Source organism: Diabrotica virgifera, chromosome 2, assembly GCF_917563875.1.
Source record: "Diabrotica virgifera virgifera chromosome 2, PGI_DIABVI_V3a".
In the NCBI taxonomy this organism is placed as follows: domain Eukaryota; kingdom Metazoa; phylum Arthropoda; class Insecta; order Coleoptera; family Chrysomelidae; genus Diabrotica; species Diabrotica virgifera.
The window spans coordinates 126,205,250-126,493,607 of NC_065444.1; the positions used below are offsets into that span (position 1 = coordinate 126,205,250).

Below are 288,358 nucleotides of genomic sequence, written 5' to 3' on the forward strand. Positions count from 1 at the left end.
TTTCTTGATGTCCTCAGAAACTCATCCAACTTGCCTCCATTGCAATGTTTCCCTGACTGTGAAACACATCCTCACCGAATGTAACTCATTCACCAACCTGTATACATCACTAGATATGAAACTTACTGTTAAAGAAATGCTCAACAACCCTACAGAGATCATGAAAACTATCTCGTTTTTAAAAACCACTCAGCTGTACAAGAGGATTTAATATCATAGACATTAATTAAAGTTATATAATTATTATCTGTTTTCGTTATTTAATTATGTATCTAATGTTAGTGTTCTTGTACCAATGGCCATAGTTGTCGAGGTACTTTATGTAAATAATAAAAAAAATATTTAAACAATGATCCGCTCGTATGAATCATATACTCTCTGAAAAATATCTTTTGTTATCACCTAAACTTTGATATAAAATTTGTTCCAACCTGTACGGAATTACATATTGATTTATATGTAGGTATTGTAATTTTAGTTGATTAAACGCTGAATAACTCTTGTAGAACAGGGCATTAATAACGCAATAAATCGATTTTTAAATACAGCACCTAGAGACTTGCAACTTTTTGCATTGTGTTCACAATGATATCAGGAAAAATGGGTGGAAATACTTAATTGCATTTTAAAGTGCATAAAATGCATGCAAAAGTTCATAAACATGTCAAAATAAGAATATTAAGGGCTAGCTTTTGTTACTCGGGGGGTTTTTGGGGTCACTGAACATGACTACCACGGAGCACCTGGTGCCTAGTGTCATTGCTAAGCCACGTCATCTTCTTGAGTTTCGAGGGTTTCCGGCATTAAATTAATGCAAACAGATTTCCCGGGGGTTTTTTGACGTTTCTGAAAACAAATATGCCATCAGAATGATACCCGGAGCACCTGATGTCTAGAATCACGTCATCTTCGTGAGTTTCGAGAGATTTAGGCACTAAATTGATGCAAACAGATTACAGGGAGATTTTTGGGGTTGCTGAGCACGAATGCTCCTCAGAACTGACTCCGGGAGTACCTAGTGGCCACGATCACTGCTAAGGACGTCGTCTTCTGGAGTTTTCAAGGTTTTCGGCACTGAATGCATGCAATTATATTACTAGACGGTTTTGGGGTCGCTGAATACGAGTACGCCATAAAAACTTACTCCAGGCCAACCTGGTGTCCAAGGTCATTGCTAAGGCATGTTATCTTCTGTAGTTTGGAGGATTTTTGGGCACTTGGGGTCGATTCTGATGGCGTATTCTTGTTCAGCAACCCCAAAAACCCTCGAAACTCTAGATGACGTGCCTTAGCAGTGAACCTGGGCAGCAGGTGCTCCGGTGGTCGGTTTTGATGGCGTATTCGTCTTCAGCGACCCCAAAAACTCCCGAGTAACAAAAGCTGGTCCTTAATACACCTCTTTTGGCATATGTATGCAATTTTGGATGCATTTTATGTACAGTGGAACCTCGATAACTCGGATTAATCGGGACCGCGGCCGATCCGGATTATCAAAAATCCGGGTTAGCCGGAGAATATGGTAAAAATTAATAAAATACGGTATACTTACAGATAAACTCCGTTATAATTGAAATAACATGAAATATATATATGCACAGTACCTACACATCTAAATTATTAAAAACACGCAAACACAAACCTAAGCAAACGGAAGCAAACAATACAAGACTGTACTACACACAATACAGTCACAATCGGAACGATGTTATAAACAGTGAAAACTAAGGGTAAGAACAGAACAAGTGGGTCGAGGTGGAGGTGTAAGTCGCGGTGGATGCTACTAGTTAAGCCGCGGTCGATGTCGACAGCATATAGCAAGGAGGTCACCTGCGCTGTCAGTCGAGCTAGAACCACTATCAAGTGCAGTAGTTTAATTAAATTTGAATGACAGAAAGACTGTGCTTTTGCGATGTTGTGTCAGTCAAGTGATGATAGTGATGAAATGTCAGCTGTAAATAATCAGATCCTCCTTCATATTTCAAAAATTTACTGAATTTAATTCCTTTAGAAATTCAAAAATAAACTGAATACAAAAAAGGGATTATATAAAAAGTATCAACTCAGATAGCTCAGGTAATGACAACTTGGCTTCGAACGGACCAATCACAGGGAAGCATCCTTGTAGGCCGCGCAGTAGACATCCATGTAAAACAAACTCATTTTATTTTCAAAAGCATCGATGTAAACCTCCTGGATGGCATCGCGCTAAACCTCCACCGCGACTTACCTGCTCTGTTCGTTTCCATTCATTACAATGTGTTTGTTTTACATGGATGTCGACATCGACCGCGACCGACACCTCCACCTCCACCGCGACCCACTTGTTCTGTTCTTACCCTTAGACCATTGTTTAAAAAATCATTTTTTAAATAGTATTTTAGTCTTGTTTAAACAATGCTAAGACAGTTTGAAATAAATAAAGGAATAACAGGTGCCTGTTGTTTCCGATAATCCGAGAAAATGAACGTTGTTCTGCCGCCGTGTGCCATGAGTCATTTTTACTATCGTAGGTATAGTTCAAATTACACAAATATACACTATCTCAAATATTATATTACTTACTATCCCTTGCAAGATAATTCGGATGGGATTCCCCAGATTAAGAGACTGGGCCGATATCAAGCACAAAATAATCTGGGGAATTCCATCCGAATTATCTTGCAACGGATAGTACATTTTATTGTTGAAATGTTTGTCTGATGAAAATCGGTCCGAGTTAGCCGGACTTCCGGGTGAATTGGGATACACAGCATCTCAGTAAACATCATATTAAAAATAAACCTTTTAATAATTAAATGCCCGTGGTAATGTTTGTTTTAATAAATACGATTAACCTAGTTTTTGCATCGATGCATGCTAGTATTTGATACAAGGTCGAGTTGCAATAATATTCAGTGGGTGTTTATTAACAGTCAGCACTTTTGAATCACGTTCACCTTGGCTTACCAAAACAGTAAATAAACAATAATCGACTTTAATTATATTTTTACGAGAACAGATAAATCAATTAGCAGTTGAGATTCAAGGGGGTAACATCGATTTCAAGTAAATACTATACCCCCAGTTACTTTCTGTGATATATTTAACGTGTAAATAAATGTATTAACAACGAACGATATTTACTACATCAACCCTCATAGTCGGGGTAACTAAGCTACCCTAACTACCCCTAAGTATCCAGGGTACCCCTAACTAACTACCCCTAAGTATCCAGGGTGGCTCAGAAGACAGGAGCCACCATACGGGTTATCGGGGGCCGACTTATGGGGGTTCCACTGTACTTTAAAATACCACTATGCATTTCCACCCATTTTTCAATAGTAAACTTTTTTCTTGACATCATGCATCCTGAACATAATGCAAAAAGTTGGTAGATTCTAGATGCTGTATTTTAAACTCGATTTATTTTGTGCTAAGTGCCATCGATAAAATCGTCGTTTTCAATGTCCGTTTATAACAAATAGAATTGATTACAATTTATTTATTTTCCTGATCTTTCTTTTCTATATTTTACACTAACAATTATTGCCATGTTAATTCCTGTAAAACATTTTGTAATTACTAACGTCCACCTAAAAAAGTTAATGAGAATTTAATGAAAGTAATGGGGAAACATTTTCGTTTTATGCCAAAAAACGTTAATAAACATTATGGTGTGGTATTCAATATTAAAAAGAGAGTAGGAAACATTATACATACTATTTCTTCTGACTTTCCAATAGGAATACCAATAAATTATCGATACTGTTATATCCGACAATAATGTATATACACAACCAAACTTACATGAAATCACCATGTATTTGAAACCTGAAGCTATGTGTGTAAGTATTTCACTTGAAACGATAAGAAAAAGAGTTCGTGTGCCCAAGGGCTATATAGCAGGAGACAGTTACGGGATATCGAGTTATCCAGGCAGCACAATATTTATCACGTAAATTGGTGTCCACTCCAAAACTGGAACATCGGAAATTGGGAAAGTGTGCTATTTTCAAACGAAAACATCATTTATGTAAAATCAGGTGATCAACGAATTCAGTGCACTTAGAGGGCGAGGAAGACAAGCAAGAACGAAAACTGCCAGATTTGTTTATAAATATAAAAGAGGAAGTGTCATGTTCTGAAAAGACATTATGATGGGTAAAATATCCTTTAATTTTGATCCAATCAACTTTAGCAGCTCGCAGGTATGTTGATTTGGATATATAACCTGTAGTTAGGCTCCGGAGAGGTGCAATGGAAGAAAATTTAATTTAGCTTGTATTCGCTAAAAATAATAAAAAATATCAAATCCTTCCATATAAATTTGGTTGTGTGTATGTAGGTCATAAAAATTGTGAAAATCCTTATTTTCTGTCAGTTAGATTTCTTTAAAGATTCTCAATATAGACTCATATCTGCCGTTTCCAGTAGTTTTTGTGTTGTGGCTGTATTGGGTCTTGTTTCTGATGCATATGCTATTATTGGTCTTACACTGGCTTTATAAATTCTTGACTTCATCTCAGTGTTAATATTAGTGTTGTCCAAATGCAAGACCAAGACGAGACTTAGACAGTCTTGGTCTTGGTCTTGCGCCAGTACACCTGGTCTTGGTCTTGGTCTTGGTATTGCGCTCCCGATCTTGGTCTTGGTCTTGGTCTTTGTCTTGGTCTTGCAGCAAGAGTCTTGCAAGTCTCGCAGTTGCCTATTATCCTATTGCATATCTTTGAACAACGTGACAGAGATGTACATTTTAAGCTAGAATATCATAGCCATAGTAAAGACCAGTCAAATTAATAAATATCTACACCAGCGGTTCTCAATCTGGGGTGCATGTACCACTGGTGGTACATATCATTATTTGCGGTGGTACACAAAACCCAAAAACAGCTAAAATCAGCACCACAATTATTATTTATACTTAATTAGATTATCTAGCTAGATACCTATTTCAGTTAGGTGGTAACAAAAATAATAAAAAGTATTTTGTGGTTCATGACATGACTCAAAAATATTGAGAATTACTGATCTAGACAAATGGTACCGGGTGGAGTTTGAACCCATGATCTAAGTGATCCGTGCCTATGTTCTAACTAACCAAAGTTTATTAGAAACTTATGTATTTTATTATCCAATATAAGCGAATGAATAAAAAAGCATGTTAAGAAAATATGAGGTTTTCGTTGTAATTTCAGTATTAAATGCTAGAATATTCCACAGAGTGATGCTAGCTCTGTGAAAAAACACACTCTTATTGGTACACCCGGTGTACAATGACAATAATTGACCTGTCTAGCAACAATAATATTACAGCGATATGTATAAAAATAAGACAACATATTAAAAAAATCACTTAAATCGGACATCAGGCTTAGGAAATTCAAGACATTAACAATGACCCGTTTTTAAGGTGGTGAGTAAATTTTTTGGATAAGTGTATATCGTTAATTTCGGTATTTTATTAACACTGTTCTTTTGTCTCGTTATCATACTTTTAAATATTAACCGCGCTGTTTCGTGGTAATTAATTTTGTGTATCCCAGTGATCTCATAGCATAGGGCATAACACATTCAGCAAAAACAATACATAATAGTCTTACTATTCTATATACCGATAGGATTAATTTTGTGGTGTTTAAATTCCTAGAAAACTAATAATGAAAAAAATTAATTACTTATTAGTTATATTTTTTATCAGCAAGGTGACATATTTTTAAAAAGTTTGGATACGATATTTGATATTACTATCGGCGTCGCAAAGCAAGAATGTTATGTTATGATTAGAAGGCGACTATTCTCATAACCCGGAAAACTAATTTCAGAGAAGTCGTCTGCTGGGAGGGAATGTACAAAATATTTTATTTTTACATTGTAATAATGACCTGAGTACGTGTCAAATGTGTCAAGTGTTCTTTAAATGGATATTTTGACTCGCTATGTATGTTTATGGTATTATTCGTAGTAAACATAAGTCCAATTTTCAAAATTTTTATTACAAATTTTTTTTGTTTCTCATAAAGTATCTAAGAATATAGCCGAATTAATATACTCCCTAAAACGACCCTCAGTTCTAACTGCAAGACACAAGAGTCTTGCAGGCTGTCTTGTTCTTGCTCAAGTCTTGCACGGTAAGTCTTGGTCTTGGTCTTGGTCTTGCACGGTAAGTCTTGCATACCCCTTTGCTCTGCAGTTGTGTACGGAAAGGTGCTTTGATTGTATAAATTTTAAAATTTTATTTACAAGACCGCCTGCACTTTGGTTCAAAATGCGAAAACATTCCAAAAAACTTTCAACAACTTCTGCTTTGGAAGGTAAATTATTTTCATCGCAAGTTAGTTTTACATAACGGAAAACAAAACTAAGCTGATCGCGTTTAGAAAAATCTTGAGTGGTATCAAGAATTACTGAATAAAATCAACTTTTTTAATTAAATTAATCAATTTGTTTTCAGTTTCTTAAGCAAGCAAATTTATAATTTCGTTTTGTATTTGTGGGCTCAAGTAATTTGTTTTTAAGTTATTTTAAGTTTTTATCGATTAATTTAGCTGAAACAGAATAATATTGAGCTAGTAAAAAAATCACCGACAAAAAATTACCTTTTTAGGATTCACTTTCATCTAAACTACCAACATGTCCACAAAACGCTAAATAGTTCCTTTACCTCCATTCTTTGACCTCTTGTAAAGCCCCATAATATCTTCTTGCAGATCATTACAATCATGTTCCATTTCATTCTAAAAACATTTCCAGTGATATTTTTTTATTATACTTACAACTGCATGTGTTTCATTTCTTATTATCTTCTAATACGATTTTTCGTCTCTAATTGATTTTAAGCCTTATTCCATCTTAATAATCTGATTGTCCAACAGTGTTCAGCTAACCTGTGGCTCAGAATCAATTACTATTTACTTTTTGCTTTCTCAGATATCCTATCTGGTTTATAAAACTGTCGATATAAAGAAACTTTCGCTTCAAGTGACACTCTTTCAGTTTCTCATATTATTTAAACTGACCTAAATGAAGAGTCTCGGTTTTTTATTATTTAAGTGATCCTAATTGTTCACCGTATCGCTTCAGTTCACCAAAATTACTCTGGTTAAGAACAATAGTTAAAATTGCTGGCACTTGGGTGTCAAAAAACTTCTGTATAAAAACTTTCACTAGTAGACAACAAAAGCTTTGTTAATTCAGACACCCAAACACTCTTCTAGAATTGCAGTCTAATCTGTATTGCTACTTTTATGGTGAATGCATTTGACTAGCAGCTTTGTTATTTAAAAATGTAACGAACATGGTACTAAGAAAGGGGTACTTAGACTGTGAAGTTAATTTTAGGAGAGTGATTCATATATTTGTAAATGAGAGGTTAAACGATCAACAGCTGCTCACATTAATTCTTAACAATCAACATTCATCTATGAATACAATGGAACGATTTCATATGACAAGAGAGTATGAAGAAATTATTGTTTGTTTTAACACTTAAATAACATCCATTTCAGTTAAAAGTGGGTAATTGAATATACAGGGTTGGGTATTTCTAGAATTTATAATTATTATTACAAAAAAACTTGATTGTAATCATATGGAAGTATAATAATACCCCAGACTGTGGGTGAAAAAACGTGATATAATTCAGGAATTTTTGAAACCTATCAGGTGTTGTAAAGGACGATGCCAGGAATCCTACTAACATGTAACCAAAAATATTGTGCGCTTTTTTTATTGCGATTTTCGTTTGTTAAATTTGCAATTTTTAAAGATTTTTAATTTTGCAGCTTGGGATATTGATTTTAGAGAAAAACTTTTAAATAGAACGTTGTAGTAAATTTAAAAACCTACAATTTGAGCTGTGGTAAGTTTAATTTCGTTTATTGGTTATTGCAAAACAGCCTGCGAAAAGTCCAAAATGGCCGTTTTTTACAATTGCATTATTTATTTTAAAGCTTTAAAAACAAATATGTTTTTAAAGCTTTAAAATAAAGATCTTTCAATTCCAGATTAAATTCCTTCTAAAGCCAGATTAACGAATTTGTTGCTTAGATATTATAAATTGTTTATCCCAAGAGGTCAAATGTCAAACTTTTTGAAAAAAAAATCGTAGGAGAAACATCCAATCTCCTTCTAAAAAGTTGTATTCTCATATTCTGATGTAAATAAATGCGAAAAACATTTTTTAACCTCTAATCTTTGAGTTTGAAAATAAGGGGGCAAATTTCGTTATAAACATTTAGAGCTGAAGCGGCCCTGTACATCCTACGAGTTTTTAACTTACAGATTATTGTTGCTGAAGACGAAACGAAGATTTATAAAAAAATAAAAAATTTTTACGACCAACTTAAGCCAAGATAATTTTTGGGTTTGAAAATAAGGGGGCAAATTTCGTTATAAACATTTAGAGCTGAAGCGGCCCTGTACATCCTATGAGTTTCTAACTCACAGATTATTGTTGCTGAAGACGAAACGAAGATTTATAAAAAAATAAAAACTTTCTACAACCAACTGAAGCCGAGATATTTGTTTTTTTTTTCTTAAATCGTAGTGCCTTTATTTATAACAATTAAAAAATGATATTACAGTCATTGACTAAAGAAAGACTTATATTATCTTAAAATAAAAATTATTACAAAATATAATTACATTTAATTATTAAAAATTATTTTTAAAATCGGTGCTTTTGCGAGCGGTCGAATTTTGCAAATCGCCCGGCTCGCTTCAAATCCGCGCGCTCGGAAAATTTTTACGTAACTTTTACGTAACTAAATTTTGACAGAAAACAATTTAATAATATTACCATTATAATATACAGTCTATTTACCACTGTATTTGATTTTCTTGATAAACTTTTATATGTGAGATCTCATTTCTGAAGAAATAATATTACAAAAATGATACATAATATATGAAATATATGTACTTACATTACATACAAAATTCAAGACTTTGTATAAAAACGTTCAGTGACATTTATCCCAATTAATGTGACACACAACTTGTTAAAGTGAACAGCACAGTTCAGCAAATATTCAGACGAAGATATCAATAAAACATTAGTTAAAATGATTTATCAATAGTGCGGCCGATATGTGAAACAATTGTGCATTTCATGATATAAGCGTATAATTTGGACTACATAGACTACACATATAAAGGTTCAAATTTAGATATCCGATCTTGCCATCTCAGATTTCATTCAAAATGGCGGCTATACATGTGTATCTAATAGCACAATAACTTTCGAACTAAAAATTCAATTTTAACCAAATTTGGTATACAGGTTCCATTTGCCGGAAAGAACCCGAAGAATCGGTTTAACGGAAGTTGTGTTTTTCCTTGTTTTTTTTTATGTAAAACCATGTTTTCTTTTAATTTTTTTCACCCTGTATATAACATTTTGCCAGACTACCCTGCCATAATCTTAAAGCCGCGTCAGCAGTATAAAACGAGAGACAATTATTATTATACAGGGTGTCCCGAAAAGATTGGTCATAAATTATACCACACATTCTAGGATCAAAAATAGTTCGATTGAACCTAACTTACCTTAGTACAAATCTGGACCTCGTAGGTAAACTACACTATGTCGACATGGTGTTTTTTTGAACAAGTTTTTTTAATCCATTTGTTTTATTAGTTGGATCATAAAAATTGATTATATATTATCATTACAATATAGACGTATTGTCTATCAAACCATTATGGCATATATCAGATTTTATTAGCATTCTTTTTTTTTTTTTTTTTTTGGGAGGTGAGAATCTTCAAAAGACCGTCTGGGAAGGTGTCCCAGGTGTGTCGGATTCGATCCGTCACGCTTCACCGTGCCGAACCGCCTACCGACTAAACTCACCTCCTCTTCCTCCAGCCGACAGGTCTGGAACCGCTCTTGGCGAGCATGTCTGACCCGTCGACCTTACTCATAACTCCCCCCGGGCACCCTCTGCGTGCAATCCGTAGATTAAGCGGCCACCCAGCCGCCCCGTCCCGCACACACCCCGCACAAAGACCGGTCGGTGAAGACGACCGTCCCGTGCAGCCCATGTGTGGGTGGGGCGACCGGGGTGCCCCCAATCAAACATGAACTAGCAAAAGGATACCAGTCGACAGTTACGAGCAACTCCAAACATTCGTGCTTTCATCAATTCGCACTCACACTCATACCCATTCATTCTACAGTTAACAGGAAGCAGTCAGTGAGGTTGGGTGTAAAAATCCTCCCCCACTACCTGATACAAAACAAAAAACAGACTAAAACAAGACAAAACAGAAAGTAAACAAAACAATACAAAGGCGGTCAGCATGGGTTAGATGTAAAAGGTCCTCCCCCTGCTGACTACCGCTTACAACACGCAACACATTTGAGTAATAAAATTGATTTAAAATGATAAATATTGTATAAATAAGATTGAAGAAGTAAATAAGAAGATAAAACAAGATAAAATAAATAAATAAGTAAAACTAGTTAAAATAAGACAGACAGCGCAGGTTGGATGTAAAGGATCCTCCCCCCACTGGCTGCCATCTGCAACACAAAAATAAAAACGTTAAAAAAATAAATAAATAGACGGTCATCCCGCTTGCAGTCGCCTCTCTTTCTCCTCTTTGTGCTTCATTGTCTTCGTGACAAAAGCAATGATCAGGTCGAAGTCTCTCTTGCTATTGATAGCTTTATCAATTAGCTCGTGAGGCTCGCCTAGAGGGGATCCCAGTCCCAGCTGCAGCTCGGTACGTCCCGCCTGGTATGCAGGGCACACGAAGACGACATGCTGCGCGTCATCCACTACTCCACACTCAGGGCATAGATCGTCCATGGTTTTCCCTATACGATGAGTAAACTTCCTGAACGATCCATGTCCCGTCAAAAATTGTGTGAAATAGTAGCCGACGCGCCGATGCCGGCACTCGTACCACCTCACCACATCTGGAATCAGGGATCTCGTCCAGGCCGCCTTCTCGACTTCGGCTGCCCATTCCCTCTGCCACATCTCTAGACTTCTTTTCCTTTCTTGTGGACCTGAACCTATTGCCCCGTTGCCCCTCTGGTACATTCGGACTCTTTCTCTGGCCAGGATGTGCACCGGTACAGACCCAGCCACCACCTGTAAGGCAATGGTTGATACGGTTCTATACGCGCTGCACACCCTGATCAGAGGTTTCCTTTGTGTCCTAAGAAGCACGTCTTTATACTTTTTCATTCGAAGGACCTCGTGCCACACTGGGGCTCCGTATAAAACTATGGATAAGATGGATTGTGCCATCACTATTCTCTTCTGGGATCCAGGACCCCCTATATTTGGCATAAATTTATTTAGTATAGAGGTCCTTCCTTCTGCCTTCCGACATGCTTCTTGTACGTGTTGTCCGAATTTAAGCTTGTCGTCGAAAATAATTCCGAGGTACTTAACCGTCTTTTGGGGTCTTATTACAGAGCCTTTATATCCAAATATTATGTCATCTCTCTTTCTTGGTCCCCTCAAGATAATGGATTCTGTCTTCTCTACTGCTAACTTTAGATCATTTCTCTCTATCCAATCTGCGGTCTTCTGTATTGCTTCGTTTACTTTTTGTATTATTCCCCTATTCATGTCGTCTTCGACCAGTAATGCTAGGTCGTCCGCGTATGCAATCGCTCTCACTCCTCTCTGCCTGTTTACTTCTAGTACCCCGTTGTATAGTATATTCCAAAGTAAGGGTCCCAGGACTGACCCCTGGGGTACACCCGCGGTCATTTCTTTCTTCTTTTTCTTCGATATGCATACGGTTCTTTCAGATAGGTAGTCCTTTATTATGTTGGACACATACTCTGGAGCCCCAAATTCGACTATTCGGTCTACTATGTGACCCCAGTTTGCTAAATTAAAAGCATTTTTTATGTCTAACAGAACAAGGACCACCCATCTTTTTTTACTTGCTTTAGCCGCGTCCCTTATCCAGGTCGCGGCATCGACTGTCGATTTACCTTTTCGAAATCCATATTGTTGATTTGATAGCACTCTTTGATCTTCCAACACGCCCTCCAGCCTCCTCTTGATAAGCCCTTCGTAGAACTTACCAAGGCAGTCCAGAAAGCATTATTAGCATTCTAAGTGCTCTAAAGTTTGTTGCAAACACACACTAAACACAGTTGCTTGAATTGGCATAGTGTAGTTTACCTCCGAGGTCCAGAAATGTGCTGATAAGAAAAGTTACAGCTCTTTGAATATATTTTTCAATATATCGAAAACTATTAGATATTTTTTATTGAAAATGGACATGTATCATTCTTATGACAGGAACATCTTAAAACATAATTATAGTAAAACTTGTCCACCACATAAAGATTTTATGGGGGTTTTGTTCCCTTAAACCCCCCAAACTTTTGTGTACGTTCCAATTAATTCATTATTGTGGTACCATTAGTTAAACACAACGTTTTTAAACCTTTCTTGCCTCTTAGTATTTTTTCGATAAGCAAGTTTTTATCGAGATGCGGCTTCTTTTTTAATATATTTACATAAAAACGTTATGGGGATTTTGTTCCTTTAAACCCCCCAAATGTTTGTGTACGTTCCAATTAAACTATTATTGTGGTACCATTAGTTAAACACAGTGTTTTTAAAACTTTTTTGTCTCTTAGCCCTTTTTTGTTAAGTCACCTTTTATCGAGATGCGGCTTCTTTTTCAAAACAAGTAATTGGACTTCGTAAGTCCTAGGTTTTCACCCAAAGTAATCGAAAGTAGAACTGGAAGACGATATTTGAATTTTACGTGTAACTTTGCGTGGATTGATATACGAATTTACTAATGTTGAGTCATTCTTACTAAACTTTGACATTTGTCACCTCATTTGTGATTCTACCCGGTATAATGGCAGAGGAGTTACATTGGCGGTCCTACGGACCGACGGAAAGATTGCCCAGGTCAAATATCTCACCTTAGTACCATCCTTGGATTATCAGCTTTTATTTGACACCTCATTTGTCATTCTACCTGGTATAATGACGGAGAAGTTATATTCGCGGTCATACGGACCGACGGAAAGACAGCCTAGGTCAAATATCTCACCTTTAGTACCATCCTTGGATTATAAGCTTTCATTTGACACCTCATTTATCATTCAAGCTGGTATAACGATGGAGGAGTTATATTCGCGGTCGTACGGACCGACGCACAGACCGCCTAGGTCAAATATCTCACCTTTAGTACCATCCTTGGATTATAAGCTTTCATTTGACACCTCATTTGTCATTCTACCTGGTATAATGATGGAGGAGTTATATTCGCGGTCGTACAGACCGATGGACAGACCGCCAAGGTCAAATATCTCACCTTTAGTACCATCCTTGGATTATCAGCTTTCATTTGACACCTCACTTGTCATTCTAGCTGCTATATTGCCGGAGGAGTTGTGGTTACGGACAGACGGACAGACGGACGTGGATAATACAAAGATTTCACATTTTTTCAAAATGGGTGAAAATAATATGCCTAAAAATGTAAATTATAAATAAATTTTCAGATTATTAACAGGTCTATAATCGTACTTAACCATATACAAAATGTGTGGTGGATTCGACAAATATTCAAAATATCTCGATAAACACTGGCTTATCGAAAAAGTACTAAGAGACAAAAAAGTTTTAAAAACACTGTGTTTAACTAATGGTGCCACAATAATAATTTAATTGGGACGTACACAGAAGTTTGGGGAGGTCGAAGGGAACAAAACCCCCATAAAATTTTTATGGGGTGCACAAATTTCACTTTAATTTTTTTTAAGATGTTGCTATCATAATAATGCCACATGTCCATTTTCAATAAAAAATCTCTAAGAGTTTTCGATATATGAAAAAAAAAATCGATTTTAATTTTGTAACTTCAAAGGGCTGTAACTTTTTTTGTGTGCACTATTGTATATAGGTACGTGAGGTTCAATCAATCTATTTTTGACCCCAGAATCTGTGGTATAATTTATGACCAATCTTTTCGGGACACCCTGTATAACATTTTTTCAAAAAGGTAATACCGCCATTGAAACGAGCGTAAAAATATTCTTATAGAAATATTTTGAACTTTTTCATTACGTTAATTACCATTTAATAAATCACCACATACGTCAAAATAATTGTCAAAGTTAATTTAAATTTGGAAATCTCTCCGAAAAATATTAATTTTTGGCGGATTATTTGATTTATACCGTTCTAATTTAGTTTGTTTAGTTTTGTTAAACTTTTCCTTATTTAGTTTACATTTTGAAAGTGTTCATAAGTTAAACGTTACTTGAAAACTCCTCTATGGAGTCATCTAGTGGAGGCGAACCGCCTGATATTGAGAATTCGATGGATAGTAGCTGTGATTTACAAGATTTAAATGGATTTCTACCCAACCAGCCTCAAAATAAGATAAGTAGTAGTATTAATCTTAACAATATTAATGAAAAACAAAATACTTTAGTAAACTCAGATCAACCAGAAAAAACCAGGCCTGTTTATTTATACGAAAAAATTGATTTAGGACCTTTTTACATTTTCATTGAAAACTCCAGTTTAAATTTTACAGGAAAATTAAACGCTGTTAAAATAGGCGAGATCCTATTTACGTTACATCCAGAAATTGACAATTATATAAAAAAAATTGACTCAATCGGACGCAACCGAGTTAGGGTCTCATTTAAAAATTATAGTAGCGCAAATGCTTTAGTTACTTCCAAATTCCTTATTCAAAAAAATCTGACCGCATACATTCCAAAATTTCAATTGTTTAAACTAGGTGTAGTAAGGGATATAGATTCAGATATATCGGAAGAATATCTTAAAAATAGAATAAAGGAATTTGATCACCATTGCAAATTCTCGGTTGAGTATGTGAAACGAATAACAAGAAAAATAGTAGCAGATGACAAAGTAATATTTAATCCAACAAAATCAGTTATTGTGTCTTTTAAATGCCAGAATATACCAAAGTATGTAGTAATTAATCATGTCTTACACACTGTTGAAAAATACCAGCAAAAGGTAATTATCTGTTACCACTGCTATAGGTATGGGCACATGAGTAAGCAGTGTAAAAGTAATCCTCGCTGTTTTAAGTGTCATGAATCTCACCTTTCCGATTCTTGTTCTTTATCATCGTTTAACAAAAAATGTCTATCCTGTGAAGGTGAACACTTCACTAATGAATGGGAGATATGCCCAGAATTTGATCGCCAAAAGAAAATAAAACATTATATGTCTGAAAACAGCGTATCTTTTAAGGAAACAATTAAACTCTTTCCTAAGATAACTTATGCATCTATAGCAGCCAATAATTCCTCAATAAATTCTCATCAAACTCCAAATATGAATGCACCATCCTCTTCATATTCCTTTACTCAATTGTCCACGTCTCAAACATCTTCCAATCAGTTCGCTCTACCTTCAGTTTCAAATAGATATACAATAATAAAACCACCAAAATACAAACGACCTATCTCTTCCTCACCAGACCAAGTAACAATGGAACATCAAAAAATAATAAAGTTAAACCCCATGTCCAACAGACCTGGTGGTATTATCACCTCTTCTTCGTATCAATCTACATTTAATCCAGAACAAGGATCTAAAATACATGAACCATCAAAAGAATTAACAGAATTAATATCAAATATAGTTACAAGTATTATCTCTAATATAAATCACAAAACTTTTGAAATTCCAGAAAAATCAGTTCTAGTAAATTCAATTCAATCAGTTTTAAGTTCTCTCTTATATAATAATGAATAGATTGGTAATTTGTCAATGGAATTGTAGATCGGCTAACTCTAATAGAGAAAACCTTATCCACTTATTAGAAGACCAGAAAGTTGATATCGCATTATTATCAGAAACTAGATTTAAACCAGAAAAGTATTATAACTTTCACGGGTACAATATTGTCAGAGACGACCGCTTTTCAGTAACTGTTGGCGGTGGCTCAGCAATTTTAATAAATTCAAACCTATATTACGAGGAAGTCACCATGAAAGTAGATTTAATAAACGTCAATAAAGTAGCAATAAAAATAAAGTTTAAGTCATATACTGTCACATTTATATCTATGTATGTTCCCCCAGGAACCAAGTTATTGTTACAACAATGGAACAATTTCATAACATCTATAGAAAGACCATTTATAATAGGAGGTGACCTTAATGCTCACCACATTGCCTGGGGCCTAGACAACCAAACAGATATGAAAGGTAAAATCTTGATGGACTGTATAGACGATAATAATTTAATATTCAAAAATGATGGCTCTCCTACTTTCTTTAGGAACTTCTCGAAATCGGCAATAGACCTGACCATTTGTACTCCTGACTTAAACCACCTGATCACTTGGAAAACACTTCAAGACCTATTTGGTTCAGACCATACACCTATAAGAGTAGAGTTAGAGGATCAACCAACTCATACATATAATCCATATTCACAAAAGTGGAATTTAAAGAATGTCGACTGGAAATTATATGAACAGTATTCGGAAGATGTATTCTCTCAATTTAAAGATATAAATTCTTATGAACAAATTTTGCACAATATAAATACAACTGCATCCTACTGCATCCCCAAATTTAAAATAAAAAAACCGACTTCCAGAGGAAAATACTGGTGGGATTTAGAATGTGAAGAAGCAGTCAGAAGAAGACAGGAAAGTTTTTGTATATTCAAAGAAAATCCAAACCATGAAAACCTACTTAAGTATAAAAAAGATGATGCACATGTCAAGAAGATCACTAAACAAACTAAAAGAAATAGCTGGAGAGATTATGTCGGATCCCTAAATAGGTCAGTCCCTATTAAAGATGTATGGTCAAAAGTTAACCGAATAAAAAATAGAAAAACAAAGAACAAAGTCCCTGTTATTCTGTCGGAAGCTTCGTGGATAGAAGAGTTCCATCAAAATATCACACCGCCGTCTGCAGAATTAGTAATTCCTGATTTACAACTAAATGCTCTGTACGACTATCCAGAACCAATCCGTTTCCTAGTCAAACCATTTTCTGCCACTGAACTAAACTTTGCGTTGAAGAAAAACTCAAATTCAGCACCAGGTGCCGATAATATCCATTACTCGATGCTATCAAATCTTTCAAGAATTGGTAAGGCTGCACTACTAAATATATATAATGAAATTTGGATGCGCCGCATAAAGATTCCTGACGATTGGCACGTTTACACTATTATCCCGGTTTTAAAACCAGGAAAATCATCAAAGAATTGGGATTCTTACCGTCCAATCGGTCTGGCTTCCTGTATACTAAAAACATATGAGAGACTTATTAAAAACCGTCTGGAATTTTGGCTAGAAAAGAACGACCTATTACCAAGAAGTCAGTTTGGTTTTAGAAAAGGTAAATCCACACAAGATAGCCTCTGCCACTTTTTAATAGACATTTATAGTTCCTTTACTTATAAGAAAGCAGTTAGTGCTTTGTTCTTAGATATAAAAGGGGCTTACGACAACGTTAATCTTCACATACTATACGCGAAAATGCTGGAAATAGGAATACCCGAGATAGTAACATGGAACATCATTAACTTATACATTAATCGAGCAGTTCACGTTAGATTAAATGGAGATCAATCTAACTCCCGATACACATCTTTGGGACTACCTCAGGGTAGCATCCTAAGTCCTATATTATATATACTGTATACTGCTGACTTAGAAACTAAACTTCCTCAACACATAAAAATCCTACAGTACGCTGATGATGTTGCGATATATGCAGAAAATAAGTCAATAGATAGATGTAATAACTACCTTAAATCGACATTGAATATTATAAAAAAATGGGCTACCGATAATAACTTAACAATATCAGAGAGTAAATCAACCATTGTTACCTTCACTAAAAAACGATATGTTCCTCAAAGCCATCTACAATTTGATAATACTAGTATTCCTTATAAAACTTCAATAAAATTTCTTGGCGTATTTTTAGACTCCAAATTAAATTGGAAAGAACACACAAATTACATATTACGAAGAATGGAAAATGCAATGAATATCATGAAGACTGTAAGTGTCAGTAACTGGGGAGCTGATCCAAACATATCAATATTACTATACAGAAATTTGATAAGATCAATCTTAGACTATGGATCTATTTTTTATGGCTCAGCATCAAACTCTGTACTCCAAAAAATCGAGAGGATAAAAAATAAGGCACTTAGGTTATGCACTGGTTATCTTCGTAGCACACCTATATTGGTCATGGAATGTGAGCTTAATGAACCTCCACTTTCATTACGCAGGGAATACCTAAGTGAGAAATTTATAGTTAAAACAGCGGTTAACGATAAACTGCTATTAAATAAAATTGTTCATTTAACCACCTCATACCTAACTCATTATTACTGGGAAAAAAAGAAACTGCTTTTAGTTGTGGAAAGCTTCCTCAACGTTTCTAATTCCATTGGCGACATACACCAAATTGAACAAAGCTCGTCTCGAAAGCTAAATTATGAAGATTATTTATCTCCAGTTAACTGTCATTTAAGTAATATTCGTGCGACAGACTTCCTTACTAAAATAGACCACCTTCAGTGTGTACAAAAAAACTGGGGGAGTTATCAGAAATTATATACGGATGGTTCAAAAATGGAAGGAAAAGTTGGATATGCTATATATTACCCACAAAAAAGTATAAAAATAAACAACAGATTACCTGATAAAATGACAATTTTCACAGCTGAACTCATTGCAATCAAAGAAGCATACAAAATATGTATTAATCAAAAAGAACTCAATTATGTTATATTTACAGACTGCCAAAGCATTGTAAAGACATTGAAATACAATGTACATAATTTTGCAGAAAATTATATCATCAGTGACATCATAGCAATGAACAGTGAAGCTTTGAAATCGGGCAAAAATATAATATTGTGTTGGATAAAAGCACACATTGGTATAAAAAACAACGAAATAGTAGATGATCTGGCTAAAAAAGCAACAACGAAGGAATCCACTCTGCATACTTATCAACTTCCTATGGGAGACATAATTTCTATCATGAGATCTATCAAACGGACGAAATGGCAGGAACAATACAATAATTCAGACAAAGGAAATTATTACAAAAAAATCCAGCCTACACTTCCCATCAAGACATGGTTTAATCAAGTTTCCAACAAAGGCTTTATCAAAACTATTTGTCGAATAAGAAGTAATCACTGTCTGACTCCAGTCTACAAAAGAGAAATAGGACTTGTAGATAATGATGAATGTTTATGTGGAGAGCTAGCTGATCTACAACATATGCTATTAGAATGTCCTTTACATTTTATTGAAATATCAAACTTTTTTGCCAATCTAGTTCAAATTAATGTACAATTTCCTTTTAATCTTATATACCTTTTACAATCAAACAATCTAGATGTTTATAAAATTTTGTACAACCATGTTAATTGTTTAAAATTAAAGCTCTGAGAAAAAAAGAAAAAAAAAAAAAAAAAAAATAATTAAATAAAATAAAAAGTTACTAAGATCTAAACCTCCGCGAGGTTGAATCGGGTTTAGGTCTTAGCGCGATAAAAAAATATACAAAAAAAAAAAAAAAAAAAAAAAAATGTAATAAAAAAAATGTTAAAAAATATAATAAAAAAAATAATAAAAAAAACAGAGTAAAAAAAACAGTAGTACTAATAGTTTTAAATTTAGATACTAAGCATATATTTTGTAAAAGAGAGAATTCAAAACACATTGACTGGCCAGTTGGTTGCTTAAACCAGTGCCAATAAAACATAAACACACACACACACCATTTAATAAATACATAACGTATCTTTACATGTATTTCTTATTACCAAACTTGACATGGCGTCTTATGAGCATATTTTTCTGTAAAACATTTTAAAGCCAGTCTGTTGGGTAAATGTTTCTATTGGAAATTATATTTATTATAAATACATGTACTTATAATACTCTACTTATAACAAAGTGGGCTGAAAGCTATTTTTATTGAAAACAAATATCGTCACAAGCACAAAGTAGTAAGGTACACTGTAAGTGTACCTTAGGCTGTACGGCAACCTTCTTCCACCAACGAAACTGCCGTGTGAAGCCTTTCTTGTAGCCACAGCGAATTAGTTCTCTGCCTACTTGGGAAGCCTCTGGTAATGTTGTCCAACATGTTTCCCATCCACCATCAACTTTTTCTTCCAGCCCAATCCACTGGTGACGAGATCACTGGGCTGCAACTATCATTTGCGCCCAGCAGAAACTAACCTGGTAGATCGCTCTCTTTGTGTGCTGAGTGAGAGCCATGGCCCCCACAAGGGTGGGGCTGGTGCAACTCTGGTCACAGGGCCCGGGCTCCTGGGGGGCCCAGGCCTAGCCCTGTTTTTTTTTAATTGCAGAATATTTACAGGGGATCATAGATTAAAAACTCAAATAGGCCTATATAATTATTACAAAGTCAGAGTGTTGTGAAATAATTATTAATTCTAGGTTATTGGTTATTTACGATATAATTAGGAATTAGGTGCGTACCGTACATGCTAGTTACTGTTGTTTGTATATTAGTGTACAACAGCCTGCTCGGGCCCCACACACTCTCTCTACCTTCCCCTTCCCCCAGGCGCCTAGCTGCCCCGCCCCCACTTCCGCGGCCAGTCCATCTTTGTCTCTCCGCTTTGTTCTAAAAATAAACACTTCTCATCAGTTCGTCAGTTCGTCTGTTGACTCCGTTTGATATGGGCGGAATTGTTTAATTGTTGTGCTCTGCTCTACTATTACTATTGACAGGTAATTATATAGTTGAATGTATCTTTGTTTAAAATGTTCTTAAACAGTAAAATTGTGTTTGTTTACAATTAAAGCCGTCTTGGTTTTTTGTTACGGTATTCAAGAGATTAGTGTTTAGACATACTGTATATGTACTGTAATCTGGCTTTCTTGCCGTCCCGAAACAAAAATAATAATTAATTTTAATACATTTTGAGAAAGCCGATCGTCACAATAGTGTAAAAAAGCAAATTTAAAGGAAAACAATAGTTGTATCTTTTTCAACTTAAACATGTAACCTACTCAATTGTTTTGTTTGTATACAATGGGAAAGCACATAACTTTACTTTAGGTAACGGTAAAAGATCCAAATATTTATATGCTTATGCTTAGGATCGAAAACCATTGATCTTATTATGATTTTATCCGTCGTGTTTTGTTTCAGGTTAAGATGTCAAGCTATAAACATAAGTCTGGAGCTTTGAAAAGAAAGCTCCAGAAAGAAAAATTAGAACAATCTGCTAAAGGTCGCCAGGATATTAAGAAGTTTTTTAAGAGTAATGAAAAAGAAGAGTTGCAAGAATTTCAACCGGATTTCAATCCAGAACCTACATCAGCCTCACAGACCCAACCTTCTTCAGCTTCAATCCAAAATGCTTCTACGTCTACTGTATGTGAGGGAAGTAATGACGAATGTGCTAGTGCTGATCCAAATCTTAGTAAGGATACTGTCGATGACAATAAAACTTTTAATTTTGACGATCCTAATACGTGGCCTGCGGTGATGAGTGATAAAATACGGCAGGAAATAGTATTGTGCTACGGTGGTTTTCAAGCTTTTCAGGCCAGATCAAAATCATTTCCAGCTGACCCCTCAGGAAAACATTTCCATGAAACATTGTTGTACATGAAAACAGACAACAGAACATGTAAAGCAATTCCACGTGAATGGTTAATGTGGAGTGAAACAAAAAACAGCATTCATTGTTTACCCTGTAGCATTTTCCATTCAAACCAAAACAAAAGTAAACTTGCAAAAGAAGGTTTTTTCCCTGAAAAACAACAATACAAACGATTATACAGGTTATTTTCGATGCATGAAAGAAGCTCTGAGCACAGAAAACACTACCTAGAATGGAAAAGTCTTCAGATATCATTGAAAGGACATGGTGTCGACAGCAATCTGCAACAGATTATTAACTGTGAAGCAACAAGATGGAAAGCTATTCTTCAACGAATTTTGGACACAACAATATTCTTGAGTAGTAGAGGTTTAGCTTTCCAAGGGGAAAATACCCAGATCGGTGATGTTCACAATGGAAACTTTTTAGGAGTATTGGAATTAATAGGAAAATATGACGAAGTAACTCGTGAACATTTAGCCAAAGTAAAAGAAAACCAGTTGAATAAAAAAAGTATGATAGGTCAAGCTCACTATCTCTCATGGTACTCGCAGAATGAATTTATTTCTCTCTGTGGTAAAAAACTACTGAATACTATTTTGCACCAACGAGAAGAGTCTGTATTCTATGGGATTATTGCTGATGCCATGATTTCTTGTCAGTGTATTAAACACTTAAAAAACATTTTAATTGTTTAGCTCCTAACTTTCTTATAATCTCATTCTTAGTATTTTGTCAACTTGAATTTTATTCTTGGTCAGTAAGGGAAATCAATCTCAAAATGGAAATGTACTGTACTTTCAGTAAAATATAAATGATTTACTTTATGTTTGCAACAATTTTGTCAATAAAGTTTGGTTTTTAGATTAAAATAATAGCCTTAATTATTCCTTAATATCAATAATCATCAGTTTAAATAAAATTTGTAAACTAAAAAATTACCATGTAAATTGTTGAAACATAGCATAGCACGCGAACATAGGGGGGCCCGAGCCTGATCCTGGTTACAGGGCCCGCAATGGAATGTGGGGGCCATGGTGAGAGCATCTTGTGTCTGAGAAAGATTCTTGATAGCTCCACATTTCTGGCTAAACAGGTGTTTTCGTGTGTCATTAATCGACTCGTGACTGCTAGTACGGTCATAATATAACAATACTACAAACCACTGTCTGGACATGCATTCCAGGTGTCCCATGCAGACTTTTTCCCTCTTCCTCCAAAGAATGATATGGTGTACAAGACCCATTTACAGTGATCACGACCCAAAGATCTTGCTAAGTCATGCGCAGCGAAGATCCGGTAGTTTAGCATATTTCAGCATTAGTATATCCTTGCTGCACACCATCATATAAATGCAATATAGTTCTAGTGTCAGCTTCTTCGTGTGTACAAGAAGCTAGGCTCAAGACATCTTGACGATTTACCGATTTAGAACAATAGTTAGAACGTCATTACCGATTGTAGTATTTAATCTGCTTGTCCGTGGAAATATCTGCTATACCTATATTTAGCTAAAATGGTCAAAAATGCAGTCTCATTGTCGTCAACTCGTGAGAAATTCCTCTCAGTTATTGGGAAGTGGACTTTTAGGTTCAACACGCTTCCGGACACCTTTTTTATCATTTGGTTCGTGTTTCCCTCTTTAGGCATATATACATACCAGACAACATCTATTCTTCTTACATTTTGAAGCAGAGGTTTGATATAAGTTTCGAATACACTATTAGCATAATCCTCAAAGGTTTTGATTAATCCTGGCCGGAGCATGTTGACAATTGCAGCACTGTTAATGATTGTTATTTCAACAGCTGGTTTGCTATTTTTTGTAGGTCAAATTTTTTCAAAACGAATCAACAAGTCAGGTTTTGTTCCAGTTCTTCGATTTCCCAACTTAGAGAGCGCTGGAGGATATGCTTGATTCTCGTGTGTAAATAATTCGTCCTAGTCTCCATTATGTGTTTGTGATGCAATATACAACCTTAAAAACAAAGGGAAGTCATTCTTCATTGATATCAACTGTAACTGCTTATTTGATTTCTCATGAGGTGGCTGACGGCTGAAAAGGTTCAGATTGTTACGTTTTATATGCTCATAAGAAGTCATATTAAATTTCTCCCATAAGGAGTCATGTTATATTGTGTTCTGAAGAAATACATGTAGAGATAGGTTATGCATTTATTAAATGGTAATTAACGTAATTAAAAAGTTCAAAATATTTCTCAAAGAATATTTTTATGTTGTTTTCAATAGCAGTTCTATTACCTTTTTCAAAAAATTAAAAAAACATTTTTACATAAAGAAGCGGGAAAACACAACTTCCGGTAAACTGATTTTTCTGGTTTACGAACACGATCTTACAAAGCACAAAAGGAACCTATATACCAATTTTGGTTGAAATCGGACTTTTCGTTCGAAAGTTATCGTGCTATTAGACACATACGTATAGCAGCCATTTCGAATGCCCACCATTTTTGTAAAAGGAAAAATCTAAGATGGCCTCATATCTAAATTTAAACCTTTATATGTGTAGAATATGTGGTACAAATTATATGCTTCTATCATTAAATGCACAATTCTTATACTATGTGCACGAATCTGCCGCACTAAAATACAGTTTTATTCATGAAATAATTTTGCCGAAGTACACTCGAGCAATTAAAATTGCCGGTTTGTGTTGTTATCGTGACAATTTGACATTAGATGCAGAACTAAAAGTTTATTATGGTTCATTTTCTTAAATGTGACAGTGAACAGAAACAAGCTGCCTATAGTTCGGTAGATCCGTGCAAATATTAATCAGATTAGATGTATCCGAGATGAAAATAATAAAATACTAATTCACGAAAAGGGTGTCAAAAAGAGATGAAGAAAGTATTTTGACAGTTAATTAAATGCAGAATTTGACAGACAGCCTGTCGAGTTAACGGAGACAGTAACAGCAATGGTTACCAGAATAACAAACGAGGAAGTGGCTCAAGCGCTTCAAAAAATAAAGAAAGGAAAAGCAGTAGGACCAGATGATATTCCTGGGGAAGTATGGAGAGCATGGGGAGAGACAGGAATAAGTTGGCTAGCAGGTCTATTTAACAGAATTATGGAAGTTGGACAAATGCCAGACGAATGGAGAAGCAGTATATTAGTACCTGTCTACAAAAACAAGGAAGACATACAACAATGCACAAACTACAGGGCTATAAAACTACTTAGCCACACCATGAAAATATGGGAGAGAGTAATTGATAGACGGATACGTGAAGAAACCGAAATATCCGATAATCAATTTGGCTTTATGCAGGGCAGATCAACAACAGATGCAATTTTCATTGTAAGGTAACTGACGGAAAAATACAGGAATAAAGAGACCAACGCTCATATGGTATTCATTGATCTTGAGAAAGCATATGATAGAGTTCCTCGAGAGATTTTGTGGTGGGCTCTCAATAAGAAAGGAGTCCCTGGCGAATATGTAAAGATTGTGAGAGATATGTATGAGGGAGTAGCGACTAGTGTTAGGACAGGTGTGGGAGAGACTGATAAATTTCAGGTGAAAGTAGGATTGCACCAAGGCTCGGTGCTTAGTCCTTATTTATTCTCATTAGTTTTGGACCAGATAACATCAAAACTACAGGGTAGTATTCCATGGTGCCTAATGTATGCTGATGATGTAGTGTTAATAGGAAATAGTGAAAGAGACTTAGAACAAAAACTGGAACAGTGGAGACAAGCTCTGGAGGAAAAAGGTTTAAAACTTAGTAGGACAAAAACAGAGTATTTGGAATGTTTATTTAAAGATGGAGTTACTACAAATAAAATAGTATCTTTGGATGGTGAAATGATTGTGAAAAGCAATAGTTTTAAGTACCTAGGATCAGTATTACAGAGTAATGGAGAAATAGATGGAGATGCATGCAGTAGAATTAGGGCTGGATGGATGAAGTGGAAAGAAGCGAGTGGTGTGTTGTGTGACAGAAAAATTCCAATGAAGTTGAAGGGAAAATTCTATAAAACAGCCATAAGACCGGCTATGATGCACGGAACTGAATGTTGGGCAGTGAAAAAGAAAGAGGAACAACGAATGCATGTGGCGGAAATGAGAATGCTTAGATGGATGAGTGGCGTGACAAAGAAGGATAAAATTAGAAATGAGTATATTAGGGGAAGTCTAGGTGTGGCACCAATTGATGCCAAAATGAGAGAGCATAGGTTAAGATGGTTTGGTCATGTTCAACGTCGAGACGTTAATCACCCAATACGAAGAATAGCTGAAGTGCAGATCCCTGGAAGGAGTAGGAGAGGAAGACCAAAGAAGACCTGGGGGGAGACGATAAGGCAGGACATGTTGGTAAAGGAGATTAACATTGATATGACCCAAGATAGAATTGTGTGGAGAAATGCAATTAGGGAAGCCGACCCCGCATATGGATAAGGCAAAGAGAATGATGATGATTATAAGAATTGTGCATTTAATGATAGAAGCATATAATTTGGACCACATATACTACACATATAAAGGTTCAAATTTAGATATGAGGCCATCTCAGATTTTGCCTTTTACAAAAAAGCGACTATGGCGACTATACATGTTACTAATAGCACGATAACTTTTGAACGAAAAGTCCGATTTCAACCAAATTTGGTATATAGGTTATTTTTTTGATGTATAAGATCGAGCTCTTGAACCTGAAGAATCGGTTTACCAAAAGTTGTGTTTTCCTGATTTTTTTGTAAAAATATGTTGTTTATTTTTTCAATTCTTTCACCCTGTATATATTAATTTTTCAAAAAGGTAATACCGGCTGTGAAAAGAGCGTAAAAATATTTTTTAGAGAATATTTTGAATTCTTTAGTTATATTAATTACCATGTAAAAGAATTATTGTGAATTTAATGGTAGAAGCATATAATTTGACCACACATACTACACATACAAAGATTCAAATTTAGATACGAGGCCATCTCAGATTTTGTCTTTTACAAAAATGGCGGGCATTCAAAATGAATCTGCCGCCCATAGGTACATGTGAACATACGTTATGCATTTATTAAATAGTAATTAACACTACTAAAAAGTTCAAAATATTCCCTAAAAAATATATTTCCACTTTTTTCAATGGCGGTATTACCTTTTTGAAAAATTTATATATACAGTGTGAAAGAATTGAAAAAGAAACAACATATTTTTACATAAAAACCATAAAAACCAGGAAAAACACAACTTACCGTAAACCGATTTCTCCGGTTCAAGACCTCGATCTTATAAATCAAAAAAAGAACCTATATACCAAATTTGGTTGAAATCTGACGTCTCGTTTAAAAGTTATCGTGCTATTAGTGACATATGTATAGTCGCCATTTTGAATTCCCGCCATTTTTGTAAAAGGAAAAATCTGAAATGGCCTCATATCTAAATTTGAACATTTATATGTGTAGTATATGCTGTGCCGGATTTAGGGTACTTGCGGCCCTAGGCCAAATTACCCCGAGCGGCCCCCGATAACTTCATGATTTAGAGCAGCGGTTTCCAACCTTTTTTAGCTCGAGGCACACTAACTTAAAAACTGGTTCATAGACCGGGCAGTATCGTCGCACCCTCTAGCGAAATTAGAAATTATTCCGATTCAATTTTTTTGCACAAACTTACTCAAAAAGAGGTCCTTATAACATATCCACAGGGTGCCGGGCGGTGCCGTGGTCGAAAAATTGTTTAAACAATTTTTTTTTTAAACAAATTAACGAAAATAATTTTTTCCTTGCGAACAATTTTTTTTTAGATAATTTGGGTCATTCTGAGCAAAAAATGGCTCTTGTCATTTTTCTCTAAAATTGATGGTTGTCGAGTTACATGCGATTAAAAATTTGAAAAATGCAAGAATAGCCATTTTCAAGTTATATGCGATTAAAAATTATTATAAAATTCAAAAAGTAACCAAATCAAGTTTTAAACCCCTTCTTTAAGGTCTTGAAGAGATTTTTATCATTATTTTATTACAAAGCTGTTATTTTTAATTAGCGCTATAGTCCAGGATTTATCGTCGCCCCCGTTAGTGAAATTATTCCGATTCGATTTTTTTGCACAAACTTACTCAAAAAGAGGTTCTAACATATCCACAGGGTGCCGGGCGGTGCCGTGGTCGAAAAATTGTTTTAGTCCCGGCGCATATTGAACCTAAGCGAGTCACAACCTGCGCCGGTGGGACGGGTGACCTGTGCAGTTATTTTTCTAGCGTGCCGCATATTAAACACAAGCTAACCCGACCGTCGGCTGTCGCAGTAACGAATAGAGACCGGCAAAATAAGTGCAAACGTGTAACGGTTACTATTGATACCGGTTCTCAGTGGTACTGAGTACAAATACTGATTACAAAATACTGATGTATCTGATTCTTGTACTGAATTGAGTAGGCAACTAAAAAACGGTAGTTCCGTACATGTAACTAGTAACGTTTTAAAAATATCTTACACGTCCCTAGTAGTCGTAGCGGTATGACTTTCGAAAACATCGAATTTGATCATAAGCGGGGTGCATAAAAAGATATCTTACACTGAGTATTCTATTTCTACATACCTTTATAATAACAAGCATAAGTTAAACTCTGCATTGCTTGTGATTGCAAAAACGGTTCGCATGTTTTAAATAAGATTTTTGCTGATTATGTTTTTGCTAAAATATTAAATAACACAAAAAATACAGTTCACAACCATCATTTAATTTTTAACGATAAACAAAAGTCTAATAAATATATGATGACAAGTTTAAAATTGATCGACTTTGTCGATAACAGTGTCATTAATAGATATTTTTTACCATGAATCATTTTCCAATGATTGTGTGGATTTAGAAATACATACTAACAATTTTTTGATCTGTATAAAGGAGATTATAATTATGACACATTATGGTACTCCTTATTTTTCAAATAATATGCTCTTGTAAACGCATAACTTTGATTTATTGGCAAAAGCCACACTAACTACAGAGCCGTGCGGTACATCTTTTCAATATGATGCAAGTCTTCGAAATGCCGCCTCTTAAGTATTACAGAAACTTAACTTTTATTTTTATTAAAGGAACCTACACAAAATGAAGGACACCTTTTATTTTAAAAGCAAAACATACTTTATAGACCTGGATCCGGCAAACTGAAAATTTGTTAGTAGCTTAACGGTGTCTATTCGGACAAACTTTGATGTACAGGAACACAGGAACAGGGGAAGGTTTAATAGTGGAACAGTTTAAAAATTTGGAACGTCACATTACGAAAACGTCCCGTGTATTTTGTCGGACAGAACAACCAATCGATTTGTTACCCTATCATTAAAGTCTCATTAAAAAATCAGACTGCTATTACTAACCAACATGATTCCTGTTAGTGATAAACACCAGTCTAATTTTTCCATGAGAGTTTAATGAAATGGTAACAAATCAATTGGAAGTTCTGTCCTACAAAATATATGGAACGTTTTTGTAGTCTGACGTTCCAAATTTTTAACCTGTTCCACAATTAAAACTTCCCCTGTTTCAGTGTTCCCGTACATCAAAGGTTGTCTGACGAGACACCGTTAAGCTATTAACAAATTTTCAGCTTGCTATTAATCAACTTTTTGTTGGTACGCGGGATCCAGGCCTAGAAATACAATGTCACAAATGATGGCGTAATCCCTTTTCTATAGGTATAAAAATTTTGTAAATATCATTTATTTCTTAAATCTACACAACATTATCATTAAAAACCGTTAAGCATATCTGTGAATATCGCACAACCCTCAAATAAAATGTGTCATCATACCGGGCTTGTTCATGCTTAAAAATAAAATATGTAGACAAGATATAAATATATGTAATAGGTAAGCAGTTTTTGCAACGACAATCCAATCACAATCAGTGTTGTTTATAATAATAGTAATTCCGAACGAGTTCTATTAGCTTTTCTACGTCCATCTCGAAAACAAAACCGCAACTGAGAATTGAGTCACGCGTCCCACAACACCAGAAAACTGTACGCCGATGACAAACGTTCGCATGCTAGACCTGGCACTGTATTCACTGATATTAGGATGCGCAGAACTCTCTACGCACCTCGCCGGTGCCAGGTTGTGTTCGCTTAGGATCAATTTGCGCCGGCACTTAAGAACAATTTTTTAAAACAAATTCACAAAAATAATTTTTTAACTTCGAACAAATTTTTTTTAAGATAATTTGGGACATTCTAAGCAAAAAAGGTCTCTTGTGATTTTTTCCCTAAAATTGATTGTTGTCGCGATTTAAAATTTGAAAAATGCGAAAATGGCCATATAACTCGACAACAATTAATTTTAGAGAAAAATCAAAAGAGACGTTTTTTGCTCAGAATAATCCAAATTATCTAAAAAAATCGTTCCCAATGAATAAATTATATTTGTGAATTTGCTTAAAAAAATTGTTTAAACAATTTTTCGACCACGACACCGCCCGGCACCCTGTGGATGTGTTATAAGGACCTTTTTGAGTAAGTTTGTGCAAAAAAATCTAATCGAAATAGTTTCGCTAACGGGGGCGACGATACAGTTGGACTATAGCGTTAATTGTTAATAATTAAAAATGGCAGCTTTGTAATAAAATAATGACAAGAATCTCTTCAGGACCTTGAAGAAGGGGGTTGAAACTTGATTTGGTCACTTTTTGAATTTCATAATAATAATTTTTAATCGAGTTATTGAGACTTAAAAATGGCCATTTTCGCATTTTTCAAAATTTTAATCGCATATAACTCGACAACAATCAATTTTAGAGAAATTATCTAAAAGGCGGAAACCAGAGTGGGGGACGAGGGTAGTTATAAAGGGTCAAAGTCGCGGTTTTTATTATTTTTTTTTGTGACGCTCATGATCGAGTGCACTAAAATTTGGTAATAAGTAGGTCATGACGCAACTAAGTAAAATCTCCAGGGGCGGAACGCTGCGTGGCCGACATAGGGGTGGGGGCAGGGGTGAATATAAAAATTATAAGAGATTTTTTGTGACGTTTGTGATCGAGATAGTGCACCAAAATTTGGAAATAAGCACACCATGACATAACTAAGTAAAATCCCCAGAGGCGGAAACCAGAGTGGGACAGGGTCAATATAAAAATTATAAGGGATTTTTTGTGACGTTCGTGATCGAGATAGTGAACCAAAATTTGGGAGAAAGCAACTAAGCAAAATCTCGAGGGACGGAAACCAGAGTTGGGGATGAGGGTAGTTTTAAGGGGTGAAAGTCTCAGTTTGTATTATTTTTTTTGTGACGCATCACAACATTTGTCCTCACGCAGTGTTCCGCCACTGGAGATTTTACTTAATTATGTCATGGTCTACTTATTTTGTCTTATTTTGCCCATACAATAAAAAAGTGCTGTGCTAGAAAATAGGTAATTTAATAAGTAATTAAAATATAACTAATGTCAATATTATTATTTATTAGAAGCCAAAACTTTTATTTTTCGATGTATACACAATATTTTTATAAAAACATTTAAGTACCTATTGATCAAACAACCGAAAATAAATTAAGATCAGCAAGGCTTATGTCAAGACATATGCCTTCTAGATCATAGCAGTTATTCTCCAATATATGGTACAAGAGACGTAAATTGACTTAAGTCTTATTGCCATACCATATTGAACAATCATGTTTGTGGCCTTCATATCATCGTGAATAACTTTGAATTATAGTGTGGTAGACTTAAACCGTTTGTACCAATAAACAGAGCTGATTTTTTTGGTCCAGAAGGCATCAAAAAAATTTTTTGCGAAATTCTGACTTAAGCCCTTTTTCCCAAACATCAGAGTATTGTCCTCGTGACAATTTGACATTAGATGCAGAACTAAAAGTATATTATGGTTCATTTTCTTAAATGTGACAGTTGTCAAAACTAGGAAATTCGTTGTAATTAAACAGAAACAAAATGCTTAAAATTTATTCCCAGTATAATAATGTATACGTAGATTATTTCCAGTATAATAATAATCTGATTGGACAGAATTAAATACGTGATGAAAAATCTTACTACACGATTGGAAATTAGAATCATTATAAAATAATCAACTTAATATTTTTGTAAAGGTTGGTCTTTTATGCACAACCTGTATTAAAACCAATATCAACTGTATACCTGCATTTTAACACAAGAAGTGAATATCCTTTAAAATTCCAATGAAACTGCATATCAATAAGTAAATTATTGTCGTCTGATGTAGCATTATTTATGGTAAAGGTAAATAAAAACGTTGAAGGTAAATGAGACTGGATATGACCTACTGACCCATCACAACTCTGAAATTGCCGAGTCGAGGTAGCAGATCTCTAGGAGAAAAAAGTTTATGTCAACACCTTGACTTTTTAAGCAAGGCGAGGAATTATATGGTCGTTATTGTGTATTTATTACTATCGTAAATTACATTAAATATTCTTAATACGAAAGTGAATATCTGAAAACCTTTATTCACTTCTGCCTGATATTGAATATTATTGTTTTTGAATAATGCCGAATAATGATGATTATTTCATTCATAGAAGATTCTGACCAATAGAAAGCTACAGAAATCTAAATTAAATTGATAATTTTTGATAATTTCCCGTCGTCAAGTATATTACGTCAAATCGCGAGACGTACACCGGAAAACAAAACTCCGGGTATATAAAACAATAATCAGGCCCATAGTAAGTTATGGCTGCGAAACATGGGTGGTGACACAGAAATCTGCCAATGCATTAGATGTGTTTGAAAGAAAAGTATTACGTAGGATACTGGGCCCAATAAGGGAAAATAACAACTGGCGAATTAGGTATAATAGAGAAATATACGAGCAATATAGCGAACCAACTCTAGCACAACACACTAAACTGCAGAGATTACGGTGGGCAGGGCACGTGGTCCGCATGCATGAGAATAGAATCCCCAGAAAATTGCTGAATGCAAGAATGCAGGGAAGAAGATCGGTTGGAAGACCTAAAAAGAGATTTGGGCTGTAGTGCCATTGGATGGGATGAAAGTATATTACGTCAGATGCCCTCCGTTGCTACGAAAAAATACATTCAGTGACATTAATGACAATTAATATTTTAAAAATTATAAAAGTGATGACTTTCAACCGTCAATATTTATAACAACTGTGTGTTTAATTGTACTAATTTGTACTTACATAAATAAATTACAATAAAATTTTGGTTTTGAACAGTTTTATTCATGAAATGATCGCAACAAATTGCACTCGATCTCTAAAATTAATATAGAATTTTAGAGCTCTTGTGCAATTACTACTGACAATTTATGTATATAAATACATACATTATTATTTCATTTTCAAGATGATATTTCACTGAAAACAATTAATATGAATATTTAAAAACATTGTTTATTAACCAACAAAATTTTTAGGGTAAAATTTTTGTATTAGATAATGACAGTATATTTTTGTATTAGATAATGACAATTCCATACGCATATTAATTTCATTAAGAAAGATACTTTAGAACCATCGACTAATCTGGATCCATTGACCCCACCAAGAGTTAGATTAACCAATAGCTCTAATAGTCGATATCTCTTAGCCAGATTAAGGGAACCGGATATCTTAAAGGCCATTAAACTTCATCTTGCTTTTCTACACGACCAACTTGCTTCAGTATTTTATGATGGATATACCAACACAAGTGCTAAACTGTTTCTGGCTTCCTGAAGCCAGTCCTTCAGTCCTAAAGACTGAAGATCTACGAAAAATTCTTCTAGAATTTAACGATGCTTGTGGAATTGATGCAGATGAGGTAGACACTGGTCTTGCTGCTTTTAGGTCTTTTCTCGCTTCGAAAAGAATTATTCATCTGCAAAAATCAAGGGAATGCCACCGAAACTACTAGTCCGCTGTCTCTCCAAGACGAAATTTTTAAACATCACGACGTGTTTTGAGGAACTAGAATCCTGAAATTATTTTAGTGATAACAACTTTAGCATGGTTCTGATTAATATTCGTTGTATAAGATATAAAAACTGATGAATTATTTCAATTTCTAGAGGAATTAGGGTTTCCTCTGATAGTTGCGGTTACTGAGCACTAGCTTGAAGTCAACGAGACTCTTTTTGTAGAAAAATATTCTACTATTGCTAGGTATGATTGTCCAAGTTCAGTTCATGGAGGCACCCTAATTCTTTCTATAAATAATGATTTTTCTCTGGTAACAAAATATGACTCTCTATTAAGTGAAGCATTCTTTGAGTTTTCCTTAGTTTACAGTAAGAACCTTAATCTTTATATTATTTGCATTTATAGATCACCTGAATCTTCCGTGGAACTATTTTTTCAGAACCTGCTTAATTTGTTAGATGACCTGCCCCATAAAAGCAGAAAAATTTTATGCGGGGACTTCAACATTAATTATGTTGCTGCTTGTGCTACACAAATATCCCTGGTCAACATATTTGAATCGTATGGCCTAACAATGCACATTGATTCTCTTACAAGTATTACAAAAACTTCATCTACCATAATTTATTATATTGTCTCAGATTTTTCACCCCGTGATATCTGAGCTACAACTGTTAATGCGGGACTACCTGATCATGAAGTGGTTTATACGAAGTTTAACATCTTCAGCAAGATATCCTCGAAAACTCGACGTTAAGGCAGGATTTTTTCCGCTCGAAACTTTTGTAAATTCCAAAATGTATGCTTAACCTCTGAGTGGCACTTTCCTTCTATGGACGTCGATTATAATTTCAGTGATTTTTTTAATAAGCTTGTCTGTATCTTCAATAAAGCATTTCCTTTAATCACAACTAAGCCAAAACATAGCAAACAGTGGATTAACAAAAGTATTCGCATATCAGCCAAAACTATGCGTTCACTACTGTACTTCAAGAAATTTACTACCAACGTCTCTGTTACTGAATATATCACCAAGTACAGGGCAATCTATTTAAAACTTTAAAATCAGCTAAAAAATTGTACTATCAAAATTGTCTGAGAAACTCTAAAAGTGTTGCAAAAGAAACTCGGTCCATAATAAACCATCTTCGAAATAAAACTGACACAGCTCAAACATTTTCCCTTCCAGACCCAGAAAATCTAAATGAATAGTTTGTTAATGTGAGTAAAAATATAACATAAACTATTGTGTCACAACAAGGTCCCATTTCCTATCTCCCCAATTCAAAAAAAGTATCGAATTCATTCTTTATAAGACCGGTTAATAAATCTGAACTGATCCAAACAATCAATAGTATCAAAAGCAAATATTCCTGTAGTACTGATGGATTATCCATAAAAATTTTCTCAAATCTCCCAGACAATGTGTCAGGAGTCCTCCCTCATCTCTCTAATTAATGATTCTTTTGAGAAAGGTAAATTTCCAGAGTGCCTAAAGACGGCCATCATTAGTCTTCTTCATAAGGGTGGCGAAAAATCTAATTCCTGTAATGCAATTATAGACCTATTGCATTTTGCATTATTACCGGTACTCTCCAAAATTATTGAGAGATTCATAAAAGCCCGACTTTCTCGTTGTCCTTTCTCGTTGATAACAACATTTTGTCACAAAATCAGTTCGACTTTTTAAATAATAAATCTACCACCGATACCATGTTTTCTGTACTACATGACGTTTACCAAGCACTGAACAATAATCTTCACACTGCCACCATTTTTTGTGACTACGCCAAAGCTTTTGATTGTGTTAATGTAAATCACGACATTTTGATAAAAAAACTAGATTTCTATGGAATTCGAGGTATTTCTTTGAACTGGTTTCAATCTTACTTGGATAATAGGAAACAACTCGTTAGAACAGATGATACAGACTCTAGTCTCAAAAATGTTGTATGTGGGGTACCAAAAGGTTCAGTATTGGGTCCTCTACTTTTCCTTATCTTTATTAATGACATCACTAGTTTAAAAATCGATGGAAAAGTTTTTCATTTTGCTGACGATACCAGTATCACTTGGAGCTACTCAAATATCGCAACTCTTCATGCTACTATAACTTCTGATCTACTCACAATAAACTCCTGGTCTGATTCTAATTTACTCTCTTTTAATGTAGATAAAACAGTAGCATTATCCTATAAAGGAGCTCTTCAACCCTTACCTCTTCATAACAGCCAGATCAGTATCGTTGATTCTGTAAAGTTTCTTGGTATTTTTTTAGATAGCAACGTTAAATGGTCCCTTCATATCGATGTGTTAAGCAAGAAACTATCCTCAGCTTGCTTTGCAATAAGATCTGTTTCGAAGGAAATTAATTTAGCCTTTTCCAAAATAACATATTTTTCTTTGTTCGAGCCTAATCTTCGAAATGGACTTCCTTGTTGGGGTTCTGGTACAGCTGCCCAATCCAATGTTATTTTTAAATTACAAAGAAGAGCAATAAGATATCTGTTTGGCCTCAGAAGAACAACACATGGCAGAAGCTACTTCAAAGATCACAGGATTCTAACACTACCTTCTTTATATATTTTAGAAACTGTTTGCTTAATTCGTAAACATTTACATGTCTTTCCAGCAAGACCTAGACATGACTAATCCACCAGAAATTCTACCTTTGACATCTATTTACCGATCCCGTCCAGTGAGTTAGTAAAGAACTCTATATTATATTCTACAAAAAACTATACAACCATCTCCCTCTACAACTTAAATCTGCAACATCTTTCCCCAAGTTCCGTAAAATGACAAATGCCTATTTATCTGAAAGACTATAATATTATTCACTAGCAGAGTTTCTTAACCAATAACTAAGAAATTACAGTATTCTTATATATAAGTAGAATTTTAATCTATATTTGAGTGTCATATGCAGCAGCTTAACTTAACTTAGTAAATTTCTTAAGGTAGATTATTTGCAGACAATTTGCAATTTTTTTTTAAATTGTGCAATAGATTGTTACTGTTTTTTGTTTCACTTTATTATATTTTATTTATATTGACGATTTATATAATTTTAGTAAATTGTATTTGTTATTGTTTTCATTTATGATTCTTGTAAGCTTTGTCTATAAAATTGTTAAATTTTTCATGACAATAAAGCATATTTAAAAAAACAGTACCCTTTTATTATTTATTTTGTGTCTTCGTTTTCTTTTTTACTTCTTTCTTCAACTACTACGCCAATCGCCCCCATGGAAGTCATATTGGACCTAAATCCATTACATATATGTATGGAGAAGCATACAGAAGGCACAAAATACGCCAGGAAGCAGAGAGAAAGTATACCGGTATCAGATCTGGAGAAATAAAAAAAATATCCAGAGTTGAAAATCGTCCTTCCACATAGATAACGAAGAAACAGTCCCCAAATACTCGCTCATGTACCTAGGAATACTATTGGACGAAAACCGTAAGACTGTTCATCACGCGAAATAGGCTGAAAAGGAGGAAAAGGCATAAATTATTGCGTTAAGCAAAATTATGCCTAATGTGAAGGGTCCTTCGTTTTATAAGCGCAAGGTTCTATTGGAAGTTGTGCACTCAGTAGTTCTGTATGGCACCCCAGTTTGGTACCCCATTTTGGGGAAGCTAAGTATAAGATAGTATTAAATATGGTATAGCAACGCATCTTAATCAGAGTGTTCGGCTCATATAGGTCCGTATCCGCAGCTGCGCTCCAAGTTACGGGACATGCCCCAGATTACGACAACAAACCAGAATAGATGTGTTAGACAGATAGCAAGAAGAATGGATAAGGGAGACAAAGCGGCCCTAAACCAGAAGGCTAATTCTCTTCGTAAGGCGACGATACCACTTGAAATATTCAACCATTTAACGACCCCATTCCTTACATGTCGTTTGGAAAATATACTCATGGGACACAGAAAGATGCTAATGATTTAATATACTGTGTCGAATAAGATATAGTATTTTTACTACTAAAGCAAGATTACGTAGGTCAAAATTTTTGACGTATGAGCACTGTCAAAACATTAGATTGTGACTTTTCATCATGGCCACGTTTATGTCATTAGTTGTCAGAGATATTTTTCTTTGTTTTTGTTTAGTATAAAAATAATATCTATAATTATTTATTCTAATTAATGATGTCAATTGGTTTTCATTACTTGCCGAAATATATTAATTAGCAACCATATTATCATAGTGTAGGTATAATCATTAAAATAGATTATTTCACAGCTCACAGCATAATTGACCGCAACCAGCAACATTGAACTGTCATTTGCGTTTGAATGTATGAGTAGTGTACAAATGTCTAAAATATTTAACTAAAATTATAATGTTTTGGAATATTGAACTTAAATAATTGTTTTAGAAGATTTATATTATTGATAATAATAAATGTTTTTGGTTATTTAATTAATATAATTCTAAAATTCTCAATGCAATCGCGATTACGTTTTTCTTATTAAAATACCATGTGGACGCTATACAAAATCGGTCAGTTTCGTGTTGGTGTCGTATTTTAGCTATGCTACACAAATTTCAATTAATTCTAGAGTTGATGTTATGCAATATCATTATTTTCGTTAACATTAACAAATATTTTGGCATATGATTAATATATTTCGGCAACTGATGAAATCCGATTGACATCATTAATTAGAATAACAGTGGATGAGAAATGCCAAGAGTAGAAATCGATGGAAGCAAATGGAAGAGGCTCATGTCCAGCAGTGGACGAACACAGGCTGAAGAAGAAGAAGAAGAAGAATTAGAATAAAGAATTATAGATATTATTTTTATAGTAAATAAAAACAAAGAAAAATATCTGACAAGTAATGACATTAACGTGGCCGTGATGAAAAGTCACATTCTAATGTTTTGACAATGCTTTTACGTCAGAAATTTTGACCTACGTAATCTTGCTTTTGTAGTAAAAATATTATACTGTAATATGATAAACCTTATTGTAGGCATAAAGGTCATGTCTGATAAGTCTTTACATAAAGTTTACGGGCTTAACCGGCGAACAAGAGCGGTGTTTAGTGGGTAGGTCACTAGCGTTGGGGTGCACGACAACCTCTGTTACTGTAAGGGGTACAGGGTGGGCAGTCGCTTCATGTCATTTTGAAGCAAACACTACCCTGTCCCGTCTAAACCATTGGCGTGTTAGAGTGTCTTTAAAAATTCTACCTTTAAAGTTAACTCTTTACAAAAAAAAGGAGTTAAAAATGGTACAAGATGCAATGCTGCTGAAACATGTTTCAAAAAGCCATTTACTGTCATTTTTTTGGGAGGGTATACAAACGGTCCTAATAAACCGATAAAGGTGATGGAGCTGAAAAATACGGAGAAAACTTAAGGCTAAGTCTTAGATGATTACTCCACTGTCTATCAAGCAGAAATTTATACTATAGAGATGTACATACCTGCCGGAACTAATAAAGGGAACTATGAACCAGATTTATTAAAACTAAAGGCCTTGGAATCGAATCTAATTAACTCGAAGTTAGTTTGGAACTATCTTCAGAATCTGATTTGGATCGGAAAAAGTAATAAGTTAAGTTTACTCTGGGTACTTGGACATACTAGTATCTATTGAAGGAACCGAAAAAGCGAAGCTACTTTCCTAGGAAGGGACAAAAGAAATATTTATTGGCCCAGAATCTTTCTTTGGCTTAGCAAGATGCACAGTCAAAAGAAGGATATCGGACTTGACGATATCGTTGGAACGGATAAAACATAAAAACTGGTCGTTGGTCGACATTCGTCTTAAACGGGTCGAAAGTTTTTATACATGAATTTTTGAAGAAGAGATCCAAAAGGTCACAAAATGTTTATTTTTGTTTTTGTAAAAGTTTCTAGCATCAAGACTAAGCAAGTTACGTTCAAAATAAACTTTGTTCCTTTTTTTGATAAAAAAACGTGAAAATCACCCTCTAATTAGCATCCCAAATTAAATTAAACATTACCGCTTTCCAATTTAGTTTACTTTATATTGTTTATATGATCTGTAAGTTTCACCGGTTCAAAGTGCTGCTTTTTCAGTAAAGCTTATAAAGAAAAAAAAATGTTTTTTTAAACAACTAAATAAAATAACTTAAAAAAGTATTAGTGATACGAAAGATCTCAAAGAGTAAAAAAAATGAAGGTTTGGTTTTCTGAATGTTTTTGATTTTTTTGTTTTTTTGTAAGACAAAAATTGGTTAAGATATGGCTGTTCAACGTTTGCATACACTCCTGATTAGTGACTCCTTCAAGCACTTTCAAATACAACCCTTTAAAAAATAAGCAATTCGAATCAATGAAACTTAGAGATCCTATAAATACAATACATAAGTAAAATAAATTGTAAAGCGGTAACAATTAATTTCATTTGGGATGCTAATTAGGAAGTGATCTTCACGATTTTTTAGCAAAAAATGGATCAACTTTATTTTGAGCGTAACTTACTTAGTTTTGATGCTAGAAATTTTTATAAAAAAACAACAAAAATAAACTATTTTAAATGGGAAATAAGCCACAATTTTACCAAAAAAATGAATTTATTAACGTTTTGACGCCCAAGTCGGGTGTCGTTGTCAAAATACAAAATAATACTAAATAAACAAAAATGTTGTTGCTTAGTAAAAAATTCTTCTAATAATTTATTTAATCTGACTCATTTATATCGGCAATTCAGGCATGTAGCATTTTAAAGTAGAAGACTTTAAAATGATATTGCCAATATTGATGAGTTGCGTTTCCTGGGACGACTTTTACTAAAAGATAGTTCATTCGATTACATGAAATCAACAACCAACTCAACAATATCCGCCACAAAAAATCATAGCATGTGATCTGTCTTTACAAAGACAACAAATGCAACGATGGCAGTAAAATTCTCGAGCTAGAGATTCCATAGTAAATCACGAGGGAAAACCAGGAAAAAACCTCGTGATACTATCCCGACATCGTAAGTATTTGGGCTTACATTTAGTTTACTCTCAAAACTAATACCAAATTCTGACTTTAATGTATGTATGCTATTTTAAATTATAAATAATATTAATAATACATAGATATTATATAAATAAAACTAAAATATAAAATATGTACTAACCCGATATGTTAATGACTTACTAATCGTGGTATTTTCTTTCTTTCTGACATTAAAGTCAGAATTTGGTATTAGTTTTGAGAGTAAACTAAATGTAACCCCAAATACTTACGGTGTCGGGATAGTATCACGAGGGTTTTTTCCTGGTTTTCCCTCGTGATTTACTATGGAATCTCTAGCTCGAGAATTTTACTGCCATCGTTGCATTTGTTGTCTTTTTAAAGACAGATCGCATGCTATGATTTTTTGTGGCGGATATTCTTGAGTTGGGGTTGATTTCATGTAATCGAATGAACTATCTTTTAGTAAAAGTCGTCCCAGGAAACGCAACTCATCAATATTGGCAATATCATTTTAAAATCTTCTACTTTAAAATGTATAATACATGCCTGAATTGCCGATATATGAGTCAGATTAAATCAATAATTAGAAGAATTTTTTACTAAGCAACAACATTTTTGTTTATTTAGTATTATTTTGTATTTTGACAACGACACCCGACTTGGGCGTCGAAACGTTAATAAATTAATTTTTTGGTAAAATTGTGGCTTATTTCCCATTTAAAATAGTTCATTATAAAAATGCCACAAGGAAATAGCTTCAGAACAACATTAACAAAAATAAAGCTGGTTTTATACACCCTAAAGAAGTTTTGATGAGTTTTTCACGAAAAGGGCTTCATTTTTTGTCATTTCACGTTGAAATATTCGATTTGTAATTCGACGAATAAGTAACTACTTTTCATGGGTTCGTTTTTCTTTGTTTTTTTGTTAGATTTATTTGCTAAGAATATTTGCTTCGATAAAATACTTACTTTTTGAGTTATTTGCAAAAAAAAACATCGAAAAATGTGTTTTTTTTTGTAGAACAGTTATCATTTTCACTCACAAATAACTCAAAAAGTATTTACTTATGAAAAAGCTCTATAGAACAGAAGGTGTTTAGAATTAGTCAGTTTATCCATTTCCGGATTTATTTTGAACGTATATTTTTTCGCCCCCGAGAAGGGTTGGTTTTTACCCCCCAAATGAAAGCAATAAACGGCTAAAATCCAAAAATGAAGTGGAGGCTAAGATGAACCTAAATTTAATTTGCATGCAATTCGGTGGTGACGCGGAAAATTACAGGGTATCGCCGTATTGCACGTTCATTTACTCAGCTATTGAAGCATAAGTAAAATGCATTTTATCTACACCTTATTAGTTCCAGACTAATTTAGCCACGCTATATCTCTTAAACAAATGGAGATTTTCGAATGGGACAAATAGTAATATAATATATTTACAAACCGATTTTATTTTTAATAAATCTGTTGAATAGACGGTAGAAGACCACATCTAAAACTATAAAAAAATATACAGGGTGCTATTAAAAAAATTACAGTTAGGGGTTGTAACTAAGGGATGAATATTTAGGGGATGGTTTTTTTCTACGCCATATTAAAGTGTATTACAAGTAGAATATTATTCTACTTGTAATACACTTTAATATGGCGTAGAAAAAAACCATCCCCTAAATATTCATCCCTTAGTTACAATATTCTACTTGTAATACACTTTAATATGGCGTAGAAAAAAACCCTCCCCTAAATATTCATCCCTTAGTTACAACCCCTAACTGTAATTTTTTTAATAGCACCCTGTATATTTTTTTATAGTTTTAGATGTGGTCTTCTACCGTCTATTCAACAGATTTATTAAAAATAAAATCGGTTTGTAAATAATCAAGAAATCAATTTATTTTTTATTTTTGTTAATTAAGTGTCACAGACTAATTTATCCAGGCTATATTTCTTAACAAAATTGAGATTTTTTAAAGGGACAAAAATTCCATTTGTAATATACTTTAATATGGCGAAGAAAAAATCATTCCCTAAATATTCCTCCCTTAGTTACAACCCCTAACTTATTTTTTTTAATAACACTCTGTACTTTTTTTTATAGTTTTGGTTGGGGTCTTCTATCGTCTATTCAACAGATCTTTTAGAAATAAAATCGGTTTATAAGTAATCAAAAAAATGTCAATTATTTTTTATTTTTGTCAATTATGTGTCCCAGACTAATTTTTCCAGGATATCTCTTAAACGAATAGAGCTTTTCGAATGAGGCAAAAACTGATCTATTCCATTTGTAATACACCTTAACATGACACAGAAAAAAATCATTCCCTAAATATGCATCCTTTAGTTACAAACCTAACTTTAATTTTTTTAATAGCACCCCGTACATTTTTTATAGTTTTAGATGTGGTCTTCTATCGTCTATTCAACAGATTTTTTAAAAATAAAATGGGTTTGTAAGGTTTCAAGAAAATATCAGTTTTTTTTTATTTTTGTTAAATTAATCAAGATAGCCATGAAAATTAGAATAGAAAAGAAATATTATTCTTTATTGTCACTGAAAATTTTACAATTTTAACTTCGTAGTATAACTTCTTACGTGCGTACGAAGTACACACTCCTTTTATTTAAACATTATTTTTTATTTTTCAAAATTTGGTTTTTGTAGGAGCATACGTTATCTTCCAAATGAGTGCAAAAATTCACAAAAAATCTCTTATAATAAAGTCACAATATTTGAAAAACTTTTGCGGTTACTTTACGTCTTGGATATTACCCTTAATTCACGTTGCCATTTGACACATCAAATCAACAATTATTATTTTTGAAAATCAATGGGAAAGTCCCCGTAGCTGGCTGTATACCATAGTTAAAAAACCATACAGAAGTAAAAACTTCTTTTGTATATTGGTATAAAAAGTTTTATTAAAAAACATAAAAGTCCTCCAAAAGGATTTGCAAAACGTTTTCAATCTGAATCAGATCATCCTCAGTGCCTAGAACGAAGTATTTCCACGTTAAAATGAAGGCAAAAGGTTAAAATTGTGACTAGGTTAAAGAAAAATGTGGCAATACTTACGTTCTGCTTCGTAAAAGAAGTTTAAATAACTAATTTTCTTTTCTTTCAAACTAAATAAAAATGTTTGCCTTCTTTCTCAAATTTAATCACCGATGACGTCACTGACTAGCATTTTATCTACCTAACACTAACAACAGTTCTTTCTGTAACAGAGAGTAGAGAGTTGCCTTATACATATACTTTTACAATAAAATCTAATTATTATAATTTAAATTTCAATTTTATACAGTTACTAATATATAATCCAAATTTTTTAAACAATAATAATAATTTGAAATTCATAACCAAAAATTGACTACCTATCTTATCATGTCACTTCGGTCTGATAATTGGATTGTCATCTCCTTCACTTTTGTTGGTCTGTGTCCATTGAACTGTCAAGAACCACGAGTTCTTAACGAGCAGGGAACCATGTTGCCCTTTGAGCACTCCTAACACACTTCATCTTGTAACATCGACTTGGAGTCGCTACAAATACCACTTAATTATTATGTAAACCATAAATATCGATGTAACCTTTTTCAAAAAGTTGCTAGTTTCTTTTACGAAGCAGAACGTAAGTATTGCCACATTTTTCTTTAACCTAGTCACAATTTTAACCTTTTGCATTCATTTTAACGTGGAAATACTTCTTTCTAGGCACTGAGGATGATCTGATTCAGATTGAAAACGTTTTGCAAATCCTTTTGGAGGACTTCTACGTTTTTTAATAAAACTTTTTATACCAATATACAAAAGAAGTTTTTACTTCTGTATGGTTTATTATTTTTAACGTTTGGTATTAGACCAGTAATAATTACATGTGTTGTAATTGTGTATACCATTTCAATATGCCTTATTTATTTTCGCCTGAAGAGTACGTTGATATGAACCTGATTTATGGAGAATGCCTAAAAAATAGGATAATTTCTCGACAATGGCAGCTAATCTGGAAAGCTCAACATAGGTGGCGCTCGTGTAGTTGGAGGTCACCTAAACTTACGTCAACACTTCAAATCAATATATTTCTAAGTAAATATTGCATATTTGTTTCGCTGTGTGAATTAAGATTTGCAATTGTATATACATTCACACTGTTGCCACATCTACAATCGCTTTTTATGAAGTGAAAATATAAAAAAAATTATATTTGAAATAATAATATAGAAAAATGTGAAATAATAATTTGAAATAATTCTCAAGTTCTCAATATTTTTTAGTGACTAAAACAAGTTAATAACTTAAAATTTAAGTGACATATTACCTTTAAAATATGCTTTAAAATGACTAAAACATAACCTGATCAAACCTAACTTAATCAAAAATAATATAAACAAGTTAATAACTGAAAATTAAAGTGACCTAGAAAGTCTTCTTTCTTAAACGATGCCAGTACCATTCAAATATTCTTTAATGACTAAAACATAACCTGATCAAACTTAACCCTAATTTTTTATAATTTCACCTTAAATTTAAGGTCGCCTTTCACCTAGACAAACACCCAAATAATTATACTTAATTAAATTAACGCATTCTATATTTCTATAAGGAATTATAATTTTTTTAAATAAGGCAACATTGCAGAATCAACTGCGCTCAACCCAAGCTTAAACCAAATTTACCCCAAATGCGCAACTGTCATGGCGGCCATGTTTTGAAAATATCAAATTTTTAAATGAGATAAATACAAAAATTAATGCTGAGCGCACTTATTTGAGAATTTTATATTGATGAAAAAGTAAGGCAGATATCATATACACACTAGACTCGTGGGGGGAGTGAGTCAATACCAAATAAATACCCTCAGATCTATACGCTCCGAGCTACAGAATAAAACATTGAGACGATGATTAATATAGTTTATCATTCGATAAGGGCTTCCTTTTTTTCCAGTAACTCTCGCATTCCTTCTCCTCAATTCGTTTTCAACGCACAAACAGTCCAAGATCCGTATTTTCGGCCATAATTTATTATTTGTTAAATCGTAATCAAAAACACCATATCGATGGCATAGTGCACAATTGTGGCAAGTGCAAAAACTAACATTTTACAGTACAGCCATTTGAAAGTTATAGGTATGTACTTACCACATGTGGAGTTTCTTATATTGTACATACTCCATTTGACAGGTATATACTACAAGCTTATAAATGAAATTAAATAACAAATATCAAGGAAAATTGTTTAATTCGCAAAAAGAATGAATAAAAATATTTATTCATCATCAGAAGTATCATAATATTAGAACAGTGAAGAGAAACCATTTGTGGTAAGGGCACATACAACATTTGGCTTATTTAATTTTTCAACACACAAACAGCCCAAGATCTGTATTTTTCGGCCATAATTTATTATTTGTTAAATCGTAATCAAAAACACCATATACAAACTTCACGAATTGTCAAAACGTTGACCTCCAACTACACTAGCGCCGCCAAGCGGGATCAAATGCGTACATAGCTGCCATTTTATCAAGAAAGGTTTCCAAATCGAAACATTCCAAGTGAAGAAACATTTAAGAAATTGGAATTTATTCTATTTTTTAAGGCTATCTTGATTAATTTAACAAAAATAAAAAATAAACTGATATCTTCTTGATGCCTTACACACCCACTTTATTTTAAAACAATCTGTTGAATAGACGATAGAAGACCACATCCAAAACTATAATCTATTCGTTAGGGATACACCGGTCACGGATTAATAAAGAAACAAACCAATTAGCAGGTCGATTGTAATATTTTAGGTATACCAGTAACATAAGAGTAGGCCTCGGGTGCGTAGAGGGCCAATATCTATTTAATTATTGAATTTTTAGTAATTTTTTGATTAAAATTTAATAAGCAAGATAATTTAAGGAAAAATAATAAGATAAATAATAAAATACAATGCACTCTTGTTAGAAATACCTTTCTTAGCAAAAACTTAATACTAACTTGGGAGTAACATTATGCAAAACACCTTGACTAGAACATTTTCCCGAGCAGAGGCGAAGAGACTTCCTTGACTAAAAGAACAATTAGGATTTACCCGCAAGTAATATTTTAAATACGAAAAAATATATAGATTAGTGCCGATTCGATATGCGGTCTACCATCTAATATGCGGTCTACCGCAGAGTAACTAATTCGTTATGTGGTCTATCACAGAGTAGTTATTTCGATATGCGGCCACCACTAAATAATGTTAATGCATTCAGTAAATTTTGCATCTACTCGTATATACAGTATACGAGTTATACGAGTATATACAGTATAAAGTTTATATTAGTAAATAGAATGATCTTTCAATTGAGCTAGCACACGACCCCTATTCTCATGTAAAAAATCATCGATTACTTCATCACGCCCATATGGATGAAGTTACTAGTAATTTATGGCAAAATATCATAATTTAAAAATAAAAATCGATCTGTTTCAGGATTTTTCCTTAAAGTCGCCGGTTTACGAAATAACGAATTGAATCCTTTCATTTGCACCATACTATATAGTAGGTATCATAAAGCTCACTTTTTGACCTATTTTAATTACGGTAACTGTGTTGGCATTGTACTTATTCAAGTGAAAGTACTTAATTACCCAAATAGGTGCAAAACCAAATTAGAGAAAGTATGACAAACTAATGCAATTTTAATAGGTAATTTAACTAAATGGGTCGACAAACAAAGCAGGAATACTATAAGAAACTATAAGGACATTTGTTATCTTCCAGTTGAATTTATTCTGTCAAATTGGTAACGTCATATATTGTTAATTTTGTGAGAATCTGTTCGTGCTGTTTAACCGAAAATGCCAAGACGTGTTTTATATGTAGATACTGTAATTTGTAACCTACATAAGTACTTTATTGCGGAAAAAACAATGGTGGTCGTTTAAAATCGGTAACGTCTGTACAACAACGCGTGTGCAATGCTTTAGGAATTAGCGAATCAAAATTAAGATCAACAATTAAAAACGAGAATAGGGCTTTTCATTCACAGTCATTTGTTTCGAGCTTCTGTCATGTGTAACATAATATTAATATATCTACGTTATTGGTATTGCCAATGATACAAACCAAAGACGTATGACGTAGATATATTAATATTATGTGACACATGACAGAAGCTCGAAACAAACGACAATCGATGAAAAGCCCTATAGTGAAGTGCCGGAAAACGATCACCACCATACTCGCCTGTCATTAAAAACGAACGGTATGTTCGAAGGACGAAAATTTCAAATCCGTAATATCATACATCAAATTCGTGCAAATATAAGGAACATGTGACTTTAGATACAATTTTACTTAAGTTAAAAGAGAGGAAATTTGGTGACATCGGCAGAACAAGTTTATGGCAAGTCCTACATAACATAGGATTCAAATTTAAAAAAGAGGATAATAGAAAAGCGCTTTGTGAAAGAAGTTCTGTTGTACACAAGAGAATTGAGTTTCTTAGAAAATATAACAAATTTAAAGAAGAAGGGTCAACTTTTGTATATTTAGACGAAACATGGATATTTTCTAAGGGGAATATGACAAGATGACAACATAAAATCGATCAAGCATACTAGTGGAGAAGGGAAGCTACATATAATTCTGCACGCGGGAGGGAAGACAGGCTTTATAGAAGGTGCCGATTTAATATTTTCGTCTACATAAAAAACAGTGACTATCATGACAATATGAACACGAAAATGTTTGTGAAATAGTTGCGTGAAAAACTTCTTCCCGGATTAAGTGAGCCCAGCGCGATTATTTTAGACAATGCGCCTTACCATTCAGAAATACTAAACAAAAGTCCAGCAAATTCGTGGAATGTAGATAAGAATAAAGAATGGCTAACAAATGAACGCTTATCTATTCCACGGCATATATTAAAGTCTGAGTTGTTACGTTTGGCAAAACAACATGCAAAACCAAAAATCTTTGTGATGGATCAGGTTATTGAAAGTTACGGGCATCAAGTTTTACGTCTGCCACCATACCACTGCCAGTTTAATCCTGTCGAATATATATATGGCGAACAGCAAAACAATATTACGACATCCATATTGGGCCTAATGGGTATACAGACGAAGCGGTTTGGGAAACTTGGCGAGAAGCACTTTCAATTGCAACTCCAGAAGTATGGCGGAACTGTATATACAAGTGCGAAAAATTAATTGGTAGATTGGTGGATTCGTGAAAATAAAATAAACGAAATAAGCCCAATCATAATAACAATTAACGGTGACGACAGCGATGGCGATGATAGTGTGAACAATAACGACTAAATCATTTTAGTAAAAAAAATTGGTACGTGTATTGACTTAATAATATTTAGCATTTTACTTAAATATTTAATATTAACATAATGCCCTGCTGTAGGATTTCCGGATCCTTTTCAAGGCGGGATCATTTTAGTAGCTGTGATTTGTTTGAAATCGAAACTATTTGTAGATATTGTAGGTACATACGTAATATTATAATATTGTTTTTAATAATTTTTATTTACGGGAAAAATACCCCATTATACATATAAACTATAAAATATACATAACTAACATAGAAAACATGCAATATGATAAAAGAATAAAACAAGCTAAAATTAGTTTACAATGTCATATATGAATGCTTTTTACACGCGTCAATTGACTTTAATTTAAAAACATCCAACGTCAACATATCAAACAAACTGGAACATGAAGTAAAAACCACTTCTATGTAAAAGGTATATTTACTAAAAATTTTAAAAATCCCAATGGATTCAATAAAATGTGTTCATCAGAACGTTTTCAAACCTATCGGTCCATCATCAGTGAATTTGGATACTTGCAAAATAGCCCCAGAACCAAACAATGGTTGTGATTATAAATAAATCTACATTATGTTAATATAAAATTAAAAAGGCTAAACGCCGATGTTCAGGGATTAAACCTCTGGGAACATGGTGAAATTCTACCCGAGGACCCAATCAACCATCTTAGGTCAACGATGACTACTAAGTCTTAGTAGTCCCAATCAACCATCTTAGGTCAACGATGACTACTAAGTCTTAGTAGTCATCGTTGACCTAGTAGTCATCGTTTACCTAAGATGGTTGATTGGGTCCTCGGGTAGAGTTTCACCATGTTCCCAGAGGTTTAATCCCTGAACATCGGCGTTTAGCCCTTTTAATTTTAATTTAACGTAATGTAGATTTATTTATAATCACAACCATTGTTTGGTTCTGGGGCTATTTTGCAAGTATCCAAATTCACTGATGATGGACCGAAACGGTTTGAAAACGTTCTGATGAACACATTTTATTGAATCCATTGGGATTTTTAAAATTTTTAGTAAATATACCTTATACATAGAAGTGGTTTTTACTTCATGTTCCAGTTTGTTTAACTATAAGGTATACAGCCAACCCAGGAAACTACCCCTTTTTAGTCAATATATCACTTAAATTGATTGTGACTTTATATAAAACCATTTTAGAGATTAAATTAAAACATAAACAATACAGCAACGTTTAGCCTTCTACCTTTTATAAGTTATAATTTTATTTATTTTTATTCTATCGATATTCATGCAACAATTATTATTGGGTATATTGATTTTTGGCTACGGAAAATAAACTGTTATAAAGAATCATGAACTTATGTCGTTTAGGCTTCTGATGCTATACAAACCTCTAAAATTTAAAATTATTTGATTTATATAAGAACCCCCTCAAATAAAAAATTACTGCGCCCATGTGTAAATAGTCAAACTACAGCGGACCAGTAAATTCGTTCATTTCTTTCTTAATCCGTGACCGGTGTATCCCTACCGAATAGACTAATAAAAAAATATACGGGGTGCTATTAAAAAAAATTAAAGTCAGGGGTTGTAACTAAGGGATGAATATTTAGTGAATGATTTTTTCTGCTCCATAAGAAAGGTGTATTACAAATAATGGAATATATCAGTTTTTGCCTCATTCGAAAATCTCTATTCGTTTAAGAGGATATAGCCTGGAAAACTTAGTCTGGGAAATTGACAAAAATAAAAAATAAACTGATATTTTCTTGATTACTTACAAACCGATTTTATTTCTAAAAAATCTGTTGAATAGACGATAGAAGACCCCAACCGAACCAAATCTATAAAAAATGTACAGGGTGCTATTAAAAAAATTTAAGTTAGGGGTTTTAACTAAGGGATGAATATTTAGGGGATGATTTTTTCTTCGCCATATTAAAGTGGAAATAGTTTAATATTAAAATGGAATAGATCAGTTTTTGTCCCTTTAAAAAATCTCTATTTTATTAAGAAATATAGCCTGGATAAATTAGTCTGTGACGCTTAATTAACAAAAATAAAAAATAAATTGATTTCTTGATTATTTAAGAACCGATATTATTTTTAATAAATCTGATGAATAGACGATAGAAGACCACATCCAAAACTATAAAAAATATACAGGGTGCTACTAAAAAAATTAAAGTTAGGGGTTGTAACTAAGGGATGAATATTTAGGGGATATTTTTTTCTACGCCATATTAAAGTGTATTACAAGTAGAATAGATCACTTTTTGCCCCATTCGAAAATCTCTATTCGTTTAAGAGATATAGCGTGGCTAAATTAGTCTGAGACACCCTGTATACCACAAAATAGTTGTCATTCTAACCATGACTGCTTAACAACAATATCAATACATACCCATGTCGGGTAACGTATGTCTGAAACGTTTTGGCACAAAATATTTATTGAATTGTTTTGTTAATGAAAAAGTTATTTAAATACTAACTGGTTATCATAAATTACAACTCAATTCTTAACTAAACTATACTATCAAATTATGTGTAGTGGCCAATTCTTCTCTACTAGATGCAAATTTCTTCGAATGTCTGTCATGAGGTCCTGGGCGAATTCAGATCAATTTCTCTTAGTTGTTCGTAAATTCGCCGTCTTAATCGTTCTTCATCTTGGGCTTCCCAGCCTCCACCAGGGCCGGATTTAAGGGGGGGACAGGCTGGGCAGCTGCCCGGGGCCCCACATTTCGGGGGCCACCACAAAGCCTCAAACATAAGAGAAAGACAAAGCCTTAAACAGATATTGGCAGGAGATACAGGAACTCGACATCGACAATGTATGTCAAGTATAAAATGAAGGAGCGTAGGAGTGATCATATACATTGTTCATGGAAATATTTTTCACCTTCCACCGGGTGAGTGTATTGCTTCGTTTGTTAATTCTTATCTGTGTGTTCCTACACATTTTAGCCACAGAGGATTTTGTGATTGGGAACATGCAGATAGTAGGCTTATGGATCACGAAATTTCTAAAGCACACGAAAGAATTGGGCGTATTGATGCTGAAATAGCAAAACAGGCCTAAGCAATAAAGAATTATTGGAAAATACTCAAAAGACTAATTTTAGTGTTGTAAAGTTTATTTGTGAACGAGAGTGTTTACATATAACCCGCAAACCGGTTGAACCAAAAAGGGTGAGCGCCAACGTATCCACTATGTGGAGCTGCTACACCGAGCACGGAGCATCCACATTTAGATACGTACCTTAATATCTTGGAGTTGTGGATTTCTTGTGTCACCCACTCTCTAAATTTAGTTTCAAAAGCTGCAACTGAGTGTTATCATGTACAGTAGGAAAAATGAAAGAATACCCATGAACGAACATATAAAACATGCTGTATTTTCCTGTCACTGTGTCACACAAAAAATTGGCCAGCGCAAGTACATGTAATAATTATTGTTACATGTACTTGCACTGGACAATTTTCTTAGTGACACGGTGACAGGAAAATACAGCTTGTTTTATATGTTCGTTCATGGGTATTCTTTCATTTTTCCGACTGTATATATTAGCATATAGCACAGCATTCTTTAATTTCTTAGAAGAACTAACAATATGTATTTTTCACTTCCTCTACATATATGTATATACAACTTGTTAACAGAATGTTTAAAAGCTGCGTCTTTAAGCGACAGCAACGCAGACGATGGCAAAAATATTATTGCTCCTAAAAGAGCGAATACTACTTGGTGGTCATGGAGGTGATACCGCAAAAGACCTAGTTAAAGGTTATAATCAGATTAAAGGAGCATTATCCAAAATTTCGCAAGACCTTGAGCAACAATTTAAAACTCGTAGCATTGCAAATGGTTTGTACCTATAATCGAATGTGTTTACTGGAAACAGAGAGGATAGTAGGGAGGATAAACAGCACAAGTCGTATTCTTCAAGATACAAATATTGACCTTAATTCAGGAATGGCAGCACTTAGATCACTTTAATAAATTATACAGTCAAGACGTGAAAATTTCGAAAGATATGAGAACATCAAAAAAAGTTTAGAACTCAAAATTTTATGGCTATAATAGATCACTTCATTACCTCTTTAATTCAGAGGCTGTCTACACATGCATCCATTCATTCCAATTTTGGATTTTTACATCATTTTGGAAAATTGGAAAATTTAACTCTCAATAAACAAGTTACAGCTCTTGTACTTTTTATTATTTAAAAATATATTTATAAAAGTAGATCAACATTTTTTTAATGATAGGAGGTAGGGCCCCCACACCGATTCTGGCCAGGGGCCTCCACTGCCTTAAATCCGGCTCTGGCCTCCACGATAAAATTTCCTAGACAGTAAAGCCCAAAAATCCTCTATGTGGCGAGCCTGTGCCAAGTTTGGAGGATTATCGTTTTTGGGAACAAAGGGTATTGGTGTTGTAGACGCTAGATTTGGATATTTCTTAAGTAATAGCAGGTCTGAAGGAGTTGCGCTTGAGAATATTCGGGTCCCTTACGTCTCTTTCGATATTTAAGACAATTCCTGCTCATTTCCAACGATATCGTACTCTTAGAAGATTTGCATTGACGAACCTATCCTCTAGCTCACAATCACAGCTGGTTTTTTGCTCTTCTCGCCAATCTCTCTGACATCTGTGCAGTAAATTCAAATGGTCTTCCATATTTTGATACATTCTGCCATACTATTCCCTGCTCGCACTGCGTTATTGTTCTATAAATATCCACGAGAAAAAAGTTCTCCTGCAGTTGGCTGTATACCATATATTACAAAAAACGACTAAAATCCTTTATAAAAGGTATATTTGTTAAAATCCCTAAAAAGGGCTACATCACAGAACTAGTTTTCGATCGGATGACCGATCATCATCAGTGCTTACGTGATTGTAACATGCTAACCACCAAAATACAAAAATATATGGGTAGGTAAAAACCCTTTAAAATTGATCCGTCATGGATACATAGATAAAACATATGAACTTAAACATGGATGTACAAAATATCCCATGTATTATGCTCCAGATATCATTTGACCCAAAATTGCCATCATACAGTCAACATGTGAACAAACCAATTTTGGGCTCAAATGGTACCTGGAGCATAATACATGGGATATTTTGTACATCCATATTTAAGTTCACATATTTTATCTATGTTTCCATGACGGATCAATTTTAAACGGTTTTTACCCATATATTTTTCTATTTTGGTAGTTAGCATGTTAGAATCACGTAAGCACTGATGATGATCGGTCATCCGATCGAAAACTAGTTCTGTGATGTAGCCCTTTTTAGGGATTTTAACAAATATACCTTTTACAAAGAATTTTAGTTGTTTTTTTTTTCTATAAATGGTTTTGTGTGAATTGTTTTCATTCTGAAACTTTCGACATACATATTTCAGTTTTGTGTATGCCAACTGACCAACTGCTAACTTCACCCGATTAACCAACTTGTAGATACATTTTCTTATTTATAATTTATACCACTTCTTAAAGCGAAAACTTCAAAATAAATAAATCTAACTGATAGTAAACGAAGTAAACAAGCTTTTGTTTTCAAAGGTCACTAAGTAGATACTACTCTGTTTTTGTTAAAATTAAAGCCAATGAATTTTGTGCCAATACTTTTAGGACATACGTTATAATCCATTTTTTCCATTCCTTAATGACTTACGTTCGCACTCTGCATTCGGATTCCTGCGGACTACTTTTACTAAAAGTAAAACTACGCAATTCCGGCGGAAACAGGCGCGCCGTGACTCATAATTATCTATAGAATTACGAAATTTATCCACCGTGAATTTTCTGCTTTGTAATTTGTGTCCAAATGCGTGTATTTACTATGGAGATGGCTGTCTATCATCTATATAATATTGCGAGTATCTGAAGAAACACGAAAGTTGAGAAGAGTTCATTAATACCTAAGTTTTTGTATAAAGAAATTTGTGTCTGATGCGTAAATAATTTTCATAAAAAAACGTGATTAGTATGAGATTAAAATATCACGTTCAAAACAAAAGAAGTAATAATACGCATTAACGGTTTATTGCATCTGCAAAATAAGATATAGGTTATTTAAATTAGCTTTCGAATTTCGAACTAAAAATGTGGAAGCATAATACAGAATTAAGACAACTTAAAGTGTCCTGGACCAGTGCTATACCTTCTCTATACCAGCATTATCCCACTATTAGAACCTAACACAATTGCGATATTTGCAAAGACACAGACATGCATTTTGGGAGTTGTAAAAATCTACGAGGAAGCAGCAACCATGCTACAAAATTATGTTGCACAAATTAACATTTGGACCAGGAGACAGGCGATGGCATATCAAATTGAATGAAAAAAATCTGTTTTACTAACACAAGAGAACAACATATTCCAGTAAGTATCAATAAATAGAAACCAAATACCTTATGCAAATACGGCAAAATATTTGCGTATAAAATTAAAGCTACGCTTGAAAGTGCATATTAAGAAAAAGGAAGAATTAGAAATTAAGTTCAGAAAGATGTACTGCTTGATGGGAAAAATCCGCTCTGTTTACTTACCGCAAATTCTCATTATATAAGAAAGTCATTAAACCGATATGGACATATGGACTACAGCTATCGGGCTGTACAAAAGAAAGTAACATCCAAATTATACACCGATATCAGAATAAAGTGTTATGGAGCATCGTCAACGTTCCCTGGTACTTCAGAAACTGTGATCTTCATCGAGACCATGAGACCATGTTCTCGAGATAGATACGGTTAGCCAGACATATAAGTAAGTTTGCCAAGGGTCATGAACAAAGACTCTCCAACCATGTGAATGTCGAGGCCATCAAACTTCTATACAATGCTAATCAGATAAGAAGGAGTTATTTCTGATGTTATGTCTTCTATTCTGTGACGTTCTCGTTCAATGTGATGCTATCGGGTAACAAAATACAGTCGAAGACAAAGTTTAAGACATTTTTATTTAAAATCAAAACGTAATAAATAATAAATAATTAGTAGAAAAGATAAGCTAATTAGCCTTAATTACTCGTTAATAAAATATACTTACAATCTACTTATCGGTTCGGGGCGATGTGACGATAATAATATTTGTGACGATAATACCGACGATCGCGTGGATTAGGACATTATTCATTTATTAATATGAAATGGACGTATAAGGGGGAAATAATCTCGTCCTCTATTAGTTGGAGAATTTCCGCTTGCACTTGATCTGGATTTACAGCTTTTCTGTTCTTTAGCGTGTTTAGTGCATATATCACATCATCTTTCATTAAGTCTGGGCCCAATTCTCCTTTTAGGTTTTCACGGTTAGTTTATTGCGTGATGTACCTATTTCTTTCATATTTCTAGCTTCTGATCTGTTTCTGTGCCTTTTTTTTCAGTGTCACATTTTTATTTCTGTGTCACATTTTTATTTGTAGTATTGTTCCTTCGCATTTCTGATTTTTGTGCGGATTATTCGTTGTATATATTTATATTGTTCAAATGTTGAATGGGTTGCATATATGTGAGTTCATTTTAAATTAAGTAAAGAAACACTGACGTACTCACAATCATTTAATTAACTTCGACGGCCGGTTTCGTTCTCTACAATATACAGATCATCTTCAGGTCAGCGTTACAAGTGATTAAATGATGCCGTTACAAGGGATGAGTTGTAAGTTCATCAATAACATTTTTAAACGTCCAGATTATGCTAGTAGGATAGCTAGGTGAGAGACTGGGTAGGCGGACACGCTTCGTAGGTCAAAACAGTGAATTGAAATGGATCCTGAAGGCAGATGTGTTATGTGAAACAGAGATAGATGAGAAAACAGATTAGATGAAAAAGACAACGTTTGGATGGAAAAGTTCGTAAATGCAGCTAAAGTGCTGATTGGCTTTGTGTATGCACTTAACGATTGTAAAGGTCTTTGCTCTTAGATGCTTTTGAACTATGGGCGGCAAAGGTCGAAGTGAGGAAAAAGACAAATATGAATCAGTTGTAAGATTTTATTGTTCCCAGTCGAAGGACTGAGGGGTGTCAGTTCGTTTGTATCAATGTAGGTGCCTAACACTAGAAATTCTTTTAAATGTAGAGAAATATAGAAAAATTATTTAATTTGATACAGAAAGGTCAAGTTAAAATATTGGTTAAAACTGGAGAATTTTAAACGTGCTCTGAGAAAGGGGTGGGGGTTTGTTTAAGCTATTGTATGATGGTGTATATTCAAAAAATAATGAATTAATAATTACAGGGTGTAGGCACTTACATTGAGAAATTTAAAATAAATAAATATATTAACATAATACAAGACACAAAAACACATATGATTTATCACAACTACACAGACAAGACATACAAATGGTTTAAAATTTGGTAAGGAGTAGCACTACATTTGTTGAATTCACTGAAATGAATTCACTGAATCCACATTTAAGTGAATTCAACAAATTTAGTGCTACTCCTTACCAAATTTTAAACCATTTGAAAGTCTTGTCTGTGTAGTTGTGATAAATCCTATGTGTTTTTGTGTCTTGTATTATGTTAATTTATTTATTTATTTTAAATTCCTCAATGTAAGTGCCTACACTGTAATTATTAATTCATTATTTTTTGAATATACACCATCAGTCGGAGATCCGACTGGCCAACCTACTACTCTAGATAATTTAGTTCTGAACATTGCCATGATGATTTATACTAAGGATATCCATAGATCTTTAATGCAGTAGTTTCTTGCTCTATCTAGTGCTCTTGCTTTCTGCATCCTTATCTTCTTCTTCTTTAAGTACCGTGCCCAAATTTTTAGGCGTGGGTAGCTTCCATAACAATTTGCCGATATAGTTCTCGATCTTGTGCGGCATGTAACAATTGATCTGCTGATAAGCCAGTCCATTGACGAAGGTTTCGGAGCCATGAATATTTCTTTCGACCAATTTCTCTTTTTTCGTCGATCTTTCCATTGAGTATTAACTGCAGCATCCTGTATTTGCTACCTCTCATTATATGCCCCAGATATTCAAGTTTTCTCTTTTTTATCATCTTTATTAAGTCACCTTCGCCTTGACCTACTCTGTTTAAGACTTCTCTGTTTGAAATGCGTTGAACCCAAGATATTCTGAGCATTCTACGATACGACCACATCTCAAAAGCTTCTAATTTGTTCATCATGTTAACCTTCATGATCCAAGTTTCACATCCATATAGTAATACAGGATACACATAACATTTTAGGAACTTGATTCTTAGTTGTAAGTTCAGCTGAGAGTTGCTCAGAATAGATCTAAGTTTCATAAATGCTCCTCTTGCAGCTCCTTATGCTGTTGGCCAATTTCTCAGTTCATCTGCCTTTAAGGTTATTTTCCCAACCCTAGTATAAAGGGTTGTGAAAGGTTAGGAAGACACCTTCACTTAAAAATATCCTAAACATTGCACGTTAGATTTATAGTCTAGTCTAAGAGCTAGTGAACCCTCCGAGTAACGGTCTTCCTGTAAGGCTAGAAATTTGTATAGTGATAATTCATAGCACACCAAGGCTAAAAACTATGAATATAGTTGAAATACTGATAAGTTTGTACACACTTGAATGAATAAGGGAAAATGAAAATGTAGTATGTCAAAGTGTGTAAATAATTTTATTTCCTTAGCTGAGCGCTTTCGACATAAACGTCATCATCGGAGCTAATGCTAAAATAAAAAAAGAGATCTTGTAAGAACAAGAAGTACAAAACTCTTTTTTTACTTACGTCAAATACTAAAAAAGTACCGCTACATAGAGGTGTAAACAAGTGCATCTTAGGAATGTACATTTGATTTTTAAATTTTGAATGCTAACTTAGTCCTCCGTACAACAGCAAACAGCAAAAAAACAGAAAGAAACGGCCACATACACGTTGCACAAAAACATATAAACTTTTTTCATGGTCCGGGTGTCGATATCACCCGTCCATCCTTGGCCTAGTAACAACAGCTGACTGACAAGGTCGGATATTCAAATCTGCTTTTATCTGTTCTGCGTTGACGTTGACAGCTGACGTTGAAACATGAATATTTTAAACATATTGAAAGGAAAATTGAAAATTTTTACAATGAAATTGATAAGGAAATGTACCTTAGATGTTTGTACTAATCAACTATTAAATTAATTGATGACATGCTTGATTTTGAGACTAATGGGCCCAACTTACATACACTGTGTTAAGTTAAAAAATTAAATTAAAAAACAAAAAAATTATTAAACAGAAAGTAATGAGAAAGATCATTTTTGATTGTGAATTCTCAAATTCAATATTCAGAAGATGTTAGCTTGTTGAAGTTAAAGATTAAGATAATATTATATTGTTGTTATTTATCATCTTTTTGTCATTTATGTAAGTCATTGCAATGACCTTGACTTGGTGTATGGATATTTTATTAAGTTGAAAACCTAATGTTTATGTAGAAATATTAAATGATTTTATTAAATGCTATGATGTTAAAATGGGTATATTCAGTGTCTATTGTTGTAAGACGTTGATGACAAAATAGAAGGATATAGTGTTCGGTGGAATTCAATTTTTAACAAAATAGTTTCGAACACTTTTGTTGTTAGGTGTTTTATTTCTAAGGCTCTCATTACTTGTTGGTAGAATCTGTATTAATAATGTATATATAAATCTGACCAATAGTCAAATGTTTTCCTTTTTTTATATAAAGTTATAAAATTAAATTTTGAATAAAAATACAATAGTTTTTATATACATAAAAGATTGCAAGAGGTCACTACTCAACTGTCTCCCACAGATACTTGAAGAGAGGTCTGTCTTTAGTAGGAGAGAAGGAATGATTGGTAGATTTAACATGATAGCCAAAGTTTGATTTTTCTGGAGTTCTGACATGCTCCTTGATTCTCTGAGAAAGGGTTCTCATTGTCCTTCCTACATAGGTGGTACTACACTCACCACATGATAGCTTGTATATGCCACTCTTATTTAATTTATCTAATTTGTCTTTGGTTTTACTAAACAGTGATTTGATTGAATTTTTAGTTTTAAATGAAATTTTGAGGTTCTCAACTTTATTTGATATTACACTTGACAGTTTATCTGAAATTCATCAAACATCCCTATGTCCAAAGACAACTACAATAATGAGGTTTCTATACTAAAACAGTTAGCAGTCAACAATGGTTACTCTCCTTTGATAATAGACAACATTATAAGAAAGAAATTGCTCAAAATAAAATTAAATCAAGCCTTTAACACAGAAGAACACACTTCCAAAAACTGCATTTACAGATCTATTTCCTATTTGGGACCAATTTCAGATAAACTGTCAAGTGTAATATCAAATAAAGTTGAGAACCTCAAAATTTCATTTAAAACTAAAAATTCAATCAAATCACTGTTTAGTAAAACCAAAGACAAATTAGATAAATTAAATAAGAGTGGCATATACAAGCTATCATGTGGTGAGTGTAGTACCACCTATGTAGGAAGGACAATGAGAACCCTTTCTCAGAGAATCAAGGAGCATGTCAGAACTCCAGAAAAATCAAACTTTGGCTATCATGTTAAATCTACCAATCATTCCTTCTCTCCTACTAAAGACAGCCAAATTTTGCATAACATCCCATCTAAAAACTATAGATTAATGAATTTGTTGGAGGACCTGGAGATTTCTAGAGAGATGAAGTCTAATCCTGAATTTTGGGTTAATACTCAGATCAATTTAAATTGTAATTATAAACCTCTCTTCAAGTATCTGTGGGAGACAGTTGAGTAGTGACCTCTTGCAATCTTTTATGTATATAAAAACTATTGTATTTTTATTCAAAATTTAATTTTATAACTTTATATAAAAAAAGGAAAACATTTGACTATTGGTCAGATTTATATATACATTATTAATACAGATTCTACCAACAAGTAATGAGAGCCTTAGAAATAAAACACCTAACAACAAAAGTGTTCGAAACTATTTTGTTAAAAATTGAATTCCACCGAACACTATATCCTTCTATTTTGTCATCAACGTCTTACAACAATAGACACTGAATATACCCATTTTAACATCATAGCATTTAATAAAATCATTTAATATCTCTACATAAACATTAGGTTTTCAACTTAATAAAATATCCATACACCAAGTCAAGGTCATTGCAATGACTTACATAAATGACAAAAAGATGATAAATAACAACAATATAATATTATCTTAATCTTTAACTTCAACAAGCTAACATCTTCTGAATATTGAATTTGAGAATTCACAATCAAAATTGATCTTTCTCATTACTTTCTGTTTAATAATTTTTTTTTGTTTTTTAATTTAATTTTTTAACTTAACACAGTGTATGTAAGTTGGGCCCATTAGTCTCAAAATCAAGCATGTCATCAATTAATTTAATAGTTGATTAGTACAAACATCTAAGGTACATTTCCTTATCAATTTCATTGTAAAAATTTTCAATTTTCCTTTCAATATGTTTAAAATATTCATGTTTCAACGTCAGCTGTCAACGTCAACGCAGAACAGATAAAAGCAGATTTGAATATCCGACCTTGTCAGTCAGCTGTTGTTACTAGGCCAAGGATGGACGGGTGATATCGACACCCGGACCATGAAAAAAGTTTATATGTTTTTGTGCAACGTGTATGTGGCCGTTTCTTTCTGTTTTTTTGCTGTTTGCTGTTGTACGGAGGACTAAGTTAGCATTCAAAATTTAAAAATCAAATGTACATTCCTAAGATGCACTTGTTTACACCTCTATGTAGCGGTACTTTTTTAGTATTTGACGTAAGTAAAAAAAGAGTTTTGTACTTCTTGTTCTTACAAGATCTCTTTTTTTATTTTAGCATTAGCTCCGATGATGACGTTTATGTCGAAAGCGCTCAGCTAAGGAAATAAAATTATTTACACACTTTGACATACTACATTTTCATTTTCCCTTATAAAAACTATGACCTGGCAGGCATTAGCTCTGCACGTGTATCTACCAGGTGAATCGAAAAGAACAAATTTAGGGGGTAAAATAAACTTTCTCCTGTAAAGTTTAAATTTAAGTATGTGTTTGAGTAAGTCATTTAGAAGAAATGTGTACAATGACAGGCGATTCTGAACAGCACTAGACCTTGCCAGGCGAGGGGAAAGATTAGGGTTTTTTCCTAAAATTATTTTTTTGCATCGAACAAAGTTTTTTTTAGGTTTTTTGAATGATTTTTTTGAATGGGAGTAGGGGTCGTGTGATAGCTCATTTGAAAGGTTTTTTAATTCTCTATTTATTCATATAAACGTTAACATAATTATTTATGCAGGGTGTGCAAAAAAAATTTTCTTATTTTTGTGTAAATTAATTTAATAAAAAAATTTTTTTTTGTACACCCTGTATAACTAATTATGTTAATGTTTATATTACTGAATAGAGAATTAAATAACCTTTCAAATGAGCAATCACACAACCCCTACTCTTATTTAAAAAAATTATCAATTACGTCATCACGCAGAGATTAATGACGTCACTAGTATTATATATATGCCAAAAAGTCCTAATTTTCTTTTATTTGAAACTTGCAAATTTACAATCTACTCTACAAAGGAGTATTAAGTAAAAGTGATAAATTATGTAATGTTTTGTAGGTGTTGCCGGCCAGTGCCGGTTCACCTTATTCACCACTGTATTCACTAACACAAGTGTCACTCACATAAGTCTTCTGGCCACTGTCTCTTGAGTCTCCGCACTGGTAATGGACGACTGGTAAGCGTGGAAATTAGCTCGTTGTTGTGATTGATACTTCTTTTTCTATGTTTGGTCGCATGCAGTCCTATTACGTCCTTTATAAATGGTATTTTTAAGTCCTCATGTAATGTTTGGTTTGAAATATACCAGGGTGCATTTGCAATGATTCTTAAAGTTTTTGATTGGTATGTCTGCAGAATTTTGGTATTTGATGGTTTCGTACATCCCCATAGGTCAATCCCGTAGGTCCATAAAGGTTTTAGTATTATTTTGTATATTGCCAGTTTGTTTTCTATGGATAATTGTGATCTTCTACCAAGAAGGCAATTCATTTGTCTGGTTTTTAATTGGAGTTGTTGTTTTTTAGCTTTAATGTGCGCTTTCCATGTTAGTTTCTGATCAAGATGAATACCTAAATATTTGACTTTGGTCTTCATTGGGATAACTTGGTGGTTTATTGTAACATGTGGACAACATGTCTGTTCGTTAATGTTATGTTAGCCGATTTTTCGTGGTTTACTTTAATTTTTAATTTTTGGAGCCAGTTTTGTAATCGATCTAAATGTGTTTGTAGCTTGTTGGAGGCCACTACTGGATCATGGTTAAGCGTAATAATTATTGCTGTATCATCGGCAAATGTGGCGATAGTTGTTTCGTTAGTAGTTGGTATATCAGCAGTGTATAAGTACAAAAATGGTCCCAAAACACTGCCTTGGGGTACTCCTGCCTTTATTAGTTGGTAGCTTCTATTATCTTTTTCCATTTTAACATCGATATGTCTGTTGGAAAGGTATGATTTTAGAAGTAAATAAATCTGACTCGGCATGTTTGTTTTTAGTTTGTATAACATACCTTGGTGCCAAAACTTATCAAAGGCTTGCTGAATATCTAGAAATGCTGCAGTGCAAATGTTCTTGTTTTCCAAGCCTTCTCTGATTAAATTTACTATCCTATGGCATTGCTGAGTTGTGGTGTGTTTTTCCCTAATAGTCTGGGCTGATTATCGGAGAATAGGCCATTTTTGGGAAAAGTTATTTACCAGCAATTTTATTGCTGGAATCGAATTATAAGATCCTATATATTAATAATATAGGTATGCAAAGTCCTCAGATAGTGTGCTACTTTTTTATAAACAAAATGGCGCACGAAAATCATGTTTTTTCAATTATTGCTCTATAACTTCGAAGATTTTAACTGTACAACAAAAACACTCAAATAAAAATTCACCATGATTAAATTCTGCATAGAGACGTGTTTTTTCCGATCTGCTCCGACGAAAATTTTCCTCGAAAAATGCGGGTTTTCCCAACAAAATCTTTAATTTTCAAATAAAGTTTTAGATAAGTAATTATCTACCAATAATTAAATAATTTGGTGACTTAAAAGCCTTCTTGGTTTAGATTATAGTTCCAGAAGCTGGTGAAAATTAAACGAATATTTTAGCCACAATTCAATTGTTAATTAATAATTTATGGTGGCAATAATAACCAAAATAATTATGATACACTGATTAAACTTTGAGATCTTATAAAGATGAGATGCCTATTTAACATTTTGTCGACAAAATATAAATTTTTTATTTTTTTGCATAATCTTTAAATGTTTTTAAAAAATAGTTATAAACAAATTAACGTTTCTCAGAAAGTTTTTATTACATTATAATTTTAAAAAATAGATAAAATGCGCATTTCAAATATCTTGAAAATGAATGCCTTAAAACTTTTTTGCAACCATTTTCAAAAAAGTTATGAAACAGCAAATTAAGCATACGATCACTACGGTGTTTATAATTTTTTTTAATTCCTAAAGTAGAATAATACAGTACTGTAGCTAAAATTTTCACTCGGAGCGACGACCGGCGGCCGCGCGACGTACACTTTTAATAAATAGTGTATGCTGCGTGTCAGTCGCTTCAAGTGAACATTTTAGCTCCGAATCTGTATCAGGCCTACTTTTGCGCTAAAAATTACAAAAAAAGTATTTTTAATCTTTGATTAAAATATAACCATTGCAATAATTTTTGACATTCTTTGTGAGTAATTAGATTGTCCATATACTCCCTTTTAAGCTTTGAAACAATTAAAACAAATTATAAACAACGGAGATATCGTATATTTACTTTGCTGTTTCATAACTTTTTTGCAAATGGTTGGAAAATTTTTTTAAAGCATTCATTTTCAAGACCTATGAAATACGCATTTTAAGTATTTTTAAAATTAGAATATAATAAACAATTTCTGAGAAATGTTAATTTGTTTATAACAATTTTTTTAAACATTTAAAGATTATGCAAAAAAATTAAAAATTTATATTTTGTCGACAAAATATTAAATAGGCATCACACCTTTATAATCTTTCTAAGTTTGATCAATGTCTCATGATTATGTTGGTTGTTATTGCGACTATAAATTGTTAATTAACAATTGAATTGTTGCTAAAGTATTCGTTTCATTTTCACCGGCTTCTGAATTTATAATATATACCAAGAAAGCTTTTATTTCACTAGCTATATAATTATTGATAAATAATTACTGGCCCAAAAAAATTATTTGAAAACTTGAGATTTTGTTGGGAAAACTCACATTTTCTGAGGAAAATTTTCGTCGGAGCAAATTGGGAGAAACCTGCCTCTATGTAGAATTAAATTGGGGCGAATTTTTATTTAAGTGTTTTTGGTGTAAAGTTAAAATCTTCGGAGTTATAGAGCAATAATTGAAAAAAATACGATTTGTCGGCGCCATTTTGTTTATAAAAAAAGTAACACACTATCTGCGGACTTTGCATACCTATATTAATAATATATAGGATCTTATAATTCGATTCCAGCAATAAAATTGCTGGTAAATAACCTTTCTTTGTACTTTACTAATTAGACCAGCGTATTTTAACTATTTTTTTTTTCAAAATTTAAAGATTATGCAAAAAAAAAGAAAAATTTATATTTTGTCGATAAAATATTAAATAAGCATCTCATCTTTATAACCTTTATAAGTTTGATCAATGTATCATGATTATTTTGGTTATTATTGCGATCATAAATTGTTAATTAACAATTGAATTGTTGCTAAAATATTCGTTTAATTTTCACCGGCTTCTGGAATTACAATATATACCAAGAAATCTTTGACGTCACTAAGTTATTTAATTATTGATTAATAATTACTTACCTAAAACTTTATTTGAAAATTAGAGTTTTTGTTAGGAAAACCCGCTTTTTCCGAGGAAAATTTTCGTCGGAGCAAATCGGGAAAAACATATCTCTATGCAGAATTTAATTGCGGTGAATTTTTATTTGGGTGTTTTTGTTGTAAAGTTAAAATCTTCGGAGTTATAGAGCAATAATTGAAAAAGATACGATTTGTCGGCACCATTTTGTTTATAAAAAAGTAGCACACTATCTGCGGACTTTGCATACATATATTATTAATATATAGGATCTTATAAATCGATTCCAGCAATAAAATTGCTGGTAAATAACTTTTCCATGAATTTTGCTAATTAGCCCAGAGTATAAAGCCAAATTGATGATTTGGTATTAAATTATTAATCGAGATTATACTATTTATTCTACTTTGCAGTAGTCGCTCAAATATTTTAGAAAGTATAGTCAGCAGGCTTATAGATCTGTAAGAGGCAGCTGCTGTTGGAGGCTTTCCAGGTTTGGCGATCATGATAATTTCAGCAAATTTCCATTGCGTTAGATAGTAGGAAAGATGAAGAATTCGGTTGTACAAAGTAGTGAGAAACACGATGGCTCTTCTTGGTAAATGTTTGAGAATTTCTCCCAAAAAAGTCCTAATTTAAAAATAAAAATCGACCTGTCTGAGGGTTTCTCTTTAAATTTGCCCATTCTGGAGATAATGAATTTATGCAAACTCAAACGTACTCACTTATACTACAGTGTCGCGCCCGCTTGGTTAGCAATTAATAAATAAAGAGGTTTTCGATATTGTATTGCAAAAAACTCTTCGGTATTTCATTAATCGATGTTTAAAGAATATCTACCTACCTTGGCAACATTCAAATTTACAGTTAAATGTCCGATTCGGGGTTAAAAATGGCCGATTTCGCAATTTTTAAAATTTCCAATCGCTTATATGTCAAAAATTATTAACCTAAGAGAAAAGTCACTAAAGACCGTTTCTGTTTGGAATGATTCAAAAACCTAAAAAAAAACTTTGTTCGATGCAAAAAAATTATTTTAGGAAAAAACCCTAATCTTTCCCCTCACCTGGCAAGGTCTTATTAGTCCAGAAAGCCACTGCGCATCCGCTACGAAAAATATTCCGATTCGGATTTTTTGCACAGTCTTACTCAAAAAGGACATTTTTAATAAATATGCATGTTGCCAGGACCAAAAGTGGGTCAAAAATTTTTTAAACGTTTTTTTTTTTGTTTTTTTCCCTAAAATTATTTTTTTTGCATGGAACAAAGTTTTTTAGGTTTTTTGGATCATTCCAAACAGAAAAGGTCTTTGGTGACTTTGCTCTAAAGTTGATAGTTTTTGACATATAAGCGATTAAAAATTGAAAAATTGCGAAATCGGCCATTTTTAACCTTCAAAAACTATGTGAAAAACTTAAAATTTGAATGTTGCCAAGGTATGTAGATATTCTTTAAACCTCGATTGATGAAATCCAGAAGAGTTTTTGCAATACAGTATTCAAAACTCCTGTTTTTTAATTTCTAAAATCACGCGTGCGCGGCACTATTTTCCACCGTTGCATGTGTATACAGTATGGTGCAAATGAAAGGAATAAATTCGTTATTTCGTAAACCGGCGACTTTAAGGAAAAATCCCGAAACAGGTCGATTTTTATTTTCAAGCTATGATATTGTGGCATATGGTATACAGTAAAACCTCCGTTAACCAAAATAATTAGGGGGGAGGCCGTTTCGGATAACAAGAATTTCGGTTAAAAATAACATTATTTTAGTATTCTTCTTGTATCAAATTACATAGTATTAAACAGATATACCTTCAAAACATCGTTGTCAAAGGAAAACACAAAAGAAAATGGAAGATTTCTTAAAAAACACTCTAAGGCCCGGTACTTTATTATGTCTCCGTTAACAGCCGGTTAGTTAACCGGGACCTCTTTAGGGTCTCTTGCGTTGTAATAAATGCAATTATAATTATTATTATACTTATTTATAATTATAATAATACTTGTAATTGCATTTATTACAAAGCAAGAGACCCTAAAGAGGTCCCGATTAAACCCCGGTTAACTAACCGGCTGTTAATGAAGACATAAAGTACCGGGCCTAGATATGTTTGTTTGGTTAATTTTATTGCTTTTTTTAAATTTACTTTTTATTGACAGAATTATTGAAACTGTCAGCCATTTCGGTTAAACGGTGTTTCCGTTGAAAAGGTTTCGGTTAACGGAGGTTTTACTGTACTAGTGACGTCATCCGTCTGGGCGTGAAGAAGTAATCGATGATTTTTTTAAATGAGAATAAGGGTCGTGTGGTAGCTCATTTGAAAGGTTCTTTAATTCTCTAGTCAGTAATGTAAATATATACATAATTATTTATACAGGGTGTCCAAAAATTTTTAATTAAATTAAATTATTTAACAAAAAAAGAAGTAGAAGGACACCCTGTATAAATAATTATATAAATGTTTATATTACTGAATAGAGAATTGAAGAACCTTTCAAATGAGCTAGCACACGACCCCTATTCTCATTTAAAAAAAATCATCGATTACGTCATCACGCCCAGGTGGATGACGTCACTAGTATACCATATATGCCACAATATCATAACTTAAAAATAAAATCGACCTGTTTCGGGATCTTTCCTTAAAGTCGCCGGTTTACGAAATAACGAATTTATTCCTTTCATTTGCACCATACTGTCGGTGGAAAATAGTGTCGCGCACGCTTGATTAGCAATTAAAAAACAAAGGAGTTTTGAATATTCTATTGCAAAAAACTCTTCGGGATTTCATCAATCGATGTTTAAAGAATATCTACCTACCTTGGCAACATTCCAATTTTCAGTTTTTCACATAGTTTTTGAGGGTTAAAAATGGCCAATTTCGCAATTTTTAATCGCTTATATATCAAAAACTATCAACTTTAGATAAATGTCACTAAAGACCTTTTCTGTTTGGAATGATCCAAAAAACCTAAAAAAACTTTGTTATATGCAAAAAAATAATTTTAGGAAAAAACAAAAAAAAACGTTTAAAAAATTTTTGACCAACTAACTTTTGGTCCTGGCAACATGCAAATTTGTTAAAAGGGGTCCTTTTTGAGTAAGATTGTGCAAAAAATCCGAATCGGAATATTTTTCCTAGCGGATGCGCAGTGGCTTTCTGGACTATATGCTGTTCAGAATCGCCTGTCATTGTTGACAGCGAGCTGAATGGTGGGTTGTTTAGGTTAAAATTGATATTTTGCTTGTTTGGTTTGAACGTAACCTAAAATAAATTTTCTTAATGAATACGTTTTTGAAATTATTATTTTTTTTTTTTATTAAAAGAAGAAAGAAAATGGATTTAAACGTAGCTGAATGTCTTCAGTAGCCGTTATTTTATATATAAAACCCTTCTAACTATAATATTATACAATTTAAATTCCCGCCATATTTTTTCAATAGTCAACACGTTTGCAAAGTTGAGCATAAATATTTTATGCTTGCAAAAATTGCGGTCGCTTCCCAAACATATTTGCTGTCCGCATTGTAAACGCGCCCATTGTAAACATTTCTGCTAAATGACTTACTCAAACACATACTTAAATTTAAACTTTACAGGAGAAAGTTTATTTTACCTCCTAAATTTGCTCTTTTCGATTCACCTGGTAGATACACGTGAAGGGCTGATGCCTGCCAGGTCATGGTTTTTAGCCTTGGTGTGCTATGAATAATTTATCACTAGACAAATTTCTACTGGATCTGTTTAATGAAGTATATAAAACCGGAAAAATCCCTCAGAAATGGTTGGTGTCCACCTTTGTAACAATACCAAAAACAATATACGCCAAAGATTGTTCGGACTACAGGACAATATCACTAATAAGCCATACCCTCAAAATATTTCTAAAGGTGATTCATGGAAGATTATACAGAAAGCTAGAATATGATATGGATGATACCCAATTTGGGTTCCGCAAAGGACTTGGAACAAGAGAGGCATTGTTTGCGTTTAATGTCCTCTCTCAAAGATGCTTAGATATGAACCTGGATATTTACTCCTGTTTCATCGACTTCGAAAAAGCGTTCGACAGGGTCCGACATGAAAAACTAATAGAATTATTGAAAAACAGAGATATAGACAGACGAGATTTACGAATTATCATCAATCTGTATTGGAATCAAAAGGCCAATATAAAGATAGAAGAACAGGAGTCCGAGAATATTGATATAAAGAGAGGAGTAAGACAGGGTTGTGTTCTGTCGCCGCTACTGTTTAACCTGTACAGTGAAGCCATATTTCAGGAAGCGATAGCGGAGCTAAGTGATGGAATCTCTATAAACGGAACAATAGTAAATAACATAAGATTCGCTGATGACACCGTTATAATGGCAGACACCCTGGAATCACTACAAGAATTGCTAAATAGAATTAACGATTATTGCATTCGATACGGACTAAAAATAAACAAGAAAAAAACTAAATTTATGATTGTCTCAAAAACAGAACATGGAAATGAAAGGTTAATGATAGAGCAAACCCAAATAGAAAAAGTTAAGACATAAAAATATCTGGGAACCTCGGTTGATGACAAAAATGACCAAAGCAAAGAAATTAAAGTCCGAATTGAAACTGCAAGGCAAGCATTTATAAAAATGAAGACACTGCTTACAAACAAAGACCTTCAGTTGCCTCTCAGATTGAGGGCTCTAAGATGCTACATATTTTCTATATTGCTATACGGAATGGAAGCTTGGACATTGAAGAGACAACACATAAGAAGAATAGAAGCGTTCGAAATGTGGTGTTACAGAAGAATATTGAAAATTCAGTGGGTTCAAAGGATTACCAATGTTGAAGTGCTACGACGTTTAAATAAGGAGTTAGAAATTATGAAAAGTATAAAAACTAGAAAACTGGAATATTTGGGTCACATTACCAGAGGAGAAAAATATGAGTTGCTGAGAATTATTATGCAAGGAAGGATCCAAGGAAGAAGAGGCATAGGAAGAAGACGCATCTCCTGGCTGAGGAACCTTAGAGAATGGTTTAACTGTAGTTCATTACAACTATTCAGAGCAGCAGCCAACAAAGTGACCATAGCCATTATGATATCCAACCTCCGATAGGAGAGGGAACTTTAAGAAGAAGAAGACAAATTTCTAGCCTTACAGGAAGGCCGTTACTCGGAGGGTTCACTAGCTCTTAGACTATTAGTAGATATTTTAAATTAATAAAAAAGTTCTATAAGCGTATTTCTTCCTTTTGGCAAGAAACTTATTTGTAACAATGATAACACGACAAAAACAACATACTCGCTTTTTATTTCTATCTAATAAACGATGTTATTGAACTTGTGTGAAAATGTGTGGAACGAATTTGATTATGGTTTGAATTGCACCTGCTGCATACAATTATGATTGGTAAAGTGGAACAATAACGATTTAAAATGCAGTGAAATCGTGAGTACCTTTATTTTTATCAATAGTAGACTAACATTGAACGTGTTTAACTAGAAACCGTGCAGGTGTTTGGATAATAAATTATTTATTGAGGGTATATTCAGTGAAAAAAGTGAAACTGTTTTCAGTTTAATGCAGAATAATATTGGATATTAAATAATTTCGCATAAGTATATTCGTGCGATACTCTAGTAAACGGTATCTATAAATGGGAAATGGGACTGATTTTAAAGACTCTTCTACTTATAGCAATGGCTATTAATTTAAATTTTGACTTCTTAGAAAAATAATTTTTTCTTCTTACAGGCAAGGTATAATTATTTTTATGCGTTTTTACCTTTTCATCAAATTTTCCGGTGGTGACCGTAGCTCATTGGATATGTTGCTGGCTTAACAAGCTGGAGGACCCTGGTCCTGTTCCCGGGTAACACCAAAAATTATTCAATTTCTAATTTAACATAAAACCGTCGGTCCCGGCTACGCAGGCCCGGCCCTATGGATTTTACCGCCCTGGGCAAGATCGGCGACCGCCGCCCTTCTCAACTCACAAATTTCACCATGGCTCTTAATTTACTGAAATCTATCACTTAATGCATTAACAGTTGTATATAATATCCATCCATATATATATATATATATATATATATATATATATATATATATATATATATATATATATAGATATATATATATATATATATATATATATATATATATATATATATATATATATATATATATATATATATATATATTATTAATTTGGTTTCTTGGGTTTAGGTTCATAACAGAAAAAAAAAGGTGACTATGATGTTGTCATATTTATTCGACGTTTCGGCTGGATATCCATGCCTTTTTCAAGAATTATGATTACATGACTAAAAAAAAACAATTCATCAACGATACAATACTAAAATTTAATAAAAGATTTTGACTTACCCTACATGCAAAGTTGGTAGTGAAACAGAAATACATAAATAGATAAATAGACGTCACGAAATAAAACAATGGTGAAACATAAGAATACACCCACTAGTCATTACGTTTAAAATATAATGTGTCAAAATTAGTGTGATGTTTTATCGATGTTTGAAACATCAATTAAATAATTAATTGATTTCGCATCATAGGCGTGCTGAATTTTCTTTGGTATAGTTCAAATTAAGTTAAAATAAATTTGGTTTAAATTTTGGACGTCCTTCTTGTCATTTATGGCATTGTTGTTCTTTTTTATTTCTATACACTCCAGGAGCTCCCTCTTTTTTTGTTATGTTCGGTTTTTAAGATTTTGGTGTTGTCAAAATCAAATTTATGTTTCTTCTCGTTTTCGTGTTTTGTGAGGGCCGTTGAGTTATTTTTGTCGTATTTGTGCGAACGTATTCTTGAGTTGAGTAGCTGGCTGGTTTGTCCAATGTATACCCCATCGCAATCTCTGCAAGGAATTTCATATACCACGTGCGATTTTTTTAATTGAGGGGTTTTTGTTTTTAGTTGTGTGAAATTCCTTTTCAGTAGATTGTACCCTTTATGAGCAACTGTGATGTTGTGTTTAGATAGGAGATTTGCAAGCTGTTCTGATAACCCTTTTATATAAGGAAGAGACGTGTAATTCTTCTTTACCTTGTTAGTTTTATTGTTATTCTGGTTATTGTAGAATGTATGTAGTCGCGACTTAAAAGTGTTTTCTATGAGTTGATGGGGATAAGAATTAAGTGTCAGTGCTGTTTTTGCCTTTTTTATGGCCTGAGGTCTGTTGATAGGGTCGGACAATCTGATGGCTCTATCGGCGAGGCCGATAACTACTGATTTCTTTTGGGACAGGGGATGATGAGAGTTGAAATTCAAATATCTCGACGACCAGGTTTTTTTGGTGTACTATGAAGTGGATATGATGCTATTTTCTCTATGTAAAGTCAGGTCCAGAAAATTGATTTGACAATTTTTTTCCATTTCCAATGTAAACTTTAGTTTTGGGTGGAAGTTATTAAAATCGTTTAACAAAATATCCATTTTATCCTCTGGTGCTGCAGTCAAACAGTCACCTATATAACGGTAGAAAAAAGGTATATCGAAATCTATTTGATGTAGGACAATTTCTTCTAGGTGCTCTAAAACTAGTTGAGCGATAGCACTAGATATGCTAGCACCCATAGCACATCCATCTGTTTGTTGGAAGAATTTGTCTTTATATATAAAGTATGTTGAGTTTAATGTTGTCTCAACTGCTAAAAGAAATTCGTCTAGAGGAATGTCCGTAAACATTTTAATTTCATTCCATTTTTGTTTAATAATATCTTTCGCTAAAGCTATTGGAATGTTGGTGTATAAAGATACGACATCGAGCGAAACTAATTTATACCCTTGAGCTAAATGTATATTTTTAAGTTTTGATTTCAAGTCATCAGCGTCTTTTAAATAGTGTGGATTTTTATTAATTACATTAGAAATAACGTTCTTCAAATATTTTGAGAGGTTTTCAAAAGGAGACTGAATACATGAGACAATAGGGCGCAGAGGCATACCTTCTTTGTGTGTTTTGGGTAGACCGTATATTTTTGGAGCTACAGCATTATGTATTTTAAGTGAGTTAGCGGTATTTGGTGAGATGTAGCACTTTTTTTCCCATCTTTTGACTAATTCATTATTTCTTTTTTGAAATATGTTTGTGGGATCATTTTTCATTTCACGATATGTTGTTTTATCATTCAAAAGAGAATCCATTTTACTGTCATAGTCGTTGGACTCCATAATAACAGTCTTGTTTGTTTTGTCAGGTTTCAGAACAATTAAATTTGGGTTCTCGTTTAAAAAAGCTTTTGTTTTTTTAATTTTCTTATGCAACGTTTTGTCTTCAAACTGGTATTTGCTTTTGTTTTTGAAATTTGTTAAAATGTTGCAACATTTGGTTCTAATATCATTCTGTATATTGGTACTTAAGTTAGAGATGGAACTCTCAATTGAACAGATAATTTCGGATGTTGGAATATCACTTTTATTACGGATGGGAACTGCAAAATTATCTCCTAAACTCAAAACGTCTTATACGTCACTGGGAATTTCTACATTTGTTAAATTTTCTAACCAAGTATCCTTCAATGTATCATTGCGATTTTTATTATTTGATTTTAACAATAGCCTATTAAGTTTTTTGATATTTCTATCTCGAGTTTGACAAAAAATACGCTCATTATATTGTATGGATGTTTCTTTAAATGTATTTAAAATATCAACTGGTAATAAATCGATTAATTTTGCTTCCAGTTTTTCTAATTCCAAGTCTAAAGTTTTTAATGAAATAGTGGTGTCTGCTATGAGTAAATTCAAGGTTTGTTTCGTAAATAAATTAAAAGCTCTACCAAATTTACGTGCGAGGTTTACAGAGTTAAGATTAATATGTTCTATATTTAAATTTAAAAAGTTGGGTGTTAAATTCTCTGTTTTACATCTAAGAAGAAAAATTCTTCGATTCCTTTTATTTGCCTTTTTAGCCAATAATTTTTGATAGAATTTCATCTGTTGGACGGTTGTTCTTCCAAAATTGGTTTCAATATCACGATAGAAAGGCATATTTTCACCCATGCCTGCATATATTGTTTGAGTTAGATTCTTGAACCTTAATATATTTTATTAATTTGGTTTCTTGGGTTTAGGTTCATAACAGAAAAAAAAAGGTGACTATGATGTTGTCATATTTATTCGACGTTTCGGCTGGATATCCATGCCTTTTTCAAGAATTATGATTACATGACTAAAAAAAAACAATTCATCAACGATACAATACTAAAATTTAATAAAAGATTTTGACTTACCCTACATGCAAAGTTGGTAGTGAAACAGAAATACATAAATAGATAAATAGACGTCACGAAATAAAACAATGGTGAAACATAAGAATACACCCACTAGTCATTACGTTTAAAATATAATGTGTCAAAATTAGTGTGATGTTTTATCGATGTTTGAAACATCAATTAAATAATTAATTGATTTCGCATCATAGGCGTGCTGAATTTTCTTTGGTATAGTTCAAATTAAGTTAAAATAAATTTGGTTTAAATTTTGGACGTCCTTCTTGTCATTTATGGCATTGTTGTTCTTTTTTATTTCTATACACTCCAGGAGCTCCCTCTTTTTTTTGTTATGTTCGGTTTTTAAGATTTTGGTGTTGTCAAAATCAAATTTATGTTTCTTCTCGTTTTCGTGTTTTGTGAGGGCCGTTGAGTTATTTTTGTCGTATTTGTGCGAACGTATTCTTGAGTTGAGTAGCTGGCTGGTTTGTCCAATGTATACCCCATCGCAATCTCTGCAAGGAATTTCATATACCACGTGCGATTTTTTTAATTGAGGGGTTTTTGTTTTTAGTTGTGTGAAATTCCTTTTCAGTAGATTGTACCCTTTATGAGCAACTGTGATGTTGTGTTTAGATAGGAGATTTGCAAGCTGTTCTGATAACCCCTTTATATAAGGAAGAGACGTGTAATTCTTCTTTACCTTGTTAGTTTTATTGTTATTCTGGTTATTGTAGAATGTATGTAGTCGCGACTTAAAAGTGTTTTCTATGAGTTGATGGGGATAAGAATTAAGTGTCAGTGCTGTTTTTGCCTTTTTTATGGCCTGAGGTCTGTTGATAGGGTCGGACAATCTGATGGCTCTATCGGCGAGGCCGATAACTACTGATTTCTTTTGGGACAGGGGATGATGAGAGTTGAAATTCAAATATCTCGACGACCAGGTTTTTTTGGTGTACCATGAAGTGGATATGATGCTATTTTCTCTATGTAAAGTCAGGTCCAGAAAATTGATTTGACAATTTTTTTCCATTTCCAATGTAAACTTTAGTTTTGGGTGGAAGTTATTAAAATCGTTTAACAAAATATCCATTTTATCCTCTGGTGCTGCAGTCAGACAGTTGGAAAAAAATTGTCAAATCTATTTTGACTATCTATGTGACTTGATTTTATTGACTATCCAGTCAGGAAATGGAAAAAAATTGTCAAATCAATTTTCTGGACCTCACTTTACATAGAGAAAATAGCATCATATCCACTTCATGGTACACCAAAAAAACCTGGTCGTCGAGATATTTGAATTTCAACTCTCATCATCCCCTGTCCCAAAAGAAATCAGTAGTTATCGGCCTCGCCGATAGAGCCAACAGATTGTCCGACCCTATCAACAGACCTCAGACCATAAAAAAGGCAAAAACAGCACTGACACTTAATTCTTATCCCCATCAACTCATAGAAAACACTTTTAAGTCGCGACTACATACATTCTACAATAACCAGAATAACAATAAAACTAACAAGGTAAAGAAGAATTACACGTCTCTTCCTTATATAAAGGGGTTATCAGAACAGCTTGCAAATCTCCTATCTAAACACAACATCACAGTTGCTCATAAAGGGTACAATCTACTGAAAAGGAATTTCACACAACTAAAAACAAAAACCCCTCAATTAAAAAAATCGCACGTGGTATATGAAATTCCTTGCAGAGATTGCGATGGGGTATACATTGGACAAACCAGCCAGCTACTCAACTCAAGAATACGTTCGCACAAATACGACAAAAATAACTCAACGGCCCTCACAAAACACGAAAACGAGAAGAAACATAAATTTGATTTTGACAACACCAAAATCTTAAAAACCTAACATAACAAAAAAAAGAGGGAGCTCCTGGAGTGTATAGAAATAAAAAAGAACAACAATGGCATAAATGACAAGAAGGACGTCCAAAATTTAAACCAAATTTATTTTAACTTAATTTGAACTATACCAAAGAAAATTCAGCACGCCTATGATGCGAAATCAATTAATTATTTAATTGATGTTTCAAACATCGATAAAACATCACACTAATTTTGACACATTATATTTTAAACGTAATGACTAGTGGGTGTATTCTTATGTTTCACCATTGTTTTATTTCGTGACGTCTATTTATCTATTTATGTATTTCTGTTTCACTACCAACTTTGCATGTAGGGTAAGTCAAAATCTTTTATTAAATTTTAGTATTGTATCGTTGATGAATTGTTTTTTTTTTTTTAGTCATGTAATCATAATTCTTGAAAAAGGCATGGATATCCAGCCGAAACGTCGAATAAATATGACAACATCATAGTCACCTTTTTTTTTTCTGTTATGAACCTAAACCCAAGAAACCAAATTAATAAAATATATTAAGGTTCAAGAATCTAACTCAAACAATATATGCAGGCATGGGTGAAAATATGCCTTTCTATCGTGATATTGAAACCAATTTTGGAAGAACAACCGTCCAACAGATGAAATTCTATCAAAAATTATTGGCTAAAAAGGCAAATAAAAGGAATCGAAGAATTTTTCTTCTTAGATGTAAAACAGAGAATTTAACACCCAACTTTTTAAATTTAAATATAGAACATATTAATCTTAACTCTGTAAACCTCGCACGTAAATTTGGTAGAGCTTTTAATTTATTTACGAAACAAACCTTGAATTTACTCATAGCAGACACCACTATTTCATTAAAAACTTTAGACTTGGAATTAGAAAAACTGGAAGCAAAATTAATCGATTTATTACCAGTTGATACTTTAAATACATTTAAAGAAACATCCATACAATATAATGAGCGTATTTTTTGTCAAACTCGAGATAGAAATATCAAAAAACTTAATAGGCTATTGTTAAAATCAAATAATAAAAATCGCAATGATACATTGAAGGATACTTGGTTAGAAAATTTAACAAATGTAGAAATTCCCAGTGACGTATAAGACGTTTTGAGTTTAGGAGATAATTTTGCAGTTCCCATTCGTAATAAAAGTGATATTCCAACATCCGAAATTATCTGTTCAATTGAGAGTTCCATCTCTAACTTAAGTACCAATATACAGAATGATATTAGAACCAAATGTTGCAACATTTTAACAAATTTCAAAAACAAAAACAAATACCAGTTTGAAGACAAAACGTTGCATAAGAAAATTAAAAAAACAAAAGCTTTTTTAAACGAGAACCCAAATTTAATTGTTCTGAAACCTGACAAAACAAACAAGACTGTTATTATGGAGTCCAACGACTATGACAGTAAAATGGATTCTCTTTTGAATGATAAAACAACATATCGTGAAATGAAAAATGATCCCACAAACATATTTCAAAAAAGAAATAATGAATTAGTCAAAAGATGGGAAAAAAAGTGCTACATCTCACCAAATACCGCTAACTCACTTAAAATACATAATGCTGTAGCTCCAAAAATATACGGTCTACCCAAAACACACAAAGAAGGTATGCCTCTGCGCCCTATTGTCTCATGTATTCAGTCTCCTTTTGAAAACCTCTCAAAATATTTGAAGAACGTTATTTCTAATGTAATTAATAAAAATCCACACTATTTAAAAGACGCTGATGACTTGAAATCAAAACTTAAAAATATACATTTAGCTCAAGGGTATAAATTAGTTTCGCTCGATGTCGTATCTTTATACACCAACATTCCAATAGCTTTAGCGAAAAATATTATTAAACAAAAATGGAATGAAATTAAAATGTTTACAGACATTCCTCTAGACGAATTTCTTTTAGCAGTTGAGACAACATTAAACTCAACATACTTTATATATAAAGACAAATTCTTCCAACAAACAGATGGATGTGCTATGGGTGCTAGCATATCTAGTGCTATCGCTCAACTAGTTTTAGAGCACCTAGAAGAAATTGTCCTACATCAAATAGATTTCGATATACCTTTTTTCTACCGTTATATAGATGACTGTTTGACTGCAGCACCAGAGGATAAAATGGATATTTTGTTAAACGATTTTAATAACTTCCACCCAAAACTAAAGTTTACATTGGAAATGGAAAAAAATTGTCAAATCAATTTTCTGGACCTGACTTTACATAGAGAAAATAGCATCATATCCACTTCATGGTACACCAAAAAAACCTGGTCGTCGAGATATTTGAATTTCAACTCTCATCATCCCCTGTCCCAAAAGAAATCAGTAGTTATCGGCCTCGCCGATAGAGCCATCAGATTGTCCGACCCTATCAACAGACCTCAGGCCATAAAAAAGGCAAAAACAGCACTGACACTTAATTCTTATCCCCATCAACTCATAGAAAACACTTTTAAGTCGCGACTACATACATTCTACAATAACCAGAATAACAATAAAACTAACAAGGTAAAGAAGAATTACACGTCTCTTCCTTATATAAAGGGGTTATCAGAACAGCTTGCAAATCTCCTATCTAAACACAACATCACAGTTGCTCATAAAGGGTACAATCTACTGAAAAGGAATTTCACACAACTAAAAACAAAAACCCCTCAATTAAAAAAATCGCACGTGGTATATGAAATTCCTTGCAGAGATTGCGATGGGGTATACATTGGACAAACCAGCCAGCTACTCAACTCAAGAATACGTTCGCACAAATACGACAAAAATAACTCAACCGCCCTCACAAAACACGAAAACGAGAAGAAACATAAATTTGATTTTGACAACACCAAAATCTTAAAAACCGAACATAACAAAAAAAAGAGGGAGCTCCTGGAGTGTATAGAAATAAAAAAGAACAACAATGCCATAAATGACAAGAAGGACGTCCAAAATTTAAACCAAATTTATTTTAACTTAATTTGAACTATACCAAAGAAAATTCAGCACGCCTATGATGCGAAATCAATTAATTATTTAATTGATGTTTCAAACATCGATAAAACATCACACTAATTTTGACACATTATATTTTAAACGTAATGACTAGTGGGTGTATTCTTATGTTTCACCATTGTTTTATTTCGTGACGTCTATTTATCTATTTATGTATTTCTGTTTCACTACCAACTTTGCATGTAGGGTAAGTCAAAATCTTTTATTAAATTTTAGTATTGTATCGTTGATGAATTGTTTTTTTTTTAGTCATGTAATCATAATTCTTGAAAAAGGCATGGATATCCAGCCGAAACGTCGAATAAATATGACAACATCATAGTCACCTTTTTTTTTCTGTTATGAACCTAAACCCAAGAAACCAAATTAATAAAATATATTAAGGTTCAAGAATCTAACTCAAACTATATATATATATATATATATATATATATATATATATATATATATATATATATATATATATATATATATATATATATACATCCTGTCTCTGGATCTAGGTCCATACTTTAATATTCAGCCTCATAGCCAAAATGTCTTTTCATTTTTCTCTTTCTTGATTTTCGGTTTCTCAATCTCTAACTTAGATGCTCTTTTGCGTTTGTCAAATAGCCCTGAAATTTTAAATCACTTCCGAGAGACTTGATATTGACAGCTTGATACACTCCCAGATTAATACTCTGTAGTGATTTGCTGACTACGTTGATGTGAAGTAAAATGTCATGCCATATTACCACAAAGCAAAGAAAAGTAAAATCACGGATTTGTTTATTTATTCATGAGCAACCATTTTATCATTGTTTTTATTGACAGTAATTTCTAAAAGAGCATCGCAGATTTCTTCAATTTGGTACTTTCCTATCTAGTTTCGGACAAAGGTTTCAATGTTTGGCTAGAAATATGATTTTTCAGTATAATCCAACGATGAATAGATGGTGAGAAAAAGTTGTAAATTTTTTTCACTAAGGAAAAGAAAGAAACTGCAAACTGTGAGGCTTTAGCAGCATCGTTCACGACTAAGTTGAGTGAATGGCTATAACATGAGGTAAACAATGCTCTAGGATTCATTTTCAAAATTCTGTTTTGAACTACTAAGTTTTTCGCTTTCATGTTATTTGCCCCATTATCATATTCCCCTCGTATCTGCCAAGGTATTCCTAGTTCATTCAGTTTTTGCAAAATAACTTCTTTATGTCCCAATCCAGTGGATACCAGTACAGGCACAAATCCAAGAAAATGTTCTACAATTTGAATACTTTGTGAACAGGAATCTAAATCGACAAAATGTACAACAATAGTCATCTGTTCCACCCAAGAAATATCAGGTGTACAATCTAAAATTATGCTACAATACTTTGCTGATTTCAAAACGTTTAAAATTTTATTTTTGATTTGGTCACGGAGGAGTTAAATAATTTCGTTTTAAATACGTTTTCACAGTAGTGATGCTGCTTGTTACTACCATTCGTTGTTCTTCTAATGTGTTCTTGTAAAACAGAATCAACTTTTTCAAAGAACTCAACAAGCTTTAAAAAATTACCATTGTTGTGATGAAAAATTTTATCAGAATCGCCTCTCACTATTCTGATCCCATTAATCTAATTCGATCAAGAAGAAGGCCATGTTGTCAATTTCTGGTAGAAAGAACCTAGTAATTGTTATTGTTTCACTTATTTAATTCTTGTTATTACGTTGCATTTTTGCCGCTCTTGTTCGTAAAATTGATTTTTTATAATATTAAAAACATAATTTTTATTATTTCGTTAATTTCCAAAATTGACTGTCTTCTAAAATTTGCCACCCGTAAATTGGCCGCCCTGGGCAGCCGCCCAGTTCGCCCACCCCTGGGGCCGGGCCTGCGGCTACGTAGTAGTCGATTATGTTAGGTTATGTTAGGGACGCATTCGCGACGGCTAACGGCTCCACGGGCGAGAAATTGACGCTAGCAGTAGCCGTAAAACGAACTTAAGGTTCCGCGGAACGGAACAGGAATAGCCGAACTGAACCGACTACAGGACTTGTGCGTAGTCGGTTCAGCTCGGCTATTCCTATTCCCTTCCGCGGAACCTTAAGTTCGTTTACGGCTACTACTAGCGTCAATTTCTCGCCCATGGAGCCGTAGCCAGGCGAAATAAAGCTCTAAAATCGCCTAAACCTCTAACTTTTTAAAGTAAAACCTTTTGCATTTAATTCGGGAGTGTTTCAGGAAAATTCTTGACCACTTAGCATGAGGAACAAATGAAAATGGCAGTTTTTAGGCGGAAAATGCATTTTTCATAGTGCATCTAAAAGTTTTCAAAAAATAAAAATTCACAACTCGGAAAATAATTATGGAAATGAATTTAATTTCCATACTCGGAGGTTTTGAGGTCAATGTTCAAGCAGCCACCTTTTTGCTTCTTGACAGTTTGATCACTTAATTTAAGGGAAAAGCAATGTTTATTTGTGAAATAAACATTTTATTTCTGTTTTCTTTCAGCAGTAAAATGTATTTTAAATTAAATAAAATACTCACATTCTTCTTTTTGTGTAAATTAATTTAATAAAGAAGAAATTGTTGGACACTCTGTATAAATAATTATGTTAATTAATTTATGTTAATTATCAGTCTTTCAACTAATTATGTTAATGTTTATATTACTGAATAGAGAATTGAATTACCTTTCAAATGAGCTAGCATAAGATCCCTATTCTCATTTAAAAGATCATCGATTACGTCATCACGCTTAGACGGATGATGTCACTAATATGGCAAAAATAATTGATTTCATTTGGCTTTGCCACGCGACAGCTGCATTTAAAAGCAGTGCCAATAGCCGTTAGCATATGTACATGTTGTATGTACAATGTATAGCCACTACAAAAGCTGGCTGGTTTCAACACTCTGGTGTTAAATCTGTTAGTATTTGTAAATGTACTGTTTTACCAAAACCTAACAGATTTCAGTACCAGGACTACCGGACACCAGGTACCTCGTACAGCATCTTTGATGTAATATTCCTTTTCAGCGACATCAAAAACACCGAGATAATAAATTTTAACTATTTTCATACCGAATTTCCATAAAACTCAAGGAAACGACGTGCATACACGGATACAGTGCACCAGGTACCTCTTACAGCTTCACCGACCCGATATTCCCGTTCAGCGACCTCAAAGCCCCCGAGTATGAAAATTAAAATCATTCCCATAATTATTTTCTGGAGTTGTGAATTTTTATTTTTTGAACACTTTGAGATGCACTTTTATTTAGAAAATGATTTATTAATCTAACTTTATCAATACAATAAATAAATTAATACATTTACTAATGGATGCATTAGCAAGTGTATTAATAATAAAATAATATGACAATTAGGGCAGTCAATGAGGGTATTTGGTTCCGAATTCCATCCTACTACATCGATTTACTTGATATTTTCACAGTAAGTAGGGAATAGCTCAAGAAACAAAGTCTACCCTATGCCGATGTGCGCTTTTATCTTGGGGGTGGTTTGCACCCCTTCTCGGGGGTGAAAAATGTTTTGTTTAAAATAGTCACGGAAGAGACTAGAGGACCTAATTTTAAGCAAAAGCTGTTGCTAAAAATTTAAAAATGCTCTCTATAATTTGATCTTTTTTTTTTCAAAAACCATTCATTTTAATACCGTCCAACTTTTTGAACATAGAAATAACACTATATTAAAAGGTATTGTGAAACGAGAACGATGCATTTACATTTTGGTGGATGGTGGTTAAAATTACTTCTCATTTTTTCTTAAAATACATTAGTTATCAGTTTTGTTTGCAGTATATCTCGTTTGATTTTAATGTAATGGATCTTTAATATAGCTCGCTTTAAAGGTCTTTTCAAGTACTACAAAAGACCAAAAAGTACTACTAAAATAGACCGTTTCTCTGTTATTTCAAGTTGAATACACCAATTTGAGAATGTACCAAAAAACAAACTATTTTCACCTACCATATCTCTTTTTGTATTATAACTAGAAGATTTATGAAGGCAAGTGTCTCTTTGTTTTTTATAACCTACAAAAATGTTTAATATACATAGTTTTTTTATTGCGATACATAGTTTTTAAGGTATTCGCCAAAAATCGTTCTAATAGGTATTATGTTTTAATGAAAATGGCCAATTTTCAACCACGAATATCTCAAAAAGTATTGAGTTTTCAAAAAGAAATTATAAAACAGTTTTTGCTTGGAATTAGGTTCTCTAGCGAATTCCGTGGTAATTTTAACCAAAAAATTTTCCACCCCTAAAAGGGGTGGGAACCACCCCCAAGATAAAAGCACACATCGGCATAGGGTAGACTTTGAATTAGGAGATAAGTAGAGGCTATTCCCAAAATTTCATTAAAATCCATGCAGTAGGATAGAATTCGCAGGTAATATCCTATTCTTGCTCCCATTGACTGGCGTAAAAACATTATGTACAAATATTGATATAGTATTTTTACTACAAAAACGTTATTACGTAGGTCAAAATTTTTGACGTAAGAGAACTCTCAAAACATTAGAATGTGACTTTTCATTATTGCCGTGTTTATAATAAACATAGCAATAATGAAAAGTCACATTCTAATGTTTTGAAAGTTCTCTTACGTCAAAAATTTTGACCTACGTAATAACGTTTTTGTAGTAAAAATACTATACTTAGGTATCGTAAGCGAGAAATAAAATAGTAAAATAGAACAATGCGGCATATTGTATACAACAATATGACAGGTTCAAGAATGTTTTCAAATTCTTTAGAAAATAATGAGTTTAGCTAATCCTTACATACTCACGACGTTTGAAGTACGGCTCTGTACTTTTGATGTTATCTCTTTTCGTGTCTCTAGTACCATTGACTATCCACAACAAAGACAATTATTATCTCTTTACCAAACCCAAACTTGTTGAATGTTCGGCAATAGAAATTGCAATTATCTGTATTTACAGTATCTCGTTATTGTTGACAGTTTCGTACAAATGGGATAGGTAAGTGCTGAAATTAGGCCAGTGAATTATTATAGTAGAGGACAGAGTATCCGATATAAGGTCGATCTGCACCGACCTGTTTAACGGATAACAATTATTTGATATGTATTTTTACCCCAGGCTGTGGGTGAAAAAACGTGATATAATTCAGGAATTTTTGAAACCTATCAGGTGTTGTAAAGGACGATGCCAGGAATAACTTATACTAAAATGTGACCAAAAATATTGTGAGCTTTTTTTTTAATTGCGATTTTCATTTGTTAAATTTGCAATTTTTAAAGATTTTTAATTTTGCAGCTTAGGATATTGATTTTAGACAAAAACTTTTTGATAGAAAGTTGTAGTAAATTAAAAAACCTACAATTTGAGCTATGGTAAGTTTAATTTCGTTTATTGGTTATTGCAAAACAGCTTGCGAAAGGTCCAAAATGGCCGTTTTTTACAATTGCGTTATTTATTGTACAAATAATTTTTTTTTATTTTTTAAAGCTTTAGTATGAAGATCTTTCAATTCCAAACATAAAAAAAATTGTAAGGCCGGATTAACGAATTTGTTTCTTAGATATTATAAATTGTTTATCCCATGAGGTCAAATGTCGAAGGCTATAACTTTTTGAAAAAAAAAATCGTAGACAGTTGGTGAAACATCCAATCTCCTTCTAAAGAGTTATATTTTCATATTCTGATGTAAATAAATGCGTAAAACATTTTTAAACCTCTAATTTTTGGGTTTGAAAATAAGGGGGCAAATTTCGTTATAATCATTTAGAGCTGAAGCGGCCCAGTACATCCTATAAGTTTTTAACTTACAGATTATTGTTGCTGAAGACGAAACGAAGATTTATAAAAAAATAAAAAATTTCTACGACCAACTGAAGCCGAGCTAAATGTTGGGTTTGAAAATAAGGGGGCAAATTTCGTTATAAACATTTAGAGCTGAAGCGGCCCTGTACATCCTATGAGTTTCTAACTTACAGATTATTGTTGCTGAATACGAAGCGAAGATTTATAAAAAAATAAAAAAAATTACAACCAACTGAAGCCGAGATAATTGTTTATTTTTTCTTAAATCGTAGTGCCTTTATTTATAACAATTAAGAAATTATTTTACAGTCATTGACTAAAGAAAGACTTATATTATCTTAAAATAAAAATGATTATAACTTAAATTACATTTAATTATTAAAAATTATTTTTAAAATCCGTGCTTTTGCGAGCGGCCGAATTTTGCAAATCGCCCGACTCGCTTCAAATCCGCGCTCTCGGAAAATTTTTATTCAACTTGTATTAAATTTTGACCGAAAACAATTTAATAATATTACCATTATAATATACAGTATATTTACCACTGTATTTGTTTTTCTTGATAAACTTTTATATGTGAAATCTCATTTCTGAAGAAATAATATTACAAAAATGATACATATATATGAAATATATAACTATATTTTTAATTTTTTCATTGTTATATAAATATAATAATAATAATGTTACTTTTTATTATACAATATAAAACTTTTTCTTCTTGTAGTGACTATCCGTTTTGGATGTTGGCGACCATCATGGCAATTTGGCAAACCCCATTTGGAAACTGAGAACCAGGAAGGCGAAGGATTACCTTGCTAGAAAATTTACTTACGTCGTTCAACACAACAACTACAAATCTTTTTAGAGCAGCAGTACCGATTTAGTGTGCAAGTACAGATTGCCATGATGGTCGCCAACATCCAAAACGGATAGTCACTACAAGAAGAAAAAGTTTTATATTGTATAATAAGAAGTAACATCATTATTATTATATTTATATAACAATAAAAAAATTAAAAATATAGTTATATATTTCATATATATGTATCATTTTTGTATTATTATTTCTTCAGAAATGAGATTTCACATATAAAAGTTTATCAAGAAAAACAAATACAGTGGTAAATAGACTGTATATTATAATGGTAATATTATTAAATTGTATTTGTCAAAATTTAATACAAGTTACGTAAAAATTTTCCGAGCGCGCTGATTTGAAGCGAGCCGGGCGATTTGCAAAATGCGGACGCTCGCAAAAGCACCGATTTAAAAAATAATTTTTAATAATTAAATGTAACTATATTTTATAATAATTTTTAATTTAAGATAATATAAGTCTTTCTTTAGTCAATGACCGTAAAATGATTTCTTAATTGTTATAAATAAAGGCACTACGATTTAAGAAAAAAGAAACAATTATCTCGGCTTAGTTGGTTGTAGAAAATTTTAATTTTTTTATAAATCTTCGTTTCGTCTTCAGCAACAATATTCTGTAAGTTAGAAACTCATAGGATGTACAGGGCCGCTTCAGCTCTAAATGTTTATAACAAAATTTGCCCCCTTATTTTCAAGCCCAACATTTAGCTCGACTTCAGTTGGTCTTAGAAATTTTTTATTTTTTGATAAATCTTCGTTTCGTCTTTAGCAACAATAATCTGTGAGTTAAAAACTCATAGGATGTACAGGGCCGCTTCAGCTGTAAATATTTATAACGAAATTTGCCCCCTTATTTTCAAACCCAAAAATTAGAAGTTTAAAAATGTTTTAACGATTTATTTACATCAGAATATGAAAATATAAGTCTTTAGAAGGAGATTGGATGTTGCATCAAGTCTCTACGATTTTTTTTCAAAAAGTTATAGCCTTCGACATTTGACCTCTTGGGATAAACAATTTATAATATCTAAGCAACAAATTCGTTAATCCGGCCTTACAATTTTGTTTTATGTTTGGAATTGAAAGATATTCATTTTAAAGCTTTAAAAAATAAAAAAAAATATTTGTACAATAAATAACGCAATTGTAAAAAACGGCCATTTTTGACCTTTCGCAGGCTGTTTTGCAATAACCAATAAACGAAATTAAACTTACCATAGCTCAAATTGTAGATTTTTTAATTTACTACAACTTTCTAATAAAAAGTTTTCCCTAGAATCAATATCCTAAGCTGCAAAATTAAAAATCATTAGAAATTGCAAATTTAACAAATGAAAATCGCAATAAAAAAAAAGCTCACAATATTTTTGGTCACATTTTAGTAGAAGTTATCCCTGGCATCGTCCTTTACAACACCTGATAGGTTTCAAAAATTCCTGAATTATATCCTGAAATCGACCTATTTTTCACCCACAGCCTGGAGTATTTAGTATGTTACCAATTATAAAAAAACAAGGGATGTCCGATTTAATTTTATTTTGACTCTAATTAATAATTAAAAAATGACTTTTTTATAATTAGAAAAAATTTCGAAACTGGCAGATATTATTTCAAATTTTTAGGATCATTCTAAACAAAAAATGTCTTTTGTAATTTTTCTCTAAAGTTGATCGTTTTTGAGTTATAAACAATTTAAAACTGAAAAAAGAACGAAAGATGACGCTTTTCAAGGCTCAAAAAAGCTCAAGTAAAAAATATAATTTTTGTAATTATCAAGTCCCTAAATTCAAGTTTAAACCTTTTTTATCAGGTCCTTATAAGAATTTTAGCCATGTTTTATTATAAAACATATTTTTTTAATTGTTAATGAGGAAGGTTTCTTATAGGGAGACTGGCATTATCAACTAAAAAACAATGTTTTAGAATGAAATAAGTCTAAAATACTTATTAAGCGCTGATAGAATAATCAGTCATCTTGAAAATCGTCATCTTTCGTTCTTTTTTCAGTTTTAAATTGTTTATAACTCGAAAACGATCAACTTTAGAGAAAAATTCCAAAAGACAAATTCAGATTTGTTTAGAATGATCCAAAAAATCTGAAATAATATCTGCGCGGGTAGATTTTTTAGAAGCGGTTAGAACAAAATTGTTAATATGCTAAATTACATATCCAATAATTTTTATCCGATAAACAGTTAGGTAAAGTTCGACCTTATATCGTATCTTAGACTATACGACGAACATGACCATGACAAAATGTCCTATTCTAATGTTTTGGCAACACTCTGACGTCAGAAATCTTGATTGGCGTAAGTGTATTTTCGTAGTAAAAAACCATAGAATGATAACGAGTGTAGTTAATACCTATAATAAAACTATGATACTAGTATATGGACCAAACGAAGAAGATAACGCACAAAGCAAAGATGAATTTTGGGAACTAACGTTTGCAACGGAATCCGCAAGAGAAGAAATATACATTGCAGTGGATCTCAACAATAGGGTTGGAATAAAAGATAAAATCTATTTCAGTATTTATATTAGTATTTTAGTAAATTCTTATGCAATTCCGTCCTATTGGGACTTCTATTCTTTAACTACATATTGGCTTATTTTACATCGGACATTTTAATTTGGATATTTACTCAACAAGATTTTTGTTGTGTCCCTTATTTTTTATTTGTGATATGCTCCATATTATTTACCGTATTTGTTTAAAGGCAATAAAAGTCATTCTCTTCTCATTTAAAGTTTCCTATTACTGGACTTTTATCTTTATTACAAATATTAGCACATCATTTCTGATTTTCTTATACTTCTCTTATACAACTCATATGATTGCAATGTCCTTGTACGATATGTAACAATGTAACCTATTGCTTGTCTTCTCCTTGCATGTAGGGTAAGGACCTGGTATGTTGGTGATAAAAATGAAAAATACTAATAATATAGGAATTTGACAACAAAGCAAGAAATAAGTTTTGCTTCATTATGTTACTTATTATTTGAAGTAAATGTTTAGAAGAGTTAATTTAACAAAAAATGAATAATAATGATAGTAACTGTCAAATTGTGTAGGTATATTGGTGATAGTGGTTAGAAAATTTGGTGAAACAACCGCAATTTAAGGAATTTAACTTACCTTGGCTAAGGCTAAATCACGAATTCAATGCAGCTTTTTTTATTTATAATTAGTTTATTGAATGGTTTAATAAAGTTTTATAAAGAAAACAGCAATTATTCCAATAAATATGTAACCGTCTCTCACATTCAATAAGAAATGGCTCCATTGTCGACTGTCGCACAACGCAACGGTCAAAACAGTCTGTTTACTAAAAGCTGGTGCGCGCATTGCGAAATCGTAATATTATGTTTGTCCTGCTTACACTCGTAACAATTTACTAGCGCTGTGTCATGAATGTGCTTGCATAGGGAACTGTGTGGTAATCTGATTAAAATTTATCACCAAATTACTTGTATCACCAATATACTTACCTTTCCCTGCCCTATAATTGACCTTTGTTTTTCTTTTTAGAATTGTTTCTTAAAGTATGCTCTTATTGAATCTTATGGCTTTAATCATTTTAATCATTTATAGCTTTTTCAACTTTATCATAATTCGTAAATACAACTCGAACATTTAAATCAGCCGCTTTTATTAGCCTTCGTAGTATGTTAGAATGTTTCTAATCTGATAAAAAAATTCTGAAGATTTATTATCAGACAAACTAATTTATCATTTATTGATTTATCAATCAGGAACTCTATTTTAATACTTGGTCTGGCTACAACCCACATCTGTCTAATCAAAAATAAAAGAAGCCGTAACTACAATAATAAGTGAACCGTTTCGAGGATAAAGCATCCATTGATGCGTATAGATCTGAAACATAACTGATAGTGTGTAAAATATGTATAATATATCTGTTCAGTAGCGTCTTAACACTATATCTTGGGTTATGGTTATATTTTTCTTATGTAGAGTATTTCTTGTATGTTATAAAAGCCGAAGGATAAGCGTATGTGTAATTTGTAAAAGGAATATCCTGTTGCCACTGGATTAATACTGAATAGGATGTTATATACAGTCCGTCTAATATACGTACCGTTGCACGTCATTATCTACGTCAGAGATCTAAGTTGACATTGTTGCATTGAAGTAAATCATAAAAACAATAAATATAATAAAACAAATACTTATAGTAAAAAATAAAAACAAATATGAAGTGTCATCACCGCAATTGTCAAATAAATGTTACCAATTTATGCCAAAATATCACCTTCGTTCGATTACAGTTACAGTGTGTTCCGAACAAATGTGCTTCATAAAAACGCTTTATAATCCATTTATACAAATTAAATGAAATATATTATTGTGTATTTCTTTAAGATAACATTAATAGAAATCTTCAAATATTATTTATACGCCTATATAATAAAATATATTTAGTGGCTGTAATTCCAGTGTACTCGGCAAAATGATTCTAAAAAAGAACACACCTACCGCCTAAATATTTCATGTTGGTATCATATGACATCACGGGCTATGACGCGGATGACGTGCAACGGAAGTATATTAGACGGAGTATATAAGTAACAAAAGGTTTTCAAAATGTGCCTACCTATACATTTTTATTAATAATAATATTTTAAAATGATGGAAGGGTTGCCAAGTATAGTAGTATATATTATATTATATACCAAGCAATTCTCATCAGATTGGTCACTCCCAATGGCAAAATGTCTCAGTATACACTCTATAGACTACTATGTTTAGTACTCTGCAGTTGTTTTGCTTTATTGTATGTATTTTAATTTAAATCAAGACATAGTTGTTTTTATATGTACATTTTTGTCTTTTTGTGATTTTTAGCTTGTAGTTTGTATTTGTGAAGACTTTATGTACTGGGCCTGAAGATGAGGCAGAAATTGTAAGCCTCGAAACCGGTTGCCCCATGATTGTGTAACAAATATTAAAAAATATTCAAACTTTAATATTGTGAGTATTGACCCAATTTCTATACCCAATAGAATAATATTTTAATAAACAAAACGAAATCCAAGGAGCCGGAGACCTAAATATTTCTTACGTTGGAAAACAATTTATGGTCATAGCTTAAATCTGAGCTTTCTATACTTTGCAAATCTACAATTTGCAATTCAAAATATGTCAATTTGTCTAAGCCAAATTCCAACAAATTTGATTCCTAGTACTAAAGTGAGTAAACAAAGGTAAATAAATACAGTTTAAGATTTAGTTGTGATACAGAGACCACCGCCATTCTCTTGTGCATATTTCATCATCTTGGACTCCGCAGAGCGACTCATGGTGTGCTCTTTGAATCGAAACCAAATCTGTCTATCATCATATTGGCAAATTAATAAAAATAAAAATGTATAAACATTTTCAATGGGACGTGAATTATTTAAATTTCTCTCATCTTAATGTTCGTCTCGGCACCATTATGACTTATAATTTTTGAAAGTCGCGGGGGTAGTAACCAGAGTGTTTCCATCTGTTGTCAATCTAGTGGTATGAGAACGATATTATTATTGTCGTTTTCTTTACTACTGGATTGCAAACTTAGTTTGTATTAAAAATAATTTGAAACAGACGCAACAGCGACATATAATAGCATAAACAAAACGAAATAAGAAGCGCTGGCATTAAAACAAATTCTGGTCACAGCTTAAATCCGAGCTTTCTCTGCAAAGCAAAATGGACGATAAATAAATAGACAAAGTATAGAAAGCTTGGATTTAAGCTGTGCTTAGAATTTGTTTTCCAACGTAAGAAATATTTAGATCTCCGGCTCTTTGGATTTCGTTTTGTTTATACCACAAATGTTGTATAAATTTGTTAGTTGTATAAATTAATACAACAATGCTATCTTCAGATATAAACATTTATATATTATACTCCTTTAGATTGACGGCACTAAAACTGCGGCTATTTTCGCGTCTATTAATTTTTTAACGTTTCCCGCGAATGACCATAGTTCGAATCCCTGACAGTGAGAATTTTGTTGTTTTTTTAATTCTTAACTTTCATGTTTTATCATTTTAAATCTTATAAATAAATGATTACTGTAACTCTTCGTCTCTGTAACTTTTCGTCACTGGAATTCATTTCTATTCTACAATTTTTAGAACTTTGACATTTAAAAATTCTAACTTCTTTCAAACCACAAAACTGTCAAAACTTTTGTTGTAATTTATTGCTCACATCTCATCACCATGACAACGCGAAAGTTAAGGATATTTTATTATATGAAAGTGTGCCAGAAACAGTGCGAAAAAGTAAATCCCATTTAAAATACATTGTTACTTTACGTACACTTTAAATCCTTCACGCACTGCTGTCTATAATGACAGTTTTCAAAAACTAAAAACTTGCACATAATATGAGATAGAGTAGATAAAATATTTTATCTACTCTATGTCATATTATGTATAAGTTTTTAGTTTGTGAAAACTGTCATTATAGATAGCAGTGCGTGAAGGGTTTAAAGTGTGCGTGAAGTAACAATGTATTTTAAATGGAATTTACTTTTTCGCACACTTTCAATGGGTTTTTTGGCACACTTTCATCTAATCAAATATTCTTAATTTTCGCGTTGTCATGGTGATGACAATATGAGCAATGACTTACAATAAAATTTTTGACAGTTTTGTGGTTTGAAAGTAGTTAGGATTTTTAAATGTCAAAGTTCTAAAAATTGTAGAATAGAAATGAATTCCAGTGACGAAGAGTTACACTTTTTTTATTTGTTTATCGTAGATAAAATATTGTATGAAACTATGCGTAAATTACTTTTTGCGAACTTACGCGATGTATAGTACTCGCTCCGTTGTCGCTCGTGCTCTAAAAATCGCGTGCGTTCGCAAAAAGCATACTTCACGAACTGTTTTATAAATAACTATTTAATATTGTCAATAAACAAATTTAATATAAACATATTTTCTGTACATTAATTTTCAATATTGTCAAAACTTTTGAGCAAAAAGCACATTTTTTACAGACTTCCTATACAACTAATAAAGTAAATATAAGATCTCCTTCTTGAACTTCTACAAATATTTCAAAATCAAAATTAGTCAAATCGATCCAGTTGTTCTAGAGTTATACAGGCTTCCCGAAAAGATTGGTCATAAATTATACCACAGATTCTGGGGTCAAAAATAGGTTGATTGAACCTGACTTGCCTATATACGATAGTGCACACAAAAAAGTTACAGCCCTTTGAAGTTACAAAATGAAAATAGTTTTATTTTCATATAATATCGAAAACTCTTAGAGATTTTTTATTGAAAATGGACATGTGGCACTCATATGGCAGGAAAATCTTAAAAAAAAATTAAAGTGAAATTTGTGCACCCCATAAAAATTTTATGAGTGGTTTTGTTCCCTTAAACCCCCCAAACTTTTGTGTACGTTGCAATTAAATTATTATTGTGGCACCATTAGGTAAACACAATGTTTTTAAAACTTTTTTGCCTCCTAGTACTTTTTCGATAAGCCAGTGTTTATCGAGATATTTTGAATATTTGTCGAATCCACCACATATTTGTATATTATATGTACGATTATAGAAACCTGTTGATAATCTGAAAATTTATTTATAATTTATATTTTTAGGTATATTTTGAAAAAGAAGCCACATCTCGATAAAAGGTGACTTATCAAAAAAAGAGTAAGAGGCAAAAAAGTTTTAAAAACACTGTGTTTAACTAATGGTACAGTAATAATAGTTTAATCGGAACGTACACAAACATTTGGGGGGTTTAAGGAACAAAACCCCCATAAAATTTTTATGTAAACATACTAAAAAAGAAGGCGCATCTCGAGTTTTAAAAACGTTGTGTTTAACTAATTTTACCACAATATTAATTGGAACGTACGCAAAAGTTTGAGGGGGTTTAAGGGAACAAAACCCCCATAAAATTTTTATGGGGTGGACAAATTTCACTATAATTTTGTTTTAAGATTTTCTTGCCATAAGAATGATACATGTCCATTTTCAATAAATATCTCTTATAGTTTTCGATATATTGAAAAACATCGATTTTCATTTTGTAACTTCAAAGGGCTGTAACTTTTTTTATGATCACATTTGTACTAAGGTAAGTTAGGTTCAATCGAACTATTTTTGACCCCAGAATGTGTGGTATGATTTATGACCAATCTTTTTGGGACACCCTGTATAATACAGCAATATAAAAAAAATAAATGACGTTTGTTAAAGGATCAGTAGGGTTGGTTACAAGCTCGAGCTGAGCTCGGCTTTGACGAACGAGCTTCGAGCTCAAGCCGGTTTGTTTCTTGCGAGCCGAGCTTCGAGCCGAATCAAATTTTTTTCGGGTCGAGCCGACTGAATTCGAAACGAGCCGAGCTTTTCTTAACGAGCTTGTCATTATTTTAGATTCATTATTATGTTTTCGAGCTGTATTATGTCTCCATTACTATTCAATTTATTATAGTGAACCCATTTATGAAGAAGCATTACTATCTGCAAGTGAAGGAATAATAATTAACGGAAGAACTATTAACAATATAAGATATTATGAAGATGACACCGTGATTATGGCAAGCTATTCTAAAGAACTTCAACAACTACTAAACAAATCAAAACAGTTTCTGTGAAAAATATGGACTAAAAATGAAAAAAAATACTAAATATATGATATAACTAAGAAAATAAATATACAAACAAGCATATATTTCGGAAATGTACCAATAGAAAGGGTGGATAAATAAAAATACCTGGGAACCTGAATTTCAGAAAATAATGATCAAAAAACAGAAATAAGGACCAGAAGAGATATAGCAAGAAATGCGTTTGAAAAAATGAAAATATATAATTATCTGCAACAGATACCTTAGATTAGAACTGAGAGTAAGAGCTCTGAGATGCTAGGTGTTTTCAATACTGCAGTATGGACTTGAAAGCTGACATTGCAGCAAGAACACAAAAATAAGCTATAGTGATTTAAAATGTGGTGTTACAGAAGAATGCTTAGAATAGCATGGACAGCAGGGCCGCGTTTAGGTCAATTGCCGCCCTAGGCAATTCTCTAGTAGCAGCCCTTCAAACATGTACCATTTTTTGAGGAAAAAAATGCAAGCAGAATTTTTTATTTAGGGAGCGTTCAAGTATTACGTAACGCGATTTTTGAAGATTTTTGACCCCCTCCCCCCTACGTAACGCAATTTTTGAAGATTTTTGACCCTCCCCCAACCTGCGTTACGTAATACTTGAACGGTCTTTTAAATAAGAAATGTATTGTTTGGAAATGTATTAAAAATATTCTTTATTTTACATCAAGCGTAATGTTACATATTACTATTATAAAAAGACATTTTTTTGACAATATTACTATATGACATGACAGTTCTTACAAAGGACAGAAACTTAAGAAACTTGTCACTCACTGCTGCCAACACAACATTTCAAAGGTTTGTTCCCACAGTTCAGTGTACTCTAACACCCTTGCTCAAATCTGTAAAATGCTTTGTGGTGAAATAAAAATCTCAAACTAAATTTAACATTTTCACAAATTTACAAAATTTTTCATTAATTAATGCTTTAGTAAACACATCTGCCAGCTGACTCTCTGTAGGAATATATTCAATTTTAACATGTTACTATTTACTAAGTCTAACACAAAATGCAATTTAACACCTACATATATGTTTGCATCTTTTGTTATTCTCAAAATTGTGAAGTAATTTAATAGTGCCTTTGTTGTCATCAAACAAACAAACTGGCAATTGTATATTAATTTATAAATCTGACATCAAATTACGTGAATATTTCTTCCTTACCGAGCCGAGATATGGAACGTAGAATTTATAAAAAATAATATTTTACACAAGTGAGAAGAACAAAAATCACAGTATGGTATGAATTCACTTTTGACCGGTAAAAATAAACACAGAATGTTTTACATAATAATGAAAAATTATGATTATGTATAATTTGCAATTTGCACTAATATAAGATAGGAATGTGTTGCGATAGCAGTAGCCGTTATTTTTTAACTGTTATTTCACTGAAGCTGTTTCACACTGTTACATCATTTTCATAATAACTGAAATATTCAGGTATTTAGCTGACTACTTTTTGAGTTATTGTAGACCGATTGGAAGAAAACCTACCCGTGTCGTGTCTAGAGTTCACGTCCGTTTTTTTTTAATACTAACAATTTAATTTGTATGTAATTTCTACATACATTACATATTAATATGCAATTTTATTATAAATGTATTAATTAATAAAGGGTCTACTTTGTTTAAACATTCCTTGAAAAAATTATTTTTTTCCAAATATCTAGTTTCTTAATCATATCATTAATGATCATAGAAAAAGTTAAAGTATATTTTAATAAATAAATTATTTTTATTAAATAATAATTTATTGAACATAATTTATTCATTAAAATATACCTTAACTTTTTCTATGGTTAATAATGATAGTATCATTACAAAAAATGGATTTTTGAAAAAATATTATTTTTCGGATGAATAGTGTTAGGTTTAAGATAACATAATGCTATGTTTGTTTTATTTTTGATATGAATGCAATTTCTTTTATTTAGAAACGAACGCTCACTTCTATTTCATTGATGGATGAATATACATATTTGTTATTCGATTTTAATTTTTAAGTACAAATATTTTTTGTACAGTATATTTGCCAACCCAGGGGCGTCATTTGATAGGTTTAGGGGAGACAATTGCCCCCCCCCCCTGAAACTGAAAATGACTGAAATTTACAAAAAAATACTTTCAGTTTTCATCATTACATCAAATATAATGTATTGTATATTATATAATGCTTGCCTCCCCCCATCAAAATTTCAAGCCCCTGTGCCGCCCCCTCACAATTTGCCGCCCTAGGCAGCTGCCTATATTGCCTAATGGATAAAGCAGCCCTGCATGGACACAGAAGAAAACGAACAGGAAGTATTACGAGAAATGGGCAAAGAATATGAAATAATAAACACAATAAAAATAAGAAAGTTACAATATCTGGGACATGTAATAAGGGGACAGATAAGAGGACGAAGGGGTATATGTATAGATAGGAAGAAGGAGAGCGTCATAGCGTTATGGTTGACAATTTTGAGACTGGTTTAAATGCAGGTCTATAGAACTCTTCAGAGCAGTGGTAGATAGAGTAAAGATAGTGGTGATTATATCCAACCTCCGATTGGGAGACGGCACTTATAGGGCAGTCAATGAGGGTATTTGGCTCCAAATTCCATCCTACTACATCGATTTACTTGATATTTTCACAGTAAGTAGGGAATAACTCAAGAAACAAAGTCTACCCTATGCCGATGTGCGCTTTTATCTTGGGGGTGGTTCCCACCCCTTCTCGGGTGTAAAAAATGTTTTGGTTAATACAGGCACGGAAGAGGCTAGAGAACCTAATTTTAAGTAAAAACTGTTCTATAATTATTTTTTGAAAACTCAATACTTTTTGAGTTATTCGTGGTTGAATATTGGCCATTTTCATTGAAAAATTACACCTTTTCGGACGGATTTTTGCGAATACCTTAAAAACTATGCATCTAACAAAAAACTATAAATAATATTTCTGTAGGTTATAAAAAAACAAAGAGATTTGTTCCTTCATAAATCTTCTAGTTAAAATAAAAAGAGGGGTATGGTAGGTAAGAAGAGTTTGTTTTTTTGCTGCATGCTCAAATCGGTTTATTCAACTTGAAATAAAAGAGAAACTATCGACTTTAAGTGTATAATGATACTAATAACTTTTGTAGGGCTTGAAAAGACCTTTAAAATGAGCAATACTAAATGTCGATCACATTCAAACTAAGTGAGATATTCTGCAAAAAAGTTGATGACTAACGTGTTTTAAGAAGAAATGAGAAGTATATTTAACCCCTCATCCATCAGAACTTAAATACATCGTTTTGCTTCTACAATACTTTTTACTATAGTGTTATTTCTACGTTCAAAAAGTTGGACTGGATTAAAATGAACGGTTTTTGAAAAAAATAAGATTAAAAAAAATAGATTAAATTATAGAGCGCATTTTTAAATTTTCTTAAAAATCTTCCTTTTCCTCCATGTATCTCGAAAAAGATAAGAGATACGAAAAAAAGATATTACACAAAAATGTAGGGCTTTTTTAGATATAAATTTCCTTCTCATTTTTTATTACTTTATCTCTTATCATTTTCAAGTTACATGGAGAAAAAGGAAGATTTTTAAGAAAATTTAAAAACGCGCTCTATAATTTTATCTTTTTTTTTTTCAAAAACCATTCATTTTAAACCCTTCCAACTTTTTGAACATAGAAATAACACTATAATAAAAGGTATTGTAGAAGGAAAACGATGCATTTACATTTTGGGGGATGGGGGTTAAAATTACTTCTCATTTTTTCTTAAAATACATTAGTTACCAATTTTGTTTGCAGCATATCTCGCTTAGTTTTAATATAATGGACCTCTAATATAGCTCATTTTAAAGGTCTTTTCAAGCACTACAAAAGGTATTAGTAGCAATATACACCTAAAGTTGACCGTTTTTCTGATATTTCAAGTTGAATAGACCAATTTGAGAATGTACCAAAAAACAAACTATTTTCACCTACCATATCTCTTTTTGTATTATAACTAGAAGATTTATGAAGGAAAGTGTCTCTTTGTTTTTTATAAGCTACAGAAAGTTTTCAAAAAAAAATTATAGAACAGTTTTTGCTTAAAATTAGGTTCTCTAGCGAATTCCGTGGTAATTTTAACCAAAAATTTTAGAAGGGGTGGGAACCACCCCCAAGATAAAAGCACACATCGGCATAGGGTAGACTTTGAATTAGGAGATAAGTAGAGGCTAGGCCCAAAATTTTATTAAAATCCATGCAGTAGGATAGAATTCGGAGGTAATATCTTATTCTTGCTCCCATTGAGTGGCGTATTAAAGAAGAAGTGGATTTCGCCCAAAATTACATACTTTCTTCCTTTACGTTATGTTCTTAGTTGATACGCGGTATGTATGTGGTTATACCTTATTCACTTCTATCCTATTGTCCTACCCAGTTAAGAATGTCCCACTCTTCACCTGCACAGTCACAGACTGTGCAGGTGTGTACCTGTGTACACAGGTACTAATAGGATACTTCTTCTCCATTCATCTAACATTTGTCCCATTCCCACAATTCTATTAAACGAACGTGTCAGCCAACTAGATCATTATCTCAACTAATGTTATCTATATTTCTCCAGTGATAACATCATATGATTCAACTTTCAATATTTTTATCAAAGATTATGTTGTTATTATATCCGCATGAGTTTTATCGTTTACTGATGCTGGTCAATCTTCTGTTAGTATTTTCAAGAAATATTAGATAAGCATATTAATTTATATTAGTATGAAAAAATCCTCACTACGGAGGAAGCAGGCACGTAGCCAGGAAATGTGCTTGAGGGGGTCCAAATTCAATTTAAATTTTTGTTAGATTAAACGGTGAGGTATTGAAAAAAATACTCAGTATAAATTTTAGGTCCATATGCAGAATTTGAAAAAACTATTTTATTATTTTAAAAATTGCAATTTCTTGTTATTTTCTCATTTAATTAAAACATATTTTTAAATTTAATAATAGTACATTGTTTACCGGGTAGGAAAAGCTTAACATTCCTGGACGACTGTGAAGATTGCTAAGTCGAGGCGCAAGCCGAGACTTAGCAACACAGAGTCCAGGAATGTGGCTTTTCCTACGAGGTAAACATACTATTTTTCCGTTTAATCGTTTAAAATTCGACAGATATTGATTGATTTAAAAAAAACGCGATAATTTTATTCCCAAATAAATGGTGCTTTGAAATTCCTAATAAAATTACTTGGGTTACTATGGAAACGTATTGAGGTTGAATTGTCAAACTTGACGCTTATAAATTTAATTGCTGGTGTTCTCGAAAGTAAAATGATAAGTGATGATGAAATTTCCATTCCTGGGATTCCTCCAGAGCTGGTTGAGGCAGTGAATACTGCTTCATTAGAATTATTGCCAAAGAAATCAAGAGAAAAGTACGAAAATGCATACAGACGTTTTATGGATTATCGCATGAGTAAAAATACGAGTTCTTTCTCAGAAAATGTTGTAATGGCATACTTTCTAGACCTTTGTTTAAAGATGAAATCTTCAACATTATGGGCCAATTATTCAATGCTGAAGTCAACCCTTGCACTTAAACACAATGTAGATATATCTATATACTCAAAACTTCGTTCTTTATTGAAACGGCAAGCTCAAGGTTATAGGGCAAAGAAATCTAAGATTTTAACGAAGGAAGAAATTGAAAAATTTATCCAGGAAGCTCCAAATAAAAAAAATTTAATGATTAAGGTAATTTACAAGGTTTTAATAGCAATGTGTTTGCTATCATTTATGTAGAACACTAACAACTGTACGGAAATATCATTTCCTTAGAGTAAGGAAATGACATTTCCTTACAGTAAGGAAGTCCTGACTTTTTCTTCAAGAAATTTTGACAGGAATGTCAAAATTTCCTGGCGATTTGCGGAAAAACATTTTAACCATGTAAAACATTTTAAACAATTTTCAAATTATATTTACTGTTTACTATTTTACTAAGATATAACATCTTTATGACGACAATCTCACACTATTAGAGCCCGTATACACGACAACGATTTAACGTAGCGATCGTTGATGCAGACCGTTGATGTCGATTTATCGAACGTGTGGACGCAAATCGACGCATATATTTGGTTAAAAATCTGCGTCGATTTGCGTCCACACGTTAGATAAATCAACACCAACGAACTGCGCAGTCACATCGCAACGTTAAATCGTTATCGTATATATACGGGCTATTCGTAAGTAATACCTAATTTCACCATAGTATTTTTAATATCATTTTAGTGTTTCTGATGATGTTAGTGACAACTAACGAAATATAGGATTCCGTAGAAAAGAGTACACCTGGTCTTCTATTCAGCTGTCTACCCAATAATTTTTGGTTATTTGATATATCATCATCAATCAGCCAATCACGTCCAGCGTTGGAAATAGGCCTCTCAGTTTTTTCCTATACTGGGCTGCTTGTAGCCAGTTTCCTGCTACTTTTTTTATGTCGTCGGTTCGTCGGTCCATCTAGTCGGTGGTCATTCTCGGCGTGTTTTATAGTTTCTGGGCCTCCATTCCATGATTCGTCTTGTCCACCGCCCCTCTTACGTTCTGACTTAATGCTCTTCACAGTGCACAGTTCCATTCAAACGTCGTAGTTCTTTCGATGACGTCTTGAATTCCTGATCTTTGCCTGATTAGGCCGATGAAAGTTTAGGCCGATTCCACATTATGCGTTTTGACCGGATGCGGTGAAAACGCATCCGTTTCCAACGCACCCGGACCGACCTGTCATATTATGCGTTTAATCTGGTGCAGTTTGTAAGCGCGTACCGATGATTCAAAACGCATCCGTTTCCAACGCAACCGGACCGATCTGTCACACTATGCGTTTTCACCGGATGCGGCGAAAACGCATCCGGTCAAAACGCATAATGTGGCATCGGTCTTATGCGTTTTGACCGGATGCGTTTCCGCCGCATCCGGTCAAAACGCATAGTGTGACAGATCGGTCCGGTTGCGTTGGAAACTGATGCGGTGGAAACGCTCCGGTTACACTATGCGTTCTTGCCGCATCTACCGGACATCGCAGCAACTACCTGAGGCGATACCCAAAGACCAGAAAGAAGACCGAAATGCATCGACAACACAAGCATTCTTATGAAAGCAGTCAGACTGTGCGGTTCAATGGCAGCGGTAATTAGTAAGTAATAATATAGTGAAAATGTTCGACACCGATAAATTTATTACTTTCATTCAGGTGAAGCCAGCACTTTGGGATAAAAGTGCAAAATAATATAGTGACAAGAATGCAAAGCGTGGATAGAAGTTGGTTTAACCCATTAACGGCTGAGAAAATAAACAGAGGGAAATTTGACAATTTATTTATTAGATTGGATTAAAAACACATAAATTAAGACTAATTTCCAACCAAAAAGTATTCTTTTCTCATGAAAGGAAAAAACAGTTATCTTAAAACTTGTGTATTAATAATACCGAGAGGTCAAAAATATCTATTCTCGGAGAACTTTCTATGAAAACAGAAATAATAAGTATTGAACTTTCAATGAAAACTAAATCACAAATTGTATTAAATCTTTACATAACCATCCGGGGCCATTGTCTTATCATATTGTCCCTCATAATTCCCAGCTATTACTAAGATAGTGAATTCCAAAATTCCCACCCTTTTATGAATCACGGTATTCATGGTAGCCTGATTTGCATATTTTGATTATAGTCCTTTTGTTTTGAAAAATCCTTTATGAAATGAAATACCTACAGAAATTTACCAATAAAGATTATTAACAGAGAACTACATACATAGACATACTAGTAGAATTATTCACCGAAATTTACTATAGATAGGCTCATAAAAAGGCTCATAAAAATGAATCTAGCTATCAAAGGAAAAAAGATTACGATTATTGGAGTATATGCAGTAAACGATGATGCACTGGTGAATATTAAGGACGACTTTTTTGAAAGGCTACATTCAGAAATTGCAAATATCGGCAGATCACGAGAAATTATAATCTTGGGGGACCTAAACAGTAGAACAGGCAAGAAACAGCACAATAAAGTCATAGGCCAATATGGTGAAGAAGCTATAAATGACAATGGTACTAGGCTAATAGCCTTATGCGAACAAAATGATATGAAAATCACAAACGGATTCTTCCAACACCGAGATATCCATAAATATACATGGACACAAAATACCCGAGGGCTGAAATCAATCATAGACTATACAATCATAAGACAAAAGACTAAATTGATTGTACAGGATGTGCGGGTATATAGAGGAGCCACTTGCGGCAGTGACCACCATCTATTAAAAACAAAGCTCACAATAGGAATAGATAGAGCAAGAGATTTAAAAGAAGCTGCAGCGGAAATAGAAAAATTAACAGAAAAGAAATACAACCTAAACAGCTTAGAACAAGAAAGCGTGAGGGATTTATACAGGAGTAGATTAGATAAAAAGTTAGAAACCATGCAATTTACCAGCAATGAAGAGCATTATCATTATATAAAAACATGTCTTCAGGAAGCAGCAACAGAGGCCCTCGGACTCCAAATAAAAAACCACAGAAAAACTCCGTATTGGTGGGACGAAGAAATAGAACAAGAGATTAAAAATAAAAGAGAGAAGTATAAAAAATTTCTGAACACAAGGACCGACGCTGATAAGGTAGAATACAAGAGGGTCCAAGCTAAAGTGCGAAAAATGATATGCCAAAAGAAGAATGAGGCTTGGGAGCAAAAGTGTAACATGATTAACACACATTTAGGAGGACGGAGAAGTACAGAAAGTTGGAAAGTATTAAAATCGCTACGACAGGAAAAGAAAAGAGATATAATATCAGCAATCACACCGGATCAATGGGACGAATATTTTGAAAAACTCCTAAATGAGGACAGAGCGGAATTTTTAAATAACAGTGATACCAGCAATGTAAATATCTTAGCCTCACCATTACGGGTAACAACAAAAGAATTAGGAGAAGTATGTAAGTTTTTAAAAAATAACAAAGCACCAGGACCAGGGAACATACCAGCTGAACTAATAAAATATGGCACAACAAAATTATATGAAAACCTGGCTAAACTCCTTCAAAGATGCATCAACGGAGCGGAAATCCCAGAAGAATGGAAGACATCATGGATATCCACCATACATAAAAAAGGCAGACGGGATCAATGTGACAACTACAGAGGCATCGCTGTAACGAACTCGATCAGCCGAATATACGGAAAACTGATTAAAAATAAAATCGAAAACGAATATAAAGATATAGAAGCTGAAGAACAGGCAGGATTCAGGGCAGGGAGATCAACGGTTGACCATCTGTTTTGTATTACACAGATTATTGAGAAGAAACTGGCCGTCAACCAGGAGGTGCATCTGTTATATGTGGACTTAAGAAAAGCGTATGATAGCATCCCACAAAACAAACTATGGGAAGCATTAGAGAAAACCAATATAAGCGCAAATTTAATAACAGCGACGAAACAATTGTATACCAAAACTGCATCAAGGGTGAAAGTTGGAAGCAGGCTATCGAGAGGATTCCAAATTAGCAAAGGCCTAAAACAAGGGTGCTGCCTTTCACCGACATTATTTAAGATCTACCTCGAACAAACTCTAAAACTTTGGAAACGCAAATGCAAAAACATGGGATTACCGATCAGCAACAATACAATATACACTTTGTCATTTGCAGACGACCAACTTGTACTAGCGCAAGACTACGATGATATAGAATATATGACAAGGAAATTAATAGAGGAGTACAAAAAAGGTGGTTTGGAAATAAACATAAAGAAGACCGAATATATGTGTATCGGTGGGACACAGCAGGACCTTACACTGGGGAATGGCGAAATTATTAAACATTGCGACGCATATAAATACCTGGGTATGACCATCACACAAGAAGGAAGCGTAGACCGGACGATAGAAGAAAAACAACCAGGGAAGAAAAGCAATTACCCTTCTCAATAGCATCCTGTGGGACCAGTCAATATCAAACAACAACAAACAGAATATACAATACAATTGTTAAGAGTATAATCACTTACAGCAGTGAAGTATGGCAAATAAAAGAAAGATACAAGAGAAAACTTGAAGCAACAGAAATGGATTTCTGGAGGCGCTCAGCAGGAAAATCAAGATTAGAAAGGGTAACCAACAACAGAATTAGGGAAATAATGAATGTGAAACACACAATAGTAGATGACATTAGTACCAAACAGCTTAGATGGTATGGACATGTACAAAGAATGTCCGAAGAACGACTCCCGAAACAAATCCTAACGTGGACCCCTCATGGTAGACGAAAAAGAGGAAGACCCCGCCTTAGTTGGAGAGAAGGCATAAATCGAGAAATGAGAGAAAGAGAATTAGATGAAGACCTTTGGATGGACCGAAGTGAATGGCGACTAGGCATCGGAAGACGTAGGAGAACGTTTTAAAACCGATATATATATATATATATATATAATAATTTACTATAGATACCGGGAAAATTCCGAAAGAATTGCTAATACTTATCTGAGGTATGGAATGGCTTTGAACACAAAAAAATCATGATTGTCAGTAAGAACAAAATTAAAGATGATACAATCTAACTTAATTAAAAAACCATAGGAGAAAGTACCCAGATACAATTATTTGGGATGTGAGCTAAATGAACAATGCCACCGCAGCCTTGAAATACAACGATGCATTGAGATGACCAGAAGCCAGAAACCAAAAGCGCTTTCAATAAAATTACTTCAGTGCATATTATGCAATGGAAAACTGTGTGTCAAAATTAGAACTAGAATATTGAGAGGTTACGATGTGGTGTTATCGAAGAATGTGGAAAATATCATGGACACAACACGTAACAAACAGGGAAACACTAACAAAGTTGAAAAAAGAAATATTCAACACTATGAAGGAAATAAAAATGAGTTACTTTGGTCACATAGTAAGACATGAAATGTCAAACAACTTTTCATAATATGTAATAGTTTTCAATTTTTTCAAACTTTTTTTCGTAAAATTAATAATACAAAAGTTTCCCATATGTGTCTAACTTAAGTAGACACGATGTATATCGACTGATTTCTACGTACCTGAGTGTTACTGTCAATCTTTCCTCTTCACTTATGGAGTTTCTAAATTTAGTACATACTTTCTTTCGATATGTGAGGTTGTAAGATTTCCACCAACTCCCTTATTACCTCCTTAAGATTTCCTCCGCTTCCAATACAGAAATTGCTAACAATTTATTTTTCAAAATGTTTCGAGATATCGTTACGCGCTTACAAACTGCAAGAGACTAAACGCATAGTGTGACAGGTCAGTCCGGTTGCGTTGGACACGGATGCGGTTCCACCGCATCCGGTCAAAACACATAGTGTGACAGATCGGTCCGGTTGAGTTGGAAACGCATGCGTTTCCACCGTATCCGGTCAAAACGCATAATGTGACATCGGCCTAAGGCCGATTGTTGGTTGAGGCTAGTTGGTTTGTTATGTGGTCTCGAAGACTCACGTTCAGCATTGCACGTTCCATGGCTCGTTGTGTAACTCAGTGTTAAAGTCTGTAACAGTGTTAAAGTCTCTGCTCCATAAGTTTGTACAGACAAAACATATTGGTTATAAACCTTTCGCTTGAGACACATGGGAATTGAACTTTTTAGAATGTGGCTTAGTTTGCCAAATGCTACCCATGTCAGACCTATGCGCCTCTGTATTTCATATGTTTGATTGTCTCTACTTATTCTGCCGTGCTAAGCCCAAAGGCGGTAACTGATTTTTTATCGAAAATGAGATAGTTGTATTTCTAGAGTAGAACAGGGTATTTAGAATATATTTACAAAGTTCTTGGAGTTGCAGAAGTATTATAATATAATGAAACCTACCTAGAAATACAAAAATCTCATTTTCGATAAAAAATCAGTTACCGCCTTTGGGCTTAGCACGGCAGTATTTTGATCTCGCTTCCCAGATATTTGTAAGTGTATTTTTTTTTGTATGGTATAAGGTATTATTGTCAATAGTTATATTTCCACTCATTACGAGATTTGTCATAAGTTTAGTTTTCTTAAAGTTTAGTTTAATCCTGATCCAATATATTTGATATATTGGATTTAATTCAACGTTCCAATGAACGGACCAAAGAGCCAAGAAACTGAGTCTTTCGTTTCCCATCTGGTTTCTGGGCAAAGTATTTGACCGCTTCATTGTTGAGAACGAACATTCTACACTGGCCATTGTGACAGGTATAGTTGCCAAAATTGTAAGGAATTTGTAAATGTTTGGAAAAAATCTTTGAATATCATCTTTCAAAGATTATATTGTATTACAGTTACACCATAATATATATTCAGTTTTTATTGCTGTAAGGTAAGTGTCGTGGGAGTAATAGGCCGACAAATTTTCTAGCAATTTTGCTCTTTTTGTAGATACAAATTCAGATAAAAAAATTTGAAATGCTGACACAATACTTTCGTTTTTGGTAAATCTGATTTTTAAATTGGACATAAGTTAATCCCTACACTGAATAAAAACAGAAATAATCCTAGTACAAAATAATAATTTCGTTCACTTTTTCAAAATTACTAATAATTTACTGCCTTGGTACCAAAGCCGAGGCAGTTTTGGGAGGGGTCCGGACCCCATGGACCCCCCTTTGGCTACGTGCCTGGGCGGAAGCACACCTCGATGAAGAAGTAAGACCAATAATACAAGATAACGACGAAGTAGAAATTCCCACAGAAGAAGAAGTACAAAAAGAAATTAAAACCTCCGAAACGGAAAAGCAGCAGAAGAAGTTGAAATAGCAGTGGAATTGTTAAAATACGGAGGAAGAGAATTACATAAAGAAATAAACCAGCTAATACAACAAAAAATATGGACACAAAACAGAATACCAAACGATTGGAACAGAGGGATAATAGAACCTATATATAAAAAAGGAGATCGGGAGGAGTGCGAGAATTACCTATATATAAAAAATAACTTTATTGAACACTGCATATTATAATAAAATTCTAGCAAACATAATAAACATGAGACTTAAATTATGCACTGAACGAATATTAGGAGAATACCAAAACGGGTTCAGACCGGGAAGATCGACAATTAATTCCATACATACAGTATAGCAAATAATTCAAAAATCGAGAGAATACTACATCAACAGTCATAGGTTTGAAAAGCGTTTTTGAAATAATTAATCGAACGAAAATGATGGAGGAGCTAGAGAATCTTGGAATCTCAGAAAAATTAAGACATATGCTAACAGTGAGCCTAAAGAACACCAAAGCAAAGACGTTTCAACGGAACAACTTCTAAGGAAATCAATATAAACAAAGGCGGGAAACAAGGTGACTCTATCTCACCGACACTATTTAACCTGATGTTGGAAGTTGTCCTCCTGTAAGGAGGACAAACTTTGCAAACAAAAACATTATTACAGATCAACTTCAACTAGTAGCATATGCAGATGATCTGGTCATCATAGCGAAGACGAAGATGACACTTATAAAAGCAGTTGAAAAATTAGATAAGGAAGCGAAGACAATAGGGCTAGAGATAAACTAGCACAAAACAAAATAAATGATGATAGCGAAGGACGACACAACAACTCAGAAATATCTAATAACACAGACCCATAAATTTGAAACTGTATCCACCTTTAGCTACTTGGGAGTAACAATAGGGAAAACCGGAAAAGGGAGAACAGAGGAAAGAATTCTGAAAGGCAAAAAAACATATGGAATGAATAGAAATCTGCTAAGAAGCAAGACTCTAAGTCAGAGAACAAAGATGAACCTATATAAGACCCTAATAAAAGACCTGTTATTACGTATGGGATGGAAACAACAACGATTAACAAGAAAGAGGAAGCCTTCTGAAATTCAAAATAAAAATAATGAGAACAATACTGGGCCACAATGTAACAAGAGAGGGAGAACTACGAATGAAAACAAATGCCGAAATTGAAGGAGAATTAAAGAGAGAAAATATAGTCAGATACATAAAATCGCTTCGCTTAGATAGGGATGGGAAAAACCTACCGGTTTAAACCTAAAACCGGTGTTTTTACTTCGCAATAACCGGTTTTACCGGTTGTTTTTTGTCCCGGTTATAACCGGTTTTTTCTTTTTAAAGTAAAAACCGGTTATTAGGTTTTTACGGTGATTAGGATTAGGTTAGGTATTATTTTGGATCCCAATCATAATTATTATTCTCAAGTAATTATTCCAAACAAAACCATAATTCAAATTTTACTTTATTTTATAAATACAGAAGCAAACTGAAAGTGCAATCTCACATCAGCCAGAAACAATTATTAAGTTTTATTATAATATGTATTTCCTTGAAAAGGTATTTGTAATTATAATATTTACATAAGAAGTGATCTGGTTGAATTAGACGTATTTTTCACACTTAACTCTTGATATTGAAAGTGGGTGAATAACTTTTTCTGATTACCAAAAATAATGCTCTGACTATAAATATCGAATTACTGATTACGAATACGAATCTACAAGAATTTCCCTACGTTTTCAAAACGATAGACCCATACAGGAAGTATTAAATGAGTTAAAATGTACCTATTCTACAAATATACAAACGTGTTAAAAGTAATACATGATAAATTTTTTTTGATGGTAGTAAAAATAAAAGATAAATTGCATTATCCAATTTATTTTTAAGTAAAATATTTATGTTGATATCATTTTTTTTAAATCCCGTTTCAAAAAGTCTGGGAAATTTTTTATAAGTTGAAATGGTTGGGGAAATTTTTGGGTTTGGGAGGAGAGGAAAATTGGTGGGTATTTTAGAGGATTATATTTTTAAATGGTAAATTAAATTTGCATCATTAATTGAATACAATAATTGCATATTATATTCTACTCTCATAATATATTCAATGACGATAGAACCTGAATTATTTCAGCGCTCTCTGTTGAGCAGTAGTATTATAATTTTGGTTACTGTTCTCTACATCTGACTACTGAAATTCACAAATCTTTGGGAATCGCACAAATCAAATTTTATTTCGATCCAAGTAATCAAGTAATTCCCATGACGACCAGTTATACTTTAGGAGTGCCTAAATAAACATAGTAATAACGCCGGTCTCTTTTCATCTCCAAGTTTCGAATTTTTCATTTTTGCCATGTCGAAATCGTTTGTGTGGAATTTATATTCCAAGTGTAGCACAAATGAGGCACAGTGCTCTATTTGTTTGAAAATATTAAAAACAGGAGGAGGCACGACGAGTTTGAGGCAGCACCTAAAAAATAAGCATCCAAAATATCTGGAAAATAAGCCGAAGGTAAGCTCATTTCATAGAAAAATTTAAGTAAAGGAATTAATAGGGGAATTTTGTTTTTGCTTAGGCTAAAGGACTGGCAGACGTCGGAACTTTTTTGCATAGAGGCGATCAGGAAGCATCTTCATCTGCTTCTGAACCGAGTGTGAGCTCTGCTTCATTTTGTTTGCCTTCGTCTTCGAGGACCTACGCTCACGAACAATCAGATCAGTCTAACCGTTCTAGATTACCAACTCCCTCGCCTTCGCAGAAAAAGCAAATCCATTTCGAATAATATAACCTATTTGTAACCTTCTAACCTATATTTGTACTTAAAATATTACTTCATTCTACTTATATTATACTTTTATTGTATATTATTGCAATATGTATATATTAATCTTACGCTATATTATATTTAATAATAATCAATAAATATATAATAATAATAATAAAATAATAAATAAATATATTAATTATTAGAATAAAATGGTATTATTAGAATAAAATGGTTTTATTAAAAATTGTGTTTTATTTATATTGATATTGATGTTCTTTCGATAGTACTAATTTTGATCATATTGATATCAAGTCGAATGGAGTATCGCAAACTAAAGTGCATTGTAAATGTAACTTTGTAACCTATTAGATTAAAAAAACCGAAAACCGGTTTTTCCAAAAACCGGTTTTTTTTGGCCGGTTATAACCGCCAGGTTAAACCGTAAGCAACAAAAACCGGTATAACCGAAAACCGGTGTTTTGTCAAAAACCGCCATCCATATAGGTCTGGATCCCGCGTATGAAAAAAAAGTTGATTAATAGCAAGCTGAAAATTTGTTAATAGCTTAAGGGTGTCTAGTAGGATAAACTTTGACATATGGGAACACTAGAACAGGGGTAGTTTTAATTGTGGAACAGGTTAAAAATTTGGAACGGTCAGACCACGAAAACAGCACATTTATTTTGTCTGACAGAACAGACTTAGACTCTCCGAACAGAGATTAAACTGTCATGCAAAAATCAGACTGTTATTATTCACCTGTCATAGTTCATGTCATTTGACATATTCTACGTTCATTTGGTGATAAATAGCAGTCTGATTTTTGCATGAGAGTTTAATCTCTGTTCGGAGAGTTTAACTCTGTTCTGTCGGACAAAATACATGTGCCATTTTCGTGGTCTGACCGTTCCAAATTTTTAACCTGTTCCACAATTAAAACTTCCCCTGTTCCAGTGTTCCTATATATCAAAGTTTGTCCGACTAGACACCCTTAAGCTATTAACAAATTTTCAGCTTGCTATTATTAATCAACTTTTTTTTCATACGCGGGATCCAGACCTAATACTTAGAATAGATAGGACATATACAGAGACGGCCACAATCAGATATGTTGAGAAGGATAACTTGGCCACTATGGCCCAGGTGTAAACGAAGACACAGAAGAAGATGGCTGGATGATGTAGAATAATACATAAGAGCAATGAATGTGAAAGACTTCAAAGTTCTGTGCAAGGACAGGAAGAAATGGAAAAGAGTCACGAGAACAGCAAAGACACACAGCCAGGGCCGCGCCGTCCACGTGTGCAATGTGTGCGGCGCACACAGGCGCCAGCAATTAAATATCGCCACTAGAGTTATTACAAAAATTTTACGCGAGTCAAAATAACACTTACCCATTTACCGACCTTGCCACCCTGTAATATCTTAACTTCAAAGGCACATTACGTATTGATTTACAATCTGCATAAACAAGAAAAATTCTGTAAAGACATGCAGCCAAAAAATGTTTAGGAGATAAAATATATCAACATTTACATTCATATGCTCAATCCACATATGGTATGAAGTTACCTTACTAATATGGTATTACTAATATGCAGCTTACCTTAAATGTTTTACAAGAATTAAAACAATTCTTGCTCGAGTTTCGGACAGATAGCAAATTTAATGATGTTATTACTACAGCACATGAAACTGCAGAGAAACTGAATGTGGAGCCCAGTTTTCAACTAGCCACACCGTTACGGTGCCGGAATAAAAGCAGAGAGTTTGATTACAGAGAGTTTGAAATGAACATTTTAAATCTTTACTGTATTTTCCTGTTGCATGTTTAATTTTAGTATTTTTAGTTATTTTTGTTTGGTTACATGGGAAAAGTATGGAAGAAAATAAAACCTATAATAATAAATAGTCCTAAAAAATATGAGAAAGGAACCACAAATTAAGCTATAGCAGGTTAAAGATGGGAATGGGAATATAATAACTGAAAACCACATTATAGAAAGATGGAAAGAATATTTTATGAAACTTTTAAGTAAAGACAAGACAACAACAGAAAGCAAAAAAGCAAATTTTAGCAAAACAACCACAGAAGAACAAGATAGAATTGGGGACAATAAAATACTACAAATGACTGAAGTGGAAGATGCCTTAGTCCAACTAAAAGAGGTAAAGTTTCAAGTATAGATGGATTAGATGCCGAGTTATTGCAATATCTGGGAGAATTGGGACTTTATGAACTGTTAAACCTAACACGGCAAACTAAAAAAATACTAGAACACGGCTATAATACTGCCTATGCACAAAAAAGGAGATTCGAGAGAATGTGGAAATTACAGAGGCATATCGCTGCTCTGTTTAACATTAAAAGTCTACGAAATTATCCTAGAACGAAAGCTCCGGAATTTAGTCGAGCCTAGATTAGCAGATATTCAAAGTGGTTTCAGGCCAGCACATAGCGTCCAGGACCATATCTTCACTCTACAGCAGATCATCGAAAAAGCAATACTAAAGATGAAACGGTATATTTCGGATTCATAGATATGAAAAAGCTTTTGACTTGGTGAGCAGAGAGGGAATATGGCAAAGCTTAACAAATAAGGGAGTAGATATGGAACTGATAACCACAATTCAGAGTTTGTATTGCAACACCATAAATCGGGTAAAAACAGACAATCTTATTTCCAGCAAATTTACGAATAACAATAACTAGTCAGACAAGGATTGGTATGAATCCCACTACTGTTTATCTGTGTAATTGACGAAGTAATTAAAAAGTGCTGGCCAAAAAAATATACCCTTGGATACAGAAACCTACAACAAATAAAAATCGAAGCCTGTGTGTTTGCAGATGATATTGTTATTGTGAAAAGGAGTGAAAAAGCGCTGGAAGAAAATATAAAAATCTGGGAGACAGAATTAAAAACTACAAAATTATAATAGATATGGAAAAAAACAAAAGTGGCAATATCCAACAAAGAAGTTAACCTAAATATTGAAATCCAAGGCAATAAAATAGAACAGGGAGAGATATTTAAATACCTTGGAATAATTTTAAATAAGAAGGGGACACACGAAGATGAAATTGCAAAAAGAATATTAGAAGAGAATTAAAAGTAAAAATATTAAAGGAAAAAATTCATGAAAAGAAATTAAAATGGACTGGACACTTATTTAGAATGGATGACAACAGACAAGTTAAAATGACATGGGGAGCGAGGCCGATAGGGAAAAACGGGAGAGGCCGACCAAGGAAAACCTGGAATACAAGTGTGATGGAAATATTGAAGAATAGAGGAAAATCGAGGCAGGAAGCCAAAGAATTAGCTAGGGACAGGAAAAAGTGGCGTAAGTTCGCAGAGAATAACGAATAAAGAAGACATTTCGAGACCTTCCGGTACAAGAGGAACATCGAGTATGTGTGTATGCATTGTTTGGTTGTTTACAATAAATATTTGTTCATTTTTATTCACATGTTTTATTTAATGAGACGATTTTTAAAAAATTGCGTATTTTTGGGCGCCATTAAATATTATGCACACAGGCGCTACCACGTGCTGGCGCGGCACTGCACACAGCAAGCTAAAAATGACAGAGGAGTAATCCACCTCACCTAAGAATAGGATTTTGAACGCCATGGCGTTAGCTATAATCTCTATTATGGATTGTAATGCTTAATGAATGAATGCATTAGTATCACTTATGTAGGTTAAATAATTATACCTATGTTTTACATATACATCATCTATCCTAGCTAGTACATACTTCATCAAGTTCATCAAACAAAAACCAAAACATTAATTCAAAGATATAATAAAGATTTTATTCTAGCCTCAATAAAAGTTTTGATGAAGATTCTCTAGCGGAGATAAAATCATTCATATTATTATTGCCCTTTGTGCCTTCAAAAATCCCACACGGTTCCATTATCGAAGATGCTCTCAGTTTCTCGTCAGCGGGTGGTCCAACTTCAGGGAAAAAACTCGCCTCACAGGAAGTGATCCCACACCTCTTTAGCAGTATTGTCAGATTTGACAATATTTCGGCAATAGATATGGTTTGATAGAAGTAGTATCATAATACATATTTTGACTGTAATAATTTGCCAGGTAGGTATACCAGCTTCACAATGCCTAGACTTATGCATAATAATTGTCGTAAGCAGTAAACAAAGCAATAAACACGGCGGTGGTAAGAATCTTTGAACTTCTAAAAGGGCCGTGCTAAATCTAAGAACCGTACGAATTTTATACGAGATATATAGGGGGGATTATTTTTTATTACTTTACCATCATTTTTAAGAGGTCATTGGGATAGTGAAGGCACTAAATTTTTGAACATTCTATAAATACAATCACATTGGTAGAAACAAAAACTATCTAGTTTTTAAAAAACATATACACTCACCGGTACGAAAAACGGGCACCTCACAAAATGGGCTATTTTTGATGTCCCGAATTTCCTAAAACTGTTATCCGATTTAAGTGATTTTTTTAATATGTTATAGCCTTATTCTTTAGGAATATCGCTGTAATAATATTGTTGCTAGACAGGTAAATTTTCATTGTATACCAGGTGTACCAATCAAACTGTGTTTTTTCTCAAAGTTTACCACATCCTTTGGAATATTCTAGCATTTATGAAATACTAAAATTAAAACCCAACTATTGCCTCAGATTATTTTAACATTTTGTTTTTTTATTCATTCACTTTAATTATGTTGGATAATAAAAAAGTTAGGTACTTTAACAACTAGCCATGTTCTTCATCAATACAGGGTGTTTCTAAGTACGACGAACTTTAAGAGGTAAAATTCTGCATGAAAAAATAATGACCATTTGCTTTATCAACTATGTTCGCAAATGCTTCGTTTCCGAGATATGGGATGTTAAATTTTTTCCTACAAACTGACGATTTATTTATTACTCTACAACCGGTTGAGATATGCATATGAAATATTTGGTATGTTTTAAGAAACAGTTATTGTGCATTTTTGACATGCAATTAAAAATTTTGTATTGTGCATTGGCTTGCATACGGGTAATATGACAAGTAATATTACCCGTATGCACGGCAATGGTTTTTAGAGCAATAAATAAAGCGTCACTTTGTAAGAAAAATTTTAACACGCCCTGTCTCGGAAACGAAGCATTTTCGGACATATCTTTATAAAGCAAACGGTCATTATTTTTTCATAAAGAATTACCCCTTAAAGTTTGTTATTTAGAAACAATCTGTATCGATGAAGAACATGGCTAGTTGTTAAAGTACCTAACTTTTTTATTATCCAACATAAGCGAATGAATAAAAAAAAAGGATGTTAAGAAAACCTGAGCTTGTAGTTGGGTTTTAATTTTAGTATTTTATAAATGCTAGAATGTTCCACAGGGTGTGGTGAACTTTGAGAAAAAACACAGTTTGATTGGTACACCCGGTATACAATGACAATTTACCTTTCTAGCAATAATATTAGTACAGCGATATTGTTAAAGAATAAGGCTACAACATATTAAAAAATCACTTAAATCGGACAACAGGTTTAGGAAATTCGGGACATCAAAAATGACACATTTTGTGGGGTGCCGGTTTCTCGTGCCAGTCAGTGTATTATTATACTGCATTGAACTAAAAATAGTTGGCATATTCTAAATTTTCAGTAGTAATTACACGAGAGCTCTGAAATTATCGATTTGTATCCTGAGTGACACTTTGACAGTTTTAATTTGAAATTATGTCAAAGTATCACAAGGGCAAAACAAATCGATAATTCTAGCTGAAGTGTAATCCGGTAAGATAATTACATGAATAAAACTGTGTTTTTAAATTATTTTAAATAATATTTTATTGATATCTTCGCCTGCATATTTGCTAAACCTGTTTCTTGTTGTTCTCTGTGACAAGTTGTAAAACATTAATTGTCATTAATGTCAGTGAATGTATTTTTGCGTAACAACAAAGGGCATCTGACGTAAAATATTTGACGACGGGAAATTATCAAAAATTATCGGCATTAATATTACAAGAGGTGATAATAAATTGACAATAATGCTACAATTTTTCGAAAACTTGTTGTCTGACAATAGACAACAAGGGCTATTGCCCATTGACAACAAAATTAAGAAAACGTGGATCATTATTTTCTTATTTATTCTTACTGTCGTGTGATATTTGTAAGGTGTCGTTTAATACTTACATATAAAATTCAAGTCTTTGTATAAAAACATTTAGTGATATTCACAAAATATTAGTTAAAATTATTTATAAATACAGTTTTACTCATGAACTAATCTTACAGAAGGAAACTCAAGCGCTTAAATTTGCCAATTTGTGTTCTCCTCGTGACAATTTGACATTAGATGCAGATCTAAAAGTTTATTATGGATATTTTCTTAAATGTGACAGTTGTCAAAACTAGGAAACTGGTTGTAATTAAACAGAAATAATCTACTTAAAAAGATTCACACTGTAATTTTGTACAGTAGAAAATAACCGATGTAATAATAATCTGATTGGACAGAATTAAACACGTGATGAAAAATCTTACTACACGATTGGAAGTTAAAATCAGTAAAAAATAATCCTTATAATTTTTATTCTTGTAGGTTTCTATTGGTCAGATTCTTTATTAATGAAATAATCACCAAAATATAATGTACTATCTCATAATCACACTATTTGTATTTGTCGTATTATTTTTTATGATTGAGTAAATCATTATGTAAAATTCATGTAAATTTAGTTATGTTCATTAGAAAATTTAAATGCTGTCGACTGCATCAACCTATCATGTACCTGTATCTATCATAAATTATAAATAGATAAAAAAATTATAAAAGCGGAAGAAACGTGGGTTGATAAAGAAACAGATAACGCATAAATAGAATTAGAAAAGATATCCAAATACACGCAAAGTATACATAGAAATATGTATTGATTCAAATAATAAAGAAAAAGGAATGAATGACTGAGAAGAATCTGTGTGATGGACGATCGTCGAAAGGTGAAGGATAAAAATAAGAATGAACACAACAACATAAGTAACGAAAGAAAATTGTTATCAGAATTGCCAAAGATAATTGATTATTAGATAGATCCTCATGATTTTCATATACAATTTTTAAAATTTATGGACAGCAACGGCATAAGTCCTGATGATAATACCAAAAACTAGATGTATGACATCTTGTCAAAAAATATATCTATCATTAAAGACGTAGCTTTGCTAAATCACTCTATTATTTTTGTTGGGAATAACCCACAATTTTCATCGTTATCAAAATACAAAACATTAATAAATTAAGCAAATTTTGTTAATGTTTGGTAAAAAAAATTTCTAATATTTAAATCTGACTCATTCATATTGACAATTTAGACATACAATTATACATTTTAAAATAGACGACTTTAAAATTAAATTGTTAATATTATGAGTTGCGTTCCTGGGACGACCGGTTTTGCGACCTGGGACTGTTCATTCGATTATGTGAAATCAAATTTAACCATTGTATAACTAGACAATGATTTAACCATTGTATAACTAGACTCCTTTTTTAAACAATGCTTTAACTTAAGAATATCCGTCAAAGAAAATCATAGCATCTGATTTATCTTTAAAAAGACAACCATATGCAACGACGACATTAAAATTCTTGTGTTAGTGATTCCATATTAAATCATGAGGGAAAACCTTGAAAAAACCTCGTGATACTATCCCAACATTGTAAGTATTTGGTCTTATATTCAGTTTACTCTACAAAAAAATATATCACCAAACTATGGTTTTAATTGTATGTTATGTTATAACGTTGATTGATAGGGGGTATTCATCAATCAACGGTTATAATATAAATGATTTATCTCCTATATTTTATTAACTTACTAATCGTGGTATTTTCTTTATATTAATCTCCTCTTTTAATATACAGGTAACCACATCCTACTGCATTCTGCCGAGGAATTTGCGACACAATTGGTTTCATTTAACATAATTAGAGCCGCTTCTTTGATTTTTCTCTTTTTACTATCTGCTTCTACTTAAATATTTCCACTTAACTCTATGTTAATTGTCCCATGCGTGTTTATATATCTGAGATTCAAATTCTCTATTTTTAATGTAAGACTGTTGTTCATTTATTCTAACGTTTAGTGGTCTTGATGTTTCACCTAAATAAAATTGTTTGCATTCACAAGGTATTTCATAAATACAATTGTTTGGTCTTCCTTGTTCATTGTTAGGTTTAGTTTTAGATAAAATAGATCTCAATGTATTTGTTGTTATGAATGTTGTTGAAATGTTAAGATTATTTCATATTGTTTTAAGATTCTCGGATAGTCCTTTTACGAGTATATATTTTCCTCGTATTATGTCTTATGTCTTATGTCGTGAACGTTATAGGATCACAGTCTAAGTTGTTCTGTTCCATTTGGTCCATTCTTGACAATTCCTTATTTATAAATGACAGAGGATAATCATTTTTTAATAAAACAGAAGTTAATAATTATTTTTCTTCTAAGAACGAATTTTCGTTAGAACAAGTAATTTTGCTCTATCGTATATAGATTTAATGACTCCCTTTTTAACACTGATGTTAAACCAGAACACATCATCTACATAATCTCCACCATACTCTGGGTTTTAAATTTTGTTTCGAAATCTTCCATAAATAAACCTAGTGACCAATAATGGAGATAATGCAGAGCCCATTGCTGGACCAAAATTTTGTTTATAAAATTCATCATTTATTTGAAAATAAGTATTATTAGTACATAATATCAATAACTCCATTATAGCTGATACATTTAGTCTTGTCCTAGTTATCATATAATATGTTCTAGTTATCATAAATTCTCTAGTTTTGTAAGGATTATGTTAAAAGTCTTGTTTAAAGGCACATTTGTAAATAAATTGTATGCCAAATAGCCCTTTCTATATTTGAAGAGCTATAGCTATGAACCAAGTGGGCCGATTTTATCGCACAGCTCATTTTTTTTGTTATAATATCAACTTTTTGATAAAATAATTTGCAAAACCGTAATATCTTTTATTTATTTATTTTATACCTAAGTTAAGACAAACTAAAAAAAACTTTATGATTTTCATGGTTGCTCAAAGAGTTTTCTCCATTTTGCCAGAAACACATCAAGAACAGTCTTCGGTATTAACTGTTAAAACTTTATGATGGTACTTTTCTGTTTCAGATGTGGCAACAACGTGTCACGATTCTCTGTAACCACTTATACAACTTTTATTTTAGGTACTTGTCTTGTCTGGTGTTGCGGAGATAAAAAGAAAGAAGAGCCCTAAGGGTAATTATTGTCTTAACTACTATTGTTGAGCCGGATCGTTAAGATTTCTGAGTTTTAGGACGTCAAGAGGCACCTGTGTTGATGTTTTCATTGTGGCCTGATGAATGTCGGCGAATGATTGGCGTTCTATGGGTGCCCAAATTTAATGGAAAGCTCATTTGTATCGGTGCTGTGTGGTCCTTTGTACGAGGTGGAAATTAAAGTAGGAAAGTTGGTTAATGAAACTAAACTGTGAGGCACAAGTTGGTGATATGGCTAAAAATTAAATAGATTATCTAATCTTATAAAATCCTAATGCGACAAGTCACGCAGTCTGTCCGGTACGGTTTCAATAGGTAAACATTGAATGACGTTTAATGAACGTCATTTTATTTTGTTATAGGCAGTGGCGGCTCGTGATTTTTACAATAGGGGAGGCTATACCTAAATGTAAAATTTCTAGACTAGCAAAAAAATCCGCCAAAAAATCTAATTTGAGGCCCCATTTTTTTGACCATTTTTTATTTACATTTTATAATATCATCATAATTCACAATTTCATAATATCATATCATTTTAAAAATAGTTAGTCTACGTTTGTAATTCTACAAAATTTGTTAACAATTCTATCTCTGTAAGTAGATTTGCATATAAAAATAAATACAGATTTGAAGTTTTGCAGTCCATTCAGGTTGAAGGTTCACATCACTTCACATTTTCTAAGATACTCAACTGATTTTTTTTAATTCTAAAAGCGGCCTACTGCGAATCCAAAAACACGGTAAATTACCGATATTTTGCTTTGCATTACAGATATCGGAAAAAGTTATTTGAACAAGTTGTTCCAAATATTATTCTAATCCCACATACCAAATTTCATCACAAAATTCGCACTTTTAGTTTTTCATTATTTGTAGTCAGGATCCTAAAATCGCAGAGGAGGCTGCTGGCCGATTAGCCGCCCTTGCCCAATCTCCGGGAAGCGTGTGCGTTAACCCTTAAACGCCCAAGGGTGGGTAAAAAATGTCCACCTAATGCGTATTCCCTTGTAACATATTTATTATGTGTTTAAAAATTGTCCAAAAATTATTTATTGTTAAAAAGACAGCCTTTTATCGAATGTTTGGTTCTACCGATATTTTTGAAAATAAAAGTAATATCTTGAGTATAAATATGGGTGGGCATAAAAAGTACACCCTTGGTAAAACTTGTTACTAAAGGTTTCTATATAATTTCTCGTTGGTAGGAACATAATCCATATAATTATCGACGTATAATTATATAATTGACATAATTATCCGCCAATGAGGAGACTGAAAGAAAGAATGTGAAGAAAATCGACAAATCTGAATTACTGGCTTTTACTGGTATGTTAATTTTGATGTACATTGTAATATTTTTGTAGGGTTTGTAAATTGTTTATCTTAATATTTTAGAAGATGCTGTGTTTATTAAGCATAAGATTCCTAAGTTTAATCCATTTCCAACAACTCTCAATAAATATATTAGCTATTTTCGAGGTAGACATTTTTTACCCACCCTTGGGCGTACAGGGAACCTAAAAATGGTTGGGCGTTTAAGGGTTAAGCGATAATGCAGCTCTAAGGAGACCGGGTCTCCTTAAACTACCATGCTTAATCGCTGATGGGCTGCGCGGAGCATTGGCAAGTGAGATTTTCCGGCCAGCAGCCTCCACTGCGAATTTAGGATCCTGACTACAAATAATGAAAAAACTAAAAGTGCGAATTCTGTGATGAAATTTGGTATGTGGGGTTAGAATATTATTTGGAATAACTTGTTCAAATTACTTTTTCCGATATCTCTAACGCGAAGCAAAATAGCAAAGTAAACAAAACAGTGTAGCACGTGTAAAAAATTTATGGGGAGGCTAAGCCTCCCTTGCCTCCTCTGACCAGCCGCCACTGGTTATAGGTATTTTTTATAACAGCTCCAAAATGGCTGAATCGAATTAGCTAATTTCGATTTTAAAACATTTGTAGAAGTCCAAGAAAGGTTTAAAAGGTGAGAAAATGGGATGAAATTATAAAAAAAACTAAAGACTAAATGTACTAAAGACAACAATGTTATTGTCATTTACACACAGTTATAGTCATAGATATATTAACCTGTAGATTAGGCTAGCTATGGGCCGCTCTGTGCATCGAGGTGTAACGCCGATATCAAGGACGCCATTGGTCAATATTCATTTGTGTGGTCTAGCCATCTTTGTCCGTCATATGAGCGGTATCGCTTGGTAAAAAGAGAAAGATAGACCACCGATCGACTGCCGCGCGTTACGCTTTTTTGCTCAGTATGCCTTGTCTACGGTTAACATGTCTCTGGTTATATTATACTCCATTAGATTTACGTCACTAAAACTGCGGCTAACTTCAGGTCTATTTACTTTTTTACGTTTCCCAGGAAATCCATGCTGTTGGCACTTTGCTTGATCTAAATATGGTATTTATAATTGATCCATTAAGGGAAAAGGAGCAAAATGTCGCCTGTCAAAAATTTCAATGTGTTTTAAATGTATTCATTTTTGTCGAATCTTGAAAAAACTAATAAGTATTTTTGAAAGATTTAAACACAGAATGAAAGATTGCGTTACTACCGAGTTCCGAAAGTCTTAAAAAGTTTATTTTGAATGAAAATTTAGCAACTAAAAATCACACTAAATTTTCTTTTTTATTTTCACCCCTGTAACTTATTAAAATTAATATTACAGAAGTTTTCAGGGACTTTCGGCCCTCAGTAATAATGCCATCTTTCATTCTGCGTTTAATTTTTTCAAAAATACATATTTATTAGTTTTCTCAGAATTCGAAGAAAATTATACATTTAAAACACATTGAACATTTTGACAGGCGACATTTTGCACCTATGCCCTTAAATCTATAATTCTTCTTCTTCTTAACGTGCCCTATCAAGTCCCCTTGACGTTGGCGATTAACATGGCGAAACTGTCTCTGTCTCGAGCTATTCTAAATAGTTGTTCTGCTTTATTTATTCCTGTCCACTCCCTGATATTCTTCAACCAAGAGGCTTGCTTTCTACTAATTCGTCTGTGTCCTTCGATTTTACCTATCATACTAAGTTGCAGCTCGCGGGCAGCATTTGCTCTCTTAATAACTGCCACATTTGTCAGCATAGCCGTACATGGTATTTTCAGTATACGTCTGTGCAGCCACATTTCAAAGGCCTCCAAACGAGTAATGGTGGATATTTTTAATGTCCATGCTCCGACACCTTACAAGAGGACTAACGAAATGTAACATTTAATTATGCGCTTTCGAAGTTAAAGTTGCAAGTTATCATTACAGAAGAATGACCTCATTTTTAAAAATGTGGTGCTGGCTATCTCGATTTTAAATTTTATCTCTTTATCTGGATCTCGTTGTTCAGTAATATGGAAACCAAGATATTTAAAACTGGGTACCCTTTGAATTACATGACCATTAACATATAACCGTGAATCTTGATGGGCTAAACGGCTAAATACCATGTATTTTCTTTTTGAACAGTTTATGTTTAGGCCAAACTCTCTTCCCACTGTGTCAATGGCATTTAAAAGATGTTGTAATCCATTCATATCATCGCTTAAAATAACTGTATCGTTTGCATGTTTGATTGTATTTATCAGAATTCCATTAACTTTTACACCCCATTCCAAATTATGCAGCGCTTTCTTAAATATTCTATCTGAATATAAATTGAATAACAGTGTGGACAGTATACAACCCTGTCTGACAACTCTTTGTATTTTGCATATTTCTGTTGATTTTCCATTTATGCAAGCTGTCGCTGTTTGACGCCAGTATAATTTTTCTATGATTCGTACATCTTGACTATCAACTCCTATTTCCTTTAATATTTTGATTAATTTGTGATGTATTCGATCAAAGGCCTTCTCATAGTCAATAAATACAACAAAGACGTCTTTCCTTTGATCTCGGCATTTCTGCAATAATACATTTAGTGCAAAGAGTGCGTCCCGTGTTCCCAGTCCATTTCTGAAGCCAAGTTGTGTTTCATCCTGGTTTTGTTCACATTTATCTCTGATTCTACTGTGGATGATACGTAGAAAGATTTTCAAAGTGTGGCTCATAAGGCTTATCATTCTATAATCGCTACAGTTTTTCGGACGTTGTTTTTTTGGTAGGGTTATGAATTCGGATTTTAACCAATCTCCAGGGATATCACCAGTCGAATAAACATCATTGAAAAGTTTGACCAGTATTCCAATGTTTTCTTCATTTATGAGCTTTAACATTTCGGTAGGTATGTTGTCAGGACCAATAGTCTAGTAAAATAAGATTGCACTAAATGTAAATCAAAATGTAAATTCGTACAGGTTGGAACAAATTTTATATCAAAGTTTAGGTGACTACAAAAGATATTTTCAAGAAAGTATCCAAATAATATTAAGTGGATCATTGTTTAAATGTTTTAAATAATTAAAAAGTGGTCAATTTTGTACAATAGTCACTTTGTTAACTGCTGAGGTAATTTACATTTTAATGAAGGTCTTTAGTGATTTTTTCTACAAAGCTGAAGGACAAATCTTTCACCTAAGACTTACTAAATTAAATTTGACCATCTATTTATTTAAATAATTATATATAAAATTTAAAAATAAAATTTGCAAAAAAATATTTTTTGCGTTTTAAATAAGCACTATAAATTATTTTATTTAATAGAAGTTGCGACATGTTACTAGAATTAAGCAAAAAAATTGGATAAAAAATATTTAATAATTTATGAGATATTTAATTTGTTGTATCAAATGTTACTATATTTTTAATTGCAAAAACGCGGTTGTTACCAAAAGAACATAAACCTGCTTAAAATCTAATTACTTTTATTAAACGCTTTTCTTTAGTTCAATAGTTTGAGTCAAATCTTTAGACGTTAATTTGACTGCCTTTTCTCAAATGAAAATTTGCAGACATATGCATTAGCGGGAACAATACACGAATAGTCAATAATTTTTTTTATATGTTTATTAATTGTTTAAATAAAAAAAACGATTTTAATGGGAAGTGCTTAAATTCTCTTGTTTTTTACAATGTAGAAATTGAAACTTTTACGGATTGTAGCTAATGATATAAACTATATATAATTTCACTTTTACGTTAATTGCTTACGTTATGCTTCATAAATAAACAATAAAGTTTCAAATTTTGAACGCTCATATATTTGTTTATATAAAAATTGGCGCTTATTCGTGTCAAATTTCAATACGATACGAAATAAAACTTCAACCAAAACTCGAATTCAAAAAATTCGTGTTTTTATCGTAGTCTTAGAAAAACCACCGGTGGAGACGTTTTGTGCTGCAGTTAACATTAGAATTCGTTTTTAGACCAGGGCGCATCTGTAAAAATATTAGTACATTTGGACGTTGAGAGGTGACTCAAATTTTTTTGCAAAAATTGCTTGAAAATAAATCAAATAATAATATTTTAGTTATCCTCCCTCTCAAAAAGGTCCGGAACATTGTTTAGATAATCTAAATGTCAAAAAATTAAGGAAAAATTCGATTTTTTCTTGGTTTTTTGATTATAACTTTAAAAGTATTCATTTCCGAGAAAAGTTGTACTGACATAAAAGTTGCGGAATTAAATTTCCCACAATATAGAATTTGTTAGAAATTTAAAAAATAGTCACCCTTGTTGCAAAATAGCAATAATTGTAAAAAAAAAACATACAAAAACAAGTATTCGCATTTTACGTTTTTCAACCATTTACGCTACACTTAGGACCTTCATCTTTCACCATGAGAAACTTTATGATACAGTAAAACAATACTTTAAATTTCATTAAGATCGGTTCAATAGATTTTGCAAAATAAATTTTGCAATCCAGCTTTCGTAAAAAAAATTCATTTTTTCAAAATGTTACAGGACTGAAATAAAGCAGATATCAAGTTGAAAATTTTTTTGCGTATAGAAGTGTATGTACTGTACCTTTCATTTGCAATTTTGCAAAATTAAAATCGATTAACACCACGGCGTCAGGAATTTTTTTAAATAAACATTAATTATTGGTGCTACGCGCAGGACAGCGGATAGTTTGCTCTGATTGGGCATTCCAATGACCTTTGATAATGATTGATACATTTTAATTTTTATTACATTTCGATATAAATAAATAAATTTGTTTATTGCAAAATAAAAACACATACTCTATCCTTTGAAATAACACTTTTATTGGCAAAAACTTTCTTTGTTCATATATTTTAACTTAAATAATAAATGTTTATTATTTTTAAACATATGCAATTGTTTAAACAATATTTCACAAACAATAATAAAATTAGTTTGATTTTTGTGGAATTAAAATATTAAAATACAACAAAATATAGAGTAAGATAATAATATATTAGATAATGATTGGAAGAAATTTTGGTGGAAATCAACTTGTGTGAATCGAACACCGCTGTCCTGCGCGTAGCACCAAAAATTATTGTCTATTTCAAACATTTTCTGACGCCGTGGTAATTAATCGATTTTAATTTTAAAAATTGCAAATGAAAGGTACAGTACACTTCTATAAGCAAAAAAAATTTCAACTTGCTATCTGCTTTATTTTCAGTCCTGTAACATTTTGAGAAAATGAATTTTTTTTGCGAAAGCTGGATTGCACAATTTATTTTGCAAAATTTATTGAACCGATCTTAATGAAATTTACAGTATTGTTTTAATGTATCATGAAGTTTTTCTGGGTGAAATATGAAGGTCCTAAGTGTAGCGTAAATGGTTGAAAAACGTAAAATGCGAATACTTGTTTTTGTATGGTTTTTTCGCAATTATTGCTATTTTGCAACTAGGGTGACTATTTTTAAAATTTTTAACCAATTCTATGTTGTAGGAAATTTAATTATGCAACTTTTATGTCAGTACAAGTTTTCTCGCAAATGAATACTTTAAAAGTTATAATCAAAAAACGAAGAAAAAAATCGAATTTTTCCTTCAATTCTTGACATTTTGATTATTTAAACAATGTTCCGGACCTTTTTGAGAGGGAGGATAACTCAAATATTATTATTTGATTTACTTTCAAGCAATTTCTGCAAAAAAATTTGAGTCACCTCTCAACGTCCATCTCAAAACAGATGCGCCCTGGACTATTTGACGTAATAATTAAACGCTTTTCATTAGCTCAATAGTTTGGGTCAAATCTTTAGACGTTAATTTGACTGCCTTTTCTTCAATGCAAATGACTGAAAATTTGCAGACATATGCATTCGCGGGAACAATACACGAATAGTGAATAAAAATTTTTTTATGTTTATTAATAATAATTGTTTAAATAAAAAAAAACGATTTTAACGGAAAATGCTTAAATTCTCTTGTTTTTTTTACAATGAAGAAACTTGAAACTTTTACAGATTGTAGCTAATTATATTACCTATACATGATTTCACTTTTTACGTTAATTGTTTACGTTATGCTTTATAAATAAACAATAAAGTTTCAAATTTTTTACCGATTCCGACTACTTTTCATGTTAGTACATCATATGTTTTATACATATTTTAATAAACATGATATATTTTAATGTTTGAAAAGTGTAAGACTAAAAAGTAAAAAATAAAAAAATATGAAAAAAATTTTTTTAAGAAACGCTTTTCTTTAGTTACGACTGACTAAAATTAAAAATATACAAATATCAACTAAAAAGCTAAAAATAAATAAAATTTAAAAAATCTAACACATTCGTTAAAGAAAAGCGTGGGGCGAAAACCGTTTATTCGATGAAGACTCGCAACGCTTTTCTTTACCGAATGTGTTAGATTTTTTCAATATTTTTATTTTTTACTTTTTAGTTGATTTTTGTATATTTTTAATTTTAGTCAGTCGTAACTAAAGAAAAGCGTTTCTTAAAATTTTTTTTTTTCATATTTTTTTATTTTTATATATGTTTTTGATAAATGTATTGATATATTCAAATTTTAATTTAACTCCCCTCTAAAATGACATTTGAAAATTGTTCTAATTTGTTTATAATTTGTTTTTTTAATAACGTCAGGGGGATTAAACATTATGAAATGCTATTTCGATAATCGGGTTGCTGGGAATTTTCACTTTTTTTGTCGTTTTTTCTTCTTCTTTTTTTTTCCTTATAGTAAAAGAAATAGTTTTGCTTATAGAGGGGGTGTCATTAAAAATATCCAATCTCTGAGTTGTCGATTCTAGACCTCAAAATACTAAGATTTAACCAAAATCACTTAAATAAAATATGGCTCCTTATTGAGTTACAGGGTGTTTTATTTAAACATTTAAAGATTATTTTTGCTCAGTAATTTAAAACTATTCGACGTATCCTTTTCATACTTGGTAGAAAGTGTAGGTACTATAAACTCTATGAAATTATATTAAATACAGGTTTCCGGCTATTACCAGAGGCGTACGACAGGGGAAAGCAAATGGTTGACCCTTCCCAAATCCTACGTCACTGGCGAAATTGCTATTTTAATCTTCACTCGTAACGATAAAGTCCTTAGTTTTCGAGATATTTGAAGTTAAACATGTAACGGCACAGTTATTTTGATTAATCTTTTGGGCCGCTTAATTTTTAATTTCAAATATCTCGAAAGCTAATAATTTTATCGTTAAGACTGAAGAGTATATTATTCATTCTTAACGTTAAAATCATTAGTTTTCGAGATATTTGAAACTAAAAATTAAGAGGCACAATATATTAATCAAAATAACTAAATAACTGTGCAGTTACATGTTTAACTTCAAATATCTCGAAAACTAATGACTTTATCGTTACAAGTAAACAGGATGTTATTTACATAGAGAGTGTTGGAGAATTAAAAAATTGTGCTAAAATGGCAATTTCACCAGTGACGTAGAATTTGGGAAGGATCAACCATTTACTGCCCCTGTTGTACGCCTCTGGTAATAGCCGAAAACTTGTATTTAACATAATTTTATAGGATGTATAGTACTTACACTTTCTACCAAGTATGAAAAGGATACGGCAAATAGTTTTAAAATACCGAGCAAAAATATTTTTTAAATTTTTAAATAAAACACCTTGTAACTCAATAAGGAGCCATATTTTATTTAAGCGATTCTGGCTATATCTTAATATTTTGAGGTCTGGAATCTACAATTCAGAGATTAAACATTCTTAGTGAAACCCCCTCTATAAGCAAAACTACACTCACCAGCACAAAATTCCCCCACCCAAAATTTTTGAGTAAGTTTGGCAATCTATAACTTTATTATTTGTACTTTGATTTTAAAGATTCTTGCATCAGTTTGTAGGTACATGTATTGATGTCGTTTTTTATTATTCCAGTAATAATTTTTTTTTGCTTAGATAACATTATAGGGGGGTGAATGGAAGTGTTGGATTTTCTCATAACTTTAAAAAATTCTGTGGAAAAATTGGGGGGCTGATTTTGTTTCATGCTCCTTTTGTATTATTCTGGAGGTATCACTAACGTTTTGTTTTTTGAATTATCCTAATATCTCTTTTCTTGTAAGAGCTGCAAATAAAAACACTGCTTTGAAGGTTTTTTAATTAAAAATATCAAACGCACTAAAATTAACAAAACAAAACAAAATTAACAACAAAACAAAAACAATTCAATAGCGGGTATGTCCACCTACCTCTTGCAGCAACGACTGCTCGCACTCTGTTAGGCATCGAATAAAGATGTGTTATCCTTGTCTGGGGAATAGCCCAATATTCCTCTACCAGGACAATAACTGTACCAAATTTTCTGGAGGCCTAGGATGACGGCGAATAGCTCTTTCTAATTCATCCCATAAATACTCAATAGGATTGAGATCTGGGCTGCATACGGGCCATTCTAATTTTATCAACCCAACCTCTATTTTATGAGTCAATCGGTGTTTTTATTTACTAAAAACGGTACAGCTCTTACAAGAAAAGAGATATTCGGATAATTCAAAAACAAAATTTTTTTATATCACAGGTCTATGAAACAAAATCAGCTCTTGTTTTTTTCCACACAATCTTTTAAAGTTAGGAGAAAATACAACGCTTCGATTCACCCCCGTATAATGCCATGCAAGCAAAATTTTTGTGTTACCGGAAAAATACCAAACGATATCAATACCTATGTAGCTACAAACTGGTGCAAGAATCTTGAAAATCGGAATATAGCTAATAAAGTTATAAATGGTCAAACTTTATCAAAAATTTTGGGTGGCGGATTTTTGTGCCGGTGAGTGTATATCTTCTCCTATAAGGAAAAAAAGAAGAAGAAAAAATGACCAAAAAAATTTGTTAATTAGAGAAAAAATCCCAGGATGTTTAATCTCCGCGACGTTATTAAAAAAACAAATTATAAACAAATTAGAGCAATTTTCAAATGCCATTTTGGAGGGGAGTTAAATTGAAATTTAAATTTATCAATATATTTATCGAAAACATACATAAAAATACAAGTAATGAGGTTTTACACAGATTTATATTCTTTTGGTAACAACCGCGTTTTTGCAATTGAAAATATAGTAACAATTAATAAACAAATGGTCAAACGCTATATCTCATAAATTATTAAATATTTTTTAGCCAATGTTTTTTTATCGAATACTGGTAACATAGTGCAACTTCTTCTATTAAATAAAATAATAAGTATATAGTGCTTATTTAAAACGCAAATACTGTTTTTGTGCAAATTTGGTTTTTAAATTTTATATATAATTATTTAAATAAATGGGAGGTCAAATTTAAGTTAGTAAGTCTTAGGTAAAAGATTTAACCTTCAGCTTTGTAGAATAAAATCCTAAAGGCCTTCATTAAAATGTAAATTACCTCAGCAGTTAAAAATGTAAAAATGGTGCAAAAGTCACCCCTTTTTAATTATTTAAACAATGATCTCCTCATATGATTTGGATAGTTTTTTGAAAATATCTTTTGTATTCACCTAAACTTTGACATAAAATTCATTCCAACCTGTACGGAATTACATTTTGATTTTTTTTTTATTTTCTTAGGCTACAGCGGCTTTCTTGTCTTTTGGCAATTTTATAGCATGTAGTATTTCTGATTAAATCTATAATAATTATTAAAATGTATTGCATTAATGCACAAACTTAAATTTTCAATTTTATCGCAGAGAAAATGTTGAAAAATAGTTTTTATTATTGTAAGTAAACAATGTGTTAAAATTATTTATTTTTAATTAAACATATTTTCTGTTTATTAGTTTTCGATATTGTCAAAAATAGAGATATTTTTGAGCATAAGCACATTTTTTACACACTTCCTATACAACTAATAAAATTTGATATCTAATGGGATATTGTAAAGATCTTCTTCCCTAGACTTCTACAAATATTTCCACATCAAAAGTAGAAAAAATCAATATAAAATAAAAAAAATATGTAAAAAAAGAAGAGTCAGAAAAAAATGGAGGGTAGGTATTCTAGATAAAATTGGAGGGTGCCAGAAAAAATTGAGGGAATCAGAAAAAAATGGAGAGTGTCACAAAAAATTGGAAGGAAATACGATAAAATAGGAGGATATCAACAAAAATTGAGTGCAGTGACTGTAGAAGGCCATTTAGGGGAGTGCAATTAGAACGAAAACATGCATTATTTCGGAATAATTCAAACAAGCTTATATTTTTCTAAAACTTTTTTTGTTAGTTTATATACATGTTAAAGTAAAAAGTTACTCACAGATTTTGCCGTTAATTGTTTATTAATTGTTTAAACAATAACAATTTTTTTATATAAGTAATTTTAAAAATATCGTTGAATTCATCATTTTACTTTGATCAAATATGTTTTTATTTTGTTTTTGAGTATGCTGGATCCGAATATGGCATTACAATTCGAAAATTCGTATACAATAGCTCTTATACAGTATGTCTGCGTATCTAGGAACCATATGGGAAACATTTTTATTATCAATTCTACGAAAAAAAGTTATTCTCCATAAAATGCTCAGGATAGCCTAAAATCTAAAACTCAATCATCAGATATCAATTTTTTAAAATTTTATACAGGGTATGTCAAAAATATGAATTTGGTTAAGGAGAAAAGTACCTTTATATTCCAGAATAATAAAAATTGTTATTATGAAAAGTTATTTGGAATTAAAAACTATGTTTTAATATACAATTATATCCTTCTAATTAAGAAAAAAAAATTTCAATTTTTTCTCAAATTACGCGATACCCATCATTTTATTACATTTATGATAACTATTTTATTATCAATTTTACGAAAAAAAATTATTCCGCATAAAATGCTCTACATGGTCTAAAATCTAAGATACAACCATCATCAAACTTTTTCAATTTTATACGAGGTATGTAAAAAAATATGAATTTCGCTAAACAGTTAAGTGCCCTTATAGTGGATGATATTTCAATTAGAAGGACGTAATTGAATATTGAAATTTAGTTTTTAATTCCAAATAACTTTTTTTAACAAAAATTTTCAATATTGTGAAATTTAAAGGTGCTTTACTCTTGAGTGAAATTCATATTTTTTGACATACCTCGTATAAAATTAATAAAATTTCATATCTCATGGTTGCATCTCAGATAATATATGATGTAGAGTATTTAAAAAAGAATAACTTTTTTTCGTAAAACTGATAATAAAAAAGTTATCAATAGGTTCCAATTTACGCCGACATACTGTATAAGAGCACAAAAAAAACTTTTTGTTAAACTTATATTATTGTTGAAGCTTATTATTAACTGTATTTTAAGTAAGTTTTATAGAAAAAGTTTTGATCACTTTTTATAAACATTTTTTTAGCAGGAAATTTTCGGTTTTTTTATTACATTATTTTATCTTTCTTAATTTTCTCAAAAAGAAATTGTTTATTTTACTTTTAAAGTCAAATAATTTAGTGCATTCTAAATATTGCATCGTAAGCTTTAAAACAAACACCTATAAAATTGTAATAAATCTGTTCAAACTTGAGTAATATCGTCTTAAAATGGTAGTAATTCTGTAAAACTACAAAGTTTTCAAAAATTATATTTTTTGAGATGTCGTATCATTTGAGTTAAATTTTTGAGATTTTTTCTGAATAAAACATCGTTTAGTAAGATGTTTGAGAGGTAAGTTGTGCAAATTGGAGAGTTTTATAAGTAAAATTGTATTAGTTACACATTTTTAAATAATTCTTAAACAAAACTCATGTAAGTCTGACTTTCCGCCCACACTGTACTTATGCCCATAAATTTTATTTCTTGTTATTATAACCATAAGATAGCTTATTTGTTCTTCTTTTATTTCCAATTTGTAAAATTTTATTTGATCCATTAGTTAAAGAATTACATTGACATAACTCTACCATGCACTTCGCCGAACGCTAGTTTACAGTGCGCTAATGTTTGTGAGAAGGGTGACTTTAGCGTTAAAAATAAAAAATTTTAGAAGCTATAGATTTAATTTTAGAAAAATCTTTATATAAGGTTTATTTTGTAAAATTTTCTGAATTTTTCAATGGAAAAGTCAGTTTTTTTCTAAAATGTATGTTTTCGGAGTTATTTAAAAAAACATCTTATTTCGCAGTTCATTTGTTTAATAAAAAATGAAGCACCCACTTATCGAGTAGAACTTTTTGATATGTTGTTTATTAAACATTTCTTAATGAAATTACAAAAAGTTCTATCTTGTTTGATTTTTTCCGAAGTGAAAATCTATATGCACTCCCCTATTATTGATTGTATTCCCCGTCGTATGGCGACGGGTAAAGTCACTAATAATGCAATAATATTGCACTACATAAAATATGTTACTTATCTACATTAACAATAAACACTAGTTTTTATGTTTTAAGTTTTTTTTTATTCTAATAAATAAATACATAATTGATGTTACTGACCAACAAAAACAGGTCGGCCTAGAATTACCACGGCTCGACATGACCGATATGTTGCACAACTTTGCGAAGGAACCCTTTTTTACTACACAAACAATGTCACGGCACCTCCATGATGCCACCGCATCGGTACCCTCGAATCCTTTCGAAGTATTCAAAGACGATTAAAAATATGTATGTACTTGGTTTGGTATCTAGACGTCCATTGAGACGTGTACCATTGACCTTACAATATGGGTGACAAAGATTAGATTGGGCTAGAGAACATTTAAATTGGAGAGATGAATGACATTCACTATTGTTCAGAGACGAGTCAAGATTTTGCTGATTTTCACATAGTCAAAAAGTAGACATTTGTATGTAATACCTCATTTGGCATTGCTTCCGCGCTCTTCAGACCTCAATCCCATTGAACATGCTATTACATGCTTGATACATGCTACAATCATGCTACATATCACGTACCCTTTCGGTCAACAGCAACCCTTCAGGGGTTGCAGACCCTTTAGCAACGTTTAGAACTGATATGATGAGAAATTGTTTTAGAATCCCTGAATAATTTAATAGATATAAAAAAATAGTATCCCTCGTAGAAGTCAAGCAGCAATAATAATTATTGATGCCAATGGTGGGTATACAACTTATTAGGGCACAATGTCTATTAATGTAAAATTGAATGTTTTCAATGAATTGAAATTTTTTATGGATGATTATTCCTTTTTATATATTTTTTGGAAGGAATAATATTTTTTGTAAATAATAAAGTATTTTTAATTTATAAAATAATAATAATTAAATTTATAAGTTGTTTACAGTTGATTCACAATATCCCTAACTTATGGCGCGCAGTATATTTTAATAAACAATTAACAATTCACCACCAGAAATAAAAATGTTCAAGCAATAGAACTTATTTCTAATATTAATCGAGGTTTTGTTGAATTTGTTCAATAAAAACTAGCAGCTTCCCAATTGTTTTCATTAAACTTTAATTAAAAATTATATTGGGGAGTTCAATGCTCAGTCACAACAGAAACCCTATAAGTATTTGGATTAGTATATTGAAAAATTATATTATGTATATCGTCACAAAAAACCCTTAAAGCCTGAAATCCTTTACTATCATATAGGGGAGTGCAATTCGAACGAAAACATGCATTGTTTCGGAAAAATTCAAACAAGCTTATATTTTTCTAAAACTTTTTTTGTTAGTTTATATACATGTTAAAGTAAAAAGTTCTGCTCGCCGATTTGGCCGCTAATTGTTTATTAATTATTGTTTAAACAATAACAATTGTTTTGTATTAATAATTTTAAAAATATCGTTAAATTCATCATTTTACTTTGATCAAATATGTTTCTATTTTGTTTTTGATTATACTGAATCCGAATATGGCATTGCAATTTGAAAATTCTTATTCAGAAGCTCTTATACAGTATGTCTGCGTAGCTAGGATCCACATGGAAAACTTTTTTATTATCAATTTTACGAAAAAATGTTATTCTTCAGATATCAAATTTTATCAATTTTATACGAGTTATGTCAAAAATATGAATTTCGTTAAAGAGTAAAGTACCTTTATATTTCAGAATATCAAAAAATTATATTATGAAAAGTTGTTTGAAATTAAAAACTATGTTTAAATATACAATTACATTATTCTAATCGAAATTTTTTTTTCAATTTTTTCTCAAATTACGGATACCTACTCATCATCATTTTATTACAATTATGATAACTATTTTATTATTAGCCCAGTAAATGAACGGGAAATTCGGCGATACCGTGTAATTTTCGCGGGCAACTCCGAATTGCATGAAAATTTGGATTTAGGTTCTACTTACCCTCCACTTCAAAGTTGAAATTGTGCCGTTGGTTGCTTTTACTTGGGGGCTAACAGTCACCCCTTCTCGGGGGTGAAAAACATACGTTCAAGATAAGACCGGAAATGGATAAATTGACTTATTTTAAGCAACTTTTGTTCTATAGAGTTTTTTACGTAAGTCAATACTTTTCGAGTTATTTGCCATTGAAAATGTTGATTTTTCTACAAAAAAAACTACGTTTTCAGACGGTTTTTCGCAAATAACTAAAAAAGTAAATATTCTATCGAAAAAAATATCCTTAGCAAATGTGTAGCCAATAAAAAAAAACGAAAAAAATGGTGTAACAGTAAAGTCTATCAATCAAATAAAGACAAAGTTGTAGCTCATGAAAAATACTTTCTTATTCGTCTAATTCCAAATCGAATATTTCAAGGTGAAATCACCGAAAAATTAAGCACTTTTCGGGAAAACTCATTTAAACTTGTTTAAAGTGTTTCTAAAAATCTTTGTTTTAATTGTTAACAAAAGTTTTAGCATTAAAAATAAGCGAGTTACGCTCAAAATAAAGTTGGACCTCTTTTTTTTGTAAAAAATCATGAAAATCTCGCCGTGTTTAGCTCCCCAAATGAAATTAATCGCTACCGCTTTAGAAACAATTTACTTACCTATCTATTTTTTATATGATCTGTCAGTCCCACCGGTTAAAATTGTTTATTTTTGAAAGGGTTATAATTGAGAAAGCTTGAATGGGTCAGTATTCACGAGTGTATGCAAATTTTGAACAGCCATATCTTAACCAATTTTTGTCTTACGGAGAAACAAAATGAAACTAGCATATTTATAATAGCAAAACCTACATTTTTTATTGTTTTTTCAGATTTTTCTTATCACTAATACTTTTTAAGTTATTTTGAAAAAATGAAATTTTTCAAAATTTTTTAGAAATTTTTTTTACTATAAAATCAAATGTTTTCAAAAATAAGCACTTCAAACCAATAAAACTTACAGATCTTATAAACAATACACATACAGTTAAAATAGATGGTAAAGCCAAACGATTAATTTCATTTAAGGTGCTAAATAAAGGGAGGTTTTCACGATTTTTTTACCAAAAAAAAAGGGGCCAACTTTTTTTCAGTGTAACTCGTTTGTTTTTGATGCTGTAAACTTTTGTAAAAAACAAGTAATAAGCTTTTTTTCGATACTTTAAAAATGTTAATAAGGTTTTCCCGAAAAATGCTTCTTTCTTCGGTGATTTCGCGTTGAATTATTCGATTTGGAATTAGACGAATAAGAACGTATTTTTCATGAGCTACAACTTTGCTTCTACTCAATTTGTAGACTTTACTGGTACACCATTTTTTCGTTTTTTTATAGGCTGCACTTTTGCTAAAAATATTTTTTTTTCGATAAAATATCTACTTTTTGAGTTATTTGGGAAAAACGGTCTGGAAACGTAGTTTTTTGGTCGAAAAATCAACATTTTAAATCGCGAAAAACTCGAAAAGTATTGACTTACGTAAAAAACTTTATAGAACAAAAGGTGCTTAAAATAAGTCAATTTATCCATTTCCGGCCTTATTTTAAACACGCGTTTTTCACCCCCCGAGAAGGGGTAAATGTCACCCCCAAGTAAAAGCAACCAACGGCACAAATTCAACTTTGAATTGGAGGGTAAGTAGAACCTAAATTCAAATTTTCATGCAATTCGGAGTTGCCCCTGGAAATTACACTCCGAAACGGTCATTAATTGGGCTATATCACTTTTACGAAAAAAAGTTATTCTTCATAAAATGCTCACCCTGGTCTAAAATATAAGATACAACCATCAGGTATTAAACTTTTTAAATTTTATACGAGGTATGTAAAAAATATGAATTTTTCTTAAGAGTTAAGTGCCTTTATTATTCACAATATTTTAATTAGTAGGATGTAATTGAACACTAAAACAAATTTTTTAAAACAACTTTTCTTAATAACAATTTTCGATATTGTGAAATTTAACGATACTTTACTCTTGAGTGAAATTCATATTTTTTTACATACTTCGTATAAAATTCATTAAATTTGATATTTGATGACTGCATCTTAGATTATATACGATGCAAAGTATTTTATAACAAATAACTTTTTTCGTAAAACTGATAATAAAAAAGTTTTCATTAGGTTCCAAGTTACGCAGACATACTGTATAAGAGCTAAAAAAATTTTTTTTGCCGAACATTTACTATTGTTGAAGTTTATTATTAAATGTATTTTAGGTCAGTTTTACAGAAAAAAGTTTTGATCACTTTATATAAACATTTTTTTAGCTGGTAATTTTCGGTTTTTGTATTACATTTTTGTAATCTTTCTTAATTTTCTCAAAAAAAATTATCTATTTCATTTCTAAAGTGAAATAGTTTAGTGCATTTTAAAGACTACATCCTAAGCTTTAAAAAGCACTTATAAAACTGTAATAGATCTGTTCAAACTTGAGTAATACCGTCTTAAAGTGGTGGTAATTCTATAAAACTACGAAGATTTCAAAAATTACATTTTTTAAGACGTCATATCATTTGAATTAAATTTTTAAGATTTTTTTTAATGAAACATCATTTAGTACGATGCTTGAAAAGTAAGTTGTGTAAAATGGAGGGTTTTATAAGAAAAATTGTATTAGTTACACATTTTTAAATCATTTTTAAACAAAATTCATGTAAGACTCAATTTCCGCCCCCACCGTACTTATGCCCATACATTTTATTTCTTTTTATTTATAACCATGAGATAGCTTAATTGTTTTTCTTTTAGGTTCAATTTGTAAAATTTCATTTGATCCATTAGTTAAAGAATTACATTAAAATAACTCAACCGTGCACTTCGTTGTACGCTAGTTTATAGTGCGCCAATGTTTGTGAGAAGGGTGACTTTAGTGTTATAAATAAAAAATTTTAGAAGATACAGATTTAATTTTAGAAAATTCTTTACATAAGGTTTTTTTTGTAAAATTTTCTGAATTTTTCAATGGTTAAGTCAGTTTTGTTCTAAAATTTATATTTTCGGAGTTATTTAAAAAAAAATTAAACTTCGTAGTTCATTTGTTTAATAAAAAATGAAGCACCCACTTCTCGAGTAGCACTTTTTGATATGTTGTTTATTAAACATTTCTTAATCAAATTGCAAAAAGTTCTATCTTGTTTCTTTTTTTCCGAAGTGAAAATCTATATGCACTCCCCTAATATGTGTACTAGCTATCGTAGTTTATGAGTGTTTTTTACTAGGTTTCACCAAACCACAAGAAAAACTTCCTGTTGCATGATTTCTCCCAGATAACTTTTCAAGCTGTATCCTAATCAATCGTCAGTTTTTTGTAAATGTTGTAATTTTTACTGTACCTATAGGTGACAATTAGAACGAAAATATGCATTGTTTCAGAAAAATTCAAACAAGCTTATATTTTTCTAAAACTTTTTTTGTTAGTTTATATACATGTTAAAGTAAAAAGTTCTACTCGCGCATTTGGCTGCTAATTGTTTATTAATTGTTTAAACAATAACAATTGTTTTGTATTAATAATTTTAAAAATATCGTTAAATTCATCATTTAACTTTGATCAAATATATTTCTATTTTGGTTTTGTTTATACTGAATCCGAATATGGTATTGCAATTTGAAAATTCTTATACAGAAGCTCTTATACAGTATGTCTGCGTAGCTAGGAACCACATGGAAAACTTTTTTATTATCAATTTTACGAAAAAAAGTTATTCTTCATAAAATGCTCTGGATAGTCAAAAATCTAAAACTCAACCATCAGATATCAAATTTTATTAATTTTATACGAGTTATGTCAAAAAAATGCTATTATGAAAAGTTATTTGAAATTAAAAACTATGTTTAAATATACAATTGCATTATTCTAATCGAAAAAAAATTTTCAATTTTTTTCTCAAATTACGGATACACATCATCAGTTTATTACAATTATGATAACTATTTTATTATCACTTTTACGAAAAAAAGTTATTCTTCATAAAATGCTCATACTGGTCTAAAATCTAAGATACAACCATCAGATATTAAACTGTTTTAATTTTATACAAGGTATGTAAAAAATATAAATTTTTCTTAAGAGTTAAGTGCCTTTATTATTCACAATATTTTAAATAGAAGGATGTAATTGGACACTAAAACAAATTTTTTAATTCCGAACAACTTTTCTTAATAACAATTTTCGATATTGTGAAATTTAACAATACTTTACTCTTGAGTGAAATTCATATTTTTTGATATTTGATGATTGTATCTTAGATTATATACGATGCAGAGTATTTTATAAAGAATAACTTTTTTTTTCGTAAAATTGATAATGAAAAAGGTATCATTAGGTTCCAAGTTACGCAGACATTTAATATTGTTGAGGTTTATTATTAAATGTATTTTAGGTAAGTTTTCCAGAAAAAAGTTTTGATCACTTTATATAAACATTTTTTTAGCTAGTAATTTTCGGTATTTTTACATTTTTGTTATCTTTCTTAATTTTCTCAAAAAGAAATAGTGTACTTCATTTCTAAAGTAAAATAATTAGTGCATTTTAAAGATTACATCCTAAGCTTTAAAAAAGCACTTATAAAACTGTAATAGATATGTTCAAACTTGAGGAATACCGTCTTAAAGTGGTGGTAATTCTATAAAACTACAAAACATTTCAAAAATTACATTTTGTAAGACGTCATATCATTTGAATTAAATTTTTGAGATTTTTTTTTTTTTTGAAACATCATTTAGTACGGTGCTTGAAAGGTAAGTTGTGCAAAATTGAGGGTTTTATAAGAAAAAATGTATTAGTTACACATTTTTAAACAAAATTCATGTAATGCTCATTTTCCGCGCCCACCGTACTTACACCCATACATTTTATGTCTTTTTATTATAACCATTAGATAGCTTAATTATTCTTCTTTTAGGTTCAATTTGTAAAATTTTATTTCATCCATTAGTTAAAGAATTACATTAAAATAACTCAACCGTGCACTTCGCCGTACGCTAGTTTACAGTGCGCCAATGTTTGTGAGAAGGGTGACTTTAGCGTTATAAAAAAAATTATAGAAGATACAGATTTAATTTTAGAAAATTCTTTAAAAAAGGTTTTTTTGTAAAATTTTCTGAATTTTTCAATGGTCACGTTAGTTTTATTCTAAAATTTATATTTTCGGAGTTATTTAAAAAAACATCAAACTTCGTAGTTCATTTGTTTAATAAAAAATGAAGCACCCACTTCTCGAGTAGAACTTTTTGATATGTTGTTTATTAAACATTTTTTAATGGAATTACAAAAAGTTCTATTTTGTTTGATTTTTTCCGAAGTGAAAATCTATATGCACTCCCCTACTACTAATCCCGATGGAGACCTGAAAATAGAGGCATAAAACGCTCATAAACCGCAGTTACATTCAAAAACAAAAATATACATCTTTGTTGAAACATAAGCTAAGTATAAAGTAATTATTATAAAATTACTTAAACAACGTTGTTGTCCTTTACTGCTAATCCTGGGAGAAAATCAAAGAAGTATCAGTCGGTACTTATGAACTTATGGAAAATCGTATATATGAAATAAGAGGGGAATAATGATGAAAATAGACGAAAATAAAATGAAATTTTTATATAATCATAATCCATAGTATAGATTATGTAGTAATTTACATCATAGAATTAGAAAATGGAATATGAGTTAAGAGTTAATAAACGAAATACATATTTCCCTCACAAAAAACAATACAAATACAATTTTGAAGACACTAGAGGACAAAGATCTATGATAATTCTATACAAAGTTCTAGACAGAGATATATTCTATCCATTTCAAATATTGGATGTAAGATATGGTGACCAAACGTCCCGTAAAAACGGGATTGTCCCCTTTTTTAAAAATCATACCCGGAGTCCCGATAAAGTCTCCCGGAACGTCTAAATGTCCCGTATTTGCGTTTGGTTGATGATACACTTTGACGATACACAAAAACTCCAAACATTTGCGCATAGCCAATTCAATATTTTTCAGCAAGGAATTAAAAAGTTTGAAGAAAGTACAAAAAGAGTTATGGAAGGTAATGATGTATTGGAATCTACTCTCACAGCTTTGAAGAGACGAAAAGAGGACCATTTCTTATTATTTAATGTAAAATCCATTCTTAAGCGTGGTAGTATGCAATAAGGCGAAATTAACTTCAGAATTAAAGTTAATAACTTTTATGAAACCTGCATACAGTGTTCTATGATTACTAGATGTACGATATTGGTAGGACGATTGTCACCTGTCAAGTTGTAAACTGAATAAAGAAATAAGAGTACGAAGAATATTTAATTATGTATAAAATACCGTTTAAATATACATATTAATTATGTCCATTAGAGGCAAAACATACATTATCTTGAAAAATGGAGTGTACCGTTTCTCTACTTTCTTAGTTTACATAGATGGAGGAGGTTTCTTTTGAAGGAGATCTCTAGTTGAGAACAAATTTAAAAAACTATTTGTTACTTTAATGAAAAAAGCATTAACACAATTGATACTTTACTATTGATCTTACACCATGCAGCATTAGTGGATTTTGTTAAGTGAAAAAATTAAAAAATGGACTGATGAAGATGGACCACCTCAATGTCACGAAAATGGGGTAACATGATTACATCTCGATAAAGGCCCCTCGGACCCCCCTTTAGCTGGAGGGTATGACCCCTAAACCCTCCTTGGATGTGTCCCGTTTTTTCAAGTTTATGATTTGGTCACACTAATGTAAGAGCACTAACATCAGCAAAAATAGGAAGCGACCATAAATTGGTATTATGCAGAAGCTTGCAGATTGAAATAAAGATGGGCTGGCCACGTGGCAAGGATGAAGAATGGAAGGTTAAAAAGCAATTTAGCCGAATGGAGACCAAGACAGATAAACGAAACAACTAAACGATCGCAAAATGATCTGCGAAAGATGAAAAATTGGATCCATACTGTAAAAGCCCGTCACAGTAGATTTAAAACATTAAAGTGATGATAGACTTCGTTTGGAAGAAGCACGATAAAAAATCTGTGCTTATTAATAAATAAGAAATTTTTCTTGGAGGAGGCGACATTTAAGAGAAATTCCAAAACTAAGAAAAGAAGGCACTCATATTTTTTCTTTGAAAGAACATAGATTCACAAAGCACATTGTGTAAGAAAAGTTTGGCAAAATAAATAGGTTATAAAATGTTACTGGATAATTAAGGCATTTACCGAAGGTTTGTTTACTGTAATAAAATTTCTAATATATTGTACTCGTAGTAATAGTAGGGGAGGAAGGTATGCTAAATGTGCAGTCACTCGAGCGCTTTGGGGATCTATTGGGTTGTGAAGAGTAGGTTCTAAAACCAAAAAGTTAAGTAAAGTTTTCCATTTTAGTGGGGACTTTCCATTTTTAATTTAATTTTCCATTTCCAACAATCGTTTTTTCCGATTATAGCGCCATCTATCCATAATTCGAAAAAATGTTTCAAATATAAGTTACCTATTTTTACGTAAGGAATCTGAATCTGCAATAAAAAGTGGGAGCTTCTATTTAAAATTTTAAAGTAACCCCCCACCCCACATCCGTGGGGTGTCGTGTTTGGTGCCATTCGATAGATTTGTCAAACATATTGCATACGTGTATTTTTCACTTTTTCGATCTGATGTTCATTTCGCGAAATATCGCGGGATTCGTACTTAAAATTTTAAACTTACCCCCACCCCTCTACGTGGGTAGTCGTGTTTGGTATCATTCGATAGATTTTTGACAAATATTGAGCATGTATTTTTTAGTTTTTAGATCTATCGTTCATTTCGCGAAATATTCGCTTTTTTCTTGTGAAATTTGTGACTCACTCATTTCCTCACGCCCCGCCCAAATATTCAGATTTTTGAAATATACACCGCTTTGCATGCACTTAATTTACCTTATCTTAATCTGACGATTTCGAGTTTTTCTAAGGATAGATTTTTTTTTCGGCCCCCCCTTAACGAACTCCCCTGTGTTTAGAGCCAATATATGGTAGAGGTACATCTACAGGGTACCAGGGTTATCCCCCATATGACAATCTGACGCGCTCGAGTTACTGCAAAAATCCGCGCTTGGCTTGGGCTCCCCTACCATAACAAAATTGTGTATTAGTAAATGCTGTACACGTGACAACACCACGATCTGGCAATAGAATAGGATGGACACGTAGAGTGACAGAGTGGATGCAAGACACACAGGTGATAGAAACAGGTTACAGAATACATGGGTATATGATAATATTCAAACTAAGTCTAAAACATTGGATGCACAAAGCTGACAGGGTTAAATGGAAAACTTATAGGTCTGGATCCCGCGTATGAAAAAAAAGTTGATTAATAGCAAGCTGAAAATTTGTTAATAGCTTAAGGGTGTCTAGTCCGATAAACTTTAATATATGGGAACACTGGAACAGGGGCAGTTTTAATTGTGGAACAGGTTAAAAATTTGGAACGGTCAGACCACGAAAACGGCACATTTATTTTGTCCGACAGAATAGACTTAAACTCTCCGAACAGAGATTAAACTCTCATGCAAAAATCAGACTGCTATTTATCAGCTGTCATAATTCCTGTCATTTGAAATATTCTAGTGGTTCCACTCATTAAAACGCCCATTTGGTGATAAATAGCAGTCTGATTTTTGCATGAGAGTTTAATCTCTGTTCGGAGAGTTTAAGTCTATTCTGTCGGACAAAATAAATATGCCGTTTTCGTGGTCTGACCGTTCCAAATTTTTAACCTGTTCCAAAATTAAAACTGCCCCTGTTCCAGTGTTCCCATATATCAAAGTTTATCCGACTAGACACCCTTAAGCTATTAACAAATTTTCAGCTTGCTATTAATCAACTTTTTTTTCATACGCAAAAAAAAATTTAGATAATTATTAATAAATAAATATACTTCGATTAAATATTATAGCACAATAAAGGAAATAAGTAAAACAAATAGAAGATAGCAAATTTATGGAATTGATACTGGAGAAAAAGACCCACAACGGAACACAAAAAATGAAGGACGATATTGATAAAAAAAATGATGTGTTTATCTATCTCTCATAATGGAGGTGATAAGGGGTCGTTCAAGTATTACGTAACGCAATTTTTGAAAATTTTTAACACCCCTTTGACCGCTTTGCAACTTTTGTTCTGCAAAAAGGTCGAGCTAATTATTGCAAACACGTGTTAGTGTTTTTGATCTGGTTACAAATTTTAAGTTTTTTTACTTCAATAGATACTACTATTGTCCTACTGTAACAGGGTCGAAACATGAGCGGAGCATGAAGGGGCAATATAGATACAATCCAGGGGTTCACCATAAAACATAAACGAAAGTTGGGAGATTTTGATTCCGTAGTTTTTTTATTTAACTTAAAAAACAATGTTACGTAACGCTCTGTTCGAACCCCCCTCCCTCCCATGTAACGCGCCTTAACGATTTACAAGATCCCCCTCCCCCTAACTGCGTTACGTAATACTTGAACGCCCCCTAAGGTAAGTATTGATGGAGGTTTATTAGAAGTTGTTTCAAAACTTACGAAAGACTAATAATAAAAGTCTTTCTTTTATACCGCTAACGTGGCTTTGGGATTATAACAGGGTAGTCTGCTATCTCTAGGGCTTACCATATGCAACGAAGGTAGTAACAGGGCTAGTGCTACGCTTCAATCGCCTATTACTACCCCTGGTAAGGTACTCATTTTATTCAACCTGACTCGACATGGGGCCTTACTGTAGATATTTACAAATATCTAGATGTTGTCGCCGGCGCGCGGCCCTGGGATTCGATTCCCGGCTTTCTGTGTGGAAGCCAGACAACTTCATCTTCAGCCTTTTGAAAGACTACCATCAACAAATGATTTGTTATGCTTTCGAAGATTATTTTGGATCAAGTGATATATTTCCTACAGAACAATTCAGTCGTAGTTACGGACAATGCTAGTTACAATTCAATATTAAACGAACCATCACGTAACAGTAACTGGAAAAAAGAGCTTTTATATTTGTTCTCTCTCTCTCACTCACTCTCTCTCTCTCTCTCTCGCTCGCTCTTTCTCTCTCTACGAGTAACTATTTCTTTCCATCTATTTCTATCCTAGGATGCTTTAATGAACTCAGAAAATGTCTTGCCACTAGTTTTCTGCACTTGACGTGTCTGTTATCGGTCAAACCCGATTTCAGGACAAACTAGTTTGGCCTAGGCCAAACTAGTTTGTCCTAAGCGCGTTAGGATAAACTAGTATGGCTTAGGCCAAACTAGTTTGTCCTATCGCGCGTAGGCCAAACTAGTTTATCCTGATATAAATACACACACTTCAGGCCAAACTAGTTCAGGCAAACTCATAATGGTAAAAAGCCAAGAAGAAGAAAGTAATTCAGCGAACTAGTACGGCTTAATATAAATAATAAATTGAATAAAATACTTTGTTCTTGGAAAAATAATCATTTTTATTAAAATTATAATTATTCGTAACAAACAAACAATAATATTCGAGGTCGGACGGACAGGCAGCCTAGGTCAAATTTCTCACCTTTAGTACCATCCTTGGATTATAAGCTTTCATTTGACACCTCATTTGTAATTCTACCTGGTATAATGACGGAGGAGTTGAGTTCACGGACAGACAGACGGACGTGGATAATTCTACGTTTTCACATTTTTTCAAAATTGGTGAAAACAATATTAATTCGTAGATACTCGATTTTATTCGTAAGTGTATCTTTTCTTTTAAGTTTTGGAGAAAACCTCATCCTTTTATTTATTATTTTTTATATTATTTAATTATACAAGAATATATTGAATATACGATGTATCATATGATACAATATATCGATGTATAATTTTTTTGCCATCCCTGTTGGGACGTGATTTGGGAATTCCCCGCATGTAAAAGTCCTTACATGTTCGCTAAATTACTTTCAACTCGGCTAAATTGGTTTAGAATAGGCCGTACTAGTTTATCCTGAAGTGTGAGTCTTTATTATATCAGGGTCAAACTAGTTTATCATGAAGTGTGTGTATTTATATCAGGATAAACTAGTTTGGCCTAGGACAAACTAGTTTGGCCTACGCGCGATAGGACAAACTAGTTTGGCCTAGGCCATACTAGTTTATCTTAACGCGCTTAGGACAACCTAGTTTGGCCTAGGTCAAACTAGTTTTTCCTGAAATCGGATTTGGCCGGTAACATGTCCATAAATTGGGTGAGCCACTTCTGCCTCTGCGACCTTCAACGTTAAGCTCTTGAAGGATGAAGTAATTTGTTTGTTGATTAGATAGAAAGAAGAAGAAATACTTGTACATTTTTTAAATTAATTAATTGGTAACAGATGTTTGATAAATTTTAGAGTTATCAAACTGAAATGATTTGTTTTAAAATTTTTAATCCACGTCACTGCTTTTCCAATTCGATCTCGACGGGTAGCGAGGGTATTATAATAGTCTGGCGCCACTCGATTTTCGGCAAGAAACCAAATTTAAGACACTTTTTGATCCCTTAAGGCTTTTGGTACCTTTTTAGTTATAAATCAATCAGTTATTTTAATTAGTAGTCTCGGCTCCTTATTATTTAAGGCACCGTAGGTGTTAAGATTCGTTGACACCTTCGTTGTAAGAAAATTATTGTAGATCTCCGAGTAGACGCATTGATGCTTAATATTACATACTTACATATTATGTATACACACACATCGGGAAAGTCTAGGAATATTTTTAAAAAGAGACGCAATTCTTTCTTAATTGTTTTTAAAATAGCCCAGTAAATGAACGGGAAATACGGCGATACTGTAATTTTTGTAGGCTCTGTGTAATTTTCAGGCAGTCCCGGATTAAGAATATTAACCCGCCGTTACACGCGTCTCCTATTGTGACGTGGTTGCACGCGTATGAGCGTCGCCCTCACCTACATAAGTTCGACTTATTTCGAGGAAGAATGAATGTCAACATGTATAAATATAAAATGGGTTGTACTCACATATTATAGAAAGTCTCGTAAACCAATTTTTTTTTTATTAATTTAACAAAACAAAAGTAAAAATAATATACATAGATCAAAAGCAAGTTTTCTTAATTTTCAATTTCAGCAAGCCACTGAAGAAATTAACGTTCTTTACGCGAATTCATTTTACTAAAAATACAAATTAAAATTAACAACTGTTCTGAAGCTATTTCTTTGTGGTATTTATGTAATTAACTATTAATATTTTGTATTTTGATAACGACGTCCAAGGTGTAATTCGAAACGTCAATAAAATCAGTTTTTCAAGTTAAATTGTGGCTTATGTCCCAATTAGAATAGGTAAATTTAAAAATGGGTTCTTAACCAGTGGCGCACCTAGAATTTTCCTCTGGGGGGAGGGGGGTTAGCTTGGGCACCGAAAGTTTTTTGTATTATTTGTGAAAGACAAGTTACATTTTCCTACTTTTATATATATATTTCTATATGCTCTGGGTGGGATTTTAACCCCCAAACCCCCCGCTCGGTGTGCCACTGTTCCTAACCTAATCCAAACCATAATATTTTAATTCATCATACATTATTTCCTGTTACTCCGTAAAGGAGCATAGGGCATCCACGAAGCTTGTCCATTGGACTCTGTCTCTGGCCATAGCTGCTACCTCTCCCCAGCTCTTTCTCATACCTTTGTAGTCAGCTTCAATTGTTCTTCTCCAGGTCGTTGCGGGTCGTCCTTGCTTTCTTCGTCCTGTTACTGTCCAGTTTAGAGCTTTCTTTGTTATATCTGAGTTGTCCTTCCTCAGGGTGTGTCCCAGCCAATTCTATCTTTTTTTGCAATTAAAAGGAAAAGATAATATTTTAATTAAACCTACCTAAATATTAAATAAAAACCTAAAAGTTTATTTGAGATAACAGAAACGTGATTTCACCGTGATTGCACGCGCAGTGAGGAATTCCCTCACTTGAAGAGGGATGTCTCTTCTTTCAACTATCACACAGCACACTGACCGCCTGAAATATTCTATAACTTTTTCATACCCTCTCATGAACCATGCTAAAGGCATTCCTGGGTGCTTAAGGTTATCGTATTAGTTTACACAATTTCATTGGTTATAAACAAATATGGTGAGGGATTCCCTCATAGCGCGTGTAATGGCGGGTTAAGGCACCTATGGTCCGTTCACAAATTCTTGAGAGCTCACTATAAGTTTGACCCTCATAAATGAGGGTCAAAATACTGAAATACAGAGAGGACAAGTAATATGATATAATAACAAAAGCCAGCTTAAAACTCACAGTTTAAGATGTTTTCGACTACCCACCTTCTATCTGAAGGAATCAACAATTCTTGATACCACTCAAGATATTGCAAAACATGGTCAGCTTAGTTTTATTTTCTGGTATGTAAAAATAACTTGCCATGAAAATAATTTACCTTCCAAAGCAGAAGTTGTTGAAAACTTTTTGGGAATTATTCGCATGTTAGACCAGGGTGCAGAGGGACTTGTAAATGATATTTTAAATATACAATCAAAGCACCTTTCCATACACAACTGCAGAGGAAAGGGGTATGAAGGGGCAATAGTTACATATGAGTGGTGTATATCCAGGCGTACAAAGGCGCATAACTGACATTGAAAAAATAGCTTCCTATGTTCATTGTGCATCCCATAATCTGAACTTAGTGTTGAATGATCCCGTTGCTGGTGTACATGAGTTGGATTTTCAGGATATAATTAACAGATTATGTTTTTTTTAGTGCAAGTATTAAAAGATGGGATGTACATACTATGTACCTACTATCACGACTTTGGATTCATCTTGTTTGAAAATACTTAAAAGGTTTTGTGAAACCCGGTGGTCATCCAGACATGATGCTGTTATGGCTTTGTGTCGAGCTTTCCGATAAGTAATGAAATCTTTAACGAAAATTTCATTGCTATCTACATACAACACGATCAAAAATTAGAAGCTAAAGCATTATTAGAGAATATGAATAATTTTGAATTTGTCGTTAACATTACTGTTAAATCTAAAATACTTAACTTTATAAATCTAACATCAAAACTTTTACAATCTGAAACGTCAGAGTTACGGTCTCCCTTCACTAGTGGGGTATTATATCCAAATTTAAAAATAAACGGATAAAACGTATAAAAAAATTTACGATGAGCTCAGGTGGGACGAAATAGTTATTTATGTATCATGGGCATTAAATAGATGTTTACATCCTAAGGACGACAAGCGTATAAACTCGAGGGCCTCTGGCCCGATAGTTTATAATTATGCCGCCCGATGCTATAAACATCTAATAATGCACGTGGTGCATACAAAACTTTGTCATACCGGTTCATTGCATCAATTAAAATTTTAATTTTATTTTATATTAATTAGAAGTAATATTGTATCACAGCAGGTATTTAGTACCGTTGCTAGGAAAGTGATGTTGGTTAGCAATTTGTTATTAACGTAAACATAGTTTTGCTATGTAACATTGTCAAAAAAGTCAGAATGCAAGAGAAATTCGATATTTCTGAAGAAATAGTAGAGAATCGGTTACCGAAAAATCCATAGAAACGTACGACAAGGAATACCTACGCTAAATTTCAACAATGGGTGGCAGAAAATAATACTGGATTAAATGAAATGTTTGATTTTTGTTGTTTCTCATTGCAATAATTTCTTCATGCCCGCGCGGCATAAAGTATACCATTATGTGGTTCGTAACTAAATAATAAATACACAATATTAAACCGGTATGACATAAAAATAATTTGTATAAAAAAATGGTTTGAAGTTAATGTTTTCAATGTAAATTTAGATATAATATTGCAACAACTTACTAATAGGTTTGTCGGATTAAGATATATGTACTTATAATAGGTTTTCATGTCTATTCCCAAAAAATCTATTTACACTAACTGAAGACTTATTAAAGAAAGGCCAAATATTGTCACATACACATATTTTAGTAATTATACTGTTATTAGCTGTCCTTATGTATATAATAAGGGGCCCCACAAAAATTGTCGCGGGGAGGCCCCCCAATCTTCCGCTACGACACTGGCTCCAACGCAACTTTCAGCAGCACGTACTCTAACAAAATTAGGTGAGCGTGCGGCACAATGAATGTAGCAAGTGTGTGCAAGTTTGTTAATTTTAGATCAATTTTCCTGGAGACTATTATTTTTGCCTGACATGTTGGCTGCATTGTCGTATGCTTGGCCCCTCATGTCGTTTTAACATCAATGCCACCGTCGTTTAAAAAGGTTAAAACAGCAGAAGAAAGATTTTCTCCACTATGGCTACTAATGAGTATGAATGTGAGAAAACGCTCCTACACTTTACCAGGAGATGAACTAACATAAAAAATAGTTAACTGGTCAATATGAGACAAGCCTGATGTTGAATCGACACTTAGGAGTAGAATTCGGCTTTCTTAATTTCTTCAACAAATGTATTCAAAACGTGTTTTCCCATTACTTCTATTACTTCTTCACAGATCTTTGAAGATAAATAAGAGGATTTTCCAGAACCCTTATTGCCATACTTAGCTAAATAAGAGCTTGAAAAAGTATCGTACTCTATAAGTAGCTCTAAAATGCCTAAGTAGTTCTTATTACTTTGTGAACCAAGGATCTCTGTATGACCTCTAAACGCTAATCCGCGAGAAGATAGAAAATTTACCATAGAGTCTACTCTTTTCAGAACTTGCATACAGTAATCTCGATCTTGATTAAATTGAATTTCCAAAGAGCACTGCCTGTTCGACCACAAAGGCACTGCCTGTCGATGAGTATTTTCACACATGATCGGTGAGTTTGACTTTCTTCATGTGACTTCATTCTATGAGAAGTATTTTTCCAATCCGAATATCCTGTTGTGAAGTAACCAAACTAAGAAGAAATAAAAGGCTTAATGATAAATTCCGCGGGAAACTAGATCGAAAGGCCTGGGTAGTGGAGGAGAAGGTAGGGAGGGGACCCTGACTCATTTGTTCCCTTTGCTCTTACTACTTTTCTAAGTAATCGTGCAGACTGACAGGTAGTACTGTTCTTCTACCAAACGGCATTCATTAGAGACTTATTCTCACAACATATGATTACTATGTGAACAAAAGTATGCATTGTAATGTAGTTTTATACGTCCACCATCACTTTTATGGCATTGCGCGATATTTTTTGAATTTTTCAACAGAATATGATTTACAGTTTTTATTTAATTCTAATTATAATTTTTTCGCTTTGGGTCCTGCTCCCTGCTCCCTGTCTCGCCCCCTTTGGGGCCGAGGCCCCTAGCCTATTTTGCCTAATGGTTAATCCGGTACTGTTTTCAGGGTCAACTCCAAATTGCATGAAAATTTGGATATAGGTTCTATTTAACCTCCACTTCAAAGTTGAACTTGTGCCGTTGGTTGGTTGCTTTTATTTGGGGGGTGACAGTCACCCCTTCTGGGTGTGAAAAAAACGCGCGTTTAAAATAAGTCTGGAAATGAATAAATTGACTAATTCTAAGAAACTTTCATTCTAGAGTTTTTTAATTAAGTCAATACTTTTCTAGTTATTTGCCATTAAAGAAGTTTATTTTCCGACAAAAAAACACGTTTCCAGGAAGTATTTCGAAAATAACTCACAAACTAAGTATTTTCTCGAAAAAATATTTTTAGCAAAAATGTAGCATCGAAAAAAAAACAGAGAAAGTCGTGAATTGGTGAAGTCTATAGACTCAAGTTGTAGACCATGAAAAATATGTTCTTATTCGTTAAATTCCAAATCGAATATTTCGCCAAAAAATGAAGTATTTTTCAGAAAAAATCCATTAAAATTTTTGTATAGTGTTTAAAAAAAGCTTTGTTTTTATTTTTTATAAAAGTTCCTAACATCGAAACTAAGCGAGTTTCGCTCAAAATAATGTTGAACCCTTATTTTTGATAAAAAAAAATCGTGAAATCTTCCCCTCTTTAGCACCCCAAATAAAAATAATCGTTACCGCATTACAAACACTTTGCTTATATATTTTTTATATGATCTGTAAGTTTCCCCTGTTTAAGGTGCTTATTTTTGAAAGGGTTATAGTTGAAATGGTTTGAACGTGTCACTAATCACGAGTGTATACTAACTTTGAACAGCCATACTTTAACCAATTTTTGTCTTACAGAAAAAACAAAATGAAACAAGCATATTTATAAAAGCAAAACCTACATTAGTTTACTCTTTGAGATTTTCCGTATCACTAATACTTTTGAGTTATTTTAAAAAACAAGTTCTTTTAAAATCTGCAAAAATATACAGGGTGTCCCATTTAAAGTAAATAAGTTAAGGGTATTTCCGGTGAAACCGGAAGAGGAGTAGTAACAAAAAATATGGCATCAGATGCCTTTTGCGTCACTGTACTTGCATGCAAAGTTTCATAAATATTGTTCTTTTCGTCTTTTCATTTAGATATTTGCTGGGTTTCATACTTTATCCCAACTCTGTATGTCACACTTTGAAAAACATATCTTGTTTAAAAATAGTCCTAGAATTTTTTACAATACACTATTTTAAAGTAAAGAAATTAAATAATTGATGGATTCGACCGTTACTTGATGGAAGTTCATTTTATCTCACAATAAAACACTGAAAACTTTTGTTTTCTATACTTCCACAAAATTTATTATTTACAACTATCTGACTACAGCTGTTTCGGCAGAGTGCCTTTTTCAAGTGATATAATTTACAATGTGTTTGCCTTTTTAAGTCTCTAACTGAAGAGGTTAAGGAGTGGGGAGCTGTTTGTCTCGAGTTGGTCATTATATCTGTATTTTTCAGTTTATTAATTTCCATAGATTCTAAAAAAGCTAGCTTAAGGCCTTTATTTTGGATATGCAGAATTCTGCATATCCAAAAGAAAGGCCTTAAGCTATCTTTTTTAGAATCTATGGAAATTAATAAACTGAAAAATACAGATATAATTCTGAATGACCAACTCGAGACAAACAGCTCCCCACTCCTCAACCTCTTCAGTTAGAGACTTAAAAGGCAAACACATTGTAAATTATATCACTTGAAAAAGGCACTCTGCCGAAACAGCTGTAGTTAGATAGTTGTAAATAATAAATTTTGTGGAAATATAGAAAACAAAAGTTTTCAGTGTTTTATTGTGAGATAAAGAAATTAAGCCTTCTTGTGTATTCAGCAATGTATATACCTAAATGTAGAAGAAAAAAGTTATATCTAATGAGAAATTTAAAAATAATCGTAAAACAAATCAAAAATCGTTAAAAGTATAAAATTTGAAAAACCATATCTTGCTTAAAAACAGTCACACAACCTTTTATGATAGACAATTTTAAAGACAATTGACTTCTCTTTCTACTAAGTACCATTGCGTATACCTAAAACTGCGTAGAAAAAAGTTACAGAACAATGTTTGCGAAATAATAAGGAAAGTGACTCAAAAATGCTGTGAGTCGCGAAATTTGAAAAATCATATTTCGGAATAGCTATTTGTATAACAAGGGAGGAAAGTGCTTCTTTTCCTCCCGAGAATGAAGTTTACTGCCCGACGCGTAGCGGAGGGCAGTAATCATTCAAGGGAGGAAAAGGCACTTTACTCCCATGTTATACATATGGTTTTTCCACCTTCCTCAAATAACAAGTCATTTTATCATTTTTACTTAATTTATTTATGTAACTAACCAACAAAATTTATTAGAACTTAAACTAGCAAGTAGGTACAATATAACTGTCAACTGTCAAATATAAGTCAAATTATTAATGTAAACATTGTTAAATCAGAATAACAATTTACTGTTTTTTACCATTCTGCAAAATACAGAGTGTTTTTAAATAAACGTTAAAATGTATAGATACTTACGTAATAGAAAATATATATTGTACAGGGCGTCAATAAGTTATATTTCATGAATGAAATACCATGACGTCACTTTTACTTTTCCTCCCTAGGGAGGAAAAATATTTTCCTCCCTAGGGAGGAAAAGTACAACTTTGCTCCCTACAATCAGGTCCGAAAAAGTATACTTTCGGTAGAGGTAGGTGGAAAATTATATATCCTAAAGACTTCTACCGAACGTCATTTTAAAGAGGAAGGATGAAAGTTATTTTTCGCTGAAGCAATGCCTATACCTATATCCCCGTGGAAAAAAGTTATGTGGCAAAAAACAAAATTGCTTTCTTTCGTGTTTTTTTTGGCTTTTTTTAAATATATTTTGGTAAACATTTTTTTTTTTACTTTAAAACGTGATATTTCCATAATAAATTTAACCTGGATCAATTTTTCTGTAGACGTGTTTGTACCAAAAAAGCATAGAACTCACCCTAATGCACCCTATTCCTATGGACTAATTCACCCCTTTCTCAAAAACGCACCCCTTTAAATCGTAGCACTCCACAGGTTTTTCATATTTTGAGGTCCATTGACCATATGAAACAATAAAACCCCATTAACGTTGCAGTTCCTTTTAGCTTTCTTATTTTGAACATAATCAATAGCCGTTCAAATTTTATACTTTTAACGATGTTTGTATTGTTTTACGATTATTTTTAAATTTCCCATTATAACTTGTATTAACAATACAAGTCATATCATAACCAAACGTATGCTAACAGTCTTTAAATGAACTTTTTAAGAACAATGGACTACTGAAAATAATTAAATAACAGTAAGATTATTGCGAAACATTTCCGTATTCATTAAATATAAACTTTATACAAACTTACATAACCAAAGGTATTACTCATCCTTCTTAGTGCCATAATCTGAGAAAATTTACGTCGACAAAAAGGTTTAACAAAAAGTCTAAGTATAACCGTAACCACCAAATGTGACACAAATTCTTAGAAATAATAGATCATTTTAAGCGTATATCATTAGGGCAACGGTTCTTGCGTGTATGAGTGCCAACATAAAAAGGTGTTTGTGATTAAGTCCGTATTTGTACTTTGTAGTCCGAATCTTTATGTTTTGTATTACAAGTTTAGTCTAGTCAAATAAAATTACAATACACGACAATCAAAATATAATTCCGTACAGGTTGGAACAAATTTTATATCAAAGTTCACGTTCGATCCGTATGTCGCTCATGGGCAACATTCGGTTTCCCTCTCCAGTCCTGACGTCGCCGATGTGCGATATGTGCTCACTTACATTACATTACAACAATTATTTCACGTTCTGGAAGAAGTAATTGAAAAATATACGCAGCGAATCTGTTAGGTAAAAACAAAAGATATTTTCAAGAAAGTATATGATTTGTACAAGGGGATCATTGTTTAAATAATGAAAGTGGTCATTTTTGCACACATTGTATTTTTTTACTGTTAAATTCATGTGTTTATAAATGAAGATTTTTACAATTTTTTTCTGTAAAGTTGAAGGGAAAAGCTTTCACTTGAGACTTTCTAAATTAAAATTGACCCTTAACATATTTAAATAATTTTAAATAAAGCTTAAAAAATATATTTCCAAAAATTATTATTTGCATTTTAAACAAGCAGTTCAGCTTTTATTCAGTTTTATTTAATTTTGTTTATTTTTATTTGATTTTATTTATTTTTTTATTTTTTTAATTTCATTTAATTTTATTTAATTTTATGCGATTTTATTTAAATTTATTTATTTTTATTTTATTTTATTTAATTTTAATTAAATTTATTCAACACCTATAGGGTTGAATCCACCTTAAACGCAATCAATAATCGAAAATTCTGAATCTATTATTACGTATATTTTATGGGAAATAAGCCAGGTAATATAATAATAATTTTTTGAAGGTAGATTAAATGTAAGACCAAATACTTACGATGTCGGGATAGTATCACGAGGTTTTTTCCTGGTTTTCCCTCGTGATTTACTATGGAATCTCTAACTCGAGAATTTTACTGTCATCGTTGCATTTGGTTGTCTTTTTAAAGACAGATCACATGCTATGATTTTTTTGCGACGGATATTCTTGAGTTGGGATTGATTTCATGTAATCGAATGAACTATCTTTTAGTAAAGTCGTCCCAGGAACGCAACTCATAAATATTGGCGATATCATTTTAAGGTCTTCTACTTTAAAATGTATAATATACGTCTGAATTGCCAATATAAATGAGTCAGATTAAATAAATTATTAGAAGAATTTTTTTACTTGGCAACAACATGTTTGTTTTATTTTAATAGTATTTTGTGTTTTGACAACGAAACCCGATTTGGGCTTCGAAACGTTAATAAATTCATTATATATATATGAATAGCTTCAGAACAACATTCTGAATCTATATCAATTTTTACCTTAACAAAATGTGTCGAACTTTTTTTTTCGAAGAACTGAACAAATTAACCTCTATAGGGTTGAAACCACCCCGAACCCAGTCCATAATATTAAATTCGGGAACCATACTTAGTTTTACCGTAAAACATGTGCCGTATTATTTTTTTTTTTGAGAAAATTGTACAAATCAGCAATATTTGGTTAAAACCCCCCGAAGCTAGCCAATAATTTAAAATTCGGGATTTTTACTTGAAATCATGCTGAAAACAGTGTAAAAATAGATAATTTGGGATCTGCAATTAGATTATTACGGCTACGGATATGGCTACGGGCAGGGGCGTGCGGTGAAATTTGAAACAGGGGAAGCAATTTATAAAAAAATTGTAAAAACATCTATTTATAATGTAATTCAATTCTTCTACCATTTTTTGAAAACTTGTCTATAACTTCCTTGTGCAGACGTGGATATTGTGACATTTCTTTAATCAGATTATATTTAATTGAAAAAGAAAACAAGAAAAATCCTTTATAAAAGGTATACATACTACTAGGTATACTGTATACTCCCTAGGGAGTAAAAGTACTTTGTCTCCCTAGGGACGAAAAGTAGGTAAGACTTTCCTCCCTACAATCAGTTCAGGAAATGTATACTTTCGGTAGAGGTAGGTGGAAAAAAATATTAGTAACTCACTGGCAATATTTTTTGTGTCAATACTCAATATCCTCAGTCTCATATAAAGCTGTTAGTTCTGAAGGTAATAAAATCAAGTCAAAATATTGTCCATAAAGACGCATCAAAGATTTTGTTTGTTTTTCAGGAAAATGTGTTTTTCTTAATGTATTAAAATTGCACAGCTAAAGAAAGTCTCGGTCATCAAAATTCTTAAAACCTATTTTCCATTCGTTGGCATATTTGATCTAAAATCTGGTAAATAGTATAGTCGGCGGTAGCACGATTCGACATCTCAAACATTATCAGTGCGTACCTAGTCGTTTCCTTTTTGGCTCAAAACTTCTTGCCATCATATTATTTGAGCATTTTTCAAAGTCATCTCTTTTTGTTAATAATATCTTTAAATACGCTAAAATCTCGTTTATCTTGCATTGCAATACATTAAATAAATTATCTGAGAATAGAAATATTTCTGAAAAAAGCTAAGTTATAAAATAAAATTCAAATAATCTAAACTATCCAAAAATCCTCTCGAGCTATTTATGGTTTCTGTATCCCACTTTTCACATTTTCACCATTTTCCAAAACACTAATACATATTTTATAATTTATTTATATAAATAATATTTATATTTGGTATTTATAATATAAATAATTATATGTATTTATTTATATAAATAATTCAATAAAATCCATCTTCATACTTTCAAAAAATCAGTCAACGAAGCCCGTCATTGTCAAATGCTGGTAAATCCCATTTAAATTCACCAAAAACATCTTCGTATGCAACTGACAAAACTGCTTATAAGCTAAAGATATACCCCAAAGAACTCACCGCTCACCGTGTAACCCCTATGATTTTTACATAGGCTGGAGTCGCTGGAGAGAAGCAACTTAAAAATCAGATTATTATGCCGATATAACTCCGAATACCACCGTAGAAATACGATCATGGTCCGAGTACGGAAGGATGCTGCATGCAGCGCTGCTTATACGAGTATGAGTACCTATTTCATTGCTTTGTTATTTACTGTATGACAAAAATAGAGTAAAATACGTTTCTTTTCTTATTAGGTAGGTACTTTCTGCTTGTACTACATAATTAAATATTCTCGTATGCAACTTAAAATCCTGCTTATTATGTGTTTGTTCAATTTTTTTTAAATTATCTCAGTTACTCAGTTGGTACGGCATTACTACGGAAACCAAGGGAAGCAATGCTTTTGCTTCCATGGACTGCACGCCCCTGGCTACGGGAAAAGAAACGATAGAGGAGAAATGCTTCTCAATTTGATGAATGAACATAACATGTACTCAATGAACTCCTTTTTCAATAAAAAAAAAGCAGAAAATGGACATGGATGAGCCCCGATAAAAAGGCAAAGAATGAAATAGATTATACCTTAACGAACAGAGAAACCTAGTAGAAGACGTATCGGGATTAAAGCAGTTTGACCTAGGAAGCGACCATAGACTAATAAGAACAAAACTAATAATAAACAAAAAACTAGAAAGAAATACATGAAAAAAGATACAAATGGACATCTGAAGAAATAAAAAATAGTGAATTTAATAAAAAGCTAATGCATGCATTAAATTAAGTCAAGATGCAGCAGATACACTCCAATGATATTGATGATTTGAATAACCGTATAACTGAAACAGTGAACAAAAGCATTCTGCAACTGAAAAAACAAAAACAACAAACAATGAATTAGACAAAGAAATATTACAACAAATAGAAACAAGGAAGATGCTTAAATAAATTTAACAAAAAGGGAACCGAAGAACATATAGAACTTAATAGGCAGATTAGAAAAGGAATCAGAAAATAAAAAAGAAAAGATGAAGAAAAATTCATAACAACTATTGAAAAAAATAAGAGTATAAAAGACTCAGACCGACACTAGGACGACGTCAGATAATAATATCATTAAGAGCATAGGCGCAAAATGTCGCCTGTCAAAATGTTCAATGTGTTTTAAATGTATTCATTTTTTTCGAATCCTGAGAAAACTAATAAATATTTTTAAAAATTTTAAACGCAGAATGAAAGATTACATTACCTATTACTGAGGGCCGAAAGTCCCTGAGAACGTTTATTTTAATGTTTATTTTATGTTTATTTCTATGTTTATTTTAATAAGTTACAGGGGTGAAATTAAAAGAGAAAATGTAGTGTGATTTTTAATTGCAAATATTTCATTCAAAAGAAACTGTTTATTTATTCTAAGGGACTTTCGGCCCTCGGTAATAATGTAATCTTTCATTCTGCGTTTAAATTTTTCAAAAATACTTATTAGTTTTCTCAGGATTCGAAAAAAATGAATATCTACATTTAAAAGACATTGAAAATTTTGACAGGCGACATTTTGTGCCTTTCCCTTTAATGGGAAAAGACGAAAATGAAATCACAACTAGAGAAAACATACTGAAACGAGTAGAAGAATTTTACACGAAACTTTACAAAACACATCAACAAGATGATGAAATGAGACCAGCATGGAAATTAATAAAAAATGTTGCATCGGAAATAATGCCAAAATAACAATTTCAGAGGTAACTATAGTACTGGAAAAGGAAAACATAAACATGAAGAGAAATAAATCTGCAGGAGAAGATAGGATTACCACATATGTATATGATATTAGAAGGAGGTAAGAAACTAATTGCATATTGTAACTAAGCTTATAGACAGTTGTTTACACCAGGGCAAAGTCCCTAAGATCTGGAACAACTCTAAAGTAATCTAGTTACACAAGAAAGGTGATAATCGAAAGTTGGAAAACTACAGACCCATCAGTCTACAGTCACACCTGTTTAAAATACTTACCAAAGTCATAACTACCCGACTAACAAGGAAATTAGATGAATACCAACCATATGAACAGGCAGGTTTTAGAAAAGGCTATTTATCTTCTGATCACCTGTTAACCACAAAACCATTAATAGAAAAATGTAGCGAATACAAGTTTCCAGTTTCCATAGCATTTGTAGACTAAGAAAAAGCTTTCGACAGCATATATATTAACTTAATAAAAGAAACTATGAACCAAGCTACAGCTACATACTACCTAAATGAAAATGAATACACGAACCCTGTACCAATAAACAGGTGAGTCAAATAGTGAAACAGTCTATCACCCAAACTGTTCACCTTAGTTTTGGAGGACGTCTTTAAAAACCTAAATTAGAAATGTAAGGGACTAAACATCAATAGGCGCTACGTCAGTAATCTACGATTTTCGGATGACATATTCCTGATAGCTACTGACCTACAAGAACTGCAAACCATGCTTTTAGAACTACATACCGAATCTTCTAAAATACGACTGAAAATGAATTTAAACAAAACAGAAGTCATGTACGCCGAAGAAACCGTGACAATAATAAACGATTAGGTTATAGAAAAAATTGAAAAATATACATATATACTTAGGACAAGAAATAATACTAAATAGGTAAATTCAAACGGAAGAAATAAAAAGAAGAAGAAAGTTAGCATGGGCAGCATTTGGCAAACTGAACTATATACTCAGAAATCAACAAATTCAACTACATCTTAAATCTAAAGTTTTTGATGCATACATTATTCCGATATTAACATATGGGGCACAACCATGGACAATCAGAAAAAAGAATATGAACATACTCAGAGTCACTCAACACGCGATGAAAAAAGGCATATCACTTAAGAACAGAAAACAAATGATAAGACGGAAAACCAAAGTCACCGATGTGGTACAAAAATCACTAAAATTGAAATGGGAATACGCTGGACATGTAGCTAGCAGCAATCTAAACAAATGGCACAGAACAATTCTAACCTGGAGACCATACCAACACAAAAGACCCAGAGGCAGACCTCCTATGAGATGGACAGACCAGGACAGGTTTTAGAGCAATAAATAAATCGTCAGTTTGTAAGAAAAAATGCAACATCTCGTATCGCGGAAACGAAACATTTGCGGGCATACGTTTATAAAGCAAACTGTCATTATTTTTTCATGCAGAATTGCCCCTTAAAGTTTGTTGCACTTATTTAGAAACACCCTGTATTGATGCAGAACATGTCTAGTTGTTAAAGTACCTAACTTTTTTATTATCCAACATAAGCAAACGAATAAAAAAAAAAGAATGTTACGAAAATCTGAGGCTTTAGTTGGGTTTAAATTTCAGTATTTTTTAAATGCTAGAATATTCCACAAGGTGTTGCGAACTTTGAGAAAAAAAACGCAGTTTGATTCGTACACCCGGTATACAATGAAAATTTACCTGTTTAGCAACAATATTATAGTTCTTGGGCCCACATATAACATTATTATTTATGACCACACCGTCGAAACTTTTTGTACTTGTTATTTGTCTGACAAATTTGGAGCTTGGCGCATTATGGTAGTGGTGTGTTTGTCTGTCAAGCTGTCACGAAGTTGTCAATTTTATGCAAGAAAAAAATTGATCACCACATTGGTCATTTTATTTTCAACAATGGTTTTTATCATATTAACAGCGAAAACGATTTTGTCGGACAAAAATTTTGGGCTATATGACTTCTCGGACACGCTAAATATGTCTAATTTAAGAAAATAATAAATTTATTACCACATGGCTAATTTTAACAGAATCTACCATAAAACCTTTTTACAATAATGTGGTAACCTTGTCGGACAATTTTCACGGGGCATATACGCAGTCGGATGCGTCGAAGATGTCAATTTACTGGAATTTTTTTATTTAGTACCACAGATGTCATTTTTATGTTGTGCTGTTTTTTTACATGTGTAATGCATATTGGATCACTTGTCGGACAAAAATAAATAGGTCCAAAATTTTCCGTCTTGTCGTAATTTTTTTTTTGAAAATTCGATAAAAGAAACTACAGAACGATGTTTGTCATTGTTCAAGGAGTATGTACACAAATTTTCAAATCAAAATTTTTCCAAAATTTTCCCTCTTGTCGGAAAATGTTTTGGAAAATTTTGGATACAACTCTACTTCACGCCTTTTTAAATGTTGTACTTAGTGTGTGTACCAATGTTCAGCTAAATTGATTCAAAAGTAACAGAGAAAAACTGTTTTAAAATTTTTTTTGGCAATGCTTCCTCTTAAGGGCGTCGATAACCTAAAAGAATTAAGTTTTTTGTTCGTTTGCCCCAAAAATTTTGTCAGACAATTACAATTTTTGTTTAAGAATATAATTGCTTGTAACCTACTACTATTGTCGGAAAAATGGTTGTGAAGTTAAGGGATGCACGAACCCAACATAGTATTTACTAATAAAAATTAAATTTTTTGTCCGACTGTCGATTTGTCCCAATATTTTTGTCGGACACTTAGATTTTTTTATTTAAAATATAATTGCTTATATCCTTCTATTTTTGTCAGAAAAATGGTTGTATATAAAAAAATTCCAGAAAATTGACATCTTCGGCGCATCCGACTGCGCATAAGCCCCGTGAAAATTGTTCGACAAGGTTACCACATTATTGTAAAAATGTTTTATGGTAGATTCTGTTAAAATTAGCCATGTGGTAATAAATTTATTATTTTCCTAAATTTGACATATTTAGAGTGTCCGACGCGTCATATGACCCAATATTTTTGTCCGACAAAATTGTTTTCGCTGTTTATATGATAAAAACCATTGATTAAAATAAAATGACCAATGTGGTTATAAATTTTTTCTTGCATAAAATTGACAACTTCGTGACAGCTTGACAGACAAACGCCTCACTACCATGATGCGCCAAGCTCCAAATATGTCCGACCCACCCAATTAACAAGTACAAAAAGTTTCGACGGTGTGGTCATAAATAATAATTTTATATGTGGGCCCAAGGACTATTATTACATCGGTATTGTTAAAGAATGAGGCTATAACATATTATAAAATTACTTAAATCGGCCAACAGGTTTAGGAAATACGAGACATCAAAAATGACAAAATTTTTAAGTGGGCGAATTTCTATGCACATAATTTTGTTTAGTTATCCAACACAGCATTCGTTATTCGTAATACAGCGTGTCTGAAATGCTGGTTTCAGTACTATGTACAATTACTAATGAAAACATAAAAAATATGATTTATTATATGTTCTTATTGACACGACATAAACATTAGACTCGCTACAAACTGTAAGCTTGGCCAACATGTTTTTTATACACGCAATGGAGTCAGGTGGATCAGCCGCATTCGTTTTTATGAAGGTTGCAAGTACATTTTTGCATAAAGGGACATGGAATCGCCGGATGTTGCCAATCGAGGTGCAAATCTAGACTCAGATCACTTCTTCTTTTTCGTGTGTATCATCCTTTAAATGTCTGCAGTGGTTCTGAAGCGTTCTATTGTGGTATTTTCACTTCACTGCTTTAATTTTTTCAACCAGGACGTGCATCGTCTCTCCGATCCTCTTTCTCCTTCTACTTTTCCTTGTATAACCAATCGCATCAACTCATATTTTTCTTTTTTTAATAGATAACCAAAGTAGTTAATTTTTATTTCATTCATGCTGTTGAGTATTTATTTTTTCTTTTTTATGTTTCTTAATATTTCTGTGTTTGATACGCGTAAAATATCATGGACACACCATGATATTTTCCACATTCTTCGATAACCCCACATTTAAAAGCCGGCAAGTCATTCTTCATTTGCGTCCATAATAATTGTCCAGGCTTCAACTCCATATAATAGGATAGAGAATACGTAGCATCTCAATACTCTAGTTCTAATTTCTATTCCCAGTTTTTCATTGCATATAACTGATTTCATCTTATTGAAGTCACTTGCTATATGTTTGCTCTCATGTCACTTGCTATAATATATGCCCCTGGGTGAGTTTTAGTCAATGCTATCGCGTTACGGAATCTTTGGTTGAAAACGATGTAGTCAATCTGGCTAGGTTGACATTCAATCACTCTTGAAGAAAGCATAAGTCATGGATGAAAAGTGTGGGAAAGAGAAAAAATGAGAAGTAAAATGGGAGAAGGAATAAAAATCTTCTTTTTCTTATTTTAAAAAAGTCTTCTTCTTCTTATTTCTTCTCCTTCTTTATTACAGGAAAATGTTATTTGGTACATAATCCAGCCGCAAACTTCGTTCCATATTTCTAAGGGATGTAGTACCAACATACGGTTAATTCTTCTTCCTTTCCGTTTGTAATTTAGTAGTTGTTAAGTTAGTCGATTTCATCCATTCTGTTTATAATATGTTGTTTCCATTTTGTTCTGTATTCTTCTGTCTTGTCATTGTTCAAGTACATATTCAGTTCTTGCCTTACATCGTCACTTATCTCTTATCTGTCTATGTGAATGAGAGAGTGTAAGTTTAAATGGCTTAGGTGTGTTCAGTGCTGAAAGGATAATCAACCAAAATGAACAACATGTCAAGTTTCGTTAAAGAATGGAAATAGAAGAAGAAGACATAGTAGGGTGATACAAGAGATACAGACCATAGACTTATATATTATCATAGACAGAGTGTCATTCAGAGCGAAGTGACGACACCATCTTTTTTATTTGGATTAGTGCTGTTTCACTCTTACACATAGGAAAGCCGAAACAGTTGTCCTCCCCTTCCGTGCCTATATTCACAATGTCATCTTAGTTTCTCGATACAATGTGCTAGAAAGAGATACCGCAAACCAGTCCATGAGATCTTGTCGTCAGGAAGCGCGGAGGATAGGCTCACTCTATGTTAATATATACCTCTATAATACAGACAAATAGAAATATAGGGAGCAACCACGGTTCTTAGACATTTACTACGGTTGTCTACATCGACTAACCAATGAACATTAATGGCGCAATTACGTAACGAGTATACTGTAATTTGAATCGTAATATGATTAGTCGGTATTTTTATGTCTTTGATATATGGAAAATAGTCAAGATAGTCAAGAAATAAAGATGTTTAGTGAATTATAACACCTAATTATGGAAAACTGTTGATATTTATTCAACGGTTAATGCAATATTTACGGAAATCTAGGACTTCAATCTTCATTCTACACTGACAATTTGTCGCTGAATTTCCATTAATACTGGATTAACTATTGAATACATACCATCCTTAGAGGTCAGCTAGGATTATGTGAATTAGAATTACTTGTATAATTTATTGTAAGAATTTAAATAATAGGTAATAAATTTGGCCACACTACAGCCTGTACCTGGCATTCTAAAATGTATTCAACATTATTATTACGTTAGCTCATAATGAAATTTTAACGTTTTAACCTACCTTATTTCTTATATATTCTTATCTAAGCTGCTACAATAGGTACGATGTACAACTACATACAATAAATAACTTCATGAATAATTCAAACTAAGTTTTTACGGGAAACAACACCAAAATTACAAATACAAAAATATAAGGTAAACTAGGATATATAAGATAAATAATAACACAAACAATACATATACATACGCAATAATACACATTCAATGATCGAAAATCATTTAATATGGGATTGTGTATTCTTGCGACGTAAAGTCAGTAAAATTTAAGTCTCCCCACCACCGTCGGACAAGACAACCGTAGTAAATGTCTAATAACCGTGGGGAGAAACGTAATTAAGGTACCCAAAAATATTTTTTATGAAGGGAAATTAAAGGACTCACAAGTGGACTACGACGGAGATAGAAATTAAATCAAACTGAATCTGATGGAAACATTATCTTGAACAAACACAGTAAATATGTGCGATGATAGAATACCTAGATAAACGATTTGAGACCAAAGAGATAATACCTTTGAGCTAGAAGAAGAGGTAAATGATGGACCTAGAATATTACAGCAGAAAGTCTATTCTGCAATAACGCAGCTAAAGGATGACAAAGCAGCAGGATTCGATAATATACAAGCAGAACTACTCAAACTAATGGACAACGAATCAATCAAAATAACTACAAAGGTACTCAATACCTACAACTCTGGAGAAATACCAACAGAATTGCCGAAGTCTAAGTTTATTGCACTTCCAAAAAAACCAGTAGCCAAAAAATATGAAGAATACCGTACGGTAAGCCTGATGAGTTATCTCCTAAAACTGTTCCTAAAGACAATCCGTAAGAGAATTTACGTCAAATTTCCCCCAACCAGTAGGGGTTCATAAATACTGTTGGTACGAGAGAGGCTAAAGCGTTTGATCGAGTACAGCACACCAAGATGCTGCAAATACTAAAAATAGCACGAATTAACAACCAAGATCTAAAAATAATTAGAAACTTTTTACTGGAATCTGACCGCATGTCTCAGAGTCCAAGGTGAGCACACCGAATATGTGAAAATCATGCGTAGAGTGAGGCACGGCAAGGCTGTATAGAATTTGGTCTTTTATAATCTTTAGTCTCCACTATGAAAGAATATTTATCGAAGCCTTGCACGAAACTGAAAAAAGTATTCTAGCAAATGGGTACGGCCTAAACAACATCAGGTATGCAGATGAAACCATAATATTTGCGGACAACCTAGAAGACCCACAAGTCCTTATGAACAAAATCACGTATTACATTAAACAGTTCGGACGAAGTATGATCGTAAAGAAGACAAAGCTTATGATCGTTAGCAAGAAAAAAACAAAAGGTCAACTCTATATCAGCTAGAGTTTCACGATATTCGATAAAAATATCGATATTGTATTGATATCGTATCGAAAACCAATACGATACCGATACAATACATACCTTAGCAATATTAATGTCGATACGATACTCATTATCTAAAATCAATACGATACTCTTGTATTGTCGATACGCTTGCCTCGATATTACTGAAAATATCGATATCGAGAAAAAAAATCAAACGCCACAGTTGTTTGATTATATTTTGTGGAATAGTTATTCAGATCATAATTATTTATTACATAAAAGTATAAGTGATCTGCAACCCAAGCATCAGCTGTTATAATATTTTACACTTGAGTGCCTGAACTTAAAACTCTTGAGAGTGAGTAAATGACTGTTAAACGCCGTTCACACTCTCGCCGAAGTCGATCGAGGTTCAACAATTACGAGAGTGTAGACGACCACCTTGTGTAACTTTGCCTAACTTCGTTCTACTTCCGAAATATGTCGGTCTGGCCCGTCCGAGTCAAAGGAATCTTTGTCGGAATCGCAACCGCTCTTTTTCGGTATCGCACTTCCTTCCGAAGTAGAACGAGTGTGTAGAGAGGTACTTCGGACTTCGGTCAACTTTGGCGAAGTAACTTCGCCGAGAGTGTGGAGCCCGCATTATGATTACACTGTTTATATCATGTGGAATTTGTGGCAATATTATGAAAGTGAGTGATGATGACGCAAAAATAATTTTTAACAAATACTGAATTGCGATTTATTACGAATCTCTGGGGATTTCCCTATATTTTCAAAAGTAGTTTTTAAACAATACACAATTAGTAAGTATTTGTCGACTTTCAAAAAAGGTTTCCGCCATATTCAGTCTTTATAAGAATATACATACAGTTATAAGGAATATTCGTAATATTTTTAGAATAATGTCCATTTGCCAAGCACACAAAAGTGGGCATAAAGAGCCTACACAGCTCAGTTGCATAATCCTTTTTATGTCGATATTTTATCGAGTATTGTATCGATATCGTATCGAAATCAATATCAATACGATATTTTTATAAGAAAATATTGCCGATATCGATACTCGATACGATACTTCATTGGCATAACCAATACAATACTCAATCCTTAAAAAGTATCGATATTTTATCGTATCGTAAAGCTCTAATATCAGTGAAACCCCTGTAGAAAGAGTGATGCACTACAGCTTACTCGGCACCATAATAAATGAAGAATGGACCAACAACCAAGGGATAAGAAAGAGCCCTCATCGGAAAAGCTAGATCCACCTTCAATCGGATGGGGGCCTTCTTCAAGAGCCCAACCTCTCTCTCGACATAAAAGTAAGAATGCTACGCTGCTACGTCTTCTCTGTCCTTTTTTATGGTGTTAAATCGTTTATTTTGAACGAAGATGCAGAAAATTTTAAGCATTTGAAATATAGCTATATACGAGAGTAGGTGCTTAAAATTCCGTGGACTTTGAAATCCAGGGTCACAAATGAGGAGTTGCTCAAAAGAATGAAGGAGAACCGAGAGGTACTGACCATCAAATTACGAAATTTAGAATACTTCAAACACATTAGGTATGTAGTGTGACCAACTAGTCCGAAAAATCCGGGACATGGCCCGAATTACAAAGTCGTGTCCCGGCCTCGGACAAGTCTTCCGGGCCATCCGAATTTTCAACGTTTTGGTAAAATTCTATTTTAAAATTTTGAATTCGTTATTCTTCTAAAAATTCACATCAAATTGAATTTCTTCTTCTTCTTAAAGTTCCCTCTCCTATCGGAGGTTGGATATCATAATGGCTAGGGTCACTTTGTTGGCTGCTGCTCTGAATAGTTGTAATGAACTACAGTTAAACCATTCTCTAAGGTTCCTCAGCCAGGAGATGCGTCTTCTTCCTATGCTTCTTCTTCCTTGGATCCTTCCTTCAGCAACTCATATTTTTCTCCTCTGGTAATGTGACCCAAATATTCCAGTTTTCTAGTTTTTATACTTTTCATAATTTCTAACTCCTTATTTAAACGTCGTAGCACTTCAACATTGGTAATCCTTTGAACCCACTGAATTTTCAATATTCTTCTGTAACAAATTGAATTGGTGGGACGAAAAAAGTCGACAATTTCTATAGTAGAGTTTAACTCATACCACATCCAAAATGCATGCATTTTATATCGTGGTAGGTATTATATTTTTTCGAAAACTCAAACTGTGGACTTTTTCGCTTCTGTATTTTAATTACCGTCTTCTGAAAAGACGATTCACAAACAATAACAATTAAAAAAAATGGCCCGATTTTCATTGAAAAGTTCGGGATTTTAGGTATTTTTTTAGCCTTGTCCCGAATTCGACCGAAATGGAGTTGGTCACGCAGTAGGTATGCGAAATGAATCCAGATATGAATTCCTACAAGAAACTTTGCAAGTAAAATATTTAGAAAGCGAGGTCCAGGAATAAGAAGAATATCCTGGTTAGAGAACCTCAGAACCTAGTTCAACACAACATCTTGTAAATAATTGAATTTTAAAGTATAGGGTGGCCGTAAAGTCCCTTTACACTAAAAATAATAATCTTTCAACACCGCGCCAATGTTGGTTTGCGTTCCGGCGCATGCGCGTCGTCAAGAGCATCTGTCGGACTAGGCAGACAGACAACAATAGTTGTAATTGAAACGTAATAATGAACACGAGTGAGTATACAATTGAAGAGCGTTTGGTCGCTGACGTCGTCATAACAATAAAACAATGCCGACATTATGAATGATTCTGTTGTTCGTTTTGAAGAACCATCACAATCGTTGACAAACTTTAATGTCGTGGGAGAAGAAGATTTTTTCTTTAGGAACTGTTCTCGACGCACTAAGAAGTGGAAGACCAAGCACTCGAGCTGAAAATTGTGACGACATTGAGGATTCCATTGAACGTTCACCGATGAAGTCGATGTGGAAACGCTCTGCAGAGTTTGGTATTGCACGATCAACAATAGGCCTTGTTTATGTTTATTTTCGACAAGATGGCTCCTCACCCCATTTTGCTCTCGCTGTTCGCAATCCCCTGAAAAAAATCTTCCCGGGCCGATAGATTGAGCGAGGTTCTCCAATTCATTGACCTCCAAAAAGTCTAAATTTAATAACGCCGTACAATGCACTGGGGGGTTTCATTAAAGACGAGATTAGAAAACGGAGATATGTTTCAAATAAGGACTTGGGAAACGGAGTTCGCCAAGCTTTTACGTCAGTAACTCCGGACATGCTGAAACGGATGGGCATACGAACATGGAGTCGTAACAAGTTGTGTTGCGACAATGGAGGTATTCTTTTTCTCATGATCATCTTTCAGTGCGTCACAGTTTTTCGATTTCTTTCTAACGCATTAAATTGTATGTGACAGAAAAAAAGGCACGTCCGTGATTACAGACATTTATAACATTTATTCTAGTTATTCTAGTTGTCGATAGATGGCGCCATAATAAAAAAAAAATTTTTAATTAGATAATAATATTACAAATATAATCTGTATAATTTATAAGACTATACAAATCAAAGAAAATACCATTTTATAAATGCAAGAAACACATTTGATTTGTTTTTATTCCAAATTGAAAATAAAATGTGACAACTGTCAGATTTAACTAAAATGTCATGTTAGAATAAATGTCATAAATGTGTATTATCACGGACTTACCCTTTTTCCTATCATTTGTTACGCACTGAAAAATGCTCATGAAAAGGACAATATGCACGCCGATGTTTTAGATAAATAAATAAGTACATAATAAATAACGTACAAACAAAACTGTGCTATTATTTTTTCCATCTGTAGTACAACAGCAATTCATTAATATAAAGGGACTTTTCGGCCACCCTATATAATAATTATACTTAAATCAAAGTTAATATAATTTCTATCTACGCATGAGTGATATGTATTATTCTCAAATACAAAACGAAATATTTAACATTTGCATTACTATCTAAAATGTTACCTATTTAAATTTTGCTCCTTCGCCCATTTTGGTACTACACGCCAATGTTTCGTATCATTTTGACTGCTCAGCATGCTAGCAAGTTTAAGCGGTTCTAAATCATATTTAAAGAGCTGCCCAACACATTTCAATACTAAAGGTACCGCCTTGAAGAGCGATTTCTTGGTGCTGATAGTAATGATGATAATAATATCGATAAAATACAAATTAAAAATGATTCCGCACTTACCTGGCTGGTAATAAATATACCAGTACAGATTATTATGTGTAACAAGTTTTAAAGTACAGTGGAACCCCGATAAGTCGGCCCCCGATAACCCGGAAGTCCGGCTAACCCGGACCGATTTTCATCAGACAAAAATTTAACAAATAAACAATTTAACAATTTTATCAAATAAAAATGTATGTAGGTCAGATAATATTTGAGAGATAATGTGTATTTGTGTAATTTGAACACATATAAGTATGTACAACAGTAAAAATGATTCATGCACACGGCGGCAGGCAGAGCGACCGTCTCAGCTTATCGGAAAGAACAGGCACCTGTCTGTATTCCTTTTCCGTTATTTATGTCAAACTGTCTTAGCATTGTTTAAAATAGACGTGACTATTTAAAAATTCTTTTTTAAAACAATGGCCTTAGTCTGTTCTTAAATAACAACATTGTTTTAATCACTTCCGTTCTGTAATCGTGCTTCAGATTGTGTTTGCCTGATTTTTGTCTACGTAATGGTAACAAAACTGTAATGTTAACAAAACGTAAAAATGTTGTGACAATGGAAAAGAAACTAGAAACATTAGGTAGGATTGATAAAGGCGAATCTTTAAAATAAATTTATTGCAGCATCATAATATGATATTATGATACCATAGGTCTGGATCCCGCGTATGAAAAAAAAAGTTGATTAATAGCAAGCTAAAAATTTGTTAATAGCTTAAGGGTGTCTAGTCGGATAAACTTTGATATATGAGAACACTGGAACAGGGGCAGTTTTAATTGTGGAACAGGTAAAAAATCTAGAACGGTCAGAACACGAAAATGGCACATTTGTTTTGTCCGACAGAACAGACATAAACTCTCCGAACAGAGATTAAACTCTCATGCAAAAATCAGACTGCAATTTATCACCTGTCATAATTCCTGTCATTTGACATATTCTACATGTTCCACTCATTAAAACGCCAATTTGGTGATAAATAGCAGTCTGATTTTTGCATGAGAGTTTAATCTCTGTTCGGAGAGTTTAAGTCTGTTCTGTCGGACAAAATACATGTGCCGTTTTCGTGGTCTGACCGTTCCAAATTTTTAGCCTGTTCCACAGTTAAAACTTCCCCTGTTCCAGTGTTCCCATATATTAATGTTTGTCCGACTAGACACCCTTAAGCTAATAACAAATTTTCAGCTTGCTATTTATCAACTTTTTTTTCGTACGCGGGATCCAGACCTACCATATTATGGTGTCGGTACATCTCTACAGTATGACTGAGTTTTTTACCAAGAAATGAACAAAACTCTACACTCTATACAACTATACGTAATTTAGATGTGTACTGTGCATATGTGTTTCATGTTTTTGTAATTATAATGGAGGTTATTTATTAATTTTTACTATATTCTCCGGCTAACCCGGATTTTCGATAACCCGGATCGGCCGCGGTCCCGATTAATCCGGGTTATCGAGGTTCCACTGTAATATCGCCGGTCCGGAATAAGAATGACGTAACTGCAAATTTTGTCAATTCCTGTTTATTGCGTAATTAACTTTTAAAATTGTACTGTGTAAAAATGATACAAAAACGACAGAACTGTAACTATGTGCTGATCCACTACAGGGTAGTTGCATCGTTATTGAAATGCGCACCATTTTAGACCTTGTTTCAGATGAATAATGACGCAACTGTAAATAGGGTTGAAAATGGGGGACTAAATTAAGATAATGAAATTCGGACCAATAGCGATGAAAGTAAAAACCAACGCCGTAAGAATAAACGTCATACTAAATATTTAAAAATAGTTTTTCTGTACAGAAAAATTTTAAGATCAAGATTGACGCAACTGTAGATAGGGTTGAAAATGGGGAGATTAAACTAAGATAGTGAAATTCGAACCAATAGGGATGAAAAAGGCGTAAAAAGAAAACATACCAAAAGCCTTGTTAATTTTATTGTTGTATTTAATAAATTAATTCCCCTGCACTTCTCTGGGTCCAATTTCTTCCTTTCTGAAGAGAGGTATTAGGATCCATTTTTGAGGTATTCTGTTTTGTTCTGATTTTTTGAATTAGTTTTAATAGTTGTTGAATCAGTGATAAATGTGAAGAAGACCAGGATGAAACACAATTTGGCTTCAGAAATGGACTGGGAACCCGGGACGCACTCTTTGCACTAAATGTATTATTGCAGAAATGCTGTGATCAAAATAAAGACGCCTTTGCTGTATTTACTGATTATGAGAAGGCCTTTGATCGAGTACAACATCACAAATTAATTAAAATATTAAAGGATAAAGGAGTTGATAGTCAAGATGTACGAATCAAAGAAAAATTATACTGACGTCAAACAGCGACAGCTTGCATAAATAGAAAATCAACATAAATATGCAAAATACAAAGAAGTGTCAGACAGGGTTGTATACTGTCCCCACTGTCATTCAATTTATACTCAGATAGAATATTTAAGGAAGCGTTGCATAATTTGGAATGGGGTGTGAAAGTTAATGGAATTCTGATAAATACAATCAGATATACAGACGATACAGTTATTTTAAGTGATGATATGAATGGATTACAACACCTTTTAAATGCCACTGACACAGTGGGAAGAGAGTTTGGCCTAAACATAAACTGTTCAAAAACAAAATACATGGTATTTAGCCGTTTGGCCCATCAAGATTCACAGTTATATTTTGATGGTCATATAATTTAAAGAGTACCCAGTTTTAAATATCTTAGTTGCCATATTACTGAACAACTAGATCCAGATAAAGAGATAAAATGTAGAATCGAGATAGCCCGCACGACATTATTAAAAATGAGGTCATTCTTCTGTAATGATAACTTGCAACTTCAACTTCGAAAGCGCATGATTAGATGTTACATTTGGCCAGTCCTCTTGTAGTATGGTGTCGAGGCATGGACATTAAAAGTATCCACCACTAATCGTTTGGAGGCATTTGCAATGTGGCTGCACAGACGTACACTGAAAATACCATGGACGGCTATGCTGACAAATGTGGCAGTCCTTAAGAGAGCAAATGCTGCCCGCGAGCTGCTTGATAACATCAAATATAGAAAGATGGCCTATTTTGAAAACGTAGTAAGGGGAGACCCGTATAATATTCTTCAACTTATTATGATGAGTAAAATCGAAGGTCACAGAGGAATTGGTAGAAAGCAGGCCTCTTGGTTGATGAATATCCGAGAGTGGACAGGACTAAAGAAAGCAGACCAACTATTTAGAATACCTCGAGACAGAGACAGTTTCGCCATGTTAATCGTCAACGTCAAGGGGACTTGATAGGGTACGTTAAGAAGAAGTTGTTTTAATAGTTAATAGTTGTTTTACCAGATCTTGTCTTTCGTACTGTAGGAGTTCATTCGATATTCTATCCTCTTCTGGTGATTTTCTTTTTTTTTTAATTTCCTTAATGCTTCCTTTATCTCTCCCTCCTCAATGTTTATTTCTTCGTTTGTCGTCACTTCAGGTGTTGGTGATTTATTATCGTCACTATTTTTTATGGGAAATAAGCCACAATTTTACTAAAAAATGAATTTATTAACGTTTCGAAGCCCAAATCGGGTTTCGTTGTCAAAATACAAAATACTATTAAAATAAAATAAACATGTTGTTGCTAAGTAAAAAAAATTCTTCTAATAATTTATTTAATCTGACTTATTTATATTGGCAATTCAGACGTATATTATACATTTTAAAGTAGAAGACTTTAAAATGATATCGCCAATATTTATGAGTTGCGTTCCTGGGACGACTTTACTAAAAGATAGTTCATTCGATTACATGAAATCAATCCCAACTCAAGAATATCCGTCGCAAAAAAATCATAGCATGTGATCTGTCTTTAAAAAGACAACCAAATGCAACGATGACAGTAAAATTCTCGCGTTAGAGATTCCATAGTAAATCACGAGGGAAAACCAGGAAAAAACCTCGTGATACTATCCCGACATCGTAAGTATTTGGTCTTACATTTAATCTACCTTCAAAAAACTAATACCAAATTCTGACTTTAATATGTTTAAATTATTAATAATATTAATATTACATAGATATACAATAAGTAATACTAAAATATAAAATTTGTACTAACTCGATATGTTATTGACTTACTAATCGTGGTATTTTCTTTCTACTGACTTCCTCTTTCAGTATGGGTAACCACATCCTACTGCATTCTACCGAGGAATTTGCGACACAATTGGTTTCATTTAGCATAATTAGAGCCGCTTCTTTGATTTTTCTCTTTTTGCTATCTGATTCTTTCAGGACTATACTTGAATCTCTCCATTGAACTCTATGTTCATTATCCCATGCGTGTTGACATATCTGAGATCTATCAAATTCTCTGTTTTTAATATAAGACTGATGTTCACTTATTCTAACGTTTAATGGTCTTGATGTTTCACCTAAATAAAATTGTTCGCATTCACAAGGTATTCTATAAATGCAATTCTTTGTTCTTTCTTGTTCATTGTTAGGTTTAGTTTTAGATAGAATAGATCTCAATGTGTTTGTTGTTTTGAATGTTGTTGAAATGTTGAATTTATTTCCTATAGTTTTAAGTTTCTCGGATAGTCCTTTTATATATGGTATTGTTATTTTCCTCGTATTATTTCTTGTGAATGTTGTAGGATCCCGTTCTAAGTTGTTCTGTTCCATTCGATCTAATCTTGTCAATTCCTTATTTATAAACGATAAAGGATAATCATTTTTTAATAAAACAGATGTTAACAATTGTTTTTCTTCTAAAAATGAATTTTCGTTAGAACAAGTAATTTTGGCTCTATCATATAAGGATTTAGTGATTCCCTTTTTAACGTTGATGTTGTGATTTGATTTGTAATTGAGATATCTGTTGGTGTGTGTTGGTTTTCTATACACTTGAGTCTCATATCCAGTATCCTTCTTTGAGACTAAAACATCGAGGAAAGGCAAAGTGTTATTGTATTCCTTTTCCATTGTAAATTTTATTGTCTCTTCTTGATCGTTTATAATATTCAGGAATGTATCCAACAATTCTGATCTATGAGGCCATATTGAAAACACATCATCTACATATCTCCACCATACTGTGGGTTTTAAATTTTGTTTAGAAATGATATTAGTTTCGAAATCCTCCATAAATATATTAGCCAATAATGGAGATAAAGGAGAGCCCATTGCTAGACCAAAATTTTGTTTATAGAATTCATCATTTAGTTGAAAATAGGTATTATTAGTACATAATGTCAATAACTCCATTATAGCTGATACATTTAGTTTTGTCCTAGTTGTCAACGTATTATCCTTTTCTAACTTCGTTTTAATTATGTTTAAAGTTTTATCTAATGGCACATTTGTAAATAAACTGTTTATGTCAAAACTTACTAAAATATTATTTGGATTAAATTCAATATTTGTTAATTTGTTTAAAAAATGTTGTGTATTTTTTATAAATATGTCATTATTATTTGCAAATGGTTTTATAATATTTAATAAAAATTTTGAGAGCTCACTACAAGGAGAATTGATGGTACTACAAATGGGTCTAAGTGGAATATTCGCTTTATGAATTTTCGGTACTCCATAAAAATGTGGTGTCTTACTGTAATGAGGTGTCATTAATTTTCTTTGATAGTACGTTAGATCATTTTTAAATTTGAATAAAGTTTTATAAATTTTGTTTTCCAGTGTCTTCGTTGGATCCTTCGTTAATTTGGTATAAGGTCCATTTGTAATTAGATCAGTAATTTTGTCCTCATATTGTATTTTATCCATTATTACAGTTGCATTTCCTTTATCTGCTGGTAGGATTGTTATGGAGTCATCATTTTTTAAAGTTTTTAAAGCTTTCATTTCCTCTTTGCTGATGTTCTGTTCAATTTTATTAGATTTTTCCAATTCAAGTTTACATAGTACCCTATATTGTTCTTTTTCATGATTTGGTAAACACTGGGATATTTTATATAAACGCGAGAATTTTACTGTCATCGTTGCATTTGGTTGTCTTTTTAAAGACAGATCACATGCTATGATTTTTTTGCGACGGATATTCTTGAGTTGGGATTGATTTCATGTAATCGAATGAACTATCTTTTAGTAAAGTCGTCCCAGGAACGCAACTCATAAATATTGGCGATATCATTTTAAAGTCTTCTACTTTAAAATGTATAATATACGTCTGAATTGCCAATATAAATGAGTCAGATTAAATAAATTATTAGAAGAATTTTTTTTACTTAGCAACAACATGTTTATTTTATTTTAATAGTATTTTGTATTTTGACAACGAAACCCGATTTGGGCTTCGAAACGTTAATAAATTCATTTTTTAGTAAAATTGTGGCTTATTTCCCATAAAAAATACGTAATTATAAAAAATGCCACAAGGAAATAGCTTCAGAACAACATTATTATCGTCACCTTTAGCAAATGGGGATCCATCTGATCCATCAATGTTTCCATCTGAGTGTGTTTCGGTTTTTTTAGTTCGTTCACCTCTTTCATTCTCCTCTGATCATTCTCCATACTTCTTTTTGTTTTCAGTAGAAGTCGTGTTCCTTTGTTTTAAGAACCTCTGCCAGTATTCCCTTTTTATGTGTTAGTATTTTTTTCCTCTCTTCTCTCTCGAAGTGATTCTGTTGCTGCCTTAATTATGTTATTTTTGAGATTTTCCCAGCTTTCCTTGATGTTATCGTTTTCTAATATTTCATTGTCAGCAATCGTCTCTGATTTTCTTTTTGTATAAGTATTTCTTGGATATCGTATTTAGTCCTTCGACTCTGATTGTTATTTGTGATGATGCCGCCGTCCTGGGTGTGAAGTATTTCATGATAATTCTTATTTTACATAATACTAGACTATGGTCGCTACCTACATCTGCTGAGATGAGTCATCTTACATCGATTATTTTTTATGGATGTATATGTACATATATCTGTGTTGGTTACAACATAATCTATCATAGATCTTTGTCCACGGATGTTATTGAATGTATATTTGTCTGGGTCTTTGTGGTCAAAAAACATGTTATTTATTATAGCTTCGTTATTTGTACATAAGTTTATTATCAGTTCTCCACTTTCGTTTTTAACATTCTCATTAGAATATAGTTTCTATAATTAGTTATTCCTCTTATTTTCTTTTTTGTTTTATACAGAGCAAATACCGTATGTCCTAAAAGTTTTGGAACAAAACCCATTGGCTTTAATTAAAAAAAAACAAAATATTATCAAGTTGTCTTTGGAAACAAAAAAATGTTTACTTTGTTTATTGTCAGGTAAGAGGTAAGGTTTATTTATTTTTAAATTTTCGCTTAAAGTAAAAATATGAAAAAGTATCTATAAGTTGGTTGTATGAAAAAGTGTATGAAAAAGTATCTATAAGTTGGTTGTGCGGCTACCCAAAGCTGAAATCTGTCGAATATTCCAGAATGCAAACATAGAACAATATTGAAATGCGAGCTGGAAGCAGGAGACACGATGTCTAGATCTACCAAAAAGTGAAAGACCACGTGTATTTACTGTACAGAGGTCAGAGTGATTGACGAGAAGGTTAAAAATCTAGGTTGGAATGTCAACCAGGAGATTGGCTCGTCAATACAGATCTTCTAAGAGTACGATATCGTTGGAATTGAGGAAAAATGGTCTAAAATATCGAAAGAGACGTAGGTAGGTACCCCAAATACTTTCAAGCGTAACTCCTTCGTATATCATGATGCAGTCGTCAACTGAGGCGTAATGCAAAAATCATTATTTTAGATGACGAAAAGTATTTCACTTTGAGTGATCCTGAAATGAAGGGAAACGATGGATTTTAAATGGACAACGTAGAGGAATATACTAACAATATTACATACAAACATAAAGCGAAATTTGCAGATAATAGCCTCGTCTGACGAGCAATTGATCACAGAGCAGTATCCCGATCTTTTGTGAGAAGAGTGGGGAGTGAAGTTTTGAATAGTCAGAGCTATATTGATAACTGTCTTTCCAAATTGCTTCAGTTATGATTCATGTCCGGGAAGCCATTCATGAGCATTCATCAGGCAATGATACAGGTTTGAATTTTCAAACCTGTAACCATTGACCAGTTTAACTTGACGTGAATTGTCCTTCACATAACATTTCGAACATTTGTACTTATGGTAGTGGTCTTTTCGGGCCGCTGATCACAGTTTAAAGAAGCAGAAGAAGAAAAAGAAGATTATTAAGCTTCTTGCCAAGTGACGTCCGCGCATCACTGTTTTTTTTCTGTGCGTGTACTGATCACATGTGTTGTCCAAATAGTTTTATAAAAATTATTAGAAAGTGTTTAAAATACCACAAAAGTTATCAGAGAATAATTATGTATCCCTAAAGAGGCGGAAATATGAAAATTTGCAACAGAAACTGGTAGAGTTAAGGTATTTATATGATATTTTTGGGTTTTATCCCAAAAGACCAAGTTATTTATAAGATATTTTTGAATTATTTTATGTTAGATAAATTAAATTATGTGTGAATAGATCGAACTATAAATATTTAATATTTACGAAATGACAATTTTAATCAAATTCAAACTTGGGGTCCTTTTTTGTTGTTATCAATATATTTTCTCTGTTGCCATAGTTACTATATCTCGCCTTCTTCCCTATTCGAAATATTCAAAACGTCAATAGTATTTGTCAAAACACACAGAGATGTAACAGGCGCTATGTTGCCACACTGCACTGGTTTTCCTATTAATGTCTATTTTGTAGCAAAATGTCCGACAGACATGATATTATGCAAAAATTTATATTGTTTGTGTCAATAAGGATACCTTAAGGTAGCCCAAAGTAATACAGACTAAATTATTAGAGGTTTAACAAAAAAAATTATAGCCCAAAGGTTTAAAACAGAACAAAATAAAGGGTTTACCAATAAAATTAGAGCAGGGGTGCTTTTAAGCAGCCCAAAAAATCTTTATGATTATTTGACCTGCCTCTATTTTTCAGAGGTACTCTACAGTAGTCCAGAAGTTTAGAATAGAACAAAATATATTAGTTTAACTGCTTTTGTAAATTTTACTTCGATTTCACGTTACAAGCAAGTTTACTTGCACTAAATTATTTGTTTGGTTTTGTGTTCAAACAATAAAACTAGAGCAGAGGTATTTTTTAGTAGCCTAGACAATCTTTATGATCATTTTATCTGCTTCTATTTCTCAGAGGTATTTTTACAGTAGCCCAGCAGTTTGGAATACAATAGAATTATATTTATTTCACTACTTTTGTAAATTCTACTTCGATTTAAGATTACAAGCAAGTTTAATTACACCAAGTTTTTTGTTTGGTTTGTCTTCAAACAATAAAATTACAGCAGAGGGTACTTTTCAGCAGCCCAGACAATCTTTATGATTATTTTATCTGCTTCTATTTCTCCGAGGTACTTTAATGTAGCCCAGAAGTTTAGAATACAATAAAATGTATTTATTCAACTACTTTGTGCATATTTTGCCTAGATTTCATATTACGAGGGTAGTAAGTTTACTGCTTACATTAAATGTTTGTTTGGTTTGTCCTCAAACAATAAAACTAGAAGAGGGTACTTTTTTAAGTAGCCCAGAAAATCTTTATTTTGAGCTACTCCTATTTCGCATACTTACTTATAGTAGCCCAGAAGTTTAGAATAGAATAAAATATATTTAACTACTTTTTGCACATTCTGCATTGATTTTTATCGTCTACCTTGATATTACAAAGTTAGTAAGTGTACTTACAATAAATTTTTGTTTGGTTTTGTCAAAAATATTAAACAAAGATACAAAATCAGCTTTATTAAGTCATCTCGAAATCATTACGAAGCCACAAAAGACCACTGTTTATCTAAAGACTGTACCACAAAGCCAAGCTGCTGTTTCCACTCAGCATCCATCAAGAGTTCTTTCAGCATCTAGCAACTTTAATCAGCAGCGTTTAAACTTCAATCCAACCTTGAGCAGACCAAGATTTGGACAAAGTCAGCACTCAAATCACCCTCTACTAGCATCGAGATACAAACAATCGAACAGACAGCAGTACCAAAATCAAACGAGAACAACCAGGATGTCATACTAAAGGTCAATAAAAATTAATAGGGTAATATGGCTAACTGTATTAAAATATGGAAAGGGATTTTCAGATAAGAAAGTTTTAAGTTGGGTCTAAGGTTTTAATATTTTATTTAAAACAACGCCCTCTGAAGAGAGAGCACCAAAAGTTCTCATAGATCCAAATTGGTCGTATGACAAAACAAAAAATTACTTGAAAAGTAATTAAAAATTACTATTTCTCCTTCTTCACATACAAAAGGACAATTTATTTTTCGTAGTTTTTTGTGCCCAAAAAGGAAGGAAATCAGAGATTTTGTTTTGAATTTAAAACAATTGAATTGCTTTATAGAAGCCACATATTTTAAGCTGAAAGACTATAATAGGTCAGTCCTCAAGCTCATTTTCAAGGGTTATGGCAAAAATAAATTTAAAAGTTGTCTATTTTGCTATTCCTGTTCATTAAAATTCTAAAAAATATTTAAAATTTAAGTACAGAACTTTTTTATATTAATTAAACTGTTTACCGTTTGGTTTGAATAATATCTCGGCTTTTATATTTACAAAAACTTTAAAACCAGCCCTAAATAATCTAATAACAAGAGGCTTTACTTTTGTCAATTTTTTAGAGGACCATTTACCAATTTCAAAATCATATTTAAAATGTAAAAAAATATTGTTTAAACATTTTCTATGTTTTTTCTGCTTGGGATTTACTATAGATAAAAAAAAAGGAAAAGTATACTTTCACCCACACAAAATATAACTTTTCTTGGTTTTACCTTTGGTTCGAACCTGATATATTTTGCACCTGCAGACAAAAAAAAAAAAATATCTAATAGTATTCAGAACATCAAAAATAAAAGTACATGTAAAATAAGATCATTTGCAGCCTTAATCGGTCAGTTTGTAACAGTTCGTCCATTTATGGAAGTTAAATATGGAAAATTATACTAAAAAAAAATATATAAATAAATAAAAAAGAAAAGTAGCCTCTTTCTTAAACTAATAGTTATAACACTAAAATGACATACCTAAATACTTAAAAACGATTACAATTGGTGGTTAAATAACATACCAATTAGTGAGCAAAATATAAAATAATCCAATTATGTACTTGAAATATTTTGCGATGCATATATCTTTTAGCATGGCGGGTATGCTGCATTGATAACAAAACTCATGGTTTTTGGAGTCATGAACAACAACTACATATAAATGTACTTCAGTTACTAGCAGCATATAGTGGCTTGAAATCCTTTTTCAACGAATATAGGAATTGTAACATTTTGCTAGGAATAAATAACGCAACAGCTGTGTCTTGCATTAACAAGATGGGTAGTGTACTGTACTCAACATTTGCAGATAAGTTTAATAATTCTGTGAAAATAGGAATTTAAAAATTATTTTTGCATCTATAACAGTAAAAAAAAATGCTTTTGCCTGACTCGGAATCAAGATCTTTAAAAATAGAAACAGAGTAGGTATTCTTTAAGTGATAATTGTGTTACTATAATTTTTGAGCAGCTTCTTATTCCAGAAATCGATATGTTTGCCACATATCCTAAAAAAAAATGTGCAAGGTATGTAATTTTGAACCCTGACCCCGGATCAGAGAAAGCCAATGTCTTAACTCTAGATTGGCATGGATTTAAATTTTATATTTTTCAGCCTTGGTACACAACCTTTGACCACCACACCTTACACAACCAAAAAGATAATTATGGACCTGATAAAAATTTAATCTAGAATTTTTTTTTGGGCTTTTATATCCAGGACATCCTTTGGGTTTCCATATTCTTGTCAGGCAAGCTTTTTAAGAAAAGGCATTCCTGAGAATTCCATTACATCTATTACAACAAATCACTAAATCTGTTAAAAGAGATGTGTACAGTTTTCAAGAGATGGTGACGGTTTAGTATAAAATAATAACCATTTTGCTTATGAATTATCAAATTTTAATTTTATTAAATCTATCGTAGAACAGGATTATAATTATAGCTCGTATGTATAAACATTCACAGTGCTGCATTGGCGTTGACAGAAAATATCCTAGAATATTATAAAAATATTTTTAATTTTTTTTTACAAATGTATATATAACCTCAAACCTTAATTGCCCAAATATTAAGTAACTTGGGACCCTCTACCAGTATTACTTTATTTAGAAACATTATTTCGTCTCACAAGCCTTTCCCTGAAAGATCTTACTTACAAACTTGTAATGTTGATTGCACTCACTTCAGTTCAGAGATTGCAAACCCTGTACCTAATAAAAATTCAGAATATTTTCATGGATCAAGATTAAATTGACATTTTGATATAACATAGGATAAAGACTTCCCCAAATAATAATAATAATAATAATAAATAAACAAATATCAACCTATTTAAAACAAAAAACACAGTTGAGAGTGTTTAGAGATTTCTAAAACATTCGTCCTCAATCGGAAGACAATTTGTTTATAACTAAAAACAAAAAAAAAGAGACGTATAAAGCAACATCTACCCAGGCGTTGAGTAGATGGATATACCATTTTTTTAAATTAAAAATATAGACACTAATATTTTTAAGTGTCAGACATGCATCTACCTCAGCGGGAGTTAGAACTGGATTATAGAAGATATAGAAGATAGAGAGACGGCGAGATGGACAGAAAATTCTCAAGTATTCAATATTTTTTATAATAAACCTCTAGCAAAAGATTACGGACCCTTTGCAAAACCGTATTGCCTGGTGAGTCCATGTAATTGTATGTAATTGTAATTATATTACATGTGTAGGTTACTAATATTAGTAAGAACATTAATTTTCTTATTATTTTTATTTGTACCTGGTTGAAGGTACACATCTCATATAATTAAAATATAAACATGAATCTTAATTAATAATTGCTCTAATATGTTAGTTAGGTATACATATGTATATATTTTGTGTAAAGTCTCTAAAAAAAAAAAAAAAAAAAAAAAAAAAGAAATTGCTAAGTACTATTCATTTTTGGATTGCAATGTACTTTTGTTTATTTATCGCACAATATTGTTTAATCTTTCAACAGCCTACCATAAGTACAAATGTTCGAAATGTTATGTGAAGGACAATTAATTGATTGGTTGACTTACCTGTTAAGGAGGGACAATCATAATTGTCCTATCTTACATTTCGAACATTTGTACGCTCCCCCCCATTGATTCTTTTGCACCCACCCATGTCTTGTGCGATAAAAATAAAAAAAAAATAAAAAAAAAAAAACAGTGATGCGCGGACGTCACTTGGCAAGAAGCTTAATAATCTTCTTTTTCTTCTTCTGCTTCTTTAAACTGTGATCAGCGGCCCGAAAAGACCACTACCATAAGTACAAATGTTCGAAATGTAAGATAGGACAATTATGATTGTCCCTCCTTAACAGGTAAGTCAACCAATCAATTAATTATTTGTCAGATTGATTTGAGTTTAACTTGAAATTAAGTCAATTTCAAGTCAATTTCAAACATTCAAGTCAAACTTGTCCAATTCTAGGAACAATTCAGACAGCGAACTTACGAAAACCGTCCAGGACTTCATGAGACATTCGAAGAAATTTCTGTCTAAAAGAGCAGAATGGACCACTCCACATAATTCGATAGAATAGTTTAGTTAAGTATTGAGTTGTAATTTATGATAACTAATTAGTATTTAAATAAAATTCTTCAGTAAAAAAATCAGATAAATATATTGTGCCAATACTTTTAGGACATACGTTATTTTTATCTTAATGTTGTTTATTTTTAATATCACTTCTTGATCTTTTCCATTCCGCGACATATTGGTTTAACATGCTGTTAGTGATTGTGTAGGCCTGAACATTTTTCCCAATTTTTTCAAATTTTCCCAAAACTTTACCTAAGGCAACTTAAAAGCACCTCTCCCTTAATCAGATACGTTCTTTATGACGTCTTTTGGCAATATGAACGTCAAGCTACAATATGAGAAGTTATCGGAGTATAATATACCTACAGTATGTCCCTAAGTTGTATCCATATGGAAAACTTTTTTATTATTAATTTTACGAATAAAAGTTGTTCTTTATAAAAAGTTCTGCATGGTCCATAACCCAAGATTCTACCATCAGATATCAAATTTTATGAATGTTATATGTATGTCAAAAAGTTTGAATTTCACTCAAGAGTAAAGTAGCTTTATTTTTCACAATATTGAAAATTGCTATTATGAAAAGTTGTTTGGAATTAAAACTATATTCTAATATGCAATTGCATCCTTCTAATTGAAAAAAAAAAATAATAAAAAAGAATGTGTGTGTACTTGTACTTTGTAAGCACGTAAGAAGTTATACTTCTATTATAATCTAACTTTATATTATGATTTCAACGAAATCAATATACCTATATACTTTAAACAGTTTTTTTGTATTGTATTTAAATATTAAACTAATTTTAGAAAGAACAAAAAGAATACCAAAAATTAAAAAAAAGGATATGACTTGTCAGGATTCGAACAGGGGACCTCTAGATCCCTAGGCGAATGCTCTACCGATCAGCTACCACCGCTTTTGTATTCAGTCGATCATTTCTCGGATATAATTACAATCACGGTGAGATACATTAATTGAAAATAAACATTTTCAATAATACTTATAAGGAGGAAGACAAATCCACAGACATAAAAATTTTAATAAATATATTTACTAAAACCACTAATAATGTATTCTTTTCACGCACACATTATTTGCGCTACATAACTTAAAAGATGTAGCAGGGGATGTAAAAATTCACCCTCGTGCCTAAAGAAGTATAACTTCAAATTTTTTTTTTAATTATGGATAACATTATTTTCTGTGATTTACTATGGAATCTCTAACGCGAGAATTTTACTGTCATCGTTGCATTTGGTTGTCTTTTTAAAGACAGATCACATGCTATGATTTTCTTGTGACGGATATTCTTGAGTTGGGATTGATTTTATGTAATTGAATGAACTATCTTTTAGTAAAGTCGTCCCAGGAATGCAACTCATAAATATTGTGGATATCATTTTAAGTCTTCTACTTTAAAATGTATAATATACGTCTGAATTGCCAATATAAATGAGTCAGATTAAATAAATTATTAAAAGAATTTATTTTTTACTTAGCAACAACATTTTGACAACGAAACCCGATTTGGGCTTCAAAACATTAATAAAATAATTTTTTTGGTAAAATTGTTGCTTATTTCCCATTAAAAATAGTTGATTATAAAAATGCCACAAGGAAATAGCTTCAGAACCACACATTATTTTCTGTTATTTCAATTCTGATAACTCTTTTATTATTAATTTTACGAAAAAAAGTGATTCTTAATAAAAAGTTCTGGATGGTCTAAAACCTAAAATACAATCATCTTATATCAAATTTTATCACTTTTATACGAGGTATGTCAAAAAAGATAAATTTAGATCCAAAGTAAAGTACCTTTATAGTTCAGAATATTTCAATTAGAAGTATGTAATTACATACTGAAACATAGTTTTTAATTTTAAATAACTTTTCATAATAACAATTTTCGATGTTGTGAAAAATAAATGAATTTTACTCTTGAGCGAAATTCATATTCTTTGACATACCTCGTATCAAATTGATAAAATTTGACATAAGATGGTTGTATTTTAGGTTTTAGACCACGCAGAACTTTTTTCACTTTCAAGAATCACTTTTTTTCGTAAAATTAATAGTAAAATAGTTATCTGAATTGAAATAACTGAAAATAATGTTAGTTATCAATAATAATAAAAAAAAATTCAATTAGAAGGATGTAATCGCATACTAGAATATAGTTTTTAATTCCAAACAACTTTTCTTAATAGCAATTTTCAATATTGTGAAAAATAAAGCTACTTTACTTCTGAGTGAAATTCAAACTTTGTGACATACCTCGTATAATTTTCAAAAAATTTTATATTTGATGGTTAAATCTTAGGTTTTGGACCATGCAGAGCTTTTTATGAAGAATAACAATTAATGATATATTAGTTCATCTGACTTGTTAATTAGTCATCCTTACATACAGTTGAGTCCACGAGTCTTTACCCGTGCGTCATTAATACCTGGAGAGATAAAACACATATTTGATAACTCAAATTTTAACCCGTAAAAGGAGCAGTAGCTACTTACTGTCACGTGCTGTTGCGTTTAGTAAATTTCAATTTCCGACTTATCATCGACTTATTTCGTATGCTTTAAATGATGACGCACGGGTAAAGACTCGTGGACTCAACTGTACGTACAATTTTTAAATTAAATACAATAATCAACTGTAAAAAATCAGGACTGAACGTACAAATAAAAACAATAATAAGTAGGTATAATATAAAAAAGCTTAGCTCTAGATTAAAACTCGTAACATTTTAAAGCAATATGCTATTATACTTCATCATAGTATATTATATCTACTCATGACTTACTAGTAACGAAATCATTCAAGTGGTATACATACACTGTGGCATTAAAAGATATTTTCTTTGTCTTGGCCAGCTAAATAGAGGAAGTCGCGTAATTTCTTAGAAACTGAACAGTTTTATTATCGCGCAACATTTTTTTGCATTCAAACAATCAACTAAATTATTATGTATGGTAGAGTAGAGTATAGCAAGCAGCAGAAGTCATTAAAGTTATACATAGTTAATGGTCATTGCATTTTGCATGGGAAATGTATGCAGTTCACACACAAGCGTAGATACATTGTCATGAGAAAGCATGTGAGTTTTACTGTTCATACTCAAAATCAGACATTTAATGCTGTCATTTATATCGATGATAATATTGATCAATTTGTTTCCAAATTCCGTTCCAACTAACTTTCTTCTTTGCTCTCTATTGTCTACGTTAATTTTTATTGTTTTTAGAAATTGCAATACCATATGGCCAGAGCACAGTAGTTAGTGATCCAAGATATAAACACGTTTTTTTAAGTCTATGGACAGTGAAACTCTGTTTCTATATGCATATGCAAAAAATGCAAGTGTGGCATATCTTTCCACTGATGATATTACGCTAATTCCTGGATAGTTTTCGCAGTTTTCTGCCTTCTTCCTTAAATATTGATATTATACACGCTCGTGTCAATTCTTTGGGATTTGTTCCCCGTTTCTGTCTCCTTCGAAAGTCTAGTTTATTATTCTGCGTAATTTTTGCGATCTGTATTTTATTCAGATTGCGATACCTTCCATTCGGGGCGCTTTCTTGTTCTTTAACTCTTAATTTTTTAGTTCATTTCTTGTATTAGCATTTTCTTAGTTTATCAATATTTTCCACGACTCAAAGTTCTCGTACCTTCTAGGCAGGCGCGAATACAGAGGGGGTCAACGGGTCCATGGACCCCCTATTGTATTTAGTCTATAAGTATTTTTTTATTATTTATTATTTTTTCTGTCAATCAGAGCACAATTCTTTTGATACGGTAGGTATCTGAGATGACTGAATTTTATCCTTAGAGTAAGTGTGAGTCGTATGGCTAAATCTGGACAATAAAATATTTGCGGTACGTCTGATCCCCCTATTATGAATTTCTAAATCCGCGCCTGCTTCTAGGCATATCCCTAGCGAGTCTGCATCTACCCTTCATTATTATAACTTTTATAATCTCCTTTGTTTTTTGTCGTTAAGTATACAGTTTCCTATTAAATTTTCTTTTTGAGAAATACATGTTATTTATTTTTTACCAGTGTAGGAGTCTCTATTTAGTATATCCATTCACTATAATATATTTCACTGTAATATATTTCACTGTAATATATTTATTTTTGATACGTTTACATATTTAACATAAGTTTGAAGTTTGCTAAAACTTTCTTCTAACGCATCTTATTAGATAACGAGGGCGATTCTGTGCCGATTAAATCTAAACAAGATAACGCTAGTAGTTATTTTTATCCTCATAAAAAATAAGAAACCGTAATACCAAATATTCCGAGTTGTTTGGCTAGTAAACAAGTCGGAAATTTTGCTAGACTTAACAAGAATTTTAAAAATAATTTAAGGCTAAAACATCAATCAAACAACCAACAGAGCAGGTTTAAATGTAAATATAATAACCTATCCTATTAGTATTTTACTCGACGACCCTTTATATAAAAGATGTCAAAATTCTAATTAGATCGAGCTCATGGTTTCAAATATACAGCAGACCATTGTTAATCTTAACTGCTTCATGCAAACAAATTCAATGATATCCGTCCATCCAATGGAACTACAGCCCAAACGGGGCCTTGGCCTCCTTCAGCAAGCTTCTCCATCATCGATTTACTGCGCGCATCTTTTCCATGAACGCGTTTTAGGGGTTTTTTGGCATCCTCATCTACTTCATCTACGATACTTGCCTCAATTGTAGGGTACGGTGCAAGTGTATGGGCACACAGACTAACAAATAATACAAGTATTGAAAAACTGAATAAAGCACAAAGAGGTTTCCTTGTTAGAATGACAATAGCCTTCAGTACTACAGCAACATCAGCTTTAACAGTCTTGACTGGTGTAATGCCCATGCACTTGGAAGCACAAAAACGTGCATGTAGATATTAGCAAAGAAAAGAAAATTATGAAAAAGTAATACAATTAATGGGAATAGAAATCAGAACAAAAAGAGAATTAGAAGAAATATTAAATAGAAAATGGCAAAACGAATGGCATAATTCCCCTAAAGCAAGACGTCTCTATAATTTCATTCCAAATTTAAATAATATACCAAATTATTTTAACCCAAAAAAGGATTAATACATTTTCTTACAGGGCACGGTCCGAACCCTACATACCTACATAGATTTAACTTAAAAGACAGTGAATATTGTGAATGTGGAGAAATAGGCACACCAGAACACATAGTATTTAATTGCGAAAGACAAACAAATACACAAGAACTACAAAGAATGAGAAGAGACCTTGTTGGCATAAATATAGAAAATATAATACAAAATGAAGAATTATTTAATACACTAAACAATTTAGCGGATATAATATCAAAGAAACAATTAGAATTATATAATATTAGACGAAGAAGAAATCAAGCAAATAATATCCAACCTCTATGAACTTGAATAAGAAATTATACAGAAAAAAAAAATTAAAATTACATATAAAAACATAAAATAAAATATTGGAATAATTAAATAAATATTTATATAATAAAAAATTTAAAATTAATATCAAATATAAAATAAAATAAATCAAAAATCAAAAAATTATTAATCAAACAAAAAAAATTAAACTAAAAACCTGAAATTTTAAAATTCAATGGTCTGAGGCTCACCGAAATACCATTAAGAATATCATCATAAAGTCGATTAGACATACACTTAAAATTATTCGTGACTATTTTTAGATGAATAGTGCTGGCATTTGTCATCTGAGAATGAGAAATGGGAGCACTTTTATAAAAATTATATGTTTAAAAAAAAAAAGAAAAAAATTAATAATTTATCAAATAAAAATGTATACCATTTTTATTCAGTTGCAATGCGAAGGCAAAACAATCTTACTTTTCAATTATAATACGGAGCGCAGTCCAGTCCTCTGAATCGCGATTTTCGGCTCTTATTGGAGCCTCATCGGAAAGAACGTAGGCACTGTTCTCCATACCCCAATTGACTAGCGTCGAGAGGTTTTCCCACCCATTGCAACCGAAGTGAAGGTATTAGGTGACTAGCGTCATCTGGCAATTGAAAGATGAAGTTAGTTTTCAATCCTAATAGCAAAATTAATAATATTGAAAATATTAAAAATATTACTAAAAGATTTTTAAATTGAAAACTTATTGATACATTTTCCTGGTGACACCTCCAAGGCTTTTACAATTTGCAAGCCAAATGGATGCTGCAGTGAAGACAAAGGGAAGGAATTCTACACTATGCAATTCACATCCCCCGTCTGCAGCTCGGTAAAGTTCCAACGGAAAATGCACCTGGTTACTCTACGGAGTAATACGACTATAAAATAAAAATGTATACCATTTTTATTCAGTTGCAATGCGAAGGCAAAACAATCTTACTTTTCAATTAGAATACGGAGCGCAGTCCAGTCCTCTGAATCGCGATTTTCGGCTCTTATTGGAGCCTCATCGGAAAGAACGTAGGCACTGTTCTCCATACCCCAATTGACTAGCGTCGAAAGGTTTTCCCACCCATTGCAACCGACGTGAAGGTATTAGGTGACTAGCGTCATCTGACAATTGAAAGATGAAGTTAGTTTTCAATCCTAATAGCAAAATTAATAATATTGAAAATATTAAAAATATTACTAAAAGATTTTTAAATTGAAAACTTATTGGTACATTTCCCTGGTGACACCTCCAAGGCTTCTACAATTTGCAAGCCAAATGGATGCGTTGGAACTTTACCGAGCTGCAGACGGGGGATGTGAATTGCATAGTGTAGAATTCCTTCCCTTTGTCTTCACTGCAGCATCCATTTGGCTTGCAAATTGTAGAAGCCTTTGATGTGTCACCAGGGAAATGTACCAATAAGTTTTCAATTTAAAAATATTTTAGTAATATTTTTAATATTTTCAATATTATTAATTTGGCTATTAGGATTGAAAACTAACTTCATCTTTCAATTGACAGATGACGCTAGTGACCTAATACCTTCACTTCGGTTGCAATGGGTGGGAAAACCTCTCGACGCTAGTCAATTGGGGTATCGAGAACAGTGCCTACGTTCTTTCCGATGAGGCTCCAATAAGAGCCGAAAATCGCGATTCAGAGGACTGGACTGCGCTCCGTATTCTAATTGAAAAGTAATATTGTTTTGCCTTCGCATTGCAACTGAATAAAAATGGTATACATTTTTATTTTATAGTCGTATTACTCCGTAGAGTAACCAGGTGCATTTTCCGTTGGAACTTTACCGAGCTGCAGACGGAGGATGTGAATTGCATAGTGTAGAATTCCTTCCCTTTGTCTTCACTGCAGCATCCATTTGGCTTACAAATTGTAGAAGCCTTGGAGGTGTCACCAGGGAAATATACCAATAAGTTTTCAATTTAAAAATCTTTTAGTAATATTTTTAATATTTTCAATATTATTAATTTTGCTATTAGGATTGAAAACTAACTTCATCTAATAATTTATCTTTTGTTTATAAGTTTTTGTTTATTTGTTATTATTTGTTCATTAGAATTGTTTATTAGAATTGTTTACAATTTGTAGTTTTCATAATTAGTAGTAGATTAGGGCTATTGTTAATTAGTCACATATAGAAAATTCTTAAAGTATTAATAATGTAAAGATAAACTACTGTAATCCCGTCAGGAAACGACCTGGATTAGTCACAAGAGGCCAGGTCATTTGTATAGTACCATAAATAAATAAATAAATAAATAAATAAATAAATAAATAAATAAATAAATAAATAAATAAATAAATAAATAAATAAATAAATAAATAAATAGATAAATAAATAAATAAATAAATAAATAAATAAATAAATAAATAAATAAATAAATAAATAAATAAATAAATAAATAAATAAATAAATAAATAAATAAATAAATAAATAAATAAATAAACTTCATCTTCTCATCTCTTTTTTGGTCTTTCAACAGGTCTTTTTCATTGCCCTCTTTCATATAGCAATTTTTTAGAGACTCTGTTCTCATGCATGCGGACCACGTGCCCTGTCCACCGTAATATCTGCAGTTTAGTGTATTGTGTTAGAGTTTGTTCGCTATATTGTTCGTAGAATTCTTTATTACAATAACTTACGATTTGCCTGATTAGTGTTTTATATACCCGGAGTTTTGTTTTCCGGTGCACGTCTCGCGATTTGAATTTGTGACCCATCGTGAAATAAGTTTTATTTGCCAGCATAAGCCTTCTATTTATTTTAGATTCTTCTTCATTATTTGCGACCGATTTTTCCGAATACGTCTTACCATTTAAAAATTAACTTCCTAGTGACTTGGTTCAACTTCATTTCCCACGACAAAAGCATTCAGCTTCTGTTTTTCTTCATAACACATGCCTTGACTAGTAATTTTTCACGGATATATCACTAACTAATTCTAATAATGTTACACCTCTTTGACACATACACTTATATGCAAATGATCAAAAAAACATTCATGCTACTGCTAACGAGTACGCTATTGGAATATTGTATAGGATAAAAAATGTTAAAGGAAACGGTAGACATTTAAATTGTTGAATGTCTTGTTTGTGTACATGACTTTAAAAAAGATATTATTATATTTTATGTTTTTAGAAAAGTTTAGGAAATAACAAATAAAATATTCATACGGAATGTATACACCAACACACACATCAAGATATTCCAATTATGGAATAAAATTATTTATTTCTGTCCTTGTTTTAAAAAATTATAAAAAAAAACGTTGAGACCCGCCGACTTTTATATTGGACCAGGACATTTAAAAAAATTAATTGATTTTTAAATACAAGACCTAGAGACTTGCAACATTTTACATTGTGTTTTACAAAATCCCCGAGTGATCTCTTTGCATCAATTTAGTGGCAAGAATCTTCGAAACTCCAGAAGATGATGTGCCTTAGCAGCAACACTGGGCACCAAGTGTATCGGGGATTGTTCTAATTGCGTATTCGGATTCAGTGACCTCAAAAACCCCCCGAATAACAAAATCTACCCCTGAATATACTGGGCCTAGATTCCGTGCACTGTAGATATCTACATGTCGCTTTCTATCGATATTTGAATATCAAAATATATGAATTTTTAGCTTTAATTGAATTATTTTCTAGTTTTGCTCTAGTTTATCAATTAGAGTATAACCTAGCAAAACTAGAAAATAATTCAATTAAAGCTAAAAATTCAAATATTTTGATATTCAAATATCGATAGAAAGCGACATGTAGATATCTACAGTGCACGGAATCTAGGGCCTGATTTTGACTTTTTTTTAATTATTTTGATGGCTTTGGTAAATACCAATTAACCAGACAATTTTTTTTATTTAACTAAAATATTTTTTTTTATTGAAAATTCATCCTTCACGATTACAATACTTACAAGTATTATTAGAATAAAGGTTAATGTGTGTGCCATTTTGACTTATTCACGTATTTTTTGATACATGTTATACACTTTAAAATGCAATTTCGACCTATTTTTCTATTCTAGATTTTTTTCCTGACGTCATCAGAAGTCTCTAGGTGCTTTATTTAAAAATCTATTTATTCAGGTGTTTTTAATTCTAAATGCCCTGATCTATACAGGGTGTTTCATTAATAATTGTCCATATAGTAACTGGAGAAACCTTGGCACAAAATACAAAGATTTAACCTAAAACACCTAAATAAAATGTGGTTCCTTACTGAGTTACAGGGTGTTTTATCTAAAAATTTAAAAATTATTTTTGCCCAGCAATTTAAAACTATTCGACGTATCCTTTTCATAATTGGCAGAAAGTGCGACTACTACACACCCTACTAAATTATGATAAACAAACATTTCCAGCTACTACCAGAGGCGTACGACAGGGGGTAGTGAATGGTTGACCGTTCTCAAATTCTACGCCACTGGAGGAATTACTATTTTAGTGCCATTTTTATATTCTCCAATACTTTCTACGTAAATAATACACTCTTCATTGGTAACGATAAAGTCATTAGTTTTCGAGATATCTGAAGTTAAACATTAAACGCCACAGTTATTTTGATTAATTTATGATATTACGAATCATATGATTAAAATTTAAACATTATTTGTACCCAGTACTTTAAAACTATTTGGCATATCCTTATCATACTTGGCAGAAAGTGTAGGTACAGTAGACCCTACTAAATTAAGATAAATAAACGTTACTAGCTACTACCAGAGGCGTACGACAGGGGATAGTGGCTGGTTGACCCTTCCCAAATTCTACGCCACTGACGAAATTGCTACTTTAGTGTAATTGTTCGATTTTCCAATACTTTTTATGTAAATAATATACTCTTCATTCGTAGCGATAAAATGATTAGTTTTCGAGATATTTGAAATTAAAAATGAAGCGACACAATACATTAGTCAAAATAACCGTGTCGTTTCATTTTTAACTTCAAAGATCTCGAAAACTAATGACTTTATCGTTACATAAGAAGAGTATATTATTTTCTTAGAAAGTATTGGAGAATCCAAAAATTGAACTAAAATAGCAATTCCGCCAGTGACGTAGAATTTGGAAGGGGTCAACCTTTCACTTTCCCCCGTCGTACGCCTCTGGTAATAGCCAAAAACGTTTGTTTAACATAATTTAGTAGTTTGTATAGTAGCTATACTTACTGCCAAGTATGAAGATGATACGTCGAATAGTTTTAAAATGCTGGGCAAAAATAATTTTTCAATTTTTAGATAAAACACCCTGTAACTCAGTAAGGAACCACATTTTATTTAGGTGTTTTAGGTTAAATCTTCGTATTGTGTGCCAAGGTTTCTCCAGTTACTATATGGACAATTATTAATGAAACACCCTGTATAAATATGCGCTCTTTAAGCATAAATTTAAATACAAGGGTGATTCAAGCAAACCTTAATTCACCGCGTCCATAAGCTTTTAAGAAATCTGCTAAACGAACTGATTTTAACAAACTATATCTAATTTATTATGAATAATCTTCTTCTTCTTCTTCTTAGCCTTTTATCGTCCACGTTTGGACATATGCCTCTCCCCAACTCCTTCCATCGGTCTCTATCCTGAGCAACATATTTCCAATTTGTTCCGGCTACTCTTTTAATATCATCAACCCATCTCATCTGTGGTCTTCCTCTCGGTCGTTTACTTTCGTAAGGTCTCCAGTGTTGCATTGTTGCATTCCAACGTTGGTTTTTTTGTCTATGATTCAGTGAATTTGTACTCTACGAGCCCCCTGGTGGGAAAGTTTTGGGGTAGTTCTGATTTCTTTCATTTTATATGGATTTTGGGCTGCTGAATCCGAATCTGATGTTTTCGGATAAAATTTCGTGACGGAACATTGAAAAAATCACGAAAAAAGCGAAAAATTCCTGCTTTTTCCCGCTTTTTTGCTTAAATCTCGAAAACTATTAACTTTTAGTAAACGGTGTGTTAACAAAAATTAAAGTACATAAAATTCTCTACAAATATAAGTATTTCCTTTTTTTTTCAGATGAACCGTTCGGTCTAAAGTGCAAGTTGAAAATTGCTAATTTTCAACGGTCTCTGTAAAACCCACTTTTTACATTCCAAAACTTTATTTTTTATTAGAATGCTATCATTTGATACATTTCTGCTAGTTTTCTGCACAAGTAATTAAAAAGAAAAAAAGTCGAAATTGTACGTTCTGCAAACGGTTGAAGCTTGAATTTAAATTCTTCTGGCACATATTTTACAAAAATTTTACATCATTAGAAAGAATGACTGTTCTGTCTAAGTTGAACAAGATCTCCTCTAATTGATCCACCATTGTTGATGATAGGGCCAATGACTTAATCACTATTTTGGCCACAGTTCTCTGAGCCAACATATGAGCTCGTACTGCCCTTGTGTAAGCGTGACCAGACATAATTTTTTCGGTTGATTTTGCCACATATATGGTATTGAAAAGTTCAGCCAATCCACCACCTTGCATAATGTAACCAATTGCCTCCATGAAGGACATCAATAGTGAAATCCATCGAGCCTTATAACAACATTTGACATATCAGGGTCATCGAGACGACTAACAAGGATGTCTCTTGCCTTGAGGTAGAGGGGTTGGTCAAATGTCACCAGACATGTAACTTGCTTCAAGGATTTAGTTTTCTCTACTCCGTTCAACAATTCTGTAAATATTGTATCATAATCACTTGGAGGAGCGTTGATAAATATCTGGTAAACAATAAATGTTAGTTCATATGGCATGTTTCTTGTGACAGCTTCCATGAATCCATTCCATCCTAAGAAGCCGGGAATATCTCTACTTTTCCCATAGAGCCACAGAAGATCAGGCACAGATGGAGTCACAGTTTCAGTTGGTGTGAAAATTCCCTTCGTATCTATTATCTTGATTTCTGATAAACCTTGGGGTTTTATCCTTTAAAAATGAATTAGTTGAACAGCTCCCTGACTTGCATAAATCTCAGGCGTGAGTTTCGTTTTTAACCGAGGAATGGATTGGTTAGGTGCTACTGCATGTTTTGGTGCAATACAAGAAATGCCACCCATGACGTGAAAAGTGTTGTATCCGTCGATTGTATGTACTTTAAAATCAGTGTTATCGTACACCTCCTGTGTAAAGCACGGCTGGTCAATTTTCTGCGGATCGCCTGCGATTGCTGATTTTTTCAGACAAATAGCTTCTTTATGGGATGAACAAAACCCCAAATAGGAAACTACATCAACCAATTTTCTTGATCCGTACTTTTTGTAGAGCAACACGGCCAACCCTACAAGGACTGGTGAGACGAATGATCTGGGCCTTACCGCCGCTACAAGACTATGAGCAAGCGCGTTGCTTTTCTTCTTCCAGTTATCATACTCCCCACGTTCTTTATGAAGTACAACTTTTCCATAAATGTACGTAGTGTTTCAGGAATTAGTTCTTCATTTCCTTCTAAAAACTTATCCGGTGGGGGGTATTCCTGTGTCTCATAAACCTGGCTCCGAACATCCTCAACAATAATGGCAGCAGCCGTCTGAACAATCCGTAGTCTTTCCTCTTTTTCATTTTTTAACGCTTGTTGGTACCAAGCGTCGTTCAAGATTTTGTAACATGTGTCTTTGAAACAAACGACCGACTTCTTGTTTCGGGACATGGTAATAATTATATCGCTTCCGTATTCTTTGAGTAGATGAGCTTTGGCTGTCTTTTTGTCAGGACGATATTTACCCTTGATTTGGTCGATTAACTCATCGAGCAAAAATTGCACTCCCATCCCTATTCTCTAAATAATTGTAAACATCTTGCATTGCTCTTTCAAGATCATCGGCAAATGGACCCGATTTTTTAATCTTTTTTTGAGTGATTGGGCGATGGTACAGTTTTCTCATGCATAAACTATGATACCGGCAATCAGAGGCTACTAAGTCTGAGACAGGCAAAAGGCGTTTGATTATGACTTTTCCATACTGATCATCACGTTCTTTCGCTCGTTTTATAACAGTTTCTTTAAATTTTAAAATTCGAACCTGATACACCATATTGCGGTAGGTTGTCTTTTTACTTTGCTGTTCTATAAACTCAAGTGTTATGACGAGACCACACATAAAACATTGAGTTTTGAAATTAAAAGGTGGTGCAGTAGAACGTCTTTTAACTTGCTCCCTATCCTCCTCAACTTTCTTCAAGTAAGCGTTAATCATTTTTACATCATTGTAATTTTTACGACCTCACGCTATTAACAGCTTAATTAATCTTACTCTGTCGTTAAAAAAAGAAGAAATATTGGAAATAATTCTTATTTATTTATAAGTAGTAGAAATGTATTATGTATTTATAAGAATCTAGGAGAAATTTATCAAATGACAGCATTCTAATAAAAAATAAAGTGGGTTTTGCAGAGACCATTCAAAATTCGCAATTTTCAACTTGCACTTTATACCGAGCGGTTCGTCTGAAAAAAAAAAGTAAATAGTGATATTTGTTAGATAATTTTAAGTACTTTAATTTATGTTAACAGATCATTCACTAAAACTTAATTGTTTTCGAGATTTAAGCAAAAAAGCGAGAAAAAGCAGAAATTTTTCGCTTTTTTCGCAATTTTTTCAATGTTCCGTCACGAAATTTTGTCCGCAAACCTCATATTCAGATTCAGCAGCCCAAAATCCATATATAATGAAAGAAATCAGGACTACCCCAAAACTTTCCTAGTCAAAACACAATTTTATTGAATCACTAGCAGTGTGGCCTGCGAAGCTCCATTTAAGTTTGGCAACTTTTGTTGTTATGTCCTCGACTGTTGTTTTTGATTTTACCCAGTCGTTCCTCTTTTTATCTGACAGTCGTATACCTAACATTGCTCTTTCTGTTGTGGCTAGTTTATTCATATTTGCCTTGGTTCGGGTCCAGGTTTGACATCCATATGTCACGATAGGAAGAATGCACTGGTTGAACACTTTGCTCCTCAAGTATTGGGGTATTTTGCGGTTCTTAAGTATCCAACTAAGTTTTCCAAATCCTGCCCATGCTAGTTTTGCTCTCCTAGTAATTTCCGTACTTTGGTTCTCTTTGTCAAGTTTCAGGATTTGGCCTAGGTAGATATATTCCTGGACTATTTCTATCTCACTGCCATTTATAGTTATACGTCTGGGGTCATCTGTGTTTGTCATTATTTTTGTTTCTCTCATGTTCATTTTTAGGCCGACCGACGTATTGGTAGCTGCCTGCGAGTTCCTCGAATAAGCTCACTATAATCACAATGTCGTCAGCGAATCTGACGTGGTTTAGCTTCTTGCCATTTAATGATAGGTTGACCAATTTGTCGTTTTGAAGACGCCTTCTAGGGCTAAGTTGAAAAGCCTTGGCGATATTACGTCTCCTTGTCTCACGCCTCTCTTAATGGGGATGGGATTTATATTTTCGTCTAGTTGTACTATCATAGTTGCATTTTTATTGGAATATCATATTGAATTCATATTATGGATTCATATTTTTATATGAATAGTACGGGGTGAAATTTTGAAATTATAAAATGTAGAAACCAATTACGGAATAAAATTGTTTGTGTCTGGATAAGAGGAACCTAAATCCAAATTTCATAGCATATTCGCCGTGACTAGGAAAATTACAAATTAGATCCAAAACGGTAATTTACTGGGCTACTTAGGCTTATTTCTAACATTGCCATCTAATATTGCCAAAAATATATGCAATATTTTGTATTTCTTACTTTGAATCGGGAAAAAGAAGAGTATAGAGGAGGATATATTTATCCAGAAATGGATAGGAAAACGTGCCTCAAAATAAAATATTCAGACTGTCTATGAAACCATTCATTGTTTATTTATGCATGTTTTTTTACTGTAATAGTAGGGGAGGAAAGTATGCTAAATTTGCAGTTACTCGAGCGTTATGGAGACCTATTGGGTTGTGAAGATCAGGTCCTAAAACCGAAAAAAATTAAGTGAAGTTTTCCATTTAAGTGGGGAGTTTTCATATTTTTAATTTAATTTTCCATTTCCAACAATCGATTTTTCCGATTCTAGCGCCATCTGTGCATAATTCGAAAAAATATCTTAAATTAAAGTTACTTATTTTTACGTAAGGAATCAAAATTTGCAATAAAAAATTGAGGCTCCTATTTAAGATTTTAAAATAACCGCCCACCCCACCCCCATGGGGGTCGTGTTTAGTGTCATTCAATAGATTTTTCAAAAATATTAAATACTTGTATTTTGCAGTGTTCCGATGTGATGTTCATTTCGCGAAATATCGCGGGTTTTATTTAAAATTTTACCCCCTCTCCGTAGGGGGTCGTGATTGGTATCGTTCGATAGATTTTTAAAAGATATTGAATACGCATTTTTTAGTTTTTCTTCTTCTTCTTCTTCCTTCTTGTATTTAGGCTTAAAGCCTGTTTCTTCTTCAATATTACCTAGCCTCCTAAATTGTTTAAGTTATCGCACCACTTTTTCTTGGTCTGCCAATATTTCTTTGTCCATTTGGTGACTTATCTCGTGCTATTCGTACTATCCTATCCTCTGACATTCTACTAATGTGTTCGTTCCACTCCTGCTTCCGTTTTGTCACCCATCCATTTATGTCTTCTACGTTGCATGATCTTCGTATGTTTTCGCTTCTCTCCCTATCCACCAGACTTTTCCCTGATATTCGTCGGAGTATTTTCATCTCTGTTGTTTCTAGTAGTCTCGTTTTAGATGTGTCAGGTCTTGTCTCCGCCGTGTATGTCAATATAGGTCTAATTGCTGCTTTATAGATTCTTGATTTTGTGTCGTGTCTTATGTGTTTGTTCTTCCAGATTGTGTCATTAAGAGATCCCGCCGCTTTACTTGCTTTTAAGCTTTGTTGTCGTACTTCGTCTTCAAAATCTCCGTAACTGGTTATATCTATTCCCAGATATCTAAACCTTGCTTCCTGCTTTATTATATTCCCATCAATTTCGATTTTACATCGTAGTGGGTATTTAGATGTTGTCATACATTAGGTTTTTTCTGCTGATATTATCATATTGTATTTCTTGGCTGTTGTATTGAAGATGTGTGTTAATCTTTGCAGATCGTCTTCTGTCTCGACGATTAATGCGGCGTCGTCTGCATAACATAATATTTTGGTTTCTTTGTTCCCCATTCTGTAACCATGACCTTTACGTACTGCTTCTATTATTTCGTCCATTATTATATTAAAGTGTAGTGGGCTTAACGAGTCACCTTGTCTGACTCCGCTTTGTACTGGTATAAACTGCATTAGTTTTCCATTTATCTTTGCCTGTATTCGATTATGAAAGTAGATGTTTTCGATGGTTTGTATAATATTGATTGGTATGTTTCTGCTATACAGTAAATGTAAGACATCTTCGACTTGGATGCGATCGGAAGCCTTTGTCAGGTCTATAAAACATAGATATGCTGGTTTATTGTACTCAATGGCCTTTTCTGTGATTTGTCTTAGTACAAGTGTGGCGTCTACGCAGGATCTTCCGGATCTGAATCCTTGTTGTTCATCTGATAAAGTTGTTAGTTTATTGATTTTGTTGGTTAGGACACTTTTGTGATTTGCTTAAGTGCGGTGTTCAGTAGATTTATACCTTTATAATTGTTGGGGTCTTCTTTGTCTCCTTTCTTGAACATTGGTATCATTATACTGTTTCTCCATGCGTCTAGACGCAGCTGGTATCTTGAAGTGCAATATTAGTTTTTGTATAAGTTTTGTCATCTCTAGGGTAATCTAATACTTTCTCCTCCGTATTTTAAAAACTCGTTGGTTATTCCGTCTGGTCCGTTTTAGTTTTTCGATCTGACGATTATTTCTCGAAAATTTTTTTCTTTTTTTTTCGCTTTTTTCTTGTGAAACTTTGTAACTCGCCCATTTCCTTACGCCCCGCTCAAACCGTCAGATTTTTTAAATATACACTGTTCTGCATGTACTTTACTTACCTTATCTTAATCTGGCAATTTTGAGTTTTTCTAAGGATAGATTTTTTTAGGACCCTCCTTAACGAACTCCCCTGTATTAAGAGCCAATATATGGTAGGGGTACATTTACAGGGTACAAGGTTCCTCCCCATGTGATTTTCTGACGCGCTCGAGTAACTGCAAAAATCCCCACTTGGGCTCCCTACCATAATAACATGATATGAAAAGCTGTTCGAAAACTAAGGTTAGCTTAATTAAATGAACTGTATCAGAGCAACCAATTATTTAAAAAAGTAATAGACAATCTTAAAAGAAAATTGTAGCTCAAGAATTGTTCCTATTGGTTTTACCACTTTTTCTATTAGCCTTGATTCTATATTATTTGCATACACTCGTACGGTACACAGGATGTTGTTAAGGCACATGAACTACTTTGAAATTATTTTTTAATATTATAAAACTCTATCCGTGAGACCGACACATCGGTACCTATAATCCTAGAAAAGTAACACTATTAGCTCATTAAATAGAGACCTTGCAAGACACTGTCGACAAACTGTTATTATTTATCATTAAGTTGGTAAGATTCGCAGTAAGTCTAATAAACCAGTCAATATTATTTGTTTGAGATTGTATTTACCTATATTAATTATTTATTTTATTTATTTATTTTTATTTATTTATTGTTTATACATATGACCTGGCCTCTAGTGACTAATCCAGGTCGTTTTTTCCTGATGGGATTACAGATATTTTTATATTTTTACATTTTTTACTAAATTACTAAATCTATTTTTACAATTTATTAATTCATTTGCCATAATCTATTAATTTTATGGTTTAAATTTCTTACAATTTTTAATTTTTTTGTTTAACTTATTTTTCAATTTCTCTTATATTTTTTGACCTTTAATAATTTATAATTTACTATATTTATTAATATATTTTACTAGCAGCCTCTATCCAGAACGTGAAGTGTAGCTCTTCATCCCTAGGCGGAGCCTGCTAGTATTTTATTTTTCTATAAATCTAAAAACTATAACATAATTAAAATTAATATTAAATTTTAACAAATATACATTTAACAAATTTAAATAAACAATATACATTTGTTAAAATATTTTTGGTACCATGAACTCCCTTCTAAGTTATAAAGACAGTCCCTCTATTTTTAGAAAAGAGTTGGTAGTTTTTTTTTTCAATTTAAATCAATTTAATTTATTTTTAATTATATATTCAATTCAAGGATTCTCCAGTGAGCCTTAGGCCCTTAGCTAGTGACCCCTTGAACTGATTATATTTCATTTATATATACTATATATTGTTATGCTCTACTTTTTCTATTTATTTAGATTAATTAGCAAATTCTTAATTTAATTGCTTATTCAATTATTTTATTTCTTGCCTATGTAAAAACACAACTAAATTCCAATTATATTTTCCAATCAATTTTATTCTCAGGGCTAATCTTGTATTTGATACAATACCTGTGATCTGTGGCTTCTAGTATTTCTGGTTGCTTACTTCTTCCAGGGTAGAAACACGGAAATTGAAAACACTCAAAATCATATAAATGTAATCTATTGTTTCTATCAAATAAGCCGTGTACATAAGATTCAAAAATGCTAAAATTTAACTTTGTTGCAACAATCCCTAACTTAATAAATTAAACTCTAACTCTGATATCTCCTTGTTTTGACAAAATATTTGAATATAATTGAATGAATTTTACTTTTCTTCTCTTGAATTGATTTCTCAAATTTGAAATGACTAACTGCGTTAAAAAAATTGTTTAATAAACAAATAAACAAATATGGTTTTGATATAAATAAATTTTCTCAATTCCGACAAATGATTTGACTAACCTTTCATTCTTCACTCCCTCGTTTTCTGGATTGCGCCGTCTTTGATTCTCCCAACACGTACTCTCTGGATGTTGCGAAAAAGTCCCTCTCGTCCAAACTGCTTCCAAGAAAAACACACAGGACTGGCTCGAATATCTTGTGCACAAACGGATAATAATCAGCTACTCGTTCTAGACAAAACAAAGGAATCTCCCTCGGACCAGGAAAATTTACTCTTCAACCGGTTGACGATTTGGTTTCCACTTGATTCTGCTCGCAAAGGCCGATCACACCACTCTACACTGATTCTACACTTTATAAAAAATTGGACTGCTCTCTTCCGATGTCAATTACACAGTGTCTTTATTTTTCTCTCTAATCCATACTCTCACATTCATTATCCCTTATCCTGATATTTTCCATCCAATAAACAACAACCTCTCTCAAACCATTTATTTCTTAAGAAACCAAATATTCTTCCAACAACTTTTACAATTTGTCAAATTTCAAAGAATATCATAATTAGTTCTTTACTACTTTCTACTTTTAAAACTAAAAGCTAATACAGTTTGTTTACCGCATTAAAATAGCTTCCTGGAAGGATCTTAAAAACGTCTTTGTTTTCATCAACGATGTCCAACTCTCTAATCACCGAATTTGTTTGTTCATGTCCCGTGCATTTCGTCGAATCGCTTATTAATCGTTTCACTTTTTCCCGAAACACTTGCTTAATAGCAAAATTAAATTCTAAACAATTTTGGTGATATACAGGGTTATGAAAAACTATGATTTTATGGTCGTTGATATAAATTTAATTTTTTTTGAATTTCCTTAAAAAACAATTCTACAACAATATATAAATTTAATTTTCATTTTCATTTTTATTTAGTTTTTAACACATTAAATTCAGTGTTTTTAATAATTATATTATTTATTGAATTATTATTTTTATTTATTTATTTTATATTGATATGATTTTATAATTTTTATATTTTAAAAGACCTATCGTTATCGTTATCGATAATCGTTAAACTTAAAAAGCGTTCTTGTGCGAAATAAAAATAAACTTCTAAGTGTACCTATAATATTAATATTTATATTAGTGCTGAGGATAACATTTAACATTTAATTTAAAATGGCCAGTGGCGGAACAGGAACACCAAGAGTTATGTGGGTAGATGAAATCAGGAAAGAAGTCGAGAAGAAGGGATTGACATTGGAAAGTGCAAGAAACCTAACGTAAGATCGGAAAGCATGGAGACTACAATGCCAAACTCAACTCCAATAGCCTTACACCTAAAGGTAGAAAGGCTTAGGACTAGGTAAGTAAGTAAATATTTTATATTGAATTATTATTATTATAATTGTAAATATCTATTTTTGAATTTATATTTTATTTTACTTATTTTAACTTTATCTTACTCAACTTCATGTAGGTTGGACTATTTTGTTGTTATTGTATTATATTGTTGTTTTTTAGATATTATTTCTGTTAGATTGTTTAATATTCCAAAATATTCTTCATTTTGTAATATATCTCTTATTTCAATTCTTTCTAATCTTCTTCTCATTTCTCTATGTTCTTCATTTTCTATAGTATTTTCACAATGTAACACTATATGTTCTGGTGTACCTAGTTCTCCACATTCACAATATGCATTATCTTTTAAAGTTAAATCTTTCCAAATATGTTGGGTACGGTCCATGTCCTGTTAAAAAGTGTACTAAACCTTGTTTTGGATTAATAATTTGGAATGTTTTCTAATATTGGTATAAAATTGTATAAACGTTTAGATTTTGTTGAATTTTCCCATTCATTTTGTCTTTTTCTATTTATTATTTCTTTTAATTATCTTTTATTTCTTATACCTAATCCTATAATTTGTATTATTTTTTCATATTTTCCTTTTTTAGCCAATAATTACATGCTCTTTTTTGTGTTTCTAAATGCATTGGCATTACTCCAGTTAAAACTGTGAGTGCCTGTGTTGCAGTTGTTCCAAATGCTCCCGTCATTCTTACAAGAAATCCTCTCTGAGCTCTATTTAATTTTTCTGCATTTTTTTTTATTTATTAATCTATGTGCCCATACACTTGAACCGTACCCTACAATTGATGCAAGTATTGTATTCTTTTTCTCATGATCATCTTTCAGTGCGTCACAGTTTTTCGATTTCTTTCTAACGCATTAAATTGTATGTGACAGAAAAAACAGTTATTCTAGTTGTCGATAGATGGCGCCATAATAAAACAAATAATTTTTTTTAATTAGATAATAATATTACAAATATAATCTGTATAATTTACCATTTTATAAATGCAAGAAACACATTTGATTTGTTTTTATTCCAAATTGAAAATAAAATGTGACAACTGTCAGATTTAACTAAAATGTCATGTTAGAATAAATGTCATAAATGTGTATTATCACGGACTTACCCTTTTTCCTATCATTTGTTACGCACTGAAAAATGCTCATGAAAAGGACAATACTTAGGTATATTCTCATATTTATATTATTATAATTTATATTATTATTCATGTATTTATATTAATATAAATAACAATATTATATACTTTGTTTGTGTTGAGACAAAGAACTGAATTACCACACAGAAGGTTGTACATAATATGACGATCAGCCAGTGACTCGCCAGAAAATCCTAGAAGAAATCGTATTGACTATATTTTGATAAACAAAATATTAAAAATTCAGTAACATCGATAAAAATCTCATTATCATCCAGCCTTCCGCATCCAAAGTTGAACATAAGCCTCCCCTAATTTCTTCCAGTTCTGTGGGCCTTGGTATTCCTGCAACCAATTCCCAGCAACCCTTTTGACGTCATCTGTCCATCGTGTAGTTCTACCTCTACTTCTTCTGTCTGCTCGTGGTCTCCACACTGTGATTTTTTAGGTCCACCTCCCGTCCTTCACTCTGGCTACATGGCCCGCCCAATTACACTTCAGCTGTGCTGAAAAAGAAACCTGCCAAAAACCTGCGCTGGTGCAAATATTAAGTCGAATCATAACCTATTCCTCGATCATATTAAAGAACAACATATCTACGTCAGAAGCAGTTAATGACATAAATAAACTAATTCGAAGACGTTGGGAGAGAAATATGAAAAGAAACATTAACAGAAATTAAACAACTATGGATGACGGGCAGTATATATTACAGATGATGGGGAGAGGAACAGAATCCAAAGGAAAAGACTACGCCGCATATTCGTACCTAGACAGAGATAACAAAAGATATCCGAGTGAAAAGTACATAAAATGGAAAAAACAACTGCAATAGGGGACTTTGACATTTTTGTTTTATTACAATATAATCTTCAGTTTCGTTAAAAATAAGATTTCTAAAATTTCACGCCTCAAAAACTCAAAATAACTTAGAAGTACAACTTTAAAATCTTATGTGTATTTAAATCATTTCAAACGATTGAAAAAGCACACGAACTCTTGTGACTCATATCATAATATTTTTTAATGTAATTTCTCCTGACTCATATAAAATTATATACCATTTAGTTTACTTTGGAGTTTAATACAGTTTTTGAAGAGATATATGTAGTATTGAATTGTCTGTATGTTTACTATGGAAAATAAAAGTAAATACCATAAGTGTTGTTTAGTACCATTGTGTTAAAGTACAACCATGAAAACCTCCAACAAAATATTTGTTAGATTACCACTCGATAAGAAACGGCGTTTAATAAGTTGTTACATGCATGTTGAAAGGACATTAAAGACATTTTAGTTCATTCTCAAGGTCTTCATGTATGCAAAAATAATTTTAATTTAAGCATTTAATGTCTGTTGTCTGCTTAATAGTTTTTTTGATAAATTAAGTGTATTGTGAACAAAAAAATATAAAAAGAATAAATTTTCACTCTAATGGCATATAACATATCCCACCAGAATGAAAACAATGGGAACCTTCTCTGGTTACACCTCCGAGGCTTCTACAATTTGCAAGCCATACGGATGCTGAGACTAAGGAAGATGAGGGAATTCTACAATTTACAATTCACGTCACATCTGCTCAGCGCGGTAAAGTTCCAACGAGACTGGTTCCCTTCATACTCCACACAGAGTAAATGTAAATCAAAAATGAATAACCATTTTCAATTTCGTTGCAAAACGAAAATACAGCCGAACCATATTCCAGTCCAATCAGAGAGTGCTGCAAGCACCTCTACCGGTTTCGAAACTTATTAGTCTCTCATCAGGAGGCACATATGCTGCTCTCCCTGATCCAACCAAAACAAACCCCAGCGTGCAGTCCCGAATTGCAACGAACGAAATGGCATAGATGCCCTAGCGGCAACTGCTAGCAAAAGACTAAATTTTCACTCTAATGGCATATAACATATCCCACCAGAATGAAAACAATGGGAACCTTCTCTGGTTACACCTCCGAGGCTTCTACAATTTGCAAGCCATACGGATGCTGAGACTAAGGAAGATGAGGGAATTCTACAATTTACAATTCACGTCACATCTGCTCAGCGCGGTAAAGTTCCAACGAGACTGGTTCCCTTCATACTCCACACAGAGTAAATGTAAATCAAAAATGAATAACCATTTTCAATTTCGTTGCAAAACGAAAATACAGCCGAACCATATTCCAGTACAATCAGAGAGTGCTGCAAGCACCTCTACCGGTTTCGAAACTTATTAGTCTCTCATCAGGAGGCACATATGCTGCTCTCCCTGATCCAACCAAAACAAACCCCAGCGTGCAGTCCCGAATTGCAACGAACGAAATGGCATAGATGCCCTAGCGGCAACTGCTAGCAAAAGACTAAATTTTCACTCTAATGGCATATAACATATCCCACCAGAATGAAAACAATGGGAACCTTCTCTGGTTACACCTCCGAGGCTTCTACAATTTGCAAGCCATACGGATGCTGAGACTAAGGAAGATGAGGGAATTCTACAATTTACAATTCACGTCACATCTGCTCAGCGCGGTAAAGTTCCAACGAGACTGGTTCCCTTCATACTCCACACAGAGTAAATGTAAATCAAAAATGAATAACCATTTTCAATTTCGTTGCAAAACGAAAATACAGCCGAACCATATTCCAGTCCAATCAGAGAGTGCTGCAAGCACCTCTACCGGTTTCGAAACTTATTAGTCTCTCATCAGGAGGCACATATGCTGCTCTCCCTGATCCAACCAAAACAAACCCCAGCGTGCAGTCCCGAATTGCAACGAACGAAATGGCATAGATGCCCTAGCGGCAACTGCTAGCAAAAGACTAAATTTTCACTCTAATGGCATATAACATATCCCACCAGAATGAAAACAATGGGAACCTTCTCTGGTTACACCTCCGAGGCTTCTACAATTTGCAAGCCATACGGATGCTGAGACTAAGGAAGATGAGGGAATTCTACAATTTACAATTCACGTCACATCTGCTCAGCGCGGTAAAGTTCCAACGAGACTGATTCCCTTCAAAAACCTTGAAAATGGTTATTCATTTTTGATTTACATTTACTCTGTGTGGAGTATGAAGGGAACCAGTCTCGTTGGAACTTTACCGCGCTGAGCAGATGTGACGTGAATTGTAAATTGTAGAATTCCCTCATCTTCCTTAGTCTCAGCATCCGTATGGCTTGCAAATTGTAGAATCCTCGGAGGTGTAACCAGAGAAGGTTCCCATTGTTTTCATTCTGGTGGGATATGTTATATGCCATTAGAGTGAAAATTTAGTCTTTTGCTAGCAGTTGCCGCTAGGGCATCTATGCCATTTCGTTCGTTGCAATTCGGGACTGCACGCTGGGGTTTGTTTTGGTTGGATCAGGGAGAGCAGCATATGTGCCTCCTGATGAGAGACTAATAAGTTTCGAAACCGGTAGAGGTGCTTGCAGCACTCTCTGATTGGACTGGAATATGGTTCGGCTGTATTTTCGTTTTGCAACGAAATTGAAAATGGTTATTCATTTTTGATTTACATTTACTCTGTGTGGAGTATGAAGGGAACCAGTCTCGTTGGAACTTTACCGCGCTGAGCAGATGTGACGTGAATTGTAAATTGTAGAATTCCCTCATCTTCCTTAGTCTCAGCATCCGTATGGCTTGCAAATTGTAGAAGCCTCGGAGGTGTAACCAGAGAAGGTTCCCATTGTTTTCATTCTGGTGGGATATGTTATATGCCATTAGAGTGAAAATTTAGTCTTTTGCTAGCAGTTGCCGCTAGGGCATCTATGCCATTTCGTTCGTTGCAATTCGGGACTGCACGCTGGGGTTTGTTTTGGTTGGATCAGGGAGAGCAGCATATGTGCCTCCTGATGAGAGACTAATAAGTTTCGAAACCGGTAGAGGTGCTTGCAGCACTCTCTGATTGTACTGGAATATGGTTCGGCTGTATTTTCGTTTTGCAACGAAATTGAAAATGGTTATTCATTTTTGATTTACATTTACTCTGTGTGGAGTATGAAGGGAACCAGTCTCGTTGGAACTTTACCGCGCTGAGCAGATGTGACGTGAATTGTAAATTGTAGAATTCCCTCATCTTCCTTAGTCTCAGCATCCGTATGGCTTGCAAATTGTAGAAGCCTCGGAGGTGTAACCAGAGAAGGTTCCCATTGTTTTCATTCTGGTGGGATATGTTATATGCCATTAGAGTGAAAATTTAGTCTTTTGCTAGCAGTTGCCGCTAGGGCATCTATGCCATTTCGTTCGTTGCAATTCGGGACTGCACGCTGGGGTTTGTTTTGGTTGGATCAGGGAGAGCAGCATATGTGCCTCCTGATGAGAGACTAATAAGTTTCGAAACCGGTAGAGGTGCTTGCAGCACTCTCTGATTGGACTGGAATATGGTTCGGCTGTATTTTCGTTTTGCAACGAAATTGAAAATGGTTATTCATTTTTGATTTACATTTACTCTGTGTGGAGTATGAAGGGAACCAGTCTCGTTGGAACTTTACCGCGCTGAGCAGATGTGACGTGAATTGTAAATTGTAGAATTCCCTCATCTTCCTTAGTCTCAGCATCCGTATGGCTTGCAAATTGTAGAAGCCTCGGAGGTGTAACCAGAGAAGGTTCCCATTGTTTTCATTCTGGTGGGATATGTTATATGCCATTAGAGTGAAAATTTAGTCTTTTGCTAGCAGTTGCCGCTAGGGCATCTATGCCATTTCGTTCGTTGCAATTCGGGACTGCACGCTGGGGTTTGTTTTGGTTGGATCAGGGAGAGCAGCATATGTGCCTCCTGATGAGAGACTAATAAGTTTCGAAACCGGTAGAGGTGCTTGCAGCACTCTCTGATTGGACTGGAATATGGTTCGGCTGTATTTTCGTTTTGCAACGAAATTGAAAATGGTTATTCATTTTTAAAAAAATATAACTTTTGTTATATTTTGGTAGATGTATATTACAGATTGAATGATATTTACCTATACAATATTTTTCTGGAATTGTTTTTACTATAAAATTAAAATAAACTAATCATAATAATAAAGACATATGTTCATAATGGGTAAGTTATCATACTGCCCTTTAGAAAAACCCTCTTCGGTCATTATAAAAAAATTGTCTTAACAAAAACACTCAAATATTATGAAATATATAGTTATATATATATATATATATATATATATATATATATATATATATATATATATATATATATATATATATATATATATATATATGTATATATATATATATATATGAATTAAACGAAAAGATTTCTCTGGTATACAGAAGAAATCTTTTCCGTAGCGGACGCGAAAATGTAAATTTCAAAGTCTTCATAAAAGACGATGAACGACAAAAGACACCTCTTTGTGTCACATTTCTGTCTACAAAGCCACGTTATTCGCTACACATTCGTCAATAACGGAGAAAAACCGTGATATGAAAGGAAACGGCGATTGCATTTTATTTCACTTCGACCACCACCGATATTCTACACGACGTGTTTCGAGCTCATGTCAAGCTCTTGTCAGGAACATCTAGGTGGATGGTCGAGGTGTAAGAAAATGCTTTTGGCCTTTCTGGTAATAATAAAATAACCAGACTTCAGTACACTTGGTACGACATCTATATGAATTAAACGAAAAGATTTCTCTGGTATACAGAAGAAATCTTTTCCGTAGCGGACGCGAAAATGTAAATTTCAAAGTCTTCATAAAAGACGATGAACGACAAAAGACACCTCTTTGTGTCACATATTTGTCTACAAAGCCACGTTATTCGCTACACATTCGTCAATAACGGAGAAAAACCGTGATATGAAAGGAAACGGCGATTGCATTTTATTTCACTTCGACCACCACCGATATTCTACACGACGTGTTTCGAGCTCATGTCAAGCTCTCGTCAGGAACATCTAGGTGGATGGTCGAGGTGTAAGAAAATGCTTTTGGCCTTTCTGGTAATAATAAAATAACCAGACTTCAGTACACTTGGTACGACATCTATATGAATTAAACGAAAAGATTTCTCTGGTATACAGAAGAAATCTTTTCCGTAGCGGACGCGAAAATGTAAATTTCAAAGTCTTCATAAAAGACGATGAACGACAAAAGACACCTCTTTGTGTCACATATTTGTCTACAAAGCCACGTTATTCGCTACACATTCGTCAATAACGGAGAAAAACCGTGATAGAAAGGAAACGGCGATTGCATTTTATTTCACTTCGACCACCACCGATATTCTACACGACGTGTTTCGAGCTCATGTCAAGCTCTCGTCAGGAACATCTAGGTGGATGGTCGAGGTGTAAGAAAATGCTTTTGGCCTTTCTGGTAATAATAAAATAACCAGACTTCAGTACACTTGGTACGACATCTATATGAATTAAACGAAAAGATTTCTCTGGTATACAGAAGAAATCTTTTCCGTAGCGGACGCGAAAATGTAAATTTCAAAGTCTTCATAAAAGACGATGAACGACAAAAGACACCTCTTTGTGTCACATATTTGTCTACAAAGCCACGTTATTCGCTACACATTCGTCAATAACGGAGAAAAACCGTGATATGAAAGGAAACGGCGATTGCATTTTATTTCACTTCGACCACCACCGATATTCTACACGACGTGTTTCGAGCTCATGTCAAGCTCTCGTCAGGAACATCTAGGTGGATGGTCGAGGTGTAAGAAAATGCTTTTGGCCTTTCTGGTAATAATAAAATAACCAGACTTCAGTACACTTGGTACGACATCTATATGAATTAAACGAAAAGATTTCTCTGGTATACAGAAGAAATCTTTTCCGTAGCGGACGCGAAAATGTAAATTTCAAAGTCTTCATAAAAGACGATGAACGACAAAAGACACCTCTTTGTGTCACATATTTGTCTACAAAGCCACGTTATTCGCTACACATTCGTCAATAACGGAGAAAAACCGTGATATGAAAGGAAACGGCGATTGCATTTTATTTCACTTCGACCACCACCGATATTCTACACGACGTGTTTCGAGCTCATGTCAAGCTCTCGTCAGGAACATCTAGGTGGATGGTCGAGGTGTAAGAAAATGCTTTTGGCCTTTCTGGTAATAATAAAATAACCAGACTTCAGTACACTTGGTACGACATCTATATGAATTAAACGAAAAGATTTCTCTGGTATACAGAAGAAATCTTTTCCGTAGCGGACGCGAAAATGTAAATTTCAAAGTCTTCATAAAAGACGATGAACGACAAAAGACACCTCTTTGTGTCACATATTTGTCTACAAAGCCACGTTATTCGCTACACATTCGTCAATAACGGAGAAAAACCGTGATATGAAAGGAAACGGCGATTGCATTTTATTTCACTTCGACCACCACCGATATTCTACACGACGTGTTTCGAGCTCATGTCAAGCTCTCGTCAGGAACATCTAGGTGGATGGTCGAGGTGTAAGAAAATGCTTTTGGCCTTTCTGGTAATAATAAAATAACCAGACTTCAGTACACTTGGTACGACATCTATATGAATTAAACGAAAAGATTTCTCTGGTATACAGAAGAAATCTTTTCCGTAGCGGACGCGAAAATGTAAATGTCAAAGTCTTCATAAAAGACGATGAACGACAAAAGACACCTCTTTGTGTCACATATTTGTCTACAAAGCCACGTTATTCGCTACACATTCGTCAATAACGGAGAAAAACCGTGATATGAAAGGAAACGGCGATTGCATTTTATTTCACTTCGACCACCACCGATATTCTACACGACGTGTTTCGAGCTCATGTCAAGCTCTCGTCAGGAACATCTAGGTGGATGGTCGAGGTGTAAGAAAATGCTTTTGGCCTTTCTGGTAATAATAAAATAACCAGACTTCAGTACACTTGGTACGACATCTATATGAATTAAACGAAAAGATTTCTCTGGTATACAGAAGAAATCTTTTCCGTAGCGGGCGCGAAAATGTAAATTTCAAAGTCTTCATAAAAGACGATGAACGACAAAAGACACCTCTTTGTGTCACATATTTGTCTACAAAGCCACGTTATTCGCTACACATTCGTCAATAACGGAGAAAAACCGTGATATGAAAGGAAACGGCGATTGCATTTTATTTCACTTCGACCACCACCGATATTCTACACGACGTGTTTCGAGCTCATGTCAAGCTCTCGTCAGGAACATCTAGGTGGATGGTCGAGGTGTAAGAAAATGCTTTTGGCCTTTCTGGTAATAATAAAATAACCAGACTTCAGTACACTTGGTACGACATCTATATGAATTAAACGAAAAGATTTCTCTGGTATACAGAAGAAATCTTTTCCGCAGCGGACGCGAAAATGTAAATTTCAAAGTCTTCATAAAAGACGATGAACGACAAAAGACACCTCTTTGTGTCACATATTTGTCTACAAAGCCACGTTATTCGCTACACATTCGTCAATAACGGAGAAAAACCGTGATATGAAAGGAAACAGCGATTGCATTTTATTTCACTTCGACCACCACCGATATTCTACACGACGTGTTTCGAGCTCATGTCAAGCTCTCGTCAGGAACATCTAGGTGGATGGTCGAGGTGTAAGAAAATGCTTTTGGCCTTTCTGGTAATAATAAAATAACCAGACTTCAGTACACTTGGTACGACATCTATATGAATTAAACGAAAAGATTTCTCTGGTATACAGAAGAAATCTTTTCCGTAGCGGACGCGAAAATGTAAATTTCAAAGTCTTCATAAAAGACGATGAACGACAAAAGACACCTCTTTGTGTCACATATTTGTCTACAAAGCCACGTTATTCGCTACACATTCGTCAATAACGGAGAAAAACCGTGATATGAAAGGAAACGGCGATTGCATTTTATTTCACTTCGACCACCACCGATATTCTACACGACGTGTTTCGAGCTCATGTCAAGCTCTCGTCAGGAACATCTAGGTGGATGGTCGAGGTGTAAGAAAATGCTTTTGGCCTTTCTGGTAATAATAAAATAACCAGACTTCAGTACACTTGGTACGACATCTATATGAATTAAACGAAAAGATTTCTCTGGTATACAGAAGAAATCTTTTCCGTAGCGGGCGCGAAAATGTAAATTTCAAAGTCTTCATAAAAGACGATGAACGACAAAAGACACCTCTTTGTGTCACATATTTGTCTACAAAGCCACGTTATTCGCTACACATTCGTCAATAACGGAGAAAAACCGTGATATGAAAGGAAACGGCGATTGCATTTTATTTCACTTCGACCACCACCGATATTCTACACGACGTGTTTCGAGCTCATGTCAAGCTCTCGTCAGGAACATCTAGGTGGATGGTCGAGGTGTAATAAAATGCTTTTGGCCTTTCTGGTAATAATAAAATAACCAGACTTCAGTACACTTGGTACGACATCTATATGAATTAAACGAAAAGATTTCTCTGGTATACAGAAGAAATCTTTTCCGTAGCGGACGCGAAAATGTAAATTTCAAAGTCTTCATAAAAGACGATGAACGACAAAAGACACCTCTTTGTGTCACATATTTGTCTACAAAGCCACATTATTCGCTACACATTCGTCAATAACGGAGAAAAACCGTGATATGAAAGGAAACAGCGATTGCATTTTATTTCACTTCGACCACCACCGATATTCTACACGACGTGTTTCGAGCTCATGTCAAGCTCTCGTCAGGAACATCTAGGTGGATGGTCGAAGTGTAAGAAAATGCTTTTGGCCTTTCTGGTAATAATAAAATAACCAGACTTCAGTACACTTGGTACGACATCTATATGAATTAAACGAAAAGATTTCTCTGGTATACAGAAGAAATCTTTTCCGTAGCGGACGCGAAAATGTAAATTTCAAAGTCTTCATAAAAGACGATGAACGACAAAAGACACCTCTTTGTGTCACATATTTGTCTACAAAGCCACGTTATTCGCTACACATTCGTCAATAACGGAGAAAAACCGTGATATGAAAGGAAACAACGATTGCATTTTATTTCACTTCGACCACCACCGATATTCTACACGACGTGTTTCGAGCTCATGTCAAGCTCTCGTCAGGAACATCTAGGTGGATGGTCGAGGTGTAAGAAAATGCTTTTGGCCTTTCTGGTAATAATAAAATAACCAGACTTCAGTACACTTGGTACGACATCTATATGAATTAAACGAAAAGATTTCTCTGGTATACAGAAGAAATCTTTTCCGTAGCGGACGCGAAAATGTAAATTTCAAAGTCTTCAAAAAAGACGATGAACGACAAAAGACACCTCTTTGTGTCACCTTTGTGTGGTTATTACCAGAAAGGCCAAAAGCATTTTCTTACACCTCGACCATCCACCTAGATGTTCCTGACGAGAGCTTGACATGAGCTCGAAACACGTCGTGTAGAATATCGGTGGTGGTCGAAGTGAAATAAAATGCAATCGCCGTTTCCTTTCATATCACGGTTTTTCTCCGTTATTGACGAATGTGTAGCGAATAACGTGGCTTTGTAGACAAATATGTGACACAAAGAGGTGTCTTTTGTCGTTCATCGTCTTTTATGAATACTTTGAAATTTACATTTTCGCGTCCGCTACGGAAAAATTTCTTCTGTATACCAGAGAAATCTTTTCGTTTAATTCATATAGATGTCGTACCAAGTGTACTGAAGTCTGGTTATTTTATTATTACCAGAAAGGCCAAAAGCATTTTCTTACACCTCGACCATCCACCTAGATGTTCCTGACGAGAGCTTGACATGAGCTGGAAACACGTCGTGTAGAATATCGGTGGTGGTCGAAGTGAAATAAAATGCAATCGCCGTTTCCTTTCATATCACGGTTTTTCTCCGTTATTGACGAATGTGTAGCGAATAAAGTGGCTTTGTAGACAAATATGTGACACAAAGAGGTGTCTTTTGTCGTTCATCGTCTTTTAGGAAGACTTTGAAATTTACATTTTCGCGTCCGCTACGGAAAAGATTTCTTCTGTATACCAGAGAAATCTTTTCGTTTAATTCATATAGATGTCGTACCAAGTGTACTGAAGTCTGGTTATTTTATTATTATATTATTACCAGAAAGGCCAAAAGCATTTTCTTACACCTCGACCATCCACCTAGATGTTCCTGACGAGAGCTTGACATGAGCTCGAAACACGTCGTGTAGAATATCGGTGGTGGTCGAAGTGAAATAAAATGCAATCGCCGTTTCCTTTCATATCACGGTTTTTCTTCGTTATTGACGAATGTGTAGCGAATAACGTGGCTTTGTAGACAAATATGTGACACAAAGAGGTGTCTTTTGTCGTTCATCGTCTTTTATGAAGACTTTGAAATTTACATTTTCGCGTCCGCTACGGAAAAGATTTCTTCTGTATACCAGAGAAATCTTTTCGTTTAATTCATATAGATGTCGTACCAAGTGTACTGAAGTCTGGTTATTTTATTATTACCAGAAAGGCCAAAAGCATTTTCTTACACCTCGACCATCCACCTAGATGTTCCTGACGAGAGCTTGACATGAGCTCGAAACACGTCGTGTAGAATATCGGTGGTGGTCGAAGTGAAATAAAATATAATCGCCGTTTCCTTTCATATCACGGTTTTTCTCCGTTATTGACGAATGTGTAGCGAATAACGTGGCTTTGTAGACAAATATGTGACACAAAGAGGTGTCTTTTGTCGTTCATCGTCTTTTATGAAGACTTTGAAATTTACATTTTCGCGTCCGCTACGGAAAAGATTTCTTCTGTATACCAGAGAAATCTTTTCGTTTAATTCATATAGATGTCGTACCAAGTGTACTGAAGTCTGGTTATTTTATTATTACCAGAAAGGCCAAAAGCATTTTCTTACACCTCGACCATCCACCTAGATGTTCCTGACGAGAGCTTGACATGAGCTCGAAACACGTCGTGTAGAATATCGGTGGTGGTCGAAGTGAAATAAAATGCAATCGCCGTTTCCTTTCATATATATATATATATATATATATATATATATATATATATATATATATACCGTTATTAGGCGTCAACGCCCTTCGGTAGGTATTTATGGAGGAGTATCACCAAGATGTCGATCACCGAGAAATCGAGAAGTTCCAATTTGACATATTAGCTTTGCAGGAGACGAAACAGCTGGGAAATGATATATTAGTATTAGTTAGAAATAGAAGATACAGTATTTTTTAACAGCGGTGGAAAGAATCGAATATTAGGCACAGGTTTTATGATGAGAAAAGAACTAAAAGAAGCAATAGTAGAGTTTAAACCGGTATCAGACCGCATATGTACTATCAGGATCAAGGGAAAATACCAAAAAATCACCCTCATAAATATTCACGCGCCATCCGAAGAAAAAGATAATGATGTTAAAGAATGTTTCTACAGTGAACTAAACAGAACAATCGAAAGTATACCCAGATATGATATGAAGATTATTTTAGGCGACGCTAATGCCAAAGTAGGGAAGGAAGAAGTGTTTAGACCGACAATAGGAAAGCATAGCAAACACAATGAAACTAATGAGAACGGACAATTTCTCATAGATTTCGCAAGAGAAAAAAATATGATCATAATGAGCACATATTTCGAAAGAAAAGAAATACATAAGGAAACATGGATATTGCCAGATAGAAAGACTAAAAACCAAATAGATCACGTGCTGATTGAAAAAGAAGAACAGCAATGTATAAAGAAGATAAGAACATACAGAGGACCAGATGCCGACTCCGATCATTACATGGTGGGCATCAAAATGAAGCAACTGATACCAGAAAACAAAAACAAAATAAAGGTCAAGAAATATATAAATAAACCAATTCGATTAGCAACAAAGAAAGAGCAAGAAACATATGGGGAAACAATAGAAAGAGAACTAAAAAAGATACAAATAGAAGAACGAAGAGAAAATAACTGGGACATCATAAAGCAAGTAATGAACAAAGCAGCAAAAGAATGTAATAAACAGGAGAATAAAAAGCGAAAGGAGTGGTTCGACATAGAATGCCAAAACGAAATGGAACTAAGAAGATCATTAAGGATGGAAATGATAATGAAAGAAACGACAGAGACGAAGAATAAATATAGAGAGCAAAGACATAAAGTAAAGAGGCTGCTGAGAGAAAAGAAGAGAAAACACGTAGAAAATAAGCTAAAAGAAATAGAAGAGAACTACAGAAGTAAAGAAATAAGAAACCTGTATCAAGGTGCCAGAAATGAGAAAAGAGGATACCAACCAAAACCAATATTCGTTAAAAACAAAGCGGGGAATAACATAAGCGGTGAAGCAGAAATAGTAGAGAGATGGAAAGAGTATTTTGACGAGTTACTAAATGGCAAGAATAAGTCAAACCAAAGAGAATACATGGAAGCAGAAGCAGGAAATGAACACTTAGAAGACATACAAGATAATTCACCCAGCAAAGAACAAATCGAGGAAATCATAAAAGATTTGAAAAATAACAAATATCTAGGAAGCGATAATATAACAGCAGAGATGATGAAATATGGTGGAAAATTGCTACATGAGTGGATTACAAGATCATAAAAGAGATATGGAGAATAGAACGAATACCAAAAGATTGGAAGGAAGCAATTATTTGCCCATTACACAAAAAAGGAGACAAAACAGAATGCAGTAATTACAGAGGAGCAGCAGTACTAAGTACCATATATAAAATCCTATCAAAATCCATAAAAGATAAACTTGAAAAAGAAGCTGAAAATATAATAGGCGAATATCAGTGCGGATTTAGACAAGGAAGAAGCACAACGGACCAAATATTCGTAATTAGAGAATTACAAGCAGAAAGCTATGAACACAACCTACCAACGATAGCGCTATTCATCGATTTCCAGCAAGCATACGATAGAATAAAGAGGAAGAATTTAAAAGAGGCGCTTGAGGAATTGAGAGTTAGCAGAAAGTTACGCAACATGATACATCTTACTTTAGAGAATACAAAAAATAGAGTTAAAATAAACAACCAATCATCAGACACATTTATAGTAAACGAAGGAGTAAGGCAGGGCAGATCCTTTGTCATCACTACTCTTTAACTCAGTGTTTCCCAAACTTATCTAAAGCGCGACCCCTTTTTGTTAAAAAAATTGTTCACGACCCCCTACTCATCACCCAAACCAAAATAGCGACAAAAATAGCGTGCCTAATTTACAACTGATGGTTTCTCAAATTTTATTTTACTTTACTGTTTAAATTCAAACTAAATACATTTAAAAAATTCAACAATTATTTTAATAATTGCGATCTGTCCCACTAGTACACTAGTAGTACTTCTGCCAGACTAGCATTTACAATAAAAATAAATAATAAAAAGTCGACTGCACATTGTACACCGCGACATCTTTGTGTCTACATCGCAATACTTTTCCATGATATTCGCGAAGGCTCTACTCCTTACTTCGCTACTAGATGGCACTCTGGAACGTTCTCGTAGCCTCGTTTTGGCTTTATATAAGCGGCGATGTGCAATGAGACCTCAGTTCGAAACAGCACGTTGTGGCGAATGCAGCGGTATTAAGTAATGAGTAAATATTTTGCGACTTACGTATTCCCGTTTACGTATTTACGTCTACGATAAATTACAAATTATGGATAAGTTTTTAAAAAGAAGTGCAGAATCATCTACGTCTGAAAGTGGCAGTAATAAAAAGAAAAACAGACTTTACAGTGATAAATATCTTAAATATGGTTTTACCATTATTTCCAAAAAACCACAATGTGTTATTTGTGGAGAAGTATTGTCAAACGAAAGCATGAAGCCATCAAAGTTACTTCGACATTTAAATAGCAAACATCCAGATAAAAAAGACAAATCCGTAGAATTCTTTGAAAGAAAGCTGAACGTCCTTCACAAACAGCAAGATACTTTTCAATTGGCAACCACTACTAACGAAAAAGCATTATTAGCAAGTTATAAAGTTGCTTATCGCGTTGCCAAAACTAGTAATCCGCACACAATTGCTGAAAATCTGATTTTGCCAGCAGCTGTTGAAATGGTACATATAATGATTGGTGAAAAAGAGTCTGCAAAGTTAAAAACAATACCTCTGTCAAATAATACTATCCAAAGAAGAATTAGTGATATGGCAGAAGATATTCAAGCGCAAGTTGTGAAAAATCTTAATAAATGCACGTACTTCTCTCTTCAAATGGACGAATCCACGAATATATCTAACTGTGCCCAATTTATTACATTTGTAAGATATGATGCAAATAATGGCATTCAAGAAGATATTTTATTTTGTTCCCCATTGGAGACCAATACCACTGGAAAATGTTTATTCGACAGTTTTGTGAAACGCTCAAGTAAATATGTTATTGACTGGGGAAAATGTATTGCTATATGCACAGATGGCGCTAAAGCTATGGCAGGACATCAATCTGGTCTTGTCGTCAAATTACAAGAAATAATGCCTAATGCCACATGGAGACATTGTTTTTTACATCGAGAAGCTCTGGCGTCAAAAGCTTTACCTCCTGAAATGGACTGTGTTATGAAATCCATCATTAAAGTTGTAAATTCCATTAAAGGAAAAGCTTTACAGACCCGTATTTTTCGAAAAATCTGCGAAGACATGGGTGCTATATTTCAAAATCTTCTTTATCACACCGAAGTAAGGTGGCTTTCAAGGGGCAACGTCTTAAAAAGAGTATTTGACTTAAGAGCAGAGCTTTTAATGTATTTGAAAGATGAGAAGTCCCCATATGAAAATCAATTTTCCGATCCTATTTGGCTTTTGAAACTAGGTTTTCTTGCTGATATATTCGAACAATTAAATATTTTGAACAGTAATTTGCAAGGTCGCGACATTAATATAATTACAGCCACAGATAAAATTAAGGGGTTTATAAGAAAAATCGATTTATGGTCAACTTCACTTGGCAAAAAGCAGCTCGATTCATTCCAGTGCGTTCAGGAAATTATAGAAAATGTATGTTACAGTGCTACAAATTTTGAACAAGTTTATGCAGGCATGCAAGTTACTTTGCTTAATTTAAAACAACAGCTCTGTGATTATTTCCCCGAAGAAATTCAAAACAGTTACGACAGTTGCAGATGGATACTGAATCCGTTTTTAGCCGATTCCTTTCAACATGCTGAAATACCAATAAACATGAAAGAACAACTTATTGAAATATCAAGTGATGGAATGTTGAAGCTCCAATTTTTTTCCCAGAACCCGGACGAATTTTGGACCAAAAAGATGCAGGAATACCCTCAGTTGGCGAATGAAGCTGTAAAATGTTTGGTTCCATTTGTAACATCATATTTATGTGAGTTAAGTTTCTCGTCTATGACTGCCATTAAAACAAAAGTGAGAAATCGTCTCGTACTTGAAAACGATATAATTGTGTGTGTCTCAAATACACAGCCTAGATTTGAAAGACTAGTTTCAAAAAAACAGGCGCATGGGTCTCATTAACATTGTAATATTTGACTTTATTTTTTTCTTTTACTTTTAAGGACTTTTAATATTTAGTTTTATGTTTCGTTTGATAATTAATTGTTAATTTTTATTTACGACTTTATTAAAATAAAAATACATGATTTAACAAATTAGTGTTTTTGTCTTATTTTGTAAATTTCCGGCGACCCCCCTAGTACCTCATTGCGACCCCCAGGGGGTCGCGACCCACACTTTGGGAAACACTGCTTTAACTTATGCCTAGAAAAAATAATGCGAGAAGCAAAAATCAATAGAGGAGGTCTCCTATATCAAAAAAGACACCAAGTTTTGGCATTTGCGGATGAGGTGGTGTTGCTTGCAGAGGGACAAAAGAGCTACAGGAAATAGTAAAGAGGATAGTAAAAGCAGCGAATAAAATGGGACTCCACATAAATCAAACTAAAACAAAATGCATGGAATGGACAGATGGTCAGTTCAGGAATGGACAAAAGCTGAAAGTAGAAGTAGAAGAAGGAACATCATGCGAATTCGAAATGGTAGAAAGATTTACATACTTGGAGCAATAATATCACGTAAACCGAACATTAAAGAAGAAATACAAGCTCGAATAATGGCAGGCAACAGAAGTGTGCATGCAAGTTTTTATCAAGAAAGGCAAAAATACAGTTATACAAAACAACTATACAACCAATAGTAACATACTGCAGTGAGACATGGACAATGACAAAAAGTGAACAAAGTTTATTGGAGATATGGGAAAGGAAAATGCTGAGGAAGATATATGGAGGAATAATAAGGGACGGTTTATGGTTAAGAAGATCAAATGACGAGTTAAAGGAATTATACAATCAACCTAATATAATAGGAGTGATAAAGGCACAGAGACTTAGATGGCGAGGTCACATAGAAAGGATGCCGAACGCGAGGACTCCAAAAAGGATACTAAACTACACCATAACCTCAAAAAAGAGAAAAGGAAGACCGAAAAATAGATGGAAGCAAGAGGTCGACAAAGATATGGAAAAAATGGGGTTGGAAGGCCAGAGAAGAAAAATGAATAACAGGAAGGAATGGAGAAAAATCACATACCAAGCCAGAGAAGATCTAGCTACCTAAAGAAAAGGGAAAATGGAGAACGAATAAACTTTTAAAGCCATGGGCCTCTAAGGCCTTTAGTGCTATTATATATATATATATATATATATATATATATATATATATATATATACAGGGTGGTGAATCGGAAAACGGGCCATAGGATACTCAATGTAAAATTCTAAACTGTTGAATTTCTGCTTCCCTAATTATGTTACATCAAAAGTCATGAGAAGTTATTTGTAGAGGATTGAAATCTGTATTAGAAACAGAAGTTACAGTTGTTCTACGATTTAAACACATTCCAAAATTTTGAAAAATATAATGTATTTACCGCAGTAGGTATGTGTGGGCATGTTAGGCCACACGTTACTATTTAACTGACAGTGAGCACATTATTGACTAAAGAAGATATCTTTATTATTAATACTTCTCCTTAACTAAAGGTATCTTATCAACTTTATTGTGTTTTAAACAGTAAGTGATAAAATAAATAAAAAAATTGACAGTTCAAATTGTTAATATAATAAATTTATTGTCAACAAATGCAACCTTATACACATTATGGTATTGCGTGTGGCCTAACTTTGGCGTATTACTCTGAAAAATGTATTATATTTTTACAAAATTTTGAATAATTATTGTTCGTAGAACAATATTAACAGTTGTTTTCAATACAGATTTCAATTCTCTACAAATAGTTTCTTATGACTTTTGATGTAAAATAATTAGGGAAGCAGGAATTCAACAGTTTAGAATTTTACATTGAGTTTCCTATGGCCCGCTTTCCAATTCACCACCCGGTATATATATATATATTCCGTTACATCGCCTTTCATAGCTTTATTGTTATAAAGCTTGATTTTGCTATTCGCCGGGCTACCAAGAGAATAATTATTTTCTCTTTTCACATATAGAGGTCGTACTAAGTATACTCTGGTGGATTTAGTTTATAAATTCACGAAGTAATAGCCGCAAATCAGTTAGCTTCGAACACCTACCTAGTGTCTCCTGATGACGACTTGACATGAGTCGAAACTAGTCGGGGCACCGGTGGGGTTCGAATCTAACTGAAATGCAATTATCTATTTTTCATTTTACTGTATTCTCCAGTAAGAGACGAATTGGTTAGCCCAAACGGTGTTTGCATGATGTATTGTCGGAAAAAGGATTCCGTTACATCGCCTTTCATAGCTTTATTGTTATAAAGCTTGATTTTGCTATTCGCCGGGCTACCAAGAGAATAATTATTTTCTCTTTTCACATATAGAGGTCGTACTAAGTATACTCTGGTGGATTTAGTTTATAAATTCACGAAGTAATAGCCGCAAATCAGTTAGCTTCGAACACCTACCTAGTGTCTCCTGATGACGACTTGACATGAGTCGAAACTAGTCGGGGCACCGGTGGGGTTCGAATCTAACTGAAATGCAATTATCTATTTTTCATTTTACTGTATTCTCCAGTAAGAGACGAATTGGTTAGCCCAAACGGTGTTTGCATGATGTATTGTCGGAAAAAGGATTCCGTTACATCGCCTTTCATAGCTTTATTGTTATAAAGCTTGATTTTGCTATTCGCCGGGCTACCAAGAGAATAATTATTTTCTCTTTTCACATATAGAGGTCGTACTAAGTATACTCTGGTGGATTTAGTTTATAAATTCACGAAGTAATAGCCGCAAATCAGTTAGCTTCGAACACCTACCTAGTGTCTCCTGATGACGACTTGACATGAGTCGAAACTAGTCGGGGCACCGGTGGGGTTCGAATCTAACTGAAATGCAATTATCTATTTTTCATATATATATATATATATATATATATATATATATATATATATATATATATAAAACAGATGAAATAGAGAATGTGGAAAAATCCCCTTACGAACAATTCACACATCCACCATTTCGGGTTGGGAAAAATTTTTTATATATATATATATATGTATATATATATATATATATATATATATATATATATATATATATATATATATATATATATATCACCAAGACGCAAGCCCTTATCCTTTGCCGTATCGCTCCTCCATAGGCCGATCAGACGCCAGTTTATTCCAGACGAAGTCGTAGATTCTATTGAATTTTATACTACGACGTTGGCCTTTCATTAATTTCAAATGACCGGGCTGGGGCATGAACCACGATCGCAAATCCACTAAACTTGTCGATCAACTGCGCCTCAGCAAACTTGGCCGTCCGATCGACATAATATATAGTTCACAGCAAATATTATCTAAAGATTTATAAAACTGAGATACACCATAAAATAATTACAAGTAACCTAATATCAAACGTAATTAATTAATGGCGCAAACTTCAAACATTATAATGATATGACGTCACGGCCAAAGAGGACGCGTTTTGAGCTGGCTGCTACAATTTGAATTTTCTCTCGATTTTAATCGCCTTTAGGAGCCAAATGAAAGACAAAAACAAACTTTTTTTCTTTGGCCCAATTTTTTTAAATTATGTCCTGTTGCGATTTATAGCATTTTTTAATTTAAAATTTTTATGCAATTTTATTGAAAGAAATACAAGGTGGGCGGTTAATTGTGCTGATGAGTGTAGTTGGAAAAATATTACCGAGGCAAGATCACATTAACTTATAATAAAATAAAACAAATAATACATACTTGTTACTTCTGTTACATGTTGTTAACTAGGTTAATTTTATAGCATTATGGTAATATGTGATCACTAATAAAATATTCTGTAGTTGTTCAACCAAAAAATTTGAATTCTAAATACAAATAAGATCTTTTTTTTTATTAATACAAATAGGATGTTTTTAGTCTAGTATTTTTTCAGCATATAAAAGAATTGTAGTGCCTGTGCGAAATATTCGTGCGAAAAAACTATTCCCGCTCTGATTTTAAATATCAAGTTGCAACATTGTTCTTCCTATTCCCACGTCCAATTCTTAAGCAGTTTCTTAACGGTACAATTTTCCTTTGAAACAGTACTTGGTCAACAAATAGGTACCTTTTAAGTAGCGTCACAGATACAACAAAAAGGCCGATATTCACGTTACACCAACACTCTTCCTTGTCTTATACTTGAATATACACTACAAAATTTCTATAGTTGTCCTTAGATCATTGATAAATTTTCGTTAAACAGTTATAATAAATCACTTTATATAGAATAATAAAATAACGTAATATGTTTTTGAACACATTTATTACAACTAAATGACTGGGAAAAGAAAAGTACCTATTTTTTAAGTGTGCAAAATTTATTAATTAGCTAAGCGCTTTCGGCTTACAAAACCATCTTCAGAATTATGCTAAAATGTTTAAGTACCACTAAAAAAGATTAATTTTTTGAAAATTTTTAAATTTTTTAAAAAAATTTTGACAAAAAATCCATGTATGAAGTTTTTTTGCAAACTTGGTCGGAGGTTGAATTTTTATATTTAAAAAGTTGTAAAAAGCTTAAAAACATCCAGAACAGCACATGAAACTTTCACAAAAAAGTAAAATTTAATAAAAAATGTTTGTCCTGGTAAAAGGTATATTAGTCTAAAAAACCCCTATAGGGCTACAAACATAGAAACAAAACGTTTTTGCTCTGTAACAAGAGCATCATCAGTGTTACAAGAACATGGTGAGCCACCCAAAAAATACAAAGGTTGAAACCTTTTAAAAATAGACTAAAAGTCTCATATAAATATAAACATCTTAAAATCCAAATTATGGATAAAATTCCTATGGATGTGGCTTTAGGGCAACATATGACTCACACACGTGGTAAGTGGGTTAATTAATTAGGTCATTATGTTATAAGAGGTGACAAGCAACTCAGTTGCCCGTGGTAAGTGGGTTAATTAATTAGGTCATTATGTTATAAGACCTCACCTCTTATAACATAATGACCTAATAATTATTAACATAATGACCTAATAATTAATATAATTAATTAACCCACTTACCACGTGTGGGAGTCATATGTTGCCATAAAGCCACATCCATGGGAATTTTATCCATCCTTTGCATTTTAAGATGTTTATATTTATATGATATAGTGTACTGTTGCACGGCGTGGAAGCTTGGACGTTAACAGTCAGCTCGTTACGACGTTTAGAAAGCTTTGAGATGTGGGTATTTCGTCGTATGCTGAAAATTCCATGAACCGACCGCGTTAGAAATGAAGAAATTTTAAGGCGTATGAGTAGCGAACGTCAACTCACAGAAATTGTCAAGAGACGTAAAACATCTTATCTTGGACACATATTTAGACACGACAGGTATAACTTCCTTCAACTTATTATGGAAGGGAAAATAGAAGGAAGACGCGGTCCGGGTAGACGAAAAATGACCTGGCTGCGCAACATCAAAGAATGGACAGGATTAGACTTTGAAAGTCTAATAAGAAAAGCCCAAAATAGAGAAGACTTTGCAGAAGTCATCATCAACCTTCGCTAAGAAGACGGCACCCAAAGAAGATATTTATATGAGACTTTTAGTCTATTTTTAAAAGGTTTCAACTTTTGTATTTTTTGGGTGGCTCACCATGTTCTTGTAACACTGATGATGCTCTTGTTACAGAGCGAAAACGTTTTGTTTCTATGTTTGTAGCCCTATAGGGACTTTTTAAACTAATATACCTTTTCTTCTTCTTCTTCTTCTTCCTCTTTATAAGCAATTCTGCTTGTTCATTGGCGGATTGATACCTCTATGGAAGGTTGTCGCTCCATCTTTTGCGCGGTCGGCCGATACTTCTTCTGCCGATTGGTGATTTATCTCGTGCTATTTTGACCACACGTGTCTCCCCCATTCTGGTTATATGGTTGTTCCATTCTTTTTTTCTATTTAGTGTCCATTCGTTTATACACTGTACGTTACATTGTCTTATAATATCTTCGTTCCTCTTTCGATCTCTCAGTGTATTTCCTGTAATTCTTCACAGTACTCTCATCTCTGCCGTTTCCAGTAGTCTTTGTGTTGTGGCTGTATCGGGTCTTGTTTCTGATGCATATGTCATTATTGGTCTTACACTGGCTTTATAAATTCTTGACTTCATCTCAGTGTTAATATGTCGGTTTCGCCATATAGTGTTATTAAGGCATCCTGCCAATCTATTTGCTTTTTGTACTTGATTTCTCACTTCTTTGTCTAGGTCTCCGTAACTTGACAATGTAATTCCAAGGTATTTTACTTCCATTACTTGTTCAATACTGATACCATCAATTTCTATTTTGCATCTGATTGGTTCTTAACTGATTACTAAAGTTTTAGTTTTTTGAGATGAAATTGTCATATTGAATTCTTTTCCTCTTATGTTAAATCTGTGGACTAATCTTTGCAGACTATCTTCATCTTGGGCTATCAATATTGCGTCGTCTGCGTAGCAGAGTATTTTTACTTCTTTGTTTCCCATTCTATATCCTCTTCCTTTGTTGACGTTTTTGATGATTTCATCCATGATTAAATTGAAAAGCAGAGGACTCAATGAGTCTCCCTGTCTTATTCCGCTGCCTATATCTACAGGTTCTGTAAGTTGTCCATCTATTCTGACTTCCATCTTGTTATTTTGGTAGATGTTCTCACTAGTTTTTATGATATCTAGAGGGATTTCTCTATTAATAGAAGGTGGATTACATCCCTGAGTCTTACTCTGTCAAATGCTTTCTTTAAGTCAATCAGACATAGAAATGCTGGTCTATTATACTCTAGTGATTTCTCAGTAATTTGCTTTATGACGAATATTGCATCTGTACACGATCTTCCAGTACGAAAACCCTGTTAGAATAGAAATATGCTTTATTGTCATGAAAAATTGTACAATTTTATCGACAAAGCTTATAAAAAGTCAAGACAACAAAACAATAACAATCCAATTTACTAAAATTACATAAATCGTCAATATATTTACAATAATAACAATAATAATGAAGTTAAACAGAAGTAGTCAATTGCAAAAGTTAAGTAAATTGCAAATGCATAGTCTACCTAGTAATTAATAAGTTTAAAAGTTAAGCTGCTGCATATGACACCCAAATATAGACAAAAAAAATGATAATAAAAATACTACTTGTGCAAAGGGTACTGTAATTTCTTAGTTATTGATTAAGAAAATCTTCTACTGAATAATATGGTCTTTCAGATAGGTAGGCTTTTGTCAGTTTACGGAATTTGGGGAAAGATGCTGCAGATTTAAGTTGTAGAGGGAGATGGTTGTAAAGTTTTTTTGCGGAATATAATATAGATTTCTTTACTAACTCAGAGGACGGGGTCGGCATATAGACGTCAAACGTAGAATTTCTCGTGAAGTAGTCATGATTAGGTCTTGGTGGAAAGACATGTAGATGTTTACGAATTAAGCAAACAGTTTCTAAAATATACAAAGATGGAAGGGTTAAAATTCTGTGATCTTTGAAGTAACTTCTGCAATGTGTTGTTCTTCTGAGGCCAAACAGATGTCTAATTGCTCTTTTTTGTAATTTGAAAATAACATCGAATTGGGCAGCTGTACCAGAACCCCAAAAAGGAAGACATCGAATTGGGCAGCTGTACCAGAACCCCAAAAAGGAAGACCATAACGAAGATGTGACTCGAACAAAGAAAAATATGTTATTTTGGAAGATGCTAAATTGAGTTCATTCGAAACAGATCTTATAGCATAGCAAGCTGAGGATAGTTTCTTCCTTAACAAATCGATATGGTGGGACCATTTAAGGTTGCTGTCTAAAAAAATACCAAGAAATTTCACAGAATCAACGGTACTGATCTGGCTGTTATTAAGAGGTAAGGGTTGAAGGACTCCTTTATAAGACAATGCTACTGTTTTATCTACGTTAAACGAGAGTAAATTAGAGTCAGACCAGGTTTTTATTGTAAGTAGATCAGAAGTTATAGTAGCATGAAGAGTTGCACTATTTGAGTTGCTCCAAGTGATACTGGTATCATCAGCAAAAAGAAAGATTTTTCCATCGATTTTTAAACTAGTGATGTCATTAATAAAGATAAGGAAAAGTAGAGGACCCAATACTGAACCTTGAGGTACCCCACATACAATGTTTTTGAGACTAGAGTCTGTATCATTTGCTCTAACCAGTTGTTTCCTATCATCCAAGTAAGATTGGAACCAATCTAAAGAAATACCTCGAATTCCGTAGAAATTTAGTTTTCTTATCAAAATGTTATGATTTACACAATCAAAAGCTTTGGCGTAGTCACAAAAAACGGTGGCAGTGTGAAGATTATTGTGCAGTGCTTGATAAACCTCATGTAGTACAGAAAAGATGGCATCAGTGGTGCATTTATTATTTAAAAAGCCGAACTGATTTTGTGATAAAATGTTGTTTTCAACTAGAAAGGACATAAGTCGGGCTTTTATGAGTCTCTCAATAATTTTGGAGAGTACCGGTAGTAGTGCAATAGGTCTATAATTGCAGGTATTAGATATTTCACCACCCTTATGAAGAGGAATAATGATGGCTGTCTTCAGGCACTCTGGAAATTTACCTTTCTCAAAGGAATCATTAATTAGTGAGATGAGGACTTCTAACACATTTTCTGGGAGATTAGAAAAAATTTTTATCGATAGACCATCAGTACTACAGGAGGATTTGCTTTTAATACTATTGATTGTTTGGATCAGTTCAGATTTATCGACTGGTTTTATAAAGAATGAATTCGAGACCTTTCTTGAATTAGGGAGATAAGCAATGGGATCTTGTTGTGGCAAAATAGTTGATGTAATATTTTTACTCACATTAACAAAGTATTCATTTAGATTTTCAGGGTCTGGAAGGGAAATTGTTTTAGCAGTGTGGGTTTTATTTCGAAGATCGTTTATTATGGACCAAGTTTCTTTTGCAACACTTTTTGAGCTTCCCAAACGGTTATGGTAGTAGTCTTTTTTAGCTGATTTTATAAGTTTAAGATAGGTTGCCCTGTACTTGGTGATATATTCAGTGATAGAAACGTTGGTAGTAAATTTCCTGATATAGAGAAGAGAACGCATATTCTTGGAAGATATTCGGATACCTTTAGTAGTCCAGGGTTTGCGATGTTTTGGCTTAATTGCAATTAAAGGAAATGCTTTATTGAAGATACGGACAAGCTTATCCAAAAAAGCACTGAAATTATTATCCACGTCCATAGCAGGAAAGCGCCACTCAGAGGTTAAGCATAAATTTTGGAAATTACGAAAGTTCCGGGTGGAAAAAATCCTGCCTAAACGTCGGGTTTTCGAGGAGGGTTTGCTCAAGATATTAAACTTCGTATAAACTGCTTCATGATCAGATAGTCCAGCATTAATAATTGTAGAGTGGACATCAAGGGGTGAAAAATCTGAGACAGTATAATCAATTATGGTAGATGAAGTTTTTGTAATCCTTGTAGGAGAATCAACGTGCATTGTTAGACCATACGATTCAAATATGTTGACCAAGGATAGTTGTGTAGCACTAGCAGCAGCATAATCAATGTTAAAGTCCCCGCATAAAATTTTTCTACTTTTATGGGGCAGGTCATCTAACAAATTTAGCAGGTTCTGAAAAAATAGTTCCACGGAAGAGTTAGGTGATCTATAAATGCAAATAATATAAAGATTAAGATTCTTATTGTAAATTAACGAAAACTCAAAGACGGCTTCACTTAGCAGAAAGTCATATTTTGTTACCGAAGAAAAATCATTGCTCGTAGATAGAATTAGGGTGCCTCCGTAAGCTGAGCTTGGACGATCATACCTAGCAATTGTGTTGTATTTTTCTACAAAAAAACATCTGCTAAACTTATCCTCTGATTCATTACGTCTTGTAAGATTTTAGTTGTAAGTTTTAGGGTAGTATTTAACAAGTTGATACCTCTGTAGTTCTCTGGCTGCTTTTTATCTCCTTTTTTGAATAGTAGGATTAGTTCGCTCGTTCTCCATTCTTCCGGTATTTTACCGTGTTTTATGATTTTGCTAATTAATGTTGTTAATTGTTCTGTCATTGCTGCTCCACAATATTTCAGTAGTTCGTTTGTTCGTTCGTTCGTTCAATATACCTTTTAACAGAACAAAATTTTTTTATTAAATTTTACTTGTAATTCATGGTATACAGCCAGCTACAAGAAATTCTTCCTTGTGGATTTTCACAAAAACATATCATTTTTTTTATCATAGTAGGGTGCAAAAACCATAGACATAATAAGGATAGACAAAGCATACTGAGCAAAGTAGTGTAACGCATGGGCATTCGATCGGTGGTCTATCTATCTCTTTTTACAAAGCGATCCCGCTCATATGACAGACAAAGATGACAGACAAAGTCTCAAAGTGTGTATTGACCAATGACGCCCTTGATATTGGCGTTACACCTCGATGATCAGAGCGACCCATACCTTACCTTGTCTATACTTATTATGTATATAACAAAAACCCTCAATTCTGCCAGTTGCCTTCATTTAAGAGCGTGGGTTTCTGAAGGGTGGGTTTTTGAACCTTACCATGATCAAAAAAAAATTAATGTGTTTTTGGTAAAGTCCACGTGCTGTTCTGGATGTTTTTAAACTTTCTAAATTTAAAATTCAACCTCCGACTTTTAATTGACCTTTTCAATTTCGTTGCAACACGACACTACAGCCGCATTATATTCTAGTTCAATAAGAGGGTGCAGCAAGCACCTCTACCGGTTTCGAAACTTATTAGTCTCTTATCAGGAGGCACATATGCTGCTCTCTCTGACCCAACTACGCCAAACCTCGGCGTGCAGTCACGGATTGCAACGAACGAAATGGCAGGGATGCCCTAGCGGCAACTGCTAACAAAAGACTAGGTTTTCAATCTAGTAGCACATATTATGCAAAACAATACTAAAAATATTACTCTACATCCACCAGATTGAAAATCAAATCAAATCTTTTTCAAATTTTTTTACAATACAAAAAATGGCAACTCTCTCTTTATAGTGGTACTTACACATTTTACCATAGCTCTGAAGATGACTTTGTAAGCCGAAAGCTCTCAACTAGGAATAATTAATAAATTTTACACACTTCAAAAATACTTTTATTTTCCCGGTTATTCAGTAATAAAACTTTTTATTAATGAAACTTAATAGCTTCAATACTAATAGGAAAGTAGTTTGGTAATATGTACTTCGGAAACTTTGAACTACAAAACCTATACTATTTCAGTCATGGGGGCGACTGAATTCGAGTAGGTTTTGTATGCAGAATATTAGTTACATATCCTATGCCATTTCGGTCCAGAAATTAACTGTATCGGTGTAGGATTTGTAAGCGAAATTTTATTATTATTATTGAGCAAATGTCTATACTGTTTCAGTCGTGTAAGTAAAACTAATCAAATATTTACTAAGTGGATTTATTATTATATCATAAAATTTAGATATGTTTTGAAAATTAAAATTAATAATATATATTTGGATAATATTAAAAACTAAAAACAAATGAAAAATTACTAATGTACTAATATATACAGTATATCCCTGTAAGTTGGAACCATACGGAAAATTTTTTTATTATTGATTTTACGAAAAAAATATATTCTTTATAAAAAGTTCTGCATGGTCTAAAACCGAAGATGCAATCATCTGATATAAAGCTTTTTCAATAGTATACAAGGGATGTCAAAAAATATGAATTTTTCTCAAGAGTAAAGTACCTTTATATATTTCACAAGATTGAAAATTTTTATTACGAAAATTTGTTTCATTGCATTCTTCTAATTGAAAAAAAATTGAAATTTTTTCTCTAAAGATACTTAACTCTTAACAGAAATTCATACTTTTTGACATTTCTCATATACTATTAATAAAACTTACTAGTAGTAATATCAGATGTAATAATGCAAAAGTAATATCAGATGATTGCATCTTCGTTTTTAGACCATGCAGAACTTTTTATGAAGAATATGTTCCTTTTTTTCGTAAAATCAATAATAAAAAGTTTTCCATATGGTTCCAACTTATAGGGACATACTGTATATATTCGTATATCAGTAATTATTTATTTGTTTTTAATTTTTAATATTATTCAAATATATCTTATTCATTTTAATTTTCAAAACATATCTAAATTTTATGATATAATAATAAATCCACTTAGTAAATATTTGATTAGTTTTACTTACATGACTGAAACAGTATAGACATTTGCTCAATAATAATAAAAAATTTCGCTTACAAATCCTACATCGATACAGTTAATTTCTGGACCGAAATAGCATAGGATATGTAACTAATATTCTGCATACAAAACCTACTCGAATTCAGTCGCCCCCATGACTGAAATAGTATAGGTTTTGTAAATTCGCGTCCCGGACAAGTCTTCCAGGCCATCTGAATTTTCAACGTTTTAGTAAAATTCTATTTTGAAATTTTGAATACGTTATTCTTCAAATAATTCACAGCAAATTGAATTGGTGGGACGAAAAAAAGTCGACAATTTCTAGAGTGTAATACTAACACCACATCCAAAACGCGTGCATTTTATATCGTGGTATTATAGTTCTACGAAACCTATAACGGTGGACTTTCTTTCGTTTCTGTACGGAAAGCTAGACTTACAAATTGCAAATGGGACAAAGAAAGCTACAAGAATATATTATGCGATACTGGGAAAAAGGGATATCAGCAAGAAAACCAAAATACATGTAGGTATACAATCACAGTACCAACTCTTCTATATGCAAGCGAGACATGAGTTACCTACAAATAAAAGACATGAAAGTGCCATAAATGCAGCAGAAATAAAGCAACTGAGCAAAATAGCTGGAAAGATGAAGCTGGAAAGGGAAAGGAACGAAACCATCAAAAACGTGCTAAGACAGGAAGCAATAGAGAAAAAAATTGAAAAAAGAAAATCGAATTGATTTGGACATATAACTAGAATGATCGAGAACATACTAGTAAAGAAGGTGACAGATGCGAAAAGACAGGGGAATAAATGAAGGGGTAGACCTAGAAAGGGGTGGCTGGAACAAATCCAGGAAATCGGGACCAAGAGAGGGAAAACAGTGCAACAGATGAAGGAAATGGTAGGAGACCGGAAGGCGTGGAAGAAATGTGTAACAGATAGATAGGTGAGGTGATAGCAAAGTCTTACATTCTGCATCTAGTAAAGTCCTTATTGGGCATAAGGACAACGAGAAGAAGAAGTATTATAATTATCGACTTCTGAAAAAAACAATGGCCCGATTTTTATTGAAAAGTCACGGATTTCAGGTATTTTTTTCAGCCTTGTCCCGGATTCGACTGAATTGGAGTTGGTCACACTAGGCATGACTAATTTAAGTAATATGTTTATATGGGATTGTGTTTTTGAATTTAAATATTTAATTAACTAATGTTTGACGTTTCGATTTCCACTCCGGAAATCGTTCTCAAAAAGATGAAGTTAAAAAGTCTGGGAAGATGTATTGTTTTATTAGGTTGTGTATGTCTTTTCAAAAAATGACATACTTGGCCTAGATCTTGTAGGCCGCAGAAAGTGTGTGATTTAAAAATAATTATAATTGTTTGAGGGTAATGTTATTACTTATTACCCTAGGGCTTCAAGCATCATCTAGAGCAGAGATACCACAAGATTGGCACACCAGTATCACAATATCGATTTTTAAGAAAGGACAAAGATCATGTCCGGACAAATACAGAGGAATAACTTTCTTAAATACGACAATGAAGTTATTCACAGGCATACTCAAGGATAAATTGGAATCACAGATAAAGAACAGAGAAGAACAGCAAGGATTCAGAAAAGACAGGTCGACGACGGGCTCAATATTAGTCATAAAACAAGTGAAAGAGAAGTCGATAGAAGTCGAATATAACAAACCTGCATATATTTGCTTCATAGACCTAACGAAAGCATTTGACAGAGTAAGACAGCGACATAATAAAGAAAATTAAGCAAAAAAGGATACCAAACATTGTTGAAGTCATAAAACAAATGAACAATAACAACACGACAAAAATTAAAACAAACGACAACACTACTGCCAACATACCAACACCAGGAGGAATCAAGCAGGGAGACAGTCCATTTCTATTCAATATGCTAATGGATGAAATAATTAAAGATGTGGAATCGCTACAACTAGGATACAGACTCGGCTACAGTAGAATCAGTAGATAGATAGATAGATAGATTTATTTAACTACTTTACAAAAATATTGTTTGTAGCAAGTCAAAATTACAAGGTATATCAAAAAATTATAAAAATTACAAGGTGTATAAAAGTACAAGGTGTATAAAATAGAAATATAAAACATAACTTATTAATATCACAAACAAGAAACATAGATTAACAAAAAATATTTTGTGTCACGGTAAGCATTTCAGTGGATGTTCTGCAATGCGTCATATATTCTTCCGAGCAATAAAAGCAATGCTTCAACAGATACCTTTTTATGACTTTTTTGAAACTGTTACAGCTTAGCTGTTTAATATCTTTTGGTAAAATATTGTAATAGTTATAATTAAGACAATTTTTATCTGAAAGACGCAATCTACAGCGATTTGTTCGCAAATAGTGAGAGTTTCGCGTATTGTGAACGTGAACATCAGACTGCTTTATTAAATGGGCCCTTTTTCTGTGAATTTCAGTCAGAACTTGATATATCAACAGAGTAGGTAGCGGCATAATTTTTAATTTAATGAATATAGGTCGGCAATGTTCCAGATAACTAACCCCTGCTAAAATTCGGATAGCTTTCTTTTGCATCCTGAAAATTTGAAAAGCATTTGTTGAATTGCCCCATAAGATTAATACATAGCTTAGGTGCGAGTGAAATAAAGAAAAATATGTCACCTTCAATGTTTCAAAGTTGACAACCCTTGCTAGTTGACGAATAAGAAACAATGAACTAGACAGCTTCCTCTTTACTTGTGAAATATGAGCCGACCAGTTCAATCGATTGTCTATGGTTATTCCTAATAGTTTAGCAGTCTCTTTTTCATCTGGATCGCCATGTAAACCACTTGCAGATATAATCAAGTCCTGCGTTTTTTCAGTATTAAGTTTTAGTTTGTTCGCAGCAAACCATGTACTAGATTTATCAGAAACTTCCTCGTAAGCCATTTTTAAATCCTCATTATTATTACCTGATATTATGTATGTCGTATCATCCGCAAATTGTACTGATTTGTACGGAGATATGAAATGAGGCAAATCATTGACATATATAATGAATAAAAGAGGTCCCAAGACCGAACCTTGTGGGACTCCATGTTTTGCGGGTCGAAAATCGGAGAGATGACCTTTAGACACAACAGCCTGATGTCTGCCACATAGGTACGAAGAGATAATCTTAAGAGGGATACCTCTGATTCCATAATAATTTAATTTGTGGAGCAAAATGTCATGTGAAACGCAGTCAAAAGCCTTCGACAAATCGCAGAGAGAAATTGCTACGCGATTGCCACGTTCAAGTCTCTCAATCACCTCGCTCACAATAGCCAGTATAGTGTGCTATGAGGATGATGCAGCCCTGATTGCAGAGGACGAGGATGAACTACAGAGACAACTTTATCGATTCTATCAAACATGTCGACGACTCAACATGAACATATCCATGCAGAAAACAAAATGCATTACCATTGCGAAATACCCAATTAGATGCAAGCTCGTGGTAGAGGGGAAACCCATAGAACAGCTAAACCAGTTCAAATATCTAGGTGTAGAGTTATCAAGTTATCATGACCAGCCAGAGACCTAACAGGACAAATTAACAAGGCCGCTGTCTTGTCCGGATGTTTGAGAGATGTGGTCTCGAATAACCCATATATGAGAATGGACAGCAAAGTTAGAATTTATAAAACTTGCATGAGACCTGTTATGACCTATGGCATTGAATCAAGAGAAGACACCAATAAAACCAAAAGCATGCTACGAACAGCCGAAATGAAGATACAGGGAAGACAAGAAGAGATAGAATACGAAAAAACATCATCAGGAAACAATGTGCCGTGCAAGATATAGTCAGATGTGGCAGGCAAAGAGGAAGAGAATGGTTCAGTCATGTAAAAAGAATGGAGGAGCACAGACTACCAAGAATTGCGCTAGAAGGAAAACCAGCAGGCAAGCGTCCACCGGGGAGACCACCAAAAAGATGCAGAGATAGGTGGTAGTCTACTTCTCAAGAAATACTTCAATGTCAGAATTAACAGATCGACAGATCTACAACAAGTATAAGAAGAAAACCCTAGGACCTAGGGATATAAAATTCTGACTGTTTTGTGTGATATTTTGTGTTAATTTGTTTGAGTAATCTGTATTACAGATGTGAATGTGCAAATTAAGTTTTTTAAATTTTGTACACAGACAATTTGTTGCGACAATTTAATATCAAGTTAAAATAATCGAGCTTATCACAAATATCTTTATGAGAATCAGAGAATCTGTGGTATAATCCTAACAGTTGTATAGAATAGACTTAGAAGAACAAACTTCAAATAGTATGTACCATATATGAACTAATAACAGGTCTCTAGCTAGGCTTACGAAAGCTAAACCTCATTAATTAATGTTGGTGGGACGACTTGGAGTCCAAAATATCTGAAACGTGACAAACCGCAAAGTATTATTCTTTATCTGCTATAAAATAATATTATTTGTAATATATAATGACCCCAGAATATATTATATTATGTACAGTGTCCAGTACAGTGTGTAGTATCTGGGGGCTCTGGGAAGACGCGTAGTATCTGGGGACTCCGGAAGAAATGTAGATGACGTCAGAGAAGATGTCGAAAGCTCGGCCAAGTAATAATTATCGAAGCGGTTCAATCCGGAAGCGGTGAGTTTAATTTTATTATTAATTATTGTAATAATATTGATTTTAGATAAGAATATTTATATATAAGAATATTTTTACAGTGTACTCCTAATTTTCTTCTTTTTGTTATTTCGATCGCTTTGCATGACTTCCTCGAAGCCGACCGAGTCCACGGGTGAATTTACAGTCTAGCGCAATTACTAGTTCTTCTTCTTACGTTCGCAACGCCCGATTTCGTGATATAAAGATATCACGTGTTTATTAGATATTATATTTATTATATATAAGTACAGCCACAAAGATGCGGAAAATCAGAAATGCCTTCATGAAGTAAATACCTACCTGTACGTCCAACTATGTAAATGCGCTTTTTGTGCTATAGAAAAAATTGAATTATAGTGCTATGAAATAGACCTTTTCTATTAGTCGCCATGAATTTATGTATTCAGTGATTCTATAGTCGAGCGGTTTCTTTGAATAAAATTCAAGGAAGGAAGCACCTCCTTTTCTTTTTCGTTAAATAAAGCCGTCGATTCCCCGTAAGTATTACTTACATAATAATAATAATAATAGTCTCCCGTTTTATACCGCTAACGCGGCTTTGGGATTATAGCAGGGTAGTCTGCTATATCTAGGGCCTACGGTATACAAGGAAAGTAACAGGGCCAGTGCTACGCTTCAACCGCCTATTATTACCCGTGGTTTTCCCAACATACTCATTTTATTCAGGCTGGGGCCTATAGACATTTTAAAAATGTCTAGCTGTTCTCGCCGGCGCTGGGTTTCGAACCCCGATTTACCTGCATGGAACTCAGACATCCTACCGCCTAAGCTACTCCGGTCACAGTATTACTTACATACAGTGGGTCAATTTGAAAAGGTGCCACCCTCTATAATTTGGTCCCTATAGAAAATCTAAAAAATACAGAAACACGTCAAATTTATTTGTAAGGGGGATATTTTGTAGACCAGCTCTCAACTAAATTACCTCAACCCCCAAATCTAGCGGGACGGATACATTCCCCAAAATCTTTAAAATGGAAAGGGGGTTGAGTTATTAAAGGTTGTTTAACTACTTTTTCAAAAATGCCACATACATTATATTTCTTTTCAGTACTTTTGGAAAAATCTTGAACTCAATACTATAAAAAAAATTTGGAGTTCTGAACTCGATAGGTGCTTAATATCTTTACGGTTTTACTTGATTTTTACAACAATATTTCAAAACATACTCAAAATACTCCAATACTCCAAAAAATATTCAATTTGTAGTTCAATACTCCAAAACAATTTTTGGAGTTCTGAACTCGATACTTAATGAACTTGATACTTAATACCTTTACGGTTTCACTTGATTTTTCCAAAAGTACTAAAAAGAAATATAATATAATATGCGATATTTTTGAAAAGTTAGTTGAACGTCTTTAAAATGAGGTATCACTCAACCCCCTTTCCATTAAATATTTTGGAGGTTGATGTAATTTATTTGAAAAGTGATCTACAAAATATCCCCTTAAGGCTAAGAGCCGTTTTACATGACCGAGATTTACTTCGAAAATTATTTTCAAGAATGATAACGAAAATTTATGTAGTGAAATTATACAATTTTTCCATTGTTCCTTGTTTTACACCTACAGTTAAATCATAACATAATTGTTGTGAAACGCATGCGTGGTGTGGATTGTGGCTGACATTAAATAGAATTTTGTTATAAATAAAAGGCCACTGATGAAAGAAAGCTAAGTTATAGGTAACATAAGAAAAGAAGAAATGTGAAATGGCATTTTAAGGTTATAAGTTACAACTTTCATTTGTTTATTTTTTATTTTTACTAATATATTTGGATAGAGAACTAGAGAAATCAATTCTTGTGCAAAAATAATAATTTGAAGGTTATACAGCAAAGATACTTCACTGAATAAACAAATTAGCACGTGTTGTAATTATATAGGTTATGTTATCGTAAACACCACCGCGTGTCGCTAGATGTAAACATCGTACAGTGTTTCTTCCATCGTAATACAGTGTTACTTCAAAAAATATTCAATTTGGAGTTCAATACGCAAAAAAATTGGAGTTCTGAACGCGATACTTAATATCTGTACGGTGTCACATGATTTTTCCAAAAGTACTAAAAATAAATATAATGTATGTGATATTTTTGAAAACGTGGTTGAACGATCTTTTCACACCCCTTTCCATTAAAGATTTTGGGGGTTGTGTCCGCTCCCACTAGAGGATTGATGTAATTTACTTGAAAGCTGGTCTACAAAATGTTCCCTCACAAATAAATTTGACGTGTTTTGCATATTTTTAGATTTTCTAAAGGGTCCAAAATATAGAGGGTGGCACCTCTTTAAATTGACATACTGTATATAATAGAAATGGTAGGTATAGAATCAATTTATGATCACTACCACATGTCAGATCACTTAGTTCTTCAATAATATTTTTTACCAGCAAATTTAGTCTACTGCAGTTAACTTTACCTGTTATCAATCATCCTTACACATCAATTACCAGAGAACGGCAGTTCTCGCTAGTGGCGTACAATACATTTTCGTACACATGCGACACTATATGTATATGTATACACGAAATTTTCGATTTTCTAAATCTGACTGAATTGAAAATTGGGCCACATCCCATCTTTAAGTTTAGGAAGAGACTCGGCCATCCATATTTTATGTCAACTCTCCATTTTGGTCCAAGGGTGTGGATTTTACGGCCCTTCCCATTTAGGGTCTGTTTTTCATTCTCGTCCCCAAAACGCTTAAAAATTTTAAAAATTTACTGATCATTACACTAATCATTACCTTTCCAACGCATGTCTAATTTTGAAAATCGGTTATACCATTCAAAAGTTACCGAGCTCAGAAGTATGACTCAATTTTTATTTAAAAAGGGGAAATTGTTTGTGGATATGTGTGTATGTATGTAGGTGGAAAAGTTACACCGATCTGAATTTTTCTGTGTCTCAAGAGGGGGTCAGGGCCGATTCAGAACCGGTGTAGTTTGTGACGTTTGACCACCCGTAAGCCAGCTATAGGCTATAGGACTAGGTAGATATAAAATGGCATATTTTTGGGCGTATATATCTTAGGTTCAAGGAGAGCGAGGAAAACCGCAAATACACCAAAATAATAGTGTTGAGTTAAGCTTTCAAATGGTACTCAAGCTGTCAATATTATACTTACACACGGCTCAGTATAGCCAAAAAACTGAAAAATTAAAATTGAAAAATTAAACTTTTGGTTTTTCGACAATTACTCAAAATTTCAACTTACGAATTGCACCAATAACTGAGCGATTGTAGGACTCTAGACGCGTCTAACGGTATATACCTAATATCTGGGAAAATTCTAATTTTTAAGTTATAGGCTTCATAAGTATGATCAAATCCATTTCTTATGGGAAAAACGGTTTATCAAGCTCAATAATTCCCGTAATACCTTCAGTTATCATACTTGACCTTGGATGCATTAGATACTAGTCAATACGTTTCAAACGTATGTTTAATGATCAAAATCGGTTAAGCCGTTCAGAAGTTATCGAGTTCCAAAAGTATAATCCATTTAACCATTATCGCCGAAAGGGTTTATGTAGTTGTAGTGGTTACGACGCTAAATTTTATCGGGCAATCCGAGTTCATTTGCAGGTCATAATTATTATTATAATGGCTGGGATATGAACTCGGATTGCCTTATCACAAGTCTTGTGTCGTAACTACTAGATCATTTGGGAGAGAATGCGACAAAGGCGACCATTTATATCACTTAACGTGTAATCGAGAAACATTACATTCAACTTCATACATTTAATTTATAAAAAACTTTGAAAAACTCCTGATACAAGAATAAAAATCTGCTAAGCGCCATAAAAATGAATGGTGCATATAATATTCGAGCTACAAAAGAGCTGATATGAATATTACGTGGCGCGAAAATGTATTTTCATTTTGATGGAAAATAAAATGCTAGTTTTAGTTTGAAAGATTTTTTCCATAATATTTGCCAAATTTGAAGTAAAACGCGCCACAAAAGAGCCTCAAAATGCAAACTGTATCAAAATTACTCTTTTGTGGAGCGTTTTACTTCAAATTTGACAAATATTATGGAAAAAATCTTTCAAAATAAATCTAGAATTTTATTTTTCATCAAAACGAAAATACATTTTCGCGCCACGTAATATTCATATCAGCTCTTTTGTAGCTGGAATATTGTATGCGCCACTCCTTTTTACGGCGTTTAGCGGTTTTTTATTTTTGTCTTATTACACGACTATGAACTTTTGGTACAAACTGCCTGGCACACTTGATGTGGCCATATATTAATGAGACGTGGTTCAACACACACGACACTCCATCAAAACGTTGATTAAACAACAGCGAACACTGGTGCAACAAAAATACCTTCCAATATAGGAAAACGCGTAACGATATTCTACGCCGGATCAGTAGAGGAACGCGTTCCAAACTGTATGTCTTTATCTGTCAAAAATATTAATGTATCTTGCGTTATAATGATCGGATTGACAAGGGGTCATGAAGGCTGAACCAGAAGGATCAGGACGATGTTATCCTTAGATGGAATAAGGAATGACCGAAGATGGAAAGGTCCAATCGTTTACATTGACGAAACAAAGGCCACGTTGCTCAGACGGAAGAGATGTGGGCGTGGTTCTTTGGGTTGGGCTTCTGTTGCAATGAAAGATCTTAAATGAATAAATAATGATATGCGAATAGAGCTAATGAAACGACGATAGACAAAAGATAAATAGATAACATTAACTGATGGTTTGACTCATGGACTATAAGAAAACGTAAATACTGAATACACAAACTAAAAAACAGAGGGCGCCAGGTATTTTGCTGCTACAACAACACAATAATATTCTAGTCTTGAGCTGTAAATAATAATTAAATAAAATTCAACATCGTACACTTTAATAAAACATTTATTAAAAACGCAATGTAATCTTAATATTTACACAATACGTACATTGTATATACAGTATAAGATCGCCAACAACAAAATAAAGAACCAAAAAAATACCTAAACAGTTAATCTCTAAAACAAAAGTTGACGACATAATAACTATCGAATGTAATAATTATTACCACTGCATATAAATTGGTATATTCACCAACACCGCAAAACTAAAAAAATACGAAATGTAAGTGAACAAATATAACTCTTATTAACTCAAAAAAAAAAATTGAATAGTTACTCAAAAAAATAAAAAATCGTACTCTAAATGAAATCTAAAAATCTTACCGTTCACTTACAAACCTTAAAAAGGAAAGAGCTCTTTGCTTATTAAATCATAAATCTAATACTTAATAATACTTTAAAAAAAATTACATGATGAAAATGTCTTTTATTTAAATGGTAAAACTAAAAAAAAGTGACCGGCATATACGTAAATGTCACTATTAACACTAAATGAGCTAAAACTGTAAGTCAATGAACTTATCCCACAGAAGAAACACAAACATAAGGTCCTTGCTCTGGACACGCGAGAAGACATATCTAAATACTTCTAATGAATGCGTAACTTACGTGAAACAGATGTAGGGGATGCCCTTACAGGAATTCTTTATCTAGGCCAGGTCATATACCCAGCGGCAAAGTCGAAATAAAAGGAGCGACAAAGAATAGCTTTGGCCACAGTGTAATGTGGATTCAGATACTTAGCGATAGGTGGTAACTGGGACTTGGGACCAGCCCTGTGAACAAAATTAATTATTCACAGCGAGTGTTCTATGAAGAAAAAGGGTTTTTAACACTTGCCAGACAAGTCCAGGCTGGTCCATCACAAAACAACTAACGTTCACCACATGACTCAAACAACTCAACTTACTGCAACAAAGTTTAACTCACGAATGCCAAGATTTCTCAGATTTCTGCTTAAATAAGAACTGACTGCGTGGGTACGCCACTTTTTCAACGGTCGTCAAAGATATGCAAAAAAGGACCTTATCAACATCGCAGCATAGCTTCAGAACCCTAATCCTCAAATGAGTTATGACCATTAGTGGATTAAGTGTTAATGATTTTTTCCAGTTCTAGATACCAATTCCCACGTTGAGTGTGAAAATAGACGGTTTATGGGGAATATGGCATTCGAATACACATGTCGATACAGCACCTGCCCAAACAAGCTGTTTAGACGAAATTGAGTTAGATTTTACACGCGGAAAATTGAACCGTTATAGCGTCCATTATCACCAATCGCGGAGGTATCTCAAGACTGGTTAAAAAATAAATTAATAGCAAATATACCATTCTTCTTCTTCTCGTAATGCCTATACGTTTTGATGTTGGCGACCAGCATAGCAATCTGTACTTTGCACACTGCTGCTCTGGAAATATTTGTGGTTGTTGTGGTGAACCACGTATACATAGATTTTTCAGTCAGGAAATCCTTCGCATTCCTGGTCAATGATTTCCTTCTACTTTTCTTTGTAATTAGTGTAATATTAGTTGCAGCAGTGCATATCCCTCGCTGTTGCTCATGATGTGACCGAGGTATTCGATTTTGGCTGTTTTTATTGTGGTTAACAGCTCTTTTTCTTTTTGAATTTTCAACGAAACATCCTGATTAGTAGGATAGATATCTATAGGTGGAAGATATTTTTAGGATATAATAAATTTAGGAAATATACCGCCAAACAGTGTAATTATTATGGACAGTGCGTCTTTTTATAGTAGACAATTAAATAAAACTCCTTGTGCCAATGACGTTAAAATTACTATTCAATATTACATCTTCTATAATGATATTTATTTTGAAGAAACATTTACGAAAAAAACATTACGAGTAGGTATTGCTAATTTTAAAGACCTTATCTATAAAAAAGAATATGCTTGTGATAAATATGCAGAAAGCATGGGTCATACAATTTTAAGTAGGTCAAACTGGCAAACAGGTGTATGTTCTCAAAAAAATTTTATAGTGTGTAAAAAATGTTTTTTTATTAGTCAGATTTCAGTACATTACGTGCCATCATCAGAGCTTCGTCCTATTATAAATCCTTCATAGAAGAGCAATTGCCAAACAACACATTAAAAAACTTAGATAGTCGAGGAAATGAAACTGAAAAAATGGCAAAACCTCGCAATTTTTTCGTCCAGCATCGATTTGTACAAAAATTTGGGATTAGGCTCATTACACCCTCTAGTTCATTTTCTTTATTGAGCCGTTGTACGCTTTGGGTTTTTTAAGGGTGAAAACTACCCATAATTGTAAAAAATTATAAAATAACATTTTAAACTTTAATATTGTCAACATTTGGTTCTTATTAGGTACATAATGATTGTTTTATGCTTTAAGATATACTATCATAATATTTCAACCCTTAAAACCACTCTTGTTGGAGCTATATATAAAAAATTTACTTATTCTAAAAGAATAATTTCGGCTTGCATCGATTTACATAAAAATTTGGGATTAGGATCATCTCACCCTGTACTTCATATTCTATATCATGCTTAAGGGCGTTGATTATTTTTAGGGGTGTAACCTACCCCTTATTGTCAAAAATTATATAAAAACATTGTAAAGTTTAATATGGGTAAAATTTGATTTTAATTGGTTAAATAATGATTGTTTTATACTTTAGGATATAATATCATAATATTTCAACCCTTAAAAAACCCCCTTAACAACATTAGAATTTTTATAAGTAGATAATTTAATAGATCTATACAGAAAGAAAAGTAGAAATAAAGAATTATAAAAACATTTATTTACACAAAAATACGAATTTACAAATATGTACAAATATGAATAGTTTTTTCAAAAATAATTTTGTAGGATTTTTGAAGAGTTATAAGACTGTGTAAACTAAATTCCGTAAGATCTCTTAGTTTTTAATTGGGGTGGGTTTAAAAGGCTCGAATAAGGGGGCGTTTGCTCGTAGATAGAGATTTTAAACAGCTATATCTCGCTAACTGTTCACTCTAATGAAAATATATGCACAAGGGAATTTTACTTATTAAAAAAGCTACAATTTAGTAATCCATGATTTTTTTCGTATCTCCAGTATTTTCGGAGGTATTTTGAAGTAAAAGGTAAAAAATAGGAAATTGCAAAAAATAAATTTTTCTTTAAACTCCAATTTTTCTAAAATTAGGCCTTTTAAATAGGTCAAACTTCTTGGGTGTATTGATAATATAAATATAAAAGGAATTACAGAAAGGTGAAGACCAATTTTTAATTAGGAGGGAAGTTGGGGGGTTGTTTTCACTGATTTTTTCATAAACAAAAGCAGGTACCGACCTTTTTTTGATCATAAGTCGCTTAATTTTCGTGCTAGAAGCTTTATATGTATTAATATTTTTTTAAAGATCTAACTGTATCCTTAAAAAAAAGATTGTTTAAGTTTTCCTCGAAAAATGCAAAGTTTTTCCGTTATTTGGTTTTGAATATTTCAAATTATGCATTTGACGAAAAAAGCTAACTTTTAACATGCCGTATCTCGGTTTGTATTGGTCTTAAAGATATTACAGAAAAATAATTTGGTTTGTGTTACTAAAAGATACAATTTTGATATCTACAGTTTTTTTGATTAAATGCATATTTTTCGAGGTAGTCTCAAAAAACCCTCTAAAAAAGTCGAAAAACTGTTAGTTTCAAGCGCGAATAACTCGAAAAATATTAGTTTTACGAAGATAATGTAAAAAACATTTTTTTCTTAGAATTACTTTTTACATCGATTTACATGGTTAAAATGTAATAAAAAATTCCCAGATGGGGTGGAAACCACCCAAAAGATTTAAGCGTACAGCGGCATGATATAAAAATTGATCCTTGGACTATTCCCTACCTTCTGTGAAAATTTCAAGTAAATCCATGCTGGACGAAAAAATTGCGAGCCAAAATGCTTCATTTCCTCGACTAAGATACTGGGCAAAGCCACAGATCTCGGGTATAAAACCCCTTAAAATTAATAAATTCACATCGAAATTCTTTCTATTTTAAAAAGAAAATATGGCTTTTCAATTTTAAGAATACCACCGTTATTGTATTTTTAATCCTATTGAACACATGTGGCAGCAATTAAAATCTGGCATTAGAAGAAAAAAAAAATGTTACACCTACCGTAAGCTCTTCCGTAATTAAACTTATTAATAGTGAAGTACAAAATATTAATATTAGCAGCTGGCAAAGTGCAATTGCACATAATAGAGAAAGTTATACATTTAGAAAAAGTTTAATTCCTATCTTCATTTAGATACTTTTCAAAGTATTGTAATTGATTTAGCAGATGATAGTGAGAGTGACTCTGACCTCACACATTAATATTTTTGTATGGCTGTATTATAATTTTGTAAATATGTATTTAATTAATAAATATTTTTTATTCTTTATTTCTTCTAATATAATTTTCTATGTAAATCGGGATATCTCATATAAAATTCGTGCGGTCCTTGGATTTAGCGATAAAGAAAGCCAAGAGAAGAATGAGAAAACTAACATTAGGATACTGGCAAATGAAACGGACTCAACTATCGGAGCTACTATTTGCAGATGACATGGTATTGATAGCAGAAAACAGAGAAGACTACAGAACAATCTTGAAATGCTAGGAGAAGAACTATCAAACATAAATATGAAAATTAATACATAGAAAACAAAAACAGTTAATTTCAACTACGAGGAATACACACGCAATAGAATTAGACGAGAAACAACTAGAGCAAGTGGAATATTTTAAATACCTAGGAGTAATAATCGAATCAAATGGTAAACAAGACATGGAAATAAACGAGAGAATGGGACGAACAGGAAGCTTATTTAACACTATGAAAACAACATTTTTGGGGAAAAAAGAGATACCGGAGAAAGTAAAAACGGCAGTCGTTAAATTAGTTATTAGACCAACAATCATGTATAGCAGCGAGACATGGACATTGACGGGGAGACAAAAATCCAGAGTCAATGCTATGGAAATGAGGTTCCTGAGGAAAATAGCAAACAGAAAGAGGACAGACAAAATAGGAAACGAAACAATTAGACAAAACCTAAAACTAGAACCAATCAATGAAAAAATAGTAGAGGGACAACTTAGATGGTTCGGGCACGTGTGTAGAATGTCGAACGAGAGGCTAACAAAACGAGTGTTCGAAACGAGAGTGCAGGGGAAAAACAAAAGCGAAAGACCAAGAGTTATGTGGGTAGATGAAATCAGGAAAGAAGTCGAGAAGAAGGGATTGGCATTGGAAAGTGCAAGAAACCTAACGCAAGATCGGAAAGCATGGAGACTACAATGCCAAACTCAACTCCACCAGCTACACCTAAAGATAGGAAGGCTTAGGACTAAGTAAGTAGGTAAGGACACATGTGGCAACAATTAAAATCTTGCATTAGGAGAAAAAAAAATGTTACACCTACCGTAAGCTCTTCCGTAATTAAACTTATTAATAGTGAAGTACAAAATATTAATATTAGCAGCTGGCAAAGTGCAATTGCACATAATAGAGAAAGTTATACATTTAGAAAAAGTTGAATTCCTATCTTCATTTAGATAGTTTTCAAAGTATTGTAATTGATTTAGCAGATAATAGTGAGAGTGACTCTGACCTCACACATTAATATTTTTGTATAGCTGTATTATAATTTTGTAAATAAATATTTTTTGTTCTTTATTTCTTCTATTGTATATGTTTATGCGCCTAACTTTTTTTATAAATCTAATTTTCTATGTAAATCGGGATATCTCGTATAAAATTTGTACGGTCCTTGGATTTAGCACGGCCATTTTAAAAGTTCAAAGCTTCTTTAACTCCAGCTGTGTGTATTGCTTGATTTACCGCTTTTACCACAATTATACATATAGACGAGGGCATTTAGCACAAAATAAATAAATTTTTAAATACAGCACCTAGAGACTTGCAGTTTTTTGCATTATGTTCAGGATGACGTCAGGAAAAAAGTCTACTATTCAAAAGTGGGTGGAAGTGCATAAAATGCATCCAAAATTGCATAAATATAAAAATAAAGTCAAAATCAGTATACTAAGGAACAAAATTTATTATTTGGGGGGTTTTTGGGGTCACTGAATACGATTACGCAATCAGAACAGACCCCCGGATCACCTGGTGCTTAAGGTCAGTGCAAGAGACGTCATCTTCTGGAGTTTCGATGGTTTTCGGCATTAAATCGATGCAAACGGATTACTCACGGGTTTTAGGGGTCACCAAGTATTAATATGCCATCAGAATTGACTTTCGGAGTACCTGGTGCCCAGGGTCGCTACTAAGGCACGTCATCTTCTAGAGTTTAGAGGGATTTCGGCACTAAATTGATGCAACTGAACTATTCGGGGGGTTTTTGAGGTGGTTAAACACGAACATGCCATCAGAACAGACCTCCGGATCACCTGGAACCAAGCTCACTGCAATGGGGTCGCTACTAGGGCACGTCATCTTCTGGGGTTTCGATGGCTTTCAACATTTAATTGATGCAAATGGATTACTGCAGGGTTTTTAAGATCGCTAAACACGAATATGCCATCACAACCGATCTCCTGTGCACCTGGTGCCCAAGGTCACTACAAGTGACGTCATCTTCTGAAGTTTTAAGGAATTTTGGCATTAAATTGATGAACATAAATTACTCGGGGGTTTTTGAGGCCTCTAAACACTAACATACCATCAAAACAGACCATCGTAGAACCTGGTGCCTAGTGTCACTGCAAGGGGCGTCATCCGCTAGGCGAGGTTTTCGGTACTATGTTAATGCAAACAGATTACTTATAGGTTTTTGGGGATGCTGAACACGAATACCCGATCAAAACAAACACCGGAGGACCTGTTGCCTAAGGCACGTCATCTTCTGGAGTTTCGAAAGTTTTAGGTACTCAATTGATGCAAACAGAGTACTCACGGGTTTTTTGGGTTGCTAAACACAAATACGCCGTCAGAAGAGACACCGGAGCACCTGGGCCTAAGGCACGTTATCCTCTGGAGTTTGAGGGTTTTTGGCATTAAATAGATTCAAACGGATTACTTATGGGTTTTTGGGGTTGCTGAAGACAAATACGCCGTCAGAACAAACACCGGAGCACTTGGTGCCTAAGGTATATCATCTTATGGATTTTAGAAAAATTTTGGTACTAAATTTATGTAAACGAATTGCTCATGGCTTTTTGGGTTTGCAGAATACGAACTCTACTATGTTGATCTATTTATTTTTTTTATATGAGTCTTAATATGCGCTGACGTTATTAGTGATTACCGTAATCACAAGACACCCCAGAATTCCTCATGTAAGCCATATTCGTGTTCAACAACCCCAAAACCAAAAAATAATCCATTTTTCATCAATTTAGTACCGAACACCCTCGAAACTCCAAAAGATAACGTGCTTTATGCACCAGGTGCTTCGGTGTCTGTTCTGATGGCGTTTTCGTGTTCAAGCACCTCAGAAACCCATGAGTAATCCGTTTTCATCAATTTAGTACCGAAAACACTCGAAACTCCAAAAGATGACCTGCCGTAGGCACCAGATGCTGCGTGGGTTGGGTTTGATGGCATATTCATATTCAGCAACCCTAAAAACTCATGAGTTATCCGTTTGCACTAATTTAGTACCGAAAACTATCGAAACTACAGAAGATAACGTGCCTTCGGGACCAGGTGCTCCGGTGTCTGTTCTGATGGCGTATTTATGTTCAGAAACCCCAAAAACCCATGAGTAATCCATTTGCATCAATTAGGTACCGAAAACACTCGAAACTCTAGAAGGTGACGTGCCCTAGTTACCAGATGCTCTGGTGTCTATTCTGATGACGCAATCGTGTTCAACAATTACAAAATCCGATTAGTAAGTAATCCATTTGCATCAATTGAATGCCGAAAACCCTCGGAGCTCCAGAAGATGACGCCCCTAGCAATAACCTTGGGCACCAGGTTCTCCAAGATTCGCTTCTGATGGCATATTCGTATTTAGCGACCTCAAAAACTCCCCGAGTAATCCATTTGCATCCATTTTATGCTGAAAACCCACGAAACTCCAGAAGATGACGTCCCTTGCAGTGGCCTTGGGCACCAGGTGATAGAGAGGTCTGTTCTGATGGCATATTCGTGTTTTACTACCTCAAAAACTCCCCGAGTAGTCCAGTTACATCAATATAGTGCCGAAATCCCTCGAATCTCCTGAAGATGACGTGCCTTAGTAGCGACCCAAGGCACCAGTTACCCCTGAGGTCAATTCCGATATAATATTAGTATTTAGCGACACCTAAAACTCGTGAGTAATCCGTTTGCATCGATTTAATGCCAAAAACCATAAAAACTCCAGAAGATGACATCTCATGCCGTGACCTTGGGCACCAGGTGATCCGAGGCTCAGTTCTGATGGCGTAATCGTATTCAGTGACTCCAAAAATCCCCCAAATGATAAGTTTTGTTCCTTATTATACTGATTTTGATTTTATTTTTATATTTATGCAATTTTGGATGCATTTTATGCACTTTATATGCATTATGAATTATGCATTTCCACCCATTTTTGAATAGTAGACTTTTTTCCTGACGTCATCCTGAACATAATGCAAAAACTGCAAGTCTCTGGGTGCTGTATTTAAAAATTTATTGATTCTGGTGTTTTTAGTGCTAAATGCCCTGGTCTAATAAGTCTAGACACTATAATTGTGGACCTGGTATACCAAAAATTTGATAGAAATTTGATAGATGTTAAAAATTTTAATCCTTATGTAATATTGCTTTTTATTTAATCCTGTTTTTAGAGTTATAATATGAGTAAGCATTGATTACTTCATTATAATTTTTAAATACCAATTTTGTTCAATGAAAATAAGTTTAGAAGCTGTAGGCTAGTTTTTATTCAAATGCAGTCTTCATTAAACTGAGATTTGATATCATTTATTCTTGTGTCGTTAATTATTTAATTAATTACATTACATTATTCTTTCTATCCGTGACGAATGTTGACGATCATCATGGCATCTTTGTCTTATCTGCAGCAGCTCAGAAAATCTACACAGATATTGTGTTGAGCCAGGTTCTGAGGTTCTTTACCGAGTATGTTCTTCTTCTTCCTGGACCTCCCTTTCCAAATATTTTTCCTTGCAGAATGGCTTCACTCATGGTTCATATCTGGATTCATTTCGTATAATTTTCCGAAGTATTGTAACTTTCGATATATGATGGTGATCAGTACCTCCCGGTCCTTCTTCATTGTTCTGAGGACCGCTTCATTTGTGACCCGGTCAATCCACGAGATTTTAAGTATTATCCGATACAGTCACCAACCATATGTCAAATGCTTCCAATTTTCTACACATGTATTCGTTCAAGGTCCACGATTCAGCGCCATAAAAAATGGACATTGCAGACTTAGCATCGCAGCATTCTTAATTTTATGCCAAGACAGACGTTGTGGCTCTTGAAGAAGGCCCCCATTCAGTTGAAGGTGTATCTAGTTTTTCCGATGCGCGCTCTTATCTCTTGGTTGTTGGTCCATTCTTTATTTATTATGGTGCTACAGGGGTTTGGTTGACGTAAAGCTGACCTTCGGTTATCTTTTTCTTGCTAATGGTCATAAGCTTTGTCTTCTTTACGTTTATATTGAGTCCATATTGTTGCCTGTAATAAGTGGTTTTGTTATTCATAAGGACTTGTAGGTCTTCTGGGTTGTCCGCAAATACTATGGTGTCATCTGCATACCTGATGTTGTTTAGGCAGTACCCGTTTAGTAGAATACCTTTTTCAGTTTCATGCAAAACTTCGATGAATATTTTTTCAGAATAGAGATAGAAGATTCTTCTTCTTTAAATACTATCTTCTATCGAAGGTTGGAAATCATCATGGCAATGCGGATCCTGTTGACTGCCGCTCTAAATAGCTCTGTACTACTGCATTCAAACCATTCCCCTTAAGTTCTTAAGCCAGGATGTTATTCGTCTTTCCACATTTCGCTTTCCTCGGATTTTGCCTTGCATAATAAGTTGTATGAGTACTTTTGCCCTCTTATCACATGTCCCAAGTACTCAAGTTTTCGTTTTTTGATAGTTAATATTATTTCCACTTTATTTCCTATCCTTCTAGTTACTTCCACGTTTGACATTCTTTGAATCCATGATATTCGTAGGATTCTTCTGTAACACCAAAATTCAAAGGCGGCTAACTTATTCAGATTACTTGTTTTAATGTCCACGCTTCCAAGCCATAAAGAAGAGTAGAGAACACGTAACACCGAAGCATCCTTAGACGTAGTTCTAACCTTATATCCCGACAACATAGAAACTTTTTGAGTTTAATAAATGATGCACGTGCTATTTCAATACGTGTCTTAATTTCTTTGGTTTGGTCTACATTTGATGTTATCCATGTTCCTAAGTATTTGTAGTTATCCACACTCTCAATTACAGTATCTTCAATAATTAATTGGATGTTTGGGTGTGCTGATTTAGTCATGATCATGCATTTAGTGTTTTCTTTAAATTCATCTTCAGTCCGTACTCACGACAGCGCTCATTAAGGAGTTGCATTAGTTACGTTCTGCAATACATTGTTGTTATCCGTTATTATTACTGTATCGTCTGCAAAACTAGAGTTGCTCAAAATTTCTCCATTGCTAGATATACCTTCTATTGAATCTGAAAGCGCTTTTTGAAATACCGCTTCACTGTATACATTGACTCCACGCAACCCTGACGGACCTCTCTCTGTATTTTGATATCTTGGGTGTCCTGGCTGCTAACTCTTACCTTCGCAGTTTGTCCAATATATATTAGATATAATTTTCATATCACGACTGTCAATATTTTTGCTTTTTAATATATCTACAAGCTTTTTAGGTTGAACTTTATCAAATGCCTTTTTAAAGTCTACAAAACATAAGTACATATCCTGATTCATGTCCATGCATCTCTGAGCCAGCACATTCAAGCTGAACAAAGCATCTCTTGTGCTCATACCATTTCTAAAGCCAAATTGTGTGTCACTAATTTCATATTCAAGAGTTTTAACAATTCTGCTGTGTATTATTTTCAAAAATGTTTTAAGTGTGTGACTCATTAAAGATATTGTTCTGTAACCTAAGCAGGTTGTTGCACTTGACTTTTTGGGAATTTCTACAAAGTTCGATTGCAGCCATTGTCTGGCGATTGTGGCAGTCTGATATACAAGAATAAAAAACCGCTAAACGCCGTAAAAATGAATGGCGCATACAATATTCCAGCTACAAAAGATCTGATATGAATATTACGTTGCGCGAAAATGTATTTTCATTTTGATGCAAAACAAAATTTTAGTTTTATTTTAAAAGATTTTTCCATAATATTTGCTCAATTTGAAGTAAAACGCGCCACAGTTACACTAGATATTTTTTTCTATTCGAAATAGATTGAAAAAAAAATATTGGGATGTCCGGTAAATAAACTCGGAATGCCCGTTGCCAGATTAAATTTAGCGGTAACCACTACAACTACATAAACCATTTCCGGAATAATCGTTAATTGGATTATACTTTTGTAGCTTAATACCTTTGAAACGGTTTAACGGATTTTGATCACTAAACATGAATTTGAAACGTATAGACAAGTAGTATCATTATTACAGCACTATCACTATTACAGGAATTATTGAGCTTGAAAAACCGTTTTTTTCCATAGATAATAGATTTGATCATACTTTTGAAGCCTATAACTTAAAAATTTAAATTTTCCCGGATATGAGGTATACACCTTTAGATTTGTCTAGACTCCTTCTACAAACGCTCAGTTATTGGCGCAATTCGTAGGTTGAAACTTTGAATAATTGTCGAAAAACCAACATTTTCAAAGTTTAGTTTTTCAGTTTTTCGGCTATAATGAGCTGTTTGTATGTCTGATCGTGACGTCTTACACACCATTTGAAAGCTTAACTCAACACTATTGATTTGGTGTATTTGCGGTTCTCCTGTCTCTTCTTGAACCGAAGATATATACCCCCAAAAATATGCTGTTTTGTACCTACCAAGTCCTATAGCTGGCTTATGGGTGGTCAAAACTCACAAACTACACCGGTTCTAAATCAGCCTTAAGTCCCTCTTCAAACACAGAAAAAAAATTCAGATCGGTTTAACTTTTCCAGTCACATACATACATACATTCATATCTACAAACATTTTCCCTTTTTTAAATACAAATTGAGTCATATCGGTAACTTTGAATGGTATAACCGATTTTCATAATTAAACAGGCGTTGGAAAGGTAATTATCAGTACTATTAGAAGCCGCAAAGGTCGGACTTAAATTTTCGAAGTTTTTGGGAGTTTTGGGGACGAGAACGAAAAACAGACCCTAAATAAGAAGAGCCGTAAAATCCACACCCTTGGACCAAAATGGATGGTTGACATAAGAATTGGTGAGTCTTTTCCTGAACTTTAAGATGGGAGTTTGCCCAATTTTCAATTCAGTCAGATTTAGAAAATCGAAAATTGTGTGTATATATGTATGTATAGCAGGGGTGGGCAAAAGCCGGCTCGCGGGCCGGATCCGGCCCTTTTGCTTACTTTATCCGGCCCGTTGAGAAATCCCGCAAGGAATTTTTTTAAGAGCATAGGCGCAATGTTTTTGAAAAATTTAAACGTTGAATGAAATATTAAATTATTGCCGAGGGCCGAAAGTCCCTGAAAAGTTCTATGTTTATTTTAATAAGTCACAGGAGTGAAAAAGAAGAGAAAATTTAATGTGTTTTTTAATTTCAAATATCTCATTTAAAAAGAAACTGTTTGTTTATTCTAAGGGATTTTCGGCGCTCGGTAATAATATAATTTTTCATTCTGCGTTTAAATTTTTCAAAAATATTTTTTAGTTTTAGTTTAAAAAGCATTGGTCCGAAGTTTTGCGCCTGCGCTCTTCATCTCTTTTATGCGATTTTGTTGAAATCAACAGTATTAGTGTTCATAGTGTTCAATGAAATGAATCTCTATCTTCTGTTTTTCTTAAAAGCATCTATGTTTAACCCGGTCCAGGCGCGAATATCTTTCGGACAAGGTATTTGTCGTCTACCAGGGCCCTTTTCTTTCGATTTTACCCTTCATAATCAGCTGCTAACCTTACACCTAAAGGTAGAAAGGCATAGGACTAAGTAAAAGTAAGTAATCAGCTGCTGCAACAACTTACAACAACGTACTTATCATTTCTAAGTATGTGCCCTTTCTCGTTGCTGTCTTTCTCCTTTTAACGATTTCTCGCCATTTCGTTCGTAATATGATCGGTCCATGGTATTTTCAAAATTTTCCTAAGAAGCCACATCTCAAAAGCTTCCAGCTTTTTCATTAAGTCAGCATTAACAATCCAATAAACGAGAATAGAGTGGACATACCATTTTTATTATTACCCCGGTTCTTCATAGGGTTCTCTGCCTTCCGGTTCCCAGTTTCCAGATTCGTTCGCCCGTCGTTGCGTTCGCCAGGGTGGTTCCCTTTTGACATTACGTTCTGAATGCCACAGAGCTAGGATTGTTTCGGCCCTCCTCTCTTCTTTCCCTTGGCGTCAATTTTAAAATTTGTTTTGGCAGCCTGTCGTCGTCCATTCTTTCTACATGACCATATAAGATCAGTTGTCTCCTTTGAATTTCGTCGATGATGGTTAACTTGACATAACGTTTTACCATTCGATATCAGATTTGCAGATTGAATCTTTGGTTACTCGGAAATTTCCCTATCTTCATAAAGGCTGCTCTTGAATTTCTGAATTTCATTTTTTATCTGGATCCTTGTTATGGCTTAATATAATATGGCTTAAAAATTTCGTAATTTTACTGGGAACAAATGGTTCGCATGTACACCCACACCCAATTAAGACAATTTATTATTAGTATTATCTATTATTAACAGTCAAATGTCTTTGTCCAAATTCTTTAAAATGATACTTATAGTATTGTTGTCAAAAAAATTTCTTGGAGGGAGAAAAACATCCACCAAAAACATTCGCGTGTGCGCAGCGCACATACTGGGTATGGTATAGGTCTCCGGCCCGGGAGACATTTTGAAAATTTCATTTTGGCCCGCGCTTAAAAGTATTTGCCCACCCCTGATGTATAGCGTCGCGTGTAGGGGGTTGTGGGTGTGCGCCACTGGCGAGAACTGCCGTTCTCTGGTAATTAGATTAAAAAGTTCAAGTATTACATCAATAACATCTTCATCAATAACTTTGAATAATTCGATGGGCACATCATCTGGTCCCGTAGCTTTACCATCTTTTGTGTTTTTAATGGCGTATATGAATTCTTCTCTTAATATTGGTGGTCCGGTATCCTCTGTGATTACTAATGACAGTTCTTCTCTTTCATCATTAAATAGTTGTTGGATGTAATTGGTCCCGTGACACAATCTCTCCTTCACATCAGTAATAATATCCCCTTTATCATTTTTAATGGTATTCCTTATTGTGCTTTTTCTAGAACCTGTCATTTCTTTGATTTTTTGGTGTAAATTAATGCTATCATGGAAGATTAGAAAAGACAAAATACAAATACAGCCGTGTTTCACTCCTCGCATGATTTTTACATATTTATTCGGTGTGTTCATCTTCAACTGTGAGATTTCAGTCGAATACAGTAAAGTATCGATCGTCAGAATACAGTAAAGGTTTCTAATTATTTTTATATCTTGATTGTTAATTCCTGCTCCTTTTAGTATTCGCATGCTGTACTCGATCTTCAATTACATTATATTTATAATCAATTCACTATTTTCTGTTAGGTCCAGCAGGTCTATAATAAGCTTTAGTCATTCTTAGTCGTCTCATATTAAAATAATAACATGTATAATAACCTGATAATTATATGTCATTCGATTTCTATACTTGTTTTAAATCTTTTGTTCTATAAGGATTCTACTTCGCTCGATGGGGTTTCGCAAATAAAACAAAAATTTTTATGCAACAAGCGAAGGTGTATGCACAGTTTGTCATGCATCGAGTGCACTCTAACGGTTATTAAGACGAGACTTTGTGGTGTTTTCTGTTCACGATGCACAACGGTCGTTTGCATAAGGAAGTTGGTACCTATTTAGTCTAATAGCTCTATCTCGTTTTTAGATAGAAAATGAGTAATTTAAATAGGGCAGGTAATAAAATCTAGTGATGAAAGTTGATTCAAATAAAAGATAAAAAGCAAATGTATGAAAACACATTGGAAAGAAAACGTTTATGATAACTTTAGTAAAACCTTCATTATTGGCCACCGTTTAAATGTGGTCACTTCTAATACCCACCACTTTCTTCTTCTTCTTCTTCTTCTTCTTCTACGGCACTACAGCCTAAATTGATCCTTGGCCTCCTTTATTTTTTGCCTCCACCCTTGCTTGTCTCTGGCTGCTCTTTTCCATGCACGGACTCCGAAAAGTGCTTGTGCGTCGTTGTTTACTGTGTCTTCCCAGCGCTTTCTTGGCTTTCCAACCGGTCTCTTTCCCTGAATTCCAGCATTCAGTGCTCTTTTTGCCATTTTCAGACGGCCTTAAACCAATTAATGCCAATTAATGAGAATACCCTACTTCTGACTGTTAATAACCATACTCCCATAAAACCTTTCGCTAAAAAATGCTCCTAATTTTGAAATTTTGCCCCAAATTACCAGGCAATTGATAAGATAAGGTATTTAATCACACAAACACTACTGAGATTATACTTCAGGAATCCATCTTTATGATGAACTCAGTTAGGATGACACCAGGACTAATCTTCACTGAGCAGATTAACACAATTATTATTATACCATCTCTAGAGAACAAAAAATCAAAAATATTAATGGGGACTTAATATGGTTCACTGACGTGTATAAAACTGCCCACGGTACTGGATCAGGAGTCCTTGGGCAAACATGCAACTGTAATAAATCTTACAACCTAGGTCAATATAAGTACAATTGTGTTTCAGTTTCAGGTTGAAATATTTGCTTTGGTGGCATTCATTGATGAACGTAAAGAACCCACTCACGAAATGAAAACTGGTGAGGAACTGGAAAGATCTTCTTAACAGCCTGGTAAAAGACAATAAAGTGTCTTTAAAACGTTCGCTACCAAAGGTTCGTCCTCATAGACCATAGCTTTTTAAATTACCACTGTGTGCAGTGTGATCCTCGGCTCATGGGTGAGACACTGGTCTATGCAAAGAATCGATGTGGCTGATATATGAGTCGCTTGGTAGCAAAGGGGTTAATATGGGTGTCGGACGAGTCATAAAGGTGTGCATGGGAATGAACAAGCAGATATGTTGGCAAAACAAAAACCTTTCTGTGGCAGATCAAAGGCAAATCCAGACTAAAAAAAATCAAGAATATTGATAAAAAACCTCGAATAATTTGATGAACTTCAATTAACGAGATATCAAAACGGTCACTGAATGGTGACTGAATATTGCCGTTTAAGAAACCACCTTCGATGACGATAGATTGTACACAATACACTTCGCTGACGACCAAGCCATTCTAGCTGAAGACGAAAGTGATATAGACTATATGCTCATAAAACTGGAAGAGGAGTACACTAAGTGGGGCCTTACAATTAATATACAAAAAACCGAGTACTTAGTTGTAGGAGAAACACCAAAACGCCTACAAATTGGAATGGGAACTATAAATCCAACAGAAGTCTTCAAATACTTAGGAGTCCAAATATCTTCAAAAGCAGGGAGTAACGACGAAATACATTCCAGGATTGGCTAAGCAAGATCAGCCACCAGACAGCTACACGGACTATTGTGGAGTAATAAAATAACAAAAGAAAATAAAAGAAGAATGTATAAAACAATAATAGAAAGTATTGGGTTGTACGGCGCTGAACTCTGGGAAATCAACCAAAGAAACAAGTCAAAAATCAAGGCGATGGAAATGAACTATTGGAGACGATGTTGCCGACTCACTAGACTTGATAGGGTGAAAAACGAAGATATTAGGAGACAAATGGAAATCGATTCAGATATAATAGACACAATCGAAGCCAAAAGACTTAACTGGTATGGACACCTTCAGAGAATGCCTGAAAATAGATGGCCGAAAAAAATAGAAAAATGGACTCCACCCACAAGAAGAAAACGAGATAGACCAAGACGATCCTGGAGAGAAGATGTCGAAGATGCAATGACCGCCAGAGACTTAAAAACTGAAGATTGCTTCGACAGAAATCGCTGGAAATTAGGATGCGAGAAGCGGCGACAGCTGTAGAAGACTCGCTTATTATATATATAGAAACCACCTATACAAACTAGGTGAATGAACCATGGTGCAGAAAGTGTGACAAGGAAGGAGAGACTGCCATTCATATACTATACCATTGCAATGTGCAAAGCGATGTAAGTCAGGAATTCACTGGTCAACTCAGGTTTGAACCAGAAGAGATCCTAAAACTACCAATAAGAAAACTGTTGACCTTCCTTGAGGCTGCAAAACTTATTATAGTTTAGAGAGAGAAAAACAATTTATGGTACAATGGCCTTACCACCAAGCACAAGAGTCTAACGAGTATCGCCTGATTTAAGAAGAAGAAGAAGGTATTCAACGGTACTAACATGCGGCGCCACTAGCGTTGTGAGTTAACCAGTTGTGACACTGCGATGACTGCAGCGCCGGATTAACCATTAGGCAAAGTAGGCAGTTGCCAAGGGGCCTCGTAGGGCCCAAACCGAAAAAGCAATAATTAGAATAGAATTAAATACAGTCGGAAAAATGAAAGAATACCCATAAACGATCACATCAATCACTTATTTTGTTATTTGCTGTCTTTTCTATAAATAACAAACGTTTGTTATTTAAAAAGACAGCAAGTACAAAATAAGTGATTGATGTGATCGTTCATGGGCAATCTTCCATTTTTCCGACTGTAACAACTATAAATCATATTATGAGGCAAAATTCCAATATCGCGCAATACCATAAAAGTGATGGTGAACGCATAAAACTACATTACAATGCATATTTTTGTCAACATAGAAAGCCTTTGTTGAAAGCCTAAGTGACTAATGAATGCCGTTTGGTAGAAGGAACAGTACCTACTGCTTGACAGGATGCACGGTTTCTTAGAAAAATAGTAAGAGCAAGAGTAACTCTTTGGAAATTTAATTTAATCAAGCAAGTTCCGAAAAGAGTAATCTCTAGGTTTGTTCCAACATGAACTTTTGGACGGTCCAGAAACCGTCACGAAACTACTTGTACCGTTTGTTGTGCGCATGTTCGTAATTGTATCGCCCAGTTATCGTCCCATGACGGTAATTTGGAAACCGATGTTGGAACGGTTATCTGACTGATAACTGATTTATCTATCATTATCATTTGTCATTTTTGTTGGTGACAGCTTGTGTGCTTTAAAGATATTGTGTGCTATAAAGATTGTGTGCTTTAAATGATAATGATTTATCTATCATTATCATTTGTCATTTTTGTTGGTGACAGCTTGTGTGCTTTAAAGGCTCAAAATTTGCAAGGCTCAAAAAATTTAAAGAATTAAATCCTAGTGCGCAAGTCAGTCCAACCAGCACATGCATTTGCCCGATTACTGAAATGATCATCACGAAACCGTCACCGAAAGATCAGAATTCTTGTTGTAACAGTGGGAAGGACGATCCGATGACGATCATATTTTTGTTGGAACGGATTTTGTTTACTGCGCAGGAGCATTACCGATTAGTGACGGTTCTCGGTCGTGTTGGAACAAACCTAATGTAATTAGGTTTCTATCTTCCCGCGAATTAGCATTAAGAGGTGATACAGAGATCCTTGATTCACAAAATAATGGGAACTACTTAGGCATTTTAGAGCTACTTGTAGAGAACGATCCTTTTTTTAAGCTCTCACTTAGCTAGAGCTTCACGATATTCGATAAAAATATCGATTTTGTATTGATATCGTATCGAAAATCAATACAATACCGATACAATACATACCTTAGCAATATTAATGTCGATACGATACTCATTCTTTGAAATCAATACAATACTCTTGTATTGTCGATACGCCTGCCGCGATATTATTGAAAATATCAATATCGAGAAAGAAAAATAAAACGCCACGTGAGTGCTACATAAGGCCTATTATACAGTTAAAATATAAGAGTTATAAGACGCACAAGTGCGTATGCTTTTCATTAATGCGAGAGAGAAGGATGATGAACCCAATAAGTCAATCAATTTCGATATTTTATTTTTAAAATCATCAGATAATATCGATGTTTTTGAAAAGAAATTGAGAACTACTTGCAATCTCCAAGACCTGGACCAGACATAAATATTTTATTATGGGGTAAATCATATAGTAGTGTTTTCCCAGTTTTATCTCGAATAGATAGGGATCTTTTGTGTCCAAACGACGTCCGTACCAGTCGAACGGCTTTTTTCTGAGGCAACGCTGGAACAAAAAAAAATACTAACGAATAAAAGATGCTCTTTAAAACATAAAAGTACCAAAGAACTCATTTGTGTGAACAGATGAACGAAGAACTCTTTAAAAGATAATATTCTTTGTGAGGTTACAATGTAATTTATCCTATTTCTAAAGAATTGTTTTTTTTTATTAATTTAATCCTTTTCATGTCGATATTTTATCGAGTATTGTATCTATATCGTATCGAAATCAATATCAATACGATATTTTTATAAGAAAGTATTGCCGATATCGATACACGATACGATACTTTATTGGCATAACCAATACAATACTCAATACTTAAAAAGTATCGATATTGTATCGTATCATGAAGCTCTACACTTAGCCAAGTATGGCAATAAGGTGCTGATGGTATGGTGGCAATAAGGTGGTATAGAGGCAATAAGGTGCTATATTACTGAAAAACCTTCTTACTTATCTTCAAAGATCTGTAAGAAATAATAAAAGGAATAAACGACATGAGAGGCAATAAGGTGCTATGGTATGAAAACCAACTGAAGCATAATCTTACAATTGAATATAATCACATACATTATAAGATTGTATGTGCTAAGTGAAGACCTAAATGAAGACGAAAAAATTTGAAAGAGTAAGAGAAAGATCTATTCAAAATAAAATGTGATATAATTGAGATATGATGTGATTAATAAGGTGAACAGAGAATTCAACTTAATTCGTGAAACACGATTACAATAACAACAATGGAGTAGAATTCATAGTAAACAGAACCATTACCGAATTTATAAGCACATTTAGAGGAATTTACGTGACATTAAAAATGAAAAGAACTACAGCTAAGATCGTACAAGTATAATATGCAACATCAGATCATACAGAAGAACATATAGAAGTATTTTACTAATCAATTATATTGGCCCTCGAAGAACGTAAAACGCGATTAACAATGATCATCAGAGATTTCGATACAAAATTAGGAGCAAAGCACCAGATCAAGAAGCACACTGAACCAAAAAAGTACGTAAATATAATGAAAAAAACATTGATTCAAAAACGGGGAGCATTAATTTTCGTCCAAAGATCAGTATCATTGGTCCAATGTAAGTAGATACATTAACTAATGCTCAAAAACATTAATTTTTATGAATTAGTACGTTCATTCAATGTACTTTCTAGTTAAGAATCAATGTATCGGTACATTGAATCAATGTATCGGTACATTGAATCAATGAATCGGTACATTGAATCAATGTATCGGTACATTAATTCTTAACTCGAAAGTACATTGAATGAACGTACTAATTCATAAAAATTAATGTTTTTGAGCATAAGTTAATGTATCTACTTACATTGGACCAACGATACTGATCATTGGACGAAAATTAATGCTCTCCGTTTTTGAATCAATGTTTTTTTCATTATATTTACGTACTTTTTGGTTCAGTGAATGTCATCTTCGCGTATATTTGTATATAACATACAAATAGTTAATAAGTAAACAAATTGACGACTTAGTATCTACATAAATATTACAAATATAGGTTGAAGCAACGATTTTTTGCCGATTCTCAAACTAATGTTAAGTAATATCTATAAGTTTAAAGAAAAAAAAAGACATATATTTTTAATTAACACAAACAACTTTTTATAATGTAATCTGGAAAAAACTGAATAACTAAATATAACAGAAATTGATTCTTCTTATAAAATATATAAATAGTACATTGTTTACCGGGTAGGAAAAGCTTAACATTCCTGGACGACTGTGAAGATTGCTAAGTCGAGGCGCAAGCCGAGACTTAGCAACACAGAGTCCAGGAATGTGGCTTTTCCTACGAGGTAAACATACTATTTTTCCGCAAATCGTTTAAAATTCGACAGATATTGATTGATTTAAAAAAAAACGCGATAATTTTATTCCCAAATAAATGGTGCTTTGAAATTCCTAATAAAATTACTTGGGTTACTATGGAAACGTATTGAGGTTGTATTATCATTTATGTAGAACACTAACAACTGTACGGAAATATCATTTCCTTACAGTAAGGAAATGACATTTCCTTACAGTAATGAAGTCCTGACTTTTTCTTCAAGAAATTTTGACAGGAATGTCAAAATTTCCTGGCGATTTGCGGAAAAATATATTTATATTATATAAAAAATGTATACCTGATATCGTGAAAATAAATACATCTACAATAACATCTCCATAAATACAACATCTCTCTGGGATTAATTATCACCACCCGTACAAAAAACAAATGGTTGAATGGCATTTTTCTTTGATTTCAAAAATCTAATATGATCTTCGACTTCTTGCTGGGTCTTCCCGATGTAAGAATGATTACTGGAAATCTCTGATGGTATATTTTATTAGTTCGTACAAAATATCGATGTAGAACCCAAAGAATAACTGCATGTTAGCCATCTACAATTTATATTAATAATTATTATAAAAAAAATAAATCTAAATAGTGAACATAGTTGTATTTTTGGGTATCACTTTTTTTATAGAAATATTTTAATTTATCCTGAAAAAAATTGCTAGATGTTGAGACGTTTATTTTTACTTTGATAGATACTACCGACTGCAAGAGTTAATAATATTTTTCAATTATTTACGGTTTAATCACCTAAAGATTTAATTTACTAATCTTTTATAAGATTATACCATTTAGAAATATTTTCAAATGGTTTATATTTTCTTTTAACTATGTGTCGAATTAGCTTTTGAAAAAATTTACAGAGAACAAAAATTAATTAATACTAAATATGCAGGATTGAATAATGGAATAGGTACTTACATTCCGTAATGTCTTCATGGGTAATCTTTTCAAATAAAAATTTATTTGTTTAATTCTTGATATGACTTTCACACCGAAGAAAGGAGATAATTCTTTCGAAATTATTGCTGTCCCATCCATCCATAAGTCCATTCCCATTTCCAATGCCACTCCAAAGTCCATATCAATCTGCAAAAGTGGAAATAGAAGTACAACTTATTTTTATAGAAATCCAACAAAATAATTTATAAATAGTTAAAAATATATGTAAATACATACCTTAGAAAAATCAACCAAATCACTAGTGCCAAACACCGCTCCTCAGAGTCTGCCGGGTGACTGTCTGCTAGGAGGCTGCAACTGTTGTCACGTGATTTTTTTACACCAATAAAAACACTTATAGAGTTTTAAGAAATGTACCGGTTTATGTACAAGATCATTGCTCCAATGAATTGATTATTGATTCAGGTATATTACATTAACACAATGATTGCGTTACATTAAAACAATGTATCGAGGCATTAATCAAAGTCGAAAACATTGATTTGATGTTACGAAAACATTGATTCAATAAACGAGTTCGTAATTTAAAGAACACTGTACATTAGTGCAACGTTTTATATTCATTAATTTAACCGCATAATCCTGATGTATAATTTCATATATACAATGAACAAATTATTAGTATTATGAAAAAGTCATTGGATAGATAAAAAGATTCATTGGAATAATGATTCTATTCATTATTTTTTAATGAATAGAATTACATTGTAATAATGAATATGGTCGTTACTTAATGACTACATGTTTATAGTATTAACGAAATTTTCATTGAATCAATGTAAAAAAAGTCAATGATTGGCGTTCATTGGTACTATGTACAATATTTTTTTCAGTGCACAAATAGTACATTTTGGCTACGGACCAAGAAACAATAGGGTTAATACATTATTTATTTGCATGGAGGGAAAAATTTATTTGTGATCAACTCGTGTTTCAATAAAAAACATTAGCCCTAATGGTCAAGTAAAATACGAAAAAGACAACATCCTCTTAACAGAAAAGTCTATTATTCATATATAGAGATATAATACCTAAACTGCACGCTGAAATCTAAAATTGTTCCCCCAGTGCAACAGAAAAAATGTAGTAATCGGGATACCTATGTATGGTTTGTTCAACAGTAAATGGTTTGAATTCAATTAGTGCGGTCGTAAATATTATTAAGTTTATCTGACCTGGCCTATTGTTAAGACCCACCCGGAGCGATAAGCCACCGAGGTAGACAGAGTTGGTCTTTTGCAATTAACACTGACTAGACGGTACTCCCATAAAAAAGCCTAAAATAAATTTTACCTGAAACCGGGCCTTTTATACTATTATCGGTTAATCCGGGCTGTTTATAGTAGTAACTAATTGAACTTAACCATTTACTGTTTAACATACCATACCTCTTTCTAATCGGCGGCAGTGGAAAAGTCACGTGATCGATAAACCCCGTTGATTAGAAAGAGTGCATACCCTGTTTACAACATGTATCTCTGTCGCACTGGGAAAACAGTTTTAGATTGCAGCTCGCAGTCTAGGTATTATATGTCTATGATTAAACATTACGGAACAGCACATAACCTAACTTAACCATTGAACAACTAGTAGCATAGAGCAGCGTTTCCCAACCGGTGAGTCGCGACCCACTAGTGGGTCGCGGGCGGATTTCAGATGGGTCGCGGCGTGGCTCTTATGGTAGCTGAATAACGTACATATATGTATATGTATGTATCATCACGGGTGTGAGATGGGTCGCAAATATGAAAAAACATCAGAAGGTGGGTCGCCAGACATAAAAGGTTGGAAACCATTGGCATAGAGCATAGACAATAGAAATATACGACTGGTAGTGACAGGTATTATACAGTATGGTGCAAATGAAAGGAATAAATTCGTTATTTCGTAAACCGGCGACTTTAAGGAAAAATCCCGAAACAAGTCTATTTTTATTTTTAAATTATAATATTTTGGCATGTATGTCATACTAGCGACGTCATCCATCTGGGCGTGATGACGCAATCGATGATTTTTTAAACGAGAATAGGGGTTGTGTGCTAGCTCATTTGAAAGGTCATTCAATTCTCTATTCAGTAATATAAACATTTACTTACATAATTATTTGTACAGGGTGTCCAAAAATATTTTTTTAATTAATTTATTTGACAAAAAAAGAAGAATACATGTAATTTATTTAACTCAGAATACATTTTACTGTTGCCCGAAAACAGAAAAAAATGTTTATTTCAGAAATAAACATTAATTTTCGATTAAATTCAAAGGTCAAGCCAGCTCCCGCCAACCACCTGCCTCTTTTAAGTTTGAACATTCAATTTAGGCGACAAGCAATGTTTCTTTGTGATATAAATATTTTTGTTTGCTTTTTGACAGCAGTAAAATGTATTTTGAATTAAATTAATGTAGGTTTTCTTTAAAGACAATCGTAATAAAAGTCCGTTTGATGTTTAACAGTTTTAATTAATGAAATAGATGACTAAATTATTGTTACTATTAAATTGACGAAATGTAAAAGTGTAAAAGTGTGTAATTAAGACCAAAATTTTACGTGTTCTTATTCTTACAAAAACGAAATGTATTTATAGATAATTTGCGTCTAATCAATATAATACCCGTCTTAATTCGTCTTTTCTAAGTATTATATATGTGATGTTATAATCGACTAAATGTATTCGTTCTAGTTCCCTACGCTAAAACCAACCCTCTTAAGGTCGCCTCATATTATAATGCACGTCGCGTTTTCGTCACGTAGCGTTTCGTTTGCGAAAAATATAATTTAATGGTTTTTAAATTGAACCATTCATATTGTGCGTATAAGACACGTAACGTAGCGTATAAGACACGTTACGTCTGCGTTCGGTTCATTCGAAAACAATATTTTTCGGATGTTAACAGATACGGGTCGTTTTCCCCTTGTTGTTTATGTAGGTATTTCTTTGAATTTGATACCGAGTATTTAGACCGGTCAGTATCGTCGCCTTCGCTAGCGAAATTATTCCGATTCGATTTTTTGCACAAATTTACTCAAAGAGAGGTTCTTATAACATATCCACAGGGTGCCAGGCGGTGCCGTGGTCGAAAAATTGTTTAAAAAATCTTTTTTAAACAAATTCACAAAAATATTTTTTCATTCGAGCAATATTTTTTTAGATAATTTGGGTAATTCTGAGCAAAAAAGGTTTCTTGTCATTTTTCTCTAAAATTGCGAAAAATCAAGGCTTAATAACTCGATTAAAAATTATTATTATGAATTTCAATAAGTGACCAAATCAAGTTTCAAACAACTTCTTCAAGGTCCTGAAGAGATTTTTGTCATTATTTGATTACAAAGCTGTTATTTTTAACTATTAACAATTACCGCTATAGTCCAACTGTATCGTCGCCCCCGTTAGCGAAATTAGATTTTTTTGCACAAACTTACTCAAAAAGAGGTCCTTATAACACATCAACAGGGTTCCGGGTGGTGCCGTGGTCTAAAAATTGTTTAAACAATTTTTGTTAAACAAATTCACAAAAATAATTTTTTATTAATAATTTAATTAAACCCAAATTAATACTAATTTGAGTTATTCTGGGCAAAAAAGGTCTCTTGTGATTTTTCTCTAAAATTGATTGTTGTCGAGTTATATGGCCATTTCCGCATTTTTGCAAGATATGTTTTTTGCTAAGAATAACCCAAATTATTTAAAAAAAAAATCGTTCGTAATGAAAAAATTATTTTTGTGAATTTGTTTAATAAGAATTGTTAAAACAATTTTTTGACAACGGCACCGCCCGGCACCCTGTGGATGTGTTTGTTATAAGGACTCTTTTTGAGTAAGTTTGTGCAAAAACATCTAATCGAAATAGTTTCGCTAACGGGGGCGACGATACAGTTGGACTATAGCGCTAATTGTTAATAGCTAAAAATAACAGCTTTGTAGTAAAATAATGACAAAAATCTCTTTGGGACCTTGAAGAAGGGGTTTGAAACTTGATTTGGTCACTTATTGAAATTCATAATAATACTTTTAATCGAGTTATTAAGCCTTGAAAATGGCCTCTTCGCATTTTTCAAATTTTTAATCGCATGTAACTCGACAACAATCAATTTTAGAGAAAAATGACAAGAGACCTTTTTTGCCCAGAATGACCCAGTTTATCTAAAAAAATATTGCTCGAAATGAAAAAAATATTTTTGTGAATTTGTTTAAAAAAAATGTTTATACAATTTTTCGACCACGGTACCGCCCGGCACCCTGTGGATATGTTATAAGGACTTCTTTTTGAGTAAGTTTGTTTAAAAATATCGAATCGGAATAATTTCGCTAGCCGGGGCGACGATACTGCCCGGTCTAATTTAAAAAGTAGTTTTCGAGGCAATTTGTCATGTAAACATGTGTTGTGACAATAAACACATCTGCACCGCACCAAACTGAAACCAACGTAAACGTTCTATGTATGCTAATGTGAATGGGCAGTCCGATTGCCGGTCTGCAAACGCTACGTGCCGAAAACGCGACGTGCATTATAATATGACGCGACCTTTAGGCTAATCTCTTTTTTCCTGTGAAAGAACCCAATTAAAATTGGTTCAAAGTATGTACCGACCCGCCGCCGTCTTTTTTCAATAAACTAAAACTATATAGTTAAAAGTAGTCCGCTACCGTCGCCGTAATCCCCAATTCGTTCTGCACATCTGTACCAACGTCCATATGTGAGACCCTTATCCCGTTCTCGTACTAATAATTAAGAAAAATGATATACAGGGAAATTTAAAATATAAGGTAAACTATTTACAATCCTACATTAATTACATACATTCTTCTTTCTTTGTCAAATAATTTAATTAAAAAATTTTTTTGGACAACCTGTATAAATAATTATATAAATGTTTATATTACTGAATAGAGAATTGTAAATGTAACAGGGACCTAAAATTGGCATTGAGGAACCGCCTACTTCGCTGCTACGTGTTCTCGGTCTTACTTTACGGTGTCGAGTCCTGGACTGTGAATATAATCGATATAAATCGCTTTGAGGCTTTCGAAATATGGTGCAATAGAAGAATTTTAAAAGTTTCCTGGGTGGAGAAGATTCGAAACTCGACAATACTAGAACGTCTCAGCAAGACTACTGAGATCATAAAAAGCATCAAGCAGAGAAAGCTGGAGTATTTCGGACATGTAATGAGAGGTCCCAAATATAAGTTGCTACAAAATATCATGAAAGGAAAAATTGCAGGCAAACGCAGTCCAGAACGAAGAAGAACCTCATGGTTGAAGAACTTGCGAGATTGGTATGGTGTTGATACAAGCATGCTATTTAGGGTGACAGTGAATAAAATTAAGATAGCTATGATGGTAACCAACGTTCTGAAAGGGCATGTACATGAAGAAATCATTTAAAAAAATCATCGATTATGTCATCACGCCCAGATGGATGATGTCACTTGAATGATATATATGCCAAAATATCATAAGTTAAAAATAAAAATCGACCTGTTTCGGGATTTTTCCTTACAGTCGCCGGTTTACGAAATAATGAATTTATTCCTTTCATTTGCACCATACTGTATGTCTGTGGTAGTGACCATAGATTAGTTAGAGCTAGACATAGAAAAATTGACATACCATAAAGTAATATACAAGGAACAAATAAAATCATAATTTCTCTATTAGAATGAACTCGTAACTAAAGGAATTGACGACATCATTGACAGTTTCATAGAAACACTTCATTACAATGGAAAAAAAATTACAAAGAAACAAGAATATCTATTAATAGAAAAAAGAAGAACACTTCAAGAAAATAAGAGACCAAGAATTGAAAGTCGGAGATAGACAAAACCATAAAAAAAAAGATAAATTTAGATTTTATATTTGTATAATTTTAATTAATAAATTTTAGTTTCCAGAAAATCTTAAATAAATACTTATCAGTTTTAAATATGTCTGGTGAAATTTGACCATTATAACCTTTACGTTTAGAAATAATTATAAATTTTACCGTTATGGGCGAAATAAGCTCTTTATTGATTGTAATTTTACCTGTTTTCGGAGAAATCATTGAATTTTTTTTTATTATTTAAATTTATGTGTCTCGGCTGCAATGGCCATTGACACAAACAATATTGGTTATACAATAATTAATTACAATAAGGACTTAAAACTAATTATTATAACAGTTCATTTCTTAATCTTAAATAACATTAGGTAAAAAGTATGAAGAAAAAAAATTGGATATACAATCATGGGATATAGAGACGTACAACTAATTATTACAGCAACTATTAATTATTAGTTATAATGATTAATTATTAATTACTGAATTTTGAATAACAGGTAGAGATTATAAAGACAAAAGATCATATTGTGTTAAATAATTGAATGTCTTTCAAGAAACTAATTAGGTTACGAAGTTGATCGGACGAGTTTAAAATATCTTTAATATTTGACTTAAGTTTATGTTGATTTCTCTGCGTCACATACTGAGGACACTCAGTAAGGATGTGTTTCACGCTTAAAACACTAAAGCAAGTTTGACAATTAGGCTTCCGTTCAGACTTCATTAAGTATTCGTGTGTGTATCGGGTATGTCCAATTCTCAACCTTCTAATGACTGCTTTTTTTTTTCTAGTCATAGTTGGGAGTTCAAATATATTGACAGTCTGCCGGATCTCGTGTAATGTGTTTTTGATTGTGTTCCAGTGGATTTGTCAAGAGATATGTTGTTGCTGCTTAAACATCTGGGCCCTGATTCTAATTCATTTCGACAGTCGCAATTTCATTTCGACACCGCCATGACAGCCGCAGAGTATAGCGATTCTTATTCATTTCGATATTAGTTACAACTGGGGATATTAATTTTATCATGTTGACACTGCTCAGAATTTGGGTTGGCGCTCCTGTTTATTGGAATTTGTTGATAGTCTGGGAAAATTTTCGAAAAAATACCATTTTTGGGAAAAATTATTTACCAGCTATTTTATTGCTAAAATCGAATCTTAAGATTGCATATATTACTAATAATATGGGGTATGACAAGTCCTCAGAAAGTGTGTTATTTTATTTATAAACAAATTAGCACTCATAAATCTTCTTTTTTTTTTCAATTAGTGGTCTGTAACTCCTAAAATTTTTCCTTTGAGCCAAAAACACTCAAATAAAAATTCACCGTAATTTAGTTTCGCACAAAGTTATTTTTTTTCCGATTTCCTTCAACAAAAATTTTACTCAGAAAATCCGAGTTTTCCCAAAAAATCTGCAATTTTCAATTAAAATTTTAGGGAAGTACCTAATTATTTATCAATAATTAAATAATTGATGACATGAAAGATTTATTATAGTAGATTATACAGAGGGGCGAAATTATGGAATAAATTCATTTCTTTAAAACGGACGATTTTGGAGCAAAATCCCGAAAGAGGTCGATTTTTATTTTTAAATTACAATTTTTTGGCATATATTTCATACTAGTGACGTCATCTATCTGAGCGTGATGACGTAATCGATAATTTTGTTAATGGGAATAGGGGCGTCGTGTGGTAGGTCATTTGAAAGGGCGTTCAATTCTCTATTCAGTAATATAAACATTAATATCATTAGGTATTTATACAGGGTTGCCAAAAAATTTTTTTGAATTAAATTAATTGGCACAAAAAGAAGAATATATGTAATTTATTTAACTCAAAATACATTGTACTGCTGTCAGAAAATAGAAAAAAAGGTTTATTTCACAAATAAACATTTCTTTTCGCTTAAATTAAATCACAAACAGCCTCCCTCCTACCTATTGGCAGTTTGAACATTTAATTTAAGCTAAAAGCAATGTTTATTTGCAAAATAAACATTTTTTTTTTATTTTCTGACAGCAATAGAATGTATTTTGAGTTAAATAAATTACGTGCATTCTTCTTTCTTGCGTCAATTAATTTAATTCAAAAATTTTTTTGGCCTCCCTGGATAAATAATGATATTAATGTTTATAATACTGAATAGAGAATTGAACGCCTTTGTAAATGAGCTACAACACGAACCCCTATTCCTATTTAAAAAATAATCGATTACGTCATCACGCTCGGATGGATGACGTCACTAGTTTGAAATATATGCCAAGAAATTTAATTTAAAAATAAAAATCGACCTGTTTCGGGATTTTTCTCTAAAATCGTCCATTTTAGAGAAAATGAATTTATTCCATAATTTAGCCCCTCTCTGTATATCAGGAGACCGGCGACAATCTAACCAATAGTTTAGCAATAATTAAAATGTTAATTAAAAAATTTCGGTCGAAATAATAACCAGCAAGATTATGATACACCAGAATAACTATGATTTTCGTATAAAAAAGCACTATACATATTCAACGTACCTTACAGGATTGAAATTGGACCATTTTAGCGGTCTCAGGAATGTTATAAAGAAACAATTTTTTGGCTTATAAACAAATAGAACCCCTAAGAAAATATTAGATTAAATTAAATTAAGTTAACGCTGTTGAAAAGGGCACGGCTTCTGTGTCCTTTTCGAAGAAAAACAAATTGAATTGCGAGGACTGATTCCAGGTATAACCGGTCAAATTTGACATGCATTTGCGACAGAGTTATAAACAACAGGATTTTAATCTTTGAACCATTAGATACCTTTTAATTCCGGTCCTCTTTGTACATACAAATTTTCATATCTTCAAGACACTCATAACAAAAAATATTTATGTCACTGTCACCAAATTATTTAATTATTGATAAATAATTACTTCCCTCAAATTTTAGTTGAAAATTAAAGATTTTGTTTCAAAAACCCGAATTTTCCGAGGAAAATTTCCGTCGAAGGAAATTGGAATAAATTATTAATGTGCAGAATTAAATTACTGTCAATTTTTATGTGAGTGTTTAGGTTTAAAGTTAAAATTTTCGGAGTTATAGAGCAATAATAAAAAAAAAGATTTCGGAGCGCTAATTTGTTTATAAACAAAATAGCACACTTTCTGTGGACTTTGCACAGCTATATTACTAATATAGGAAATCTTAAGATTTGATTTCAGCATGTCCAGCAATAAAATAGCTGGTAATTAATTTTCCTTGTTTTTTACTAATTTTCCCAGATTATTACCTTACATCTTTCATTGAGTTGATGATTCATGTTGTGGACATTCTCAATTATTATATTTCTAATTTAATACTATTCTATCTAATTCCTCAAAACAAGCAAATTTCAATTAAACCCAGCTATATTATAATACCTTTTGCTTTTGTTTTCCTTGCAAGAAATAAACAAAACACATCTAAACTAAACCTAACCTCCACAAACCATACGCTAACCTCGCTTTTGGCCATTCAAATAATATCGACAAAGTGTCGGATCTTGGATTCCGAAGTCCATGATCATTAAATGTATCTATAGTTTCCTTATCTGTCATGGTAAGCTGTACTAGAGATATCCACAAGGATCTTTAATGTAGTGGTTTCTCCTGGCCTTCTACATCCTGATGCCGTTGACCATTTCCTGGTTCCTCCGCCTTTGAGACCGATTTCTCGGTCTCAGGACAACAGAGTGCCCTACCACTCACCAGCTCATCCGCCCGAAGCCGTTGGTCAGTAAGTGGGGGATTGCTTATACCGGCAATCATTCGGTGAGTTCGGTGGTTGATTTCTGGATTTCAATAATTGATTGGATCGTTTTCGGTAAATCTGAGAGAGGTTTTGAATTTATTAGACGATCGACGGGGTTAGATGGATTTGCGGATACTGTAGCAAAGTAAGATTGTAGGAGATACTCTCGTCGAATCCAGAGGGGTGGTTCATTAGCCTCGCAATAAAGGCTCTCTACAGGACTGGATTTGAAGGTGCCTAAACAGAGACGAATGGAAGTATTATGCACAGAGTTGAGTAACTTTAAGTCAGACTTTGACGCAGACATGTAAATGAAACTACCGTAGTCCAGTTTGGAGCGAATTAAGGCTCTGTAGACATTGAGTAAAATACTTTCGTCTGCACCCCAAGTATACTGTGACAGTGCCTTGATTATATTAAGCCTCTTCATGGTATCTCCTTTTAGTTTGTTAATATGCTCTTTCCAAGTTAGTCTACTATCAAAAATTAAACCAAGTATTTTGAAGTGTGTTACAGTTTGCAATGGAATCTCGTTGAGATATACAATAGGATTTTGGCTACAAGGTCTTCTGCTAAATCGAATTAATTTTGATTTGGAAGGTGATAGTATTAATCCTGTCTTTTTAGCCCATTCGTTAAGTTGATTTACGGTGGTTTGCAGTACTTTACATGTGGCGGTTGTATTTTTCCTTGACAATATAGAATAAGATCATCCGCATACATTACATATTTGACTGGTTGACAAACACTCCAACAGATGTCATTTATTGCGAGTATAAACAAGGTTGTACTGAGTACGGAACCTTGTGGGACTCCATTATTTTGCGGGTATGGTGCAGATATTTCACCGTTTACTTTTACCTTGAAAGTTCTTTTTTTTAAGTTTTGTATGAAGAAATAAATATTTCCTGTAATATTGCATTGAAGAAGCTTTTGAAGAATGGCTGGTCGTGAAATGTTATCGAAGGCTCCTTCTATATCAAAAGCCGTAGCGATAATATCTTGTTTATTCGAAAAGGCGGTAGCTATTTGTGTTTGCATCTTGCTTAAATTATCAATTGTAGAACGGTGGCGTCTGAAGCCAGATTGGGCTTCGTTAATTATAGCATATTTTTCTAGAAGCCAGGTTAATCTTGAGTTAGTCATTTTCTCGAGAAGTTGGCATGACGAGCAGGTCAGTGAAATTGGCCTATATGATTTTGGCAGATTGGAAGGTTGATCGGGTTTTTTTATTGGTATGATGATTGATTCGGACCATATACGAGGAAATTTCTTAGTAAGCCATATTTTATTGTACAGATTTAGAAGTTTTGCAAGGCTGGATTCAGATAAATTTTTTAAAAATATGTAGGGAATATTATCTGGCCCGGCAGTGGAGTTTTTACAAGACGCTAGAGCTACTGTTAACTCTTCTAGTGTAAAAGGGAGGTTGATAGCGGCTATATCATGTCTACTAATTTAAGGAGTGTGAGAAGTTAACGAATTTTGCTCATTTAGATTTTGGTTATGCTCGAGTTCATATCTAAATTTCAGTGCGAAACTTTCAGCCATAATATGCGAAATTGATTGGTTATCTGTAATTACTTTTCCTTCCTGTGTAATTGCTGGGATTTTTGGTGAAGATTTCTGTCCTTTAATTTGTCTTATTTTTGTCCACACTTGTGTTGGAGAAGTATCACTGGTAAGAGTCGAAACAAAATTTTGCCAGGAATCTTTCTTACTCTTTTTAACAACATATTTAGCTTTAGCTTTTAGTCTTTTGAAGCAAATCAGGTTTTCTTGACTTCTCTTTCTTCAATATCTGTTAAGAGCGGTTTTAGATTCTTGTACTATTTGTTCGCATTCTGGATTCCACCATGGTACAGCCTTTTTAGAGGGGCATATTGATATTTTCTGGACATGAGTTTCTGCAGCCATGATAATGTAATTGTTAAAAAGAGTTATTGTCTCGTCAATATCTTCAGACTCTTGTACTAATGAGAGTAGGTTTTCGGCACTACTTTTGAAATGATTCCAGTCTGCTTTAGCAATATTCCACTTAGTGACGGTGCAATGTTTTTTATGACTATTTGGTATGACTATCGGGAAATGATTACTATCGTATAGGCTATCTAACGTATACCATGAGAGTGAATCAGCTAACTTGGGATCACATATACTTAAGTCAATAGACGAGTAACTTCCTGATGCGATATTAAAATATGTGTTAGCTCCACTGTTCATCAAACAAGCATTATTGCAATTCAATACGGTTTCTATAATTTTTCCTCTTCCGAATGTTTTCTTGGAGCCCCACATAGTATTATGGGCGTTGAAGTCTCCGACTAGTATAAATGGGCTAGGTAGTTGGCGGACTTAATCATCTAACTCGATTTCAGTGAGGTTATAGTTAGGTGGAATATAAATACTGCATAGAGTTATTTTATCAGGACACCAGATAGTTACTGCTATAGCCTCCAAATTAGTGGTTAGAATATGATGTAAAGAAAATAAATCGTTAGACACGAAAATAGAGGTTCCTCCACTTGCTCTAGTAAATGTTGTTCGAAGAAAATGGTAACCTTTAAAGTTTTTAAGCTCTCGTTTATGAGAGTCTTTAAAATTAGTCTCTTGAAAGCAAATTATATCCGCTTCTGTATTGTTGATTAGCTGTTGTATGCGTTCTAAGCGAGGGTAAAACCCATCGCAATTCCACTGAACTAGCGTGAAAGTAATTGCTTTAGGTAGTTAAGGAAGAGCCTGAGAGATAATCGTTATCATTATTGATTGATTGAGATGCTGTACTTTCCGTTTCTGTGTTGTCTATATTTAACTGTTTTTTAATTTTCTTAGAGACTCTTGTGAATCTATTTTTCGCTGTTCTGTCTTCAAGTGAGGGGTATATTTTTGACATATCGTCAAGGAGTGCCTGGACATTTGGAGTGAACTCTTGTGCTTCGTGCAAGGGGTTATCACTGCCGAATGTATTTTCAAGGAAGGCTAGGAAATTTTCAACAGGAAGGGAAAATGAGTCTGGATTTTCTTGAAAAAGATTTTGGATAGTGTGAATTGTGGAATTAGTTAATTTAGACTTATCGGGGGAGTCTTTCTTAGATCTTTTGGCTTTATGCTTAGTGGGAACAATTACATCTGATGTGGGTATTTCATTGATTTTAGTGGGTGTATTTTTAGAAGTTTGTGTTTCTAAAGAGCTTGTATCACTGATGTCAGAACGACTTCGTTTCTGACTGGTGGATGGGGGAAGAAAATCATTATTTGGGGTTATGGAGGTAATGGGAATATCGACTGTATTTATTTGTTGACTAAGATCTAGATTATTTGTTGGGTTTGAAAGTGTGTCATTATTTGATATTGGGGAAGTGGGATTGGGTTCAGTAGGGAACGATTGTTCATTTAGGGAAGGATTTCTAGGAGGATTTTGACAATGATTTGCCGTGTGACCTTGTAGTTTGCATAAAAAACAAACCATTTTATCCGTAGAGAGAAATATCCTGTGAGAGTTGTTGTCAAAAGGGATTATTATTGAAGTTTGGAGCTCAAAGTTTTCTGTGGTAGGAGTGACATATACTTGTCTTCTGAAACTCATAATATGAGTAAATACATCACCGGGAATTCCAGCTTTTAGATATGAGACTGGTGACGCGAGTTGTAGACCTAGATCCTTGAGATGTTTTTCTATGATGTCGTGTGGGATTGATGGACAAACGCTGGAAATTATAAGCCTTTTAGCTGGTGTTACTAGTCTGCGTACTGGTAGTTCAACTGTATTTATTTTAATTGTAGGATGTTCAGTTATAATTTGATCGACGAGTTCAGAATTTGTAAGGTAGATACAGATTCTGTTATTGGAAATTCTTGAGGCGAAGCAGATATTTTTCGGATTAACAATATTACCTATGGCCTTGACAAAGTCGAGTAGTACTAAATTTGGTTCTGCATGAATTAAAATTGCTTCGGATACTTCGGACGCGGTTTAGTCATAGTAGCAGTTGCATATGAACTAGTAAGATTACTGGAAGAATTGGGTCCAGACATGGTGTTGCTAAGAGTGGGGGAACATTGATTTAAATTGTTACTCATGTAGTCAAAAGTAACTTGAATTTGTTTATATTAACGCTTTGGATGTCTGGAAATAAGTGATAACCTTCGATACATCACTGCAATACTGGTTGCCTAACCGTTGGCGTCCGTTGGGACGGGATAGCAACAGTGAAACACTATTGACAGTTTGACACTGAATTTGTTTAAGTTGAACGATTATTAAGTAAAAAATCTCTTACTGAACGAAGTTACGGCTTGTTCTTGATGACTTACACGTAACACAATTGTTATTAGTCACTATTTGCGCGAAAACTAATTTTAATAACTAGTATTTACAGTAATAATTACAAATTTCGGCACCAATTTACAGATCGATACATACACGTTCTGACGTTAGTTTGACCAATCATTGAATTGTTTCGTCCAGGTTTGGGTGTTTTCCCCAAGGTAAAAGTGAATAGTTTTAGATTAGAAAAGGCCTCTGTTTTCGCCACCTACTAGGGATTTTTGTTAATCATTTTTGTAATTTAGATATTTTTGTATCAGTGACAAGACAAAACAAACCTCAATTCTGTACACATGGTCCCTAGCTAACATTAAACTGTTCTATCAAAATCTCTTCGTATATTATTTTAAATTGATACAGTAATATTTTTTGAAAGTATATCTCACGGCTAACTGGCCTTGGGTTATTTCACATTATATAACAGAATATGTAGAAAAATAACCCATAACTTATTTCCAAATGTTTAAGTAAGTGTTAATATTTTTCGCAGTTCATCATAATATACGAAACATCGTAATTGTTGTATTTATTACGACCGAAGACGAAATAATTTCGGTAAAGTAACATATAATTTGCAAAAATAAACCATAAAAGGTAAAAATGTCCTCTAGGGCTTATATTATATTCCTTCACATTCGTCGGACAGCTGCGATGTGTACATTCATTGTACATTGCACGAAAAGGCGAAACGATGGTTCAGTGGTGTAACTCTTTGGCAAAGACTCAACTGGTATTTGAACAATTTGTTCATTTCCGGTCGATGACTGGCATTAGCGATTACTGATGTTGATGTTAGAATAAAACAAGCCATTAAAATAAATTATAAACGATATACAACAGCATCTTTATCTTTATTTTGATTTCTTTATAATTATTCTTTATGTAGGTACATATACAGTATGGTGGAAATGTTGTTTTCGCCCAATTTTGAAAAAATGTGGAAACGGTGAATTATCCACGTCCGTCTGTCCGTCCGTGAACGCAACTCCTCCGTCACTATAATGCAAGTTAGAATGACAAATGAGGTGCCGAATGAAAGCTCATAACCCAAGGATGGTACTAAAGAAGTGTTTTAAAATCGCCGGAATAATATAAGCGATATATTATTTGACGCGATTTAACAAGACGAGAACAAAGATATACTTCCGCTTTCATGACTGTCTCTCCGTCCGTCCGCGAATATAACTCCTCTGTTATTAATACAGGTATAATGACAAACGAGGTGTCGAATGAAAGCTTATAACCCAAGGATGTAACGGTACGGAAAACATTAGCATCTTCGATCAACCCTGTACCTTAAATCCGTTTCAGAGATTATACGGTGTATTACGTAATTCGTTTTCGAGAAGTTATTAAGTTTTTCGTTTCTCGCAATCATCGAATGTTATACTGTTTATCTAACTTATGTTCTCAGGGATTTGGCGTAGATATCCATAAGTATGTACCTCGAATTGTTTATATTCTACAGAGAACGCGGTTCTACTTCAAATAGCCTACTCTTTATTTTGCAACCGATAAAAGAGATAAAGGGGTTCTGAGTTTTGAACAACAAGTCCAGATGTGTGAAAAGCTAAATCAGTGGTTTTCATGGGAAAAGTGGGTTGTAGGATCTGCTATAAGCCGTTTGTTATCGTATAAAACAGAAAAAAAAATTCAGAACGCTCTAAGTTTACGACACACTTACACATCCACAAACATTTTTCGCTTTTTAAATAGAAATTGAGTCAAATTTCTGATGTCGGTAACTTTTGAATTGTATAGCCGAATTTCAAAATTAGACATGCATTGGAAAGGTATTGACTTAAAGGTCGCAAAGGTCTGGAAAGGTCGGACTTGATTTTTCCAAATTTTTTTGAGTTTTGGGAACGAGCCCGAAAAACAGAACTCAAATGGGGAGGGCCGTGGAACCCTCACCCTTGGATCACACTTGGACTAAAATGGATTGTGTAATATTGAATTGGCGGGTCTTTTCCTAAACTTCGATCAGGTTGTATTAACAGAATTGAAAACTTCGCGTACCTATATATAGTGTTGCATTTAGGGTTGGTGTCCGCCATACTAGCGAGAACTAACGTTCTCTGGGATTATTGTCAAATATTTAAATGTGGAATATTGTGGATAATAGTTTGAGAGTACTAGAACATAGTAGTTTTTAAACAGGGAAAAAATGATCGTAGTCCTCGCAAATGTAGTAGGCCAGCAAATGAAACATTTTGGCTCTCAATTTTTTCGTCCAGCATGGATTTACGAAATTTTTACAGAAGGTAGGGAATAGTCCAAGGATCATTTTCTATATCATGCCGCTGTACGCTAAAACATTAGGGGTGGTTGCCACCCCATCTCGGGGGTAGGAATTTTTTATTACATTTTATCCATGTAAATCGATGTAAAACGTGATTCTAACAAAAAATGTTTTTTACATTTTCTTCGTAAAACTAATATTTTTCGAGTTATTCGCGCTTGAAAACAACATTTTTTCGACGAAAAAATCGACTTTTTAGATGGTTTTTTGAGAATACCTCGAAAAATATGCATTTAATCAAAAAAAACTCTAGATATCAAAATTGTATCTTTTAGTAACATAAACCAAATTCTTTTTTCTATATCTTTAAGATCAATATAAACCGAGATACGACATGTTAAAAGTTAGCTTTTTTCGTCAAATGCATAATTTGAAATATTTAAAAGCCAAATAACGGGAACACTTTGCATTTTTCGAGGAAAACTTAAATAATCTTTTTTCAAGTATGCAATTAGACCTTTCAAAAAATAGTAATAAAAAGTTTGTAGCATGAAAATTGAGCGACTTATGATCAAAAAAAATGTCGGTATCTACTCTCTACGAAAAAATCAGTGAAAACAACCCCCTAACTACCCACCTAATTAAAAATTGGTCTTCAACTTTCTGTAATTCCTTTTATATTTGTATTATCAATACACCCAATAAGTTTGACCTGCTTAAAAGGCCTAATTTTATAAAAATTGGAGTTTAAAGAAAAATTGATTTTTTGCAATTTCGTATTTTTCACTTTTTACTCCAAAATATCTCCGAAAATACTAGAGATGCGAAAAAAAATAATAGGCTACTAAATTGTAGCTTTTTGTAATAACTAAAATACTCTTGTGCATAGATTCTCATTACAGTAAATAGTTAGCAAGATATAGCTATTTAAAACCCCTATTTACGAGCAAACACCCCCTTATTCGAGCCCTTTAAACCCATCCCAATTAAAAACTAAGGGATTTTACGGAATTTAACTTACACAGTCTTATAGCTCTTCAAAAATCCTACAAAATCATTTTTGAAAATACTTTTTATCGCCAAACATGAAGGAGTTATGTTTATAAAACGAATTTTTTTTTTTCGAAAAATTCGAATAGTCCGATTATGGACCATTTTCAATGTATTTATAATACCACAGAACCGGTTCCTATACTGGAAAATTACAAAAAAGCTATTTGTATTTGTACGTATTTGTAAATTCGTATTTTTGTGTAAATAAATGTTTTTATAATTCTTTAATTCTACTTTCTTTTCTGTATAAATCTATTAAATTATCTACTTACAAAAATCGTAATGCTATTAAGGGCGGTTTTTAATGGTTGAAATATTCTGATATTATATCCTAAAGCATAATACAATCATTATTTAACCAATTAAAACCAAATTTTACCCATATTAAAGTTTACAATGTTTTTATATAATTTTTGACAATAAGGGGTAGTTTACAGCCCTAAAAATAATCAAAGCCTTTAAGAATGATATAGAATATAAAGTACAGGGTGAGATGATCCTAATCAATTTTTTTTATTTTAATCGATGCAAGCCGAGATTATTTTTTTATGATAAGTAAATATATTTTATATATAGCTCCAACAAGGGTATGTTGCTCCAACAACAATCGTATAAGGGTTGAAATATTATGATAGTATATCTTAAAGCATAAAACAATCATTATGTAACTAATAAGAACCAAATGTTGACAATATTAAATCGAAAAGAAATAAGATGTAGTGCTCAGATTGCTTTCCCCATCAAAAATTCTCCAAACTCCTGTTATGTCCATCTCCTTTGTGTTTGTTCTAGAATCTGTTGTGTTATTTATCGACTTTAAAAATAAAAAAAAATTATCATTACAAAGAAACCTTTTAATTCAGCTTAACCAGGTAATGTTTTCAAAAATTTTAAATTAATTTTCAACCTACTCAACTATTTATTAAATTCAACAGATATTAACATAAATGAAATATTTTCCATATATTATTTTTTTCATATATTACTTTTTCAACTTTTTGTTATATTCCATAAAGTCTCATTGCTCTACAGATAAGTATAACTTTAGATTACAGTAAATTAAGTATCTCCTATTGCATTACCTATACACTTGACTTTAATTCTGAATTAGCTATTAATGATTTTATTGATTGACACTTCTAATTAAAATTTTAGCAAATTACTAATTTTTTGATTTCACTTTTTTCAAACAAATCAGAAAAATGTTCACAATCAGATCACAACTATTGCATATCCAACCAATCTACTCTAAGGGTTGCACACCCAAATTTAATCTATACAAATAATAAAAATTAAATCACTTTATACAGTATATCTCTGTAAGTTGTATCCATATGGAAAACTTTTTTATTATTAAATTTACGAAAAAAGTTATTTTTCATAAAAAGCTCTGCATGGTCCAAAACCTAAGATTTAACCATCAAATATCAATTTTTTTGAATATTATACGAGGTATGTCAAAAAATTTTAATTTTACTCAAGAGTAAAGTAGCTTTATTTTTCACATTATTGAAATTTGCTATTATGAAAAGTTGTTTGTAATTAAAAACTATATTCTAGTATGCAAATTACATCCTTCTAATTAAAAAAAAAATTGTTTTTAAATTATGGAAAACTAACATTATTTTCAGTTATTTCAATTCAGATAATTCTTTTATTATTAATTTTACGAAAACAAGTGATTCTTAATAAAAAGTTCTGCATGGTCTAAAACCTAAAATACAACCATCTTATGTAAAATTTTATCAATTTTATACGAGGTATGTCAAAAAATATGAATTTCGCTTAAGAGTAAAATACGTTTATTTTTCACAATACGAAAATTGTTATCATGAAAAGTTATTTAGAATTAAAAACTATGTTTCAGTGTGTAATTACATCCTTCTACTTAAAATATTCTGAACTATAAAGGTACTTTACTTTTGATCTAAATTTATCTTTCTTGACATACCTTGTATAAAATTGATAAAATTTTACATAAGATGGTTGTATTTTAGGTTTTAGACTATGCAGAATACAGACTACATAGTATATCCTCGAGACGCAGAACTAACGATACAAAATATAAAAACAGAGAACGAAGCCGAACTCGGTACCCAACACAGACTAGTGACAGCAGAGATAAACATAAAACTAATGGAAATAATAGAGAGTCCTCAATATACAAGAATTGCAATACATAAGATGAAGAATATGGAAATGAGGAAGTTATACCAAAGAGAGACAGATAAAATACTAGAACAGCATGAAAACAATGAGGAAATATGGAATATGGAAGAGAAATGGAAAAAATTGAGAGACACGTTATGGAACACTGCAAAAGAAGTATGTGGAATAAGAAACAATGGGAAGAATAATAAATGAACTGGATGGTGGAATAAGGAAATAAAGCAAGCTGTAAAAAAGAAGAAAGAAATGTGGAAGCGGTACATAAACACAAATGAAGAGCAAGACAGAGACGAATACAGAAGACAGAGAAATATAGTGAAAGAACTAGTAAAAGATGCGAAGAAGAAGAGCTGGAAGGAATTCGGTGAAGAATTGAACAAAGGTTTTGGGAATAACAATAAACAGTTTTGGAATAAAATAAGAAGCATAAAAGGAATAAAAAGGAAACAAATAAGAGGAATTAGAAATGAGCGAAATGAATTGAAAACAAACATACAAGACATATTAACCATATGGAATAAGCACTATAAAGAAAAATTCGAGGCAAGTAACCAACAAAATAAGTAGAGAGGACAGCAGGCAAGAGAAGTGGATAGAGACAATCGAGTAGACGAAATTCATATCAAAGATATTGAAGAAGGATTGGCAAGAATAAAGATTGGAAAAGCGGGAGGTGCCGATGACATAGATCCGGAGATGATGACGTACGTGGGAGAACGAGGCAAGCTTTGGCTACTGGAAATAATGAGGAAAGCATGGAGAACAGAAAAGATACAGAAAGACTAGGAAGAAAATTTATTGATACCAATACACAAGAAAGGAGATGAAGCGGAATGTGATAACTATAGGGCTATATGCTTATCATCAGTGGCATATAAAGTCTACACCGGGATAATAGAAAGGAAGCTCAGGAAAGAACTGGAAGGAAAACTAGAAGAAGAACAAGCGGCTTTTAGGAAAGAAAGAGGAACAAAAGATAATATACAGGGTGAGGCAGATAACTGGCCTATTAGAAATATCTCGAGAACTAAAGGCAACAGAATCATGAAAATTGGAATACAGGGGTTTTGAAGGATCATCTATTAAATGTAAATATTTTCATCTCTTTGCAACTTCCGGTTATACCGGAAGTTGATTATAACTTCGTTTTTTAAATGGGACACCCTGTATATTTTTACATTTTTAGATTCTCTTCGATGTCTTCTTTCTTAAAATATGAGGATTTGTAATGTTATACAGGGTATTTTAAAAGATAATTACGTTTTTTTATTAATTTCGTAGCAATCTCCACACCCTGTGGAATTGTAGTAGTTTGACAACTAAAACTCTACTTACGTTCAAATGATTTTTAATATAGTCTACTATTGTTAAGAATCATCAGTATAGCTAAATTTTTAATTTTAGTATACAGGGTTGGTCGAAAGTCGGAATGAGTATTTTCTGAGTTTTCTTAAATGGAACACCCTGTATTTTAGTATTGTAATGAAATGATATTTTATGGTACTTTTTTATTTCTTAAGCATTCCCTATACCTAACTGCTTTAATGTGTGCTTAATTGTTAGTCGCACCAACAATCTTAATTACGTAGGTATTTTGATAGCTAAACCATTATTGGGAATTTTAAGGATCAGTCTGATTAATATGTATTTATTTCTGAAAAATTATTTGTAATTGATTATTTTCACGGCGAACCTAATAAAATTTTACATATTTTTTGTTGCAATTAATGTTTAGCTTTAATCACCAATAACTCACAAATTAAAGCAGTTAGGTATAGGGAATACTTATAAAATAAAAAAGTACTATGAAATACCATTTCAT

At 33.1% G+C, this 288,358-nt stretch overlaps 1 protein-coding gene across 1 annotated transcript; it reads left to right on the forward strand.

Moving 5' to 3' along the window:
- The first annotated feature begins 20,654 nt into the window (after window positions 1–20,654).
- Window positions 20,655–22,376, forward strand: LOC126879615 (zinc finger MYM-type protein 5-like). Its single transcript, XM_050642785.1, has 2 exons — window positions 20,655–20,730; window positions 21,155–22,376. The coding sequence occupies exon 2, from the start codon at window positions 21,161–21,163 to the stop codon at window positions 22,307–22,309; it is 1,149 nt and encodes a 382-aa protein (XP_050498742.1). The 5' UTR covers window positions 20,655–20,730; window positions 21,155–21,160; the 3' UTR covers window positions 22,310–22,376.
- The last annotated feature ends 265,982 nt before the right edge of the window (window positions 22,377–288,358 follow it).

What these genes read in the sequence shown, in the direction of transcription:
- LOC126879615 (XM_050642785.1), top strand. Translation starts at nt 21,161, where the DNA reads ATGTCAAGCTATAAACATAAGTCTGGAGCTTTGAAAAGAAAGCTCCAG.